The following is a 288,358-nucleotide window of genomic DNA, read 5'->3' as shown; positions in this document are numbered from 1 at the left end:
GAAGACTGTAATGGGAGAAAGCTTGAGTAAAACATTTCTAAATTAAAGACAGAAATACATATATTTATAATAATATCAAACATCATACTTAGAATATAAATTACTTAGCTTTCTGTATGTGACATATGTCTTGGAAGCAATCTGTATGAAGATATGTCAAAAAAGATTATATCTGTGTGTAATCATGTGCAGTTTTGAAAATGACATCTGCCATGGTTGAAGAGAGACCATTGGGTGATCTCTACCATATAAGATAATGGTCAGCAAATGTGTTATGGTCCTAACATTGCTGTGATTTCCAAGTGTATTAGAAGTTTGATTAAATTTATTCATGACCATGGGATAAATGAAAATGTGTATATTTTCCATTTTGTATCACTAGTGGTATTATCTTAAGAAGGATAGCACCTTCTGGAGAAACCGTATGACTGAAGCATAATGATTTTTATTCTTTGTAGATGGTAATGCATACATTAACAGGCATATTCTCTGGTGAATGGCAACATAATGTAGAGAAGGAGAACTTTGGAGAACCATATGGAAGTTCTGTGTTCCCATAGCAACTTGAGCATACATTGAAAGGATCTTGTGTATATATGACTATTCTCTATCTGTTGTAAAATGGACTTAGTACAGAGACTGTATCTTGTTTTTCTTTCCTCATGGCCTACATAGTTATTAAGGTGAGACATTCTGATCTTAAGTGATTTTAGAGTCAGATGAATGGTCCCCAAAATAATTTATAAATTATAATCCCCCCTCTGCTACTTAATATCAATATGATAGTATCAAAATTACATTTCCTAAGTCATAGAAGTAAGATGAGAAGTTTGCAATAATTTGATCTAGAATAGATGCTAAATAAATAGCTAGCTCCCTCCAAACTAGTTGAGGTCATGGATATTTTTTCAGTATCATTTCAATCATTGTTTTTATTTCCATTATTTAAAAAATATTTGTTTCTATTACCATTTTATTTTATTTAAAGATTTTTATTTATTTACTTACCAGAGAGAGAGGGAGAGAGAGCACAAGCAGGGGGAACAGCAGGCAGAGGGAGAACCAGGCTTCCTGGAGCTGAATGTGCGACTCAGTCCCAGGATCATGACCTGAGCCAAAGGCAGACAGATGTTCAACTGACTGAGCCACCCACAGGTCCTTCTATTACCATTTTAGAATCAAATCTTATTTTGAAAGAAATGTCTCCTTGTAGGAAAACTGATGAACTAGATGGCAGAGAATATATATATTTTAATTTTAATTTTAATTTTTTTTAAAGAGGGAGAGATGGGGGAGGGGAAGAGGAAGAGAGAAAGAGAGAATCCCAAGCAGGCTCCATGCTCATTGCAGAGTCCAGCATGGGGCTCGATCCCACCACTCTGAAATCATGACCTCAGCCGAAATCAAGATTGGGATGCTTAACTGACTGATCGACGCAGGCATCCTGGCAGAGAATATTTTTAATGGTTGATTGATAACAGCCTCTGACATGAAGGAAGAATGGGTTATAATTCTTTGCATGGTTTCTTTCAGTAAATGTGACTGAGTTCAGTCAACGGATTTATTTTCCTAACTTCATAGAAGTTTCAGTTCCCTTTCTTTTTTGATTTTCCATTTATTATTCTTTCCATTATTTAAAAAATTCTTTCTTTAAAAAATATTAGTTTTTTAATTTACTTTAATATTTACTTTAATATTTTATAATTACTTTGATATTTACTTTAAAAATATTATTCTTTGTAATAAATACAAGTGAGAAACTTAAAATGTAAAGTAATAAAAGTAAAATTTGGAAGTTGTGTGTATAATGACAGCCATCATTTAAATAAATATGGGTAAAATATGAAAGAATTTGTTATGTTAATATAATAGACTTACATTTTTCAATGTAAATTTAAGTTTTCTATGCTATTTTAAGTCAAAACACTTAAAATTTTGTTTGGTAATTTATTTCTGAGAAAGAATTGACATAGGGAGGATCAGTTGTCTCTTTGTAATCAGCAACTTTTTGAACTACTTCTCGGGCTTTTGACCTTAACATTACTTTATGTGTGTTTACTTGCTTTTGTCAGGCTGCCTCCTATATTAAAACTGTGCACCATTCTTCTGGCGTAAGATTTACAACATTTTATATGAAGTATGGGGAGCTTAGCAGAGAAGGTATCTTTTTACATAAGGAGTGATTTCCTTGTTAGTGGAGTCTAAAGGATCTACCTAGAGGCATTAAAAATGTATTTCCTTTTCAACACTCTGGTCCATTCTGATGTCCAAAGAAGACAAACCTTTGGACTAAATTCTTTTTTTTTTTTTTTTTTTCAGCTGGCATTTTGCTAGTTGTCTTTCTAAAGCACATGTTCTTAACCTGGGGTCTAGAGACAGAATTTATCTGGAAAAAGATATTTTTTACTCTAACTGAAATTTAGTATTTAATTATGAATGAAGGTAATCAGTCACAGTGATATTAGCAGTAATTATGACTTTGTCATTATAAATCAGAGATGTTTTCATGTCACATTATAGTTGGTGTAAATATCTCAATATGTTTGTATTCTCTACTATTTCAAAATGCAGTATTTATTAGATTCAGTATTAGGTCTTGATACTTGATACCTTACCAAGCAAGATGGATTGATTAAGGCACAGTTTGGCATAAGGAGGCTAGAAAACAAAATCCAGAGGCATTTTCTATTTTATTTGTATTATCCCATTTCTTAAGTTAGATGGTAAGTTCACGGGTGTTCATTTTATTGCTATGTTTTAAAACCTCCTTATCATTCATCATGTTATTTTCTATGTAAAAAAATGTATATAGCTTCTAAGTCTTTTTATAATATCTCTGTTAGATGCCAGTATTGCCTAGACTACTCCCCCTTTCTGAAAAATCTCTACCCAATATTGCTGAGATGATAGAGCATCATGTGACCCTAACCTGTGGTATAGTTTGTTGAGCTAGAGATGAACTCCTGATCTGTAGAATAATCTATGAGGTTGCTCAAACTCTTGAGTTTTAAGGATGTGATTTGAAAAGAAGAGCTGGAGAGAGCTGCCTCTTGATCAAAATTTATGTTTATATAAAAAATCTATATAATATGTAATTGAGCCTAAAGTCATATGCATATGAAACAGAGTAAGAGGGACTCATGGTTAGGCCTAGTAGGCAAATGAACCCCTAAAACTATGTATGTGCCGAAATTTATATGATCCTTCAATGATGCTCATGGGTCAGGGTGCCTGTCTACTTTCAGCTCAGGTCCTGATCTCAGGGTGCAGAGATAGAGCTCCATATCAGCTCACTGCTCATTGGGGATCTGGCTTCTCCCTCTCCCTTTACCCCTCTCCCTACTTCTGCTCACACACTCTCTCTCTCAAATAAATAAATCTAAAAAAAAAAAAAAGAAAGAAAAGAAAAGATGCTCATGGCTCACACCTATGGTCTGTGATATAACATGGAATAATAAACACAGGGGCAAAGTCTTGTGAAGAACTTGAATAGTTAAGTAAGAACAGAGCAGGTAAGTAGGGGGAGCCAGAAAGGCTAGGACAGACAGTAAGGTAGAACTGAAAAGGCTCATGTCCAGAGCTGCTTGTCTTTCTACCCTTTCTGAGCCATCCTTCATCTTTTTGAAGGAGATTCTAATGGGAAATCTGATCGTTTCCAAAGGAAGATCAGTTCAGTTTTTTTTTTTTAAATCTTTGGATTAAAAGATTTTTAACCTGCCTATGGAAAATATAGAAATGATACTCTTAATGAATTTTTATTTTTTCATTTTTACTTTTTTAAAGATTTATTTATTTGAGAGAGAGCGTGAGCAAGAGAGCACAAGGGGGATGGTGCAGAGGGAGAAGCAGACTCCCCACTGAGCTGGAAGCCAATGCTTAAACAACTGAGCCACTCAGGGACCCCTCTTAATGAATTTTTAATTAATTTGGAAGTTTTCTTAAAAAACAAATCAACTTGCAGTTATTCAGAAACTGTTCATTACTGTTCATTAGTAGTTGGAATGGTTAATTCTTAGGAACTATGTAACATTTGAGCAAGAGCTGAAGGGAATTTTTTTTAATTATAGAAATAGAGAATCATTTTAGTCATGCTAGGCATATTATGTGTGTTAAAATGCTAGTGAGAATTCTTCCCCCCCCCCCCCCCCCCATCAGTCACTGGTCTGGGAAGCACTACTTTTGAACTGTAATGTGCTTGGCCGTGCATTGCTTTACAGTGATTTGTGGTTCCAAGGAAAATTCAATGCTTCTGATCACACATACTCAAAAACCAAAACCAAAATCAACAAACAAGTCAAAATAAAATTGTCTTTTTTGAGTTGCAAATTCCTGAATATTCAACCAGAATGAATTCTGTCAAGCAAAAATGGAACCAGGTTCTAACTTCTAAAATGTATTTCTTTTCTTTCTTTATATTTTTGAATTAATTAATTAATTTGAGAGAGAAAGTGAGTGCATGTCTGCACACACAAGGGGAGGGATGGAGAGAGAGGGAGAGAGAAACTTTAGCAGATCCCTTACTGAACTTGGAGCCCAGTGCAAGACTTGATCTCAAGATCCTGAGATAATGACCTGAGCTGACTGTGCCACCCAGGGGCCCCCTAAAATGTATTTCTTTACGGCACATACCGCTCCTTCTTTATTGTCCTTGCTTTCTCAGATTTTTAATCATTCATAGGGCAAGAGAACTAGAATTTGCAAACATTCTTACAATGTTTTTCTTATTGTGTAAAGAGTTTTTTGGCTTTGTATTCCCTAACCAATATTTTTGAAGAATTATTATCTTACTCATGAAAAGTACTTTGCCTTATGTTAGGAAAATTTATCATTTCATACCTAAGGGGGGGGGGCAGGAATTAAGATGGCGGAGTGGTAGGGTCACCGTGAGCTTGCTTTGTCTCTTGAGCACAGCTAGATCAACTTCCAACTGTTTTGAACAATCTAGAATATGATCTGAAGATTAAGAAAACAATCTGCCCAGTTGGAAGGAGAGAATATGGCAGATGAGAGGCTTATAGTTCTTTTTGCTTATTTGTTTACATTTTTCTTCCTTTTCCTTTTCTCTTGTCTTGGATCAGGCATTTTTTTTCCTTCCCCGTTTTTCCCCCAAGCTTATCTTTACAAACAAATCAAAGCACACCTAGTTAAATACTCTCCACTACAAGCAAGGAAGAACTTTGTAGAGGATAGAACAATAGGAAAGAGCAACCAAAACACAACATACACCTGAGTGTATGCAGCATACACCAGAGACACTTCCTAAAAGTTTGTTGTTGCTGTTCCTATTGTTTCTTTTCAGGTTTCTTTTTTCTTTTATGTTCTGGACAAAATGGTGAGATAGAGAAATTCATCTCACAAGAAAGAACAGGAAGTAGTACTCACTGCCAGGGATTTAATCAATAAGGATGTAAGTAAGGTGTCTGAACTAGAATCTAAAACACGATTATAAAGATACTAGCTGGGCTTGGAAAAAACATAGATGACAGTAGAGAATTCCTTCCTGTAAGGATAAAAGAACTAAATATAGTCAGGATGAAATTAAAAATGTTGTAACCAAGATGCAGTCCCAAGTGGAGACCGTAAAAATGAGGATGTATAAAACGGAAGAGCAAATCAGTGATATAGAAGATAAAATTGTGAAATTTTGTGAAAATAATGGAGCTGAAAAGAAGAGGGAAAGAAAAATATTAGATCACAAAGGTAGACTTAGGGAAATCAGCATTTCCATAAAGTGAAATAATATTCGTATCATAGGACTCCCAGAAGATGAGAATCAGGAAAAAGGAGCAGAAGTTTTATTTGAATAAATTATAGCTGAGATTTCCCTAATCTGGGGAAAGATACAGGCACTCAAGACCAGGAGGCACAGAGAACCACCTCAAAATCAACAAAAATATGTCAACACCTCAGCAGGTAATAGTGAAACTTGCAAATCTCAGAGACAAAGAGAAAAACCTGAAAGCAGCTCAGGACAAAAGGTCCATCAACTAAGTCTAGAAACATTAGACTGGCAGAAGACCTGTCCACACAAAACCTGACAGGCCTGAAAAGGCTGGCATGATATATTCAATGTGCTAAATGGGAAAAATATGCAGCCAGGAATACTTTATCCAGCAAGGCTGTCATTGAGAACAGAAGGAGAGATAAAGAGTTTCCAGGACAAACAAAAATTAATGGAATTTGTGAACAGTAAACCAGCACTGTAAGAAATGTTAAAGGGTATTCTTTGAGCAGAGAGCGAGCCCAAAAGTAAAAAGATCAGAAAGGAACAGAGACAATCTACAGCAATAGAGCCTTAACAGATAATACAATGGCACTAAATTCATAATTTCAATAATTACTTTGAGTGTAAAAGGACTAAATGCTCCAATTGAAAGGCATAGGGTTTCAGAATGGATAAAAAGAAAACAAGACCCATCGATATGATGCTTACAAGATACTCATTTTAGACCCAAAGATGCCTCCAGATAGAAAATGATGAGGTAGAGAACCATTTATCATGCTATTATAAATCAAAAGAAAGCTGGAGTAGCCATCCTTATATCATCAGACAAACTAGATTTTAAAGACTGTAATAAGAGATGAAGAAGGATACTACATCATAATAAAGAGGTCTATCCAACAAGTAGATCTAACAATTGTAAATATTTATGCCCCAAACCTGGGAGCAGCCAAATATGTAAACCAATTAATAACAAAATTAAAGAAATTGATTGATAATAATAAAATAATAGTAGGGGACTTTAACACCCCTCACTGCAGTGGACAGATCATCTAAGCTGAAGATCAACAAGAAAACAAGGGTCTTGAATGACATAATGGACCAGATGGACTTACCAGATATATTCAGAGCATTATATCCTAAAGCATTAGAAAACACATTCTTTTTAAGTGCACATGGAATATTTTCCCAAATGGATCACATACAGGTCACAAATCAGGTATCAAATAGTACAAAAAGATTGAAATCATACTGTGAATGTTTTCAGACCACAATGCTATGAAACTTGAAGTCAACCACAGGAGAAATCTAGAAGGACCACAAATATCTGGAGGTTAAAGAACATCCCACTAAAGAACAAATGGGTCAACCAGGAAATTAAAGAGGAATTAAAAAAAATACATGGAAGCAAATTAAAATAAAAACACAACAGTTCAAAACCTTTACACAGTGAAGGCAGTCCTAAGAGGGAAGTATATAATAATACAGGCCTTACTCAAGAAGCAAGAAAAGTCTCAAATATACAACCTACCCTTACACCTAAAGGAGCTGGAAAAAGAATAGCAAATAAAGTCAAAATCTAGCAGAACAAGAGAAATAATAAAGATTAGAGGAGAAATCAATGATACAGGAATCAACAAAGAGCATTAGAACAGATCAATGAAACTAGGAGCTGGTTCTTTGAAAGAATTAATAAAACTGATAAACCCCTCACTAGACTTATCAAAATGAAAAGAGAGAGGACCTAAATAAATCACCAGTGAAAGAGGAGAGATCACAAACAACATTGAAGAAATACAAACAATAGAGAATATTATGAGTAATTATATGGCAACAAATTGTGTAATCTGGAAGAAGTAGATAAATTCTTAGAAAGGCTGAGCAGACCCATAACCACCAAGGAAATTGAATCAGTAAGCAAAAATCTAACAAACAAGAGCCCAGGGCTGGATGACTTCCCAGGGGAATTCTGTCAAACACTTAAAGAATTAATACCTATTCTTCTGAAATTGTTTCAAAAACTAGAAATCGAAGGAAAAGTTCCAAACTCTTTATATGAGGCTAGCATTACCTTGATCACAATGCCAGAGAAAGATACTACTAAAAAGAAGAATTATAGACCAATATCCCTGATGAATATGGATGCAAAAATTCTCAAAAAGAGTCTTAGCTAATAAGACTCAACAATGCATTAAAATGAGTATTCACCACAACCATGTGGGATTTATACCTGGGCTGCAAGGGTGGTTCAACATCTTCAAATCAATCAATGTGATGCACCACATTGTAAAAGAAAGGACAAGAACCATATGATCCTCTCAAAGATGCAGAAAAAGCATTTGACAAGTTACAACATTCTTCCTTGATAAAAACCCTCCACCATGAAGGGATAGAGGAAACATTTCCCAACATCATAAAAGCTATATATGAAAGACCCACAGCTAATATCATTCTAAATGGGGAAAATCTGAGACCTTTTTCCCTTAAGGTCAGGAACATGATAGGGATGTCTAGTGTGTCCACTTTTGTTCAACATAGTACTGGAAGTCCTAGTCCTAGCAATCAGACAAAAAAAAAAAAAAAAAAGAAAGAAAGAAAGAAAGAAAGAAAGAAAGAAAGAAAGAAAGAAAGAAAGAAAGAAAGAAAGAAAGAAAAGGCATCCAAATCAGCAAAGAATTCAAATTTTCACTGTTTGCAGATGACATGATATTCTATGTAGAAAATCTGAAAGACTCCACCAAAAAATTGTAGAAGTGATACAGGAACTCAGCAAAGTTACAGGATGTAAAATCAATGCACAGAAGTCAGTTGCATTTCTATACAATAACAATGAAACAGAATAAAGCTATATCAAGGAACTGATTCCAATTTTAATTGCACCAGAATCCATAAGATACCTAGGGATGAACCTAACCAAAGAGGTAAAGGATTTGTACTCTAAAAACTACAGAACACTTATGAAAGAAATTGAGGAAGACACAAAGAAATGGAAAAACATTCCATCTTCATGTATTGGAAGAACAAAACTTGTTAAAATATCTATGCTACCCAAAGCAATCTATACATTCATTGCAATCCCTGTCAAAATACCATCAGCATTTTTCACAGAACTGGAACAAACAATCTTCAAATTTTTATGGGAAAAGACCCCAAATAGCCGAAGTAATGTTGAAAAAGAAAACCAAAGCTGAAGGCATCCCAATTCCAGACTTCAAGCTATACTACAAAGCTATAATCATCAAGACTGTATGGTACTGGCACAAAAACAGAGGAAAAGAATGGAAAACCCAGAAATGGACCCTCAATTCTATGGTCAACTAATCTTCAACAAAGCAGGAAAGAATAGCCAATGGAAAAAAAGACCAATCTCTTCAACAAATTATGTTGGGAAAATTGGACAGCCACATACAGAAGAATGAACCTGGATCACTTTCTTATACCATACACAACAGTAAACTCAAAATAGATGAAAAGACCTAAATGTGAGACAGAATTCCATCAAAATCCTAGAGAAAAACAACCTCTTGGACCTCTGCTGCAGCAACTTTTCACTAGATGCATCTCCAGAGGCAAGGAAATAAAAGCAAATGAGCTATTGGGACTTCAAGATAAAAAGCTTCTAGGGATGCCTAGGTGGCTTGGTCAGTTAAGCAGCTGCCTTGGGCTCAGGTCATGATCCCAGGATCCTGGAATCAAGTCCGTCATTGGGCTTCTTGCTCAGCTTGCTTCTCCTTCTCCTTCTGCCTGCCACTCTCCCTGCTTGTGCTCTCTCTCTCTGTAAAATAAATAAAATCTTGGGGCGCCTGGGTGGCTCGGTGGGTTAAAGCCTCTGCCTTCGGCTCAGGTCATGATCCTGGGATCAAGCCCTGCATCGGGCTCTCTGCTTAGCAGGGAGCCTGCTTCCTCCCCTCTCTCTTTCTGCCTGCCTCTCTGCCTACTTGAGATCTCTGTTAAATAAATAAATAAAATCTTAAAAAATAAAAAATAAATAAAATCTTTAAAAAAAGATAAGAGCTTTTTTTTTTTTTTTAAAGAATTTTATTTATTTGACAGAGAAAGCACAAGTAAGAGAGCAGCAAGCAGAGGAAGAGGGAGAAGCAGGCTCTCCACTGAGCAGGGAGCCTGATGCAGGGCTCAATCTGGGGACCCTGGGGCCATGACCTGAGCTGAAGGCAGCTGCTTAATCAACTGAGCCACCCAGGTACCCAAGATAAAAAGCTTCTGTACAGGAAAAGAGAGTCAATAAAACTAAAAGGAACCTATGGAAGGGAAGAATATATTTGCAAATGACATATCAGATAAAGGGCAAGTATCCAAAATCTGTAAACAACTTCTCAAAATCAACACTGAAAAACCAAAAAATCCAGTTAAGAAATGGGCAGAAGACATGAACATACATTTCTCCAAAGAAGACATATAAGTGGCTAACAGACACATGATAAAATGTTCAGCATCACTGGACATCAGGGAAATACAAATCAAAACCACAATTAGGGGCACCTGGATGGCTCAGTGGGTTAAGTCTCTGCCTTTGGCTCAGGTCATGTTCTCAGGGTCCTGGTTACCGCTTTCTGTTCAGTGAGGAACCTTCTTCCCTCTCTATCTCTGCCTGCCTCTCTGCTTGCTTGTCAGAGATCTCTCTGTCAAATAAATAAATAAAATATTAAATACACACACGCGCGCGCGCGTGCATGCACGTAATGAGACAGCCTCTCATACTGGTTAGAATGGCTAAAATTAACAAGTCAGGAAACAACAGACATTAGTGAGGATATGGAGAAAGGAGAACACTTACACTGTTGGTGGAAATGCAAACTAAGGCAGCCACTCTGGAAAACACTAAGGAGGTTCCTCAAAAAGCTAAAAATAGAACTACCCTATGACCCAGCAGTTGCAGTACTAGGTATTTATACAAAGGATACAAAAATGGTGATTCGAAGGGGCACCTGCACCCCAATGTTTATAGCAACAATATCCACAATATCCAAACTATAGAAAGAGCTCGGATATCCATTGACAGATGAATAGATAAAGAAGTTGTGGTATATATAGACAATGGAATATTACTTAGTCATCAAAAGAATGAAATCTTGTCATTTGCAATGACATGGATGGAACTAGAGGGTATTATGCTAAGTGAAATAATTCAGTCAGAGAAACACAAATACCATATGATTTCACTCATGTGGAAATTAAGAAACAAAGCAGTGAACATAAGGGAAGGGAAGGAAAAATAAAATATAAACAAGGAGGTAAACCATAAGAGACTCTTAATTACAGGAAACAATCTGAGGGTTGTTTTGAGGAGGAAAGGTCGGTGGGGAGATGGGGTAATTGGGTGATGGGCGTTAAGAATGGCACTTGATAAAATGAGCATTGGGTGTTATATGAAACTGATGAATCGCTAAATTCAACCCCTGAAAATAACAACACATTATATGTTAACTAAACTGAATTTAAAAATTTAAAAGAAATACTTTTTTTCAATCTTTTTTTTCAAGTGGCCAAAGCTGCAAGAAAAACACATGTGACAAAACAGTGGCCCCTCCCTGTTATATAGGGTCAGTGTTAGTTAGCCCCCTTGCATAGCCCTCCTGAAGTTAAGATGATATAGTAGAAAGCAAACCAGACAGGAATTTAATACATTTTTTTTCTGTTTCTCTGATTTTAGACATTAGCTCTCAAAGTGATTATTACTGTGTTAGTTGGAAAGTAATTGTGTATTTTACTATGACATGGTTTGAGGTTCAATAAATGAGACTTCTGAAGTTTCAAGGAAAGAAGTAATTAAAAAACAGTTACCTTTTAAAAAGGTGTGAGTACTGTTAAGTACTGTTAAGTATTTTATATCACAATATAAATATAATTATATTACAATGAGTTATTTGAATAGCTCATGGTAAATAACATATAAAGGACATTATGGTTTTAAGTGCAATATGGTTTCAATGTATAAGCATCCTCAGCTAGGCATGGTTTAATCTGATTTCCCTATCAGTGCTAACATTCTTCTTTTAATATAGTAATTTAATGTTGCACCTGTGATCTTGACTTCATTCAGATAATGTGTTTTGCTGTAATAACCTATGAATTTAATGGGGCTCAACTGAAAAAGCAGCTCAAAGTGGACAGACCAGATGAATAAGGAGACCAAATAATTCTAATCTTCTGAAAAATTGTCATTGAAAAATTAACACACATGAGAAACACAGTGACAAGGAGCATTGTTTGCATATCATGAGAAAGGCTTCATTATTATAGGTTAAGGATAAAGGCATTCTGAAAAATGTCAAAGGGATGCTCAGCATTGATTAATTTTGCATCTTTAAGAAAAAGAAGGAACCGATAATGCTTGGCCATTAGAGAAGATTTAAGAATTTGTCAATAATTCTCTAACTGGATTTAGCAAAAACAAATAATCAAAACATAAATAAACAGAAACAGCTTTCACTAGACTTAAAAACTTGATGAAAATTGTGCTTGTGTGATTTTGCTGTTGACTCTAATGCAGTGATTATACTTTAAAAATTACAGAATGCCTTTACATACACAGTATTTAATTATGTGAAAAATAGTTCATGCATTATTTTGAAAAGCAATACAAGTTTTATGACTGTACTTAGGGCTGAACTGTGTTTGCTCAAAATTTACAAGTTAAAGTCCTAACCCCCAGTATCTCAGAATGCAACTTTATTTGGAGAGAACACCTTTAAAGAGATAATTAAGTTAAAAGGAGATGGAAGGGTAGGTTCTAATTCAACCTGACTGGTGTCCTTGTTAAAGATTAGGACATATAAAAAGATACCAGGAATATTTGTGCATAGAAAAAAGATAATGTGTGAGTGCAGCAAGAAGGCAGCCATCTGCCAGACGAGGAGAGAGGCCCTCAGAAGAAACCAAATCTGCCAGCACCTTGATTTTGGGCTTCTAGTTTCCACAACTGTCAGAAATAAATCTCTGTTATTTAAGTCACCCAGTTTGTGTGGCATTTTGTTTGGGCAGTCTTAGTAATCAAATATACTCTTTCTTACATAAAATACTGAAAGAAGCCATGTCAGGTAGTTACTTGAATTGTTACAGAATTATAAGAAAAGTGAATACCAACTCAGGTTCAAGGATCTTTTAGAAATATAAGAATAAATGAAATCGATGTGGTGTCTCAGCCGTCATGTAAGTGGAAACATATTTCTTTAAGAGATATTCCAAGGTTAAATTATGCTTTTCATAATGCTTTGTGTTAATCCCCATTTTATAAATCTAAGAAGAGTAACAAGTCTATTTAACAAGAAAATGTTTAGATGCTGCACTGGAAATGATTACCACATATTAAAGAGTTGGTCTGGAGGACTAAAACCTGTTATAGAATATTAAATGATACCTTTTTTTAGAGTCCAAATTGGTAAACAGTTTTTGTTGCCCTCAGTTTGACATTGAAGAATTTATTTTAAATGCACAAGAAGCCACATTTTTGTTGCATCTTAAATTTATTTTATTTTTTATTTATTTATTTTTAAAGATTTTACTTATTTATTTGACAGAGAGATAGCACAAGTAGGCAGAGAGGCAGGCAGAGGGAAAGGGAGAAGCAGGCTCTCTGCTGAGCAGGGAGCTTGATTCAGGGCTTGATCCCAGGACCCGGCATCATGACCTGAGCCGAAGGCAGCTGCTTAACCAACTGAGCCACTCAGGAGCCCCTGTCACATCTTAATTTTAGAGAGGAGTCTTCCATACAATTAATTATCAGTTATTTTTGGTACTAAAGCATTTGAATGACCATAAGCCTTCAGTTTAATTGCAGTATCTTTTATTTTCACCACAACAGTGATGTTTGGTATAGCTTTGCTATTATGGGTTATGCCTGCTACATCAGCCAAGGCAGCAGTTCAGAGGGTTTAATTAGTAAACTCAGTAAACCTCACTATTCCATCTCTTCCACCATTTTTTTTTAAACTGGTAACGTGCTTTTATTTATTTATTTTTAAAATTAAAAAAAATTTTATAGACATATAATGTATTATTAGCCCCAGGGGTACAGGTCTGTAAATCACGAGGTTTACACACTTCACAGCACTCACCATAGCACTTACCCTCCGCAATGTCCATAACCCCACCGTCCTCTTCCTATTCCCCTCCCCCTGGCCACCCTCAGTTTGTTTTGTGACATTTAGAATCTCTTATGGGTTGTCTCCTTCCTGATCCCATCTTGTTTCTTTTATTTTTTTCCTAACCCCAAAACCCCCTACATTGCATCTCCACTTCCTCATATCAGGGAGATCATATGATAATTGTCTTTCTCCAACTGGCTTACTTCGCTCAGAATAATACCCTCTAGTTCCATCCACGTCCTCACAAATGGCAAGATTTCATTTCTTTTGATGGTTGCATAGTATTCCATTGTGTATATAAACTACTTCTTCTTTATCCATTCATCTGTTGATGGACATCTAGGTTCTTTCCATAGTTTGGCTATTGTGGACATTGCTGCTATAAACATTCGGGTGCACGTGCCCCTTTGGATCACTATGTTTGTATCTTTAGGTTAAATACCCAGTAGTGCAATTGCTGGGTCATAAGGTAGCTCTATTTTCAGCTTTTTGAGGAACCTCCATGCTGTTTTCCAACTTGCATTCCCACCAATAGTGTAGGAGGGTTCTCCTTTCTCCGCATCCTCGCCAACATCTGTCATTTCCTGACTTGTTAATTTTAGCCATTCTGACTGGTGTGAGGTGATATCTCATTGTGGTTTTGATTTGTATTTCCCTGATGCCGAGTGATATGGAGCACTTTTTCATATGTCTGTTGGCCATCTGGATGTCGTCTTTGCAGAAATGTCTGTTCATGTCTTCTGCCCATTTCTTGATTGGATTATTTGTTCTTTGGGTGTTGAGTTTGCTGTTTCTTTATAGATTTTGGACACTAGTCCTTAATCTTATATGTCATTTGCAAATATCTTCTCCCATTCTGTCAGTTGTCTTTTGGTTTTGTAAACTCTTTCCTTTGCTGTGAAGAAGCTTTTGATCTTGATGAAGTCCCAGTACTTCATTTTTTCCCTTGATTCCCTTGCCTTTGGCAATGTTCCTAAGAAGAAGTTGCTGCAGCTGAGGTCGAAGAGGTTGCTGCCGGTGTTCTCCTCAAGGATTTTGATGGATTCCTTTCTCACATTGAGGTCCTTCATCCATTTTGAGTCTATTTTCGTGTGTGGTATAAGGAAATGGTCCAATTTCATTTTTTCTGCATATGGCTGTCCAATTTTCCCAACACCATTTGTTGAAGAGGCTTTTTTTTTTCATTGAACATTATTTCCTGCTTTGTCTAAGATTAGTTGACCATTGAGTTGAGGGTCTATTATCTCTCTATTCTGTTCCACTGATCTATGTGTCTGTTTTTGTGCCAGTACCATACTGTCTTGATGATGACAGCTTTGTAATAGAGATTGAAGTCCAGAATTGTGATGCCACCAACTTTGGTTTCTTTTTCAATATTCCTTTGGCTATTCGAGGTCTTTTCTGGTTCCATATAAATTTTAAGATTATTTGTTCCATTTCTTTGAAAAAAATGAATGGGATTTTGATAGGGATTTCATTAAATGTGTGGATTGCTTTAGGTAGTGAAGACATTTTTACAATATTTATTCTTCCAATCCATGAGCATGGAACATTTTTCTATTTCTTTGTGTCTTCCTCAATTTCTTTCATGAGTACTTTATAGTTTTCTGAGTATAGATTCTTTGCCTCTTTGGTTAGGTTTATTCCTAGGTATCTTATGGTTTTGGGTACAGTTGTAAATGGGACTGACTCCTTAATTTCTCTTTCTTCTGTCTTGTTGTTGTCTTCCACCATTTTTTGATGTGTGACTGTTAGTTAATCTTAAATGTTAAACTCTGTGTAAAACATGATTATGGATATCTTCTATCATATAATAATACATTTTTAAAGAAAGACTATAAGATATACAAAAATGTACTGTTCATACATGAGTAAAAATGATATTTGAATACCATCTGATACTCATAATTTACTCTCATAATAAATGTGAATTTTCAATTAATATCTGTATGATAGTCACTTTTTAATTTAACAGTGATTAGTGTATGAGATGTTTTGATTTGTCATTTCTTCTCCATGCATTTGTCTGATCAGATATAACCTGTAAGAAATGGTGAACAAGGCATAGTAAAAGGAAGAAAATTTTAATTGGCACATTTTCAAAGTTGAGAATAGTTTTTGTAAAAGATGAGTATTTGGGAATTTTAACTATTGATTAATATTAAATTTACAGATTATTTATAAAATAGTCTCTATTTTATGGAATTTTTAAAGTTTACAAATAAATTCAAATAATATATAAAGCAAATTATTATAATGCTCTTTGCCATTTTATACAAGGTAAAGTAACTGAAACATGGACATATAAAGTAACAATGATAACTAATGAAATAGGTTTAAACTAGAATTGTACAGAAATGATCAAAGGATTATGTGACTTTTAGTTCCTTCTTCTCTATCCCTGGAAAAGTATAAAATAACTGCATATCACACCAGCCACTAAGAAAATTCTTTGCTACTTTGAAAACAGCCAGAATTGTCCATAGATATTTATGCAAAAGAACACAATTCCATACTGAATTGTGATTATAGATTGAAAATAGATTATATATGAAATGTGTACATATTTCACTGATGATTAAGATGGATAACAGGATGCATACAGAATGTTTTAGATATCTTACAATAAATATCCCCTCAAAAGAAAACAAAACCAACATATTGATATAACCTTCCCATCTTAGATTTTATTGTCAGGCTCCAAATGTACAGAGGGTTAATATGTCCATTTCTTCCCTCTCAACCTTCCTATTTATAGACTTTAAAAGATTGCCATGACTGGTATAAGAAGAAAATGTCGAAAGGTTATAAAACACTGCAGAAAAAACATTTTTAATGAGTCTTCCAGAACTCTGAAATAAGAAAAATCAGAAATAAGGTTATTATAATGAAACCAGTGTTCAAGACACGTTTTCTAGTATTAGTTCTTCCTATCTGTATTGCATAATTAGTGGTAGGCAAGTTAGGTTGTAAACTGTGAGAAAAACAACATATTTTCCAACTCTGGCTCCTTGCTCTGCTGCAGGCAGCTGGGAATATTTTCCAGAAATAGAAGGTGGCTGTAACAAACAATAAAATATAGGGAGTGAGAGCCACGATGATCTCTTTTTCACATCTGTCATCACTGCACATACTGACAGATATATCAGAATGCCATGTGAATCTGAAGGCAATGTGTCAAAATCTGTGGGTATGCCTGGTCCCAAAGGATTTATTGCTTTATTAGGAACCAAGGGAATAACTAAAATAAAAGAAATTAAAATAATGAATTTATATTCCCTAATAACCTGGAATGAGATTTTGAATGCTATAATAAACATGTGCTTCAATTACACATACTTCTGCCTTTACCTATTGCTCTTTTTAAAAAATGCCAGTCTTTGGTTCTCTTTTAAGTCAGAAATGCAAAGGGTTGAGTTTTGGTACTTAATAGTGTGATGGTCTTGAAGACTCCAAACTCAAATAATAAAACTGGCTGAAGGTTGTTTTTTTTTTTAACCTTTTCTTCTGATCAAATCACTAAGGAAAGTGAACCAGTTGTCCACATTGCTTCAGCCTGAGGTTGTATCCTCTCAAATGGGTAATTATATGACCTTACTTCTAAATATGAGTATGTCAAAAAGGATTCTGAAAGGGTTGAAAAACCTGGGTCCTGACAGCTCTTAGGAACTGTGTTACTTTAGAGAATCATTAATCAGGATGTTGTGATACTAAATAAAGTATTGCATATCTTTGTAAAGAGGAAAATGATATTCATTCATTTATGATTGGGCTAGAGTCATTCATTATACTGGAGTTAAAGCATTGAGACTATAGATCTAATACTCTATGTTTAATAAGTTCTACCAGCTTTGTGGGATTTACCTGAATTTAGTTTTTGCAGTAAAAAGCTGCTTTGTTAAAGATCTGCTAATATCACTTCCCCCCACCCCCAAAGATTATGGCCTCTTTGATCTTTGGTTAGTCACTTAACCTCCCTGGGATACTAGTTTCTTTGTAGGAACATAGAGGAATTGGAGTTAGATGATCATTTATGTTCAATCCATTCTTACAGTGTTCTACCACATTCACACTGCTCATTCTTCATGTTGAAATCTAGGACAGCAGGCACAAGGACCTTTGGACTCAGCATTTCCTGTTTGCACGTGGCTGAATGGGACTGAGATTATCTCCATCACTGGCTTGCCTGTCCAGTTTGTCTTCATATTACAAATTCTGTTACAAAGTACTTTCTATTTTGGTCATCAGGATTCTTGCTTGTTTTCGCCTGAGGCTTGCAGAGTTATGAGTAAATATTTCATCTGTTAAACTAACACTTAAACTAACCCTTTATTTTTTTTTTCCTGTTCTCATGAAAGACTTGTCACAAAACCAACTACATACTAATGTCACAGAAATACACTGTCAACAGTTCAAAATTTTGAACCACAGATATCTCTCCTGAAGGTAGAAATTAGAGTTTCAAATGCAATTCTGCATTTTAAAGAACTGTGAGTCCTGAACAATCACAGTCCTATTTCCTGTTATACTATTGCTCATGCTTTTTATAATGTCTTGCAGTTTTGACAGATGAAGCCAGTGCATGTTAAGTGACATGAAAGCAATAATAGTAAAAGCACTTTAAGTATAGATAAATGTGCATAGAAAATCATAATTTATATCAAGAAGGTCACAGAGGATTGATTACCAATATTTTAAATTTTACTTTCTGCCTCTTTTTTGATTTAGAATGCTGGTGAATCAATTATCCCTTTTACTCTTTTATTTTTTATCCTCTTGTATTAGTTAGGGTTCTCCAGAGAAACAGAGCTATTGATCTATAGAACTATAGATACGGTATATTGACATAGATAAATAGTTTGTTGTTGTTGTTTTAGGAACTCATGAAACTGTGAAGGCTGGTAAATCCAAGTTCTGTGGGGCAGGACAGGAGGCTGGAGAATGGGAGAGTTGTAATTTCAGTCAGAAGGCAGACTGTTGGCAGAATTCCTTCTTCTGGATAGGTCAGTTTTTTCTAGGAAGGCCTTCAGTTTATGGGATGAGGCCCACCCACATTATGGAGGGCAGTCTGATTTAAATGTTAATCTTATCTAAAAAATACCTTCAGAGGAACATCTAGAGTAATGTTTGATCAACCAATTTGGTACCATGGCCTAACTAAATTTACCCACGAAGTTAGCCATCACATGGCCCTTCATGGGTACTTCATTGTTTTCTCCAAAATACTGTTTTTAGCCTCCCTATCTTTAAGACTAATCTACCACGTAAGGAATAAGGACTTTTAAATGTATATCTTCAGTTCTCATCTTTTATCATAGTTCCAGCTGTCTCCTGAATATCTTCACTGGGGTGCCCTTAGACACTTTCATCCAACATGTTTAAGACAAAAACTCATTATCTTTTCTCCCTTATCTACTGCCTTATTTTTTTTTTTTAATGACGAGATTATTCAGTCTAGAAATCTTGGAGTCATCTTTGAATTATCCCCTTCATCCCTTTCTCTAATGAAATTCCAACTCACTCATTTTCTCAACAGTATTTATTAAATGTCTTCTAGGTGTCCAATAATGTCTTAGGCACTGGGGACAAATTAGTGATGAGGCAGATAATAAACAAATAATACCCCAAATGATTTAATTGTGATAAATGCTATGAAGAAAAAACACAGGGTGCTAGGAGATTGTGTAATTGAGGGACCTCATGCAGTGTGAGTGGGACAGTCAAGGTTGGCATAAGAAGGATACACGAGTTAGCTAGGCAAAATTGGGGAGTAAGGAAAGGAATAGTATTTCAGGCAGAAGAAACAGCATCTGCAAAGACTCTGATGTAGGATAAAATGAGAAGGAATATGATGTCTGGCTATTAACTTTGAGATAGGAACTTGTATTCTCATAGTGACCCAGTGATATAGGTATTATTATTATTTTTTAAAGATTTTATTTATTTATTTGACAGGAATTGAGAGAGCACAAGCCGGAGAAGTGGCAGGCAGAGGGAGAGGGAGAAGCAGGCTCCCTGCTGAGCGGAGAGCATGACCTGGAGCTCCCCTACAGGACACTGGGATCATGACCTGGGCGGAAGGTAGATGCTTAACCTACTGAGCCACACAGGCACCCCTGATATAGGTATTATGATGTAGATATTATATAAATCAATCAATCCTTGTTTTTAACTGAAGAAACTGAAGCTCAGAAACATTAAGGGGCTTACATTTAAACAAGATAAAGTGGCAGAGTGAGGAGGATTCCATTCCATTCTCTGCAAGAGATTCAGAGAAGAGAACCACTGCCTCTACTCACCCCATTATTGTCCCATCGGCAAGACTAAGAAACACCATCAAACTTCTTAGTCATTGGTAAATCCTGGTAAAGCAATGCACAATATTCTTATTTTACTAGATAAGAATATTTTTTCCAGTGTTTGATTTGCATGATCTCAAACACTTTGGAATATGTTCACATTAAATAACATGGCATTGATTAAACAATTCATTTTCCTTTCTGCTCTTAATTAATCTCAGTATTAGTTTATTGACTTCTTTACTAAAAGTAGAAATGACCTTTTTTTAACTTATCAAAATATTTGCTTTAATCTCATATGAATGAAGTGACTATGAATTTCAAATTGGCTAGATTTCAGAATAATTTACTGCGTAGTTTGGTTTTTGTTTTCCCCTTGCAGGAAGAAGCAACCCTTCTAATTAGAATATAGTATCTCTTCAAAATAGAATAAAATTTAAGTGAACTTCATGAAATTCCCTTTTATTTTGTAATTATAAACTTCACCAAAGGAAATAATAGAATTCTTAGAGAATCATTTTGAAATTAAGAAATTTGTCATAGATTTCTAGTTTAATATTCACTCTGGTGGTATTGGCACCAAGTTAGAAATTTTTCAAACAGACTATCAAATATAAGTGTTCACATAAAGTCAAAAAAAGATGTAAAGAGACAACAGGTGGTATGATTGCCTGCTTGTGGCTACTTTTCAGTTTATTGCACTGTAGCTTCTGACCCCACTACTTCCACAAAACTGTCTTTGTCTGGAGCCTCAGTGAATTCCAGGTGGTTGAATACAGTAGAAACTTTGTTGTACCATTAGATACAGCAGACCTCTTTTCATTCTTTTATTAGTTGTGAGTACATCCCTTTCACCATGTTCTTGGTTGGCACTTCTTCTTAGGAGACCTCCAGATGCTGGAAAGGAAGCCTATTAATTCCTCTTCTTGATCGACGTCTCTTCCCTAAGTGATCATGTTAATCAACATTACTTTAAATATCATCTATGAGCCAAAGGCTTCCAAAGTATCTTTTCAATCCAGGTCTTTCTTTAGAGCTTCAAGATCATTTATTCATTAACTTCTTTGATATTTCAAAATATCAAAAAAATCCAAAAAAGTCCATGGATTTTGGATTTCTTTTAAACATCTCAAACCTAACATGTCTAAAACAGAACTGCTCATCTCCCATCATATGCAAACCTGCTTCTTTGTCTTCTCATTTCAATCACCATCTAGCCAAAAATCTGTCGTCCTTGACTTAACTCTTTTCCTTCCAGTGAATTCCTTTAATCTTATCTTCAAAATATAATAATTATGTCACTTTATTTCATTACTACCACTCTCATAAAAGCTACCATCACTTTTTGCCTGGACTCCTTCAGTAGCCTTGTAGCTGGTCTCTTTGCTTTTATTCTTGCTTTTAGTCTGTTCCCCATACAAAGTTCATTTAGAAGGTATAGGTCATCATTTAATGTCTCTGCTCAAAATGCTTTTCATTGTACTTGGAATAGAATCAAATGTTACCATGGCTTTCTAGGCCCTATACCATCTCTACCTGTGCCTGTCTACCTGTCCCTATCATGTGAATTGCTCTTCCTTGCTCACTCTACTTCAATATTGTTGACTGCCTTCTTTTGAATCCTCAAATACACCAAGGTCATTTTTGCTTCATTTCTGTTTCTCAAACGTGCAAGGTCTTTCCAGCTTTGGGGTTTTATTGTTGTAGCCCTGCCTAAAAATTTCTTCTGCTTTTTTTTTTTTTTTAAATTTTTGTCTTTCTTTTTTTATATTGGCTATTTTTTAAAAATCCTTTAAGGATATTTCTTTAATATTTCCTTCTCAGGGAGTTATTTCCAGACTGCCCTGCGTAAGTGCCTCCTTCTAGTCCAGAGTCATACTCTCCTATCTTTCTGTTTATTTTCTGTCCATCACTTGTTCCAATTTAAAATTATCTTTATTACCATTCTCCTCTAGCTAGATCATAAGCAATCTTTCTGTAAATCTAAAACTAGTCTTAAAGGAAAAAAAATTTTTTTAAGGTGATTAAGCAAAGAATACTTTAAAGTGAAAACTGAATGGGAAGAAATCATAGCAGGAGAAAACCATAAGAGACTCTTAACTATAGGAAACAAAGTGAGGGTTGCTGGAGTGGACAGGTGGGTGGGGGGATGGGGTTACTGGGTGACGGGAATTAAGGAGGGCACATGATGTGATGAGCACTGGGTATTATAGGTAACTGATGAATTACTGAACTCTACGTCTGAAACTAATGACGTTCTGTATGTTAGCTAATTGAATTTAAACAAATAAAAAAAGAATTGATGACCTGACAAAGAAACTTAGAAATTTGCAGAAGTCAAAATGAAATGAAAGCAGGAATTCCTGGATTCATTGGGATTGTTGCATTAGTGAAATGGTGTCTTTTTTTTTTTTTTCCTGGTAAATTATTTTTGTGTTGGAATGGGATGTTGAGAGTTTTTCTGCTCTGGGCCTCTTGTGTATCTTCCTGTCTTGCTGAGCCTGGTTAGGCCAAAAGTGCTTAAATTGCAAGGTCTCTACTGAGCCACTTCTTTAGTTTTTCTCCTGAAGACAATCTTGAAAAGTAAGCCATTTGTCTTATACCATATATCCCTCTGGACAAAGAAGCCTTGCTTACTTTTTGCTATAAAAACTGGATTCAGGTTTCATCTCCTATAGCACATCCTCACGTACATATAAATTGCCTACCTCCCTCCTTGTGGCTTTGTGGTTTGGGGCTCAGTGAAGCACAATACCAACTAGATTGATAATCCTTTTATTATTTTTGCTGTAATCAAGTCCTTTCCTGTGATCCAGAAATCTTGTGTCTTCTGTCAGCTTTCATGGAACTATGTAAGGCTTGCAGAGATATTCTGACAGGCATTCTCTTGGTTATAGCACTTCTCAACACTACCATGCTTAGTTAAGCAGCATAAAATCCTGACAGAGTGTTAGTTTTCAATTCTATCTTCTCTTCTGAAACTCTGATTAAATATGTATTGGCCTTCTTACTATATTCATTTTTTTTAAAATTTCTCTTCTATTCCTTCCATTTCTAGTTCCCTGTTTCCCATGATTTCATTTACTAATTCTCTTTTCATTTGTTTTTCTTATGCTTGCTTAAATTGTCTGTGGAATGTTTAATATCAAGTTATAATTTTTTCTATAAATTCCACTTGTTCTTTTTCCAAATCTGCCAGACATTAAGAAAAATGTTCCTGACTCATGTTTTCAAATTCATCTTTTACTTTAAGTACTTTTAAACATATCTTAAAATTTTGTTTCTGATAATTCAATAATTATAAGAATAATTCTAAAATATCAATCAGAATAATTCTGATAATATAATATGTTAAAAAATCTGAATTCGTTGAGATTCTATAATGTGTTTTTTCCTGCTTTTTTCCCCTTATGGTGCCTGTTTCTTTGTGCATTTTGTAATTTTGTAATGTAAGTATATATTCAGTTAGGTCTGATTCAGTGACCAAGCTTGAGATCGTTCCTATAGAAAAGGATTTGAATTTGCTTTAGCCAGGTGCCCTGGAGCACTCCAGCCTGACGCTTTTTAAATTAATTACCATTAAGGATGAATCTGTTGCCAAAATTATCAAGAGTAACTTCTTGCTCCCTTAGTGCCCCAGAATTCAAAGCCTAGGAGGAGAATGAAAAGTTTTTCTGCTACTTACTTTTGCCTTTGGTATTATTTTTCTAACTTCATCATTTCATTGAGATTATAGATTTGAGTACCTCTACCTTTCCCAGATTATCACCTTATGCTCATTTTCAGATGGTTGTAGTGTGACCTTTGTTCCTTCTTCTAGTATACAAGTAGGGCATTTCTCTTTTCTCTATTTTTGCAGTCCTATCTTAGAAGTTTGACATTCTATTTCTTTTTTTTTCCTTTTTTTCTGTTAAGATTTTATTTACTTATTTTGACAAAGGGAGAGCGAGAGAACAAGCAGGGAGAGTGGCAGAGGAGAGGGAGAAACAGGCTTCTCACTAAGGAAGGAGCCTGATACGGGGAGGACCCTGGGATCATGGCCCAAGCTGAAGGAAGATGGTCACCTGACTGAGCCACTCATGCACCACTATTCCTTTTCTGTTATTATCATTGTTACCCTTAAATTTTAATATGCATACTTAAAATATCTTAGTCTTTCTGTCCTCATTTAGAATAACACAAGCACATTAGATCAACATAACTATAAGTCTTCTTTTCCTATCATGTATTTCTATTTAGTATTTTAAGTGCTACCTTTTTTCTTAAAATAAACTTTTAATTGATGTATAATATACATAGAGAAAAATAGACTTATGGTTCTAGCTCAGTAAAATTTACAAAGATTTTACCTGGTAAACACAAAAATAGAATAGTTATATCATCCCAGAGACCCTTGTGTACTTTCAGTAATTACCAAAGGAAGCACATTTTTGACCACTGACTAATTTGACTAAGTTTTGGTTTTGAACTTTATTTAAATAGAATAAGTCAAACATGTAAATACTCTTCTGTTTGGCATCTTTACTCAATATTATTAGTGAGGTTTATCCATATTTTTGTTTGCGACAGTAGATTGTTTATTGCTGTAAATTATTCCAGTGTATAAATATGTATTTTTATCCATTTTAATAGAGGGGTATTTGGGTTGTTTCCAGTTTTTAGCTTATACTAATATCAGCTATTATGATGTGATACAAATGGTGCTATGGAAGTGCTATGAAATTTTTTTACATGTCTTTGGTTGCATTTTGTGTGCATTTTTCTGTTGGAGTAGAATTACTATAACATAGAGAAACATATGCTCAACTTACTAGACATTGCCAAGCAGTTTTTCAAAAGTGATTATTCCAATTTACACTCTTACATAAAGTGTTTGAGAATATCAGTTGCACCATATTCTTGCCAATATTTGGTATTGCCAGTTTCTTTCGTTTTAGCCATGGTGGATATATAGTTGTATTTCATTTTGCTCTTAATTTGGATGTCCCTGATGAATAATAACATTGAACACTTTTCAAATACTTAGTAGCCATTTGTTTGTCGTTTTTATTTTGAACTCTCTTTTAAAGTACTTTGCCTCTTTTAAACACTGTTTTTTAAAAATTATTGGTTTGTTGAAGTATTCTATATATACTCCAGATACAAGTCCATTTTCAGATTAATATACTACAAATACATTCCCATAGTTAGTTCCTTGCCTTTTCATTCTCTTAATGGTATCTTTTCATAACAAGTTCTTTATTTAATGTCATTTAATTCATCGTTTTATCCTGCTTACAAAATCTTTTCCTACTCTAACATTTTTATCTTTTAGAGCCTGCATTGTCTTACTGTATACATTAAGGTCTGAAATCTACCTGGAAGTTATTTTTTTCTGCATGGTGTCCAACATAAGTCAGTTTATTTTTTGAGTATGGGTATCCAATTAATCTAGCTCCATTTTTTCAAAAAGGTTATCCTTTTCTTCACTATGCTGAATGCAGTGCCATCTTTTTGGCACAAAATCAAGTGCTCCATAAATGTAGGCCTACCTCTGGGCTCCCTTTTCTATTCTGTTAGGCTTTTTGCCTATCTTGCATGAATACCACAGTGCCGTAATTCCTATAGCTTTAAAGCAAAAACAAGTTTGTTCTGTGTATTATTTAACATTGTCTTCTTATTTTTACCCCTCTCCTAAATTTTGAATTGTCTTTCTAGTTGAAAAAAAGTCATGCTAGGATTTTGATTGGAATCAAATATCATTAAATTTATAGATCAGTTTGGGAAAATGAAATCTTTACAAAATTGAATTTTAAAATTTATGAACATGACATATCCCTCAATTTATTTAAGCCTTATTTTCTCTCAATAATGTTTTATATATCTCTTTATGTAATATCACTTTTACTTTTTGTGCTATTATTGTCATACCACCTTGTTTCTTGCCTCTTCTCAAATAACCATTTTTATATATATTACATAATTATTCGGATCTACTAATCTACTTATTAATTTTTTACACACCATTGATTTTTATATTCTACTCTTTCCATCTACAATTAATTTCTTTTCTATTGACTATGCCTTTTAGTATTTATTTCAGAATATGTTCATAGTATGTAAATTTTCTCAGTCTGTATTAGTCAAAAACAATTTTTATTTTGGCTGTTCTGTACATTTCTTTTTTACTTGGATTTATAATTCTAGTATTGGCAGTTAATTTTCTTCTGTATTTTGCAGATATTTCATTGCCTTTGATTTCTTTTGATACTAATAAAAAGTGTTCTATTATATAATTCTGTTGAAAGCAGTCTTTTTCCTGCAGATACGATCTTTTAACAATATCACCTGTACTTGATAGTCTTCAGATACTTCATAGTCTTCAAATTCCATCAAATTCTCTTTCTGTTTTGTTTTCATCAATCCTGCTAAGTATGTGGTAGTTTTCTTCAATCTGAGAGTATATTCTTTTTAAAAAATTTTTCATTTTGCAAAAATCTTTCTATAGTATTCCTTTAAATAATGGTTCTCCTTAATTCCCTGTTTTCTTATTTCAGAATACCTATTTGACTTCAATTTTTTATCCTCCATGACTTTTAACTTATTTTTCATATTTTCTGTATCTTTAATTCATTATGTGGCATTCTGATAATTTTTTCAAATAGAACTTCCATTTGCCTTATTTTCTTTTTTGCTCCCTGTTCTAATCACTAACCCAATCATTGAATACATCCACTAGGTTTTTTTGTTTTGTTTTGTTGTTTTTTTAGGTGGGAAAGAGAGAAAGAGTGGGCAGGGGGATGGAAGGGTAAGGGACGGGGGAGGGGCAGAGGAAGAGAGAGAATTTACTTGTCACAGAGACAAGGAGGCTTCAAGCCTAGTAGGAGCTCAACCCTGAGATCATGACCTGAGCTGAAATCAAGAGTCAGATGTTTAACTGACAGCCACCAGGTGCCCTTCACTAGTTTTTTATTTTAATTTAAATAACTAAATATGTAGTTTTTGGAATTCTTATTTGGCTCTTTTTCAAGTCATTCTGCTGTTTTCTTATGACTAATTGCTTCATAGTTTTATTTCTTTTGTTCATCTTTTTGAAACTTATATGTACTAATTAAAATTAACTTTCAAGTAAATTATTTTATTTTATTTAGATCTTGAGATTGGAATTTTCTATTTGTATTGCTTTCCAACTCTTCCTCTTGCTAGTATTCGTATAAGTTATATTTGTGACTTTGAAATTATCTTTAGCAGTGGTTAATTTTATTGGAGGATTTGTTGTATCCTGCACTGTAGAAGCATGAGTCTGGTGGTGTTTCGTTCAATTCTCTCTGCTTCTGGAAATTTAAAAAAAAAAAAAATTACTTCTTTGGCTTTCCACAGAGATGAGCTTAAAGACTTTAACCTTTTTTGTGTATAGCTTATCATTGTAGGTGCTTGGAGAAATTGTTTTCAACCATGTTGGGAACAGATAGCAAGTTTTAGTGATGCCTGAAGAACCAGAAGACAGAATTTCTCTAGCTCCTATTTATGGGCAGAGTTACCCTTCATGGATCTTGGCTTTATATTTGGGCTTACAGTTCAACTTTCTACTTGTTATTTTCCTGAGACCTCTGATGTGTTCATGTGCAAGCTTTACATTCTCAGCCTCTGCCACTAAGATCTACATACTTTAATCCTAATGAACTGTTTGACTTTTGCTTCAGATTATTCCTTTGAATATTTCTTGTTTCTGGAACATTGGGTTTTCCATTCCATTCCTTCTTTCCATCACTCCCTCCCACCCACCTTCCATCCTTCCAACTTGACCATATATTAAAAATAATTTGAATACACTTTACCTAACATTTTCATATGTTTAGATCATGGCGAGACAAGCATACTGATCAGATTTCCTATCCAGGACTCAAAATATATAGAAAACTAAGTTTTGCAGTAGATAACATCCTAACTCTATAATTTTTATAATAATGAATTGTAAATTTTTTGTTCTTAAATTATATCATTATTTCATTAACTACTTTTTATAATTATAAACTTATGAAAAGTCACTTAATGTTAGATAATGTGTTAGTACCTGTTTTACATAAATATTGTTCACTCACCTAGACCATTATTGTCTAGTTGAGGAGAAATGGAGAAATAAATACTATTACACATAAATGACAACTACAGAGTGCTTTGAGGGGCTGATTTTATATTGGAGAGATTTTTAGGAAAATCTCTCTCAGAAAGTGATATTTAAGCTGATGAGAAGAAACTCACCAGCTTAAAAGGTAAGGAAGAAGACCTCAGACAGAAAGACCATTGTATGTAAAGGTAGGAGAAAACTTGATACCTTTGAAGAACTGAAATAAGACCAGCATCATTGGAGTGTACTAGGAAGGGGGAGACTTCCCAATGGTGAAACTAGAAAAACTTGAGAGTCAGGTCATTTAATGTCTGGCTGACCTTGTAAGGAACGAGTTTTGTTCTGAATGCAGGGGAAAACATTGAAAGGATATTACGTATATGGTGGTGTGGCCTTATAAAATATCACTTTGATTGCTATTTGTAATAGAGTTAAAGGGGAAAAAAAGGAAGAAAAATTAGGAAGTTGTTTCAGAAGTCTAGGCAAGATACAATAGTGAACTGAACTACAATGGTAAAGATGGATAGAAGGGGAAGGGAGAGAATGGCATATTTGATTATATAAAAATTCTACAAGTCATAATGATATCTAAGTGTGCATCTCTCTGGGGCTTGATTGAGAGGTCCATTTTAGCCTATAAATTCAGGGGATTTAATCTGGACTTCAAAGGGCTTTCAAAGTTTTGAAATTTAAGTTTTGAGTCTATGGGCCTATGTGAAGTTTTCTTGGGAGACAGTCCAAACCCCTTATTTTCAAAGTTTCTATGTCCCTAGATACCAAAAACTCCTGATTTGGGGGAGTTGTTTATAGATACTTTTTCTCTTAGGTAGTCTTTTGATAAGGATTTTCTGATAAGATAACTAAAAATTAGCAAGAATCCCTTGGCAAGGACCTAGAAAAAATATGTTCTATATAGGCATGATATTAAAAATATCTAACAACTAATATTTCACTGACATATACCAGTAAGGATAGATAGCACAATCAGAATGGATATTGGCTATAATCAACAGCTGTTTCATTACTGGTGTACTGCAGCCAGATTCTATCTTGTCAGTTAAAGGGAAAATTTAGTTGTTATCAACCATGAAGAGTATAGCATTAAAATCCACTTATAATAATTGAGGGATGATGTCTACATACAGGATAAATCCATCACTCTTTATGGTAGTAAGTCATAGTTCCACATTGAGTAGCTTATCTTCTAAAATAAAATTGAGTTATAGAGCATGGGTTAAAAATACTATAGATACTAAGAAAGTATACCATTAAATTCAAGCAAGTTGTGCTTTTTAAAAAATTTTCACATCCATAGGATTCATACAACAGAATAAAAAGTGGAGACTCAACTGAAATAATTTAAAAATAATGAAACATAATTTTAGAAACTGAAAATTGTTGTTTTCAAGCTTTGTTCCAAGGAGATATGACATAAAAGGCAATGAGAGCACATGAAGAAAAAGTGGTTTTTTTAATCTGTTCTAGAACCTTTCAATAACTTGAGAGGTATCAAGGTCTTAAGTAATGAAAGTAGTACAAGTAGGTTTATTTTACAACCTAAGCAAATGAAAATATATATAACAGAGAAACTGAAACCAGACACATGTTTTAAGACTAGCCTGAAATGATAGTTTAAGACTAGCCTGAAATGAAAAAGCCTAAATGATAAGCTATTCTTGAAAAGATACAGTCTTGTTTTTCTGTAAGTACACACAGTTATTTAAACAAGTTATGTTCAAACCATTTTAAGCAGAGTTCCTATGGGTCTTCATTTTAAGAATTAATGAGGCTGACTTGTAATCAAAAACATCCATTTATGTAAATATTTGCTAAAAATCAATAAATGATTATACTTAGGTTATTTAGAGGTTCAATATCATCTCCTGTAATTTGGCCTATATTGTTAATTTGATTAACAATTGCTTTTTCATAGTACATACCCCAGGCTTAATTATCATAAATCATAAATTAGTATTGTCCAAATTATTGAAGTTTGACTATTCTTAAAGATGAATTCCTTTAAATGAAAATAATCTCCATCTACAAAAACTGATGAAACATTAATCTCTAGGAAAACATGTTTTTGGCATAATACTTTTTTTTAAGATTTTTAAATTTATTTTAGAGAAAGAGAGAGTGAGTGTGAGAGGGAGCAGAGGCAAAGGGAGAGACAGAGGGAGAGAAGCAGACTTCCTGCTGAGCATGGATCCCCATGTGGGGCTTGATCCCATGACCTTGACATCATGACCTGAGTGGAAAGGGTTGGACACCCAACTGACTGAGCAACCCAGGTGCCCCTTTGGCATCCTGCTTATTATAAACTGTCTTGGATGTGGTAGACTTGAGAGTTAAATATGCCAGTCATGTGAACTTAAGCATACCTTTCCTTCCAAATATATATTTATATCCTTTCATTTTTTCAATAAATATTATTAATGTTCCTTGGGTGACAGATATTATTCTGAGTTCAGAAGATAAATGAGTGGACAAAACAAACTCTCTACTATCATGGAATTTACATTCCCAACTGTCTAATGAGACAAAACAGATAACAACTCAATAAATAAGTGAAAATATTATGTTAGATGGCGAAGAGGGCTAAGGAGATAGTTAGGGAAGGGGAAGAGCAAATGTGTTATAGAGGATTGCAATTTAGGTACGGTCACCAGGAAAGGACTCACGAGCAGGGTAATTGAGTAAAAATTTAAAGAAGGTGAGAGAATAAGATATGCTAATTCTTAAGGAAGAACATTCTAGCATAGGAAATATGAAGTGCCAAGATCTTGAGACAGTAGCTTACTAGAAATGTTAGAGTCATAAAAGAAGAAAAGCAATAGGAAATGGGATCTGAAGAAACTGCTCCAGATGTCATGGGACTTTGTAGACTTTTATGACTATGGTTCATGTTCTGGCAGATAGAGAACCACTGGAGGATTTAGAGTAGTCCATTGACATTACCTGCCTGTAGTTTTAGAGACACCATCATTCTTGCTATGCTTCAAGTACACCAAAGAGGAACAAAGGGCAGAAACAGAGATATTAATAGGAAAATGCTATGATAATCAGGAGTAAGAGAAAGGTGATTTGGTCAGGTTAGGATCTGTGAAAGTAGAGTTAGTTGGATTGTGATTATATTTTGGAGGTAGAATGATCAGGACTTTTCTGATGGATTAGATGTTGGATGTGAGAGTGAGAAAGGAGACCAGAATGATTGTAATATTTTTAAAATAATCTTTTATTTTTAGAATAATATTCTAAAATATCTAGAATAGTTAATATTTAATATTAATATTTAATTATTTAATTAAATTTAATTAAATATTTAATTAATTAAATATTTAATATTCTAGATATTAATTAAATATTTAATATTCTAGATATTTTAGAATAGTGTTAGAATTACTGAAAAATTACAAAGATAATACAGTTTCTGTATATCCTACATCCAATTTTGTATATTACTAACATCTTACTGTTGCATTGCACACTTTTTATAATTAATTAACCAATATTGATACATTATTATTATTATTATTATTATTATTATTTAAATATTTTATTTATTTATTTGACAGAGAGAGATCACAGGTAGGCAGAGAGAGAGAGAGGGAAGCAGGCTCCCTGCTGAGCAGAGAGCCCGATGCGGGACTCGATCCCAGGACCCCGAGATCATGACCTGAGCTGAAGGCAGCGGCTTAACCCACCGAGCCACCCAGGCACCCCGATACATTATTATTAATTAAAGTTCATACTTTATTCAGATTTCTTTAGTTTTTGCCTGATTTCCATTTTCTGTTCCAGGATCCTATCCAGGATACTACATTACGTTTGATTGTCATGTCTCCTTAGAATTCTTCTTAGGTATGACAGTTTCTCAGACTTTCTTATTTTTGATGACCTTGGCAGTTTTAAAGAGTACTGGTCTATTTGAAGAATGTCACTCAGTTGAGACTGGTCTGATGTTTTTCTCATGATTAGACTGGAGTTACGTATTTTGGGGAGGAATACCAGAGGTGCAGTGCAATTTTCATCACATCATCTCAAAGGTGACTTTAATCAACATATCTTATCACAGTTGATGTTAAACTTAATCATTTGGATAGGGTAGTTTTTGTGAAATTTATCTACCATAAAGTTACTCTTCTTTCTTCCTTTCTATGCTGTGCTTTTTGGAAGAAAGCCACAAGGTACAGCCAACAATTAAGGAGTAAGGAGTTAATGCCTCACTCTTTAAGGGTTGAGTATCTACCCAGACTATTTGGAATTCTTCTTTTTGGGATGTTTGTCTTTTATCCCTATTTGTTTGTGTTATTGGTATGGATGCATGGATATTTTATACTTTGGGTTAAAATCCAATACTACTTATATTTGTTGCTCAGTTGTTCCAGAATTAACCATTGGGAACACTTTCAGTTGGCTACTATGTCCCTTTGACATACCACCATATATGTGGAGGTGGAAATAGAGTGAACATGTGAGTGAGTGAGAGAGCAGGAGAACAGAGACTTAGAGAGAGTATTTTCTTACTTTTTGACACAGTAACATTATTTAGGCTTATCTTTTATGGTTCTTGCTCCAGTCCAAGAATTTGCAATATCTCCAGTTAATTCTGGTTCCCTTTGTTGGAGAAAGTATTTGAAACCAAAATTTTGGTGTTGGGTGTGCTCATTACTACTGGGGTGTCATATTTCTGGTCCTCTTAGATCACAGAGCAAGGAATTATATGCCTGCCTGCTAACCTATGTATATATACATATATATAAATATTTCTCTATGTAGACAACTGTGTTTCTATTAAGCTAAGCATGAGTTCATACTAAGGTCTCCACTTCTAATTCATTACCAGATACCATGTTGATCATTATAGCCATGTCTTGTTGCTTATTGGTGATTTCCTGCTCCAACAGTGGGAAATCTGGTGTATACCATCTGCCATCCATGTACAAAATTGTTCAGTTCCAGTATACATGTGTGGCAGTTTCAGAATTATTAACCTATACAACTGTGTCATATAACTTTATTAATAAAGTACAGTGCTTATATATTATACTTGTGCCCTTAATCTTATAGACTCTATTCATTTCTAATGTTAACTTAAGTCAGCACCTTTGCCGCATCCCCTTCAGTGAGGGTATTTCATACATTTGTAAAACACTTAGATCATTATCACGTTCTATAATCCATTCTGAAATCCTCCGATGTCCTAAATTTTTTTAATTAGCATGCATTAAGATCTTGTGAAGTTTTATGGGTTTTGACAGATGCGTAGTTTCATATATCCACCACAGTAGAATCATACAAAATAGCTAAAAATCTCCTGAGCTTAATGTACTGAACCCAACCCCTCTATCCACCACTTAATACAAACTCATGATTTTGAACTGCAGAGTACAGGGCTTTAAATAATCTTACTCATTTGTATTTGTGTTTATAAGTTTCTTTAATAAGAATATAAGAAGGAGGAACATGATTATGGTTGTTCTGGTTATATGTTGCTGCTTAACAAATCACCGACAGCTCAGTCATGTAAAAGAATGTTTCTTCCATCCTCTCTTTCTTGTTTTTTAATCACAAACTTGCGATTTCTGCAAGGCTTAGTGAGCAAGTCTTATTGTGATTCTTCTACTTTATGATACAACTTTATCCTTTTGGTGAGTGGTCTACTTGTATAAGGATGTTATCCAATGAAGATTTTGGAAAGTATGTTCAGTGCAATAAGTATTTATTGAGTACTTTTTATGTATAAGGCATTCTGCTAAGCAAGGTGATGAATACAAAAGATAGAAAGGTCAAGAAGAAGAAATTCCTGCCCCCAAGAAACTTGTAGAACATATTAATTTAATGGAGATTTAGAAGCTATAAGAAAACCAAAATAGCAGTGGCTTAAATAAGATAAGGTTGTTTTTATTTTTTAAGGTACAATCTAGTATAAATCATCCAGGGTCAATATGGTGCATCCATGATGTCAAGGACCCAGGTGTCTTCTAGTTGTCTATGTAGCTGCTTCACCATTCCTAGGACACAGTTATTTCACAAACACTGTCACATTTGGGTGATGAATGTCAGAAGAAAGGATGGAAAGAAAACATATCACTCTCTTTAAGGTCACATATGGAAAGCAAGTATATCAGTTCAGCTTGCGTCCCCTTGAGATTTTTTCACATGACCACATCTACCTTTGAAGGAGGATGAGAAAGTATTTAGATGGAAAGCCCATTCAAAGATTATATTACTGAATGTAGGTGGGGAGAGTATTTCCACAAAGGAAGTATAAACCTTTTTGAAAGGTTTTTGAAAAAATGGCTATGATGTAAAGAAGAATGTGATAGGCATTATTAAAGCGATATAAACAGCATGGTTTAGGAATTCAAATGAGGTAGAAATTAATTCTGGATTTTAATAAACAGGAATGTGTATACACACATTTAATTATGACTAAAACTTTGAAAGACTGAATTCTGATACTCCAGTTGAGTTTTAAGTCATGCTTCAAGAGTGAAAGTTGCTGGATGATAAAGCGAGAAAGGGAAGTCAGCAGCCAGTTGTTGTAGATGACTTTTAATTTTAGGATATATTCTGAAGTGAGATTTGTGGATGGGTTAAAATATATAGCACATAATAGATTATTAATAAATATTAGATTTCCTTACTTAAGGATTTAGATATAATTCATTTAGATTTAATACTTCTACTGAATGTGTTAATTATTTTTAAATAAAGGAAGTAACTTATATAACCTTACTTTGGAGAAGTTGCTTCAATAGTCGACATCAGTCCTCCATGGCTACTTGGTCTCTTTCTTTCTGCAGCAGACGCAGGTCTATTGGCCTATGTTCACTGCTCTCATGACCCAGTAGAAGGATCCTGTACACTCTCCACAGAGGTCAGACATAGCAGTAGGGCTGGCTAGGTGCCACATGCTTATGCAGAACATATGAACATATATTGGACTTGTAAAAAGGAAAGATATTCCCAAACAAGTTGATAATTCCAGTGGAAATTACAAGGGCTCTTTAACTCTTGGTAAGGAAGTGTTCCAAGTCCCAGTCTTATGGGCTGAGTGAGGGCTGAAAGGCTGTATGTATGAGATGGCTTTTCTCAGCACAATTCCCCCCATAATTTTAGAAAAAGTGTAAAGAAGCTGATAAAAGATAAATTACCTGGATGCACTCTCTTTAAAATAATTATTTGGAAAAATGTCAATAGACAATATTACAGCATAGGTCTTACAGAAATAGTATATACTATTACATGTGAAAATTATAACTAATTACTAAGCATTATATCATATTTATCTTCTTTTAATTATAAAGTTCAAGCTTGAGTCAACTACTATGTCATTGAAAACAAATTATTTTTATGGCAGAGTACGATTCATTGACTTTTTCTGTGGGTTCTCGTTTTGGTATTATATTGATTTCTGCTTTTATTTTATTATCTCTTGTATTTAACTTGAGTTTATTTTGCTCTTCTTTCTCAAGATGGAAACTTAGATTATTTGAGTTATTTGTTCTTTTTTCCCTTTTGGGGGATATTTGTTCTTTTTCTAATAAAAACATTTAATACTATAAATTTAATGTTTTAATAGCAGCCTACAAATTTTGATATATTGGATTTCTATTTTCATTATATTAAAAATTTTCTCAACACATGTGTTTATAGATTATTGTTTAATTTCTGAAGATTTGGGTTTTTCCCTCACATTTCTTTCTGTTTTTTTTTTCGTTGCAGTTTTATTCTACTGTGATCTGAAAATATATCTTGTATAATTTCAGTTCTTTTCAATTTGTTGAGGTTTGTTTCATGGCCCAGAATGTGGTCTGTCTTGGTGAGCATTCCACTGTATTTGAAAATAATGTGCATTGTGCTCTGATTGGGAAAGTGTTCTCTAAATATCAACTAATATGATAGTATTCTTCAGGTCTGCATATCTTTATGAATTTCTATCTGCTTTTTCTACCCATAACTGAAAGTGGATTATTGAAGTTTCTATTTTTCCTCAGTTCTATCAGCATTCCTTCATGTGTTGTGAAGTTTTGGTTTTGGGTGCATAAACATTTAAAATTGTTATGGCCTACGTAATGATGGTGAAGCTGATTTCCTTATAATTATGTAAGTCCTACTAATATTCCTTGTCACTGAAATCTGGTTTTATTTGACATTAAGATAGACACTTCACCTTTTTTACTTAGTGCTTAAAGTAACTGACTTTTCTTTTCTATCTTCTTATTTTTATCCTATGTATGCCTTTATATTTAAAATATTTTACAATTTCTATAATTGGTCCTTATTTTATCTTCCCATCCGAAAAACTTTACCTTTTAATTGGGATTTTCAGATCACTTAAATGTAACATAGCTAATGTTACTTACATTCTTTTAAAAAAATTAATCTGCCATCTAGTTATCTCTCTCATCTATTCTTTGCTTTCTATATTTTTTATTGAGTATTTTTGTGATTATATAAATGTCCACTATTGGATTATTAGTAATACAGTTAAAGGAATTTTTTAGCAAATGCTCTAAGATTTGCAATGCAAATTTGTAACTTAAACACAGTCAACTGCCAAATACTACTGTTTCACTTCATGTATAATTAAAGCAGCTTACAACACTACAGTTACATTTGCTCCTTCTCATTTTTATGCTACAATAGTCACTCATTTTATATCTTATATCTTACAAACCCACAATTGTGTTACTATTTTTGCTTTAGAGGGTCAGTTATCTTTAAAATGATTGAAAATAAGGAAAAAAAGTCTTTTATGATTACCTTCATTTTATCATTTCTGGTGCTTCTTGTTTCTTTGTTTACATTTGCATCTGATATCATATTTCTTCTGCTTGAAGAGTTTCCTTTAACATTTCTTGTTGTATATTGTATTGACAATGAATTCATCTTTAGTTTATCTGGGGAAAAAAGACCATTTTGCTATCATTTTTGAAGAATATTTATACTAGGAATGGAATTCAGAATCAATAGATTTTTCTTTCAGTGCTATAAAGATTCCATGCTTTTGTATTCTGACTTAACTACCGATAAGAAGTTTGTGGTAATCTTTATCTTTGTTCTCCTCTATGAAATGTTTCATATTTCTCAGCCTGCTTTAACATTTTCTCTCTTTATTTTTTTCCCAGCAGTTTGACTACAGTATGTCCAGTTTTGAAGTTTTCATTTTGTTTTTAGGGTGTTTTCCCACATCTCCTGAATTCTTTATTCTGTGTTCTCCAGTCTTTTAAAAAAAAAAAAAAAAGTCAGTCTGGATCATTTGTTTTGCTCCATGTTTAAGTTTACTGATTCCTTAGCTGTTTCCATTCCAGTAATGAGTATTATGAAAAAAAAAATTTTCATTTCTGTTTCTGTTTTTATTTTTATTATTATTTTTACCATTTCCATTAGAGTTTTAGCTTTCATCTGTCTGGTGAAATCCCTTATCTACTCATACTTACCCTCTACCTTTTCTTCTGATCATTTAATATATGCATTATGGTTATTTTTGTATTCTTGTCTGATAGTTTCAACTAATGGGTCAACACTAAGTATGAGTCTTTGATTGCTTTATCTCTTCACAATGGGTCATTGTTCATGGTTTTTTGTTCGTTTGTCTCATAATTTTGGTTGTCTCATAATTTTTTATTGAATGCTATCATAATATATAGAAGAGTAGAGACTGAGGTTGATAGTATCTATGCCAGAAATGCCTCTTCTTTGTTCTGACCCTTAGTATGAATCAATCTCATCAGGAATTGTGCAGGGTTTAGATCTTGTTGTTGTTATGGTTCCCTTCAGTGCAACATAAGCCACAAATTTATCCGGCGGTTGGGAAGAATTACCTTGTGTTTTTGTCAGCATTCTTGCTCTACTCTCAGCTTTAGAAGTTTTTCACACGTCTTATGCTCTTGACCCTTCAACAGTGGGAGATGGCTGTTGCTTGTTACTTGGATTTGTTTCATGTTAAGCGCCAAGAAGAGTTTCTTCTTGCACTTGTTTTGTGTGTATTCATCTTCAGTGTTCGGCATGCTTTGTGTTTCTGGGTCTCAAAGGTGGATCCATGCTTGCATTCCTTCCTTTCCTTCCTTTGGTAGTGAAATCCTGCTTTGTGTTTGTGGTTGATCTAGGGCTGAGTTATATAATTCCTTTCCCCTTATCTGGTGCTGGCTAATCTTTGCTTGCTATTGGTGCTGGGTCCTGGGGTTAAGAGACTTTTATTTATTTATTTATTTTTAGATTTTATTTATTTATTTGAGACAGGGAAAGCACAAGCTGGGAGGAGGACCAGAGGGAGAGGGAGAAGCAGACTCCCCACAGAGCAGGTAGCCCAATGTGGAGCTGTTTTGCAGGACCTTGGGATCATGACCTGTGCCAAAGGCAGATGCTTAACCAATTGTGCCACCTAGGTGCACTTCAAGAGGCTTTTCTGTTCTTCCCTGATGCTTATAGAGTTTTTGATTATATACTTCTCCCAGAAGCAAAGGCACTTTGCCTTGTTCTGTGACTGAGGAGTATTTCCGTCCCAATCCTGGTGGCTGTGAGTTTTGATTCTATCCTGTAGCATAATAATGAATTTTTTACCTCTATCCCAGTGGATGAGAGATTTTGCTGCTCTTCTCCAAGAGGTTTAAAGCTTTTACTTCATAGAAAGAAAGGTATAGGGAAACATAAAAGACTTTCCACAATAGCTTATTATATGCTGAATGCCTGTGTCAAGTGAAGAGAACTCTCTCATCAGTACCCCCCAACCCACACTGAATCAGTCTTCCTCAGGAGCACATGGGGGAACGCCATGGAAAAGAGCTTGCAAATGAATGCAAACTCCCCTTGTTTCTGGGTTACCTGTTATATAACTGACATGCACCCCCCCATACTATTCCTTAAAATGTTGTTAAAGTTTTAGCTTATTTATTTTTATCTGCTCGTTTGAAGGCTATCTCTTTCTCTTATGCTTCAACATGGGTGAAATGGTTTGTGTGTGGCGTTTCTTAGAGGCTTGTCACTCTGTAGAATTTAGTTTCTTGATTGCCTGGAGACCTCAGGTCTCTGATGGGCTTTGGAAAAGTTATAATTTTTAGATTATTTGTCTTTCTCTCATTACTAGTAAGAAGGCAGATTTTCTTGTAGCTTTCTACATCTTCATCCTAAGGTAGAATCTTCATCCTAAAGTGAACCAAACTAATTATAATAGATTCTTATTTTCATGCTATCTTAATGAAACATTAAGCATTTTCTTATTTTATTCAGAATTTTAGTTGTTATCAATAAAAAGGTCTTCATGATATTTAGTTTTCTATGCCACTGGACTAGTTTTGATTAAGTCTTAAAATTGATAATAAAACTATATACTTAAGTGCTAAATATAAAGATAATCACTAAAGCTTTATAATTACCATATACAATTTCCAACCCATCACTTCTCAGCCTGTTGGCTAAGATCAAGTGTATAATTTCCAACCCATTTAAAAACACATGGAATTTTACTAATTTGATTAAAGGTAGGGCATGTAATAACATTACTTTTCATATAATTTAAAAAAAAGACTTGTATGCATTATTTCAGAAGACCCCCCTGAGTAGGAAACATTCTACATGTTTTTAATTTTTTTTCTAAAATTGGATTTTTCTAGAAACAGTATAAGATTGTCTTCTCTGAAGACAAAAATGGGAATTTTTCATTTCTTTTAATGTCTGTACTGGAGAAAGAACAGCATTTTAATAAGGCTGTTCATTATTAGTGTTACTATTCATCATTAGCTCTTCAACAACATTTATTAAAAATAAAAATCTAACATTAAGGCAGATTAGTTTACTGAATGGTGGGATTTTAGGTACCTTTTTTTCCCCAGGAAAAATATTTTTTTCTGACCTTTGCTTTTAGCACTAACAGAAATGTCTTTTAAATGTATGAAAATCCATTATACTTTCATGTTTGTGCTACACAGTTCAAAAATGCTACCAGTGTCATTCCCCTCTTTGCATGTATTTTGTTATATAAATAATGGAGAAATGTGTAACCACAGGTCATTTTTATGTAGATGAACTGGGAATGGTGATAAAGATCTTGAAATACTTAGTTAATTCTCACATTTTACTTTCAGTATATTCACATTCATCACTTCTAGATACAGTAAAGGTAGTATGGTTATCTTTGTTTTTTTCTTAAAATTCTGAATTGTCTTAAGAAAAACACATATATAGTTATTCTCTCATAGAAGCCTCAAGCTCTAAAACTCATTGACTCTCTAGTATCAGTTATTAAAGGGGGCTTAGAATATGGTGAATCTGTCTTAAACCCTATTCCAAAAGATTTTCTAACTGAAATATAAGTATATGACAATTCTCTAGCATAGAACCACAAATGGTGAGATATGATAAAGCTTCATTGTCTTATGTAGCATATGCCTGGAAAAAAATTCTCTCTATTGTACAGTATGATGAACAATTTAAAATCATACTCTTTGTAAGTTCTCTGACTTACAATTCATGCCTATAAATTGCCTTTAATATGTAAATGTCTTGACGAATTATTTGTAGAACATTCAGTTTAGAGGATGTGTTTATAGCCACTTAGAATAATATTCTGAATTAGGCTGATTTTATTTCCATCCTGCAGATAGAAAGAAAACAGTATGGAAAGAATTTTCAGCCATCCTAACATGGACTTTAATTAAGTAACAGTGAGACTTCCATTCCTTTAGTCATTTACTACCTTTGATATAGGCATTCTGTTAGATACTGATAACACATAGATGAAACCTGCAACTCCTGATCATAATATGATTATATAGTGATAATTTTAAGCTGGTAGGAAGCTAAAATAAATAATGGATACAATGGAATAATTGCTATAGAGAGAGCATGGACAAAATGCAGTGAAAGCACAGACAAAGGAGAGGTTAATTGTATTCAAAAGTATTAGGAAAGACATGTTTGACAAATTATATGGTACCATTGAATAACTCCTGAAAGAGGGAGTAGACATGTTAGTCACATATCAAGGCCTAAGGATTGGATGGAGAGAAGAACTTTTAAGGTGTATAAGATGACATGTCCAAAATCTGGGAAAATATGGAAGTTTGAAACATTAGGGAAACATACAGTATGCCTGGACTCATTGGGCAGAAATTTGAATGCAGAGATCAAAGAAAAGTATTCTGGAGATAGGGACGGATACAGTAGTCAAAGATTTTACAAGTTTTAGGCTTCTGCCTTAGGAAGTAGGAGGAGGCCATTGGAAAGTTTAAGACCAATCAGAGGATTTGAATTGCATTTCAGAAATAGAATTGTGATTTCACTGTGATAGATAAAACCACATGGGGCAAGATTTATTCTTTCTATATTCCCCAAACACTATTAGAGATTTGGTGTGTGTTGAGCCCTAGGGATATAATAATAGCCAGTGTAATTTACAGTTTAGGGGAGGAGCTGCACAAAACTCAAGCATAGATATACCCTTTAAAAATTAGAAACTCAGTGATGGAAAGGACTTTAGCCAGTGGTCAGGCAAGGACACTCTTAGAACTTTTGTTGCTATAAACAACACATTATGTGTGATTTACAGCAACCAGATTGTCATGGCACTTGAGCTGAGAATGTTGAGGAGTTCTAAGGTAATATTCAACCTGGAATTTGTTCTATTACACCCCAATCTAGAAGATTTATTAAAATCGTTTTATTGCAGGTATATATTCAGAAAAAGTATTTTCATAAAAAGAATTTTTCAAGACGAGTTGAAAATAACAACAATTTTGGAGGTTATTGCATTTGTATTAATCTTCAAATAGAAAGAGAAATACTTGAAGTCTGTAACTAAGTATTTAACTTTGAGCAATTATAAAGCTATGGAAAAGATATTGTACTAAAGTTAGCATAGGAGGCCTGATATAACAGAATAACCAGATCTGTATGAACTGGTAGTGATTACAGTGAACCATGGACTGGTTTCATATACTAAAGTGGGTCAGGGCACAGTGTAGAAACAGCTGTCACAAAGAAGTCTCCATCATGGATCAGGAAAGACATTTTATAAGCTTCTCTGGTCATTGATGGGGCATATGTGATTCAAAACAGAACCACAACTTATTGTTTTTTATTTTACTGTATATGTGCATATGGTTTCCTTATCTAATAACTGTATTTTATTTTATATGTGTGACTTTTATTTTTTATGTGTAATCTATATATAGTTAAGTTTTTTAGTATAAACTTATAAACTATAGATTTTATAATGTAGGTTTTCTTAACTAAAAATTTTAAATGATGTTCCAAATAATCTTTTACCAACTTATCTGGATTGGTTAGATTCTGTAGCAATTATATATACAAAGTAAGTAACACCTGTTACCTAATGATATATGAGCAAGGCCTATTCCTATATGGTGTGTTGGCAAGTAGTTAACGTTTTTTAAATTAAAAGGTTGTTTATGTCTTTTAGAAAGTGTTATATTATAGTGCCTAATAGTGTTGACTTAGCTGTCAGATGGCCTGGATTCTAATCCTGTGTCTACCATTTGTTAGCTTGAACTTCAGGCAAATTACTCTCTAATCTTGTTGTTTCAGTTTCTTCACATTTAGAATAGGGAGTGAAATGCTACCTACATATATGCTATCTATATATAGGCAGGTTGTAAGAATTCAATGAGATAAGTCACAACCTCTGCCACATATTAATTGCTCAATGTTTTAACTTCTGATTATTTAGCAAAAAGAAAAAAAGTGCATTGTTTCCCTAAAGAAAAATAATTTGCTATCTAAAATCAAAAGTAAAATTGGAAAAATAGGTTCATTTTGCTCTGATTAAAGTAACAAATCTGTGTTCAATAACAAGGTCATCTCATGAAAAGGAAGAGAGAAAAAACTCTATCTTCTGTGTAGTTCATGAAGTTTCATGTAAAACTTTTGGTAATCACAGTGTGGATATATAGGTAACATAGTATTCATATGATGTTCCTTTTTAATTGGTTTATCTAGTTGACACTTTGATAGTTTTAATTAGCATTATCATTTGGATGGTCATGAATATCTTGGTTGAAGACCAAAATCTCTTAGCATGATTTTACTTAAGTGATTTACTTTAAGAAATGTTTCAAAAATCAAGGTATACATTTATAAATTAAAACTAATAAAAGAGAATAAACAACAATATGTAAATGAGTTGTTCAGTAAAGTGTTCCCATTAAAATTAGTTTCTTATTTGGGGAGAGGATTGGTGAAGAAGAAAAGCCTAAAACTAGGGGCACCTGGATGGCTCAGTGGATTATGCCTCTGCCTTCAGCTCAGGTCATGATCTCAGGGTCCTGGGATCAAGCCCTGCATTGGGTTCTCTGCTCAGCAAGGAGCCTGCTTCCCCTCCCCGCTCTCTGTCTGCCTCTCTGTCAAATAAATAAGTAAAATCTTTTTTTAAAAAAAGCATAAAACTATATAAGAATTCTCCTTGTTTTATAAATAATTTAAAAATGACATCAAAATGCAAAAATGATGGCCATTATTTCATTTCACTCCTAGATATATTTGAAATGTAGGTGAATATTTTTTAAAGATTTTATTTATTTATTTATTTATTTATTTATTTAGAGAGTCAGGGTTGGGGAGAGGAAGAGGGAGAAAGAAAACCTCAAACAGACCCCATGCTGAGCAGGGAGCCCAGTGCATGGCTTGATCTCACAAAAATCGTGCAGGTCTAATCCAGTCAAGAAATGGGTAGAGGACATGAACAGACATTTCTGCAAAAAAGACATCCAGATGGCCAACAGACACATAAAAAAGTGCTCCACATCACTCAGCATCAGAGAAATACAAATCAAAACCACAATGAGATATCACCTCACACCAGTCAGAATGGCTAAAATTAACAAGTCAGGGAATGACAGATGCTGGTGAGGATGCAGAGAAAGGGGAACCCTCCTACACCATTGGTGGGAATGCAAGTTGGTGCAACCACTCTGCAAAACAGCATGAAGGTTCCTCAGAACTTGAAAATAGGACTACCCTACAACCCAGCAATCGCACTACTAGGTATTTACTCTAAAGATACAAATGTAGTGATCCGAAGGGGCACGTGCACCTGAATGTTTATAGCAGCAATGTCCACAATAACCAAACTATGGAAAGAACCTAGATGTTCATCAACAGATGAATGGATAAAGAAGAAGTGGTATATGTATATATATATGGTATATGTATATATATATATATATGTATATATATATATATATATACATATATATATATATATATGAATACTATGCAGCCGTCAAAAGAAATGAAATCTTGCCATTTGCAATGACCTGGATGGAACTAGAGGGTATTATGCTTAGTGAAATAAGTCAATAAGAGAAAGACAATTATCATATGATCTCCCTGACAGGAGGAAGTCAAGAGGCAACATGGGGGATTTGAGGGGTAAGAAAGGAATAAATGAAGCAAGATGGGATTGGGATGGAGACAAACCATAAGAGACTCTTAATGTCACAAAACAAACTGAGGGTTGCAGGGGTGAGGGGGGTAGGAAGAGGGTGGTTGGGTTATGGACATTGGGGAAGGTATGTGCTATGGTGAGTGCTGTGAAGTGTAAACCTGGTGATTCACAGACCTGTACCCCTGGGGCTAATAGTACATTATATGTTAATAAAAAATTTAAAAAGTAGAAAAATAAAGTAAAAAAAATCATACATTTATCACTGAAATCATGCATGACCTGAACTGATATCAGGAGATCAGGAGTTGGGCACCTAACTGACTGAGCCACCCAGGTGCCCCAAAATGTATCTGAATATTTAGGAACACAGAAATCTTGCTATTGCTATGTCTAAAATGTTTGGATATTATAGGTGAAAGTCCTCTATAATGAAATTAACTTTATTTATAAATTATTTGTACTTCTCCTTTGTTAGAATATTTTAAACACCTTGAAAGCACTGACTATATCTTAATTCATTTTGTATTTCCTTCAGGTTAAGGCATATAAACATTTGTTCAATTATTATAAAGTTCATGATAAATTTCACTTATACCAAGTTTTACTCTAAATAGAATATGTTCTAATTGGATTCTAATGTAAACAGTTATCAAAATATCTTCATTTAGAATTTCATTAGGAAATAGATTTTTCTGTCACTATTAGGACTTACTGAAAGATGAAAGTAAAGGATATTTTTAGCCTATACTGACATGGTTTTCAAACTGATATTTATTGACCTCTTATAGATATACTAGCTATTGGAAAGGTTGAAAAAATGTATTTCAAAGACCTGTAGTACAAAATGGAAAAGGAAAGAAACAATTTAAATTAATTTTTCACAGCTATAAAATAATGAAAGCCAAATTTCATCTGAAACAAGGTATTTATTTTTTATTTCGAAAATAATAAAATTGAACAGATATGGGTTTAAAAACTTGGTCTTCATGGGCAATCTGTATTTTAAGCAAGAACTGGTGCTGGGATTGAATGTGGGGAAAATATTTGAGTGGGTTATAAGCATTTAATTAAAGTTAATATTTTGACTGTATTATTTGTGTACAACAGAGAAAAATGTATAGAATATAATTATCTTGGCCATTATTTCAAACAGGATACTTGAACTCTTTCAAAGTTTTATTGTTTTTTTCTCTTTCAGTGTTGGTAATAACTTAATTTTCCTGTTGAAAACATCACTAATGTCAGACCAGAATCCCTAACAGAAAGGCTAATTGCTGTCATTACTATGAAATTTGGTCTAACCTTTTTCTCATCAGAGCTCCCTTAAAAAAAAAAAATTCCCAGGAGCCAATAGTTCATTAAAACATCATGATCTATGCACTCTTTTCCTCAACACTTTTCTCTTGGCAGTGGAGAATAGAATTTTTACTGAATTTTGATTGAGTGGGTGTAGAAATGAATCTAATGCCTTGATATTTTTGTTTTTTTGGGGGGGGAAATGTTAAGCATTCAAAATTTCATAATACATTCTAAGTGGTTTTATATCTGAAGAGTAAAAGCCTTAAGTATGTTCCTAACATACTACTTCTACTTTCTGTAAGAAATGTTTGACTCTATATGCAAGTTAAAAAATAACAAAAAACAAAAAAGCAGGGGTGCCTGAGTGGCTCAGTGTGTTACGCCTTTGCCTTCAGTTCAGGTCATGATCTTGGGGTCCTGGGATGGAGTCCTGTATTGGGCTCTCTGCTCAGCAGGAAGCCTGCTCTCTCCGCCTGCTTCTCTGCCTACTGGTGATCTCTCTCTCTCTCCCTGTCAAATAAATAAAGAAAGAAATAATCTCTCTTTTTTTTTTTTTTAAAGCAAAAACAATATTGGGTCAAATGCTGAATTCTTACATTTTTTATTGTTGACAGGTATTTCAATATTGTCTGTTCTGTGAAAAATGTTAGCGTTCTGTGGAAGGACAGTCTCTCAGCCCTACAAGACTCTGTCCTTATATTTCTTCTGTGATTGTCTTTCTTAATTAACTCGTAGAAGTGGATATTAGCAACTAAGATCATAATATAATTGTATATCTTGTTGCCATAAGAGGATTTTATTTTTAAGAAGACATTATTTTCTGCTTCAGGGTAAAGATATATATATTTTTAGTGTCATATTTGTCCTAAATTCAGCTGTGCTACCTAAGAATCTGGTTTTCATTATTTTTGATGAGGAGAGAACTGTTCCTAAGCTCAAATAAAGACATGTGAATACATTGGGCTGATGTTACAACTCAACACTTATGCTTGTTATTAGCTGTACTATACTACCTGGCGTCCACATAATTTGCCATTTCTGAAATCTGAACTCAGATACACAGGACAGTTCTTTAAACATAGACACACACACACACACACACACACACACACACACACACTCACCATTTCAAAATGATTATTTTAACCAAATGCAACTGGAACTCGGCAATTATGAAATGTGTCATTTTCCCCCAAAGGAACTTCTGGGAATGTTGCCCAAATCAGACTTTTATCTTTTGAAACAAAACTTGAAATTTAGCAAAGATGTATTTCTTACCACACATACATATCATTATATGAAAAAATTAAGGACATCACATCATCCCTGGTATCTGGATTAGTTGAGTTGCTATTCAATTTTTAAATGAGAAAAGGAAATTTTCTTTAAATTGAGAGTTTTCCCCCCGAAGACCTAGTTATGAAGTATTCCATAGCTAAGAGAAACATGTCATTAGATGACAAATAGAATTTTTTTCAGAGAAGGAGATATTCATGTTCATTATTTTTTAATCTTATCAAAGAAACTCTTCATTTTTATCTAAATTTAGATAAGCAAATATAAAAAAATAAGTAGTTTACTTGTTTCCATTTATAAGGAACATTCTGTGTATCATCTAATTTCATCATTTATCTGTGTTCAACCTTACTAATCTTATATAATTACACCCTTGAGCCTTTGTAATAATTGCATATAACCAATGTGAATAATTTACCTTTAAGCACAAATATATTTGGTCATATGTAATCTGTGAACTCACAGATGTGAATATCATTAAGATGAATCATTTGGAAACTTAACATTTGTGGATGCAAATGTTAAGTTTGCCCAAATCAGACTTTTATCTTTTGAAACAAAACTTGAAATTTAGCAAAGATGTATTTCTTACCACACATACATATCATTATATGAAAAATAGGCAGGCTCAATTTACTCTAATTCTGCTGCACAAAGTCTACTGAAATGTCTTATATCTAAATTCCAGCATTTATGATCCTTTTTAGTTATTAATGACTTATGATGGATAGAGTGATGACAAACTAGGTTATCTTGTTATAGATTCAGTAATATAAAACATGATTTTTACAATTTGTACTATATACCAACATAAAATTCTTACTTTTTCCACCTTGCTATACTTCTGCTCAGAAAAATTTTGCTAACTTCCAAGATGCTACAGTGAAATCATTACCTTGATATTAAAGGAATTTATATTACTATTTGACTAATCTGTATTTTCTATTCAAATTTTGACCATATTCCTACATAAATTCTTCTAAGTAGTCATATTTATTTGTTAGCTTCTGAAATTCAATCTTTTCATTTCTAGTTTCCCAGTTCATCATCCTTGGTGAATCAGGTATAGAGACTGGAAATTCAGCACCATGAATAGTTTTTGTAGTGTTGAAGTCAGCAGCTTCCTTTGATACAGAGTGAGCCTTGCCAATCTACCCTCTGCAGAATCTGTCCAGCTCTTACAAGTGCCATGTCTGCTTCCTCCAGAGTCACTGCTATGAAGAAAGTGGTTCAATAGTTCCAGCTGGAAACCAGACTCAGCCACATGAAGGTTTCTCAGGCAGCTGCAGATTTGAAACAATTCTGTCTGTAGAATGCTCAACATGACCCCTGGTGACTAGAATATCTTCAAGTAGGAATTCCTTAAGACTCCAGAAAGTCTGTTCCTTTTTGTAGCAAAACAAATCTTTGGATGGTTTTCTAAACCACTATTTATGAACCGGTGAGTATTCAAAAGAGAACTGGATTTGAAACCTATGCAAATCTTATCCCTATAACACATACCATACTATATTAAGTCCTGCTTTTGTCAGTGCTTCACATCTACTTCTCTGAATCTTCATAAATTTCTATTTCACAAAGCTAATTATTTTATATACACTGGCAGCAGTATACAATAAAATACTTAGTGAAAAAAAAGAGTCATCCTTAATAACCCTGCTCTTTCTAAAAAAGTTTTATTACAGTATAATTAACATACAGTGTTATATTAGTTTTAAGTATACAATATAATGATTCAGTAATTCTATACATTGCTTAGTGCTCCTCAAGATAAGTGTATTCTTAATGTCCTTTATCTATTGCAACCATTCCTCCACCCGCCTCCCCTCTGGCAACTACCAGTTTGTTCTCTGTTTTTAAGACTCTAGTTTTCTTTTTCTTTTTTTTTTTTGTTTGTTTTGTTTCTTAAATTCTGCATATCAATTCCACATAATTAATTTCATGTATTTGTCTTTCTCTGCTTGACTTATCTCAATTAGCATTATATCTGCTAGGTCCATCCATGTTGTTACAAATGAGCCCTTTCATTCCAGAATTTTTGTGGATCCCCAAAAGTCCAATTTATGTTCTTATCTTTGATATTTTTAATTCATCAGTGTCAAAGAAAATGTTTTTTCTTAGATATTTGCTTTCCAACTAGTGCTAGCAATAATGCATCTCTTTTACATACATATTCTCTTTATCTGCATTATAGTCGCTAATATTTTTGACAGAGATCTATAGATTAAAAAGTCTTATTAATTTATTGGGAGAGTCTGACTACATATGTATATATTGGACATAACTGAATCCATTTTCCCTGTTTCAAAATGAAGAATTTACCTAGATAGTTTTTTTTTAGCTTTCCAGTTTGAATTTATATCTAACCTGGCTACATCTGTTTTTGTAGTCAGTTCTGCTTAACTAAGTTACTCTTTACATTTTCTCCTGTCTCCTGATTTATCTCTCTCTTTTTTTTCCTATACTGTTTACTTTATCCCCTTTACTGAGACATGGATTCAACCCAGTGTCCACTTATTTTCTCTTTTCCCAATCAACCTCTCAGTTATCACAAATTAACATTCAGGAACAGGTTTTGACATCAAAAATTATCATGGTCTTCCTATAGTCAGAGTTGTATAAAGAAAATAAAGATTTTAAATTTATACATTTTAAACTACTTTGCATTAGCAATACCAGGATATTAAAGAAATACAGCACATGACTTACTGTTGAATAACTTGCAAACTAACCAGAAATATAAGGAAGTGGTCTTTTGCCTTTTAAAGGTGGTTTCTTCTTAAGATGGGGCCTCTTGCCTCTGCCTGCCTTTCTTCCAGCTATCCTCCATTGACCTTAGAGTCTTGACCTGAGCTAAAACTAAGAATCAATGCTTAACTGACTTTGCCACCCAGGCATCCCAACATTCAGACTTTAAAACCAAAGCCTCTATGTAGGATTTCATCAGTTGACAGGAAAGAGTACAACTCTGTTCTCATCATCTTCCCCTCTGTTCATCATCATCTACATCACCCCTACTCCTTGATCATAGGACAAAAGGGATCCTCAAGTTCAGGGCTTCCTTTCAACAAATATGAAAACTGTGTAAGGAGAGGTTTAGTTCTTCTTGGGCTGATATGAGATGTTTACTACAGTTGGACTACAAGTTGATTTAAGTGTTAGAGATCTTCCTTGGAGAATTATCCACCAACTTGGATAGGGCTTTCTGTTTGAGAGGTCATTTCTTTATGTCAGGGATTATGTAGCATAGATATATTTTCAAATTGTTTACCCTTACCTTCTCCATGGTTTTTCTTTATGTAATATTTCCCTTGCATATTTATCCACTATTGGGCAAGTATCTGGATAGGCAGGCCTCTGAACACATTGCTCAGGTAAGATATTACAAGATAGTTGATGATTCATTTTTATTATCACTGATAAGTTTATGCTTGCAACTAACATGTCTTATGGTTGAGTTTTTAAAAAAGCCTTATATAGGGAAAGTATAAAAACTATAGAGAGGCATACATTTAAATTTGAACTTTTTGAAAAGATCTTAGTATTTAATACATGAGGTGATGTAAACTATTAAACTTAGAGTCAGCAGATATAAAATTAGTTCCACACAGTAGCTCATTTTCATCTGAATGCCATCTGAGTACATAATGTGTAAATGATTTTAAACTGTAGAGTGCCATAAAATGTGAAACTCTGGAATTATTGCTGGACAATGATAGTAATATATTTTTGTTCAGACCAGACTATTTAGAGCAAAGTACAGTGGTAAGATTTAGGAAAGTTTCATTATGGAAATGCAACTTGATATAGGCGCCAAAGAAAATTAGAGTTGAATAACCTATGGAGAAAGAACAGTTTTAAAGGTGGAGGAAGCTGGATGATCACAGCCTCATATTGGGGAACAGTAAGGTAAATGATCAGATTGGGGAACAGCAGATTGGGGAACAGCAAGATAAATGGTCAGTTGGTACGAAGAACATGCTGAAAGAAGTTAGAAAACGTGCTTACCTTTGATTAAAGAGATCTTCTTCCTAGAGATATTATAAAGATACATTAGATTGATATGGCCAAAGGTAAAAGAGGGTTATATGAAATATATATTAAATTGCTCCTAATATCTACTGTCAGTTAACATTTTAAAATGATTTTTTTAAGTAGGAGGGGCTAGTTTCATTCACTACCTCTTGTAGCACTTTTAACAACCCTAGAATTAAAGGTATATTATGTTTTCCAGAATCACATATAGACTGAAGTTTAAATATATTGGTTAACTAGCTTAATGACAAAAATGTTTAGGTATAGAATTCAGGTTTGAAATCTGGCATTTTTGGTTTGGAGTACAGATTCTCTCTGTTTGTTTGTTTTTTTGTTTTTTGTTTTTTTTTTCCCTTTGCTCATTTTTAAAAATTTCAATTCCAGTGTAGCTAACATATAGTGTTATGTTAGTTTCAAGTATAACAGATAGTGATTCAACAGTTTCATATACTACTCAGTGTTCATCAAGATAATTTTAGAGTACAGACTCTTAATCATAAAGCCATACCGGCTCTCTTGGCCAAAAGGCTAAATGATAGTATGCACAAATAATGAATAATTAGCCTCCAAAACTCACACAGCTTTAATAATTTTTAAGGTAAACTATTACACATGCAGAAACAACAATATAGAATATTTTTAATCACAGGCTCAAGAAATTTTAATATTGTAACAACATTTGTTTTACATCACTAAACTAAAGAAATATTATAGTTGTAGTTATTGCCTCTGTGAATTCTTTCTGATCCTAATTTCCTTACTTCCTAGAAGGAAAAACTACCAAGAATTTGGTATCTATTAGTCCCATGCAAGATTATTTTTAAAAAATAAATTTATCCCATAACCTATTGTCTTAAAATAGTATATGGTTTTTTTTTTACAAGTTTTTAAATGTTATGTGAAGGCATGCTAAGTTCAAAGTATTTTTGAGGTTAATACCAATTATGTATATATATAACTCTTGTTCATTCATTTTAACTTATGTAGAGTCTTCTATTTTATGAATGGGCCAAAATTTCCCTAATCACTCACCTCTAGTGGATAACTAAACTCATTTCAGTTTTTCTATTTTATAAATAATGCTGTGGTACATGCAAGGATTGAAATATCTTCAGATTGGGTTACTACCATTCTGCATGTAGGGAGATTAGAAGTTGCCACTCTCTCCTAACAAGAAGTAAAAAGCCAAACAGACTGCCATCAGGAATTCTTCTTGGATTTGTAAGAGTGGAGAACACAGACCAAATCACTGTTCCCCATGACTGTGCTCCCAAGATTGAATAGACAGACAGATAGATACAGGAATCATGGCTTCCCAGAGCAGGGACTTACCAATGGAAAGTGTTAGGATAGGAAACCTGAGCTGTCATTGACAAATTGCTGGAGGCTCAGTGTGGACAACTCTGAGAGTTAAAAACTCCAGTTGGATCCTGTCATAGGGGGACCTCTACCTCTATGCCATTGTGAGTATTACTTCCAGAAATTTGACAAGGTTTTCAACAGTAAATATGAGAGAAAAATTCCCTCATTTTTCTAGCAGGGGAAGAGGAAAAGGATACATTTTGAAATACACCAGAGCACTCTGTTCTTAAGAAGGCCTGCCCTCAGGAGAGGCTAATCAGGTAGCATCTATTATGCTGGGGTTTTATCATAGCCTAACTTATTTGGCAGGAAAGAAATAATCAATTCCAACAAGCTATAGATTCCATGTGAGAGAAGAGGAATATCTAACTTTAACTTATTCTAGTCCTCTTGTCCTATCTATGGTGGGGAAAGGGGACTGAGAAGCATGTCTGAAGTTCACAGTCCAGAGGCACAAGCTCACTAGAAGATTGAAGCCTAATTATAGGATATGGAATGCTTCCCCTCCTCCACAACTTACCACCACATTATTAAAGGACTATTTACAATAGTTCCTTTTACCCAGGATATCATGTCCAGCTATTAAGAAAAAAGCACAAGACATACTAAAAGGCAAGACAACACAATTTGATGAGATGGAGCAAGCACCGAAACCAGACATGGCTGGGATATTGGAATGATCAGATTGTGTTTAAAATAACTGTGATTAATATACTAAGGACTCTAAGAGATAAAGTAGACAGCAAGCAAGAACAGATGGGTAATGTAAGCAGAGAGATGGAAATCCTGAGAAAGAACCAAAAAGAAATGTTAGAGATCAAAAATACAGTGACAGAAGTGAAGAAGAATCTATCATGGGCTTACTAGTAGACTAAGTTCCTCCTGTATTTAGATGGTCTTTTTAAAGATGTGTTATAAAGATTTGGACATAAGAAGTTGCACAGAGGAATGAGATAGTGGATGCCAAATATGTCTCACAGGGAGTTATTCTTGAACAGCAATATATATTAAGGTGCTTTTCATCCAATGTCCAGAATGAAGTATAGGTGTCGCTATTTAAATGTATCATGCTTTTAAAAACCCATCTTTAAAGTTCTTTATGTAGGAAAAAGAATCTTGGAAATCATGGGCAGCAAGGCATTTAACTTTTATTTAGTGTGCTCTAGTGGTACTTCATCTTCCAGCGAATTTCTAAAGCTGCTAATTCTAACAACTGGTGCACTTTTGTTGGACTTGACTTTGGTAGCTTGTTTTCAACACTATAGTATGTGTTTCTGAAGAATGGCTGGAAGTAAAGCGGTGAATCTTTGTTTCTCTCATTTGTCGCACTGCTATCTGACCTGACTCCAGGTGAGCTAGATAGTTGGCTCTTTTTGTGTTGGGTTGCTGCCTAAAATGCTGCTACATATAATGTTTACTTCGAAACTTGTTGTTTCAAAATTACTTAACTGTTTTACTGAGTTGACTTGATTTTCCTTACTCACTGAGATCTGTAGACCTGCCAAGTTTGAATTTTGTAGCTTTAGAAGATAAATGTATATATTTATTTTTATACATAAATATATATTTATTTATATTTATATATATTATATAATATATACTAATATTTAATATAATATATAAATATATATTTACATATATTTATTTATATTTATTTATTTATTATAAATATTTATTTATTTATTCCCTTTTGCATGCTGGCAAAAAGGTCAGTGTCCTTTTCCAAACTCATTTTTCATAGCTGCAAAACTACAACTCAACTTAAAAATTATGGGCAAACATAGGTTGAAATCACAAAATTCTGGAATAATCACATTAGCCAATTTCTGAAAAAACAAATCTGAGAATCAAGCTTTTTAGCTTAAACTATTGTCATCTGTTGTCTATATTGCATAACGTGTGGAGTGGAAGCCTTAGATTGTAAGAAAATAATTGGATTCAGTCTTATAATGTGGACTTTATATTAAAGATATTGAGAATAACTGGTGGGTTTTTTTGTTTTTGTTTTTTACTGTGTTTAGCATATGTGGTTTATTAACAATGCAATAATATTGAAATGATTGGCTTTCTTTTATATTCCCCATAAATGTTACTAGTGATGTACTGATAAATGTTTAACATATGGCTCTTGGGCTGGGGAACTCGGATTTGTAGATTTGCCATCTCCATGGTATAAATACTTCCATCATTGCTGATGTCAAGCAGTTTGCAAAAGTTTTGAAATTTTAGCAGTCAGCTCTCAGAAGCTAGACACACTGCTGTGTAATTTTATCTACTTCCATGAGTTAATGCACATTTATGAAAATGTTTTATTTGGTAATGTTATTTTTAATAACTGTATTTTTGTATATCAAAAATAAATTTGAAGTATTCTAAGATGTTTTAAAATTAAATAATTGAAGTCTCAATAGTTTATTTTTGCTTTTGTTTCACTTACCTCAGAAGACATACCTAGTAAGAACTTGCTATATGGCCGATGTCAAAGAGGTTACTACTTGTGTTCTCCTCTAGGATTTTAATGGTTTCCTGTCTCACATTTAGGTCTTTAATCCTTTTTGACTTTATTTTTCTGTGTGGTATAAGAAAGTAGTCCCGTTTCATTCTTTTACATGTTATTGTCCAGTTTTTCCCAATACCATTTTTTGAGCAGACAGTCTTTTTCCATTGGATGTTCTTTCCTGCTGTGTCAAAGATTAGCTGACTGTAGAGTTGAGGTCCATTTCTGGGTTCCAAATATTACTGTGATCCAAAATGTTAGAGAAGAAAAAAAGACTTATTTTTATTTTCTTTTAGAGCTAAGAAGTTTGGGATGAGACTTCCTAGATCGAGCTATTTGTTAGTGGGCTGGCTCAGTGATTCTTTGAGTTCCAGTATTTTAAAAGAATGAATCAGTTTACTATCTTACAGTATGTTCATGGTTAGTCTGTACCTCTCAAATTTCTGCATTAGAATGAAAGAACATCAGTAGAACTTGTTTCCTTTGGTTAAAGGGTGATTACAGATGTGGTTTTGTTGTCATTCTTTAGTATTTGCTCACAATTTGGTCCCTTTCTAAACAATTCTAATCTGTTTCCTTTTATTTCTTTGGACCAGTGAAAAATTGCTTCACAGTAAAGACCTCTATCTGTGCTATTTAGTGGGATATGCAAGAACTGGGTGTTCTCTACATTCCTGATATGGTTACCACCTACTTCTTTCTTCTCCTTCTCCCCCTCCCCATCCTTATTCTCCTCTTCCTTCTTTTAATGTATCATGACATAATTCCCTACATATCATGAAAACCCTGCTAGCTCTCTTTTGTGGGGTCTTTAAGGTTTTGGAGTTTATACCTTGCTATCTAGCCTCTAGGCCTTCACATAGTCTGTTCGTTTCTGAACTTTTTCCTTAATTAGATGCCTTTAGTCATCATGTAATTCTCAGCTTAGGCACTTAAAATTTTTTTCTAGGGTAGATTTTTAAATTTTGTGTTCACCAAATATCTTGCATGATGCCTGACATATAGTAAGCTTTCAAAAAGAATTTGGTGAACAAATGAGTAGAGGACTGAATAACTTACCTTGGACATTACTTTGAAAATGAGGTGGTTTTCTTGACCTGTTACAAGAACTTGTTTCCTTATAGTTCTCACTTTCCCTCAGTAAGCTATACCAAACAGAGATATTCTGGTTGAGGATTCTTTATAGTTAAACTGTTGTTAATTGAAACGTAAAGATTTTTCTTAATTTCTCAGAAGACTTTATTTGGTGAGTCAATTAACTCAATTATTTTCTAATTGAGAGCTGGTAACATTTTCCATATTGGTTTGTGTAGGAAGGAACAATATTAAATAGTGAGGACAGAGAGCAGCAGCTTTAGATTTTGCTGTTTCCTTCTGATGTGAAAATAAATAGGAAAAAGAAACTCAATGAAGTGTGTAAACCTGGTGATTCACAGACCTGTACCCCTGGGGATAGAGTATTATGCCTCCATCAGAAAGGATGAATACCCAACTTTTGTAGCAACATGGACGGGACTGGAAGAGATTATGCTGAGTGAAATAAGTCAAGCAGAGAGAGTCAATTATCATATGGTTTCACTTATTTGTGGAGCATAACAAATAGCATGGAGGACATGGGGACTTAGAGTGGAGAAGGGAGTTGGGGGAAATTGGAAGGGGAGGTGAACCATGAGAGACTATGGACTCTGAAAAACAATCTGAGGGTTTTGAAGGGACGGGGGGTGGGAGGTTGGGGTACCAGGTGGTGGGTATTATAGAGGGCACGGATTGCATGGAGCACAGGGGGTGGTGCAAAAATAATGAATACTGTTATGCTGGAAAAAAAAAATAAATTAAATATTAAAAAAAAAAAAAGAAACTCAGACAGACACAGTCAATTTGATAACAATTTCTGAGATAATGTTACCTACAATGTACTTTATAATTTAAAATATATTGTGTAACATAGTCTTGCAATTTTTATAGCCAAGGTGTTTTAGGAAAACAGCAAAAATAAATTAAAAGGCAGTGTAATCTTCATGAAAGTCACTGGTCTGGAGAGTCCCAGGTTTTCTTGAGTGGAAGATTTTAAATAAAATGACATTCAGTATCTCTTCTATACTGTCTGGCTGTAATTGTTACATGGGATGGCCAGTGTGACTAGGTTGCCAAATCTCCTCTTAAACTATGGTAAAAATAGAATATGGGGTGTGTGTGTGTGTGTGTGTAGTTTGTGTATAACTTTTAAATTTAATTCATTCTTGGTCGGAAAGCACAATTGCAACAAAAGCTACAAATCTCAGTAATGCCACAACATCCAAGAGTAGCAGCCAATGTACATAGGTACTTTAAAAATATGACATGATCAGGGGGGTGCCTGGGTGGCTCATTGGGTTAAAGCCTCTGCCTTCGGCTTGGGTAATGATCCCAGGGTCCTGGGATCAAGCCCCACAGCGGGCTCTCTGCTCAGCGGGGAGTCTGCTTCCCCCCCCCCACCGCCCCCGCTGCCTGCCTCTCTGCCTACTTGTGATCTCTGTCTGTCAAATAAATGAATAAAATCTTTAAAAAAAAATGACATGATCGATGCACTGCATTTTATTATTTAAGGTTAGACCATTCTTGAAAATATGTTCTGTATTTAATACTTCTCTTTGCTGGAGCCGTTTCTTCCACCAGAGTGCCTTATAATACACCAGAATATCTTCCCTGACTTGGGTAATTGAAAAAAGAGCTTTTTTTCAGGTGCCTTTCTAGAACAACCAGAAGCCACAGATATCCTTTTATCTTTCTGAGCTACAAAATGCTTGTTAACCATTACCATAGCAATTAATTGTGAATTAAGTTCAGTGCATGATAATTTAACAAATATTCATAAAACCCCAAACATATGTTAGATCTTATACTCCAAAATTGTTTACAAGATTTTTGTGACATTACTATTGACCTCTTGTTACTATTTTTCATTATTTCCATATTGACTGCTCTAAGTAAACTTGAAGTTTCCTCCCTAGCATACATTTCAGCCTTCTGCCTTTGTATGGTATCCATTGGCTAGGGATGATATGAATTCCATTTCTAGCCTCAGTAACTGACTCTGATTGATATTTGCCAGTCAGTATAATCTTATGAATTCGTTCAAGAATGGACTGTAACTGAAGCCCAAGTAGATTAGTGCTTGATATTCTCGTAGCCACTAAGATTATTTTGGTTTGGTCCAAATAAGACTGTGTTTGATTGTTGAATATGTAGAAGACCTCACTTTTCTAGTGTGTGGATATGAACCTGGGAACACTGCAACCATTTTGTCACAATGAGAAAAGGCAGCATGAGAATTAAGTCAATCTAAATACCTGATCAATATTAAAATTGGGGGGCACCTGGGTGGCTCAGTCAGTTAAACGTCTGCCTTTGGGTCAGGTCATGATTCCAGGGTCCTGGGATCAAGTCCCCTATCACATCTGGCTCCCTGTTCCATGGGGACCCTGCTTCTTCTTCTCCCTCTGCTTGTGCTCTCTCTCTCTGTCAAGTAAATAAAATCTAAAAAACACGAAAAAACAAAAGACAAGACAAAAAAAAACAAAATTGAAATTAGTTTATCTGTATACTCTTCATTGATACTCATAAATTATGTTACTGTTTAAGCCATTTTGAGCTTTCTGATTCTTTCAAGTGAAAAGAGCCTAATTGACACAACTCTCAAATGGACAGCAAGTAGAACAGGGTCTGTGTTTTATACTTCTTTACATCCTCAACACCTAGGAAATATATAATCACAGGAGTTATTCAGTTATTTGAGCTGATTTGATTAGGGAGATGAACTCCAGGCCTGTCTGTATTCAAAGCTCATCATAGCTGACATCATTTAGGAAATCATCAATTTTCAGAGGCCAGTTTCAAAAATACCGAAACTGGGAAGTTTGCCATGTTGCCTGGGATGGGTGTATAACCATCAAAGAGCTACAAGAATATATACCTAAACAAGTTCTTGGAAAATTCATTTCATGTTAACTCATCATAGGATGACAAAAAGAAAAACACAGTCATGATTCAATGTTAAGATATAACGTCCTTGTTATGAAATTATATATTTAGTAAAAAACTATAAGTAAAAATTATAAAAAAATAATTAAAAATTATAGTAAAAATTTACTAAATATAATTATATATTTAGTAAAAATTATAAATATATAAAAATTATATATTTAGTAAAAAATTGTAAGATGTTGGTCTTTAAGAAAAAAAAATTTTGCCGCTTCTAATGGACATTTCTGGTTCATCACCTGGGTTTTGACATACTCTCCTTCTCAAAATTCTTTTAAAGTGTTTCAGTTACCTCAGTTTGGTAGTAGCAGACTAGGACTAGTTTATCTTCTTGAGAGAGTGATTTAAAAAGAGTAAAGCCATATCAAGTAACTTAGATTTTTAAGACTCATTTTTAGAATAAATGATATAACATATTCATTGTAAATGTAATATAGCTATATTAAGAAAGAGAAAAATGAAGAAAAAAGGACCTTAATGCAATTAGCATAATTTGTATATTTTCTCCTAAATGTGCTTTTTACTACTTTCTTGTCATCACAGACAGGATGCAAATTTTTAGGTTTTATTTTTGATGTAATTATTCATGTAAATGAACAGTGTTACTAGCAAATTCTTTAGGTCTTCTTACTGCAGATTTTAAGTATAATAGCTTTAGGGGTGAAATCTGAGAATGAGATCTGTTTGGATATATAAACATCTTGTTTGCCTTGAGCAACTCGACGGGGGGCTTGTGGAGGCTGAAAAAAATGGATGACTACAAAATAAAATACAGAGCAACTCTTCATATGGTTTGCAGCAAAGTCAGAAGGAAGAGAAAGCTTTAAATCCCCAATAGTCTCATTTATTTTTAAATAAAAATATAATCCAAAAATTTGGATCAGAAGGAATCAGAAGAGACCCCGAATTGTTAAGGAAATGTTGAAAAACAAAAATAAAACTGGGAGCATCACATTACTTGATTTCAAGCTTTATTACAAAGCTGTGATCACCAAGACAGCATGGTACTGGCATAAAAACAGACACATAGACCAGTGGAACAGAGTAGAGAGCTCAGATATGGACCCTCAACTCTATGGTCAAATAATCTTCGACGAAACAGGAAAAAATATACAGTGGAAAAAAGACAGTCTCTTCAATAAATGGTGTTGGGAAAACTGGGCAGCTATATGTAGAAGAATGAAACTCGACCATTCTCTTATACTGTACACAAAGATAAACTCAAAATGGATAAAAGACCTCAGCGTGAGACAGGAATCCTTCAGAATCCTGGAGGAGAACATAGGCAGTAATCTCTTCGATATCAGCCACAGCAACTTCTTTCAAGATATGTCTCCAAAGGCAAAGGAAACAAAAGTGAAAATGAACTTTTGGGACTTCATCAAGATCAAAAGCTTCTGCACAGCCAAGGAAACAGTCAACAAAACAAAGAGGCAATCCACGGAATGGGAGGAGATATTTGCAAACAACAGTACAGACAAAAGGTTGATATCCAGGATCTATAAAGAACTTCTCAAACTCAACACACACAAAACAGATAATCATATCAAAAAATGGGCAGAAGATATGAACAGACACTTCTCCAATGAAGACATACAAATGGCTATCAGACACATGAAAAAATGTTCATCATCACTAGCCATCAGGGAGATTCAAATTAAAACTACATTGAGATATCACCTTACACCAGTTAGAATGGCCAAAATTAACAAGACAGGAAACAACATGTGTTGGAGGGGATGTGGAGAAAGGGCAACACTCTTACACTGTTGGTGGGAATGCAAGTTGGTGCAGCCTCTTTGGAGAACAGTGTGGAGATTCCTCAAGAAATTAAAAATAGAACTTCCCTATGACCCTGCTATTGCACTACTGGGTATTTACCCCAAAGATACAGATGTAGTGAAAAGAAGGGCCATCTGTACCCCAATGTTTATAGCAGTAATGGCCACAGTCGCCAAACTGTGGAAAGAACCAAGATGCTCTTCAATGATGAATGTATAAGGAAGATGTGGTCCATATACACTATGGAGTATTAAGCCTCCATCAGAAAGGATGAATCCCCAACTTTTGTAGCAACATGGACGGGACTGGAAGAAATTATGCTGAGTGAAATAAGTCAAGCAGAGAGAGTCAATTATCATATGGTTTCACTTATTTGTGGAGCATAACAAATAGCATGGAGGACAGGGAGAGTTAGAGAGGAGAAGGGAATTGGGGGAAAATGGAAGGGGAGGTGAACCATGAGAGACTATGGACTCTGAAAAAACAATCTGAGGGGTCTGAAGTGGTGGGGGTGGTGGGAGGTTGGGGTACCAGGTGGTGGATATTAGAGAGGGCACAGATTGCATGGAGCACTGGGTGTGGTGAAAAAATAATGAATACTGTTATGCTGAAAATAAATAAAAAATAAATTAAAAAAATAAAAATAAAGTTTTTTTAAATAAAAATAAATAAAAAATAAAATATTCCCTTTCCCAAATTTAAATTAAAATAGGCATGTAAAATGATTTTTGTTAGCTATATTTTGGCACAGAAATAATTTTGTATTTGGGGGTGCCGGGGTAGCTCAGTGGCTTAAAGCCTCTGCCTTTGGCTTGGGTCTTGATCTCAGGGTCCTGGGATCAAGCTCCGCATTGGACTCTCTGCTCAGCAGGGAGCCTGTTTCCCCCCTCTCTCTGCCTGCCTTTCTTCCTGCTTGTGATCTCTGTCAAATAAATAAATAAAATCTTAAAAAAATAATTTTATATTTGGAAAACTACCCTAAGATGACAGATTTATTTCTCCATAATGGTTGCATAATTTTCAAAGGCAAAGGAATAATAATATTACTGACAGCTTTTTACCCCTAAGAATTCTAAATCATTATCAAGGGTGGAATTATAAATACTTTGTGATGTGTGGTCCTTGTGATGATCTGAACTTTGAAGTAATATACATACAGACAGATGTAAAGATTTATTTAGTAATGCTAGTATTGTTAATGAAGTAGTAACCTTTAGGACTAAATTTGATTGTTCTTTCAATTTGATCAAATTTAACTATTTTTCTCTCCTAGTATTTCTAAGAAAAAATTAAGTTTCTATACCCCTAGATTTTTGGGGGGGAGGGTGAAGGAGAATGTTAAATGAATCAACATCTCAAAAATTCCCTGGTTAGTTTTTCAATGTTTGCAGAGAACTCTTTTGTCAGAGTTGGTTACTTCATGAAGTTACTGATAGATTCAACTGATTAAAACAATATAAAAATAAGAATAGCTTAACAATTTAGGTTCTCAGTAGGAATGATAAATAAATTGCGCTGTTCATTTGCAATTACTGTCCTTTCCTGAGCTCCTGACAGACAATGATGCTCAGTTATGGAGCATTTTCCAACTGGGCTTGAATATTGAGACATTTCAATTGGCACTTGAGTCAAAACATATTTGCTGGCTTGATATGAGCCACAATTTGCATTTCCAACCCTGGTTAGCTGTCTTGCTTGAGAGAGAAAATACAGTCAGGGTTAATACAAATCTATTGCTTCTACTAGAAAATCAATTCTGAGAGCATGCACTGCTGATATATAATCAGAACTGCAGGTGTGAATATAAAGAACATGACATTATTAATGATCTAACCGAAGGGGACTTTACTGGGGCCAACATATATGCATGAACCTAACTTTCAGAGAACTCTTAGCCAACCTCACCTCCACATTTGGCAAAATGCTAGGGGAGTGCCAGAGAGCAAGGGTTCCCCTATTTATCCAGTGATTACACTGAGATTTGAGGCAAGTTATCGAAGTAGAAGAATAAAGAATCTTTATGGTGATTAAAGTCAATGCCTGAATTCTTTTTTTAACCAGAAAAATTCAGCTAATTACTATATCAAATCCCATTCTTTTTTTTTTTAAGATTTTATTTATTTGACAGAGAGAGAGAAATCACAAGTAGGTAGAGAGGCAGCAGAGAGAGAGAGAGGAGGAGGAAGCAGGCTCCTTGCGGAGCAGAGAGCCCGACGCGGGGCTTGATCCCAGGACCCCGGGATCATGACCTGAGCCGAAGGCAGAGGCTTTAACCCACTGAGCCACCCAGGCACCTCTCAAATCCCATTCTTAATTGGTAATATCTTACATGAATTTTAACTAATGTAGTACCCTTATTCTAAGGATAACTATGCTCTTATGTTGGTGGTGATTAGCGTAATACCATACCCAACAGACATTTTTAACTACTTTTACTTTTAGAAATAAAAACTTAGGACCATAACTATCTGTAACTTAGAACTTTATGGCCCTTATTTAATGCCCTTACTGGTGAAAAGAGAAAAGAGTGAAATTTTATCTGGTTGAGAAAAGAGTGAAATTTTACCTGGTCTGACCAGATGCTAGTACACTGTGGGTACTTAATGTTAAAACATGAAACTTGAATGAAGAAATGATATTACTATACTAATGTTCACTGTCTTTTGGCTTTGTACTTTCCTCTTCATAAAGCTTTAGCACATTCTCCTAGCGCAACTAACCAGGACAATTGCATTATCTATAATCATTAGTTTCTCCCTGATTCACTGCTTATAATTGACATCACTACATTTAGTTAAATTAAATTTGAAAAAATGTAGTGATTGAAAATAGCCCATTAAGTGAACCAGCCAAAATGAATAGTGATTAGTAATGAAAAAAGATAATGATATGCATTGTGATAATTATTGCAATGCTTTTCTATCAAATGATCCTTTTAATTTCTCTCTCTCTTTTTCTCTTCTATAACTGGCAGACTTCTCTAAGTATTTTTAGAATTGAGTGTTTATTTTAAAACTAGTTGAGTCAGACTGATTGTGACATTCATTTTTATTGATCCTGACAATGAATAGAGACAAAATAGATTAAGAAACTGTATTTTTAAAGGATCTAGTTCTCCCTCAATCCAGTCACAGTTTCCACTCCCTCGGTGAAGCTCTCTGGTCACTAAACATTACCTAACAGGTCTGGCATTGGCCCACAGCAAAATTTTCCACGATTGATCCATCCTACCTCCGATGAAATATTAATAACAGAGTATAAAGCCAACTTAATAGAATATGTCCTTCCATAAAATAAACTTTTTTTGTTTATCACTTTCCAATGTCATTATCAATGTCATGGATAAGGCTTATGGCTATTATTCTGCAGAACCATTTATGATATCAGAATATAGCATTATTCTCAGGTCACCTATGAAAAAACAACCTGTCATTATTATTCAATCTAATTTTCTGCTTCTGACCTTGAATCCATCTAACAATTGAGCCACTATGTTAGGCACTGCAATACATTTTCATGCTTTTTATTTAATTTTTCTCACAATATTTCTGTAAGGGTTAGCAACTTTGGGATTGTATGGTTATTTTTGGCATTTTACTTTGACAGCACTGGTTATATTAAAACAAAACAAAATACTCGTACAATGAATAAATAATTGAAATTTGATCTTGAAGTCTTCTCACTAGCTCATTACAGTTACTGGATATATGACTTTGAATTAGGTTTTTTGGGTTCTTATTCAGTTTAGTAATATACATTTAAGAAGGTAGTTATGAGATCAGTTGAGATAATATAGTAAAAATGCTCTGTGAATTTATATCTTTAGCAACTTGGTTAACTCTCCTGTATTTTACATGCATATGCTTATCAGACATAAACTGAGAAAATTCTAAGTAATTGATTAATAATTCTGTCAGGGTTCCAAACAGTTGATCTAACGGTGATAGGCTGTTTTAAGATTTTGGATTTTTTTCTCCTCTTTTAAATTGTTTTTTCATGTAAATTCCACATTTATCCTAAATATCTTTATTATTTCGACATTTACTTCTAGTAAAGACTAGGGACAAAAGGAGGGGCCACTTTCCATGGTAAATACTTGAAAAACAGTACACGTGCTAAGCCTATTTTGAACTCACATTCCCAATCTATATTTTTTTGACCAGGATAACGTAGTTCGGTTGAGATGTTCTTTGCTTAACTGGTGCTTTAGAATAGCAATCCCAGAAAGGATCTCAAAGATCAACTGTTCATTCAGTTAAGAGAGAGAGAGGGGTTATGCTCTTGTAGAAACACAGGACATTACTCTGTAGGAGAACAGGAAGTCTACTACAAAAAGAAATAAAAGTTTAAAGAAATAAATGAAATAAAAGTTTAGTGTACTTATATACTTATATACTTAAAATAGGAGGAACAAACCCAACCAGAAAGAGGCAGTAGGACTTTAAAATATTACTAATTTTCTATCCAGTCCCTGATTTGGTTCTGGACATGCTTACCAATTTGACTATGCAGCTTTATAGTCATTACTCACTTTGAGAAACAGATTTGCTTCTCTTCATAAAGCACCTTTTCTTTCACTTACCAATGACAATGAATTATCTCAGCTTTGTTCACATGCATCAGCATTCTAATATTTTACATTGCTGCCCTGAAAAATGTCCCCATACATTCAAAATTTTTAAATCTCCTTTTTTCATTGACATACTCAGAGCACTTCAGAATTGAATGCTGTCTGTTCTTGTGGTTGTGACCCCTTTCATGCAATGCATGTTCAAAGTGCTTTCACATACATATTTCAAACATTTTTTATCTCAGCTTTTAAGAGGGTATGCAATATTTTACTGCCACTGAAATGACTGCAAGTTTCTTTGAAGGAATACCAATCTCAGTTCTTTTTGTCAAGACATATTTATGCATTTACTCTGCTCAAGAAATGCTTTTACACTAGTTTTAAAGAAGTAAGTGTTAATATACAAACACTTTTAGATATTCCCCATTGGAGCAAGAAATTTTACCCTCATTTTAAAGGAAAACTTTTATTTTGTTACTTTTAGTGATGGAAAGAGGATTATAGAGTTTCCCTTTTAAAGGTTGGACAATGTCTTAGTCTTCTATTATTTCTTTTTTAAAATGGAGGGAAATGGTGTGGATTAAACTCTTATTTATATGACTGATACAGAAAGTCTGAGCATTTCTTAAGTTAGGTAAAACCAATTTATCTAGATAATACTTCTAGGTATTTTGTAACAAATATTAAACTATAATATTTTCCTAGAAGTGTGACAGCAGAATTCATTCTTTTACTAATGTTGAATATGGTTGTATAAGTTTCCTATGGCTGCTATAACAAATTACTGTAAATTTAGTGGCTTATAGGAGCATCCATTCATACTCATATTTTTGAAGGTCAGAAGTCTAAAATGGATTGGCAGGACTACTTTCCCTCTGGAGCCTCTACGAGAAAAATCTTTGTCCTTGCTTTTATAATGTCCAGAGGTGTCTAGAGGCTGTCTGCATTCGTTGGCATGGGCTCACATCACTCTAAGCTCTGCTGCTATTTTCTCGTCACCTTCTGTGACATATCCTTCTGCCTCCCTCTTAGAAGAAACTTTCTGATTACATTAAAATAATCCAGGATAATCCCCTATATCAAGGTCTTTATTTATGTACATTGCAAAGTTGCTTTTGCCATGTAAGGTAACATTTCAGAGGTTTTAGGGATTAGAATATGGACATCTCTGTGGGCCATTATTTGGTCTGTCACAATGGTCATTTTAAAATGTGTGTTTATAAAATATAACACTGAATTTAAGAGGCAAATTTCTCTTTTAAATTTTCATCACTGTTACTGTATTTTTTTTTTCTTTCTGTAAGATCATTGTAGTCCTCAGTTTCGGCAAAGGCACTTATACTTAAATCAATCTTTTTAAGTTAAACTAGGACAGAAACATAATCAAAGATCTTACAGGCCATACAAATCACAAGGAGAATGAGTCACTTCTTTAATGCTGACTAGAAGCAAAGGGCATTTGTACAGGATATGTATTTCCAGATGGAGGGAAAACGTTATGTGATTGGGTATTTGTAAGAGTTTGCTTTTTTCTGATTTAACAGAGACTTACGAATATGAATTATCCCATTCATATGGCAGGATTGTGTTCACCAGACTGACCACTAAGGAAGCACTTGCCTCAGGTAATTATATGAACAAGAAAACACTTCCAGTTGTCTGAAAATATCCCAAATAATGTTTAAATAATGTTGAATCATCAAATATATCTTTTTATTTTTTTCCTGAAAATATTTTTTTTAATAAATATTTTATCCATTTATTTGACAGAGAGAGAGAGAGAACGCAAGTAGGCAGAGAGGCAGGCAGAAAGGGGGTGGAGGGAAACAGGCTCCCCACCGAGCAGAGAGCCTGATATGGGGCTCGATCCCAGGACCCTGGGATCATGACCCGAGCGGAAGGCAGAGGCCCAACCCACTGAGCCACCCAGGCGCCCCCTGAAAATATTTTTTTAAATAAACATATAATATATTTTTATCCCCAGGGGTACAGGTATGTGAATTGCCAGGTTTACACACTTTACAGCACTCACCATAGCATATACCCTCCCCAATGTCCATAACCCATACCCCTTCTCCCAACCCACTCCCCCCAGCAACCCTCAGTTTGTTTTGTGAGATTAAGAGTCACTTATGGTTTGTCTCCTTCCCAATCCCATCTTGTTTCATTTATTCTTCTCCTACCCCCTTAATCCCCCCATGTTGCATCTCCACTTCCTCATATCAGGGAGATCATATGATAGTTGTCTTTCTCTGCTTGACTTATTTTGCTAAGCATGATACCCTCTAGTTCTATCCACGTCGTCGCAAATGGCAAGATTTCATTTCTTTTGATGGCTGCATAGTATTCCATTATGTATATATACCACATCATCTTTATCCATTCATCTGTTGATGGACATCTAGGTTCTTTCCATAGTTTGGCTATTGTAGACATTGCTGCTAAAAACATTCGGGTGCACGTGCCCCTTTGGATCACTACATTTGTATCTTTAGGGTAAATACCCAGTAGTGCTATTGCTGGGTCATAGGGCAGTTCTATTTTCAACATTTTGAGGAACCTCCATGTTGTTTTGCAGAGAGGTTGCACCAACTTGCATTCCCACCAGCAGTGTAGGAGGGTTCCCCTTTCTCTGCATCCTCGCCAGCATCTGTCATTTCCTGACTTGTTCATTTTAGCCATTCTGACTGGTGTGAGGTGTTATCTCATTGTGGTTTTGATTTGTATTTCCCTGATGCCAAGTGATATGGAGCACTATTTCATGTGTCTGTTGGCCATCTGGATGTCTTCTTTGCAGAAATGTCTGTTCATGTCTTCTGCCCATTTCTTGATTGGATTATTTGTTCTTTGGGTGTTGAGTTTGCTAAGTTCTTTATAGATTCTGGACACTAGCCCTTTATCTGATATGTTGTTTGCAAATATCTTCTCCCATTCTGTCAGTTGTCTTTTGGTTTTGTTAACTGTTTCTTTTGCTGTGCAAAAGATTTTGATCTTGATAAAATCCCAATAGTTCATTTTTGCCCTTGCTTCCCTTGCCTTTGGCGATGTTCCTAGGAAGATGTTGCTGTGGCTGAGGTCGATGAGGTTGCTGCCTGTGTTCTCCTCAAGGATTTTGATGGATTCCTTTCTCACATTGAGGTCCTTCATCCATTTTGAGTCTATTATCGTGTGTGGTGTAAGGAAATGGTCCAATTTCATTTTTCTGCATGTGGCTGTCCAATTTTCCTAACACCATTTATTGAAGAGGCTTTCTTTTTTCCATTGGACTTTCTTTCCTGCTTTGTTGAAGATTAGTTGACCATAGAGTTGAGGGTCTATTTCTGGGCTCTCTATTCTGTTCCATTGATCTATGTATCTGTTTTTGTGCCAGTACCATGTTCTTGAGATGACAGCTTTGTAATAGAGCTTAAAGTCAGGTATTGTGATGTCACCAACTTTGGCTTTCTTTTTCAATATTCCTTTGGCTATTTGGGGTCTTTTCTGGTTCCATATAAATTTTAGGATTATTTGTTCCATTTCTTTGAAAAGATGGGTGGTACTTTGATAGGAATTGCATTAAATGTGTAGATTCCTTTAGGTAGCATAAACATTTTCACAATATTTATTCTTCCAATCCAGGAGCATGGAACATTTTTCCATTTCTTTGTGTCTTCCTCAATTTCTTTCATGAGTACTTTATAGTTTTCTGAGTATAGATTTTTAGCCTCTTTGGTTAGGTTTATTCCTAGGTATCTTGTGGTTTTGGGTGCAATTGAAAATGTGATTGACTCCTTAATTTCTCTTTCTTCTGACTTGTTGTTGGTGTATAGAAATGCAACTAATTTCTGTACATTGATTCTATATCCTGACACTTTACTGAATTCCCGTACAAGTCATAGCAGTTTTGGAATGGAGTCTTTTGGGTTTTCCACATATAGTATCATATCATCTGTGAAGAGTGATAGTTTGACTTCTTCTTTGCCGATTTCGTTGACTTTAATTTCCTTTCGTTGTCTGATTGCTGAGGCTAAGACTTCTAGTACTATATTGAATAGCAGTGGTGATAATGGACATCCCTGTCGTGTTCCTGACCTTAGTGGAATAGCTTTCAGTTTTTCTCCATTGAGAATGATATTTGTGGTGGGTTTTCCATAGATGGCTTTGATAATATTGAGGTATGTACCCTCTATCCCTACACTTTGAAGAGTTTTGATCAGGAAGGGATGCTTTACTTTGTCAAATGCTTTTTCAGCATCTCTTGAGAGTATCATATGGTTCTTGTTCTTTCTTTTATTAATGTATTGTATCACATTGATTGATTTGCGGATGTTGAACCAACCTTGCAGTCCTGGAATAAATCCCACTTGGTCATGGTGAATGATCCTTTTAATGTACTGTTGAATCCTATTGGCTAGTATTTTGGTGAGAATTTTTGCATCTGTGTTCATCAAGGATATTGGTCTGTAGTTCTCTTTTTTGATGGGATCCTTGTCTGGTTTTGGGATCAAGGTGATGCTGGCCTCATAAAATGAGTTTGGAAGTTTTCCTTCCATTTCTATTTTTTGGAACAGTTTCAGGAGAATAGGAATTAGTTCTTTAAATGTTTGGTAGAATTCTCCTGGGAAGCCGTCTGGCCCTGGGCTTTTGTTTGTTTGGAGATTTTTGATGACTGTTTCAATCTCCTTTCTGGTTATGGGTCTGTTAAGGCTTTCTATTTCTTCCTGGTTCAGTTATGGTAGTTTATTTGTTTCTAGGAATGCATCCATTTCTTTCAGATTGTCAAATTTGTTGGCGTAGAGTTGCTCATAATATGTTATTATAATTGTTTGTATTTCTTTGGTGTTAGTTGTGATCTCTCCTCTTTCATTCATGATTTTATTTATTTGGGTTCTTTCTATTTTCTTTTTGATAAGTCTGGCCAGGGGTTTATCAATCTTATTAGTTCTTTCAAAGAACCAGCTCCTAGTTTCATTGATTTATTCTACTGTTTTTTTTTGTTGTTGTTGTTGTTGTTGTTTGTTTGTTTCTATTTCATTGATTTCTGCTCTGATCTTTATGATTTCTCTTCTCCTGCTGGGTTTAGGGTTTCTTTCTTGTTCTTTCTCCAGCTCCTTTAGGTGTAGGGTTAGGTTGTGTACCTGAGACCTTTCTTGTTTCTTGAGAAAGGCCTGAACCGCTATATATTTTCCTCTCAGGCCTGCCTTTGTTGTGTCCCACAGATTTTGAACGGTTGTGTTTTCATCATCATTTGTTTCCATGAATTTTTTCAATTCTTCTTTAATTTCCTGGTTGACCCATTCATTCTTTAGAAGGATGCTGTTTAGTACCCATGTATTTAGGTTCTTTTCAAATTTCCTCTTGTGATTGAGTTCCAGCTTCAGAGCATTGTGGTCTGAGAATATGCAGGGAATGATCCCAATCTTTTGATACCGGCTGAGACCTAATTTATGACCCAGGATATGATCTATTCTGGAGAATTTTCCATGTGCACTAGAGAAGAATGTGTATTCTATTGCTTTGGGATGAAATGTTCTGAATATATCTGTGATGTCCATCTGGTCCAGTGTGTCATTTAAAGCCTTTATTTCCTTGTTGATCTTTTGCTTGGATGATCTGTCCATTTCAGTGAGGGGAGTGTTAAAGTCCCCTACTATTATTGTATTATTGTTGATGTGTTTCTTTGATTTTGTTATTAATTGGGTTAGATAGTTGTCTGCTCTCGTGTTAGGGGCATAGATATTTAAAATAATTAGATCTCCTTGTTGGATGATCCTTTGAGTATGATATAGTGTCCTTCCTCATCTCTTATTATAGTCTTTGGCTTAAAATCTAATTGATCTGATATAAGGATTGCCACTCCTACTTTCTTATGATGTCCATTAGCATGGGAAATTCTTTTCCACCCGCTCACTTTAAATCTGGAGGTGTCTTTGGGTTTAAAATGAGTTTCTTGTAGACAACATATAGATGGGTTTTGTTTTTTAATCCATTCTGATACCCTGTGTCTTTTTGATTGGGGCATTTAGCCCATTAATATTCAGGGTAACTATTGAGAGTTATGAATTTAGTGCCATTGTATTGCCTGTAAGGTGGCTGTTACTGTATATTGTCTCTGTTCCTTTCTGATCACCTACTTTTAGGCTCTCTCTTTGCTTAGAGGACCCCTTTCAATATTTCTTGTAGAGCTGGTTTGGTGTTTGCAAATTCTTTCAGTTTTTGTTCATCCTGGAAGCTTTTAATCTCTCCGTCTATTTTCAATGATATCCTAGCTGGATATAGTATTCTTGGCTGCATGTTTTTCTTGTTTAGTGCTCTGAATATATAATGCCAGCTCTTTCTGGCCTACCAGGTCTCTGTGGATAAGTCTGCTGCCAATCTAATATTTTTACCATTGTATGTTACAGACTTCTTTTCCCGGGCTGCTTTCAGGATTTTCTCTTTGTCACTAAGACTTGTAAATTTTACTATTAGGTGACGGGGTGTGGACCTATTCTTATTGATTTTGAGGGGCATTCTCTGCACCTGGATTTTGATGCTTGTTCCCTTTGCCATATTGGGGAAATTCTCTCCAATAATTCTCTCCAGTATACCTTCTGCTCCCCTCTCTCTTTCTTCTTCTTCTGGAATCCCAATTATTCTAATGTTGTTTCATCTTATGGTGTCACTTATCTCTCGAATTCTCCCCTCATGGTCCAGTAGCTGTTTGTCCCTCTTTTGCTCAGCTTCTTTATTCTCTGTCATTTGGTCTTCTATATCACTAATTCTTTCTTCTGCCTCATTTATCCTAGTGGTGAGAACCTCCATTTTTTATTGTACCTCATTAATAGCTTTTTTTATTTCAACTTGGTTAGATTTTAGTTCTTTTATTTCTCCAGAAAGGGCTTTTATATCTCCCGAGAGGGTTTCTCTAATATCTTCCATGCCTTTTTCGAGCCCAGCTAGAACCTTGAGGATCGTCATTCTGAACTCTAGATCTGACATGTTACCAATGTCTGTATTGATTAGGTCCCTAGCCTTCGGTTCTGCCTCTTGTTCTTTTTTTTTGTGGTGAATTTTTCCACCTTGTTGTTTTGTCCAGATAAGAGTATATGAAGGAGCAAGTAAAAAACTAAAAGGGTGGCAACAACCCCAGGAAAATATGCTTTAACCAAATCAGAAGAGATCCCTAATCGTGAGGTGGGAGAAAGGGGATAAAAAGAGGTTCATAAAGGAAAAAAAAAAGATAAAAAGAAAAGAAGCAATTAAAAAAAGAAAACGAATAAATAAAAAGTATAAATAAGAAAAAATATATATATTAGATAAACTAGTTAAAAATGTTAAAAAAGAAAAGGGTAAAAGTTAAAAAAAATTTAGCAGAAGAAGAGAAAAAAATTAAAAAAGAAAAAAAAATTAAATTAACTACAAGACTAAAGAATCATGGGGAGAAAGCCATGAGTTCCATGCTTTGCTTTCTCCTCCTCTGGAATTCCGCTGCTCTCCTGGGTATTGAAACTGTACTCCTTGGTAGGTGAACTTGGTCCTGGCTGGATTTCTTGTTGATCTTCTGGGGCAGGGGCCTGTTTTAGTGATTCTCAAGTGTCTTTACCCCAGGCGGAATTGCACCGCCCCTACCAGGGGCCGGGCTGAGTAATCCACTTGGGTTTGCTTTCGGGAGCTTTTGTTCCCTCAGCACTTTCTGTAGAGTTCCAGAGGACGGGAATGAAAATGGCGGCCTCCCAGTCTCAGGCCTGGAGGAGCCGAGAGCCTGGGTCCCCACTCCTCAATGTGCCCTCAGAGAACAGCGCCCAATTCCTCCCTTCTCCTTGGGCTCCCGCCACGCTCTGAGCTCACCAAACCTGAGACCGGTTCAAGGTAACCCCAAGCTGGGAGCTCACTCCTCGGCTCTGTCTCTGTAGCCGGCTTCCCCGTTCTAATACCTGTAAACTCTGCGACACTCAGACACCCCTGATCCTTCTGTGACCCTGCGGGACCTGAAGCCACGCTGACCCTGCATGGGCTTTACCCCGGTTTAGCCTCTGGAGCAATGTCCCTCAGCAGAACAGACTTTTAAAAGTCCTGATTTTGTGCTCCGTTGCTCCGCTGCTTTCCGCAAGCCAGCCCCTCCCTCCAGGGTCTATCTTCCCGTTGCCTTGGATTCACTTCTCCGCCAGTCTTACCTTTCAGAAAATGGTTGATTTTCTGTTTCTTGAATTGCTGTTCTTCTTCTCTTCCATCTACCATTGGATTTGTAGGTGTTTGCAATCTTTAGGTAAGCTATCTAGCTGATCCCCTGCTATCTGAAGTAGTCTCAGCCTGCTACTTCTCCGCCATCTTGAATCCTCCTCGATTCAACTATATCTTGAAAATTAGTATTTTCATAGAGCCATGACTATTTCTCTGCCACTATGTCAATTCATTGTGGCACTTCCAATGACAGCATTCTATAGAACAGGATTAATGAATTTTACTTTTGTTCTTTGCTTAGAAGGAATATAGTCTAATGTTTTAAATGGCTCTTTCATATGAACATGTAGAGTGATTATTCCGTTGCCAGTGTTCAGTTTTGAAATGATATTAGAGGGGCGCCTGGGTGGCTCAGTGGGTTAAAGCCTCTGCCTTCGGCTCAGGTCACGATCTCAGGGTGTTGGGATTGAGCGCTGCATCGGGCTCTCTCTGCTGAATCGGGAACCTGCTTCCCCCTCTCTCTCTAACTGCCTCTCTGCTTATGATCTCTCTCTGTTAAATAAATAAATAAAATCTTTAAAAAAAAAAGAAGTGATATTAGAAAGGAATAAACTAAAATATTCCAATGATTTAGGAACCAAATTTGAACATTTGATCCTATCCCTATGAAGTCAATGCCATAAAAGGAGAACTCATTCTAAAAGACTAGATATAAATGTACCAGTTAGGTCTTCATCATAATTTTTGAACAGAGGAGGCAGATAAGAATTTCAGGCATTTGATTTACTTTGTGAGAGTTTTTTTTATAGAAACCAGGACAATATAAGTGCAATGAAAACAACATGAAATTGATGTGTAGAGGGTGTGATGTCTGCTTTGCTTGAGTCAGTTAGGTCAAGATGCTCCAAAGGGGTAGACTGTCCCATGATTATAGACAGATATATCCCACTCTGAATCTTTTTTCTATTGATGTATAATGTTCCAGATACATGATATGTAGTTAATAAATATTTCTGAAAATAAAAGAAGGAAGGTATATAAAATTAAGGTATGGGATTATTGGTGTATAGATCACTCTCAGCTTTATTTTCCAATTAATGGTTCATAAATTTAATTAAAGCATAGTTTGAGAATGAGCGTGTTTAATTTGTCTAAAAATAATTAAATCACTAAAATTATATAATTTGGCACTGATCATTTGTTTCTGATTCCTAAATTTTTATATGAAAGAGAAAAGTACTCTTAGAAGTTAGAAGAAGGACAAATCTAAAAATAAATTTAGCTTTATTTTTTAATTTTTTTTTATTTTATTTTTAAAGATTTTTTATTTATTTGACAGACAGAGACCACAAGCAGGCAGAGAGGCAGGCAGAGAGAGAGAGGAGGAATCAGGCTCCCTGCTGAGCAGAGAGCCCAATGCGGGGCTCGATCCCAGGACCCTGGGATCATGGCCCGAGCCAAAGGCAGAAGCTTTAACCCACTGAGCCACCCAAGCGCCCCTATTTTTCAATTCTTAAGTAATATTAATGGATTTTCTTTTAAGAACATGGTCAATCAGAACTGATGAATATAAATAAAATATATCTTCTTGTCGTCCTGATATTGGGTACACAGGTGTTTGTATAGTTCAGATTTGTAGCAGGTGAAACAATAATGCTAGAGACATTAAGCTTTAATAGCTCATTCAGTTGAATGCCTGGACTCAAGGAATCTGGACTCTAAAATCCACAGGGACTCTATACTTTTTTCCTAGATATCTTGGGCTGCAATCTTTTCTTACTGGAAAGTTGGTTTCTTTCCGGATCACTTTGAGATCTTATATATGCTTTCCTTTTTCTGTTTCATGACATACCCAGAAAGATCTCCATCCCTTTCCTTAAATCACACATATACATTCACAAATTCTCACTAGATCAAGTTTTCAGGTATACAGAGTGAATCTAGATGTTTTGGAGCAATGAAAATGTTTTTAAACCACAGGTGGGGGATATGTAATTGAATATAAGACATTTCTTGAGAGGAGTGTTTTAGTCATTTTTGCCAACTTTCTAGCCTCATTAATTATTATTAGAGTAACTCTGAGTCCTCTGGCCTAGTCTTCAAAATTTGCAAAATCCAAGTTTTAGACTTCTCTTTTATATCTAAAAACTTATTAAATGCTTTATTAAACAATATTCCTTTAGCCCTGAATCTCTCACCTTTTCTCTTTTTCTTACTCATCTTTACCAAATGAGGGAGCATATAGAGGTTTTCCCTTTGGTGGAAATTTCCTTCAAAGAGGGAAAAAATTACTACAGGTAATTTATGGATTAAAGTAATATTTTTTTCTATATTAAACAGTATTAGTTGAAGTTATGGTACTGCTGTCAATGTTAGATTATAACCAGTAAGGAGAAAAAGCCTGAGAAATTCAATCAAGTGGTTTAGAGCTTGTGACACGACAGCTCTTTGTACGCTTCTTCAATAGTCAGAGTAAAGATTACAAGGAAGTGGTTTTGTTCAGAACACTTGAAAAATTGAACAATAGAACATACATACAAAACTAATAGAGGTTCTTGTTAAGTCTGGGTGAAAACTCACAGAAAAATTGGTTGCTCATGTCCCTCCAACTATATGTATAGGAGGGCTGCCTTTTAAAGAGAGCTTAGCTCTAACCTGGCTAGTCAAGGAATACCACAGAGGCCCTCCTTTCTCTTCATGCGTACTTTGCTTTGGGTTCCCTGGTTACTAGGGTGGCAACAACATGAGATCTTTCTTTGGGTTCATAAAAAAATCTGCTATTGAAAGTTGATAGTGTTTGAGAATTTCATAAGCTTCTTCCCAGAAAGGTTAATATAGTATAGATACCCAATAAATTAAGTATTAGATTCTTTGTTCTAATGCACATAAGGCAAGGTATAAATTACTTCTCTAGTATATTCACATATTAAATGATAACTCTCAGGTCTTGAAGGAGTTAATGAGATCTTTGCAGGAATATGAATTCAAATCTGAATAGTTACTTCCTGAAATGAGAAACTTTCCTCAAGTGATTGTCTGTTTGTTCCTAGAAAAGGTCTCATCTACACAATTTGAGAATTTGCAATAATTTCACTCAATTCAAACAGCCTGTTTGAAATTATTTTGGCAATATTGTTTAGTTATTGGAATATTTATTTTTCAATGAACTGTTTTTGGTGTCATCTGAGATTAACCCAAGCCAGGTTTTTAGCCCATAGTCAAAACCAGTGAAGACAGAATAGTACAGTGTCACAGTGCCAGATTTGGGAGCCACACAATCAGGGTTTGAATCCTGCCTCTGTCATCCAGTAGCTGTATGACTCTGGGAAAATTACTTAATCGCTTTTCTTACTTTTTCATCTATAAAATGAAAATAATAACATTCTCCCTCAGATGGTTGTAGGATGAGGAGTAAATGTGTTAGTAAGTGAAATTATCTGGTAAATAGGGACTTTACAAATATTTTCTCTAATCTGTTTATGGTTATAAACATACATTACCTATGAAAGAAACATGTACAAATTTTCTTTTAAAAATGATAAAAGATCAAGAAGGACTTTTAATTAGACTACAAATTGAGTGAAATTTTACCTATTGGTTATATAGCATATAAAATACTCATTTTAGCAAGTATTACAGGCTAATAAACACTGAATATAGAAAAACCATCTGTTAATTATCTAAAGCTGAATTAATTTACATAGCAGTGAGTAGAGTTTAGCTTTAGATTGTTTTCCTGATATTTATACTGTGTAATAAAGTCTGTATTTTTGTTGGGAGAGATATTAATTTAAGAAATAGAATGAAAAATTTTAATGGTCATAAGTAATGAGGAAATTGGTTTTGCAATTTTCATGGAAATGAAGCTATTTTCCTATATTTTTAAAGTCTTATTACATTAATAGGGAGGAAAATGCTATATTTAAGAGACAGTTGGTAAAATCTTATAAGAGTGTTGAACTGTTGACATAAAAAGGACTACAAAGGTTCCAGGAAGTTAATTTATCTTAGAAGACTAACCTTATGACAGTATTATAAAATTTCAAATCTATTAATATTCTTACTCTTTGAACTGAGTATGTCCTAAGTAGAATTTAATTAATAAAAGCATAAATTTAAGTGTTAATTAAAATCAACATTGTAAGCATTCTTTATTATTGATGAATCATTCCACAGATTGAAAAGCTGATCCTACAAACTTATTTACATTTTTATATCTTGTCTGAGGTCAGGAACTTCTTTTTTTATTCTGTTTTGACTTCATCTATTGGATTCTTGATACCAATGTCTACAATTCTGTAAGACTTTCTCCTTATACTCTTGAAACTTAAATTTCCTTTTCTAAAATTTTTCAGTTTTAAAAGCTGCTCGAGACTTATATCTCAAGCTACCAAGGCAACTCCTTCCTTTTCTTTCCTACCAGCCATCTTAATGAGCCTTATATACACTTTGCCTCTATTTTCTTACATCTCCTCTGCTCCTTACCACCGTATGATTGATTGCCCCCAACACTGTCCTGTCATTGCTCTCTCAAGTCACCAGCGATCAGCCTCTGTCAAATTAGATGGTGTTTTATAATCTGAAATCTTCCAGTTCTCTCTGCTGCATTGGACAATTTTTATAATCAACATATAATTGACATACAACTTTGTGTACGTTTAAAGTTTACAATATGATGATTTGATACATTTGCATATTGCATTGTGATTAGATATCCCCACAGTGTTAGCTAATTGTGGTGAGAACATTTTAGATCTAGTCTCCTAGTAACTTTGAAGTATATAACACATATAGTATTGTTGACTATTATCATTATACTTTGCGTTAGATCTCCAGAACTTATTCACCTTCTACTCTCAAGTTTGTACTCTTTAACATCTCTCTAATTCCCCTACCCTCAGCCTTTGATAACTGCCACTCTACTCTCGAGTCCAGAGTTTTTAGATTCCACATATTAGTGACAAACCTTTTAAATGATTTCTCTGCCTATTTTACCTCTGTCAGCACTGTCCTCCTACCGTCCCTGAAATATTGTCCCCCAGGGATTTACCTGCATATCTTAGAGGATATATACACTAAACTTACTTCTCTCCCTAGTCCCGTTTGTTTCCCTTTCATTTTTCCTTATCCCTTTTTGACTTTGTAACCCATAATGTTGTTTAAATCAGCAACATCAGCTAAGTTAGTTATTTTTATACACTTGCTTCAAGTTGGTCGTGAAACTCTTAGTATCAACTCTTCATTGTCTGCACTCTTCACCCTTAAGAACATCAGCTTTCCATAGTCAGCTCTGTGTCTGTGTTGGTATAGTTAAAATTTAGAAGTTTTCCTTCCAATATTTTGGCTGGTTCTGTGATTCATTTACTTTTCTCAGATTGCTGACTTTGCCCTCTAAAGGACCTTAAGAGTCTGTATTCATAGTTTGTCTTGCTTCTCTAACTATCAACATACAGAGGAAGTAAACACCAGTATCCCTTTGCTAGGGACCTCTAGGCCAACAGTCTACAGGAGAAGACTTAAAATTTTGCCTGCAGAGTCTGTCAGAGGGTAGTGCCTGTGATTTAAACCCACTTCTGTCTGACTTTCCCCCAAAGGTGATGCCCCTCTGAAAGCAAAATTAGTTTATTTTGATTGAACAAAAATTGGGGCTATTGAAAAATTCTCTCCATCTTTGTAAAGATTCCATATATTTAAATCTATGAATTTTCTAAAAGCATATTGTTTTGACTCTTGAATAAAAATGTTCAAGTTGCTTTTTTAGATATAGGACATCTATGCTGGAGAAAAATAGTCAATGTGTTGTTGATTTTGCCTAACAATGGTAAGGGGAACTACTCTGTTTTCTTGAAAACGAGATGATATTATCTTCCTTAGGTGTCCACTTTTTTTGGTCCTTTCAAGTAACTTGAAAGTAACTTTTTAACTTGTGTTATCTTCTGAACATATTAACAGAAGTAAATAATTGCTCAACAAAGTATTGTATAGAGGAAAAATTGATAAACTACTTTCAAAATCATATACTATCAATTAATATAATTGTTGCTAACATGCATAAAACCTGTTATTTTAAATTACTTTAGAGCCTGACCTTCCTGTTACCTCCAAGTCTGATTTCTACTTATCTAATTGTCCTCTTTATTAAAATAATCTGAATATTTTTTCCCACTTTTATAAATTTAATTTAAAATTTGAGGTCAATTCTATTTCTTAAAGAAAGCACAATTACTAGACATTTACTTTTAGTATTTAAGGAAATTTACTTATAAGTATTCAATTACCTCCAAGTATATATATATTTTAAATATCAATTTAGGAAGAAATAGAGCCATTTTGATTATCACAAGCAACTAAGACTATTCCAGCTTTTATCCTGACCTTGCATGGAATTCTTAAAGGTTTTATTCTCTTGCTTTAGAACTTAGAACTCAGACAACTTCATTTATAATTTTTGTGTTTGTAGGGACCAGTTTTAAAATGCAATGAAAATATTAATTAATTAATATAATTAATATGCCTACTGTAGTTATAATTTTCATGACCACACAAGGCCAGCTGAAGATTTTCTCTTACCCTCTGGAAATTTACAGTTACATAAATATATGTAACTGATAATTAAAGACACAGTAAAATTTTAAAACTTTCATTCATCTAGCAAACATTTCATCTTACACATAATACAGAGAAAAATATTTTTAACCAAGAAAAATCAATTCATAGGAAAGGTCTTTATGCACCCTCAATGCCCTTAGGTAATATCATCAGGTATACATCAGTAGTTACATAGTTGAACTCATTACATCCTATTGATTCATTTATTAATTAATTCTGTTAGTTCTGCCCTCTCTGGACTACTGAATAGTCCAAGAGAATCTAATTCTTTTAATAAAGCTAGTGAATATTTTTCATAATATAAAGTTATGATTTTTTGTTTCTTTTTAGGGGGGATGTATTTACTGATTTATTTATTTTACATATATTATATACATATTAAATTCTAGGAGCTATGCTGAACTCCAGAGGCCCAGTATTGTAAGGCATAGACATGCTCCCTGTCCTGAGAGTCTGAGAAGAGGGATAATCACAAGTTATGTCTTTCACACTCTTTGAAAGCAGTAATATCTAAGCAAAGAAAAGAGAAAGTTTTACAAGCAGAGGGAATGGAATATGCAAGGGTTCAGAGAAAAGAAAGTATGGTCAGTGATAATAGTTAATCATGTTTGGAGAAGTAAACAGGGTAAGTCTTGTCAGATTTCAAACTATATCTTCGTGGAAATAGTGAATCATTAAAGAAGAATAATAAGAGAACATAATCATACTTTTTTTTTTTTAAGTGGGCTACCATGCCCAGTGTGGAGCCCAACATTGGGCTCCAACTCACAACCCTGACATCAAGACCTGAGCTGAGATCAAGAGTCAGATGCCTTATCAACTGAGCCAGCCAGGAACCCCTCCTAGTTACATGTTAGAAGGATCAAACTAACTTCAGTGGGTGAAAAAATTAGTTGGATATGAGAGGAGGTGAAGTAGCTAATTAGGATTCATTGTGATACAGACAAAAAATGGTGGGAATTAATCTTAGAAGAGTGGTAGTGGGATGAAAGGAAAATGTAAGGCATCTGGGGAGTATAATCAGTAGTGTGAGGAGATGGAAGGCAACAATGTGTACTGTGTAGCTAGCTGGAGAGAGTGTCCTTCACAAGGACTACAATGGTAGACTATACAGTGGACTCCTACAGGTGATACCCAGGTTTCTGGTTTGAGTAACTGGGATGATGGTAATCTTATTCACTGAAGGAAAATAGGAAGAAATATGCTAGAGGGGGGATAATGAGTTCAGTTTTGGACATGCTGACTTTGAGGTGTCTATGGAATATTAAAAGGTTCATGACCAATAGGTAATGGGATATATGATTCTGGAGCTCATGAAGATTTTTTGGTATTAACTGTAGATCAGATAATATCCACATATTGATAATAGTTAAAAATATAGGAAAATGAACATTTTCAGGGAGAAAAAGTAGAAAGAGCAAAGTTGAGTGGCAGAACACTCTACTTAAAACATGGAAAGGAAGAATAGGAAAAGGCCCTGCTGCTGAAGTAGAGAAAATTCTGTGTAAGGTGATTCTGTAGAAAGAAGAGAGAGGATTTTTAAAAGGAAGGAGTAATTAACTGTGTCAGTTGCTGCCAAGAAGTCAAGTATGGTAAAAATTAAAACCTAACTATTATGTTTATAAGTGAGGTAATTATTAATGAGCTTGATAAAAGTATTTTTTGTGGAAATGGCTAAGAGTGGAAATCAGAATGTGATGGGTTGTCGGAGGTGAGGAAGTGGAGACAAGGAGTGTGGAACATACTTTGGAACATTTGGAGTGTGAAGGACAGGGGAGAGAGGAAGGCAGTGAGAGGAATATGAGTTCAGGAAGAATTTTTCGTTTTGAAGAAGGATATAACATTATCATATTCACATATTGTTGAGAAAGAAAGAAGGAAGAGTGTAAGATGATTACGTTCCTAAGGAGAGTCTCTGGAGAAAAAGGAAGAGTCTCTGGAGAACTGGTAGAAAGATTAGCCTTTGGTAATAGGAGGTGGTAATTCTCTTTCACGGTGATAGGAGGGAAGGAAGAAAAACAGACATAGATAAAACTTACTTTTTGGTTCTATAGCCAGATATGAGTGGAATTTCAAGGTGGTAAGTTGGAAGCAGAATCATGTTAAGAAAAGGTGAAGGAGGATGGAGCAAGGGATGAGAAGTTTGAGAGTAAAAATGATATCAAACATTTATTGAACTGTATGTTTCAGGCTCTTTGCTGTGAAATTTTATATGAACTAATTCAGTTAATCCTCAAAGCAATCAGATTCAATGGCTTAATTACCATTATTCCCATTTTAGAGATGAGGATGGGGAGTAGGCTTGAACTAGTCTCTGAGAAAAACAGAAAAACAAGCTGACATGGTCCTGTTGAGGTTATGAAATTATAATGGTACCAAGCTACTAGATCTCATATCCTCATGACAACCTGAATACAAACTTTCAAAATAGCTATCATGAATATGGCCTGAAAACATCTGTTAATTTATTATATTAAAATATCTACTTACATGCGTATTTTTCCCTCAGAAGGGAAGAATGTGGGTCTTAATCATCATAGTACTCTCACGTTTAGTGCTCTCCCAGGCTCATACTAACCACGATGGTTTATATTAAGCCATTTTTAAACTTGTTTCCATCCTTACTTGCTTTTTAGATCCATCAAGACCTTTCTTTCTTGATTTAATATTCCAAATTCCTCCAGCTTTTCTACATATGATTTTGTTTCAAATCTTTCATGTTCCTGCTAATACTCTGCTACAAAAGCTTGATTGTGTTTATATCTTTAGTATATAGCATTCACAAATAAATGTAACATTGCAGCTATTGTTGAGAAGGAAGAGTCTATCATCAAAGTTACAGATTTGACAATCCTTTTTGTAAATTTAGAGAAACTTAGAGAAAAATAGCTGAATAATGACTATAGTTTGAAGGTAATGATTATAATTCAAGTATGTTACTCTCAGGCACAAAGATTTTTTTTTTTATTAATTTCTTCTGCCGAAATGATATGGTGGTTAGCGTATACCTATGAGAGAATTAACCCAACTATCCTAGTAAATGTTTAGCCCAAGTCTGGCTCCTTCTAAAGTTCAGCAACATCTCTACTTCTCTATCCCTGTTGGTTGATATTTGCTTATAGGAAGAAAATAATCCGCAAATTAGCATAACCAAAGCAGAAAGAATCAGACCTGCTAACAACTTGACATTAGCCCCAGTGAAATTCATGTCTGACTTTGGACCTCCGGAACTGTTAATAATAGATTTGTATTGTTTAAGCTACCTGGTTTCAGTAATCTGCTATAGCAACGATAGACCAATACAGGAAATTACATGTTGAAATTATACATTGAGACAGAATGAAGGACAGGGTACTAAATTTTTTTTGCAGAGCTGGTCATTCTACTTGCAGTGAATCAGTAACTAAAGCAGCTTCTTCACCACCAACCTTCATAGACCTACTTTTCCCTGACTGACTTACTGACTTGACTTTACCATCTTTAGCAAATTATCAGCCTACAAATGATCAGATTTGTGTACACTTAAGAATGAAAACACAAGCTCAGGAAAAATGGTGGCTGATCTGCTTATAAAATCTAAGCTGCTGGTCATAACACAGCAATACAGTTAAATTTAGCTATTCTCCAAAACATCACAATTGATGTGTCAATTTGCTGAGGTCATTTTCCTCATTGATAACATTAATAGTGACATAATTTATCATTTATTTAGCATTTATACTGTGCTACATACTATAATGAGAATTTTGCTAGTTCAATTGATCCCACAATAACCATATATAAGAGATTTTATCCCCATTTTACAGATGAAATTTAAGCAAACTGGCCCCTGTCATGATGTTTGCAGGAATATATAACTGTAAGCTCCGTGTTTTTTGTGGAAGATCTAGGAAGATTGGTAGCATCAGGGCTCTTCTCTTATATTTAAGATAATTGTGTCAACTATAGTACTGGTTTTGCCTATCTGTGCTTCTGCATAAAAACCACTCACCCTTGATTTTTGCTTTGCTTTGCTTTGCAGAACATAACCTATTCTAGGAACAAGTGTCTTTTTTGTAGTTTATTCTGTAGACATTTAATTAAAAGGGAAGATGTGGAACAAAATGGTATTCTGTGACCCAGAGTCTATCAAAGAAGGCTGCCTTCAAAATTTCAAAATCTGGCAGCATATTTTTGCTTTAGGCTTTACCATGACATGTAAGAATTTATCTACAAGGCAGATACTTAAAAATTAACTCATAAAATAATTTGTTTGACTTCTATAAAACTGAAATCAAAATGTAACAAGATAGGTCAAGGTTTTATACATCTGATATAACAGCATAGATGTTAAATCATTGACAAACTATTCAATATAATTTTTTACTAGACAATTTGAAGTTAGGTAAAAAGAATAGGTTTCCCATTGGGTCAAACTGTGCTGAATATTTTTGTTTTTACTGGATATTTAAAGGTGACGAAGATGGAAGAACCAACTCTTGATTTATCTTTGATGTTGCTTGAGAGCAAAGGGGACAAATCCATTTGACACAGGCAATAATAGGAGACTTATGTATCAGACCTAACCAAAGTGTTAAAATTAAACTGATTTATTTTTTTTAATGAGAAAGCTGACATTTGGGTATTTCTCTAATATTTCTCTATAAATTTGTCAAAACTTGGTTGCTGAAACTCCTCTTCAAAACTAATGGATAACACATCAGTTATTCTCATTGATGACTTGATATTCCCTACTCTAATCTCTGGTTATATCTTGCTTACTGCCTACCATAGCTGCTCTTTCCTTTCTTCTACCAATGTTAATGATTCCATTTTTCAAAATACTGGCAAGAATTTATTCAGTCCCTTTATCCAAAATATATATGTATATTTATTTAGCATGTACATATAGGTGACAGGAAGTACACAGGTTATGTCTTTTAGAAGTCTAATTTGTTAGGAGGGACAGACAAGAGTAAAGAAAATGATAAGAAGTAGTAGGGGTAAGAGCTGTGACACAAGCTGTATGAAGTCATGGATATACAGAGAAAGGATGCTTTTCATAAAGTTTTCATAATTTACTCTATTCAGATGATAATGATAATAATAATATTAAACACATATTATCATCTCCTGTGTATAAAGGTGTACTACAAAGTGCCATAAGTGCATTATTTGACTTATATCTCACAATAACCTGGGGATGAGAAATATTTTTCATCTCATTTTTATAGATGAGGAGTCTAGGGCTCCAAGAAGTCAGAACAGTTTCTCCATGTCACATAGTTATCAAGTGAGGTTAAGTATGAGATAAGCAGAAAAGGATGCAGGTCTGTCACCCCCAAAGGCTGCCTTCTTATTATAAGGCTGCCTTAGGTATCTGCCTTCTTATTATATAAGGAAGTGTTTTTTAGTAGCCCATGAAGATATTGCTCTGCTCAGCGTATGACATTTGATAGTGGGATTTCTGTATCTCTTTTCCATTATGTTCTGCTTCTTTTATTCAATAGTGAACTTCTTGAAGACACCACACATTTATTTTGGTTGACAGTGTGTCTTCCCAGTACTTATTTGTAACAAAAGTCTATCCGTATGGATTTTGGTCAGTTTATTACTAATTAAGGCTGGGGAGAGAAGGGTTAAAAAATAGAAAAGAAATCAATTATTGGTGATCTGATTAAGCAAATGGGAAAAATCTGAAAAAAGTTATTAAAGTTAAAAATTTTAGAAAATCAAAATGATTCCCACTCTGGTTTGGATTCAGTTTTATCCAGCCCCATTTCTGTTTTTAACATAGACACAAAGGGCTTGTTATGATGAGAAAGAGTATTCTTGTTTTATATTAATCTCAAAGGTTAGAAACATACACAAAATCCCAACTTTATGAGACTTTGCATTGGGATTTTGTGGTAGGCACCGTTCTAAGATGACCTCTAAGATTATCAGTGCCTTGGTATATATAGACCTTCTCCCAGTACTCAATTAAACACTAATCTAGATGCTGCTGGGAAGGGATTTTGCAGAAGTAATTAAAGTCCCAAATCTCAAAATATTCTTTTTATTGGGAGATTATAATTAGTGGGTGTAACCACATGAACCCTTAAAAAAAACTGGCTCTTCTTGTAAAGAAATTTTAAGTGTTAGAGGGACTTGATGCAGGGAGATTCTCTTTTGTTGGTGTTGAGGATAGAGGGGGACTATGTGGCAGGGAATGATAGCTAGTCTCTAAGAACTGAGAGTGGCTGCTAGACTACAGCCAGCAAAAAAATAGGGACGTCAGACCTCCTTACAGTTGTGAGGAATTGTATTTGTGAAGAATTAGAATAAGCATGGAAGCAAATTCTTCTCTAGAGTCTGATAAAAATCACAGCCTGCCTGACCCCTGAATGGCAAGTGCAGCCAAACTGCTCCTAGACTTCTGACTCATACAACTGGAAACAATAAATGGGTATTGTTTTAAGTTGCCAGGTTTGTGGTTATATGTTACACAGCAATAGGAAACTAACATAAATTAGGGGAAAATAAAAACCAGAAAAAGAAAAATCTCAGTCCATGTTTATTGTGATGATTTTTTAAAGTGTATGCCACACCATACAAAATAATGTTGCCTATTTTCTATTTAAAACTTTGCTCTTATTTTCAATTCATGTGATCACTACTGATGACTTATGGATTTAGAAAATGAATTATTCATAGCACTAATATATTTGTTAAATCTTTGTATTTCTAGGCCCAGGAATCCTAATCACTTCAGTCTGTTTGCATGCAGAAGTACATCCATCTCCTTGATTATTTTAGCTGGTCTTTTAAAAATATTTTTCCTGAAGAGAAGTGATCAGACTTGAACAGAAATGCATGTGGTAGACAAATCAGGATTTTGTACAAGGGCAAAGTTGTCTTTCTGAAGTAATGAAAGAAATAGAGGCTTGGGAGGTTATATGTAGCATAAGTGGCAGACTACTTCCTACCAAAAGCACATCTACTATTACATTTACTACAAAACATGTATGTTTTGCATTTACTATTGTGTTTTTGGTAGGCAGTGGTCTATATAAATAGTCTTTCTTCATTAGACTATAGAGCTGAATATTTCAAATCCCAAGCTATGAATGGCAAATTCTGAAATCCAGAATGGAAACCTTGATATGATAACTTCATACTCCATCTCCTTGTCTCAAAAAAAAAAAAAAAAAAGAGGTCTAATCTGTGTCGAGAACCCTCCCATTTGTTCACTTTGGGAAGCCGGAAAGAAATTATGATGGAGCTGGTGATGATCCTGTATGTTCTTGGCTCTTCTGGATCCTTCTTTTCCCCAGGGTTTCTTTCTTTATTTCTATCATATGACTGTGGCTAGGAAAGGTTCCTGATAAGGGGATGCCTCTGGAGGAGTCCTGGAGCAGGATCTAGGCTGCTTCAGTTTGAAAAAATCCGGGTTTTTAGAGGAGTAAAATAAGTAACTGAAGCCCACAAGCTCATTTTTGCTCTATCTTCATTCACTAGGGTCAAAACACAATGTTTGGCACATAAAAGGCATTCAGTAAGACTCTGTGAGTGCACAGATCAGAGGTTCCCAAGATACCTTCCCCCAAGATTTAATGATTTGCTGAGAGGAATCATAAGTCTCGGTATATATTTTTAGTCATTGTGATTTTTTTTTATGGTAGATATATAATGCAAACTTAGCAAAGGGTAAGGGTGCATGGGGGAAAATGTGAAAAAAACCAAGTACAAGATTCCAGAGTCATTTCCTAGTAGTGTTACACAGGATGTGCTTAATTGCCCTAGAAATGAGTTGTGACAACACATGTGAAATGGGAAATTCATTAGAAACTCATTTCCAGGCTTTTTATTGGGAAGTGGTCACTTAAACAGCCTTTGCCTGGCATTCCAGATTGCTAGAAGGCAGGCAGGTATTTAGCATAAGCCATATGATTTGCACAATCATGCATGGTAAGTCACTCTTATCAGTTAGTGTGGTGAAATCTCTCCCAAAATCTAAGCTCTTAGCTGTCAGTTGAGTCAACCTTGCAAGCAGTCCTCTAGAGGTATAACAGTCTCAAGCCTACTATGTTAGCTCTTTTCTGCGTAGTGTTGCGATTGGAACCAAAGATCTAGATTGGAACCAAAGACCTACCCAGTATATACTTGGTAAATACTCTTAGAAATGAAAGGTTGGTAGCCAGAAAAGCATTTGAGTATTTTGATATTTTAGCCACTACAGCTTGTCCAAGGAAGCTACTACAGCCTGCCCAATAAATCTATCTTAAAGGAAAATGTGGACTCTGGGAAATTAAAGTAAGATTTATGCATGATATAGTGTCTTTCAAAGCTCTGAATAAGCCCATTAAACTACTTTTATGAAGTTCCTACTATGTGTTAAGCATGTTCTTGGCATAGAATCATGTGAGCAAGAGAAAAAAGTCCCTGCTCTCTGAACCTGATACTATAGTGAGGGGAGACAGACAAATACAAACAAATAAGTGATAAGTACTAAATAAATTAAGGAGAAAGATAGGAAACTGTAGAATAATAGGAAATATATTTTAAATAATTTATTTGGGAAGATCTCATTAATAGGATAACATTAAGCAAAGACTTGAAGAATTTAAGAGGGAAACCCCAATGCAGATGCAAAGATTTTGAGGCATGAGTGTAAATAGTGTATTCAAGGAAGAGCAAAGAGGTAATACAACTGAAGTAGAGTGAGTCAGGGAGATAAGAAATGATGGAAGTCCAGAAGGTACAGAGACTTGGGACTTTTTAAGGACTTTGGTTTCCATTCTGAGTAATATAGGAGGTCATTAAAGTGTTTAGAGTAGAGAAATGATATGACCAAACTTTGCTTAAAATAATACCTTGGCTGTTGTGTTGAGTATGTATAGCTGGGGCAATGGCAGAAACATAGAGACCAGTTCAGAAGCTAATGCACTGAGCTGCTGATGGCTTGGGTCAAAGTGATCATTTGGATCTGGTGAGGTGTGATCAGATTTTGGTTATATTTTGGAGGTAAGTCACAATTCTCTTGTGGGCTGGACATAAGGAGTCAAGAATGACGCCATAATTTGGGTGTGAACAACTGAAAGAAAGATATTGCCTTTTACTATATGGGGAAGATTGCCAGTGCAGCATGTTTTGGGAAAACACTTGAGAATTTGATATTGAATAGTATGAGATGCTTTTTAGATGTATACATGTGTAAGTATCAAGAAGGCAATTATAAATAAGGGTCTGGGATTCAGGGGAATTGGGCAGACGATATAATTTTGGGAGTTGTGAGCCAATAAATGGTATTTAAAGCTAAGACATTAGAAGAGATCACCATGTGAGTGGGTGTAGGATCCAGCCTTGAGCATTTCTTGTTGAGAAGCCAGAGAAACTGGTGCTGGAGACTGAGAAGGAACTACCTACGAGAAAGGAGAACACGCAAGAGAATGTAGTATCTTGGAAGACAAGTGAAGGAAGTATTTACAGGAGGAAGGGGTGATCAAACCTAGTGAACAATGATGGGTCAAGCAAAATAAAGATAGAGCAATGATTGGATTTTTCAAACCTGGGAATAATGGTGACCTTGAGAGGACCAGTTTTGGTGAGTGTCTGTCAGTTTTATATAGTTGCTGGGAACAGACACTGACTCTAGCTGTTTAAGTAAAATCATCAGGAGGAGAAACAACTCCAAGGATTGTATTATACATGGACCTCAAAAAACTCTCTCTTTCTTATGGATCTGGATTGTCCCAGTTCATTTGGAGCAGAATCTACTGCATGGCATCATCTACTGCATGGCATCACTGGATGCGATCTTTTGGCTTATGCCTTTACTGCTAACTGCCTCAGTATCCCAGTTTTTTGACTACTGAGAGAACTTGTTTTTTACTCAGCTTTTCATACTAGGGTATGAAAAGTGTTCTTTTATTGTTACATTTATAAATGTTAGCTTTGATAATCTAGATCACTTTTTATGCCTTCATTATTGAGTTTTAACATATTATATTGTGAGTCTTCCTCTAAATTTTGACCTTTAATTATCACTGGAACATTGATTTCTTGAAGCCTTTGGGCTATAATTGATCTCTTAGCAGTTAAAAGAGAATTTTCTTTACCTTCTAAGAAGAAGGTGTTAGAAAATGTATTAAACTATAAGAGAGAAACTTGAACTTGAAGTTTCTCCATTAAATACACATGTAGAAAATACGAAGTTAGTGGTGATGCTGCATCATACATCTTGTTCTCGTTTTATACAATAGGCTGCTATTTATGTAGCTTTTTAAAGTTCAAAGAAGGGGAAGGACTTAAAAATTCTTATTGTCCAACACTGATTTTGTTTTTTTGTTTTCTCATGCTGAAAGACTTTTTAGTTTTAAGGAAAAGATCCAATTATTATAACCATTAACATTGATGTTTTGGTTAGATTAAGTCTTTCTATGCTGTCTAAACAAAGAGTAGGAGGAATCATCTATTAAATTAGAAAAGATATGTGTTCTATGTGAATTGCCTAAATTGTCAAATAAACATTTTCTTTCCATTTAAAGATTGATGACGCAATGTGTCAGTCTTCAATAGACTAAATCCAAGACTTGAGGAGAATATCACCTATCTGAATATTCTTAATTGGTATAGACAAGGTGCTCTTATAGAATGAATTTTGTGGGGTGCCTGGGTGGCTCAGCCGTTAAGCATCTGCCCTCAGCTCAGGTCCTGATCCCAGGGTCCTAGGATCAAGCTCTACATTAGGCTACTTTCTTGGTGGGAAGCCTGTTTCTCCCTCTCCTACTCCTCCTGCTTGTTCTCTCTCTCTCACTGTGTGTGTCTCTCTCTGTGTTAAATAAATAAAACCCTTAAAAAAAAAAGAATTAATTTTGGTGTGGAAAGGGATTTTTGAGACCATTTACTTACTCAACCTCTTCATTTCATGAGGTGAAGAAATGTGTCACAGAGAAGTTTTGTGACATCCTAATCTCATATATTAAGGGGCAGTGAAAGACTCCAAAACTGATCTTTTGATTCTCAGCCCAGGGGTCTGTTTACTACAGAGAAGGCTTTTGTTGAGACTGGAATGATAAGCTTTAGGTTGAATTTAGAAAAAAAAAAATCTACTTTCTATAATAGGGAATAATCATTTGCTTCTCTGTAAATATATGCAGATATAGAATTGTGAGAAGAAATGTATTCACTATGTAAAATAGAAAAGTATAAATTTAAAATACTTATGAGACTGATAATTAACGGATAACAGTTAAATAACGTAGATAACTGATAACACTAACGGCCTAGTCATTGGTATAATGGAATTAATTTATTTTACAAATAGTAATAGTACTGTGGTTATGTTTAAAAAGAGTCCTTTTAGAGACACATACTAAAATAGTCACAGTTAAATGAAAAATAAATATAAATAGATACATAGAGTGTTTAAGAGAAAGTTTTTCAGGAGGGAAACATAATGCTTGATTGAGAACTTGGCAGTTGAGAGCTGTGTGCCTGCTAGGCAGGCAGGGCCTCAAGGGAAACCACTACCTTGGTGAACTCAGTAAGGGGCCAAGATCTAGTTCTCTGTATTCTATGTTCAGATAGTTATTTTTATATCTTGGACTCTGGGGAATTGATTAGAACTATCTAAGCTTAGCAGTTTATAAATTCATAGGGAGGAACTTTATTTCCAGTGGTAGAAATAATTATATCTGCTACTTAGGGCAGTACCTTTGCAAAGTACCTGGAAAACTGAACTGGAAATCAGAGTTCCCTTATGAATAACACGCTAGAGCCAAGGGAGTTGAATAGATGGTAGGATGTTTCAATCATAAATGGAACTTCCTGGATACTTGCTTTTGGTTCACTCTACATCATTTTTTAAAATTTTATTTATTTAAAAAAATTATTTATTTATTTGAGAGAGAGAGAGAGAGAGACAATACCAACAGGGAGAGAGGGTCAGAGGGAGATGAAGAGGGAGAAGCAGACTCTTCCTGAGCAGGGAGCCTGATGTTGGGCTTGATCCTAGGACCCTGAGGTGATGACCTGAGCTGAAGGCAGATGCTTAACTGAGCCAACCAGGTGTCCTACTCTACATCATTCTTATATAAAAATTGATTCCTTTTATGAAGGTGTTTCCCCCTTACCAGGGCCTTGAATCCATTGAAGTGATTATTCTCCAACTTCTTGTTGTTAGTCAAGAATTTTGTGACATCATGCTAGAAAAGAATGAACTTCATGCAAAAATTTTGATGTTACACTGACTGGTCTATTTAAATGTAATCCTTGGTCACTGGATTTGGTGAATACCTAGTCTCATTGTGAAAACCTTTATAAAACTATCTTCTTCAACTTGTTCTCTCCAATGCCAGGAGACCAAGGGTCAGCAAAGTATGGCCCACACTGAATCTACCCAGATGCCTGCTTTGTACAGCCTGCAAGCCAAGAATAGTTTACATACTTCTAAATGGTTGGAAAAAGTCAAAAGAAGACATGTGGCATATTTTGTGGCATGTGAAAGGTATATGAAGTTTAGATTTGTATCAATAAATAACATTTTATTGGAATATAGTCATTTATTGCAGAGTTGAAATGCTGTAACAAAGACCACATGTTCTTCAGAGACTAACATTTCCTATCTAGCCCATTACAGAAAAAAATTTCTGACCATGTAGTGGACAACTCATTTAATAAATTAAAACATCTTTTGGGGTGGGCTAAACTTACAAAACCTCGTTTAGATGTTGGTTCACAATTTCAAATTATAGAGGATCTGAGTGTTCTCATTCACAATATCTGAGGGATATTGTTTTTTTACTCCTTCATTCATTTAGTCATTTGACATTCATTATATGCTTCTTACAAGCAGTTATGGCTTGTGGGCTCAGCCAGAGAAATTAGGATGGTCAAATTCAGGCTTCAATTTTAGAGGTTATTGTCATAGAGGCAAACTTGCCCCTGCACATTCTTCTGAGTAAGACTGTGAAAGGCAAGATGGACCATCGGTTTGATTCACTTTAAGTTATAGCTGGTTAGCTGTCTACAGTTTTCAAAATCATGAAAAAGTTATGTAGATCTACCATGCTAGCAATGCTTTCCTTTCATTTTTTGTTGGCTCTAGGTTAGTGCTAAGGTTAAATGGAACTTGGAAACAAAGAGGGATGTCTGAATCTCTGTCAAGCACTATTTTGTGAGTCAGTCATGTCATAAATGTTCCAGCAGAACTCCATCAACACTGAGAGTCATTTGAGTTAATATATGTTTAGTGCTCCAGATATAAGGGAATTCATCATTGTATTTGCTTTAATACAGTCAGAGAAGCTTTAATTTTAATTAAATTCTCTGTAGTTTTATCTTAGAAGACCAAATGCAAAGTGAGTTTTCTTCAGGGGGAAATTCCAATCTTAGATTTATTCCCAATTCTCTAAACTCCCAGGCACCTAATCTATACTCTTTAGATCTGGATTCTTTGAAAAAACATTTTTCAAAGTGAATATTGAAAGGTTAACACCACAACTGTGGACCATTCTTAACCCTACCCAGTTTATCTCAGTTTATCTTCCTTAGAACTACTGGGCTTTTTTTTTTTTTAATATTTTTCCATTGCTTAAAACTTTTCAATACATTCCGGTACTCCTGTAATAAAATATAAACTCTCAACCTTGGCTTACAGTGTGCCGCATGACCTGGCCCCTGTCTGCCCATCAGTCTCATACCACAATCTCTTCACTCCCATGTCATTGTCACCCTAGTCTTCTGTGAACACAACAAACTCTTCCCAGCTTTAGTGCTTTGATGCCATCTGCTCCGTCTGCCTAAAGTATTCTTCCCTGGTCCTACACATTGCTGCTGTTCTTCATTACTTAAAGGCCATCTCTTCAGGGGTGTTTTGCCTTCACTCTGTCTGAAGTAGATAACAGAGTTTCTCTTTGTTATCAGAGGAGAATTGCAATAACAAGTTAAACAGGCAAAAAAAAGACTCACTCGAGTCTATTACAGCAAGGGAGAGATATTTAACTCAACCCCACTAAAACACAAAGCAGGAGAGTATTTAATGCTGGGGTGAGATAGTGGAAAGCTACTGGAGACGTAAACAATGAGGTTGCAAGTTAGGCCAGCTGTGTTCAACAATTGCTGGTTAGACTCCTACCTCCCCACAGAGATTGGAAGGAAGGGTCCTATCTTTCTTTCTCGATGATTATATTTCAAAGGGATGGCCCAGGTCCTTGATGAAGACACTGTTGCCTTGTCAAGCTGGTAAGGGGCTGGGAGAAGATTCACATCTACAGGGGTGGGAGAGTATTTTGCAATGGCAAGTTTTCTAAATCCTCTAAGGAAAGGGATTTGGGGGGTCTATAGTTAGGCAAGAGCCTGTCTAGAGTTTGATTAAACCGAGGGGTTTGCTAGTGTGACATTGTTCATCATTATGCTTTTTCACAGGATTCTAGTTACTTTCTTGAGAGTATTTATATAAAAGTAATTATTAACTAATTTATTGAATCCTTTTTTTTCTGTTCCACTAGAAGAGGCATGAGAGTAGGTATTTCGACTGCTTTATTCTTTATTATATCCTCAATCCATGAGACAGTGCCTAGAATATAGTAGGTACTCAAGAAATGTTAATGGAATAAATAAGTGATTGAGTGTAAGCACAGAGACAAATGGGGTTTTGTGGAAATATTCTGAGCATATTGATGATTTTAGCAACTACATTAGTGACAGGACTTCCTACCCTGTACATACATGTATATACATGTACATACATTCTTACCCTGTACAACTTAAAACTGTGAATTGGTGACTACTAATTTGAAGCTAGCTTAAAGTGAAAACAAGTGAATAAGTATTAAACCACATTCAATGGGAAGAGTAACACAACAGTACATTTAATTAGTTCATATCATTCCTTTGTGTACTGGTCTATATTTTTCCATGGCAGCTTTGCTGCTGAAGTGAGACCTTGTACTTTTTTTTCTTATCCATAGTAAGTAGGTGTCCATTCTAAGACTCAAAGACTATTTACATAATCAAATACAATTAAGAAAGTTCTGTTGTATAAGGATTTTTTTTAGTATATCAGAGGTAAGACCCTTGAAAAAACTCAGGTTCATTCCAGATTCATTAAATCACTAAGGCATCAGTGTGACTGTCATAATTAACTAAATCACAACATCTAAGTTGTAATATATTCATTTTATGCAAATGCATCAGTAAAGAGCAAAATGCTACAGTACTGGAAAATCATGTTTTTCATAAAAAACAAGGATGACTCATTAGACATGCATCCCACAAAGTCTGTTTTGTATTCAGAAAGCCAAGAAAATATAGATCAGATCCCATATTGAAAAAAAAAATATTAGAAACACAGGTTCTGGATGACTGGCTTTTGAAAGTGGAGATAATCAATCAGAAAATGATGACATCCTTTTTCTTAAGGTTAATTGTACTCTCAGTTGCTTTTAAAAGATCATGATTTTATGGTAATGAGATAAAGCTAATGTTGAAAAATTCCTATAGTGTTAGTAAAGAATAATGTGTTCTTTTATTTTTTTAAAGATTTTATTTATTTCTTTGACAGAGACAGATCAGAAGTAGGCAGAGAGGAAGGCAGAGAGGGGAGGAAGCAGGCTCCCTGCTGAGCAGAGAGCTCGACATGGGATGCGATCCCAGGACCCTGAGATCATGACCTGAGCCGAAGGCAGAGGCTTTAACCCACTGAGCCACCCAGACGCCCCTAATGTGTTCTTTTAAATCAAATAACTTATGCATCATATTTTGTTTCCTTAAACACATAGTATGTTTGGGAAGTAGAGCCTAACCTTTGAGGTCTGAATATCCTTAATTAAAATAGAGTCACATAATTGTTTAATAATATACAAAGTGATTTATTCCTAGTGGGAAATGTATAGAATTTTTTGAGTTATATTCGATCATGTTTTTGACCTGTAAAGATTTTTTTTCTCTAAATATTCAAACATATTAATGCTCAGGCTATTCTAGACTCTGTTCTTTTTTATTTTTCCCCCTTTTTCTTTCCTTCTACATACTCGCTGGTGAATCTCACCATCTCTCTTAGTTTTGAGAACCATCTGGATATATATTGTTTTGTTTATGTTCTTACCAGAGTAAAAAAAAAATCCACTATTAGCATGACAGATCAAAATATGAAGGATAGAAATTCTGGCTGTACGGAATAAAGCTGCTTGTTTTACAGGGTTTCCTTAGGATGTGGTATGAGAGGGTTGAGCTGAGTGGATGGTATATCTGGGAAGTTAGGTAGGAAGAGTTAATTGGCATTAAAAAACTAAGTAGAGTGGAGGCGGTTAGTACAACAGGCAGAGTGAAGAGGCAGTAACCTATTCATGGGCACTGGAAATTAGGTCAGGATTCTTGTTCTCATTTAACAAATATACAGGAAGCACTCTGAAAGGTACTGAATTCTCTTCATATGCTCTATTCCTGAGTAATTCTCATAGATTCAATTACACCTTATGCTGGTCACCCTAAATGTTCTACTTAACTCAGATTTCCTCTTTGCTCCAGACTAGCCTATGCATTTCTTGGCATCAGCTTTTGTAGATCTCATATATTGTCAAATCCTTATGATGGAACTCTTAACTCTTCCCACTCCACCATTCTTCCCAACCATCCATTGGCTTCTCCACCACCCCTGAAAGTAGTCTCCCTCTTCACATTCTAGACAGTTTCTCAAGCCTGAAGAGTCAGCTTGAATTCCTTACTTTCTCTGACAGTGCTTACCTTTAGGCTATAAATATATTTTGTGGAGTTAAGGGCTAAAATACATATTGGGTCTGCCACCTTCTCTCCATTTCTGTTGCCTTCATCAGGGTCCAAATCTTCAACACTTCTCATTGTGATCATTAGATAACCTCCAAATCCTTCATACTAGTCCATTCTCTGAACAAAAATTCTCTTCTCAAAATTCAGGTGGATAATGTCACTTTCTTGCTTATAACACCAAAAGGGCTTTCTCTTGTACTTAGAATGAAATCCAAGTTTCCAGGACTACTTTCCCGGCTCATGCCAGACCATGCTTCCTTTATTCACTGTATTTATACTCATTCATCTATTATGTAAATACTCTAAGTCTTTCCTGATTCAAAGCTTCTGTACATACTCTTTCTTCTGCTGAGATCCCACCCATCACAAATGCATGCATACTTTTTGCATAGGTAATTATTCCTGTTTTTTAAACCTCATCATTTGATTGCCTTCTCTCAGAGAAATTTGCCTTGATTATTCTACCTAAAGAAGGCCTTCCTCCATCATTCTATATTTATGCCTCTTTTTTACCTTAGAAATTATTGTAACTTGAAATAACTCATTATCTTCCTCCATCCCTCCATCCCTTCCCTTCCTTCGTTCCTTCCTTCCTTCCACTCAGTTTGTTTTTGTTTTTCTCTTATAGAATGTAATCTCCAGAAGGCCAGAGACCTTATTGGTCTTGTTCATCATTCTATCTTTAGTACCGAGCATAGGGTCTGCTGCACTGTAAATATTCCATAAATATTTGATGAATAAATGGCTCTTGGGGATTCAGAGAAGAGTAAAACAAAGCCCCTGTCCTCAAGCTACCGCTGCTGGGTGAGAGAGTACTCCTAGAGAAATAGCCCACCCTTAATTCATTAATGCTGAACAGAGGCTTACACAAAGTTCTGTGGATGCCAAAGGAGCCCAAAGTATACAAAGAGAGGGGATATATGGAGAAATAAGGAACCCCTAACTAATGAACTAATGTTTCGATAGAGAAGTAAGCTCTCTTTGACTAAGATTTAGAGACCTTAAGAGACATGTGAATGATCTCCTGCCCTTTTACAATGTATACCCCTTTCTGAACACTGGAAATATGTGTGTAGGGGGTGAAATCTACAGGGATGGACACATAGGCAAGTCACTGTTGGTTTGATTTTTCTTCTGTACTTCTTCTCTGTTGTTTGTCTTTAGAAACTTTCCTAATGAGTGGGAAGCCATTATTTCTAATCTAACTAATTTATTCCCTTTGAAAGCTTCCTGTTTCGTTATCTTTTCTGTCTCAAAAAGAACATCCTTTCAAGTGTTTTTCAGGTCCAGTAATTTTCTTCTTCTTTGAATATCAGGCATAAAAACTCAGACTAAGAGAGATAGTCTTTTATTTGTTGTACCTCCCTTATTCTGATGCCTCTATAGGTTATAATTATTGATGATGTTCTTTCTACCTATCTTCACATGTTAATGGACCAAAACCTGACTGCGTAAGATGGAATAATACTAGTTGCTGACCAACTAAACCCAAAATTTAGACTTTTAATGTGCTGAAAATATTTCTCACAAACTTAATAGTTCTACATGAATGTTCATGGTGAGCAGAAAGCTTCTTACTAAGTAAGAAATGTAGTAATTCTGGAATCCAGAGTCCTTCTACCTTGTGATTTTGACATTCCATGGGAGCTCTTAGGTAAGTGACAAAGAGACAGTGGAAAACTAATGTTTGCTTTTAAAAGATTCTGGCATGAAAGGGACAAACATATCTGTCCACACCTACTGGTGAGAACTAAGCACATGGTTGTGAGCTGCAAGAAGTATTTGGGAAATGTAGTTCAATGGCTCATAGTACTGAATCTTCCAATGGGGGGGGGCATCATTTTGGCAGACACTAGCTATCTCTGTTGCATTGATCAATAGTGTAATATTTTCTTACTCTAACATGAACTTAAAATTTTGTTGGACACTAGCATCTGTACCACATTGACCAATAGTATAAGAGAAGTATTCACTTTCTTACTCCAATGTGATCTCTGTATAATAAAATTATCCATATTAAGCTTCTTTTATGTAATGCCAACAATTAATTTTATTACCAGTTCCCTAATAACTTTATGTCTTTTTAAAAAATGTCTTATATGATTTGTTTACAGGTCTGATGAGTACTTTGCTTTTATTTCCTTGTAAAGACAAAGGAAGAAATGGTAGGCCGATAATTTGGTTCTGCTTTTGGGACAAATAGAGAGGAAGTGCTCCCTGTTAATGCATAATGTATTGAGTATACCATAACCATTTTAGCTCACTTCCTATGAGTAAAATAGGCCAACTGGGTAAGACCACACACTGCTGGGATGTTCTCTTCTACAAGAACCTCCCTGCTGTGTTTCTTGTGCTGCCTTCCAGTTACATGAGCATATGTCCTAAGAATGTGAATCTGTGCCCATTGAAATATTATGTCCTTCTGTGCTTTCTCAGAAAGTTATTGAATCATATAAAGCATCTTGCATTCATTTTGATGAAATTTATATTATCATTGATTTATTTTTCTGAATTATATTTGGTTATATCAACATATAATGAGATTTTAAGCATAAAATTTCATGATTTTACATGAGAATTTAATATAAATGTAAGAAATACATTTATATTGCATACATTTATACAAATTTGTATAAATGTATACATTTATACAAATATATAAATACATTTATAATACATATGTAAAATACGAAACAAATGACATTTTCAGCATCATTATTTTCAGATGTGATGTAGACAAAGGAAGAGAATATTTTATATATGACAACATTGTATTTTTGGCTGGTCTCATACTTATTACCACCATCTTGTTACAAGAAAAAAGGAATAATGCAGAGTCTCTTTCCCAATCCCAGAGAAGAAAATGAGATTACCCCATTCTTCTTCCCTTAAATATCATTAGTGTAACAGAATATCCATACATCAATATGTTCTTTTAGAGCTGCTAGTCGTTTGCTAAATTCTAAAAATATTTTATTCCAAAATTCTTTGGATGCATGCACACATATTACCAAATCATTTTTAAAGCTTCAAAGTGTAATGCAAAAAGTGAACAGTCACTTCCATCCTCTGTCTCCCTACCAAAAAAAGGGAAGACTTCCCCCCCCACAAGCCCAACTTAACTTGATATTCATCAAGAGATTTGTATGTTTTCCTTAAAAAATTTGCAATTTCATAGTCACAAAGTGTAGCTAGGTAGATGGCATTTATGGTCAAAATCACCTGTTTAATGGCATTTTAAATTTTGCTGAATAAATATCTTAGAAGATCAGATGATACCTCTACTTTTTCTGAATTTGTTATCCAGTCCTAGATGGTAAAAAAGCAGAAACATGTACCCCGAAAGTTTGCTTCTTTCGTTCCTGGTGTCTACATTTAAAAGATTGTTGGCTATATTTCCTCCTTTGCTTTTACCAATGAGCTTGATGAGCTTGGATCTAGCAGGGTTGCTACTGTCAGGGGAGCAGTTTGGCTTTGTAAAATTACATAAAATAAAACCTGTTTTGGCAATAGTAAGGAATGCAATTGCTCAACAGTAAGCTTGCCTAAGCCTGAACAGACGGAAGAAAAGTAGAGCAGACTGCTACACAGATGATGATAAACAACAGTTAGACCCAAAGTTGGGTGGCTTGATCTGAGAAGTATTAAAGAAGCCATTTGCATCAGATGTTGGAACGGTTAAGCCACGCTTGAAGTCGGTGTATATCATTGGAGGCTGTTTTAAATAATGTGATGCAACACAGATATTTTATGAATTTACAAAGCCAGATGGGAAAAGGAGTAAGAATTTTAGAAGGAACAAACTGGCAGGAAACACTTTTATAGGTGTCACTCTGAACTGATGCATTATGGAGAAGTAACCTAATGGGCATAGGAAAGAAAGAAATATCATGAATATTAAACAGAAATCTCAGATTTCATCGAGACTTTCTAGTTTGTGTGCATCTCATTGTCTACACTAAAGCAAAACACCCTTCCCATCCCTGTCATCTTATGCTTACTGAGAAAGCCTATGTGTATGTGTGTTTATGTGTATGTTTGAATGTTTGTGTGTGCCTATATTTAGATGGAGATAGATACAGATATAGATATAAAGATGCATAGATATAACTATATGCCAGAAAGGAACATCTTACACCACTCTATTTTATTTAAGTATCTTGAATTAACAAACTTATAAATAATCTCTCAGAGTTACAAGTTCATTTTTAGATAAACTTTTTCTTTCAAAATAATTTTAGCTTTATAGAAGAGTTGAAAAGATAGCACAGAATGTTTCTGTATATCCTTCACCCAGTTTCCTCTAATGTTAACTTCTTGTGTTTATTCAATTCATTTATCAAAACCAAGAAATGGATGTTGGTATGATATTATTAAATAAACTATAACCTTTATTCAAATTTCCATAGTTCTTCTGCTAATGTTATTTTTCTTGACACCTAGAATACCACACTGTGTTAGGCATTACGTGTCCTTAGTCTTTTCTAATCTGTGACTATTTCTTGGTCTTTCCTTGTCTTTTGTGACCTCGGTACTTTTGAGGAGTACTGATCAAAATACAAGTATTTTGTTGACTGTTTCCTTTGCTGTGCAGAAACTTTTGATATTGATGAAGTCCCCAAAATTCATTTTTGCTTTTGTTTCCTTTGCCTTTGGAGACATATCTTGAAAGAAGTTGCTGTGGCTGATATCAAAGAGGTTACTGTCTATGTTCTCCTCTATGATCCTGATGGACTCCTGCCTCACGTTGAGGTCTTTTATCCATTTTGAGTTTATCTTTGTTTATGGTGTAAGAGAATGGTTGAGTTTCATTCTTATACATATAGCTGACAAATTTTCCCAGCACCATTTATTGAAGAGACTGTCTTTTTTCCACTATATATTTTTTCCTGCTTTGTCGAAGATTATTTGACCATTGAGTTGAGGGTCCATATCTGGGCTCTCTACTCTGTTCCACCTGTCTATGTGTGTTTTTATGCCAATACCATGCAGTCTTGGTGATCACAGCTTTGTAGTGAAGCTTGAAATCAGGCAACATGATACCTCCAGTTTTGTTTTTCTTTTTCAACATTTCCTTAGCAATTCAGTGTCTCTTCTGATTCCATACAAATTTTAGGATTGTTTGCTCCAGCTCTTTGAAAAATGCCAGTGGAATTTTGATCGGAATGGCATTGAAAGTATAGATTGCTCTAGGCAGTATAGGCATTTTAACAATGTTTATTCTTCTGATCCATGAGCATGGAATGGTCTTCTGTCTTTTTATGTCTTCTTCGATTTCTTTCATGAGTGTTCTGTAGTTCCTCGAGTACAGATCTTTTACCTCTTTGGCTAGTTTATTTCCAGGTATCTTATGGTTCTTGGTGCTATAGTAAATGGAATCGATTCTCTAATTTCCCTTTCTGTATTTTCATTGTTAGTGTATAAGAAAGCAACTGATTTCTGTACATTGACTTTGTAACCTGCCACATTACTGAATTGCTGTATGAGTTCTTATAGTTTGGGGGTGGAGTCTTTTGGGTTTTCCATATAAACTATCATGTCATCTGCAAAGAGAGAGTTTGACTTCTTCATTGCCAATTTAAATACCTTTTATTTCCCTTTGTTGTCTGATTGCTGTTGCCAGGACTTCCAATATTGTGTTGAACAAGAGTGGTGAGAGTGGACACCCTTGTCGTGTTTCTGATCTCAATGGGAAGGCTGTGAGCTTTTTCCCATTGAGGATGATATTTGCTGTGGGTTTTTAAAAAATAGACTTTATGAAGTTGAGGAATGTTCCCTCTATCCCTATACTTTGAAGTGTTTTAATGAGGAATGGATGCTGGATTTTGTCAAATGCTTTTTCTGCATCAATTGAGAGGACCATGTGGTTCTTCTCTCTTCTCTTAAAGAGGCAACCCACAGAATGGGAGAAGGTATCCGCAAGTGACAGTACAGACATAAGGACCATATCCAGGATCTGTAAAGAAATTCTCAATCTCAACACACACAAAACAGGTAATCATATCAAAAAATGGGCAGAAGACATGAACAGACATTTCTCCAGTGAAGACATACAAATGGCTATCAGACACATGAAAAAATGTTCATTATTACTAGCCATCAGGGAGATTCAAACCAAAACCACATTGAGATACCACCTTACACCAGTTAGGATGGCCAAAATTAGCAAGACAGTAAACGACGTGTATTGGAGAGGATGTGGAGAAAGGGAACCCTCTCACACTGTTGGTGGGAATGCAAGTTGGTGCAGCCACTTTGGAAAACAGTGTGGAGATTTTTTTAAGAAGTTAAAAATAGAGCTTCCCTATGACTCTGCAATTGCACTACTGGGTATTTACTCCAAAGATAAAGATGTAGTGAAAAGAAGGGCCATCTGTACCCCAATGTTCATAGCAGTAATGGCCACAGTCGTGAAACTGTGGAAAGAACCAAGATGTCCTTCAGTGGACGAATGGATAAGGAAGATGTGGTCCATATACACTATGGAGTATTATGCCTCCATCAGAAAGGATGAATACCCAACTTTTGTAGCAACATGGATGGGACTGGAAGAGATTATGCTGAGTGAAATCAGTCAAGCAGAGAGAGTCAATTATCATATGGTTTCACTTATTTGTGGAGCATAAGAAATAATACAGAGGACATGGGGAGATGGAGAGGAGAAGGGAGTTGGTGGAAATGGGAGGGGGAGATGAACCATGAGAGACTATGGACTCTGAAAAACAATCTGAGGGTTTTGAAGGGGTGGAGGGTGGGAGGTTGGGTGAGCCTGATTGTGGGTATTATGGAGGGTACATTTTGCATGGAGCACTGGGTGTGGTGGATAAACAATGAATTCTGGTACACTGAAAAGAAATTTAAAAAATAAAAAATTTTACTGAAAAGAAATTTAAAAAATAAAAAATTAAAAAAAATACATAAAATACAAGTATTTTGTAGAATGTCCTTCAGTTTTGGTTTGCCTGATGTTTTCTCATGAAGAGATTGAAGTTGTGGAGTTTGGGGAAGAATACTACAGATATGTGTGCTCTTGTCACACCCTGTGGGATGTATTTGCTATTAAAATGACTTTTTACTTGGTTTAGGTGAGGTCTGCCAGGTTTCTCCACTATAAAGTTATTATTATTCATGTACTTTAAAATCTGTGTATCTTTTATGTAAGAGTTATATATAGGATACAATAGTTATTATTCAGCTACCTGAATTATTAGTCCTGTTAGATGAATAGGAAGAGACTAATTTTAATGACATTGACAAAAGCACATACGTGGAGAAAATATCCTTTGCCTCCTGAACAAACAAATAATAGAATATGCAGATAATCCCTAGATTAGCATTTTAAAGATGTTACATAGAAATATTCTTTCAACACATTCAACATTGCTTCTCTATATTAAAGTATTAAATTTCATAGTCACAAAGTGTAGCTAGGTAGATGGCATTTATGGTCAAGATCACCTATTGGCATTTTAAGTTTTGCTGAATAAATATCATAGAAGATCATAGAAGTATTAAATATCATTGAATATCATAGAAATATTAGGAAATGAAAAATGAGTTCTTTATTACTCTCTTAACTTTTTAAAACTTTGTCTCTTTTTTCTCTTAAACATATAGCCATTTAATTGGTTAATTTTGGTGAGGGTAAATAAGCTATCCAAATAAGGGATAGCATTTGTCTTTTGACCTATCACTTGTTTAGGTATGGTTTGACACAGACTCTAAAATAGTCTCTTGAGACTCCTAAGAGAAAAGTGGAGATGCTGTAAATGTACACACATGTTAGTTTGCCAAGATGAAAATAGAAAAAAAATGAAAAAAAAATACAATTTCTGTAATTCTATTGTTTATTTATTTAAAAATATTTGTAATATATATTGACAATAAAGAATAATAAAATATATATTTCATTGACATCCAGATAACTTTCCTTCGGACTTTCATGGTTTAAAAAGCTCCATAATGGTACTGGGGTAATGTGAAAAACCATTTTGAAAACTTTGGTTCTAGGTAACTTCCTCTTGCTACCGTTTTATCTAAGCTTGCAATGCTGTGGGCTCATTTGAGGAGGGGCTGTTGACAGCTAATCAAGAAACTTTAGGAAGAAAACCTCTCCTCAAACTAGACCAAAAAAAGCATATGATTAGGGAGAAAGGAAAAAGAAGTAATTCAAAAACCTGTGAGAAAGGTGTGCATTAGCAGATTACTTTTTAATTTTTTCAAAACCTCACCTAGCTTCCAGCCTTACCAGTCAGCACCTGACAGTTAAGGATCCACTTTAACCTCAAGGAGGGCAGCTTGCCACATGCTCACAGTTCTCAAAGGAAGTTCGTCCCATTATGAAAGGCAAAAGAGTGAGGAAGAAGACAATTAGCCCCTGTAGCCATTCATCCAAGATCCTAACGATAGTGGAGGTCAAATGTTATCTTGTATTTCTGGAATAATTTTAAAGGTTAAAAACATCCTTCTCACATGATATTTTATTTTTATTTATTCTCTCACCTTTACCTACTTTCTTACAGGATACCAATATTAATGTGGAAATTGTAAAAATAGCAATTAGCTACTAATCACTAATACATGGTTTTAAACATACAGATTTCTTATTGGACAGCTCTCTTTAAAGTAGGGCTGTTAACCATGAACTTAAACTACAGCAAAGTTATTTATGAAGACCCTCTGTGTTTCTCAGGTTCAGAGTTTTAATCCTGATACAGTACCTTTGTCTCCTGATCAGGTTTAGTTTTGGACCTATCCCTGCTCTTTGGAGAAAGTATGTAAAAGCCAGTACCCTAAAGTACAATTAGAAAGTTAGAAAGGAGGGATAGAAGGAAAGAGGGAAAGAATCAAAATAGCATTCTTCTTTCTAAAAATAGGAAACTTATTATAAAAAAAAAAAAGGAAACTTAGAATAAGCAAAAAACTTGTAACTTCTATTCTGCCCTCTCCTATACCTACATTTTGACAAATCTACTGAAGTTGGGCTTGAACCTTCACTGTATTAATTCAAAATCTGGATATTTTTAAAGTCTTATTGAGAAGAATCGCTGGGACCTCTGAAGCATAAGACTTACCTAAATATGGAGAAAGTTAAGCAGTGAACCAGTTGGAGGTGAGAATTATACCTGTACTTGGATCCCAGCCTAATACACTGTGTGTCTTAGAGAGAGGAAATTACAATTGAGAATTTAAAAAGAAGAGCTGCTTTACTAAAATCACACTAAGATAGGAAAAAACATAAGGCAATAAACTTTATTTGTTGATTGTGTCATAAAGGTTTGCTTCAAGGCCGGAGAAGGAGTACTGTTTGAGAATAGATGACAGATGTCTGAACAGGAAACCATGCTTATCTACATTTAAAATTGAGAAACAATAAAACAGAGCAAGGAGCGCAGGCACAAATCATATCATTTTTGTTTCTAACAGCAGACATTGCTTCAAGAAGCAAGGCCTAAACCGGAGAGATTAAAAATATTCCCTGTCTGGTGATTGCTGAGAACAAAGGTAAGACATGATTTCAGAATTATTTGGAAGGGATTTGAGAGGCCTGGAGCTTTTTGTTTGTTTGTTTGTTTTTGTTTTTACTTAAGCAAATAGGAGCAGAACTAGAGAAATACTAATTTTTCCAATGTTATTTTGACCCTATTTTATTGTCCATGGCCTGGGCAAATGAATGATATAAGACAATTAATTTATTTGTGATCTTGAGTACTTGATTTGTATTCATCAACAGTACAGATTCTAAGTTACCTGTTTGTAGTTAGAGATTAAAGTTCAATTCACAAAGATGTATGGCATAATATCCAAATTCAGGCTCTCTGCATTGAGGGAAAAATATTAACAATAAAACTTGTTCTTGAAGGGATCTAAGAGCTTTAAAATTATAGGTATAAATTTTTATGACCCAGATTTCCTTTTCTCTCACAGAGTATAATGATTTTTTGATAAATTGATTTTAGTCATTATGGCAAGAAGGAAAGAAGGAAAGGAGGGACCATAGAGGAAGACAGACACACCAAGTTAGGTGTTTGGTTGACTTAATTAGTTTTGGACCACCTCAAATATTTTTTAACAGACTTAACAGGTAAGTAAAAGGAGTCAGATTACTTTGTTAGTTCAAGTGGCCCCAGAATGTATGACTTAATAACCCTAATGTAGGGACACCTGGGTGGCTCAGTTGGTTGGACGACTGCCTTCGGCTCAGGTCGTGATCCCGGAGTCCCGAGATCGAGTCCCACATCGGGCTCCCAGCTGCATGGGGAGTCTGCTTTTCCCTCTGACCTTCTCCTCGCTCATGCTCTCTCTCACTGTCTCTCTCTCTCTCAAATAAATAAAATCTTAAAATAAATAAATAAAATAACCCTAATGTAAACAATAGAGTTTGAATATATAAGAGGGGAGGGTAACAGAAAAAAAGCATAGAGACTAGTATGAGAGAAAGAAAATTGTAAAATCTCAAAACATCCACTGGTTTGTTTGTGCTACTGAAGAATGAAGCCCAGATCTGAGGACACTTACTTTATAGCAGGATTTGCAGATATCTAGTATCAGGTCTTAGACTGAGTAGAGGGCAAGGGTGGGCTTAATTGCTATACATAATAAATAAAGGGTGTCTCCAAGGTGAGAGAGCCTTCTAGGATTGGAGGGGGGCAGGCTGAGCAGTGTCTAATTGTCTGTATTAAGATGTTAAGATGCCCAATTAAGAAAACAAAAATCCTGGTGCTCCAGATCTTTAGTGCTCTGTGTAATTACCTGGATTGAGTGGGTTGGGATAAATCAAGAGAAAAGGCCTGAGTTCTTTTTCTAGGCCTTTACAGAACAGATTCCAGGAAGAGAATGGTTGTAAGATCAGTCTTTGAATCCATTGGAAATTGAAGAAATTCAGAGTAGGAAATTGTAAGGAAAATTTAGGTCCCTGAAATGCTCAGAACATAGAGCCTTTACATTTAAACTTGGATTTTACTTAAACCTCAAAGGACAGTATGACAGCTACCATTTTGGTCTTTCAAGCAGTACATCATTGGCAGTAGTCCAACCAAGTGGGCAGCTGACAGCCCAATGAGCCAGTAGCCATTTGGCCCTGCTGCTAATCATTTAACTGCATAGAAATGACAACAAGAATTTAGCCAGGGAGGGCAGTTTGAATCACTTCCTGACTGTATGCCATTCAAAATATTTTCCTGAAAGTGTTTCAGTTCCAGAGAAGCGAAGTAATAATAGCAAGCATCGTATGACTACTGAGGGAAATCTACAGTTACTGGTCATATAGGACATATAAAGAACAATGAGATACCTTTGTTTTAAAGATAAGGGAGATCAGCTACCATGTACCATTTATATCTTAGGTTACAATTTTTTTTTTTTGAACCAGCCACAGGGACCTGTTAAAACTGGAATTTAAACACAATTGCAGGGAAATAATTATCTTAAGGTGAATTGCTTATGAGGGAAATTGCAGTTTGACATGGGGTGGCGTGGTTTATGAGTATAGAGCCATAGAAAGATTCTACCCTGAAAAAATGAAGCAGTTAGCTGCCAGTTCTATTCATATATTTGATGTTTCTGATCTTAGCAAGATAAGAATAAAAATTGGGAATTTATACACACCAATCTGGAGAAAAAGGCCTTTAAATTAACTTTCAGACTGTGAGTTTAATTGAACTTCTTCCATTTATTTCATTCTAATGACAGCAAGTTTGCTGGATGATGTCACCATTCTTTGAAAGCTGCTTTATTCTTCCTAACAGTGCAGATCCTACATTCTTCACCTTTAGAATGCAGTCCCAACAATAAGTAATGCTTATCTGTAAATTGGAATGCACCAGAGTTCTATTTGAAGGCCAGCCTCACTGACATTCTGGCAGGATATAAGAGGAGAATGTATGTTTTATGCTCATGCAGCTTTTTGAGGAAATGGACTATATACAGAGAAGTTATGATTATGGTTATGCTCATTTATTTGTCAAGTGCCAAGGAATACACTTGACAAAGCAAAAAAAAAAAAAAAAAAAAAAAGGAAGATCAAGACATTATGCCTGTCTCATAGATGATGTTACTAAAGGAAAATAAAGTTTCTGTGAATCCTTGGGCAGATATATTCCATTATATTTTTTAATCAGTTGAGTATTAGATGAAGCTGTTTCCATATTCACATAAAGCTTTCCCCCATTGAAATCATGTATTGTCTTTATCAGCTCAATATAATGGATGTTTACTCTTCAGAGAGGATGCTTCCTGTAAAAATAATTCTAGAATCACAAAGCAGTATTTTTTATACATGTCTGGCTTTCCTGGAAGTCATATTTTCATCCAGGTACACATGCTTTTATGCAAACGGTCTTTTCAAATGTTGCTAAGGCTTTTTCACTTGATCAGCTCTCTGCCTGCTGTATGGAACATGTCCTGAAGCAGTCATGCCAATTCTATTGGAATTTATTCAAACAAACATTGATATAGTACTGTTGTTAGCCCTTTATAAACACAATTTCGCCCTCATGATGATCCTTTGAGAGCAACACTATAATTACCCTTACTTTACAGATGAGGAAACTGAGGCAGGAGAGGCTGGGACTTAACCAGAAATCATTTGATTAAAATGCAAAGAGTCTAGTTCCAGAATCCAGGTGTTTAATCATTATGCTGTGCTCTTTCGTACGGAACATAAACCAAGTTTCTTCTCATCAATGATAGGCCATTCTTTAATTTTGAATTTCTACTTTCTCAAAAACATCCATCTGTTTCCTTGACCTTTTCACTTTTTCTGTACTTCTATCACCAGTTCTAAAGGCTAACTTTTTGGTGGTAAAGGAAATGGTGCATAAATTTAATTGCACATGTGTAACAGTGGTCACATCTCCACTGGCAGGCCACTGCCCAGGTGCCCTGAGAGACTGCAAAAATCCTTCCATCCTGTCCTTTCAACACATGTAATTCAAGTTGTGCCCCATCAAAATTATAGATTACTGAATGCCAGGCACCCAGGTCACTCTACAGTAGTCAAAACCATGAATGTTAAGTCCATAAGTACTAAGATTTTATTACAGACAGAGCTTAGGGCTAGTGGAATGTTTGATTCTCTAAAATATTTTCTGGTCACTCCATATCAAAGGCACACAGGTACTATTTTCCTTCGCATAATTTCTTTGTGTAATATGGAAAAATAGTTAAGAGGACTGTTTTATCCTTGGAAAATGTTACTCTGTTATCTCTTGCCGGTAGATGTGAAATATATTTCCAAGGAGATTTAACTCATCTACTTTCATCTATATCTCTATCTCCTTTCTCTTTCCCCTAATCCCACTTTATTCTTATTTGTACACAGTATTTATATTTATCCTAACTCAGTCTAAGTATTTGTATTATCCTAATTCAAGATATAATCTGGTGAATTTTCCCAGTTAAAAAAATTATTTTATTTTTAAAAGATTTTATATGTTTACTTGTCAGAGAGAGAGAGAGCACAAGGGGGTGGGTGACATGCAGAGGGAGAAACAAGCTCCCCACTGAGCAAGGAAACCAATGTGGGACTTGATCCTAGGACCCTGGGATCATGACTCGAGCTGAAGGCGATGGTTAACAGACTGAGCCAGCCAGGCATCTCAAAAATTAATTATTTTCATAGCTAGGATTTCAGATTAAAAATTCAGGAAACAAACTTTAAAAATACACAATTTTTTAAAAATATTCCTTTAGAATCTTGATTTATACAAATCAATACTTATAAAACTGTGTAGAAAGTGATCTCTATTACATGAGAGCAATGATCAACTGCTTTTTATGTCATTACTAACTTCTCTGTTCTCAATTCTTTACTACTCACCATTACATTTTATACCAGAATGCTTATGTTTTTTACAATTTTTTATAGAAAGGTTGCCTTACTTTATATTTGTACTGTAGTTAGATTATTTAGGCTCTTGCTACACTGGACCTGCTCATCTAATGCTTTTGAAAATAGCTTGAGTGGTTTCTTTTACTTTATTATTTTTTATTTATTTATTTTTTAATTTTTGGGTTTTCCACATATAGTATCATATCATCTGCAAAGAGTGATAGTTTGACTTCTTCTTTGCTGATTTGGATGCCTTTAATTTCTTTTTGTTGTCTGAATGCTGAGGCTAGGACTTCTAGTACTGTGTTGAATAGCAGTGGTGATAGTGGACATCTCTGCCATGTTCCTGACCTTAGTGGAAAAGCTCTCAGTTTTTCCTCCATTGAGAATGATATACATGGTGGGTTTTTCATAGATGGCTTTGATGATATTGGAGGTATGTACCTTCTATCCCTACACTTTGAAGGGTTTTGATCAGGAAAAGATGCTGTACTTTGTCAAATGCTTTTTCAGCGTCTCTTGAGAGTAACATATGGTTCTTGTTCTTTCTTTTATTAATGTATTATATCACAATGATTGATTTGTGGATGTTGAACCAACCTTGTAGCCCTGGAATAAATCCCACATGGTTGTGGTGAATACTCCTTTTAATGTACTGTTGGACCCCACTGGCTAGTATTTTAGTGAGAATTTTCACATCTGTGTTCATCAAGGATATTGGTCTGTAATTCTCTTTTTTGATGGGATCCTTGTCTGGTTTTGGGATCAAGGTAATAAAAACTCATAAAATGAGTTTGGAAGTTTTCCTTTCATTTCTATTTTTTGGAACAGTTTCAGGAGAATAGGAATTAATTCTTCTTTAAATGTTTGGTAGAACTCCCCTGGGAAGCTGTCTGGCCCTGGGCTCTTGTTTCTTGGGAGATTTTTGATGATTGCTTCAATCTCCTTACTGGTTATGGGTATGTTCAGGTTTTCTATTTCTTCCTGGTTCAGTTTTGGTAGTTTATATGTCTCTGGGAATGCATCCATTTCTTTTAGATTGTCAAATTTGCTGGCGTATAGTTGCTCATAATATGTTCTTATAATTGTTTGTATTTCTTTGGTGTTGGTTGTGATCTCTCCTCTTTCATTCATGATTTTATTTATTTGGGTCCTTTCTCTTGTTTTTGATAAGTCTGGCCAGGGGTTTATAAATCTTACTAATTCTTTCAAAGAACCACCTCCTAGTTTCGCTGATTTGTTCTACTGTTTGTTTGTTTCTTTGTTTTGGTTTCTACTTCATTGATTTCTGCTCTGATCTTTATGATTTCTCTTCTCTTGCTAGGTTTAGGTTTTCTTTGTTGTTCTTTCTCCAGCTCCTTTAGGTGTAGGGTTAGGTTGTATGTTTGAGTCCTTTCTTGTTTCTTGAGAAAGGCTTGTATCACTATATATTTTCCTCTCAGGATTGACTTTGCTGCGTCCCATAGATTTTGAACCATTGTGTTTTCTTTATCATTTGTTTCCATGAATTTTTTTCAGTTCTTCTTTAATTTCCTGGTTGACCCATTCATTCTTTAGAAGGATGCTGTTTAGTCTCCATGTATTTGGGTTCTTTACGAATTTCCTCTTGTGACTGAGTTCTAGCTTTAGAGCATTGTGATCTGAAAATATGCAGGGAATGATCCCAATCTTTTGATACTGGCTGAGACCTAATTTATGACCCAGGATGTGATCTATTCTGGAGAATGTTCCATGTGCACTAGAGAAGAATGTGTATTCTGTTGCTTTGGGATGAAATGTTCTGAATATATTTGTGATGTCCATCTGGTCCAGTGTGTCATTTAAGGCCTTTATTTCCTTGTTGATCTTTTGCTTGGATGATCTGTCCATTTCAGTGAGGGGAGTGTTAAAGTCCCCTACTATTATTGTATTATTGTTGATGTGTTTCTTTGATTTTGTTATTAATTGGGTTAGATAGTTGGCTGCTCCCGTGTTAGGGGCATAGATATTTAAAATAATTAGATCTCCTTGTTGGATGGATCCTTTGAGTATGATATAGTGTCCTTCCTCATCTCCTATTATAGTCTTTGGCTTAAAATCTAATTGATCTGATATAAGGATTGCCACCCCAGCTTTCTTTGGATGTCCATTAGCATGATAAATTGTTTTCTACCCCTTCACTTTCAATCTGGAGGTGTCTTTGGGTCTAAAATGAGTTTCTTGTAGATAGCATATTGATAGGTTTTGTTTTTTTATCCATTCTGATACACTGCGTCTTTTGATTAGGACATTTAGCCCCTTTATATTCAGGGTAACTATTGAGAGATATGAATTTAGTGTCAGTGTATTGCCTGTGAGGTGACTGTTGCTGTATATTGTCTCTGTTCCTTTTTGGTCTACTACTTTTAGGCTCTCTCTTTGTTTAGAGGACCCTTTAAATATTTCCTGTAGGGCTGGTGTGGTATTTACAAATTCTTTTAGTTTTTGTTTTTTTCCTGGAAATTTTTATCTCTCCTTCTATTTTCAATGATAGCCTAGCTGGATATAGTATTCTTGGCTGCATGTTTTTCCTCATTTAGTGCTCTGAATATATCATGCCAGTTCTTTCTGGTCTGCCAGGTCTCTGTGGATAAGTCTGCTGTCAATCTCATATTTTTAACATTGTACATTACAGACTTCTTATCCCGGGCTGCTTTCAGGATTTTCTCTTTGTCACTAAGATTTGTTAATTTTACTATTAGATGACGGGATGGTAAGTGAACTTGGTTGTGGCTGGATTTCTTGCTGATCTTCTCGGGGAGGGGCCTGTTGTAGTGATTCTCGAGTTTCTTTGCCCAAGGTGGAATTGCACTGCCCTTACCAGGGGCCGGGGTAAGTAATCTGCTCATGTTCGCTTTTGGGAGTTTTTGTTCCCTGAACACTTTCTGTAGAGTTCTGGAGGACGGAATGAAAATGGCGGCCTCCTGGTGTCCGGCCCGGAGGACCTGAGAGCTCAGAGCCCCACTTCTCAGTGCGCCCTCAGAGAAAAGTGCTCAATCACTCCCATCTCCCTGGCCTCTGGCTGCACTCCAAGCTCACCCAGCCTGTGACCAAACATCTCTGGCACATAGCCCTGCCTGGAGTCCAAACCAAGCAGATCCCTGCACTCTTCCCTGGGGGGGGTCCCTGGATTTTTTGGGGTCCCTGCTCTCAGAGCAGGGGCCTGATTGTGCCACAGATCACAGTTTAAGATAACCTCGAGTTGAGAGCTCACTCCTCGGCTCTGTCTCTGTAGCCAGCTTTCCCACTCTAATACCTGTGAGTTCTGTGACACTCAGACACCCCTGATCCTTCTGTGACCCCATGGGACCTGAGACCCTGCTATCCCTTGTGGGCTTCACCCCAGCTTAGCCTCTGGAGCAATGTCCCTCAGTGGAGCAGACTTTTAAAAGTTCTGATTTTGTGCTCCTGCTCTGTGGCTTGCCAGGAGCCAGCCCCTCCCCCTGCGGTCCATCTTCCCATCGCCTTGGATTCACTTCTTTGCAGGTCCTACCTTTCAGAAAGTGGTCGGTTTTCTGTTTCTAGAATTGCTGTTCTTCATCTCTTCAATCTTCTGTTGGAATTGTAGGTGTTCGGAATGGTTTGATAAACTATCTAGCTGATCTTCTGCTACCTGATGTCAACTCAGCCCGTTACTTCTCTACCATCTTGACTCCTCCCTCCCTGGTTTCTTTTACTTTAATCTTTTCCTTTTTTTTTTCTCTGTAAAGGAAGGAACTGAATGAGAGTTATAAATTAGTCTCAAGCAAGTCAGTAATTCCCTAGCATGTGATTTACTCTGGAGCCTATTAATACAGGTTGCTGGGTTCTGGCCTTGGAAAATCTGATTCAGGAGGTTTAGTTTGGGATTCAGAAATTGGCACTTTAGTAACCATTCCAATAATTCTGATGTTTGCTTTTGGGAGCTTTTGTTTCCTGAACACTTTCCATAGAGTTATGGAAGATGGAATGAAAATGGAGGCCTTAGACACATTTTAAAACACTATTTCACAGTGTTCATTGCTCAGCTTTCTCCACAATATCATCTCCTAAAGAGGTTCTAACATATGTCAGTCAGCATGTCAACTGAGTGCCATAGAAATAAGAGAAGAACAGCTTGATTTAATATTAAATTACCTTTTGTAAGTGATTTAAAAAAATGAGTATTTGCAGATTGCTTGTTTCTTTCTGATTTCTGAATATAAAGAGGACAGGGTAGAATAGTTAGAGAAAAACATGTAGCAATTTATTTTCAGTATCAGTATTAATATTCCTCCTCCAAAAATTCTTTGCGATTCTTGCATTTTGAGAATATATTAAGATCTTATTAAACAAATACATACTCTGTCTGCTGTTCACTGCCTATAATAAAAAAACATTCAGGACAGTTTTGATCCATACCTCCCCAAATTACACAGGCACACATCTAACTCCAACTGAAGACATGTGACATAAATCTCCAAATGCATATTTAGTAGAAATTTAATTCAACCTGCTGATAGCACTTATAATCCACAGGAGTTAATGTGACAGCAGGGACCTATGTTAGCAAATGGCAAGTATAAAGCAAGGATTAGGAAAGGAAAAATGTTGTACCTCTGGCATGTTCAGTGATTCAGTCTAAGTCTTTTAACATTGATTGTACTTTTCTGCCTCCATTCCTCTGTTTCCTTAGCACTTAACTATTTCTTTAGAGTTCTCTACTCATTTTTTCTACCCTAAGGAGTAGAAAATTATGAAATAAAATGTTTGTTTTTAAAAGCACATGATGCATAAATACAATTTCAACTTGATCACTTTAGTCATCATAAAATATTAATCAGATGATTCATAATTTATTAATTACTTTTAAAAAATCCATGCCCTTCACCAAGAAACCTTTGTGTAATAAAAATACATTAAAACATTTAGCAACAACAGAAAGCATTATGAAAATACAAATAAAGACAAAAACCTATCAGGACTGTAGGCCCAGGCCTGTCTCATCGGATAGGTATTCCTGGAGCTAATTACTTGGTGCCCTGTTGATTGTTGTCTAGCATGCCAGGTCTCCATTTAAATCAATTGTTTGGAGAATCTTATCATAGGGATTCAAAACAACTGGCCATTTCTGCATTTGTAATTGCTGGATCTTACATAATTAGTTTAATATTTTAAAAACCAACATATTCTGTAGGTCATGAATGAAACTAGGATTGTGTGGGTGGATCAAAGCAAATCCATCATTGTCATTGGAGTAGCAACTTAAAATGTGAGACCTGACAATGGTAGGTCAGTAACATCATCCTTGCATATGAAGATAATACAGCACCAAGAGCCCTCCCTCATGGTCATTGGATGTGATTCATCCATCTTTTGTCACTAACCAGATCTGTGACCTTGGATGAAACACTTAACTTCTCTATTGAGGGCCAAGAGAAACTTGGGTAACCATTTTAAAGAACTTTTGAAAGTTCTATAAAAAATGCCCTTTTGGGGCATAGAAAAGGCATCGATTTATTATGGTCTACAAACTTAGGAAATTGCTAGAAATTCTGGACCGGGAAAAGACATGAAAAACATGGGGGAAATACCAAGGAATCTGTAAAGCAAGGAAACTTAGTAAAATCACAATTGTGGAAACCTTGTAAAATTTTCCTTTCAAATGTATAACATGTCTACTGAGTCACAAAATATTTAACTAAAGAAATATATATATATATATAGTGCCTACTATATGCTTGACAGTCTTCTAGCTCTAGGTATTTAACAGAAGCCAGGTTTCAACTCTTGGAAGGTTGGTTTATTTGCTGCTTTGCCTAGTACCTAACATTGAGGAGTGACCTCTTAGATGTGCAATTTCTGGGTTAACAAGACTTAACATAAAATTTTAGCTACTGCTCGCTCATTCCTGCTGGTGTTTCATAATCCACAGTAGAATTTCAGTTTTCTATTTTAAGATTTTAATCTCTGGCAAAATTCAAATCCTCTCAGAATTTAGCTTGTGTGAGTTTCTAATGCTTTCTGAGAAAAGTCTCTATAGCAGGAAGAAAGCAAGAAATCCTTCCTTAAGAGTGTCTAATACAGAAGAAAGGGGTCAGTGATCAGAATGGAGAGTCACTTAGAATTCCAAAATGGGGAGAAAGAATACAAAGTATTCATTTAGGATCTTAGACAGTTGGTTTAATTCTGATCCAAGGGTGCTATAGCTCCATCTATAAATCCAGGGACACTACATAGAATTCTTGCAATCATATAGCACTGTCCATTATACTCTTTTGAATATTTGCTTTTTCCCTGTTGGAAAATAAAATTTCAACCTCCTATCCACAAATGAGAAAGGCAGATGATATGAGTGGGAAAGGTGATGTATATAGGAATAAAACACTGATGTTCAAAGACCAGTTGTTATAAAGTTTCTTTAGGCCCCCTGCCTTTATGTTATATACAGAAAAACCTCCTAAGTATGACTTTTCAACTTAAATGTATATCTCGTTTCATCTGTTAAGGAAAACATACATTCTAAGTTTTCCTTCTTAAGGAAAACAGAGGAAAGCAATAGGGGTGGCTGAAGATAAATCAAAGTTATTAATTTGCCAGGAAACAGAGAATGTTATTATATAATGGGTTTAATGCTAGCTCTAATATATATTTAGTAAATACATACTTAACAACTGTGTATGTGTTATACAAGTGGGAAAGGCAAGCAATAAACAAATGCTAAAGTAAATATACTATTGCATATGAATAAGATGAAGATGAATGCTAGGGAGAAAAATACAGAAGGGGAAGGTAAGGGGATGGAAAACCTGGGGTATGGTTGTTGGTGGTGAATTATTTTATGTTATTATTTGGTATGGAGTTACTAGATTGATTTCTAAAATAAATTAATATTGGAGAAGAGACTTAAAGAAAGTGATGGAGGGAATTGTGTGGAGAGGTGAATGAAGAGCTTGCCAGAGAGAACTGTTAAGTGCAAAGGCCCTGAGGGAAGTGTGTGTTTAGTGTGTTCAAGGAATAAAAGGAAGCCTATATGGATGAAGTAACGTCATAGAGGATTAAAGTTGGAAGAAAAAAGGTTCATGAGGCAATGGGGTCCTGATTTCTCATGCTTTGAGGACATCATAAGGACTTTGGGCTTTCTCTGTAAGTAAATAGAAACCACTGGAGGGTATTGATTATCATTATGCCTACTTTGTTGGAAATAGACTGTGGAAAAGAAGATAGATGCAGAGAAACCCAACTGGAGGCAACGATGACTTGAATCAGGGTATAATGGAGGTGGTGAAAACTTGGAAAAATGTCAGTGAATATATTTGGTCAATAATTCATTCATTAAAACAAATATTAGTGAGCAGGTACATGAATCAAACAGAATATTTCCTGCTGGAAAAATAGTAAATAGGACAAATTCCATGTCTGCAATCAGTAAATGTAGCTTAATGGAGGTAGATATGTAAACACATGCTTTTATTTTATCTTTTAAACACATGATCTTCGTGTCTTATAATTAAATCTAATACAAAGGAAAGAGTGATTACTTTTGCTTAGGGAATGGGAAACATCAGCAAAGAATACTCAGAGGAAAAGATGCTTGAGTTGGGTCATGAGGAAGGATCACAGATTTGTTAGAAGGCAGAGGAATAGAAGGCCTTCCAGACAGAGCAAACAACATAGGCAAAGGCACAGGAGCGTGAACAGCATGGCACATTCAGGAGCTGTGAGTAGTCTTGTATGACTATTGCATTTATTGAAGCCAGGAGTGGTAATAGGTAAAATTGAGGAAATGTGGATCAAAGAGTGAGAAGATGATGAGAGAATTTGTGTGCGTGCATGACAAAGGGTTTACATATTATTAGCAAGATTATGGGGAATCACAGAAAGATTTTATGTAAGGAAGTAGAATCAGCCTTATATTCTAGAAATATCAGAAGTCTTCACTGATAGAAGCATTTCCATTCAACTTTAACTATACAGTTAGATTTTGGTAACAACAATATATAGTAAAAATATTGTACATATCATTTTCAAACATGATAATAAGCAGCTATTTGTTGAGTACTTACTGTGTGGAGCACTGGGGAAATGGCATTGCTCAAATTAATTCATCATATCTTCACTGATGCCCAGCAAGGTAATTATTATTATTATGACTTCTTTTTAGAGCCAGGAGAACCAATGGTTCAAGATGTTCAGCAGCTCACCCAAATCCTACATAGGTAGTCGTAGTTGGGGGCTGCACTAGTCTGTGCTTTAAACCACTCCAGATACTGCTTTAATGTTCTTGAAAGGACAGCAAATGTTTCTAGAAACAGGTCTCTCTTATTTTATTTTTTCCATTTTATTTTATTTTATTTCTTTCAGTGTTCCAGCATTCATTGTTTATTCACCACACCCAGTGCTCCATGCAATTTGTGCCCTCCATAATACCCACAACCAGGCTCATCCAAACCCCCAACGCCATCTGCTCCAATACCCTCAGTTTGTTTCTCAGAGTCCACAGTCTCTCATGGTTTGTCTCCCCCTCCAGTTCCCCCGAACTCACTTCTCCACTCCGTCTCCCAATGTCCTCTGTGTTATTCCTTATGCTCCACAAGTAAGTGAAACCATATGATAATTGACTCTCTCTGCTTGACTTATTTCACTCAGCATAATCTCTTCCAGTCCCATCCATCTTGATAAAAAAGTTGGGTATTCACCCTTTCTTTTTTTTTTAAATTTTATTTATTTGTTTATTTGATAGAGAGGCAGGCAGAGAGAGAGAGAGAGAGGGAACAGGCTCCCTGCCAAGCAGGGAGCTCGATGCGGGACTCGATCCCAGGACCCTGAGATCATGACCTGAGCCAAAGGTAGCGGCTTAACCCACTGAGCCACCCAGGTGCCCCTCATCCTTTCTGATGGAGGCATAATGCTCCTTTGTATGTATGGACCATATCTTCTTTATCCATTCATCCATTGAAGGGCATCTTGGTTCTTTCCACATATGGTGACTGTAGCCATTGCTGCTAAGAACATTGGGATACAGATGGCACTTCTTTTCACTACATCTGTATTTTGGGCGTAAATACCCAGTAGTGCAATTGCAGGGTCATAAGGAAGCTCTATTTTTTCTTAAGGAATCTCCACACTGTTTTCCAAAGTGGCTGTACAAACTTGCATTCCCACCAACAGGGTAATAGGGTTCCCCTTTCTCCACATCCTCTCCAACACATGTTGTTTACTTTCCTGTTAATTTTGGCCATTCTAACTGGTGTAAGGTGGTATCTCAATGTGGTTTTGGTTTGAATCTCCCTGATGCCTAATGATGATGAACATTTTTCACATGTCTGTTAGCCATTTGTATGTCCTCTTTGGGGAAGTGTCTGATCATGTCCTCTGTCCATTTTTTGATGTGATTAACTGTTTTGTGTGTGTTGAGTTTGAGGAGTTCTTTATAGATCTTGGATATCAGCCCTTTGTGTGTTGTGTCATTTGCGAATATCTTCTCCCATTCTGTGGGCTGCCTTTTGTTTCGTTGACTGTTTCCTTTGCTGTGCAGAAGCTTTTGATCTTGATGAAGTCCCAAAAGTTCATTTTTGTTTTTGAAAAGGTCTCTTAAAGACTGTTGACATTGAACTGTTTGCAATAGACTGACCTAAATTATAATCTCTTAATTTAATTATGTATGTTGCAAAGAATAGAAAGAAATGATTAATGTCATTTGTCATTATGTTGGGAATGAATTCATTCAGAGTTGAGAAGGAATTTACCTGTAGATTTTTTAAGTAGCAAAGTTTTCATTAGAGCTTCTTGGCATAAATTTTGACTTGCAAAGATAGGCATCCAAATCTTCCTGGCTAGGTCCACTCAAGATAACAAAAAATTTTGAAAGCTGTTTTCCACTCCTTTACAAACTTCCATTGATGGTCTGTAGAATTTGGCTGCAGTCTAAGATATCCAGGCCATGCTGCTCAATACAGGGGAACTTTACTGCCTGTAGAAATTCAAGGGGTAAAGGACTGGGACTAGAGGGAAGAGGAGAAGAGGACTCAGAAGTTTTAATCCTTTTAATAGGGGATTTTAATAGGGGCTGTGATATAATTACTGATACATTGGATTTGCAGTTAGCAATACTTTCAAATGAATTCTGCATTGGCAAAAATAAAATGAAACAAATAAAGTCCAGACTCAAAATTTCTTAGAGGATTATCAGGTTATCTGCAGAATGTTCAGAAATGTAAAATCAAAGATCAAGTTCAAATGTCCCTGGGTTATAGTTTCTAAAAAGCAGATCAGCTGGATACAATGGGTGATTTCATGCTGAAAGATATAATTCCTAATCCACTGGCAAAAATTCTGTAAACATGTCTCCCAGACAAGTTCCCCAATGTATTAAAAAGTAATAATAGATAGAAAAAATACCTAGATTACTTTGAAAAGTTTGTTGAAGAGAATGTTGAATACTTAGGGAGGCCAATCATACCCTGAAAAAGTGGAGTTAAAAGCTAAATTTAGCTTAATTTTTCTATATTTCAGTAATAAAATGTCATCCTAAATGTTATTTAGACCATAATAAGTTACCATTTACAGTATCATGTTGAAGACAATATACATTCTTGGTAATACCAGTAAATTTTGACAGTGCACCAGTCTCTTAATAATGTGTTGTTGTCTGTCTAACCTTCAATATACTGTATACTATAATTGAATTACTTTTAAAAAACTCTCATTCTACTACTATCATACATTATTCTTGTAGTTGTTAGCTCAGTCCTTTCAAGGTTTCAGCTAGTTCAGCAAATCTGTCTGTGGATCAAAGCCTTTAGTCCTCTGAAAAGGGAAAGTTTTTACCTGGCTCAGTGCCCTATGTTATTCAGACATTAGCAGTAGTTTGCTATGTCACTCCTCATTGCTCTGAGGTTAAAACTGCTTTTGTGGAGGTGGTTGGCCAGGGTCTCTTGTAATTGTTCTCTTCTCTGTTGTTATGGAGATGCAGCTCACACAGTTTTCTTTCTTGCTTACTTTACCATGCTTCATATCCAATAGCACAGTAAACAACCAATTAGGTGACCTACTTAGGTCTGCCAGCATGGATTCACAGACTTCTATTATTTAAAAAGCTATGTGATCACTTGAATCTTTCCCTGTGGTCTAGCTTTTTATTTCCATCATCCTTACATTTTCAGTCTGTTCCTTTTAAATGGCTTCGTTTGGTATAAATACTTTGCTCAATGCCTTCTGTTAAGGAAGAAGTAGTAGATTGGGTACCTAGGCTGAGAAAGTGAGTTTTAGATTTGTCACTATTGACACAATACCAAATCCATACTAATTCAAGGACACAAAATAGTGCAGCATGACAAAACAATGCCCTCATGTTGTCAGGGACACTGACACCACTTCTCACAAATCTGAGCTGCTGGAGAAACAAAGGGGCAGGAGGAAATAAATTTGGTAGTTTATTGTTTTACTTTGCTTACTATAGGGATGAGAGAAAAGAAAGCATATGAGATTGGGTTATAGTATACTGAAGAGGAAGAAAAGGTAGTCTCTGGACAACATTATATACTGAAAAGAAGGTATGTGGCTCACAGCCACATGCAGTGACCAGCACATATAAACATTAAGCTGCTTTGCCCAAGGTTGGGATCAGTTCTGCAGTATGCTAATGCTCCGGTACCTTCATGGATCAGGCCAAGGTTAGACTTAACCTGTGACACATCCTTGCTAAGCTCTTTTTCCTTCCCTGCATCCCTCATAGAACTACAGGTGTCTCCTGAGAGCACTCCCACAGTAAATTCCAAGCATCTGTGTCACTCGCTCTGCTTCTAGGAAGGCCAACCTAAATTCAGCTTGATTATCAGTTAACTTTGTGGTATATAGGCCAGGTGCTTGGTCTCTACTAGCCTCAGTGTCCTCCCTAGTGAAAAGAGCTCTAAAATTCTGTTTTCAAGAGAGGTAAAACCATTGGGTCTTTTCTGTTAGCAGGGCCTTTTTGATCCAGATGTTCTGTGGATTCTTTAATGCTGGGCATTTTTGATATTTGAAGCAGATTGATAATGACTAAGCTTCATAGAAATTTCAACTTTTAATGAGTAGAATATCTTATTGACTTGCTACAAGTCATAACATAGATACTTATTTGATTCTTGTTAACTATTGCTATAATTCTCCGGGAGTAACAACCTGGTAAAAGTCATTTTACCTGAGTCGTCATTCAATTCCAATTTTCTTCCTTAGCTATTCTTTTTCTTCTGCTTTGAGTATATCCACTCTGCATTAAAGCAATGCAGCCATGGATATATTGATGATTCCTAATTTCTGGAGTTTGCCAACAATATTGGCCCTGTTACTGGGGAAGGGATAAATGTTCTCATCTCAGATGTTCTTTAACTCTGGAAAATTATCGAAGAAACTGTTCACTTTTTTTTTTCCTGTATAATTATTAAAGAATGCCCAAAGGGAGCCTCTCGTGATGGAAAGAGGTCCAACAAATCATCCGAATTAGCATCCACATAGAGGCTTGTAAAATATTAGAAGTATATTGTTAGAATTAGGAGAATAAATAACCTTCTGCATACTTTCTTTCTAAGACAAGTTCTATGCTGTCTGGTTAAAATCACAGTGTAAGATACAATAATAGAATTCAGTTCAAATTCTTGTCAATCAGAATCCTCTCTAGTGAATATTGTGATTATATGTCACTTGATATCATCACTGATTTTCAGTAGCCTTCATATAAGAATTTTGAAAGTGATACTGTAACAGCTTCAAGCACAATCTCAGGAAACACAGCAACTGTGAAGGCTAGTGGAAAGTGTGCAGAGAACTCTGGCTGGAACAGGATAATCAGATACATGGCTTCTTGTTAGGTAACAAGAGGGAGGCTCAGTTGTGTGCATCTGGCCCTCCAATAAGTGCTTGAGGTCCAGAATAAAGATCACAAGAAATATTGGAGGTGACTCACTTGACAGAATAGCAATTTCTTCAGACCCTAAAGACAATATGATAGACATAGATGCATATACAATTAAAAAAATACATGGTAAGGGCGCCTGGGCGCCTCAGTCATTAAGCGGCTGCCTTTGGCTCAGGTCATGGTCCTGGGATCGAGAGCCACATCAGGCTCCTTGCAATTGCCTTGAAGCTTCATAGGGATTTCAACTTTTAACTAGTAGAATATCTTATTGACTTGCTACAAGTCATAACATAGATACGTATTTGATTCTTGTTAACTACTGCTATAATTCTCCTGGTGTAATAACCTGGTAAAATATGAATGAAGTGCATCTTATAGAGTGTGCTGGTTTTTCTGTATTTGCTTCTCTCTTAATCCACTTTCTACTCTTCTCTGTGCCTGAGGATATTGAAGCCTGTAGAGTAAGTTCCTAGAGTATTTTTCCTTCTTGTTCCAGGTGAATTGGACCAATGTGAGGCACTAACAAAAGATAGGAGGGTAGAAGGAGAGAAAGGCTGGGCATTACTTACACTGCTCCCTCTTTGGGTCTTCAATCTGGCAGAGACTGCCTAATCCATGACTACAGTTCATGGTGAATAATTATTCTTGTGTGGCTATATAGCTCCTATTAGAGTCTTGTAACATCATATCCTCCCTTTACCATTCAGGTGGTGGTTTTCTGCAGTGTAGCTGCTACATGGCCACTCTTCTATAAATACTCCCTTACTTAAATCCTCTTAATAATCCCTCTTGAGTGTGCCTTGTTTCTTGCCAGGCCCCTTACTAATACATGAATTCTCCTTCTCTTCATGTGCTCAGAGTCTTGTAACATCATATCCTCCCTTTACCATTCAGGTGGTGGTTTTCTGCAGTGTAGCTGCTACATGGCCACTCTTCTATAAATACTCCCTTACTTAAATCCTCTTAATAATCCCTCTTGAGTGTGCCTTGTTTCTTGCCAGGCCCCTTACTAATACATGAATTCTCCTTCTCTTCAGACCCTGTTAAAATTAGGAGCTCAAAGTCTTCCTCAGATTCCCACTGATAGGGACAGGGGTCAAAGTGCAGAGTATAAAAGGAGAGAGGACTGATTTCATCATAAGTATCTTTGAGAAGAGAATCGTTCTACCCCATCCTCCATATACACTTCCTTGATTCTTTTCTCCAGCCTTCTCACTTCCTCACTCGTTCTCTAATACATGGAGCATGTCCCTGCCTCAGATCTTCATACTTGCTCTTTCCTCTACCAAGGCCTCTAAAATATCTGGTAGAAGAGTATTATTAGGTTTGCTTTCTCAGTTTCTTTAGGACTTTGCCACAAAGTCACGGCCTTCTCTGTTCATTGAAGTTAAAACTACAACCCTGACTCTCTATCCCTGCACCCTGCTTATTTTTAATCATTGGGCTTATTTCCAACTGACATTATCCATTTATGTGTTTATAGTCTGTGTCTTCTCACCAGAATTTTTTTTTTTCACTTGGTATGGTATGGATGATATGGTGGTATTTTCAGCACTTAGCATAGTTTCTGACACATATTAATAGCTCAATTTTGTTTTGTTTTGTTTTGAATGAGTGAATAATGAGAAGAAAACACATAATAAGATGAAACGAAACACCTATACTCTCTTTGCTTTGGGGACATTATAAGGACTAATTCATCTAAAGGTACTTAGAACTCCATAAAGAGGGGAGACAAAAATACCTCAGTTGTAATTAAGGTTTTCCCATCATATCTTATAAAAACTACTTTGATTTGAAGATGAAGCTATTGGTTGAGTTTTTCAAGCAATTTAAAAATATTATTTCATTATATTATTATACATTCTTCTATGTAAATCCAAATAACAAAAACAAAAACCCTGCTAGCAGTAGGTCAAAGCTAAAATGTACCGTAGGTAATGACATGAAGTTCAGAGATAAGGACATAACAGAATCCTGATTCAGACTTAACAAATATAATTTCCTCTCATTTATGAAGAGGCAACAGTAGATAATTAGGGAATTTGGAGAAACTCAGAAACAGAAACCTTATCAAAGTCATAGGGTGGTAAAAGTGTAACATACCATGGCTCAATTAGGCAGATGCTAATATACTTGATTTTTAAACATTCCAATGCAAGAGTCACAGTTTTCAGTATTTTTTATTTAAGAGTTGAAGAGTTTTACTTCCATAATGTTTTCCTTAACACTTGCCTACATTCCCTATGATATACACTAGTCTTATCTCATCCCGTGTTCAGAAAGTATATGTAAATGTCAGTCACTATCCTTGGTAAAGTAATCCTATTTGGTGACATCATTCATTTACCTCATTTACCTCCATTTATCATTCAACCAAAACAAGACTTGCTGAAATAATCATTTGTTGCCTTGAGTTCAATTTCCTATCTTCATAGTTATTTCTTCCACAATCCCTTTTACTTTTGTTTTTGCTTTTAATGTCTCACTTTTTAAACACATATATTTTTGTTTCAATCTGAGTCAATCAAAATACCCGTCTTCTTTTCAAATTTAGGAAGCTTGATATTTGGTTGAAATCTGACAAGATTGAGTATACTTACTATTCTCAAAACTGTTAAGACTGTGGTTCTCAAATCTAGTTGTACTTTTAGAATCATTTGGGAAGCTTTTATAGCTCCCTAGATTCCAGACCCAAAGAAACCTGTTTAATTTGTCTTTAATAGTGCCTGGACATCTTTTAAAAAAATATTTTCTTTATTTATTTAATAGAATGAGCCAGAGAGAGAGAGAGAAGGAAAGAGAGAGAGAGAGAGAGCTAGCACAAGCTGGGGGAGGGGCAAAAAGAAGGAAGGAACAGACTCCCTAATGGGCAGGGAGCTCCACAAGGGACTCCATCCCAGGACCCTGGGATCATGACTTGAGCTGAAGGCAGATGTTTTACAGACTGAGCCACCCCAGCACCCTGGACATTGTTTTAAAAAAAAAACCTTTCCCTACATTTATTTTGTGCAGCACAGGACTGGTATCACTGCCTTAAAGGATCCAGATTTGTAGATTTATTTTTCCATTAACTTGCAGCAAACTTCTTTAATCTGAAAGGACCCTGATAACAAGATGACCCAGTGGGCAGAGAGTATTACTGATAGCTGGATGCTTATCCAGATATCTTGAATCTCTGTATGTCATATGGGTGCAGCCTTATGTTATCATCCAACAAGGAGGATTAGCTGGGAAAAATATGAACATATTTATCTCTATCAGAGTGGGAGGAATTACACAATTGCTGGAGTTTATCTTTGACTCTCTGAAGAATAGGTCACACAGTTTTAAGCCAGCCTTCCAGCAGAGATGGAAACATCAGACAAACTGCTTATCTGACATACCCATAATAATTTAACATATTGTACCTTTCCCTACTCTGTTGTTTATTTGTATGCCAAACATGATAAGCAAACCAAGATAGGCACACTGTTAGCATTTAAATATTACAATGCTTCTCTGTCTTTATTATCTATTTTCTTTCCATCCATCTCTCTTTCTTTTCTTTACCCTGCCTCTTTTTATATTTTTTCCTCCTCTATCTGAAGGAGCTTTTATGATAATAAGGGTTATTTTTTATTATAAGCAAGTGACAAATTCCACCATATGATATATGTAGTGGCACATTGTCTTACTCAAATGATTAATTAAAATTGATCATAAAGGATTGCTAATTTACTGAGGCCTCTTTAATGCCTGTGAATCCTCTGTTATGAGGGAAAATCACAACAACGTGCGGCAGCAGTGCCATTAGTCTTTGAGCAAGGAATCCTTTAAGTTATGGACAGCTACATGCTTCTCTTAAGTTTGGTGCTTTTAAAGGAAGCAGCAGAATGTCCTTTGGCAACTCCCTGACAGATTTCACAGGATGTGTTTCTTTTCTATTGGGAAATAGAGCAAATGTATCCAAGGGAATTGGGTAGACATAAAAATGTATATCATTCTAATTATGTCTATATGGATTAAAGATTTATTCTAGTTCTTTGAAAATTCAAGTGTGTATTTCTAGTGTTAACAATTACCTGACATTTCATGAAATCTTGCTGTCTTGCAATGGATCCTGAGAGACAAGAAAAAAGAAAAACTGCTGAGAACAGGATTTTAAGCCTTGGAGTTCTCATCTTTACCTGTCATCCACTCCCCTCTTCTAACTAGTCAGCTGGAATCCAGCCATTAACATCATAAAATCCAGGCATAACAACATAATAAAAACCACAGAGTGATCGCTGTAAAAAGAAAAAAATAGAAAAAGAAAAAGTAAAGAAATATAAACTTTTGAAAGAAGAGATTAAATCTGAATTCTCTGAATTCTCATGTCAGGTATTTTAAATATAAATAAATAGAAGGAACTGTTGATCCTGGTGTTATTAATTTATACTAACAGAGAAGGCTGGACTCTTAGGCTAGGACTCCTAAGTGAATCAGAAAGTTTCAGTAAATTCAGGAGGGAAAGTCAGTTTTATTGATAATGAGGCAGTTCAGTCCAAATGGATGATCTAGTGTTATATTTAGATATACCCTGAAGATCTGACAGAGAGACAGAGAATAATCAAGGGCTCCTCTGTTTTGACTACATCAACATCATAATCATCATCAGGCATTAATTGATGTTTGGGCACAGTGGTAATCACTGGTACTGTGAACAGTAATGAAGACATATTAGACATATTGGAGTAACAATGTGGATAGGAGGTTGAAATTTTATTTTCCAACAGGGAAAAAGCAAATATTCAAAAGAGTATAATGGACAGTGCTATATGATTGCAAGAATTCTATGTAGTGTCCCTGGATTTATAGATGGAGCTATAGCACCCTTGGATCAGAATTAAACCAACTGTCTAAGATCCTAAATGAAACCACCTTTGCCTAAAGCACCTCTTGGTTAATATTTTACAATAGGAAAGACATACTGCATATTTTTAAGTACATGAGGTCATGGGAAAGTATTTTAATTTTCACATATTTGTGGGTTGGAAAAAGAAAGGACTCATCCTTTTTCTGAAGCAGAAGAGAAACTTTTGACGATGAACATGTGAGCATTTGGCTTTCTTTTTTACTTGAACACCTGGGTAAGTAAATATCTACTAGTGTAAGTGAATACCTCTAGAAACAGAAACACAATCCTAGAGATAATAACTAGTATTTATTGAGTGCTTACTATGTGCAAGATGCTATTCTAGGCACTTTATAACTCATTTAATTCTCTTCACAGTCCTGTGTGGTAGTTATGTACTATTATTATTACCACTGTACAGAATAACTAAAACAGAGAATATAAATAAGTAGACCAAGGTCATGGAGCTGGTAAATGGCAGAGCTAGCATTTGAGCCTGGAAATGCTGGGTCTAGATTTTGCACAAAACCATCACATCTGAGTTACCTACATGTATTTCGGTAATTTTTAAAAAAGATTTTATTTACTTATTTGAGAGAGAGAGAGAGAAAGAACACAAGCAAGGGGAATGGGAGAGGGAGAAGAAGGTTTCCTGCTTAACAGGGAGCCTGATACAGGGCTGTATCCCAGGACCCCAGGATCATGACCTGAGTGGAAGGCAGATACTTAACAACTAAACCGCCCAGGTGACCCTTTTTGGGTAACTTAAAAAAAATTTGTTTTCTTGCCTCTGCCTAGGATTCTATCATATTTTTGTGAAGTTTGTTACTTTTTATTATGTACCTTTCAGACTATTAAAAGTTCAATGATTATACTAAGTAGTTGAGCCTGTGTCAAAAAATAATATACGATGATCATCAACCATCGAAAGGCATATTTGCACAAGGTCCTGGAAGCCTCTGGAAGGAGGGGGTAGGGCATAGACAAAGAGGAGCTAAGGATATACAGCCCACCTAAATTTTTCTGGGTTCTAATACCAAGTTAAATCATAGAGGGAGTGTCAATCAGGCTGTAAGTTTCACAAAATCAATGATAAAATTTCCTGGGGAAAAGAGGTTTGATGTTTATCTATAGGAAAAGCCTTTGTTGTTGGCTTATCTGAGGCAGCAGGGCCCTTAGGCTATCTAGGGGATAGGCACAGTTCAAGGAGCAACGCAGGTCTGAGTAAATGGGGCCAGTGTTTTCTTCTGATAGGTTTACTCACTATATCAGAATGACATTTCCTCCAGGCTATGATGTGATCCTAAAGATTGAGGTTAGGGCTCTCATGCTAAGGACCATCATGATGTACCATATAAACAGTGATGCTCAAGGGTGAATTCCTGTTCTACATCTGTCTGATTACTAATCAGTGCTTTCAAAATGATTGATGGGAAAGACTCTGTGATTTGTCCAGATTAACATCATCTAAATCCCCCCACCCCAATCCAGGAGATAATTCCCTTTTTCTCAGAAGTTTCAAAATTATTCTCTCTAGTGTTCAGCCAATAACACCTCCCCCTTTTAAAGATTGTATTTATTTGAGAGAGAGAGAGAGAGAGAGAGAGAAGTGGGGACGAAGGGTAGAGGGAGAGAGAGAAACAAGTTCTCCACTGAGCAGGGAGACCAGTCTGGGCTCCATCCCAAGACCATGGGATCATGACCTAAGTTGAAGGTAGATGCTTAACTGACTGAGCCACCCAGGTGTCCCTGCCCGTAACCCCTTTTATAACAAAGTCATGATTACACAAGAAAATAAAATGAAGAAGTGAGATGGTTTCGTCTATATACATAGAATTCCAGGAATGTGATTGTTTCAAATGCAGACTGATACAGGTATGTTGATATGGTTGTACTAGTGACTAGAACCTCACAAGTGACACTGCTATCAGGACATGATTTTATAAAACTGTAAAAACTGGACTTTTTTGGTTAAAGTCCAGATAAAATAAGATAAAATCTTTCCACAATTTGCTTAGTACTTGCATTCCTGGAAAAAGTACCTTAGGGAAAACCATGCAAAACACACTGTTCTTATTATAAAATATGGTTAGAGTCTAGGCTCAGATTATAAACAGATTTTTCATCTTCTTCTTCTTATTTTTTAATTTAAAGCTTTTTTTTTTTTTTTTTTATTCTTGTGAACTTAAGGAATTGGGAGAAATCAAAGATTGATACTCCTGGGCAGTTTTCTTCCTTTACTAAGGGAAATTAAGCATACTGGCAAAGGATATTTGAGTAGCTTGATCATTTATCAAGTAGTACTTACTTACAATAAATGAAAGATTGCCTCACATCTTAAGCCATTGTTCTTAAGATGCTGTCTTTTCATTTCATCATAATGGGCTGTCACATTATCACCAGTCTGTCTCTCTTTCTTACTATTTCTATCTCTTTCTTTCTTTTCAAAGTAAATAGGTTTTCCTAATCTGGGCATTCTGTAGCTTTTTACTACCTTTGGGGCAAAGACGAGATGAGGAACTTTTTTCTTTTGCTTTTAATATTTTTTTTTTGCCATAAAAGTGCACCTCGCTCATTTTAAATATTAGCAGCCATGCCATGCCTTGATTTCAGACTTCCATATTAGGAATAGAAAGTAATCATAATAAAAAGTTTTTCCAAACTGTAGTTCATGGAATCATTGCCATTTATACTCTTAATGACACTAGTCTTCAGGTAACCCAAACGCTCAACAGATTTATCTTTAGGTTCCGTCTTGCCCTTTTGGCGTTTGGTAGTTTTCGTGCGTTCATGAGACTTATTTCCTAAAAAGTCTACTATGAGATTGTACTATGTGTTATAGTTTTAATTACCAAGGTGTAGATCAATGTTGTTTAAATTGCCAGTTACAATCAAAATTATTAAAAGTTAAATAGAAAAAGAAATCCTAGCAAATTAGTAATGGTGAGAACAGTTTTGTATTACTTCTTTTTCTCCATTTCAAATATGTATCTGTATTTTAGGTAGTGATGTAAAATGTGTATAAACAGATTTTTCATCTATGTAAGTGACCAATGGGACATTTGAAAGTTGTGCAGGCGGTGGAACAGTTCTTTGTCAGTGAACTGCTTTGCATACTGTAAAACATGCAGCATCCTTGGCTATATCTCTTGAAAAACTAGTGCCCATCCTCATTGTGACAACCCAAAATGCTCCATGCTTTTCTGAAATGCCCTCTGTAAGGTGGTACCACCACATGGAGAACCATTGGTCACTTGCTTCAAAGAATTTAAGTCTTTTTTCCCTCCTTTCTTTAGTGAGAATAACAGGGCTATTCATCTGTACTCATATCTCAACTGTAGACTATATGTACTGCACATGAAGGTTATTGTTAAGTGCCTCTTTAACCTTATAAAATGCCAGGGAAGACATTAAACAAAAATCTCTCTGTAAAAGTGATGCTGCTTTAAGAATGATTCAGCCATGGCAACAGTGAAGGTCGGTTTTTAAAAAGAAAGTGTTCTTTGACCAGTGTAAATTCCAGAAGGGAAAAAGAAAAAAAAAAAAAAAAAAAGAAAAAGAAAAAGCCCCAGAGACCATTATGGTCATTTTGAAGGGCAAAGAAACCTAAACTGGGTTTTATCCAAAACACAGTACAATTGCAAAGCGGTTTTCAGAGGTTCAGTGGCTCTAATACAAAATTACACAGTCAGGTCCAGTTAGCATGAATCCAGCCACAAAAATCAATGTTACATATGTCCTGTTAGAATGACCCACACATAAATCTCTTAAGTGCCAGACATATTGATAAATCTACCAAGCACTAATGTTATCTGACTCTTTCACAGATAAGATGCCACATTTTTTGTGGCATCTATAGATTACTTTAGACAGAAATAAATTCCTAGAGGACAGGATAAAAAAAGAATATAAAGTATATGCTATTAAATACATTGACATTTCTTTTTTCTATATTGTTTGAAAAAACACACAGTGACATTCTGTTTTGTCACAGTAGTTCTAAAATTCACTTTATTCATGAAAACAAAATAGAGAATATTTATAGTATACCAGGAAGCTCATATGCTCCAATGACTACACTGATAGAATATCAGGACAATGCCCAAATAGATGGAGACTTGGTTAGACACAAATAGGACAGATCTTAATGCTTTTTAAGTTCTTGACAAGCATTACTATTGCTAAGAAATCTCAGAGCATAGGTAAAATTTTGAAAATTTTTAAGATCTGAACCCCTCAGTATGTCAATATAGACATGAAGAAACATGCATATTTAGTTTACCTCAAAGTCATAAAAATGCTATTTTTAGATTTGTCACATTGGCAAGAATTTCGAAAAGTGAACCTTTTGCACAACTATGTAAATATGCTTAATACTAATGAACTCTTAAAAATGAGTAATAAAGATTTTTAAAAAGTGAACCTCTGCAGTCAAAATTCTGTACTTTTAAAATTTTAATATAGTTGACACAATGTTACCTTAGTTTCAACTTAGTAACTTGAGAAGTTTATACATGATGCTTTGCTCACAAGTGTAGCTGCCATCTGTCCTGTTATTACTATTACAATATCATTGACTATATCCCTTATGCTCTACCTTTCATTCCCTAGACTTATTCATTCCATAACTGCAGGGCCGTATCTCCCTCTCACCTTCACCCATTTTGCCCATCCCCCCTCCCCATCTCCTCTGGCAACCATCAGTTTGTTCTCCATATTTATAAGTCTGATTTAGTCTTTTTTTTTTTTTAATTAGCTTTTGCTTTCTGGTTTTGTTTTGTTTGTTTGCTTGGTTTTTTGTTTTTTACTTTTTGTTTTGCTTTGTTTTAGATTCTGAGTGGAATCATATGGCATTTGTTTTTCTGAATCTGACTTATTTCAATTAGCGTTTAATATCCTCTAGGTCTATGCATGTTGTCTCAAATTGTGCAATCTCATCTTTTTATGGTTGTATAACATCTTCCTTATCTGTTTATTTATTGATGGACACTTCGGTTGCTTCTATATCTTGGCGATTGTAAATAATGCTGCAATAAACTTTGGAGAGCATATATCTTCTTTGAGTTAGTAAAAATTCTACATCTCTTAATAATTCCCTAAGCCTGTGCTACATTATAGCCAGTATAGTACAATATCCAGTGGAAAGTAAGCACTGTGAATTCAGGGATTTATTTTGTTTATAGCTATATCTTGAATTTGTCTCTCTAAGCAGGAGTTCACGATACTTGTTGAATAAATGTTGACTTTATTATTAAATATCAGTTGTTCTCATGAGCTCCCATGTCTTTGAGTACATAATACAGTCAGTAATAAAATATACTGAACTCTTGGGATCAAGTGAGATAATCTATGCAGAACAATTGTACCAACTCTTTCCAGTATGAATCATTTTTACATGATGTTATTTTGATATTTATCTTTTAAAATAAAATCCAAGTTATTAATCAGTAAGTGAGTAAAAGCCAAGAGAGTGCCTGATTTCTCAGTAACGTTTTATGTTTCCTGAAACACTCTTATCTTTTAGTTTTCAAATTGTCTTGTGTCTGAAATTTCACTGACCATTCCGTCCCAATCTCTTTTTCTAGTTTTCCCTAGAACCTTTTCCCTTGGAACTTAGTCTTGGTTCTCCCTCTCCTCTTACTTGACATTTTCTCTTTTGGTGTTACTGTTTGTTGCCATCACTTTATATATCATCTATATACCAAAGACCCCTCAATTATGCCTATTTCAAATGTCTCCTCATATATATATATGTGTGTGTGTACATATATGTGAATATGTACATATATATATATATATATATATATATATATATATATTCAACTGTGCCCCTCCCCTGACCTGTCATTTTGGATGCCTCACAAGCATCTCAAAATCTATATGGATGCAATTGGATTCCTTTACATCTCATCCCACCCCACCTATGTTCACATTTGTTCTGCTTTCAAACTTCTCCATCTCAGAACATATCATACATCTACTGATGTATCCATTCAGTTGCTTAAGTTATACATAATTTGCTTTTCCTAATCCTCCTGCCCTTCTCAGCCAATTCATCAACAGATTTCTTAAGTCTTCCTTCAAAATATTTTCATATCTTTATTTTTTTATCTTCTCTGCCACGACTCTGGTACAGTAAACCACCCTCCCTTCTTCCTTGGAAGACAACAATAAATAATATAAATAAATAAATGAAATCTTTCAAAAATTATGTTTAAAAAAATCCTTAATATAATAAACTTTCCATGAAGAATTCTAACAACTGCCTGTATTCATAAAAATTGTGTGGAAACTTCTGTTTAACAATGTCATTCAAAACTAGAAAGTTGTATGACTTTGATAGTTACACTTCTTATACTGCCTATAAAGAAAATATGAACTATTACGGTTAGTTTCCATGAGTTTCATTTTGAATTATAGAACAGTCTCCCTTCATGAAAAGAAAAGGAAGGCGGGCATTTTATATTTCCCTCAAGTCTAGTACTTTATTATGGAGTGGTAGCCCTGCAGATTCAAATACTATGGAATGCGGTTTAGAACCTGATAACTTAAAAAAAAAATGAAATTTCTCAAGCTTATGTTCAAGTAGTTCAATGGAAGATTAAAAACTATATTACTGAACTAAGGCCCTATTAAAAATGCCACCTCTTACATTCTAAGAGACTTAAAAGTTTGAAGTTGCAGTCCAGAATTAGCTATGCACTTTTCTTTATTCTAAAGAGATAAAACCTCAGAACTTCCGTTGCCATAAATAAATGGCCACTAACTTCATTATAACATCATTGTTTTAAATCCATGCTTTGTGAATTACCATATTATAGCTAAGATCATGTTTAACAAAGTCTCTGTAGCATTTCTGGTCACTGAACTCTGCTAAATAATGAACTGTGAAGGAATCCTTGAAGAACTGGTGACATTTGCATAGATGATAGAAGAGGAAAGATGCTTTGAGGTAACAATGAACATAATATGTTTGCAGGTCAGTTAAAATACTGACCTACATTGGCCAGAGGGAATATGTCGGAAGAAAGAAAAAATAAGGCAGGCTACGTAGGGAGAGCAGTGAAGACCTTGAAAAGCAAGTAGAATTGTAAACTTGACCCAGTAGGACATAGGGAGTTACTGAAGGTTATTAAGCAAATAAGTAAATGCTACAAAGTCATCTAGAGCCCTTTTTGTGTTTTTCATGGTACCAGATTTTGCTTTGAAAGTGGTCAGAGTAATGGATCTGATAAACATAATTGTAAAGGAATGCTTACTAAAAGAGGTGTATCTGTATAAACTTCTTAGCAGATAATGGATCCTCATTATGTGTTAGCTCCCAACTTTCCTTTCTAAGGCTTTGGTACCTTTGAGTTAGTTAGTTTTCACCGAGCACATGGTTTTTTTCTCTAAAGTAAGGCTATAACATGATACTTACCATTTGTCTATCTTATAAAAACCTTCTGTAAGAGAGAGCTTCCAAACATGAATATAATCATCAAGTTCCTAGGGACAGTATAGCTAAAAGAGATGCATTTGCTACAGCTGTTAATTGTTATACCAACAGATGACTGGTAATACTATACCCAATACATTTTAAGGAAAAAGTTGAATAATTGATGAAGATACGAGCATAATTCAGAGTTAGATATCCAATTATAGTTCAGGTATGCTTGGGAATCATTAAAGCAAATGAACATTTCAGTTTTAAATAACTCTCTACCAAAGTCTAGTATTTAGGATTCCCATCCTGGAACAGTCCCAAAAGAGTACCTGATGTGGAAATCTCAGAGGTTTTTAGGAATCATATCCATTCATACTGACACTTTATAACTCAGCTCCCTTCCTAGACTGCTTACCTATTATTAATGAGCAGCCATGAAGCCATGGGTATTTTCTGGGCAGATAGTGACTCAACTGAGACCTAGAGGTCCAGATGTGGGCAGGTAAAGGCGGTGGTGACGACTAAGCAAACATGAGCCATCTCAACTTAGGATCCCCTTCCACTGCTCTTAAATGTCTTTCTCAACTACTGTATTTAAAGTTGTTTTCTTTCTGCCACAATGCTTCCAAGGAATGACTGTCTCCTGAGTTCAGGAGTATCTATTCATTGCAGTCATTCATACATAGTCTAGCAGTTTTTGTCAAGGCAGGTTTCCCTAGAGAAAATGGCCAGGGAGGAATCTATTTTTGTGAACTCACCTGCAAGTCTCTCTCCCTTAATGAACATCAACAATAAGGCCTGACCATAGTAATGCCAATGTCTGTGAGGCCCAGCCTCCCTCAAGTCTTAAGATTGTCTGACTTCCGTTTGTCTGCTTTGAGATTGCCTGCTGATGAATATGGCACAACCCTAGCTACTGACCTGTTCTGACAACCAACTTAATCCTCCAGTTCTAGGAATGCTTCTTTCTCAACTGTCCAACATTGTGACTGACATAGGCAACCACTATGCTAATGTATAAAATGCTTTAGTGTTGCCACTAGTAAAATAAAGCTGCATCATAAACTGTGTTACTGCTTTGGCTCATACCCCATTGCATACTCATATTTTCAAATTACCCATCAAATCCACAAACACTAATTGACCATCTACTATATGTCTTTGGGCTGGTTAATCCATGCTGTACCAATATGCCTAGTACTTAGGCCTTCTTTCTCTGAAAGGCCACTGACAACATTTAAAAACTCAAAACAGAACAAAAGAAAACATTGATTCTAAAATATAAAAAGACACTAACCCTGAAAAATTTTAAATAATAAATGTCTAAATGTCTACAAAAATTAACATTGCTTTAACTTCATTAATTGTTAAAGTTCATGTCAAGTAAAGTTTCATAACCATTGAAAACAATTTGTGATTTAGATTTTTTCACTTTGCAAGAATTCCTGGGCATGTATTAAGACTGAGATTGTGGAGAAATTAGAACCAATCACAAAGTGTTTGGCTTAACACCAAATTTCAAAGAAAATTACAAGTATCTTTAAAATTTTATAGTAAAAATACAGTAAAAATGAGCCATAATGTGACTACTAAAATTTAACATGTTTCTGATGACACGGAGTGGGGCCTCTCCAGGCAAAAATAAGTGCTGTTAAAACATGATTTTTTTTTTAATTTAAATTCAAGTTAGTTAACATACAGTGCAGCACTGATTTCAGCAGAATCCAGTGATTCATCACCCAGTGTTCATCCCAACAAGTGCCTATCACCCATTTAGCTCATCTCCGCACTTACATCCCCTCCAGCCACCCTCAGTTTGTCCTCTATATTTAAGAGTCTCTTATGGTTCCCCCCACCCCCCATCTGTTTTTTACCTTGTTCTACTTTTCCTTCCCTTCTCCTATATTCCTGTTTTGTTTCTTAAATTCCACATATAAGTGAAATTATATGATATTTGTCTTTCTCTGACTGACTTATTTCGCATAGCATAATACACTCTAGTTCCATTCATGTTATTGCAAATAGCAAGATTTCATTCTTCTTGATCACTGAGCATATATATATTACCACATCTTCTTTATCCATTCATCAGTTGAACATCTGGGCTCTTTCCATAATTTGGCTATTGTTGATAGTGCTGCAATAAACATTGGGGTGCATGTGCCCTTTTGAATCAGCATCTTTGATTCAGATATATATCTAGTAGTGGAATTGCTGGGTCATAGGGTAGTTTTATTTTTAACTTCTTGAGAAACCTCCATTCTGTTTTCCAGAGTAGCTGTACAGTTTACGTTTATACCAGCAGTGTTGAATTTGATAAGTTCTTTATAGACTTTGGATACTAGCCAGTTATCTAATATTAAAATATGATTCTGTAAGATGTACTGCTTACTTGGTTTGCCCAGAATTTCTGGAGTCTCTTGTGGGGGTATCTCTGTATGTGGTTACTTAATATGGAATCTTAAGCAGACCAAAAGAGGACTCATTGAGAATGGTTGATCCATATTTCAAAATGAACCAGTGCCTATATTACTTTGTCTTAACTTCAATATAAATCCGAATACCTGCAAAGTATATGTATTGTGTATTCGGTAAATATTTTCCATTCTCCTCTCCGAGGAGCTACTTTTGACCAAAAGCTTAGGGGATAGCCTTCCCTCCTCATCCTCATGCATATGGAGATTTTCTTTCATAAGTTTTATAAATGTTTTTCTGTGTTCCACATCATTCTTGCCCCACAGTGTTCTGTCATGAAAATGTTAGGGTCTTCATTTTTATTTTGTTGTTGTTGTTGTTGTTGTTAGATTCTGTTCATTTATTTATTTGACAGACAATGAGAGTGAGCATGAGCTGGGGTTGGGAGCGGCGGCAGAGGGAGAAGGCGGCTCCATGCTGAGCAGGGAACTGGACATGGGACTTGATCCCAGGACCCTGGGATCATGACCTGAGCCGAAGGCAGACACATAACTGACTGTGCTTCCCAGGCACCCCTCTTCATTTCTATCTTAAATATATTTCTAACTCTGATATATTTCTCGAGTTTTGCTTCAACAATGATAAAGTAACAAGCCATCTCTCACTGAATATACTATGTGTGGCTCTACGCCATATATACATATTTCATGTAGTTCTGATATATTTTCAAGGTGTATATTATGATATCCCTTTTACAGATGAAGAAAAATAGTCTCAGAATTTGTGTTACTGTTCCTTGCCACATAGTGAATAATTTGAGCAAGATTTAGTTCCCTGGTGGTAACTCCAGCTGTCTTTTCACTATAGGATATTTCCTTCCAAATCTTTATCACATGTTTCTTACTGGATTGGCATTTCAGTATAGTCTATAGGTTGCCAGCCCCATGTGGGAACCTCCAATAACTATAGGATAGATCATTTCCACTCAATGTCTCCACTGTTTGTATTTTAACCATGATGAGAGTTCTTTCTGCCCAGAATTTCTCTGTTACGCTTTTAATACAAGGAAAGTTAAATACATCTCCTCTGGGCAAGAATAGTCATTTACTTGCCGGAGTCTCAGCTGGAGACAAATTTTTTTCTCACAATACAGTGTCAGGGCACTTCCTGTTTAATGCCACTGAGCTACTTCTCATAACAGCAGCTCATAAGTCCTATTGTTCTGTTGTGTCCTTTCCAATACTAGATATATTGCTGAATTAGAAAGACAAGCTCAGAAGGCTGTGGGCACAAAAGGAAAGGATACCAATTCATGTGATTTCTTTGTTGTGAGGTCCTTTCTGTTATTTAGAGATTATTCTATTTACTTAATAATATAATTGCTCAGAGTTTGCTTTCAGTTAACAACTCTTTATTAATTGATTTCTATAATGATTTGCTCCTTTTAATGCACTTTGCAAAATGCCTGCTATTTACTTAGTGTTAAGGAGGAAATGACTTCTTTCTTTATTTTTTTTAAGATTTTATTTATTTATTTGATAGAGACCACAGGTAGGCAGAGAGTCAGGCAGAGAGAGAGGAAGGAAAGCAGACTCCCTGCTGAGCAGAGAGCCCAATGAGGGGCTGGATCCTGATCCCAGGACCCTGAGATCATGATCTGAGTCAAAGGCAGAGGCTTAACCCACTGGGCCATCCAGGTGCCCAGGAATGGCTTCTTTCTAATCTGCATGCTCTGTCTTATGTCTTTTTTTTTTTTTCTCTTTCTGTATAATCAGCAATCTGTTTGCTGTTTAGTGCAGCAGTGGAAGGGGTTATAATTTGTTCCCTTTAGTGGGAAGAGAAAGTTGCTGATTGGGATCACAGTTGAATATGAATCTTCTATAGGACAGAAATGTGTACAACATGTTTAGTGATTAAACATTCCTCAGAGGGTGGTCTGGTTTACTTATTTTGACTCAAAATCATATGCATTATACAAAGTTAGTTCAATATTAGGAAAAAATTAGCATATTACTTCCAACCAATAGGTCAGAAAAGTAAAACCGATTTGGTAATTTCAGTAAAATTAGAAAAATTCTGGAAAAAATTTATGCTTATATTTTATTTAAAAATCTTTCCAAACTCACATATGAAATTTCATTAATGCATGTTTTTTCTGTAACATCTCAAATCAATGACTGACTTCATTCTTAGTAGTATCCAATTAAAATCAGGTGGAAAGCAAAATGCCTGTTATTATCATTGTTATCTAATTGTTTTGGAAATGCAAATCAAAACCATAAGATATGGAACCAAAATGAGAGGTATAATTATTAGAAACGAAATACAAAATTATCTTTATTTGCAGATGGTATAATTGTATACTGAAAAACACAGAAAAGGATGAATTTAAAAACCATAAGAATTTATGAGGACCTTAAATAAAATATACTGATACAAGATGAAAATACAGCCCCTTGCCCTCACCCCATAAGTGGCCCACCAAGACAGGCATCAACATCATCATCATCATCATTATTATTATTAAAGGTGGTCTCTTCGGGGTCTCCCAGTCAGTGATGCTCTTGCTGTGGATAAATGTGGTGAAGACGGAGCATGTTCTGAGCATCAAGCCGTAGTATAAGCTCAAATTATAAGGTTCCTTCATCAGAGTTGTCACCATCACCATGCACAAAATACACGTTTATGGCACCACATTGATGCAGAAGGGGAATTTGATAAAACTGTGATGGTACAGCCTTCCAGTTACAGTCCCAATGAGAAAAATGAACACACATTTATACATTATATATTATATATATTATATATATTATATATTATATATATACACACACACACAATGTGTATATACATAAAATTTAAGGCTTTAATCAATCACTACCTTATATAGCATTGTATTGTCTTTCGTATATATTGTATATATAGGTATATATATTATATATCTACACACATACTTTCTGGCCACAACTTTTTTAGGTTTTTAACTCTTTCTGCTTTTGGTTTTACTTATATGCTTTTAATTTTCATGAAAAGATAAATATCCATCTCCAGCAACAACAATGACAAGACGATAATCTATTCTGTTCTAGTGATGTAGCAAAGCTGTACACAGAAATCAGTAATGATGCTTCTACACAGAGATCAATATATATATATTTACAATCCAACTTGCATCCTGCTGACACCTCTGGTAACAATGGGAGCAGAGTGACCCGAGGCAAAACCAGAAGACATGGATCTGAAACTAAAGGTATGTTTGAATGGCCAGCAGAAAATAATAAGCCACATGTTGTAGAAATCAGTATAACACATTTACAAGTGTATCACAGACAAAAACACCAACAGTGTCTTAATCTCTCAGTTCTTCATCTTGGGAGGACACTGAAGTTAAGTAGTGGATGATGGTAGGACACTGCAGGTTAAGTCCAGAGGCTGAAGGAGAACAAACAATTAAAAGATGATGAGGTGTATTAGTTAGTTCAAGCCACCATAAAAACACCAAAAAAACCGGGCAGCTTCAACAACAGACATTTATTTTGTAACAGTTCTGGAGGCTAGAAGTCCATGATGAAAGTGCCAGCAAGTTTGGTTTCTGATACGAGCCCTCTTCCTAGCTTGTAGACAGCTGCCTTTTTGGTGTGTGCTCACATGGCCTTTCCTTTGTACTCGTATGAAGAAAGAGAGAGAGTATGTGTGGGAACAGGAGCGGGAGTGGGAGAGAGGGAGATCCACCTCTGGTGTCTCTTCACAACTCCTAACCACAATGTATACTTCTAATAAACTTACCCCTATATCCCGTGGCTTTAGTTTGGAATCATGAAGAGTGATTCAAGTTGCAGAATGGTGGAGAGAGGGTAAAAAATTCTAGGTAGAGGAAGAGATGAGGGGAAATGGAGAAAGACTTCAAGTAATCCAGAAAATAGTCATTGAAACTATGAATGTGAACTTCTTTATGATGTAAAAGACTGTCCAGTCCTGTTTAATTATGTGTCATCTTAAAATTAAAAAAAAAATACAAAGCTTCAAAACGGAATTCTTCTATATGTTACATTTGCTAAATTGGAGTGGTTACTGTTTTTTGTTTTTTGTTTTTGTCATCAGAAATTTGACTTTAAAATAGGCTTCATCTGTGAAAGGTAGATTTCATGACTTAATGGTAAGATATATTTCATGACTTTCTGTGGTTGACTTTAGCTTCAGATATGAAAATCTTTTTTCACACAACTGCAAATCTTTTTTAAAATACACAATCAGGAATGCCTGGGTGGCTCAGTCAGTAAGTCCTATGGCTTAGGCTAACGTCATGATAACAGGGTCCTGGTATCGAACCCTGCATCAGGCTCCGTGCTCAGTGGAGGGTCTACTTCTCCCTCTCTTCTCTTTTGCGTGCTCTCTCTCTTTCTCTCAAATAAATAAATAAAATCTTTAAAAAAAAGAAAATAGATTTCTTTTAAAAAATGCAAGATCATTAGCCATTCTACATTTCACCATCATAAATAAATACCTACATACAACAGTGAGTAAAAAAATGCATAATGTGGAAATCTCATTTCAGTCCCAGTGAAAAGATGGATTACAAAAGAATAACCTCAATAGTAGAAAAATATGTGAAGATCATATAAAGAAAACTATAACACTGTACCTAAGTGGTTTTTTTTTTTTTGATGATTTTATTTACTTATTTGAGAGTGAGAGAGAGAGAATGGGCGCAGTGGGGGGACAGAGGCAGAGGGAGAGGGAGAAGACTCCTCGCTGAGCCAGGAGCCCAGTGCAGGGCTTGATCCCAGAACCCCAAGATCATGACCTGAGCTGGAGGCAGATGCTTAACCAACTGAGCCACCCAGGTGCCCCACTACATAGATAGTTTTTAATAAAAAGAGATGCTTATACTAGGAAGAATAAATAGCACTAAAGTATCAGTCATTCCTATATCAGTTATAGTTTTTTTTTTAATTTTATTTATTTGACAGAGAGAGATCACAAGTAGGCAGAAAGGCAGGCAGAGAGAGAGGAGAAAGCAGGCTCCCCGCTGAGCAGAGAGCCCAATGTGGGACTTGATCCCAGGACCCTGAGATCATGACCTGAGCCGAAGGCAGCGGCTTAACCCACTGAGCCACCCAGGTGCCCTAAATCAGTTATAGTTTTAATGAAAATTCCAATGAATATTTTCCATGTTGACAAAATGTTTCTAAAGGTACTCTGAAAGAATAAAAATTAGTATAATAGAATATAAAATCCAGAAATAAATCCACGTTATATGGTCAATTATCTTCGACAAAGAAGGAGAGAATATCCAATGGAAACAGAGTCTCTTTAACAAATGGTGTTGGGAAAACTGGACAGCAACATGCAAAAGAACGAAACTGGATGACTTTCTTACACCATACACAAAAATAAATTCAAAATGGATGAAAGACATACATGTGAGACAGGAAGCCATCAAAATTCTGGAGGAGAACATAGGTAGCAACCTCTTTGACATCAGCCTTAGCAACTTCTTAATAGACACATCTTCAGAGGTAAGGAAACAAAAGCAAATGAACTATTGGGGCTTCAAAATAAAAAGCTTCTGCACAGGAAAGGAAACAATCAATAAAACTAAAAGGCAACCTTTGGAATGGGAGAAGATATTTGCAAATGCCATATCTGATAAATGGTTAGTATCCAAAATCTATAAAAAACTCATCAAACTGAGCACCCCCCCAAAAAAAACAAGTAATCCAGTTAAGAAATGGGCAGAAGACAGGAATAGACATTTTTACAAAGGAGACATACAGATGGCTGACATAAACATGAAGAAGATACTCATCACTTACCATCAGGGAAACACAAATCAAAAGTACAATGAGATATCACCTCACACCTGTCAAAATGGCTAAAATTAACAACACAGGAAACAGCAGGTGTTGGCAAGAATGCGGAGGAAGAGAAAACCCCTTTGCACTGTTGGTAGTAGTGCAAACTGGTGTAGCCACGCCAGAAAACAGTATGAGTTTTTCTTAAAAAGTTTAAAATAGAACTACTGTACAGTCCAGCAACTGCACTACTAGATATTTAAAGGATACAAAAATGCTGATTCGAAGGGACACATGCACACCCATGTTTATAGCTAAAAATAGTGTTTTTTAAAAAGAGAGCTTAATTCATTCAGTAAATGCATACAGCAAGTTGGATTTGATAATATAGAAGTGATGGGTGGCTTTGACCAATGTAGATTTGGTGCAGTGGTATGAATGAGCATCTTACTATAGTGGATTAAGAGAAAATTTACCATGATAAAAAAAAAATCACTCCTAAATATACATGATTAAGATTAAGGAACAAAGAGCAAGTTTCAGAACTATAGTCATTGTACTATCTCACTTATATAAAGAAACAAGGAATGCATACAACATTTTTGTATATATGCAGAAAATATTAAGAAAAATGCACAATGAACTTCATAATGATCATGTGGAGCTAGGGTGAGAGAATGTCTGCATTGTATGTTGGATCTTTCTGTGTTATTTGAATTTTTTAACAGAAATAGCTGTTGAAATCATAATTAAAACACGTCAAATAAATAAAAATATATAATGATAAGTTTTACCCATATATATAAAATTAAGATTTTCCAAAAAATTAAGTAGAAGGGAAAATGAACACATACACACACACACACAGCAAAGACACTAATAGTTAAAATGAACACATTGCATCAGTAGTAATTAATTCATTTAATATTAAAATATACCTAGTTCTTTAGGTGGTTACTATGTATCCAACATTTTTAGATAGTGTATATGCAAATATAAGCATGAAACATTGTCGGTTCTCAAGAAGGTTCCAACTGAGTGGAAGAGCCAGAAGAGTAAATATGAAAGGGTTAATGCATATGACATGAAAAGGATGGGCAGATACAGAGAATAAATGTACCCTGAATTTCTAAATAAATATATCTAAGCTGAGACCCAACAGGCAAGTAGGAGTTATCCAGAGAAAAGAGAACATTCCAGGTAGCAACAATACCAAGTGCAAAGGCGCAGAACAAGTAAAAGTGTCAATGCTGAGAAAACCGCAAATCAGTTTCATTAGCGTGTTCCCAATATATATCACAATGCCTGACACAGAATACCTGCTTCATAAATATTTAACTGAGTGAGTTTGGCTGAGCATAGGGTCACATTTTGGGGAAAAGGAGAGGTTGCAAATATTTCATACAAATGACAAGCAATTTCAAGTAAAATATCAGTTAAAATAATAAGAAGATACCATTTATTTTACCAAAACATTAAAACAAAAGGAGACATCAAATGTGATTGAGAGTGACATCAAACTGCCAACACTTGTGTATTTTCACTGACAGGTAAGTTGAACTCTTGAAGAAAGAAAGTTTTGCAAAATATATCAAGAGCTTTAAAAATGTACGTGCTTCTGGAGTGCCTGGGTGGCTCAAATTAGTTAAGCATCTGACTCTCCATCTCAACTCAGGTCTTGATCTCATGGTTGTGAGTAGAAGTCCTGCTTTGGGCTTAAAAAGAAAAAGAAAGAAAAAGAAAGAAAGAAAAAGAAAAAAATACATGCTTCTCATCTAACAGTTCTTCTGTTGGGTTACTCTCCTGAAAAACTTTTAGTTCCACCAAAAATGTGCCCGTCTCTGTACAAAAATAACAATTGTCCTTCCATTAAGTCAGAAGTAGAAAGAGCCCATCATTATAGTGAAGAATATTCAAGTAAATTATCCATTCTGCATCATTAAAAAAGATACATAAGGAAAGGTTAAATTTCTCAGGGAAGACCTTTGTTGTGATGTAAAATGTAAATTATATATAAAAAAAGCATACCTTTTTTTAAAAAGTAAGGTGCTGTAGAGTAGATGAAATGCAAAAATTGTTGACTGTCGTGATGTTAGATGGGAGAACAAGTGATGCTTTTTCTTTCTTCTGCTTCTCTGCAATTTCTAAGTTTAGTATACATAAGAAAGCCACTACATGAACTAAAAGAAAATTTTAAAATATGTACTAATTATCCTAATTTAAAATATCTAGACTTCTGTGAAGCCATTTAGAAATGATGTCTTAAAGCCTGGAATATGGAATAGTGGCTTTGATAGCTCAGTTCTTTTCATGTTAGTTTTGTCAGCTTCCCAAAATTAATTTAAAGATAATCCTTTAAAATTAAAATGGGATTTGCCAAAACTATTTATTCATGGGGAAAAAGGTGAAGGAGAGCTACTTTGAATGGGTCTGGTTTTGTAGGTAGCCCTACTAGAGAGGAAGCTCCTAAAATCACGAGATGCAGAGTTCTTAGGGGCCTGTGGAAAGCAAGGACAGCCAATATGTGAATTGCATGACATTGCAATATGGTAAAAGCAAGAATGATTTACTATGTAGGTTTTAACTAATATATTATATATTCAAATATTCTAGTAAACCAATTTTTAATAATGAATATGTCAATTTGTTACAAGTTTTTCTTTATACAAGGTTGAATTTTTGACCATTTTATTTTCTGTCTTTATCCCATCATAAAATTCCAGTAATGGGGGCACATTTCAGGTGAATGGACTGTACACTTGTTATTGTGTAGTTCTCTTTGTCAAATAAAAAATAAACTTTTTTCTTGGTACTAAGAGTTTTTTGTATATCAAGGAAATTAGTCCCTTGTTTGGCAAATATGTTGCTTATTTGCTTTCACTTTATCTTTTGACTTTGTTTACAAATTTTTTTTGCTACTCGGAAATTTCTAATGTATCATTTTCTTAAGCTATACTCATGTGTGCAAAAAATAAAAATATATTATTTTCCTTTGTTTTTGAATACCCTAGCTTCATTTATATTTCCAGCAATCCCTCCATTTCCCTCTCATTGCACATAATAACAGATGAATTTTGTTCCCTTATATAAATCCAGTCATTTCAAGTTTAAACTATGGCCACTCAAGTCTTCCTTCACTCCCCTACTTATTTGTCTCTGAAGAGACTTATAAGTTCTGGGGGTCTTCTAGAGGGTCATGGTGTTGGGGAAATGTGATTAGTCCCTCAGCTGGGTTCTGTTCATGTTTTCATCTGTTGGGATGGCTATTAACACCCACTGATAGTTGGCCTCACTAAAATGGCTATGGTCGCCAGTTGTACAGTATAGTCCTTACTGCCATCTGCTGGTGCCATCTGCTGGCTTACAAATTGTGATACCTCTTGAGGTCCCCTAGATCACTCTAGAAACTTACAGCTGTATACTTTTCAGGGTAATTTATTCTCTTCTTTCACTCTCTGGGGCTACAGAAAGTTGGTGGGAATGTCTCAGCTTCTTCCTACAGCCATCCCAATTTCTTCCGTTCTACTGTGATGATGCCAGTGAGGACTCCTGTGAAGAACTCTCCAAGTCAGAGTTCCAGATAGGAAGTGAGATTTGGATCTTTTCTACTCTTAGGTCTTAACCTTCTTTCTCCTACCCTTGGGAGAATTTTTATTTCAGTTTTGGAAAACGAAAATTTACTTATTGTTCTTTATATTTTTTGCCTTAAAACTGGGACATAGAAAGGCCAAGAAATTGACACAATTCTCTTTGACTACTCTAAGGTTGTCTTCCTTCTCTGTGTCAATGAAGACCTTGTGTTTAGTTCTGATGCTTAGATTAACAGTGTAGGGCAAAGGAAGCATAAGAAATAATATACCTACTTGAATTTAATGATGTCATCCTGTACCAATTTTTATGCAATAAAATTTGTTCTATCCTGCTCTTGTTTCTGGGCTTCAATCATGGTTATTCTAAGGTCTTTTTCACTTCAAGATTTTGCATAATCTTATCTGTATTTTCTTCTAACATTTTTATAGACTCAACATTTTAAACACTTAAATCATGGACTTACCTGGTATTTATTTTGATGTACACAATTAAGACAGGAACCCAGTTTACTAATTTCTCATTTAAAAAAAAGATTTGTTTATTTATTTATTCGAGAGAGAGAGAGAGAGGGACCATGTGCAAGCAGAGAGAGAGGCAGAGAGGGAGGAAGAAGAGGGGAAGGAATCTGAAGCAGACTCTGGTTGGAGCCCGACATGGGGCACCTTTTCATGACCCTGAGATCATGACCTGAGCCGAAACCAGAAGTCTTGACTGAGTCACCCAGGGGCCCCAGTTTACTAATTTCTCAAAATGACATTGTGGCAACATACTGGTTTGGATTTCTTGGAGCAAGATTTAGCCTGAAGTGCTCCTAGATGCCAGAAATAATCACCAGTTTCATGACTAAACCTTTCTTTAGAATTAGAATAGTGGTTGTCACCTTTGACTGCCTATTAGAATGTGTAGGGATATATAAAAAAAATCGGTAAATTGGTCTTAACCCCTCGTGATTGTAAAAATCTCCCTGATGATTCCAAAAGAGTTATATTTGAGAACTTTTAGGTTACAAGCCTATCTTTATGGCAAAAAGAACATAAGTGAAATCCATGTGACATTTATTTTCCTATAGAGCAGGGTGGAATGTGCATTCCAGTCACCTGGAGGGCTTGTTGAAACCCAGGTTGCTGGGCCCCACTCTCAGAGTTTCTGATTTAGAAGGTCCAGAGTGATGCCTAAGAATTAGCATTTCTAACAAGTTCCTGGTTTATACTGATGTTGCTGGTCCAGAGGCCACAATTTGAGAGGAGCTGCAATAGGGTATAGAAAGGACTTTTGCGAGAATATAATTCTTGTCTTTTTATTTGGCAGAGGTTATCTGCATCTACACTTATACTGGTGCTTCTATCTCCCATTTGAATTTTTTAAAAAGATTGTAAATAAAAAATTACATATGCAGGATTTATTATTTATATGTACTTATTAAAGAAATTATTTAAGATGCAATGAAATGGGATATAAAAAATGGAAAGAAGGGTAGAAAATTGGAACATGAGTTAAATACTGTTTGGAAAGATAAAATTAAAAGGGTAATGTACATATGTACATATGCTGATGTTGGGCTATAAATTTGGCCAAGTTTTCTAGCAGTGAACATTAAACAGGGAAACAAAATCGTGACAGGATTTATAGTGCTCCCGAAATGAAAACAAGCCAGGTGCTTCAGATAAAAATACTTATCCCTGTTCTGACATCACAAGAAAAGTTCCTGCATGTTTACTTTCAAAGATGAGGCTGTACAACATTGGGAATAACATCTTCTCTCATCATTACCGCTTCAATGATGGCATATGTTCCACTGATCAAAGTTTAGGCTCAATTAGTAACATTAATATACTAGGTCATTTAGTCACTAAGTCATTTAGAGGTTTTTTTTTTTTAATGAGTTTCAGAGTGTATTTACTAACGTGGTACCTCAGTGTGAAGCATTGTTGTCTACCAGAACCCAGTAGACGCAATGATACAATGGGCAAATATGATATTTTTCAGTGTCGAAAGTGTCAGTTTGTTGGCGTTTGAGTCAGAGATAAACTTTAAATTGTTCTGGGTCTTGGCTTCTACTTTGGTTATTCTAAAGTCTTATCACACACTTTCTTGAAGATCTGGTGACCACTTCTATCTTCATTGAAAATAATATATATTGTTCATCATTATTCACAAATTCCATATTTATGAATTTGCTTATTCAGTAAAAGATTTGTAACCGCAAAGTCAATACTTGGTCTTTTCTTGGCCATTCTCAGGCATGTGCCTGTGCAAAGCAATGAAAAACTTGAGTTGCCTGATGTGCACGTTCCTGGCTGAGGTTAATAAGACAGAGCTTTGCTTTCTTGTTTCAGGTTTCATTCTATAAACAAGTATCAGTTTCACACACCATATTTTTTACTCTTGTGCTTTTTGTTGTTATTTCACTGTTTAAAATTGTCTCTAGCATAGTGCTGAATGTACTGCTTTTTCTAAGCATGAGAAGGCTATGATATGCCTTATGGAGAAAATGTGTGTTAGATATACTTAATACAGGCATGAGTTATAGTGATGTTGGCGATTAGTTCAATGTTAATGAATTGGTAATAAATACTAAATAAAGTGTCTTTAAACAAAAACCCAGATAAAACAAGGTTATATACTAATCAGTTGATAAAAATATTGTGACCACAGGCTTGCAGAAATCTCTATTTTCCCAAGGAAAGAATTTTTTCATCTTCCTTAGGAACAATGAATTAGTATTCACTAATTCTATGTTCTCAGTGACATTATGAAATATAACTACTGCAAGTATCAAAAATTGACTGTATACACCCCAAATTTGCCTTCAGATTTTTAAAGGATTTATGAGGTCTCTCCATGTATGTTGTTTAAGAGCCCTTGATGAAGAATGGATATTCTGAGTATATCCAGACCTATCTTGCATATGTAATTTTTTCTACTCAGTAGGTTTTTAAGTAAGGTTTATTGGTTCTAAAGCCAGGCTGGTTTAGAACCAATATGGGGTTCAAACCATGTCATTTACTAGCACTGTGGTCTTGGGCAAATTTCTTAGCCCAAGCTTCCTTATCTGTGAACTACAGGAATTAAGAAAAGGAATTGGAACATCTATGCTATTGCTAATACGTTAAATTGATCGATTGGATATTGACCAGAGAAATACAGGAATAATTAGAATTCTCATTACTCAGCAGGGAGGAGGTTAAATAGAGAACAGTAGGCTGGAGATATGAAAAAATAAATCACTCTATTTTTACACCTTAATGAACACAAGACTTCTCAATTAAACTGTTTACCATTTAGCTCCACATGGTTCTGTTCACAAATGAGTTTGGTGGGAACTAATAACTGAAAGAACAGCCCACCGGGAAGCAAACTTCTCATTCCCCAACTTTGGGTTGAAAATAATCATACTACAAAGTAGCTCAGTTTTAAAAGGAAGAAAAAGGATTAGCAGCCAATGGAATTAAAAATATTAAAGGGAGAGTTAAAAGATTAAGATAAAAGGCTAAAGGGAAGGCAAGGAATTTAGAGATTATCAGAGAAAAAAGCAAAAGGAAAACTCACTAAAAGCAGATAAGCATTTGTGGCCAAGACAAAGCTCGAGGTGTGTCTTATTTCCTGAGGGATTCAGTCCTCCATTATAATCATGATGTCCACTACTCTTCTGAAAAACAGTTCTACAGAAATGTGTAGTAACAAAGTGCAGGACCACTCAGTTCAAGCAACCAGAGGGCTCTAGGCCATGAAGCAATTATCTCAGCTAAATGAAACACACTAATAAAATAATTGCAACAGTGAAATAATTCTGCTATACTAGAAAAGTACAAGTTTTGCGACCTTCGGATTTGTTCTTCTTTAATATTACCTTGGTTATTTTTGGTTCTTTGTATTTTAATAAAAAAATGTAAAGATTCACTTAACAATTTCTAGTTGGAGTATTTGAAATGTAATATGTAAATTACATTTAATTGATGATAATTGACCTCTCTGTAGTATGTCTTTAAATACATGAACATATTAGAGCTACTGGTCTTGTAAATACATGAACATGCTATATTCCTCCATTTATTTAGTACTTTAAATTCTGCCCATAATATTTTGTAGTTTTCAGTATAGTAGTCTTGCACATCTTTTGTAGATTTATTTCTAGGCATTTGAGTTATTTAAGTTCTTATAAATAGTATCATTTTAAAATTTCATTTTACAAGTGCTTACAGGTTGCATGTAGAGAAAACAATTAACTATTTATTTAACAATTGACTTTCTATTATGTAATTATATATAATTATATAATTAATATTACATATTAATATTATATTATTAATCTTGCATTGAGTGACCTGACTAAATTCACCCATCGCCTCGTAGCTTCCTGATTCTTTGGGGCCTTCTAACACATTATTTTTGCTATGAATTGTAGCACCATTAATTTTTTCTAATTCTTACAATTCTTTTTTTAAACTTCATTTTATTCTTTCAGAGTTCTAAGATTCATTGTTTATGCATCACACCCAGTGCTCCATGCAATGTGTGACCTTCTTAATACCCACCACCAGGTTCACCCAACCCCCTCACAAAACCCTCAGTTTGTTTCTCAGAGTCTTACAATTCTTATAATTTTTATTTCCTTCTCCCATCCTTGCCCTCACTCCTTTCTCCTATTCTTTTTTCTTTTCCTCCACCTCTTCCTCCTCTGTCTTATCTTTTTTGACTGGATACAAACTCCAGTTCAATGTTGAATAGAAAAAGTGATAGTAAGCATCTTTGTCATGTGTCCAGTTTGAGGGAAAAGGTTTCAATATTTTGCCATTAAGTACATCGTATATTAAAATTATGTATGTATGCTCATCATAAGACATTATTAAGAGAGAGAAAGTGCAGTGACATAATGGGAGATATTTTTAACACATACCCCTAACAAAGGACTCCTATATAGAATAAAGGAATTTTATAAATTCATAAAAGACAGATAACTTAATTGAATAAATGGGCACATTTGAACAAGTACTTCACAAAAGAGGCTATCCAAGAAGCCAAAAGGCACATGAAAAGATGAATACATTTGTGAGTCATCAAGGAAATAGAAATTAAGACCATGATGTAATAGCACTACATGTACAGTAGAATGGCAAAAATAAAAATGACTGACAGGTGTTTAGAACAGATTAAATCTCATGCACAGCTGGTGGAAACGGAAAATGGTAAAACCACTCTGGAAAACTGTTTGACAGCCTCTATCAAAGTTTGACATATACATATTCTCTGATGCAATAATTCTATACTTAACAGAAATCCTTAGGTATGATTATTAAAGTACATGCACAAGTGTGTTTATAGAAGTATTGTTATGTCTGAAAACTGGGAAATGGATCAAATGTCTATCAATAGTAGAATGAATAAATATATAATATATTGTATATGTATTACATATATTATATATTGTGTAATATATATAGTATATTATAAAGTAATGGGAAGAAGAAGCTATTGCTACACAACTTTGGACTCAGTGGAATATATATAGTATTATATAATATTATAATATTATATTAATATTATATTATATATATAATATAATATTATATATAATATATATAATAGGCTTCTAATTACATAAAATTCAAAATCAGACAAAACTAATCTTTAATATTACAAATCAAGGTGAATAATAGTACCTAGAAGAAGGCATGTGGGAGTTCTAGAGTACTGGCGATAGCAAATATCTTGATCTAGAAGTTGGTTACATATACGTGTGTGAAAGTTCATTAAGCTATATATTGTGGTTTGTGCACTTTCCTGCCTATATTGTACTTTAATAAAAGCAATGATGAAAACAAATTCAAAGCCTAAGGTATTGAATAAGGCTATTTGATTAAAGATGACTAAAAGCTGTCATAAATGTCTGGTGTACCTCAGAGGAAAAAGTAATGCATATCTAAAGATGTTTAAAATTTATAGGCTATAAAGCTTAGACCTCCATCAAGATCTTGATGGGAAGACCTTGAAAGGAATCTGCTACTCCTTATGCCCCAGAATAGACATGTATTATGATACACACTTGTAGGGAAAAGTAGCTAATATAGACAGGAATATCTGCATCCTCACACCATTAACCAACTTCAGAGTCCATGCTAATCCCCTCATCCAGAATACCAGCAGGACTGTTTCCACATTGAATTCCATTCATCCCATAACATTCTTTCCATAATATATGTCAATTATTGGGTCCTAATTTGGAACTAAATCTACTTTGGTCAGCCACAAACACATGGCAAAATGGATTGTCCACTGGCTGACGAACTTGATTGCTTTATTATTTCTACCTCCTTTTAAATGAGGAAGACCAAGTTTCCTGAGGTAAGAGATCAAAGATTTCTGAGTTCAGTGTCAGTGTGATTACAGGATTTTCACTATCTATTTCTCAGACTGTTAGTGCAATGACTGATAAAATATGAAAATAAGGGCAAACATATAGCATCTCTGAAAACTAGGAAAGGTCCATGAAAGCCACAGAAAGGTCAAGACTAGAGACCATGGGTTGAAGGTTGACTTACCAATTCACTATAAGAAAATGAGTTCGTATTCCCAGGATGAAAATGGAGGTCACCCTGAAGAATACTACCAACATTGCCTAATAAGAGGAGATGAAATATAGAGACAAAGGTGAAACACAGGCGCTGTAGAGAAACACAGTATTGCTTGTACATCCTTTTAATGATTTGGATTAACAACATTTGAAAACATAAATTCTCTCTCCCTCCTCTTTATCTGTGACTTGAATCATGTTTCTTAGACTGATCGATATCATATTGTTCACTTAGGTTCGAGTTATTTCCACCTCAATCTTTTTTGTTTTTTCTCTTTTCTTCAGTTTGGTATTTTTTATTGATTTGTCCTTAATTTCATTGACCCTTTATTCTTTTATATTTAAACTCTTAGTAAGATAATCCAGTGGATTTTTTATTTATGTATTTTATTGTTCATCTCTAGAATTTTATATTGTTCTTAAAGGATATTTATAGTTTCTCTTTTGAAAAACTTCATCTCTTCATTTATTCTATCAACACATTTCTTTATATCCTTAATCATATTTATAATAGTGATTTTAAAGTCCTTATGTGATGAATGTGATGATTTCAATATCTAGGTCATCTCAAGGTTTTTTTTTTTTTTTTCCTGTTGACTACTTTTCATCTAATTATGTTTTCTGTTTTTCTGCTTCTTTGCAGGTCCAATAATCTTAGATTGTAGGGTGGACATTTTGGATGACAGATTGTAGGGATTCTTGATAATAGTAGTTTCTTTTTAAGAATATTGAATTTTGTCCTGGTAGGCAGTTAATTTAGTAGATCTTGAATCTGTCATTTTTACTTTTATATTTTGTTTAAACTTTATGTTTTATTTCTGTTTTATCTTTAATCTCAGGGTGTGGTCCTATTTCTAGTACTTGATCTTTACTTCAGTATTTTCTATTTCTGGGGTCCCAGTTGAAAGCCTGAAGGGTTCAGTGAGATTTCTTTACTCTGACACAGTCAGTACTCCAATATATTCCAGCACAGCAAAACTTCCAAGTGTCTTCTTTTTTCATCTCTTAACTTTGAAGCAGCTTCTATTAGGCTTTTTGAAATCTTTCTCTGTAGGTGTACAGCTTAGACCTTGGTCAAAGACTCTAGAGTAATCTCCATGACTTCTGGGTCTCATATCTGTGTATCTAATGTATCTCATTTTCTTTACACTGTCTTGAAAACCCAACTTCCTTTAAGTGCCCTGAACCCCCAACTTCTGCTTCATCAGCTTAGCAAGACTGCTTCTCTGCTTTGTCTTCATATCTCTTAGCTAAGATAACTTGTGTGTTTCTAGTCAGAAACTCTGATTATGATGTTTATCTCAGTTTTTTTCTCTTCTTTCAAGTTCTATCCTGCCTATTGTGCAGTGCCTTGTATGTTAAGTTCATAGTCATGTAGAATATGTGTATATAAGGAATAAATCCAGTATCAGTTGTATTATCTTTATTTGAAACTGAAGTTAATTAGATTTTTAAAGAAAAACAAGAAGATATAGAGTGTTATATTCATGATATTAAAACACATTATAATATTACAATAATTAAAACAGTGCTATAATGACTCCAGGATAGATAGATCATATTAAAACAGTGATGTACAATACTCATACAGACTTTCAATACTGTATTCAACAAATTTTATGAAGCATCCAGTACATACCCTATTTCTTAGTACACTCATTATGTTGATTTGTATCATTTTTATTTTATTGCTTCTTCCAAGCATGTTCTCATTGTGGCCTTATATGTGGCATACTATCTGAGATTTTATATATCTGAGAGCATAAAGTTCTTCTTTTTCGATATTTTAAAAATATCCTCTTGCTTTCAGTGTTACAGTTGAGAGAGTTGATGTCAATCTGACTTTTGTATTGTTTGTAGGTGATCTACTTTTTCTTTACATAAGTTTACACTTTTAATATTGTTTTTGTTATTCTTAAATTCCATGATCACTGAGATGTAATTCCCCTAAATTTTTGTGGGTTTTATTTTCAACCTCTGACCTGCTAGTATCTTGCCTGTGTATGTAGAGTAGTGGCTCCTCCCTGCTCACTAGGTCCAAGTATCATCAATGTTTTAGACCAGTATGATGGAAGAAGTGAAGGAAGAAAAAGGTGATCAAGTTTTTTTCTTGTGGTCTAAGTTTTGATGTAAGTCTAATGAGTCTACCCTTTGGTAAGACTATGAATATATTGCTAGCCTTGCCACCTGAAAGAAACATCCTTCAGATGTTCTTTATAAACCATTAGAACAACAGTTAAAAAGCCTTGACCCAATCAACAGTTGCATACAGGTATTAGGGGATATATTGGCGTTTTTAAGCAGTGAAACCACATCTGGAACTGCAGCTATAATTTGAGTTACCACCACCTGATTGCACTTAAGATAATTCACTTTAATTCTCCAAGAGTAATCTAGCTTCTTCACAGGCCAAATAGGCAGGTTGAATTGGAATGTGGTAGGAAGGAATTTAATACTAAATGTTAGTGAAGATGGAAGATAGGGTGCTTTGTGAATATTTGGGCAACACACTTGCACAGCAATTTGGGAAACTAGTAGTATGCAGTAAAACTGTGTTCTGATCCAATATAATAACCACATATGTATGATTTTATATTTATGTAAAAATTATATATATGTACAAAATAATATACTATTTATGTTCCAGAGATATTCTTTCATAAATTTATGAAGGACAGAGGCAGTTAAGAATTCTGAAAATATAGCTCTTAGAGACTTTAGTACATATATACTATTAAAACTCACATGTGCGATCACATAGTGACAGAAGAATAGTGCCCTTGAAAATAGTATGCTAGTATTTTAATTTTTATTGTTAAATCTGTGCAAATTGAAAGAAAGAAAAGGCTATGAGAATGTATACCACAATATTAGAAATGGTTACCTCAGATTAAAGGAATTAGTAATTGTAAATTCTAGATTTTCTTCTTATTTTCACTTTGATCATATATTTTTAGGTAACAGCTATAGGAAAACTGTCTTAAGATAATGTAAAATCCTGAAAGCAGCATGCGAAACATACGTATGAAATATGCATGTAAGAAAAGCCTAAAGGAAATATGCCAAATGTTAGCAGCTTTTATCTTTGACTATTATTATCATTTAATTTTCTGCCTTATATTTTCTTTTATAATAAATATATGTTCTTTGTAACATAAAGTAATCATTGTCTTTTTAAAATATTTGTCCATTAGATGAAGTTTAGACAATTTATAAAGGATTAAATGAACTAATAAATATTTAAAAAGATTTATTACAGAAAGAATTGGAATTATCCTATTAAAAAGAAGAAATAATTATAAATATCTATTAAGCAGAAATTCTTATACTATTTCAATTTGCCAATATTTATTATTAAATATGTATAAAACATTTGGTATATTTTCAAGTTTAGATAGTAGACCAAAATATGTTATTCTGATTTTTTTTAAAGATTTTATTTATTTATTTGACAGACAGAGATCACAAGTCGGCAGAGAGGCAGGCAGAGAGATAGGAGGAAGCAGGCTCCCTGCTGAGCAGAGAGCCCCATGCGGCTCGATCCCAGGACTCTGGGATCAGGACCTGAGCTGAAGGCAGAGGCTTTAACCCACTGAGCCACCCAGGCGCCCTGTTATTCTGATTTTGTAAAACATTATATGCATTCACACTAAAAAATATCTGCAAGGAGGATACATCAGATGTTTTTGGTGGTTGTCTCTATGTGCTTTTATAGTGAGAGAATTATTGACTTTTATTTTCTTCCTTATTTTTCTGAATTTTCCAATGTACTTTTCAAAGTACACATATCACATTTAAAATTACATATTGTAAAAGTGATTTTTCTCCTTCCAAACGTTATTTTTTTTTTAACTAAGCATAAAGAAGAAACAAGAAAAAATAATGGAAAGAAGTATGAAAAAAGTAATTAGAAAATGACAGGAAATAGGAATATAGGAAAAGTAGAAACAAAGGGGATGTAGTAGAGTCCAAGTAAATATAAAGACAATGTTTGGCCACTTATTTTAATGACAAGAGTCTATTATATTCAAATTAAGTCTTCCAAAATATTTTATTTGTATCTAATATTTGTATAAAAACTTGAGGCTTTCAGTAGTTATTTTCTGAAAGCTGTTTAAGAAATGCTTTCTTTTTTTAAGAAAAGCAATCAATTATTGAGATTTAAATAAATCTGTAATATAGGCAATTAAAAGTATGTCATTTCGCTGTATTGCTTAGTGGTGGAAAAGATGATGTTGCTTAGTGGTGGAAAAGATGATGTTGCTAACCTGGTTATTTCAGCTCAGACTGACAGTATGTATCGCATGGTAATTATATGTTTCATCTTCAAATATCTGAGCAAACACTATCTATAGTAAGTGTATGTTTTAATTTGTTACAGATGCTTCTATATCAAAAATGTTTATGTAAAGAAATTTGTAGAATGTTTGAAAAAAGTTGGGTATTTATTTGTGCTCCTTTTAAGAGAAGTCATTTAATCTGATATATATTCATTCTTCAGATTATAAGCCTTTCCTTGGACCTTTAAGGGAACTTATTTAAAATATGTGTAAATATTTTGTTCTTTAAAATCTGTTGTCTCATCCAGAAACCTTGGATCCTTATTTTCTATCAACAAAATCTGAACACTTTATCCTGAGATTCAAAATTCTCTAGACTCAGGTCCCAATACAGTTGATATATATATATATATATGCACACACACATACCCACACATATATATACATATATATAAAATATGAATCTTATATATTCAAAATCTTTTATACTTTATAGTCTTAAAATCTTGTATGTATACACATATATGTATATATGTGAGAAAGTATATATATATTTTCTTTCCCCCACCCCAAATGCCCTACATTCTTTCCATAGACGTATACTCATCATTTTCTGAATATACTGCATTCTCCATGTCAGTTTCTTAGCCCAGAATATCCTTATTCTGTATCTCTACCTGTCAAAATTCTACACATCTTCCAATAACTATCTTATGTCATCTGGTCCACAAAGCTGTCTCTAATTTTAGATTATGCTCATTATTCAGATATTTTAAGAAATTTCAAAATACTTTTGCCTGAGAGGGTGGATTTTTCTAATAAGAAACATCAGTGTTTGTAGTATCTCCTCAGATAAGTGATTCTCTTTAAAAACAAAAGAACGGGGCACCTGGGTGGCTCAGTGGGTTAAGCCACTGCCTTCAGTTCAGGTCATGATCTCAAGGTCCTGGGTTCGAGTCCCACATCGGGCTCTCTGCTCAGCAGGGAGCCTGCTTCTCTTCCTCTCTCTCTGCCTGCCTCTCTGCCTACTTGTGATCTCTCTCTGTCAAATAAATAAACAAAATCTTTAAAAAAACAAAAACCCAAACAAACAAACAAGCAAAAACCCCAAAAGAACGGTAACTAACATAACATTAATTTTTCTTCTCTTTAGTAAAAACTCACAACTTTGTCATACACGTTGATGGTTTTCATGAGCATGTAGGAAACATTTTAATTCACTTGGATGTGTGTCTTATGATGAGGCAAAGAGGAAGAAATCCAGCTAGATGGCTATCCAACATGACTTGGTCTTCTTTATGGCTGCAGAACCAGATACCTGAATATCATGCATATCATGTGCCACTCTTCTAGAAGTATCTTCCGGAAGATTTGTCATGAGATCTAGCTATTAAAATCATTCATACTATTCTTAATATGTTAGGAATATAGCAACAACATAGTTTGTGGGATAAAGTACACCTTCATTCTTCATGTCAAAAAGAGGAATGTTTTTCTTCATTTGTCCTGGGAGTGAGTAACTATAGTTGGCAGATCCCTACAACTGGAGGCATCCTGAAATGCCTAAGTAGATCCTAAGTATCTTCATTTTGGAAGCTCAGGTCTATGACTTTCAAAGATGACTTATGAAGATTGTGTGATTTGTGAAATTTTAAGGACTTTCTGTCGTAAGTGGAAGTCAGGGCTCTGTGGTTTTCAGTTTTCCCAGAATCAGTCTAGCTCAGTTCCATCTCCCACCCCTTTCTAGGCAGTTAGCTCCATATTGAAAGAAGATCTAAGGATAAGGGAAAGGATGATTCTTTTATCCTGGATTATTTTTATTGTCAAGTCACTTCATAACCTAATGATTTCAGATTAATGAAGAATTGCTAAATATCTTATCATTAAAAGAGACACTCTAAATGGTTAATCATTTTGAATTTTGTTTTTATGAAAATATAGGTCTTTTAAAATGCAAGGCAATATGCTAACATTTGAGTTTACTAACAATATTATCTGTTGCCATGTGGATGAATAGTGAGACTTACAATATTAAGATATATTACTTGTAAATAACATAGTGAATTTTCCCAGCAACATAAATGTATTTATCCTATACAAATCACCAATTTTTTAGCCAGATATTTATTAATTCAAATTTTGAATCTTAAAATTATACTAACATTTACATATTTATCTAAAAATTCCTTTTTAAAAAAGATTTATTTATTTATTTTAGAGAGAGGGCCAGAGAGCAAGAGAAAGAGGGGGAAGAAGAAGGAGAGGGAGATAGAGAATCTTAAGCAGACTCTCCCCTGAGTGTGGAGCCTGATAGACACAGAGCTAGATCTCAGGACCCTGAGATCATGACCTGAGCTGAAACCAAGAGTCAGAGCTTAACTGACTGAGCTACCCAGGGACACCTCATCTAAAAATTCTTAAAGCAGATATTTTTAAACTGCAATCTTTTAAAAAAAGAAAAATGGCAAGCAGAAAAACCTATTAAGGCGCCTCTGGGTGTCTCAGTCCATTAAGCATCTGCCTTCGGCTCAGGTCATGATCCCAGAGGCTGGGATCGAGCCACACATCAGGCTCCCTGCTCAGCAGAGAATCTGCTTCTCCCTCTCTTTCTCCTTCTGCTTCTCCTCCTGCTTGTTCTGGCTTTCTCTCTGTCAAATATAAATGAAATCTTAAATATATACATATTTAAAAAAAGAAAAACTTATTAAAAGCATTTAAAAAAAGGCATTTGACTGGAAAAAATCCAGATTTTTTTAAAAGTTTAGAAAATCACTATTTTTTATAACAGCATAATATTAAATCAGAATAAACAGACCCCATACAATACTATTTTCATAGTTATACTTTAAGTCTATATTAGGCATTGTTTTATTTCATTGTTTTATTCATTTTCCAGGATATGTGGACAATGCTTAGCAATATAAGAGATAATCACATCAATCTACTAGTATAAAATTTGCAATTTCTGTGTATCCAGAAACAATACATGATAATATTTACACTTCTTTGGGCATTGTTGGCTGAGAGTTAAAGGAAACTCTAAAACAGTTCCTATACTGTGGTTTGTGATTAAGATAATTTTTCTCTGAATTCTAGAAATGATGAGTCTTATTGATGTTACTAGGGATATAAAGCAGAAGATATACCATTAAATTCCATTAAATTCATTATAGGCCTTTAGTTCTAGTGGGAAGATTTATTTGCCAATTCCCATTATTATATTCCTTGAACTTCTTTATAATTTTTTTGAACATGCACTTTCTGAATTTATACCATATGCAAGTATACAACTAGGAAATAGTTGCAAATTCCCCTTTCCATAAGCCTCTCATATGTTTTCTTTCACTGAGTTATTATTTTATTGGTAAGGTTAATGACAATAGATTTGAGTGAAGCCATAATCATTTTATTTGAAAATTAAAATTGGTTTAGTTTAATGTTTTGCTGTATCACCATTTTGATTCAAAATGATATTAAAATTTCCAGAAATTTTGTGCTAGATTTGTTTTCCAAAAGAAAAAAAAGAATTCGTTTTGATATACTTCACTTACAGATTTTTTACAACTAAACAGAGTAATACTAACTTTATCTTCCTCAATTCCTCAAAAATTTTGACTAGTCTCAGTAAGTCAGACCTCGTATTCTAGATCAAAAACTCTTCAAGAAAAGATCATTTACAACATAAGGTGGTTTTTGATAATTAAATATGTCATGTTCTTTATGATTCAGTGCTCAGTACCACTAAGGATTACTATTCTGCATTTGATCATTGATTCATTCACTGCATTTTTAGTAAACATATTTTTGTGCCAAGCGAAGTACAAGACTTTGGGATGTCAAATGAACAAGAGTGCTCCTTGCTGTTGATCTCCTTGCAAATAGAGTCAGACATAAAGATATTTCAATTATTAGTAACTACTACAGTAGCTATGTGAACAAAATGTCATGAATAAGGAGCAGTGAGGGATACTTTTCCATAAATGAAGCAAAAATTTAAGCACTTGATCACTAAAATAGGCATATTTCCAATAGAGAAAGTCTTACTTAGAATTAGTAATTGTAGTAAGTAACATTTATTAGATTCTCACCAAGTGTGAAACATTGTTCTAAGAAATTTTAAAATATTGATCCCCCGATCATCCAATTTGTATCAGTGGGCTAAAAGAACATAGCTGCTGTACCTGTGGTTCTCAAACTGTGCACCAAGGTACCCTGAGGCACCACAGCAAACTCAGGAAACATGAGACATACTTGCTTTATAAGGGGAACACAAGTGATACCTGTTAACTATGAGACATGGTATGAATACTAGCTTGAAGTACTTCACAATTTCTATTAGGTACAATTTTTTTGGAATTTTTAGGAATTACTTTTTTCCCTAAGTTATGTCTTGTTAGTATAAAATTATTTATAGTAATCTATTATCACACTATATATATCTGTGGTTATCTGTTGTATTGTTTTCTCTTCCATTTCTCATTTTGGTTTTTCAGTTTTTCTCTTTTTTTTCTTAGTTAATATAGTTAATGCATTGCCAATTTTGTTTATTTTGGGGGAAAAACTGGTCATTACTTTCAATGTTATGTTATTATTTATTCTGGTCTCTATCTTATTTATTTCTGTTTTTCTTTGTTACTTCCTGCCTCTACTAAATTTCATTCAAGTGTCTTCTTATTTTAGTTCCTTGTGATGTAACCCTAAATTGTTTCTTTTTCTCTTTCTTTTTTTGTTTGAACTATTTTCCTTAATACAAGCATGCATAGCATGAACTTTACTCTAACATCTGCCTTTGCTGCATCTCCTAAATTTTGGGCTATTGCATTTTCTTTTTCTTTTGTTTTGAGACATTTTGATTTGACATTTGATTTATTTAGCCCAGTACTTGTACAGTAGTGTGTTGTGTAATATTTGCATATCAAATATTAGATTTTCCAACTGTGTTTCATTGTTGATCTTTAGTTTTGTACCATTGGTTGGAAAGTATACTTGGTATAATTTCAGTCTTTTTAATTTGTGATATTTGTTATGCCTCTTTTTATGTTATTTAACCAGGGGATTCTTCTGTGTGTCCTTGAAGAAAATGTGTGTTCTATTTTCCTTGCATGGAATGATATATATATATATCTTTTAGAAGCATGTGTTCTGAGTATGCTTCAAGTAAAAATGTTCTTGTTGAGGAAAAAAAAAAGCACATACCATCTACCCAAAAATCAACATGAAACCAGAAAAGAGGGTGACTAGCCATATCCAATCTTATTGCATGGTTTAAGAAATTGTTTAGTACTCAACAGGCATGCACATTTCGGGACTAAGTTATCGTAATCATTTAAAGATAAAATTTTAAATTTTTTCTTTCAGAATTTTTGTATTACTTTTTCAAATAACAATGGTTTTGTTGGAGTATAAAATTTATTAAGTTAAAAAATGTATTGTTGTCATACCTCACTACTTAATAAAAGGAACTGTCAGGTTTTTTCTTTTTAATCCAGTTGATTTTGGTGACTTGTTAAAAAACGTTACTGAGGGCGCCTGAGTGACTCAGTTGTTAAGCATCTGCCTTCAGCTCAGGTCATTATCCTAGGGTCCTGGGATAGAGCCCCACATCAGGCTCCCTGCCCAGCAGGAAGCCTGTTCTTCCTCTCCCACTTCCCTTGCTTATATTCCCTCTCTCGCTGTGTCTCTCTCTGACAAATAAATAAATAAAATCTTTTTTTAAAAAAATCACGTTACTGAGACTCTAAGAATGCTTGGAACTAAGAAGGTTTAGGAACCTCTGATTTACAGCTTTTCTTTTTAGAATATGCCCCCAAATGCCTACTTTAGAGTTTATGTAAACAAAATAATTTAAATCGATAGAATTAGCTAAATATACTTTATCTCCATTCTTTGCTTTCTATTAGGGATACAATCATTCTAAAGTTGTATTGATAGGCCATAGGTGCAAATTAATGCAAGAACTGTTTTCCCTTATTACACAATAGGAATAGAATCTGATTCAATGAATCCATAGTCAGTCTATGTGTGTATGTGTGGTGGCATTGTGAATTACCTATACCCCACTCACATAAATGATCCGGATAGCAAGAAAACAAAAACAAAATACATGTAGTCCATTTCAGTTTATGATTTATTCCAAGTTGGTCATTTAGGTGGTCCCTATAGTTTTCACTTTGTTTCATTTGTATAATTGCTCAATCTTCCACACATCTGTATTTCTTTCTCCTTATTGATCTGTAGGCAATGAGGGGAACTGAGTGTGTCCTTGCTGCAGCAGGGGAAGCAGGTGATCTCCATAGAGTCCTCTGGCCTTTCTGGACTATGCAGATGTCTTTCATCTGTGCTCTGATCAGCCTGCCAGCACTTGGACTGAACTTGGGGATCACTATACACATCTGGGTTGGCCTCTTTTGGCATGGTCAGAATTTGGCAGCCTTCCCTCATTTGGCTCTCACCATTGCCTTTCACCTACTGAACCCCTGCGATGTCCTCCATCATGTCTGTGGCCTACTAAATCCCATGGCAAGCCTGCTAGCTCACAAAGCATCTGCTTTCTGCTGTTTCTTCTAAGATAAGAGACCTTCTGGTCCTGTCCTCAACACAGGCAAACCAAGAGCAGTGCAGGAAAGCTAAACCCTGTTTTTTATAAGAACACGTGTATGCTTTTTTCTTTCTTCTTACTCTGTTCTCTTAATATATTTGGACCAGAAGTATAGGACCTGCTTCACCTTATAGTTGTGGCAGTGTTCTATTACTGTCTCTGGGCTTTTGGTGAGATGTTAATTGGAAATCAGTGTATGGGAGAGAGATGGACTTATAGATAGCAAACCTTAAATTGGGCATATTTTAAAGACAATTAGCCATATACTTACATAGTAAGAAACTATAACTCTAAAGACAAATGTTTAGATCCCAAGACTTTGTATTTTAGATCTTTACAAAATGAGTAAGTTGAGGATAGTTACATATCAAAAAGTTATGACTAAAAACTATCCCTCTATATAAGAGGGCACAGAGAACTGAAACAATTTAAAAGACACATGATTTCAGGGAAAGAAACTTAAAAATAGTAGCTAGAACTGATCATTCTAGGCAAAGTAATATGGTAGGTAGTTTTATCCAACATTCTTTGAGTATTTTATGTCAACCAATCTTGGGTACCCTGCTCATTTAACTAAAGCAGACCCTATTTACTAGTTCATTTTTTTATATTTCAGTTTACATGAAAATGTGACTTCAGGATGGAGATTAGAGACCCAGGAAAGCAAATACTGCATTTCATTGTCTCCAACTAACTTGTATAAGAGAGGCAATGAAGTGTGATAGAAAGAACACTGGTTGCAGAATTAGATGACTTTTTATACAGTTACTTGCATGCATCGTGGTAAACCATTTCTCTTTTGAAATAGCTTCTTCCTTATTTGCACAAGACCAAGTTCAATTGCCTGCTATTCTTTCTTTTTTCTTTTATTATTATTATCTTTTAAACATATAATGTATTATTTTTTCAGGGGTACAGGTTTGTGATTCATCAGTCTTACACAATTCACAGTGCTCATCATAGCACATACCCTCCCCACTGCCTATCACCCAGCCACCCTATTACTCCCACCCCAACCCTCCACTCCAGCAACCCACAGCTTGTTTCCTGAGATTAATAGTCTCTTATGGTCTGTCTCCCTCTCTCATTTCAACTTGTTTCATTTTTCCTCTCCCTTCCCCTATGATCCTCTGTCTTGTTTCTCAGATTCCTCATATCACTGAGATCATATGATAATTATTTTTCTCTGATAGACTTATTTCACTTAGCATAATAGCCTCTAGCTCCATCCACGTCATTGCAAATGACAAGATCTCACCCTTTTATGACTGCATAATATTCCATTATATATATCTTCTTTATCCATTCTTTATCCATTCATCTGTTGATGGACCTCCAGGCTCTTTCCATAGTGTGGCTATTGTGGATGTTGCTCCTATAAACCCTGGGGTGCACATGAGTCTTCAGATCACTACATTTGTATCTTTGGGGTAAATACCCTGTAGTGCAATTGCTGAGTGGTAGAGTAGCTCTATTTTCAAGTTTCTGAGGAACCTCCATACTGTTTTCCAGAGTGGCTTCACCAGCTTGCATTCCCACCAACAGTGTAGGAGGATTCCCCTTTCTCTGCATCCTTGCCAACATCTGTTGTTTCCTGACTTGTTAATTTTAACCATTCTGACTAGTGTGAGGTGCTATCTCACTGTGGTTTTGATTGGTATTTCCCTGTGCCGAGTGATGTCGAGTACTTTCTCATGGGTCTGTTGGCCATTTGGATGTGTTCTTGGCAGAAATGTCTGTTCATGCCCCTTTCTTGATTGGATTATTTGTTCTTTGGGTGTTGAGTTTGATAAATTCTTTATAGATTTTGGATACTAGCCCTTTATCTGATATGTAATTTGCAAATATCTTCTTCTATTCTTTCAGTTGTCTTTTGTTTTCTTTGACTGTTTTCTTTGCTGTGCAAAAATGTTTTAACTTGATGGAGTTCCAGTAGTTCATTTTTGCTCTTGCTTCCCTTGCCTTTGGTGTTGTTTCTAGGAAGAAATTACTGCGGCTGAGGTTGAAGAGGTTGCTGCCTGTGTCCTCCTCAAGGATTTTGATGGATTCCTGTCTTACACTGAGGTCTTTAATCCATTTTGAGTCTATTTTTGTGTGTGGTATAAGGAAATGGTCCAGTTTCATTCTTCTGCATGTGGCTGTTCAATTTTCCCAACATTTGTTGAAGAGACTCTTTTTTCCATTGGATATTCTTTCCTACTTTGTCGAAGATTAGTTGACTATAGAGTTGAGGGTCTATTTCTTGGCTCTCTATTCTGTTCCATTGATCTATGTGTCTGTTTTTGTGCCAGTACTATACTGTCTTTGGTTTTATTTTTCAACATTTCTCTGGCTATTCTGGGTCTTTTCTGGTTCAATACAAATTTTAGGATTATTTGTTCCCTTTCTTTGAAAAATGTTGGTAGTCTTTTGATAGTAATTGCATTAAATGTGTAGATCACTCTAGGTAGTATAGACATTTTTCACAATATTTGTTCTTCCAATCCATGAGCATGGAAGTTTTTCCATTTCTTTGTGTCTTCCTCAATTTCTTTCATGAGTATTCTGTAGTTTTTTGAGTACACATTCTTTGCCTCTGATTAAGTTTATTCCTAGGTATCTTATGGTTTTGGGTGCAATTGTAAATGGGATCGACTCCCTAAATTCTCTTTCTTCTGTCTTATTGTTGGTGTATAGAAATGCAACTGATTTCTGTGCATCCTTTTCATATTCTGCCACTTTACTGAATTTCTGTATGAGTTCTAGCAGTTTTGGCATGGATTCTTTTGGGTTTCCCACGTGAAGTATCATATCTGCAAAGAGTGGTAAGTTTCTTCTTTGCCTATTTGGATTCCTTTTACTTCTTTTTTGCCTGATTGCTAAGGCTAGGACTTCTAGTACTGTGTTGAATAGCAGTGGTGATAGTTGACATCCCTGCTGTGTTCCTGACCTTAGGGGAAAAGCTCTCAGTTTTTCCCCATTGAGAATGATATTCACTGTGGGTTTTTCATAGGTGGCTTTGATGATATTGAGATATGTACCCTCTATCCCTACACTGTGAATTTTGATCAAGAAAGGATGCTGTACTTTGTCAAATGCTTTTTCTGCATCTACTGAGAGTTATCATATGGTTCTTGTTCTTTCTTTTATTAATGGATTGTATTACATTGATTTGCAGATGTTGAACCAAACTTGGAGCCCAAGAATAAATCCCACTTGGTTGTGGTGAATAATCCCCTTAATTTACTGTTTGATGGTGAGAATTTTTGCATCCATGTTCATTAGTGATATTGGTCTGTAATTCTCCTTTTTTGATGGGGCCTTTGTCTGGTTTTGGGATCAAGGTAATGGCCTCATAAAATGAGTTTAGAAGTTTTCCTTCCATTTCTATCTTTTAGAACAGTTTCAGGAGAATAGGTATTAATTCTACTTTAAATGCTTGGTAGAATTCCAGTGGGAAGCCGTCTGGCTCTGGGCTCTTGTTTGTTGGGAGATTTTTGATGACTGCTTCAATTTCCTTACTGGTTATGGGTCCTTTTAGATTTTCTATCTCCTATTTTTCAGTTTTGGTAATTTATATGTCTCTAAGAAAGCATCCATTTCTTCCAGATTGTCAAACTTGCTGGCGTATAGTTGCCCATGATATGTTCTTATAATTGCTTGTATTTCTTTAGTGTTGGTCATGATCTCTCCTTTTTCATTCATGATTTTATTTATTTGGGTCCTTTCTCTTTTGTTTTTGGTAAGTCTGGCCGGGGGTTTATCAATCTTTTAATTGTTTCAAACAACCAACTGCTAGTGTCATTGATCTGTTCTCTTGTTCTTTTGGTTTCTATTTCATTGAAATAGAAGGTTTATGTTCCAGATTTATAGGTTTATGTTCTAATCTTTATTATTTATTATTATTATTTATTAAGTTCTAATCTTTATTATTTCTCTTCTCCTGCTGGGTTTAGGCCTTTTTTTTTTTCTCTCTCTCTTCTATCTCTCGCTCCTTTAGGTACAGGGTTAGGTTGTGTAATTGAAACTTTTTGTTTCTTGAGCAAGGCTTATAGTGCTATATAATTTCCTCTTAGGACTGCCATTGCTGCATCTCAAATTTTTGAACAATTGTGTTTTTATTTTTGTTTGTTTCCATGATTTTTTGAAATTCTTCTTTAATTTCCTTGTTGACCCATTCATTCTTTAGAAGGATGCTCTTTAGCCTCCATGTATTTGAGTTCTTTCCAACTTTTCTCTTGTTGAGTTCTAGCTTCAGAACATTGTGGTCTGAAAATATGCAGGGAATGATCCCAGTCTTTTGGTACTGGTTGAGACCTGATTTGTGACACAGGATGTGATCTATCCTGGAGAACATTCCATGTGTACTAGAGAAGAATGTGTATTCTGTTGCTTTGGGATGGAATGTTCTGAATATATCTGTGATGTCCATTTGGTCCAGTTTTTCATTTAAGGATTTTATTTCCTTGTTGACCTTTTGCTTCGATGATCTGTCTATTGCACTGTGGGGGTGTTAAAGTCCCCTACTATTATTGTATTATTGTCAATCTGTTTCTTTGATTTGGTTATTAATTGGTTTATATGATTGGCTGCTCCCATGTTGGGGACATAGATATTTAAAATTGTACATCTTTCTGTTGGACAGACCCTTTAAGTATGATGTACTGTCCTTCCTCATCTCTTATTATAGTCATTGTTTTAAAATCTAATTGTCTCATATAAGGATTGCCACCCAGCTTTCTTTTGATGTCCATTAGCATGGTAATTTTTTTTCCACCCCTTCACTTGAAATCTGGAGGTGTCTTTGGTTTTAAAACGAGTCTCTTGCAGACAGTATATTGATGGGTCTTTTCGTGTGTGTGTGTTTTGTGTGTGTGTGTGTGTGTGTGTGTGTGTGTGTGTGTGTTTAACCAATCTGATACTCTGTGTCTTTTGATTGGGGCATTTAGCCCATTTACATTCAGGGTAACTATTGAAAGATATGAATTTAGTGCCATTGTATTGCCTGTAAGGTGACAGTTACGTGTACATTGTCTCTGTTCCTTTCTGTTCTGTTACTTTTAGAATCTCTCTTTGTCTAGAGGACCCCTTTCATTAGTTCCTGTAGGGCTGGTTTGGTGTTTGCAAATTCTTTTAGTCTTTGTTTGTCCTGGAAGCTTTTTATCTCTCCTTCTATTTTCACTGACAGCCTGGCTGGATATAGTATTCTTGGCTGCATATTTTTCTTGTTTAGTCCTCTCAATACATCATGCCAGTCCTTTCTGGCCTGCCAGGTCTCTCTGGATGTGTCTGCTGATAATCTAATGTTTCTACTGTTGGTGGCTACAGACCTCTTGTCCCAAGCTGCTTTCAGGATTTTATCTTTGTCTCTGAGACTTTTAAGTTTTAATATTAGATGATGGGATGTGACCTTTTTTATTGGTTTTGAGGGGGTTCTCTGTGCCTCCTGGGTTTTGATGCCTGTTTCCATCCCCAAATTAGGGAAGTTCTCTTCTATAATTTTCTCCAATATAACTTCCTCACCCTCTCTCTTTCTTATTCTTCTTTTGGGAATCCAATTATTCTAATATTGTTCCCATCTTATGATATCAGTTATCTCTTGAATTCTTCCCATGATCCAGTAGCTGTTTATTTCTCTTTTTCTCAGCTTCTTTATTCTTCATTATTTGGTTTTCTATATTACTAATTCTCTCTTCTGCCTCATTTATCCTAGCAGTTAGAGCCTCTGTATTTGATTGCACCTCATGAATAGCTTTTTAAATTTTGATTTAGTTAGAATTTAATTTTTTTTATTTCTCCAGAAAAAGATTCTCTAGTATCTTCTATGTTTTGTTCAAGCCCAACTAGAATCTTTATAATTGTCATTCTGAACTCTAGTTCTGACATCAAGGTCTGATATTGTTAGTTCTGGCTAATGTCCATATTGATAGGTCCCTGACAGTCAGTATTGCCTCTTATTATTTTTTTTTGAGGTGAGTTTTTCTGTTTTGTCATTTTGTCCAAGGAAGAATAGATGAATGAGAGAACAAAATGCTAAAAGTGTAACAATGACCCCAGAAGGGTATACCCTAAACAAATCAGAAGAGACCCAAAACCAGGGGGAAAAAGGAGGGGGAAAGAAAATGATCAGGATGGTGAATAGAACTAGATTTTAGGTGTATTTTGGGATGTTAGAAAAAACTGCATCCCAAAATTTTAAAGAAGGGAAATCTTATATCTATCTATCTATCTATCTATCTATACACACAAAAATAAGGGTAAATACAATGAAGGGATGGACTATGACTGTAAAAATCAAAATGTAAAATGACTTTAAAATAGGAGTTGATAAGAAGTTGGTTGAAGAAAGAAAGAAAAAAATTAAAAAGAAAACAAAGGAGAGAATGTGATCAGGTGGGAGAGACTAGAACAAAGCCATACAGTAGATTTAGAGTATATTTTGGTCTGCTAGAAGAAACTGTATCCCAATTTTAAAGAAGTAAAAACATACATATAGAAAAAATGAAGTTAAAAACAATGAGGGGATAGAATATTATTGAAAAGTGAAAACCAAAAAAGATTTTAGAAAAGGAATTGATAAGATGTTGAAAAAGGAAAGAAGAAAATTTCAGAAAAAAATAGAAAAAGAAAAAATAAAAAAAAATTAAAAAATTAACTTTGAAAGACTAAAGAATCATGGGGAAAAACCATGAATTCTGTGGGCTCCTAGCGCTGGAGTTTTGCAGTTCTCATTGATTGATGAACTTGGTCTTGGCTGGATGTTCTCATTGATCTTCTGGGGGTGGGGGCTGTTGCAGTGATTCTCAAATGTCCTTGCCTGTGGTGGAATTACACTGCCCTTGCCAGGGGTCAGGCTAAATAATCTGCTTGAGTTTGCTCTTGGTAGCTTTTGTTCCCTGAAAGCTTTCTGTAGAGCTTTAGAGAACAAGAATGAAAATGGCACCCTCCCAATCTCTGGGTCTGGAGGAGCCGAAAACTTGAGGCTCTACTCCTCAGTGAGCCCTCAGAGAAAGTCAATTATTTTCGTCTCCCTGGTCTCCAGCCACACCCAGTGCTCACCTGCCCTGTGACCAAGGTTTTCTATCTCTGGCACATGACCCTGTTTGGAGTTTCCAAACCCAGAAGATTCCTGCAGTATATTCCCATGCTGCTCCTCTAAGGGAAAGAAGGGGAGTCTCTCTGGATCTGCTTCTTATTGGGTTCCTTCTCAAAGAGTAGTGGTCAAACTGAACCTCAGACTACAGTTTATGGCAAGTCAGATCTGAGAGCCCACTCCTCGGCTCCATCTTTGCAGCCAGTTTCCCAGCTTTGATACTTAGGAGCTCTGCCACACTCAGGCACCCTCAGTCTTTCTGAGGGTCCTGAGACCACATTGTCTCAGGGTCCTGAGACCACATTGTCCCAACAAGGGTTCCACCCGCCACTTAGTCACTGGAGCGACATCCCTCAGCAGAGCAGACTTCTAAAAGTTCTGATTTTGTGTTCTGCTGCTCTGTCACTTGCCAGGAGCCAGCTGACAGAGGCTTCCTCCCTCACGGTCTATCCTCCCAAATATCACCTCAGATTCACTTTTCTGCATGTCCTACCTTCCAGAAAGTGGTTGCTTTTCTGCTCATAGAATTGCCGCTATTCTTTTCTTCGATTTCCTATTGAGTTTTTGGTGTTTAGAATGATTTGATAGCTAGCTAACTGAATTCTTAGGACCAGATAAAATTTAGGTCTCCTACTCCTCTGCCATCTTGCTCCTTCCCCTGCATGATATTCTTTAAATAGCTATTATTCTAATGATGCACATTTTTATCATATTTTAACATTTTTACAAGAATATAATCTCTGTGAAAGAACTATAGGAAACTTGCTACTATTGAATAGTGTATTTAAATTATTTGTCACATGTTAAATAATTCTATTAAATAGACAAAGAGAAGGCATCACCTGAATTCTGGCCTTCATGGTCACTAGCCATGATAAAAACCATTGAACAATATAGTTTTTATCATTTGATCAAACAAATTAAACATTTGAAACTGAAAGGCCTTGTCCTTATTGCTTTAAAACCAGATTATAAAATAAATGTATCCTTTATGTATCTTGATCTGGTTGCATTGTGGTTCTCTACAAATGGGGCACTGGTGCATATAAACAAAATCATTCCACTAAGAGCACATAGCTCAGAGCCTTCTGTCCAGTTTTCAGTGACCTGGAAAGTACAAAGAGAGAGGTGTTGCAAAAATGGCTTCACTAGTGTATTAGTATAGAGGTAGGACCTCCACTATCACCATAAATTTAAGATCTGTTCACTTTCTCCAAGAAAACCATAATAGGAGAAATAGAAATATTGAGCTCTGTTTCATAACCATTTCATTTGGGAAACTGTGAAAAAGAAGAGACAAAATATATTGGGAAAATCTTTACCCTTGACATGAAGTAATAATAAATTAGAACTTAAAAGAAGAAGAAACTTCTACCAGTAGCTCATGAAAAATAATTTTATTCACAATCATACTCCTTTCTAAATAATATTTTACCTACCTACAAATTACTTTTCTGCCCCATGCTTATTTAATCACTGCCTTGGTATCTTTAGTCTTCATAAGTGGAAAAACAAATATATGAACTCAAATGCATTAGACAGTTTTATTGCTTACTAAGCAGATAATGGATAAATAGCTTATTGCAATATATTTTTATGTTACAAATTGATTTATGGTCATCACTTGCAGTGAAGTAACTTATTTTATGTAACCTTAAAGATAAAATCAAACTCTATAAATATCTATTTTTTGAGGAATTCATGAAGTTGTTCTAATATTTCTTAATAGAAGAAAATTAAACTGATTTGGAAATGTGTTTATATAGAATCACACTTCATTTCTGTTTTGTTTTGGCTTTGGTTAATTTTAAAGTCCTATTATATTTTCCCCTGCAACATCAGACATGGTCGAGTATACTTACATTAAATCAAATAACTATTCTAGAGTCAGGTAATTAATAAATGAGATTCAATTGTAAATGACTGTTTTTAAAAATCTAGCATTGATAGGATTAAGGTCCCAGGTGCATCCATCTGGCTTAGCAAAGTAGAAGTAGAAATCTCAAAGCTCTAAAGCCAGTCAGTTCTTCTAACTTTGATGTTTTAATGCTTCATAATTTACACCTAATGCTGTAGTTTGTACATTTGAAGAGATTATGTAAACACCCAAGACATTCATCTTTAATACTCCCATTTGTGCAAGAAAAGAAGGCTTTGCATAGTTTATTTATATACATAAGTTTATGATATTTGAAATGGAGTTTAATTTTTATACTCTACCCTTCAAGATACCACTGTAAGAAGCTAGAATTCATCTCTCCCTTATAACTGTTCATTTATTAAAGTTTTATTTTATTTTTTTAGTAATAAGTAGGACTTTATTATTATCTTGATCAGTAAACCTTACTTTGTATTTTAAAGCTAGACATTTTTTAAAAACTTTATTTCCTTTACTTTATTTTTTCTTTACTACTGAGTGACTTAATTCTTTCATGTTGTTAGGACTGTTCTGTATTTCTGTTTTAGTAAATGTTAGTGTTTGTTCTTTATTAAGTTGTAGCTGTGTTTTTAAATGAATATCTCACTGGTATTAGAAACTTAGTGAGGATCTTTTCCCTTTCCATTTTCACAACCAGGTGTTTTTTTTTTTTTTTCTCCTTTAATATTGAACCTCTATAAATATTTATCTGTACTTTAAATATACTTGTGGTTATCATCAAGGCTAGTCTATTTAGCAAGTCAGTCAATGTAAGCACATCGCTCATTTTAATTGTATTAATTCGCCTCCTCAGAGAAAGAAGGCGAAGCTTCCATCTGTTTCTGTCAATTTTGTTTCTTTCCAAGGAGATGACAAAGACATTTTTACCATATAGGTGTGAAATGCACAAGTATGGTAACCCAAGTTCACTCCCACGCCTACTCATTCGCCCATAAATCATCCTACCAGCAAGTGGAAAGCTTAAGGATGAGTGACACTAGTGGGTTCAGAATCCTTATTCTCAATCTCTATTTAAAAAGCAAAAATCCCAAGCTAAGAAAGCTTCAGTGAGTCCCTTATCCTTTTCCACTACTAGAGGACTTGTAGCTGCACTATTAGTGATGACCTACCCTGCTGGGATATTGCACAGTTCCTTCATGCATGAAATTAATTCCTCAGTAAAGGCAAAATAAAGTCTTATGAAGCCCCTCACTGTAATTTTGAAAGAACCAAGACAGGGAATGTTTGAGGAAGAAAGTGTTTCATGTAAGATATAAAACATAAGTTTATAGATTTGACTAGTCATGAAAAAAAATAAAGATTTAAGAAATGTTTTATATGGGTGTTGCTGTAATGGGTTAAATTAATAATTGTCCAAGGGTTACATACTTTTCTACTTAAAAAGTAATAGGATCTTTTGGCTATGCAGCCTCTCTGCCTGGGGCAGCATGACACAATGACATTGGCTTGCTTTGTGTCAGGGAAAAATACTCCCCTTCTTCTGACTGTTTTCCCAGAGTTCACACTTCCTTCTAAGTTTTTTCATACCCCACCTTCAGCTCTCAATTTCAAATGACTCCCCTGATTACCACAGCAATGCTTTTAGCAGCTTGACAACCCAAAGTATGCTCTCTCTACCACTTACCCGCACAGAGTCTTATAGTCAGATAATTCAGAGTAGGGATGCATGGAGAAAATTCACTCTACCTAGACTTGCCCTAGCCACATCTTTTATTAGTTTTAAAGTATTTGGAAAAAGGAAGCAGGACCATCCTTACTCAAGTAATAGGCTGTCAGTTTGTAAAACACTGACTGATGGTAGGGTCCCAAAGGCAGTTTTTTCATTCAGTGAAGGAATTTTGTATAAAGGAAATGTAAAAATTATAGAAGACTTAAATTTTAGGTTTGAAATAACCTTAGAAATAAAGTATTTTTGTCCATCCCTATGATGTTGCTTAAGAAAGAAATTGAGACCCAACATAATTATGTAGCTGAATTCTCACTTGTAATAGTTAAAGCAGAATCCCATTTCCTCCTAATTGCTGAAAACATTCCATTTACACATAAAATTACCAATTTTTACTTTACCATAATTAATATTTGCAGAGTTGAGCTAAGTAGAATGATAAATATTAAATTTTCAATGAAGAGAATGAATTTTAGAATGTTTCCTATAGGCCAGCTCATGGCTATTACATTGACCAACCATGTAGGGAAAGGGTGATTGAAATTTTAAGTAAGGGAAAAGAGTATTTCTGTGATGTTTTACATGCAAATTTTCCCATAAATCAATCTTAAAATGTTAATAGTAACTTTTTTCACAACTTACTATCTTTTACTTTTTGATTAATAAACTTTATTCTTTATAGCAGTTTTAGGTTCACATCAAAACTGAGCAGAAAATATAGAGAGTTTCCATGTAGTTTTTGTCCCCACCCATGCACAACTTACTCCACTGTTGACATCCTATACCACAGTGGTATATATGTTTTAACTGATGAACCTACATTGACACATCATTATCACCTAACATCCATAGTTTACATTAGAATTAATCCTGGCATTGTACATTCTATGATTCTAAGGACATGTATTTATGATTGTAATGTCATATATACATACTTGGTTTCACTACCTTATAAATCTTTCTTCTTATTCGTCCCTCTCTTTCCCCCAACCGCTGGCAACCACTGATCACTTTTTTATTTCCGTAGTTTTGCCTTTTACAGAATGTCATATAGTTGGAATCATAGTATATACCCTTTCCAGATTGGCCTTTTTTCACTGAGTAATATGAATTTAAGGTTCTTCCAGGTTTTGTTTTTTTTCCCCCTTAAGTTTTGGTAATATGATTTTCCTACACTTTTTTTTTTCTTACTGCCACTGAAGTACAATCATTCAGAGATGAGAGAGTGAGGTTAGTAGTGTACAGTTAAGCATATGGCTGATGCACATTTTTCTGAGGTTCTTAAGTTACCTTCAAATTTTAAGAGAATTTATAGGAATAGTCTAGTCCCTCAGAAAGTATATATGGAGAAATGTAACTAAATAGCTTGGATTTTCAAAATCCACTAATTATGACTTTATAAAATCTCTTCACAAAACTTCACTGAAAGGAATTCCAACAGGTATGAGGCATCCTCCACCAGAATAATGTGCTACAGAATCACAAGTGGCATGCATGGGAGTATAAACCACAGAGACTTTAGGAAAGAGCATTCATTCAACAACTTAAAACAGAAGATACCAAAAGTTACTGTTTAGGAAACTCAGAAATCAAAATAAGGAATTTCCTTCTTAATAGGGCAGGAAATCTCTTAATTTCTTTCCATTATGTCATGAATTTGTGCTCTTGTCTAGATGATTACACCATTTGGGATGGGATTACACCATTTGTGATGATCACAACAAAACCACAGGTTTGACCTTCTGTTACTCTGAGAAGGAATTTTGGTTATTAAAAGAAAATCCTAGTTCTAGAGAAGCACTATAGAAGATGAAATTCCAAAGAGGCCATGTTAGAACTCATCAAACTAAATATCATGAACATTATACTCTCACAAACAAATAAATAACAAAAAACATTGAAATTGGAGTTTCAGTGGAAGATTTTAGGACTCAGTTTCCTGAATTTTATAAGAAAGTTCACTGAAACCTGATTTTGAATTGATATTCATCATATTTTATTTTATCTACTGTATAAACAAAAATAAACTCTAACATTTATAGAATTCAGCTCTCTTTATCTTTCTCCTATTAATTTTTTCCCCAAAGTAATTCTTGCTGATGGTTAAAAAGATCTAATAGCGCAGAAGAGATTATAATAAAGAATAACTGTCTACAATTCACCTCACTCAATCAAGTTATACTGCTGCTTGTCCTGCCTCCCAGAAAAAAAAACAAAAACAAAAACAAAAACCTCTTTTTAAGTTTTATGCTGATTATTGCCAAGCAATTAAATAATAGACATAATTTTATTTTTATCAATTTAAGATTCTTTTTATTATTGATTCAGCATTATGAGAGTTGAAAATTTATTTCAATGAAATCCTCTCTATTTTAATAGGTATTAGTTTTCCATTTGTCAATTGGCTACTTTTGTAATGTTAAAACTCTATTGCTATATGTTCAGTTTCTGGTTAAACTTGTAAGGATGTTAGAATTCACCACTCAGTCCTAAAAACAAGTAAAAAGATGAATAGTCTGAAAAATCAGCTACTCTTTTTGGATCCCTAAGAGTCGGAGGGACACAGGGCAAACTGCCAACCCCAAGATTGAAGAGGCAGGCCAATATATGGAGTCATGGCTTCCCACAGCAGAGACACAAGTGGAAACTGCCAGGGGAACCACTGTCAAGGTAGGAAAATCTGAACTGTAACTGATGAGTTGCTGGAGGCTTAGTGTGGACAACTCTGAAAGTTAAAATCTCCAAGGGAACCCGGTCAAACTGAAGTGAGTTTCCCCTATATTTTTGTAAATTTTACTTCCTAGAACTCAACCAGATTCTAAAATACTGGGTAAAAGTTCTCTATGCTTCCAACAGGGAGAGGGGTAAATAAATCATTTTGAAATATGCCAGAACACCCTGTTTTCAACAAGGCCTGTCCTCAGGAGACACTAGATAACCAGAGCTTAAACTGCTATGATATTAGGAGAGCCTAAATGACCTGGCAGAATGTAAAACCCAACTCCAGCCCACTATAGCTATCCAAGGAGAGAAAAAAAACTGAGTAACACTTGGAATTCTACATTTTGAAGTCTTAGATGCACTAAAGGATGAGATTTAATCATAAGAACTATATAATATTTTTCCTTACTTCATACCTTACCACCACAATACTAAGGCCTAATTAGGCCTACTTACAATAATTCCTTTTACATGGTATATCACATCTAGTATCAAGAAAAAAATTACAATACATAATAAAAGGCAAACAATATGATTTGGAGAGAGAAAGAAAAATAAGAATCAGACATGGCAGATAAATTGGAATTATCAGATTGGGACTTTAAAACAGCTATGAGTATTATGCTAATGTTCTAATGGATAAAGTAGATGGCATAAAAGAACAGACGGGCAATATAAGGAGAAAGATGGAAATTCTAAGAATCAAAAAGAAATGCTAGAGATAAAAAACACAGTAACAGAAATGAATGCCATTGTTGATCTTATTAGTAGACTGAGGGAAGAATCTCGGAGCTTAAGGATATAAAACTAGACAATTTGAAAAATAAAAAGTGAAAAGAAAAAAATCTGGAAATAAACCTGAATGAGTTATGCAAGATTTGTGAGGTAACTACAAAAAGATGCTATAAACGTAATGAGACTACCAGAAGGAGAAAAAAGACAGGAATATGGAACAATAAAGACTGAGAATTTTCTCAGAATAATGTCATGTTCCAAGCCACAGATCCAGAGAACACTAAGCAGGATAAAATTCCAAATAACCTACACTTAAATCTATCATTTTTAAACAATAGAAAATCACACGGGAAAAACAATCCTGAAAGAAGCCGGGTTGGGGGGGGGGGGTGGGAAATACCTTACCTATAGAGAACCAAAGATGAGAATGACATATGTCTTCTCCAAAATGCAAGCAAAAAAGAGTGGAGTGAAATGTTTAATGTGTTGAGAGAGAAGATTCCCCAAAACCTAGAATTCTAATTAAGTGAAAATTTTCTTCAAAAGTGAAGAAGAAATGAAGACTTCCCCAAACAAACAAAAATTGAGAATTTGTTGCAAGTAGACCTGTTTCGCAATATATCTTAAAAGAAATTCATTAGAGAAAAGAAAAATAATATAGGTCAGAAACTGACCTACATAAAATAAGGAAATATGATCCTACATCAAATAAGGAAAAACATCAAAGAAGGGATAAACTAAAATAAAATAGAACTTTTATTTTTTAAATTTTTAATTGATCTATTTTAATTATTCTAAGTTTGTTCAAAATAATATCAATAATATATTTATATATGCTTATGTGTGTGTGTATATACATACACACACACTGCTTATGCATGTTTATGTATAAATGAAATAAATGACAGTAATGATACAAGGCCAGAAAGGAGGAATTAGGATTATTTTTTTGTTATCACACACTTGTGAAGCAATATACTATTTGAAAGTAGCCTTGGATTATTGTAAATTGCCAGCTCTATAGCAACCACTAAAAAAAAGTTATAAAGAAAAGTGTAGGATGAGAAATGGAATCATTTAAAATACTTAATTGAAACCACAAAAGGCAGAAAAACAGTGGAAGACAAAATTAGGAGCAAAGAACAAGGGCAACAAATAGAAAACTAATAAATACGGTATATATTAATCCAATTATATCAATAATCACTTTGAACATCACTGGACTAAATGCACCAATTAAAAGACAGGGATTGTTAAGGTGGATCCAAAAACAAGACCCAACTATATGTTGATTAAAATAAACCCATTTTAAATATAAAGACACATGGAGCGCCTGGGTGGCTCAGTGGGTTGGGCCTCTGCCTTCAGCTCAGGTCATGATCTCAGGGTCCTGGGATCAAGCCCCGCACTGGGCTCTCTGCTCAGCAGGGAGCCTGCTTCCCCCCTCTCTCTGCCTGATTCTCTGTGTACTTGTGATCTCTCTCTCTGTCAAATAAATAAATAAAGTCTTTAAAAAATATAAAAACACATATCAATTAAAAGTAAACGGATGTGTAGTATGCTAACTTTAATCAAAAAAAAGCAGGAGTAGGTATGTTATTTTCAAATAAAGCAAATTTCAACCAAGGAAAGTTATCAGAGATAAAGAAAGTCATTACATCATGATAAAATTTGGCCAGTTCTCCAAAAAAAAAAAAAAAGAAGAAGAAGAAAGAAAAAATAGTAATCTTGGACACGTGTGCACCTAACGATAGAGTGTCAAACTATGTGAGGCAAAAACCAATAGAACAGCAAGGAGAAATAGATAACTCCACTGTCATACTTGGAGACTTCAGCATCTCTTATTAGAAATGGACAGATCTGCAGACAGAATATTGGTAAGGACACAACTGAACTCAATACCATCAGTTGACTATATTACAGGGATCTATTTCTGGGCTCTCTATTCTGTTCTATTGACCCATTTGTTTGTTTGTTTACTTATTTATTTATTTGGTAATACCACATTGTCTTGATTACTTAGCTTTTTAAATAATTCTTGAAGTTGGGTAGTAAGTCTTAAAGTTAAGAGTGACAGTCCCCATCTTGATTCTTCTTCAATATGGGGTTGGCTCTTCTGGGTCTTTTGCCTCCCTATGTAAACTTCACAATCAGCTTGAAAAAGAAGCAAAGGCAATGCTATAGAGGAAAGAGTCTTTTCAGTAAGTGGTGCTAGAACAACTAATATCTACACGCAAAAAAATGAATCTAGATACAGAACTTTGCACCCTGCACATCAGTTAACTCAGAATGGATCACAGAACTAAAATATAAAATGCAAAACTAAAAAACTTCTACAAAACTCCTAAAATGCAAATTAAAACAATGAGATGCCACTACATATCTATTAGAATGGTTAAATCTGAAACACGGTCAACAATAAATACTGGTGAGGACATGGAGCAACAGGAATTCTCATTTATTGGTGGTAGGAATCCAAAATGGAACAGCCCCTTTGGAAGAGTGTCATTTTCTTACAATACTAAATATACTCTGACCACATTACCAGATCACATACCTTGGTATTTACCCAAAGGTGTTGGAAGCCCATGTTCACTAAAAACTGTAAAAACAAATGATTAAAGCATCTTCATTCATAATTGCCAAAAGCGGAAGCAACCAAGATGTCCTTCATTAGGTGAATGGATAAATGAAATGTAGTACATCCAAACAGTGGGAATATTATTTAGGGCTAAAACAAAATGAACTTTCAAGCCATGAGACAACATGGAGGAATCTTAAATGCATATTACTAAGTGAAAGAAGCCATATGAAAGGGCAATATACTGTGTCATCCCAACATTCGGGAAAGGACAAAACTATGGAGACAGTGAAAAGATCAGTAGTTTCCAGGGGTTGGGGGTAGAAGTAGGGGAGGGATGATGCACAGAGGACAGAGGAATTTCAGGACAGTGAGAATACTTTGTATGATACTATAATGATGGCTCTATGTCATTATATTACACATGTGTTCAAACCCATAGAATGTATAATACCAAGAGTGAAATTTAATATAAACTGTGGACTTTGAGTGATTATGATGTGTCAGTGGAGGTTCATCAATTATAACAAATGTACTGCTGTGGTAGGGGATGTTGAGAAGAGAGAAGGCAATGTTTGTATGGGGGTAGGAGGTTTATAGAGTATCCCTCTACCTTCTCATTTGCTTTTAACCTGAAACTGATTTAAAAAATAGTCTTGAATAAAAAACTCTTTCTTGTTCCATCAAATTTTAGACAGTTATCTGTTGAACAGGGTTTACCCTACTTGATGAGATTATTTGTCTCCCTTTGTTCTCTCTGCTTCACCCTTCCATCATGCCTCCTAATTTCCTATCAGCTCTTTACCTCTATTTCCTTAGGTTTATGATGAAAACATTAATATTGTGTTTTATAAGTATACTTAAAGCCTATGTCAATTTATTAGCCACTATGGACTCTGGTTACTGTCTTCCTTTTAATATAGAGAATGTCATTATAATAAACAAAAACAGTGGGTAACTTTTAGTGTCTGTAAACTTCAGGTTCTTTAAGCTTACAGTTAAGCTGAAGCTATTGAGACCAGTGTTTTATAAGAGAGGCATATGTTGATTTAGGCTCTATTATTATTTTTATTATCTCCTTGACAAACTTCTGAGAAACAACATAGAATTGTATGTAGCTTTTATTGATCCCTTCATGACCTTTGACTCCAAATACATGAATCAGTTATAGGTCTAATCAAATGAATATAGTATAGGCCAGAAACTTTGGTATAATGTGCACTTGGAAATAGTCTCCTGATGAGTCAGATAATAATTTCCTGCACATAAAAGAGAGATATGTAATGGTGTCCCCCCTTTTCAACTATTTAATAACTTGATACTCCTTTTGAGTAGTTTGGTGTAATACCTGCTGGATCTCCAACAAGAAAGAACAGGAAAACAATCTTTTGTGTATTTTGGAAACAGTGTTTTACTGTAACAAATTAGGAATGGTGTTAGCAGTACTATCTAATTAATGTCAGATAGAATGGCTAATCATCAACTATTACAAGTGAATAGTCATTTTTGGTAATGAGCATCTGGTCTTCAACTAATTTGTAGTAAACAGGCTTGCAGTATTGTCTAAATTTTGATGCATCAGAATCACTGAGGAAGCATGTTAGGCATACAGTTTCCTTGGACCCACCTACAGAGATTCTCAGTTTGTGGATGTGTTGGAGAGGGACCTGAGGATTTGTGATTTAGAAAATCTTCTCAAGTAACGCCAAGGCAAAGTCACGTTATGTAACTACTATACCCAGCAAGCCAGCTTGCTCATTATTTACAGATACTTGTACAATCAATTTACATTAGAGGGCCATCAGGAAGTCAGATGATCTAAATATAAACAATCAGAAGGATTTCAGAAATTTTTTTCATATCTATAGCAGGTGTTTAGTAGCACTTGTTTAAATTATTTTTCCATTTTAGAATCATCATGGCCATGCTCTTGATGTATCCTTTGGAAATGTAATTATCCTTTTATTTATAAACTGGAATGGTTGCAAACTTGTTTTCCAAGGATAGCTTATCTCTGTTCATGGTTATCTACAGAATCATTAACACTAAAGTGAGCTTTCTGTTATGCCTCAACTCCTGTCCTTGAAGAACTAGTATGTCCTTTTCATATTCACATACTCTTTATGTGTTAGATTCCGTTGACCTAAATTTCTACCCAAACTTTTCATCATTAGTGCCTCTATATCAAGTATTAACGGCAATATAAGATAATTACAGTCCAGATACTTAACAAATAATACAATTTTGACCCCTGTACCATCTAATACTCATAAAAACTCTGTTAAAATAAATAATACTCTTGAAAGACTATATAAAATGCATGCTTTGCAACTCTTAGTAAAATTTATTCTTGGATCAAATCAGACCAGAAGAGAGCTAGAAAGTATTCTGCATTGTTTGGTCCCTAGTGCATTGTTTTTATTAACATTAGACCACCAGCCTCCATTGAGAGAACAAAATCTATATAAAAGTTATTATTATGGGTGCCTGGGTGGCTTAGTTGGTTAAGTGCCTGCCTTAGGCTCAGGTTATGACGCTAGGGTCCTGGATTGGAGCTCTGCATTGGGCTCTCTGCTCAGTGGAGAGCCTGCTTCTCCCTCTCTCTCTGCCTGTTTCTCCTGCTTGTGCTTGCTCCCTCTCCCTCTTTCTCTCTGTCAAATAAATAAGAAAATAAATATTTAAAAGTCATTATTATAGTTACTGTTACAATCTTATATATCCAGGCTTTTTAAAAAAGATTTTATTTATTTATTTGAGAGGTAGAGAGAGAGAGAGAGACGGCATGTGTCAGGGGCAGAGGGAGAGGGAAAAGGAGGCTCACATGGATCAGGGAGCCCAATATGGGGCTCAATCACAGGACCCTGGAATCATGACCCAAGGTGAAGGCAGACACTTTACATACTGAGCCACCTAGGTGCCCATTATCTATCCAGTCTTTAATTAAAAAAAGAAAAATTGAGAATCAATGAGTATCTATAACCTTTAAGGAATATAACTGTTAAGTGTAGAAATTAATTGTACACTCATTTTACCTTAAAAGTTCATTAATTTTTTTCTGCTCCTATATACATTTTAGTGTTGATTTTGCAAATAATGATTCTCATTTTTATTTAAATTTTCAAATAAAGTTAAAATTCCACAGACATGAATTGTGTTTATCCTAGGATTTCAGTAATATCAGGCACTTGGCATGACTCTCAATAGTAAGCATAATCCAGTTTAAAAACCAAAGCACTGTCCTCTTTTGAAAACTCATGGGAGAAATTTTTTTATGTCCTATACTGATGGAAAGCTGGGTTTCTGATGAACAGCTTTTTCCTTTGTATGTTATAGATGCTGTGGACATTGTAACTGATTCAATTTCTGCTTTATCCCCTGAAAGCTTCAAGTCAACTTGCCAATGATCTTGAACATATTTTCAGAACTATTGGACACCTAACAATTCTTTTGCAATAATCCTTTATCTGACTGCTTTTAATTTTTATACCTTTTTATTCTTCTGTAAAAAAATTTTTTTTTTCTTCTGTAAAAAAATCTTGATCCATTTTATTGCTTAGGGAACTTCCCAACCTAAAACTCCAAATTCCAATATCCCACTTTCATACTATACTTCCATCACTTCCCTCACTTAGTCTACTATTACATTCACTGTTTGACCTCATGGAGCCCTTTATTTTGTTTATTTGCTATTTGATAGATTCATTTCCTGTTTTGGTAAAATAACATCAAGATCCATCTCGTCACCCACGTCTGAGACCTGGAACAATCTTAAGTGTCTTTTCGCAAAGTCTCTTACCTCCTAAAGTCATCAAATTCTTTCATTTCCACTTCTTTAAAATCTTGGGTATTTGTCCTTTCCCTCTTCTTTATTTTCACAGCCCATCACCCAAGTTCAGACCCACAATATTTCTTGCCTATGGTATTACGGTAGTCCCCTCATTGGGCCCATTTCTTCAAGTTTTATCTTCCCCAATCTTTCCCATACTGTTAAGAAAGTTACTATTTCAAAACAGGAATCATTACAAATTGCATCATTCATCTACTTAGAATTCCTCAGTGTCTTTCTACTGTCTATAGGATAAAGCCTAAATTTCAGGATGCCATACAGAGCCCCTCATGATTGATTACTGTCTTCCCCTACATTCTACAACACCATCTACTCCAGCCTAGTGTAAGTATTCAATGTTTCAGGGGAGCAAACTGATCTTTGGTCTTTTCTATGTGCAGAGCCTACCCAATTCCTCTACTGCCCCACTTCTAAGTTGTGATTTTTTAATTTCTTGTTAATGCCATTTATACTAGCAAGGCCTATACTCTCCTGAAATTTATATACTCAGTACCTAATAAAATTTCATTTTTCCTCTCTAGCTCCTGTCTTATTACTCTTTAGTGACTGTTAATTTTTTAAATTTAATTTAATTTAATTTTTTTCAGTGTTCCAAAATTCATTGTTTATGCACCACACCCAGTGCTCCATGCAATACATGCCCTCCATAATACCCACCACCAGGCTCACCCATCCCCCCACCATCCTCCCCTCCAAAACCCTCAGTTTGTTTCTCAGAGTCCACAGTCTCTTATGGTTTGTCTCCCCTTCCAATTTCCCGCAACTCCCTTCTCCTCTCCATCTCCCCATGTCCTCCATGTTATTCCTTATGTTCCACAAGTAAGTGAAACCATATGATAGCTGACTCTCTCTGCTTGGCTTATTTCACTCAGCATAATCTCTTCCAGTCCTGTCTATGTTGATATAAAACTTGGGTATTCATTCTTTCTGATGGAGGCATAATACTCCATTGTATATATGGACCATATCTTTATCCATTCTTCTGTTGAAGGGCATCTTGACTCTTTCCACAGTTTGGTGACTGTGGCCATTGCTGCTATGAACATTGGGATACAGATGGCCTTTTTTTTTTTTCCCACTACATCTGTATCTTTGGGGTAAATACCCAATAGTGCAATTGGTAGCTCTATTTTTAATTTCTTAAGGAATCTCCACACTGTTTTCCAGTGTGGCTGCACCAACTTATATTCCCACCAACAGTGTAAGAGGGTTCCCCGTTCTCCACATCCTCTCCAATACGTATTGTTTATTGTCTTGTTGATTTTGGCCATTCTGACTAGTGTAAGATAGTATCTCAATGTGGTTTTGATTTGAATTTCCCTGATGGCTAGTGATGATGAACATTTTTTCATGTGTCTGTTAGCCATTTGTATATCTTCTTTGGAGAAGTGTCTGTTTGTGTCTTCTGCCCATTTTTTGACGTGATTATCTGTTTTGTGTGTGTTGAGTTTGAGGAGTTCTTCATAGATCTTGGATATCAGCCCTTTGTTTGTAGTGTCTTTTACGAATATCTCCTCCCATTCTGTGGGTTGCCTGTTTGTTTTGTTGACTGTTTACTTTGCTCTGCAGAAACTTTTGGTCTTGATGAAGTCCCAAAAGTTCATTTTCACTTTTGTTTCCTTTGACTTTGGGGACATGTCTTGAAAGAAGTTGCTGTGGCCAATGTCAAAGAGGTTACTGCCCATGCTCTCCTCTAGGATTTTGATAGATTCCTGCCTCACATTGAGGTCTTTTATCCATTTCGAGTTTATCTTTGTGTGTAGTATAAGACAATGGTCGAGTTTCCTTCTTCTATATGTAGCTGTCCAATTTTCCCAGAACCATTTATTGAAGAGACTTTTTTCCACTGTATATTTTTTTCTCCTATGTCAAAGATTATTTGACCTTAGAGTTGAGGGTCCATATCTGGGCTCTCTACTCTGTTCCACTGGTCTATGTGTCTGTTTTTGTGCCAGTTTTTGTGCCCATATTTCACCTATACAGAATTTCTTGTGCCTTTACCTCTTCTTTTCCCATGTAAGACCATCACATATGATATTATTCTTGATTGTAGTATTTTCTTGCTCTTCTTCTCATATCAACTATTCACACTCATTTTTCAGATATGTGTCTATGTCATGATTAGCAAAGACCTTTATGTGACCAAATCAAACGGAAATTTTTCTGCCCTCATCATGATCTCTCAGCAATATTTAATAAAATATATAATTTTACTACTTTTTAACATTGTTATATTTCTTTTCCTGCAGATATGTACTCTGTTTTCATCCTACCTCATGGACCACTCTACCTGACTTCATTTTCTGGGTCTTTCTTTGCTACCCAAAATCAATGTGCTGGATTTTCTCAGGATTAAGTCCTTGGTTCCATTTTCTTCTCTTATTATAACCCCTTCATAGGTGATTTAACCAAATTTCATGACTTAAAATACCAGATGAGTATCTTCGTCCCTAAATATCTAGTCTACGATCCAAAGTATTCCCAACAACTTGTGCAGCAGTTGCAATATGGCAAATGTTTCATAAATGTATAAGTAGCAAAGGAATATCTGCTACACTTTAGAAGCTTGTTAATTTTTTCTTGTCTGAATGAATTGACTGAATCAAAATTGCTAATGGTGACTTAGAGTCTTTTTTTAAATGACAGAAGTGAATTAAGTGTGAGCAAGATGATAGGAGATCTCATATTGAGTTGAAACTTACATAAGATTGTGATTTGATCATTACAATCCAAATAGTATTTTCTCTCTCTCAAAATAGACACAACCACATAAATTTAAAAAAGCTATTTGGTAATTTGCAGAAGAGAAGTGCATTGGCTCAAATAGAGTAGGAAGTAAGGCAGAATATGCCCAATTATGCAAAAATTCTTTATTAACAGTAAGTCAAAGAACATAGGTAAAGCTCAGCAACATAGACAAATGATTCCCTTTGAAAGGCAGAATATTAGATCTACACCATTCATCAAGAACATAAAAAAAAGTAAATAAAAATTATTACAATATAAATATATGTTGTAGAAATCATCAGGAAAAATATTAAAATCAAAATAAAATGAAACCGGGACACCTGAGTGGCTCAGTGGGTTAAGCCACTGCCTTCAGCTCAGGTCATGATCTCAGAGTCCTGGGATCAAGCCCTGCATTGGGCTCTCTGCTCAGCAGGGAGCCTGCTTCCCCCCTGCTTCTCTCTGCCTGCCTCTCTGCCTACTTGTGATCTTTCTCTTTGTCAAATAAATAAATAAAATCTTAAAAAATAAAATAAAATGAAACATAACATTATATATGTATACATTGTATATATAATATATATAACAAAAATAATAACATGGAAAAATAAAGACATAGAATAAGAAACTCCAAATGTATTCTGTTGCTAAAATTGTGTGGGGAGTGGAAGCAGGGAAATAGTTCCCCAGTGAAACAAGTGTGAGAAACACTGAGTCAAATAAAATCATGACTATGTCTTTCCTGAGAATTTCTCAAAGCTTCTAATATGCTATAGTGCCTTGGGGCTCATCAATATAAATATATGGAGTGATTTTTTTTTTCCTAGATCTATTTGCCATCAAATCATTTTTGCACAGAATATCTAGTGGAATTGATCTGGGATAAATTAGTCTTGGTACTGAAAGTACCCTTCCATTAGCAGAGATTTAGTTTAGTTTTGTCAGATGAGAACTCTAATAGTCATCCTTAGATTATTAAAAGGGGATTTTCTCAACTAGGCAATTATTTCAATGTATTGCCTGTGGTTATTCAGGGACAGATAACTGATGTTTCTTTCTGTATGTGAAGAGAATGCAAATCATTGTGTGAGGGAGTGTCAAGGAAAAATGGATTTGGGGGAAGAATGGAGGGAATGAGAATGGTGAAAGCAATGTGCAAATATACTTTAAATGCTTCATAAGAGAGTGGGGCAGTCAAAACTGTAATAGTCTTCATCCAATCCTTGACAGAGCCTAATTCATACATTTCAAAGTCATTTAAGGGGTCAGTATAAGGTAAGTTAATGGAAACTTCATGATCTGTTGACCTTATTACCTCATTAAAAAATCAGATTTTGGCCTGAAAATAGTAAATTCCTTCTCAATAATTCACATTACCCAGAACTCTAGGGCTTACTGGAATTCTTAATAAAAATTACAAATCTCTTTGTAATAAATTTCTAGTGCTAGTTCTCAGTAATTTTAAGTACAGTTTGCCATTAAGCTTGCCCATTACCAATTATTCCTTACCTTTCATTTTATTTTGATTTTAATCTTTTTCCTGATGATTTCTAAGTAGTATAGAACCTTCCATTCTCAGTTCATCCATGGTCATTCAGGAAATGTATTTTAGTATTTGGCATAAAAAACCCATATGGTGTCCTTAACTGTTGCTTATTTACCCTGAGAGTGCTTCATTGTATTGCTTCCACAGAGAGAGAGACTCAACTCTCATCAATTAACAAATTCTTCCTCTGGAAGAAACTGGCTTTCTAATCTCAAATCGGATTGTAAACTCCCTTTTCCTTTGCTCATTTCACCGCTTTTTTTCTCCTTTTGAGACCTTGAAGAAAGAAGAAAAAAAGGATAATCCTTTCTTTCTTCCTTGTAACTATATATTTTAAAGATAGCAGCTTTTATCTACTTAAAATGATACCTGTTCATCTTAATCAGATTCAACAACTTAGAAAAGCAGAAGGAAGAGGCAATTCATTCAAAATGTTTTCACCCTGAAATGACCAGTGTTACATTTGGGAACATTTCCCTAGATATATCTCTATGAGTATACATAAAAGGAAAGATAAAGGAAGCCAAATATAAATGTATAACAATTGAATAATAGATAGCTTCCTTTTCTAAAATTAAAAAGTATTTAGTTTAATTCCACTTGAATCTAACAGAATAAGAAACAAGTGGAACCGAAGGAATTACTAAACGTGAAATGTTTCTTTTTGCTAAAGGATTATCAATTTTTTTAAAAAAGAAAATAGTAAGGAAAAATATTATTGATATGGAGGCTTTTAAGTTCCACATCTATACTTGTCTGGTTAGACCAGTAGCTCTCTATGGAAGATGGAGGGTGAATTCTTTTATACTTGCTTCCTCTCCTATTCCTTTCTCCTGAGTGGTGGTGTCCATCTTACTATATTAGTGCCTCAGATGACAGCTGGGTTGAGTATAAGACTATATAGTACTGTTGTGTCTTTCTTTTCAGAACATATAGACTTGGCTCCATTGTATTCTGGAATTGAATGTTTAGGAAACATTATTAGGCCAGCCTTCTTCTCCTTGTTTTATTCTTTTAGGACACCTTAGAGAATTCTGTATCTTTAAAGTTCAGTTATTTAACTAGCATGTTTTGCTATTGATTGTTCTTTGTCAGCTCTTCCTAAATCTGAAGATTTAGTTCATGGAAATATTGTGTATCATATCTCTAAGTACTTTTTCTGTTCAGTTTGTTGAGTTTTCTATTTCAAATGACAATTATCTTCATGTTGTATTGTTTTTATCTTTCAAATCTATCATTGTTTCATTACATTTTTTCCTCTCCTACATTTCTTGTGGTTGTCTCAAGTCATTAATTCAAATTCTACTTAAGTCTATTTTCCCTTTATGTGTTCTAACTGATTTATTGGCTCTGTAACAGTAGTTTCTGGTTGTCAATTTCTTTTGGTTCTTCATTGGTTCTTAATTTACTTCCTTTGTTCTTCAGCTTCCTTGTCAGTCCTTTCTGTGGTTCTTTTTGCCTTTGGACAATTAAATCCTCTCTAAGATTTTCTATGACATAAGGCATTCATGAAGAATGTACTTTAGTTTCTAGAGTTATAGTTTCATTCAGACTGATTTTAGTTTATCCCATTCATAATTTATTGATTTCTTTCTCCTTCCTTCCATATTTCCTTTTGCCTTAATAAATTAGTACTATTACAATCTAATTGCTTATATATAGGTGGGCTGTTATCTAATATGACTGGTGTCCTTATTACAAGAGGAGATTAGGACACAGACAACAAAGATTGAGGATACAGTGAGTAGTCAGCCTTCAGCAAACCAAGGGAAAGAGGCCTTAGAAGAAACCAAAACCTGCTGATATTTTGATCTTAGACTTCTAGCCCTTAGAGCTCTGAGAAAATGAATTTCTGTTGTTTAAGCTACTCTGTCTGTGCTATTTTATTGTGGCAGCCAGAGCAATACAGGTAATAGACTATCAAGCTGACTTACCACTGATTATCTGAACCATGATCTTCTACCCCAGGTAGTTTTCTCTAGTTTCTCTAAATTACTTTTTCCTCCTCTATTCTTTTGAAGGAAGTTAGTAAGTGTAGCCCACACAGAAGGAGCAGGGAGTAGTTTGAGGAAGAGCTTGGTTCCACCTTCTGGGTAGGAAGTATCATTTGGAATTCTGTAAGAAAAATTTGTCTTTTCTCCTCCATTTTTATTTATCCACTTGTCTATATTAATATGAACTCATGTATGTTTATTTTGTATTTTGTGTTATAATCCAATATTAATTGACTCATTTTGTTGTTCACATTGTTCTGGCATTGGCCATGGGGACCTCTTTCAGTTGGCCTTATATTCCTTTTGACATGCATCTGTTGTTGTGTTTTAAGTTTTCAGCACTTTCTAATTTTTTGTCATTACATGATGATCCAGGGTCATCTTGTATCTTTGCTGCCCCAGCTCTAGTATTAGCCAGTTTTCCAAGGAGCCCTATTTCAGTTTATTGGAGAAACCAAGATCAGATACTAGATGGAAAAAATTATTTTAAATATAGTCTCATAGAATTTTTCTTTTTCTTTTTTTTAAAGATCTTATTTATGTATTTGTCAGAGAGAGAGCACAAGCAGGGAAAGCAGCAGCCAGAGGGAAAAGCAGGCTTCCCACTGATCAAGGAGTCTGATGTGGGACTCTACCCCAGGATCCTGGGATCATGATCTGAGCCAAAGGCAATTGCCCTACTGACTGAACCACCGAGGCGTCCCCTCGTTGAATTTTTCTAAAAGTGTTCTCCATGCATCAATTATAATTTCTTTGTTGAATCTGTTCTCAACAATTGTCTTCAGGGAAGTCCTACTTTTCTCTCCTTGATGTAAAGGACAAATTTCCTTGGTATTTTCTGTTTATTTCTTACTTACTGGAACACAAGTTCTGTAAGAGGCTCTGCAAGAAAGGTTCACTTCATGATCAAATAATTTTGAAAGCATATGGTATCGCACAGCCTCTCAAAATTCACATTTTACATTGGTAAATAATAAAGAGCTTTCTTAAAATATTTGACGGGACTGGAAGAGATTATGCTGAGTGAAATAAGTCAAGCAGAGAGAGTCAATTATCATATGGTTTCACTTATTTGTGGAGCATAACAAATAGCATGGAGGACATGGGGACTTAGAGTGGAGAAGGGAGTTGGGGGAAATTGGAAGGGGAGGTGAACCATGAGAGACTATGGACTCTGAAAAACTATCTGAGGGTTTTGAAGGGACGGGGGGTGGGAGGTTGGGGTACCAGGTGGTGGGTATTATAGAGGGCACGGATTGCATGGAGCACGGGGTGTGGTGCAAAAATAATGAATACTGTTATGCTGGAAATAAAAAAAAAAAATAAAAAATAAATTAAATATTAAAAAAAAATATTTGTGTAGTAAGAAAATTTAATTAACCTACTTTAACTCAATTTTTTTTCAATCTTTTTGACTGTAGATATCACCTTTTTTGAAATATGTTTTGTCATCTTATAGAAATTGCATTCTTTGGAATTTACTTGGGACAGGCCAAACATAATATCATGGCTTGGAAGCCCCCTGTAGCTATTCCATACAATACTTGAGAGTTGTATTTTCTTTTAAAAAAGCTAAGCCTGGAATGAAAATAATCCTTCTGAGGAGTCCTATGATTGAATGGCCATGAGAGTGCTATATGTTTCTTTCCTTTCCTTGAGCACTAATTCCTCCAGGCCTTCTGAGCTCAGGCTAAGGGTGGGTACTGTATCCGGTATTGTTGCATGTGGGGTTGAAAATAATTTTCTCATCTCTCTCACCCAGACTATTTCTCCATAGCTCTGACACCTTGATTTCCAGGTGCTGTTTTCCTTATACTTCTAAGAGATCTTAGAAGTTAGTGCACCCTAACTATTAAGTAAAAAAAAAAAAAAAAAAAAAATCATTTTTATGAATTCACTGAAACTAGAGACAGTAAATTCAGTAAAATATTGATCAATAAAAATGCAACTGATTATAATAATCAATTACCTAGAATTTTTTCCCTGCAGTACTTAGAAGAGTTAGAGAGGGAAGACAACAGAATAAATAGATATCAGAAAAATTGGCTTCAATTTAGTTTTTAGTTCAGACACATACTAATTAAAATTTTTTCCTATAGAACAGTGATATAAAATTAGAACAGTATCATTTTTATTAATGATAATATAATAAGGAACATTTCAAGTTACTGTTTTTCACTTTGTTATTAATAAATATCTGTGTGAGATAATTTGAGGCTATGTAAATATCCTGTTCCTCATTAAATTTTTACTCCCTAGTTTTAGCATCCATTAATGATTTTTGCCTGACTCAATTATTATTTTTTTAAAGATTTTATTTATTTATTTGACAGACAGAGATCACAAGTAGGCAGAGAGACAGGCAGAGAAGGGGGGGGAGCAAGCTCCCCGCCGAGCAGAGGGCCCGATGTGGGGCTTGATCCCAGGACCCTGAGATCATGACCCAAGCCAAAGGCAGAGGCTTTAACCCACTGAGCCACCCAGGCACCCCTACCTGATTCAATTATTGTGTTGATGGCTGCCAAATGATGATTTTCTTTCTTTTTTTTTTTTTTTTAAAGATTTTATTTATTTATTTGACAGAGAGAGATCACAAGTAGGCAGAGAGGCAGGCAGAGAGAGAGGGGGAAGCAGGCTCCCCACTGAGCAGAGAGCCCAATGTGGGCCCGATCCTAGGACTCTGAGATCATGACCTGAGCCAAAGGCAGAGTCTTAACCCATTGAGCCACACGGGCACCCCCAAATGATGATTTTCTAATTCTATCATTCCTTCTACATTTAATGGTTGGCATTCTACTATATGAAAGGGCTATCTCTCATATTGTTTAATTGATTAATATCAGAATATACTCATGGATTCTTATTTAATCCATTTTTTAGTTTGTTAAGGTGATTATTTTGATGCTCAGATTGTACCAGCTTTAATTAGTGGAAACACTTTCAAGCTGGTTCTTGTGATATTTTGATGTGTTTCCATTCTTATTTAAATACTTCCTTACTGCCCTGCACTACAAAATATTCCGCTCATTGGCTTTATAGTTTGTAGCATGGAACTCCTTGGCCTTTGATGTCCATTTATGATACCATTTGCCTCTCTCCACGTGGATATCAGATTGCTTATTTAACTTTGTCTTCACCAGTTTCTTGAGCTTCCTTGTGCTTCTAATACCCCTGCTTAGATGTGTCCTGTCTCGTCTATTTTTTTAATTATTTTTATTAACATGTAATGTATTATTTGCTCCAGGGGTACAGGTCTGTGAATTGTCAGTCTTACACACTTCACAGCACTTACCATATCACATACCCTCCCCAGTGTCCCTAAGGCAACCACCCTCTCCCTACCCCCTCTCCCCCCAGCAACCCTGTTTGTTTTGTGAGATTTAGAGTCTCTTATGGTTTGTTTCCCTCCCAATCCCACCTTGTTTCATTTTTTCCTTCCTTACCCCCCAACCCCCCACTCTGCCTCTCAAATTCCTCATATCAGGGAAATCATATGATAATTGTCTTTCTCTGACTGACTTATTTATACAGCCATCAAAAGAAATGAAATCTTGCCATTTGCAATGATGTGGATGGAACTAGAGAGTATTATGCTTAGGGAAATATATCTCATCTATTTTTAAACCTATCAGATATTATCTTTGCTTTCTTGAATCTATCATGGCATGGGATTCCATATGATGCTGCACCCTGTGAGCCTTTAGTAATATTGGTTGATTGATGGCCATATACAGAAAAGCTTGGTGCATTGTAAATCTCAGGAATAAGAGCAAGCTAAAAAATGACCTAACCTTTCCAATTGTTAGCACCATAAGGACCTGCAGGGCACATGATTTTAGATGAGGATCCTAGGATCATTAATTGTCAGAGTATTCAAATTATTAACAGGGCACCTGTAGTGAGGAAAATGTATTTATACTTGCTGAACAGAAGACTAATGTAGCAAAAAAGTATTTAACATTGAAATATTGCTTAATCAGGTATTTTATACTTTCTCTCTCTCTCTTTTTTTTTTTAAGATTTTATTTATTTATTTGACAGAGAGAGAAATCACAAGAGGCAGAAAAGAAATGCAGAGAGAGAGGGGGAAGCAGGCTCCCCACTGATCAGAGAGCCTGATATGGGGCTTGATCCCAGGACCCTGAGATCATGACCTGAGCTGAAGACAGAGGCCACCCAGGTGCCCCTATACTTTCTCTTATATTCTATTTATTTTAGATATCACTGCTATTCCTCTCACCTGCCCCTCCCACTTGGGTAGCCTCCCTACTCATTATCCCCATTTTGTTAAGTCATCTTTGGCTCAAAAGTGGCCAGAATTCAGTATGGGTAGTGATTTCTCTCTTCAGACAAGTAATTGAAGAGAAAATAGATGAGGAAGAAAAGATAAAAGTAATAAAGAATAAAGGGTATGAGGCCAAGCACCTGAGCACCTATAGTTGCTTAGCAAAGCAACATAGATGCAAGGAAGGAAAAGATATGTTTGGGAACTGCAATGCTAAGAATAGGATGGTGTTAGACACCTAAAGATAATTATATAAAAAGATAAAAAATAAAATTAAAAAATTTTGTTGGAAGTTGCTTCATTTTCTCTATGATAGTTTCTTTACTAAAAGAAAATACCTTTCATGTAATGCTGGCCATTCTTCAAAACAAAGCAGGGTAATATATATTTTAATGTAAAGAGTGCAGATGCTGGAATTAGTAGAAGTTGCTGTTTCCATTCATCAACTTTGAGACCTTGAACAAGACCATAAACATCAGTTTCCTCATGTTAAAAATGGGGATAATAATATCTGTTGTATTATGTTATTGTAAAGCATAGAGACTGTAGTAGAATGCTAACACATAGTAGATACTTAACAAATGTTGCTACTAATGTAGCAGATCCTAGAATTCCATGCTGGTATAAATCCTTTAAGGGTTTTATATATTTTTAAAACAGAATGAGAGAAACAGGTCTCCAGGCTTTTCCTTGGAGATTCTTATTCACAGTCTGGAAAGAAAGCTGGGAATATCTGCTTTTCTTTGTAAATGTCTTTTAATGAACACTTGAGGCTTTTCTTACCATCAGCAAAGTTGGGCAAACCTGTAACAGAACTTCCAGTGCATCATGGGCCTATCAAAGGGGAGGTTGCCAGGGCTGATGAAACCAATACACATGTGATAATGATGCCCATAGTCTGTTTCTAACCCTTACTTTTTTAAGCTCTTGTCCTCTTTCTATTTTACGGCCCATTTTATATGGTGTATGTGCCTTTGAAACTGTAATATCCAAATTGAACTTGGCCTTCCCTTTATCATTTGCCTTTTAATAAAGAATAAAGAGTAAAACTCCACTTTGTTTCCATTTTCAGGAAGAAGCACAGACATCTTTCAAGTTTTCTAAATGAGATGAGAGGGGCATTTTCTACTTTTGCTCTGTATCTTCCAAAATGGTCTCCTGTATCCAGTCTTACTTAACTCAACTTAATAGCAAAGTACTCTTTCTAAAATATAAACCTAGCCATGTTTAGAAGTTTTTTAATGTCCCTTTACGAATCTTCAAAATAAAATACAAATTTCTCATGGAAACATTTGAGGTCTTTTATAATCTGAACTTAGTCACTCTCTTTTAGGGCTCACCTTCTACAATATTCCTTCCTTAACCTTCACTCCAGATAGATAACACTACTTGCTTCTTCCCACAGGTGTTAGGCCTCATACCTACTTGACTTTGCTGCTGATGGCCTTTTTCTGAAACTGTCAGCTGCCACATTTCATCTAACTCCAGTAAACTCCTCTATTTTCAGTTTTTTAGGTATCTGCTAAGTATCCTAAAAGACTCAGATAAAGCATTACATGCCCCTGAAACTTTAGTGAGGCCCTTATCCTCACATCTGCTAATCTTCCTTCTAGAACCTTCTTCTGGCCTCTATAGCCCTGATAATGCTATATTTTAAGCATCAATTTTCTAATTTATTTTATATTAGACAGGATTTGTTTTAAGGAGAATAATTATATTTTAGTCATCCTTATTTTCTCAGTTATTTGAAAAACTTGTGATATATGGAAGGCACACACTAAATATTTGTTGAATGAATGCATTAGGAACCAAATAATTTCTTTTTTATTCATTAACAGTTCTTACTTAACAATCAGGTAGAGTAAACTTACAAATTATTAAGGTCTCACCCTAGTTGCAATTATATAGATTTATCTTTATTTCAGACATATTTTGAGAGTAGAGTGTTTTCCTTAAAGATTCTCTAAAATATAGGCTATTATCATTTTTGTCATCATAAACTTTATGATGTCATCATAAACATTAATGATTTGCATGTCAACTCTCAAGGAAAATACCTCAGAATGCAGAAGTGCTGGGGAATTTACAGTGTTTTGCTTGGTCATTTTCAGGAAAGCCTTTTTCTCCAATTTTGAATGTAAATTATCTTCTGGAAACAGATAGGAGTTTCATTATAACAGCTCATTATAGTATGGACTTCAGCATAGCAATGGTATTTTTTGATCCATTCAAGGAGGCTTCAAATACAAACTATATCATAGTAACACACCATATTACTTATTGCATGAATCCATGCAATAATGGAGAAATGCAATAATGGGGCTGAAAAGCACTTTACAAGAAGACTTTCCATAAAGGCTTTCTGATATGAGGCAGAGGCAGCGACAGTATCTGTCTTGTTTACTAATGTACTTGTACTGGTAGTATTAAAGTACTAATGTAATATATGTATGTGTGTGTGTACATGCACATTAATAGGACAATAAATGAATGCAAGTTATGAGGGCTAATGTCAAGGATAAAGAAGAATTAGGAAATCTATTAAGTATCCTCTATAATTTTTCAACTAAAAGTAATTATTTGTGAAACATGTTGTAAATTAATAATGGACTAGCTCTGAACATCAGTAATTTATACTTATATTGCATATTGTACAAAAATGTGTACATTCTAGTTTAACATCAGATTGCTAAGATCAGACAACATTTCTTCCAGGAAGCTCTTATTAAGACAAAAAACTTGATTTAGACACACTTAGCTCTGCTTTCTGATGAAAAGAAGGATTAATTTATTTCTTCTTCCCTGCTACAATTAGTCAACACAATTTGTAGCTTAAAAAAATGAAAGAAACTTACATAATAAAACTTTAAATGATAAGAACATTTGTTTACTAACTCAAAAAGACATTGTTAATGAATACAATGAATGTCTTGAGATTTTTTTTCTCCCCCCACACAAGTAGATCGGCTTTAACATTCTACAGGAGGCTCCGATTTCCAATTTTTCCAAGCTCATTAGACTTTAATGGTCCCTTATCACTGTCAGCATTGTCAGGGATTGGACAAAAGTCCAGCAAAGCTGCACATTAATTAGGCAAAGACATGAATGTCCTCCTCACAGCTTCTGCGTATACAGCTGTGTGCCAGTTCCCACCAGAAAGCAAAATAGCAGGAGCTAGACATTTCATAAGCTTTACACTTTAAATGAGGACATGGGGAATGTTAACACTTTTCTCTCCTTTAAGAATGTGGAAGAGAGGTAGTCATTCATTTTCCCCCCAATTTTATTCTCAAAGCAATAGGCAGAGAAGTGGCTGACATATTTTGAATTAGTAAAATAAAGGGCATTCTTCATTAACTTCTGAATTAATACTTCTGCATCCATGTATCCTGAGAGGGAAACCAAATTTCAATTTTTATTATTATGATCAAAGACTGATTAGTACTTATTAGTCAGTACTCTCTAAACTCTCTCGAACAAGGAATAGAAACCAAAGTCAAAGTAGATTTGGTGAAATGGGGAAAGACTGGTTCATATGATAAAATTATAAGAGGGCAAGAATGAGGTAGCCATAGCGAAGGTTGGGAACCAGGAATTTGTGTATTTCAGGATTTGTGCTCTCATCCTCCTTCTCCATTCCTCTCCATCACTCCCTACCCCTAGTTCTTTTCCTCTTTTGTTTTAGGTTTTTTTTTTTTTTTAATATTTATTTATTTATTTATTTTAGGTAGAGGGAGAGAGAGACAGGAAATGGGTGGCAGAGGGGGAGGAGGAGGGATAAGCAGACTGCCCTGAGTATGGGGTCTCATTTGGAATTCCATCTCAATCAAGAGTCAGTGGCTCAACTGACCCAGCTACCCAAGCACCCTTTGTTTTCAGTTTGTATGTGTGTGTGTGGGGGGAGGGGTTTAAGATTATTTTTATTACCATATAATGTATGATTTGCCCCAGGGATACAGGTCTGTGAATCCTCAGGCTTACACATTTCACAGCACTCATCATATATCCTCCCCAATGCCCATAACACAGCCAGCCTCTCCCAAACCCCTCAACCCCGTTTGTTAGATTAAGAGTCTCTTACGGTTTGTCTCCCACTCAAACCCATCTTATTTCATATTTTTTTGCCCTAATCCCCATAATGTCCTGCCCTGCCTCTCAAATTCCACATGTCAGAGAGATCATATGATAATTGTCTTTCTCAGATTGACTTGTTTCACTCAGCATAATACCCTCTAGTTCTATCCATGTCATTGCAAATACCAAGATTTCATTTCTTTTTTTTTTTTAAAGATTTTATTTATTTATTTGAGAGAGAGAAAGTGAGAGAGAGCATCAGCGAGGAGAAGGTCAGAGGGAGAAGCAGATTCCCCATGGAGCTGGGAGCCCAATGTGGGACTCGATTCCGGGACTCCGTGATCATGACCTGAGCCGAAGGCAGTTGTCCAACCAACTGAGCCACCCAGGTGTCCCAAGATTTCATTTCTTTTGATGGCTGCATTGTGTTCCGCTATATATATGTGTATATATATATATATATATATATATATATATATATATATATATATATGCGCCACTACTTCTTTATCCATTCATCTAATGATGGACATCCAGGTTCTTTCCATAGTTTGTCTATTGTGGACATTGCTGCTATAAGCATTTGGGTGCACGTGCCCCTTCGGATCACTACATTTGTATCATTAGGGTAAATACCCAGTAGTGTGATTGCTGGGTTGTAGGGTAACTCTATTTTCAAATTTTTGAGGAACCTCGATGCTGTTTTCCAGAGCGGCTGCACCAGCTTGCATTCCCACCGACAGTGTAGGAGGGTTAGCCTTTCTCTGTATCCTCGCCAGCATCTGTCATTCCCTGATTTGTTAATTTTAGCCATTCTGACTGGTGTGAGGTGGTATCTCATTGTGCTTTTGATTTGTATTTCCCTGATGCCAAGTGATGTTGAACACTTTTTCATGTGTCTGTTGGCCATCTGGTTGTCTTCTTTGCAGGAACGTCTGTTCCTGTCTTCTGCCCATTTCTTGATTGGATTATTTGTTCTTTGAGTATTGAGTTTGATATGTTCGTCATAGATTTTGTTAACTAGCCCTTTATCTGATATGTCATTTGCAAATATCTTCTCCCATTCTGTCAGTTGTCTTTTGGTTTTGTTGCCTGTTTCCTTTGCTGTGCAAAAGCTTTTGATCTTGATGAAGGCCCAGTAGTTCATTTTTGCCCTTGCTTCCCTTGTCTTTGGCGATGTTTCTAGGAAGAAGTTGCTATGGCTGAGGTTGAAGAGATTGCTGCCTAAGTTCTCCTCAAGGATTTTTATGGATTCCTGTCTCACATTGAGGTCTTTCATCCATTTTTAGTCTGTTTTTGTGTGTGGCGTAAGGAAATGGTCTAGTTTCATTCTTCTGCATGTGGCTGTCCAGTTTTCCCAACACCATTTGTTGAAGAGACTTTTTTTTTTTCCATTGGATATTCTTTCCTACTTTGTCAAAGATCAGTTGACTATAGAGTTGAGGGTCTATTTCTGGGCTCTCTATTCTGTCCCATTGATCTATGTGTCTGTTTTTGTGCCAGTACAATACTGTCTTGATTGATGACATCTTTGTAATAGAGCTTGAAGTCTGGAATTGTGATGTCACCAACTTTGGCTTTCTTTTTCATCATTCTTCTGGCTATTCGGGGTCTTGTCTGATTCCATATAAATTTTAGGGTTATTTGTTCCATTTCTTTGAAAAAAAATTGATGGTGTTTTGATAGGCATTGCATTAAATGTGTAGATTGCTTTAGGTAGCACAGGCATTTTCACAATATTTGTTCTTCCAATCCATGAGCATGGAACATTTTTCCATTTCTTTGTGTCTTCCTCGATTTCCTTCATGAGTACTTTATAGTTTTCTGAGTACAGGTTCTTTGCCTCTTTGGTTAGGTTTACTCCTATGTATCTTATGGTTTGGGGTGCAGTTGTAAATGGGATTGACTCCTTAATTTCTCTTTCTTCTGTCTTACTGTTGGTGTATAGAAATGCAACTAATTTCTGAGCATTGATTTTATATCCTGACACTTTACTGAATTCCTGTATGAGTTCTAGCAGTTTTGGAGTGGAGTCTTTTGGGTTTTCCACATAAAGTATCATATTGTCTTCAAAGAGTGAGACTTTGATTTCTTCTTTGCTGATTTGGATGCCTTTAATTTCTTTTTGTTGTCTGATTGCTGAGGGTATGTCTTCTAGTACTATGTTGAATAGCAGTGGTGATAGTGGACATCCCTGCTGTGTTCCTAACCTTAGGGGAAAAGCTCTCAGTTTTTCCCCATTGAGAATGATATTCACTATGGGTTTTTCATACGTGGCTTTGATGATATTAAGGTATGTACCCTCTATCCCTACACTTGGAAGAGTTTTGATCAAGAAAGGATGCTGTACTTTGTCAAATGCTTTTTCAGCATCTGTCGAAAGTATCATATAGTTCTTGTTCTTTCTTTTATTAGTGTATTGTATCACATTGATTGATTTGCGGAAGTTGAACCAACCTTGCAGCCCAGGAATAATCCCACTTGGTCATGGTGAATAAACCTTTTCATGCACTCTTGGATCCCACTGGCTAGAATTTTGGTGAGAATTTTCGCATTTATGTTCATCAAGGATATTGGTCTATAATTCTCCTTTTTGGTGTGATCTTTGTCTGGTTTGGGGATCAAGGTAATGCTGGCCTCAGAGAATGAGTTTGGAAGTTTTCCTTCCATTTCTATCTTTTGGAGCAGTTTCAGGAGAATAGGAATTAATTCTTCTTTAAATGTTTGGTAGAATTCCCCTGGGAAGCTGTCTGGCCTTGGGCTTTTGTTTATTGGGAGATTTGTTTGTTGTTTGTTTGTTTGTTGGTGTGCTAGATTTAGGGTATTTTGTTGGGAGATTTTTGATGACTGCTTCAATCTCCTTACAGGTTATGGGTCTATTCAGATTTTCTGCTTCTTCCTGGTTCAGTTTTGGTAGTTTATATGTCTCTAGGAATGTATCCATTTCTTCCAGATTGTCAAATTTGCCAGCATATAGTTGCTCATCATATGTTCTTATAATTGTTTGTATTTCTTTAGTGTTGGTCATGATCTCTCCTCTTTCATACATGATTTTATTTATTTGTGTCCATTCTCTCTCTCTCTCTCTCATGCTTTGTCTCCCCCTCTGATTTCCGCCATCTCACTTCTCTCCCTCTCTCAATGTCCTCCATGTTATTTAAAGCCTTTATTTCCTTGTTGATCTTTTGCTTGGATGATCTGTCCATTTTATCATATTTTAGTGAAGGGGTATTAAAATCCTCCACTGTTATTGTACTATTGTCAATGTGTTTCTTTGATTTTGTTACTAATTGGTTTATATAATTGGCTGCTGCCATGTTAGGACATAGATATTTAAAATTGTTAGCTCTTCTTGTTGGATAGGCCCTTTAAGTATGATATAGTGTCCTTCCTCATCTCTTATTATAGTCTTTGGCTTAAAATCTAATTTATCTGATATAAGGATTGCTACTCCAGCTTTGTTTCAGTGTGCATTAGCATGGTAAATTGTTTTCCACCCCTTCACTTTCGATCTGGAGGTGTCTTTGGGTCTAAAATGATTTTCTTGTAGACAGCATATTGATGGGTCTTGTTTTTGTTTTGTTTTGTTTTAATCCATTTTGATACCCTGTGTCTTTTGATTGGGGCATTTAGCACATTTACATTCAGGGTAACTGTTGAAAGATATGAATTTAATGCCATTGTATTGCCTGTAAGGTGGCAGTTACTGTATATTGTCTCTGTTTCTTTCTGTTCTATTACTTTTAGAATCTCTCTTTGCTTAGAAGACCCCTTTCAATATTTCCTGTATGGCTGGTTTGGAATTTGCAAATTCTTTTAATATTTGTTTGTGCTGGAAGCTTTTGATCTCTCCTTCTATTTTCAATGGCAACCTAGCTTGATATGGTATTCTTGGCTGCATATTTTTCTTGTTTAGTCCCCTGAATATATCATGTTAGTTCTTTCTGGCCTGCCAGATCTCTGTGGATAAGTCTGCTGACAATCTAATATTTCTACCATTGTATGTTACAGACTTCTTGTCCTGAGCTGCTTTCAAGATTTTCTGTTTGTCACTGAGAGTTGTAAGTTTTACTATTAGATGATGGGGTGTGACCAAAATTGTTGATTTTGAGGAAGCTTCTCTGTGTCTCCTGGATTTTGAAGCTTGTTCCCTTTGCCATATTAAGGAAATTCTCTACTATAATTTGCTCCAATATACCTTCTGCCCCCTCTCTACTTATTCTTCCTCTGAATTCCCAATTATTCTCATATTATTTCATCTTATGGTATCAGTTATCTCCCGAATTCTCCCCTCATGGTCCAGTATTTGTCTCTCATTTGCTCAGCTTCTTTATTCTCTGCCATTTAGTCTTCTATATTACTAATTGTCTCCTGTGCTTCATTTATCCTAGCAGTAAGAGCCTCCATTTTTATTGTACCTCATTAGTAGCTTTTTAAATTTCAACTCGGTTAGATTTTAGCTTTTTATTTCTCCAGAAAGTGATTTTATTTCTCCAGAAAGGGATTCTCTAATATCTTCCATGCCTTTTTCAAGTCAAGCTAGCACCTTGAAAATCATCATTCTGAGCTCTATTGCTGACATATTACTAATGTCCATATTGATTAGGTCCCTCACCATCAGTACTGCCTCTTGTTCTTTTTTTGTGTGTGTGTGTTTTTCCCACCTTGTCATTTTATCCAGATAAGAATATATAAATGAGAGAAGAAAATACTGAAAGGGTGACCAAGTCCCCAGAAAAATATATGCTAACCAAATCAGAAGAGACCCGAAGCCGGGGGGAGAAAAAAGGGGGAAAAACAAAAATAAAAAAATAAAAAAAGATAAATGTATTAGACTGGTGAGTAGAACAGAGCCACCCACTTGATTTTGGATGTATTCTGTTCTCTTAGAAGAAACTACCTCCCAAATTTTTAAAGAAAGAAAAAATACACACACACACACACACACACACACACACACACACACAAAGGGTAAACATAATGAAAGGATGGACTATGACTGCAAAGATGAAAATTAAAGATTTTGAAAAAGGAATTGAAAAGATAATTTGTTTGGAAAAAGAAAAATAGAAGAGGAGAGAATGTGATCAGGCCAGAGACTAGAACAAAGCCATGTGCTAGATTTAGAGTATATTTTGATCTATTAGAAGAAATTGTATCCCAAAATTTTAAAGAAAAAAACATATATATATATTTAAATACAATGAAGGGCTATTACTATAACAATGAAAATTTTAAAAGATTTTTTAAAAGGTATTGTTATAAAATAGTTTAAAAATATTAAAAAGAGGAAAAAATAGAATAAGAAAAAAATAAAATTAAAAAAATTTAACTTTACAAGACTAAGGGATCATGGGAAGAAAGCCATGAATTCTATGCGTTGCTTTCCCCTGCTCTGGAGTTCCACAGTTCTCATTGATTGGTGAACATGGTCTTGGCTGGATGTTCTTGCTGATCTGGAAGAGTGGCCTATTGCAGTGATTCTCAGATGTCTTTGCCCAAGGCAGAATTGCACTGCCCTTGACAGGGGCCAGGCTAAGTAATCTTCTTGGGTTCACTCTTGGTATCTTTTGTTTCCTGAACACTTTCAGTACAGCTTTGGAGGATGAGAATGAGGATGGCAGCCTCCAAATCTCTGGCCCATGGGAGCCAAGAACTCATGACCCCACTCCTCACTGTACCCTCAGAGGAAAGCAGTCAATCTCTCCCATTCCCCTGGTCTCTGGCCATACTCCATGCTCACCCAGCTTGTGACCATGTATTTCTATCTCTGGCACATGGCCTCATTTGGAGTCTCCAAACCTAGCAGATTCCTGCAGCACACTCCTATGCCACTCCTGCTGGAGGAGGAAGAAGGGGGGGTCTCTCCAGATCTGCCACATGTGGGAGTCCCTGCTCGAAGAGCATTGGCCCAACTGTGACTTGGATCATGGTTTAAGGTAACCTGGAGCTGAGAGCTCACTCCTTAGCTCTGTCTCTGTACCCGGCTTCCTCTCTTCAATATCTGGCAGCTCTGTCACACTCAGACACCTCCAGTCTTTCTGTGACCCCGAGGGTTCTGATATCACACTGTCTCCATGAGGGCTCCATCCCCTGCTTAGCTTCTGGAGCAATGTTCCTTAGTGGAGCAGACTTCTAAATGTTCTGATTTTGTGCTCTGCTGCTCCACTGCTTGCCAGGAGCCGGGCCCCTCCCCCCACAGTCTATCTTCCCATCACTTTGGATTCACTTCTCTGCACATCCTACCTTCTAGAAAGTTATTGAGTCTGTTCCTAGAATTGATGCTCTTCTTCTCATTTACCTCCTTTGAGTTTGTAGGTGTTTGGAATGATTTGATAACTATCTAGCTAAACTCCTGGGACCTAATGATATTTCAGTCTGCTACTCCTCTGCCATCTTGCTTCCTCCTCTCTGTTTTCAGTTTTAAATCAATGTCTGCCATAAAGTAAATATTTTGTCCTCCAGGAACTCCAGACTTAGCTTATATAGCTTTGTATCTAGAGAAGAAAGATGCTTCTCTCTTAACTTCAATTGGGAAATATTCAAAGGAAAAAGCAAACAAAAGAAAAAAAGAACAGGAATGGACACTGGCCAGTCATTTAAAAATGCCTTGGGCTGGAGCAAATATTGACAAACAGAAAAGTAAACGTTCACATCATGCTTCTCTTCCAAGGGATAATTTTTTTTGGTAGTTTATAATCCTGTGTAGTGCTTTTAAGTCACCATAAAGAAAACTGTAATTCTGAAATATACATAAAGATACACTTTTTTTAATTTAAAGAAAGTTAATGCCTTCATGAAGAAACAATATATTACTTTAAAAAAGGGAACAGATGAATAACGAGATAATAAAGTATAATAGAATTCCTCTAATTGAATTTGCTTGGAGTTGGAAAAACTGCTGGAGATCTTAGTCATTTGCTCTTGACATGTCCTCCTTCTTACCCTGTGCTCTGCCATGCAAATCCATTAATCATTCTTTAGTCTATTGAGAAACATTAACAAGTTATGGTGTTTCAGAAGCCTAATGGTATAGAGACCTATATTAATCATGTGGAAACTGAATATACGAATAAAATCAGAGAGAACTCAAGAGTGACAGAAAAGTTCTGAGGGATTCTGAATCTTCCTTATCCCAGGTTAAATACAAAGCATCTGACCATTAAATCTTTAGGAAAAGAAGTATGACTGGTGAGCTAATTATCTGATGGTTGTCCTAGTTTTAATTTCATTGCCATTAAAAAAATTCTCCTTAGTTTTGGGAATATTCTTCTTTAGTCACTTTTAACTTTCCCATGTTCCCTCCCCCAAAGAGACTACAAATTGGGAAAAGCAACAGATGGAAAATTAACTTAGGTACTTCCTATAATTGATATATAGCCTAGATCGTAGAGGAGTCGATCCATGGTCTATTTTGAATATCAAAAGATCCTCTGAGATTCTGAAATATAAACACCTGGAACCTCTCTTAATTTGAGAACAGATCAAAAGATATTATAAGGGAGGCTTCTTAAAGCATAAAGAAGGAAAGGTGTTGTGTTTTTGTTTTGCTTTTTTCTATGAAAGTTAGGCCAGGACAGTGTTCAAATGTCAAGGTATAGGGACATCCATGTCTAATAAAATTTACTGTAAGTCTTCAGGTAAGACTGATCCTTTTTACTTGAATCCAGGATTTTAAGAGAAATTGTTATTAAAGAGATGAGTGCTGGTAGCCTCACCAGTAACACTTAATGAAAGTTTATTATATGGTAGGCACTAAGATATTTAAAGGATATAAAAGAAATAGATGATGCAATCCTGTGTTTTAAAAGGCTTAATTTAACAAGTGAGTAGACAAAAAGGCATAATAAAGTAATACAAATATGTGAGGATGCAGTAGAGGCATCACTGAGGAAATCCATCCCGTATGTGGTAAAAAGAGATCAGAATTTACAGAAGTTACATTTGAGCTGAGTTCAAAGATGAGTAGGCATTTGCCAGGGAGACCAGGGGAAAGCCTTCCAGGCTGAGTGAGCAGAATCAGCAAAAGTGTGAACTATTAAGGTCCATTAGGAGAACTGTCAGCATATCCTAATGGCTGACATGTAGGCTAAAGGTGGAGATCTGCAATGCCTATACCATGTCAGAATCCTGGATTTTTTTTTCCCTATAGAAAAAGTAAGCTGATGAAGATCTGAGTTTTCTTAAAGATCACTTAAGTTTAGAGGATTGATTGAGAATGACAAGATTTGAAGCAAGGAGACAGGTTAGGAGGCCATTTTCAAGTCTAGGTGTGATAATGAAGTGTCCTGGACTGGGTTGAGGCATAAGGATGGACAGTTAGGCCCATTTACCTGCAAATATTATATTAGCATTTTTGTAATTGTTAATATCATAGAATTGTCTGGTGTCTTGTTAAAATTTTTATTTCTTTATCGTTAATGGCCATTTATATTCTTTGTGATCTTTCTCATAGTCTGTGTTCTTTTTATTTTTTTCTTTTCATTTGGGCCACTGACAGAAACTGCCAGCTATTACCAGTATATTTTTCTTTCTTTAGTTTGGAATAAGCCCACATGTTTTATCTGGACACATAGTTATTGAGATAAAACAAGTTCCAGGCTTCTTGGCAGCTGGAGTGGTCCTGTGACTGCTTTCTGGCTAGTGTGAGAGGAGCAGTATTGATATGTGTGATTTCTGGGTCATAAAGAGAAAGAGAGAGGGATGCTGTTTACTCTCTTTTCATTTGGAAATAAGGACATGATGACAAAAATTGGAGCAGCCATTGTACCTAAAAATGGAAGATGAATATTAAGAATAATAGAACAACAAGGTATAAGGAGCCTGGTGCTTACTACCATCCCACTGAGTTGCCATGTCAGCCTGATATTCTGGTGCTCAGATTGCAGTTTGAGGGAGAAATTAATTCCTATATTCTTTAAGTCTCTGCCATTTGATCAACTTGTATAACAGTTATGCCTTTATCCTTAAAATATAAGGTGTTTAAATTGTGGTTTTTAATACATGAAAATTATATATGTGTGTATATGTATATGAAGTATATGAATCATTTTGTGTTATAAATGTGCAACACTTCTTTTCCAGTTTCTCCTTTTTCCTTTACATTTTTAACTTTTTTTTAGCAGTTAATACTCAAAAACCCTTTCTTCTGGAAACTACTGTAATTTTCCTTCTTAGATGATTATTTTTTCTCTTTTATTTCTTCTTCTCTCACCCTTAAATCTATGCATTTCTTAAAGTCCTGTCCAGTAATTTCTTGCTTAAAAAGATTCTCTCCCTGAATCTTTATCTATGTGCAGAATTTCAAATATTGTTATTGCTCAGGTATATATGAGTCTGAAATATAGTTCTCTCATCTCAATCACTCTTCTGAGCTTTAGATCTCTAACTGTTGCTTACTATCTCTCTTACAAGGTGCGACTGGCACTGTGTTTTTAACACATCCAATATCATTCATTGTCCTCAATGCAGAGCACATCCTTCTCCTTACATCCTGGTTTTCATTAGTAGTGCTAACATTCTGTAAGATACCCAGGCTTAAAACCCTGGAGTCACATCATTCTTTTCCTTCATTCCTCATGCTGAGGCTGTTGTCAAATTCTACTTACGCTATTTGTGAATGATTCCCTTACTTCTATCATGGTCTACTGCAAATACCCTAATTCAGCCTCCAAAATTTGTTACATCCTTGATTAGATAACTGGTAAGTTTTGTTTTTGTTTTTGTTTTTGTTTTGTAATAGGTCCAACCCTCTTGACTTTTCATAATTACAGTATAGGGGTTTGCAAACATTTTCTGTAAATGGCTACAGAGTAAATATTTTTGGTTGAGGTTCATATAGTCTCTGTTGAAATTACTGTACTTATCCTTATAGTATGAGAGCAGCTATAGACAATTCTTAAATGAATGGGTGTGGCTGTGTTCCAATAAAACTTTGTTTACAAAAATGGCAGTGGGCTGGGTTGATTCAAAAGCAATAGTTTGCCAACTTGCATTGTAGTCCATTAGACAAGAAGACAGTTCCTGGCCCCCAGATAACTTCCAATTTAGACAATTTATGCAAAACATGAAGAAGTATGTAAATGACCAAGATGATGACCCATTCATTGCTGTAGCAAATGTTATGAAGCCAATGAAATGGATGGTATAACAAGAAAGGACTAAGAATTCTCTTTAATATTGGATGGCAGGGAAAGATCCTCTGAGGAGGCAGAGCAAATCTAAGGCCCTATACTGTGAGGGAGATTGATTTATTTAGGGAACTTATTAGTAGTAGAAGAGGTACGAGAGTGTTGGCAGGACCTCATGGACGCCTTTCCCAAAGACCATGAGAAGGAGTTGGGGTGCTATTCTACATCCAGTAGAAAATTTCTAGAAGATTTTAATGTGGGAAGTGAGAAGTTTTGATTACCTTCTAATGCATGTGAGAGGGTTAAGACATGGAGGAGGTAACCAATTAGAAGGATTTTGTCATTGTAGCAGTTCAGTCAAAGAATGAGTATGCTTTAAGTGAATCTATCCTTGATGTAGTTGCAGTGGATGAGGGGAAATAGACTCAGAATATATTTGGTAAGAAGACTAATACAACTTGTTCTATTTGAATGCAGCAAGTGAAGGAAGGAAAAAATAAGGAAGACTTCTAACTTTTTGGCTTGAATAATAGGGTGGTGATATTTACTGTGCTGTAGAAAAATTAGGGAAATGTTTGGAAAAAGGTGTGTGGTAGGCACAGGGGAAATCAGAAGACTCTTGACTATGTTGTGGCAAATGCTGATAAGATGAGAAGAGGGATATGAGTGTTAGATTTTTGTGAAAAAGAAGTGATTGACTTTGACAAGAGTGATTTCAGTAGAGTACTTAGAACTAAGGCCCATTTATAGGAAGCAAAGAAGAGAATGGTCATAAGGAGTGTAGACAGCAAGTATAGATGAATTTCTTGTGAATTATTGTTTTAACTATTTGTTATAGTACTAACAAGTTGCTCTATGCATATGAGATACTAAATAATATTTATTAGTTGTTGCTTACAATATAAGTGCTTGAGCAATAGAAATAAAATGGTAGCTCTCAGTATTATAAAGAAAACCAGAACAATTATAGACATTCCATTCCTAGTCAGAAATTATGACATATCTATAAAAAATTAAAGTGTAATCATATGAAGAATCACAGTGTGCTGGCTGGAAAACATTTTGGCCTTTAGAACAACATTTATATTGACTATATTCTTTCTTTGCAATAGTGGCATACTATAGAATAGTGAGAAAAAATAGACTGTGTTCTTCACTTCACTAAGGCCTTCAACTTATTCATTTATTCAAAAAATAACATCCAAAAATACTTTTTAAAAAGGGACACCTGGATGACTCAGTTGGTTAAGGGTCTATCTTCAGCAGCTCAGGTCATGATCCTGGGGTACTGGGATAGAGCCCCACATCCAGATCCCTGCTCAGCAGGGAGTCTGCTTCTCATTCTTCCTCTATCCCTACTCCCCCATTCATGTTCTCTCTCTCTCAAGTAAATAAATGAAATCATTAAAAAATAATTTAAAAAAAGAAAAAATTGTAACATCTGACTGTCTACTCTGTCACTCTGAACTAAGCAAAAGATTTTAGTATCTTTGATAGTTGTGTCTTTAGGTGGGGAAACATGGGTAAAGTCTGTATTAGGTAGGTCCCAAGTGAAGAAGGCATCAACATTATACTGGAAGTGATATCATGATGTTTCCTCTAGGATCATCTTAATTTTATAATTAACGATTTGATGATGTGGTTGAAAGGATGTGCATTAGAGTTGTTTGGGAATCACTAACATTTCAGAAGACCAAAATGGCATTCAAAATGGTGAGAAATCACAGTGTAAATTTTGGAAGAAGTAAGAATAAAATCAACAAATCTAGAAACTGTCATATTACTATTGACTGGGAAGGACACATACACATTGCAGGATAGTCAATGTTAGATGGGGTTGTAAAGATGAAAAAATGAAGATCCCTGACTTTGAGGAATTTATAATCTAGTTCAGTTTGGCTGAAGCAGTAGATTTACAAAGGAAAAGAGCAAGGGGTAATGTCTGAAGGATAGATTACAATTACAATTGTGGAGGGTATTAAAAATCATGACAAGAAGTTTAGACTTTATTCAGTAATCAACAGGGAATCTGTGAAGATTTTTGAACAAGAGAGTAACAAGATGGTAATTATTTTTAGGATGATTAATCCAGCAGAACTGTCAGTCAGAGAGAAAAAGAAGACACAGAGGTTGGGAAATAAATTAGGATGTTAATTCCATTTATCCCTATATTTCCAAATAAATATCCCTATATTTCCAAATAAATACCTAGTTACGTTATTACTATCTTCTTTTATAGAAATGAAATATTTTTTAAAATGTCCTGTAGCCAGCTATAAAATATGTGTTAAAATGAAAATAGAAATATTCATGTACTGTCCCACTTTTATTTTGAGTTTATTGATTAGTATTGACTAGCCAGGCACTTAATCTAATGGATTACTGCCATTTTTCAGCTGTTGCTTTGATGCCAGGCACTGTCCTATGTGCTTGACAACTTTATCACTGATACTTACCATGACCCTATGGGGAAGGGATTTTTTACCCCTTTTCTACTCAGCTGGAAACTTGGGCCTATAAAAATCTGAGTTAACCCAGCTAAGGACTCAAACCCAGTTCTGTTTCACTCCAGAGACTGTGCCTTTCTCTTAAACACTTCATCATTAGATTTCACTGAAGTGGTAATTTGTTCTCAAACAATTCATATTAAAAATACTCTTTTGGGAGACACCTGGGTGGCTCAGTCAGTGAAGGGTCTGCCTTTGGCTTAGGTCATGATCTCAGTCCTAGGATAAGCCTTCCTGCTCAGCGTGAAGTCTGCTTCTCCCTCTTCCTCTGCCCCCTATCCCCACTCATGCGCTATCCCTCTCTCTTTTTCAAATAAATAAATAAAATATTTTTTAAAAAAGGTTTTATAGTAGCAAGTCACTAACAGCTCTGGGAATGTCAACTCAAAACATTTTTGTTATTGTACTTAGTTTGTTGTTTTCTTCTAAGTTTAATTTTGAAATTAAAATCGATTTTCTTTTTCCTCATGGGATTGTGAAGTTATAGCACACAAGTGCAGCATGATGTAGGGTTTTAGAAATATATTTGAAACGATTTCAGTGTCTGCCAATTTATATAAATAGCTCCTACAAGTCCCTGTGACATTAAATAATGGTCAGGTTACATGGCTGGGTTCTTGAGATTATGGCTGCCTTTTTCTGTGGAACATAAAAGTTATATTTAGAACTAGTGTTTATTTCACTGTTAGAAGTATTCTTTTTTTTTTTTAAACAAAATTTTGCACTCTGAAAACCTTTTCTAGGTGGAATTGAAGGAGAAAAATTAATAGTGAAAAATCTAAATATTTAGTGAAAATCTGTGAATACAAATGAACTGTCCTTTCTTTGTGTGGCATGTATGAAACCATTCTTGGAATTGTTCCAAAAGAAGCTTAACACTAGAGATTAAAGATGACTTAAAGCTTTTGTTTACTTTTTCTGTTTTGTGGGTATCCTTTGAAGCTATGCCACACAAGAAACAATAGCCAAATATATTTCTTAATTCCTAGGCAAGCTAGAACTTTCTGAAAGCTGGGCTTCTCTGATAAGCTAGACCAAAAATCTTCCTACTCACCACTTCCTGGATTTAGAGGACCTGGGTCTTTCAGGCAGACTCTAAATCTCCTTTGCCCAATCAGCCACATGGAGTTGGAAGTACCCACCCATCCACAGGGAGAGACATCACAACAGAGAGGTCCTGTATGGGCCTCTTTGCCTCAGTGAGAAACACTATTACATCTGCTTCCCACAATGGGAATAAAAAACCAAGGTAAATGGTGTAACAAAAGAAGGTCTAAATCCTCTTGGCGGACAATGAGGTGAAGGGAAAGAGAGGCACCCATGTGGTTGCCTTTCAAGATACAGTAACACTATCATTTGGAAAGCACCATGACTACCTCAGGCTCCAACCAGTTACATCACCAATCCTCCCTTGGTGGGGAGTTAATAAGGTATTGCATATAGGGTTGAAAAAAGTCTCTATAATACTTCTTTAAGTGGGAAGAAGGAACAAAAAGTTCATTCTTACTATAGGCAGAGGTACTTTATAGGACCAAAACATGAGCAGTGTCCACAGTGAAGTGGACTAAAAGTTGTCTTAAAAATTTGGCCCAGCATAATAGAGACATTCTAAATATACAATTTCCATATAGTTATATTTTACTTGTTAAAAGGTTAAGTGTAAAATAATTAAGAAAAATAGAAAAAGGTGAGTAAAATAGTAGTCATGGCATTTAAGCAACAAAACATGAACATAGGGAAAGGAAAGGAAAAATAAAATAAGACTAAAACAGAGAGGGAGGCAAATCATAAGAGACTCTTAATATAGGAAGCAAACAAGATTTCTGGATGGGAGGTGGGTAGGGGAAAGGGGTGATTGGGTGATGGGCTTAAGGAGGGCACTTCATATAATAAGCACTGGGTGTTATACTCAAATATGAATCACTAAATTCTACCCCTGAAACTCATAATACAGTATATGTTAATTAAATTGAATTTAAATGATTTTTTTAAAAAATAAAATACAACAAACTTTCTATATAAGTATATGATTAATTTACAGCCAAACAAATGTGTTATACACAAAGTCATCAATGTAGCTAGTGGTAGTAATTACCATATATTGGGCAACAGTGCCAAGGCCCTGGTTAAGGATTTTACTGCTTTATCTCATTTAATCCTGGAGAATCCTATATCATAGAAATTACTAGTATTCTTACTTTACAGTGGGAAAAACAGAGCCTTATTAACAAGTTTTAAAAAACTTGACCAAAGACACATATCACATAGCAAATATAGGTGCGAAGGTGGATGGCTATAGGTTTCCAAGCTAGTATTACATAGTTTGAGATATTTAACATATTTACCAGGCTTGAACAAAGTTTCAGCAAAAGGTGTAAAGGTTAAAAGTGTGAAGATTAATTCTGAAGACTTTTAGTAAGAAAGAATACAAGTGTTCCATTGGTTAATTTAAAATTATTTTCTAGGAAATCTTCCTGGGAGAAAGACTCTCTTGAATTTTCTTTCTGTGCATCAATTTGATGAAAGGTCACATATTTGAAAAGTCCCATGTAAGGTTTCATCCACCGTGGGTATAATTTTGAGTAATTTCGGTAGATATTCACAATATTCACAATGATATAAAACACGAGGGAAATGTTAATGTCAAAACAGCTATTTCTAGGTTTACAATTCATTCTACAAATGAATGCCATATGCTTAAGCAATAATGCTTCCAGCAAAAAAAATTAAATTCCATTAGGTCTTTCCAGACCTCGGGACAAGTGATAATTCTGGGTGATACTGGTCTCATGCAATATCATGCTTCATGGCCTGGAACCATAGAAATGCATAGGAATCTGGATTATCTGTTTTATCAGATCCTTGGGTATAAAACTTAGATCTGCATGGTTACAGACAAAGTACACACTCCAAAGAAGTTACCAAGTTATGTACAGAAGCTATATATTTCTTCCAAGTGAATGTAGGTTATCCTCAACTTTCTGAATGACTGAATCTTCAAGGCAGTCATCATCGCTAGCTTCTAAAATGCTCCTGGCAGAGTCCTAAAGTAATAGTAGCAAATATGGACAACACCCCAGTGATTTTTACCAGTTCTCCCCAGTTGAAGCACTTGGCTCTTGTTTCTAAATATGTTAGAAGAGATCAGTTCTTTTATTATGGAATGTTTAAAAGGGAACAGTAGTAGTAGGGATAACAAAAGTAGAAGTATTAGTAGTAGCAAGTGTAGTTTAAGATGACTAAAGTCATATTATGCCAACTGTGAAATACATTATACAATTTGACAAAATTTTTTAAAGATTTTATTTATTTATTTGACAGACGAGATCACAAGTAGGCAGAGAGGCAGGCAGAGAGAGAAGGGGGAAGCAGGCTCCCTGCTGAGCAGAGACCCTGATATGGGGCTTTATCCCAGGACCCTGGGAACATGACCCAAGCTGAAGGCAGAGGCTTTAACCCACTGAGCCACCCAGGCACCCCAATTTGACAAAATTTTAAGCATAACTAAATGTGCATCAAACTACTACATCTAGTGAATCATCATCCATTCTGCTCACTAAATTAAGTGACAGAGATATGATGGTAGTTTAAGGTCCTTGCCTTATGGAGCATACAACAAAAGAGAAGAGAGACAATAAACTAGTAAAATAAACACATTAATTACTTCATGATATAATTACAATTTGTGAAAAATAGTGCAATACAAAGAAGGGGAAGTGATAGAAAGGAGAGAACTGAGTTCTTGCCACTCTTGGCAGTGTGGTCAGAAGTGTCTCTGGTTCTTTGCTTGCTAAGAACCTAGGCACACACAGAGCAGTGAATTACAAAGGCTCTAGGGCACATTAAGAGTTTGTCTTACTCTAGGAGGAGAAAAGAGACCATTATGGTTGGGAGAGAGAGTGATGACATTGAAGAAGTAGCAGGAGCTGGATTGTGCGTGGCCTATAGTACAAAGTAACCTCAGTTTTGATGTTATTAGACAAGATTTTATTCTACATGCAATGGGAACAACCAATGGGTTTGAAGGAGATTGAGAGTCTGAGTGACATTTTCCAAGATCAGCCTGGCTACCAAGAAAAGAACAAAATTGAAATGATACGAATCTCATCAAGAGATGATGAGGCTTGGACGCGAATAATGGCAAGGATGATGGAAGGGAAAGGATAAATCCATGTACATTTTTAGATGAGCTGATAGGCTCTTCTGATGATAAGATGTGGGAGGGAAAGGGAATGACTCCTGAGATTTTGGCTTGAGAAACTGAGTGATGATGAGACCATTTATATGAATAAGGAGGATTCATAAAGGAATAAAACCTATTTTCTGTTTTGAACATTTTAGTTTGTGATACATATTAGTTAGTCATATAGAATGTCAAGTAAGTACCTAGATATACAGATCTTGAGTTCAGAGATCATATTTGAACATCACACAGAATGCCAGAGAATACCATGCAAAAAGAACCCAAATAATTCTCTCTTTAGTGATCTCATGAACCATGCATTCCTCTGTTCATACTCAGATACCAACTTAGGAGAGGTAAGGAGAGAAAACCACCTGAGGAACTGAGCTAATCTTAGGAAGTCTAATATTATTTTAGCTTAATTACTATTTAAGTTAGGATAAATGTTTATTATATTGGGCATTAAAGATATATATATGCATATATATATCGTATATTTTATATCATATATCTATATCTATCTGGACATGGATATATATATATATATACACACACACACATATATACACATATACATATGTATATGTATATGTCTACAGGTCCATTCATCATATATATATGTATACATACATATATATGTATACATATGTATACATATGTGTGTGTGTGTGTGTGTGTGTGTGTGTATATATATATATATGGTGAATGGACTTGTATGGAAGTATAGATCATCTATAAAAAAGATAAAGGAATTTGTTTTTTTCCCTGAATATACAGATTGTAGTGTGAATTAAATTTGAAACTTTATTCTACATTGTAGAACAATTACTCTGGTTGCAGAAACTTTTCTTTCACAGATCACTTCTCTTTTTGAAATATGGGGACCAGGTAGACAGTCATGCCAAGGAAGAAGGCATTGGTCAGGGTGGAAGGATGAACCTAGATATGGGCACATTAGATTATAATATTACCTTGATTTTGGCACTTATTCCATTAAGGTTAGAAACACATGAAAAATTAATGTTTATTTGTTTTGACGAAGTGGTCTGAATGGATGTCTCAACTACTTTCAGTTTAGCCCAACTTATTCACTGGCTTATCTGTAAGCAATATAGAAAACTTATATAAGGTCAGTCAAATTTCATTGAAAAGAGAGGAAAAAGTGCTCATTCAATTCCTGGCTTTGCATGTTCTGTATCCCCAACACTCCTTCCTTGCCTCATTAATTCTAACAATTACTTATTGGAAAAGCCTTGCTGAGTTCACCCCAGTCCATGGATAGGTGTATATAGCTGTGTTTACCCAATACTATGTGCAGGAATTCTGTCACAGTGCTTATCACATAATATTTTCTATTTAGTTTCTAACTTCACAATAGATAGCAGATTCCTTTGCCAAAGGAACTTTCTGGGTCTTATTTGTCTTTAAATCCACATTGTCTGTTCTAGTATTTGATATCTGTTGAATACTCAACAGTGTTGTAGGAAAATGTGAGTGAATGAATGAATCAACCAAATCAATGGGCTTCAATATAATTATCTGAGATGTCATCTTAAAAAAGTCAGGCAATTTAATTACTCAGTGGGTCAGTGATCAATTTGCAAGTAATTTGCAAGTAGGTCTAGCTTAGGAATTTTAATGTTTCTGATTAATTGATAAACCAAGAAAAAGAAAATTTCCACATCAAGAAATACCATCATGAAAGATACCAAATCTACAAAGATACTTTTTTTTTCTGAAGAATCAGAAAGAATATTGATGGAGGCTTATCTTGGAGAAATCCACATTAAAGTTACTTTATTGGTGAAAATAACGTATTTTAAATATGTGCATTGGCTCAGAGTGTTTTCATATATGCCTTTGTTGAAATGTTTTCTAGGTATATATCTGCATTTTAAGATGCTCGGCTTGCTACTGTGATTTCCAAATTGTGTGCCATCTGTTGCTATTGCATTTTACCTGCAGGGAATTTTGGAGTCTTGCAGACTAATTAAAACTCCATAATTGTAATCTGAAATGTTGCTTGTGATATTACCTTTAAATACATTTTTCTTAGGTAACTTCGTGAACCACATTTCTATTTTTTTTTTTTTTGCATAACTTTTGAAGGTTGTTTATGGAAAGGATATTTTCCTGCAACTCTGTAACTTTTCAGGCTCTCAATGCTACAGCCAACATGAGAGCTCTCATTCCAAAAGGCATAGATTTTTATCTCATTAGAATTACATCATTTTTAAAGTATTGGCTTGCTTTGCAGAGGAGACAGGGAATTTATGCTGTCTGTTTCACAAGCAAATGTTTCACAAGCAAAAGCCTCTGAGATAGAAGAAGATACAAATGTATTAATTTTAACAGTCTTATTAAGGTATAATTACAATTATAGTTACAAACCAAAAATTGTTTATATTTAAAGTGTATAACCTGGTGATTTCTCAGATTATCACTGTAATCCAGATATTAAACATATCCATCCCTCCAAGTTTCCTGATGTCGTTCCTTTTTACTCTTTGCATTAGTAGTAAAACACTACTAATTTTACTAATTCTATTTGAATTCTTTTTTTTCTCCTTCCTACTCCTTCCTTGAGCTATTTCCAGGGAATTTGTTCACAGTATTTTTCTTTATTGACATTCTCTGTATGTGAGCTTTAATCATACTTGCATTTCTCACCTCAGAGGTTTTAGATGGTCTCAGCATATTATTTAGCTAAGGATGCTGGCTCATTATTATTGTATTATTGGGTTATGGTTGTTTTATGATTTTTTGGACTTTCTATGTTATTTTTAGTCTTTTGTTCTTTAAGGTTATGTCCTTAAGAGTCTGGAAATATCCTGCCATTTTGGTCAGAAATTTAGTAAAATTAATAAAACTTTAGTCAGACTTTTAAGAGTTACAGAGACAGAGCTATTTTGTTTTACTCAAATGACAGAATAGATAAGATGGTTTGGCCTCTAAGGCCTTGACAAATCTATGGTGATTATGACTGTTCTTTTCATGGCACCTTCCATTGTCCTTGCTATTTATAGTGTATATTAAATTGGTTTTCTCTCTTAACTACTCATTTTTTTGCTTACCGTCTTTGTCATATACATGTCTTTCCAGTTGCCATCTGGCCCCCTTCCCTAAAAATCATTATTTGAGAATTACCATGGGCCACCTACATGCAGAATCTCAAATATATGACATGTCCTCTATTATAGCACCCAGGTCTGGAAGTATTATTCTAAAGGGGTACTGGATAACATATAGGTCACCCTTATGAATTTGGGTTGTAAATGTAAAAGAAAGCTTGAAAAATCATTGGGCTACGAATTGAAATGAGACATATTTCCGAGGAGAGATGACACTGAGAAGAGCCACCGGGTAGGTTTGAAGCTTGTAGGAGGCAACAAGCCTGGAAAACTTCCCAAAATAAAACACCAAGAACTGTGGCACCTGTTAACCCAGTTCTTGGGGTCATCTATTTTATTTTTCCGATCTTTCATTTTTTACATTTATTTTTATTCAAATTTAATTAATTAACACATTATGTATTATTTGTTTCAGGGGTACAGGTCTCTGACTCATCAGTCTTACATAATACTCCCTCTCCACAACACATACCCTCCCTAATGTCCATAACCCATCCACCCCAGCCCCCTCTCCCCCAACAACAACCCAAAATTTGTTTCCCAAGATTAAGAGTCTCTTATGGATTATTATTTTAAACACTTTATCCAAGAAGAGTAGTCATTCATGTTCAGCTTCTTACATAATTTACATAATTTGTCCTAATAATTTGTCCTATATTTTGTTTGTGCTGATAGACCAGCCATTTGTGAAACAGTTCAGTGTATGAGGATGAGATTTTTTCAATGATTATTGTTAGTAATGATATATTTCCATTTTTTTCTTAAATATAAATCATTCAATCAACAAACAGTTACTGAATGTTTAGTATGTGCCAGGCATTCTACCAAGTACCAAGAATCATTCCCAAGTAAAGTAAACAGATTCCTCTGGTGAATGTTATAGTCTTATATGTAAATAAATATTGTCATAAAAAACATCTTGACAAAACTAGGTGGTAGGTCCAGGGGTATAAAAATCTGTATATGAATATATAATGCTATAATTCTGCTCTTAATTACAATATGTGTTGTTTTCCAAACCACCAAGTAATTAATTGTCTGACACACAATTCAACTAGTTCTGACACTATCTACCTGAAGATACTGTCAGATCCCACAGATTAAGAGCACAATCCTATACAACTACCGCCCCACCAAATTTCAGAAGTCAGTTGCAAGTCTAGGTTATAACTCATGCTTCTAGTTGGATGGCTATAGATTGGAGATTCCAACAACCCCCTCCTTGGCTTCAATTAACTTGTTATAGTGGTTCACAGAATTCAGGGAGAAATTTTATTTACTATATTATCAGTTTATTATAATATATATAACTCAGGAACAACTTGACGGAAGAGATGCATAGGGCAAGGTATGGGGAAAGCATGTGGAGCTTTCATACTGTCTCTAGGTATTCCACTTTCCAGCACCTCCATATGTTCACCAACCTGTAATCTCTCTGAATCCAGCCGTTTTGGGTTTTTATGGAAACTTCATTGCATAGGCAGGATTGATTAAATCGTTGGTCATGTTGGTGGATGCAATCTCCAGCCTCTTACCCCACCCTGGAGTTCAGTGGGGTCAAATTGAAAGTTCCAACCCTCCAATCACATGGTTAATTGCCCTGGCAACCTGTCAGGTTGCTCTGTCCTCAGGCGCTTTTCTAACTTTAAGAGCTACTTCATTAACATAAACTCAAGTTGAAAGGGGTTTATTAGGGAATCTGGGTGGCTCAATTGGTTAAATATCTGCCTTTGGCTCAGGTCATGATCCCATGGTCCAGGGATCAAGCCCCTCATTGGGCTCTCAACGGAGAGATCTGCTTCTCCTTCTTCCCACTCGCCCTGCTTGTGCTTTCTCTCTCTCTCTCTCTGTCAAATAAATAGATAAAATCTTTATAAAAGAAAAAAAAGAAAGGGGTTTAATATGAAGATCAAGACAACTTTTTCACTATAATCATTTAGTAAATTCCAAGGGTTTTAGGAGACCTGCACTGGAGAGGGGACAAAAATGAAATATGGTTTCTTATTACATGTTACAGTATCATAAATGATGGACAAATGGTTGAAGTCAATATTAAAACTGGTATTTGATAATTTTTTAAAAATTACTTAAATGTTCTAGTGAAATTGCCACCAAAAACTGGTCAATGATTGCATGAGAATAAATCCGTCTCTGCTCATTAGAGCTTCAGTTAAATCTCAAACATAGGTGGTGTGCCCATGGCATCTTAGTTGATTTGTGTACTCTTGATGTGATTAGTAAATCTTCAGTATTCAGTTAAGCTTTAGAATGAGGAGAAAACAGAGATAAAGGACTTCTCTTTAAAAAAATTTTCTGAGAACTAAAATCAATCACTGCATCAGGCAATAGTTTAGAATATTTTTGTTTTATAATAGAAAGTTAACTTTTAGAGAAGGTGCATTTTAATGCTCATGAGATATATTTATAGTCTAAATCAGTAAGTTGTATGCTCATATGCCCTTGTCATTAATTTGTTAACAAGAAGGGACCAAAAATCAAAGGACATGTTAGCTATATATTAAGGATGAAATATTTTTTAATTACCTTAATATATAGGAGTTTTGTAACCAAAATTTTTGAGTTATACACAAAGTCCTGGATTGTGAAAATTTAGAACTAGCCTTACTTTATTTTATAGAATTGATGTATTCTGTGGGGTGGAACTTAATAAACTGATTTTACATTCTGATTTATATGTTAGACACTTACTATTTGGACTTAGCTAAGCATGATGATGAGAAAAATGACTCATAAGAGAGTAAGTTAGGTGGACTTCCTGCATGCTCACATAATATCCACAAATTAGTCCTACTATAGGATTTACCAGTCTGTGTGTTTATTGCCTTTTTGTTTGTATCACAAGTTCTTTATTAGTCATAAACTGTAACATCAACTCAGTATTTGTGAGTTATCTTACTTTATCACTTAAGACGTATTCTTTTATTCAGACAAACATTTATCCCCATTAAAGATCTTCTCCTTACTGGAACTAAAATTTCTAATCACTTTCATTTCTAATTCTTTCATTTCGTGCAGGCTTGTTTTTTTTTTTCTTTTTCTCTTCTCTGCTGTATGGATATTCTGATCCTATCATGTTCAGCACCTGATAGCCACCTATTTCAATATTTCTCTGCCCAGAACCCCAAATCTCCATACTTTGTGCCAAAGCAGGTGCCAGTTTCAATTGTGGGTCACGTTATTTACTTCCTCCTTTTGTTAAAGATTAGCATGGGAAAACGTATCCAAATGAATCTATAGCTCTACTCTGCATTATATACAAGGAGCAGTTTTAATTACCCATTGAATAACTCCACTTAGAACTCCTTTATAGGCCCCTTGGAATTATCACATCTAATGCTGAACTAGTTTCCATCCCTAAAAATCTACCTCCTTTTCTACCTCCATCTGGTTAATGCCAGAAGCTTGTTGTCCAACCCATTATCATTGAAGTTGTTTGACTCTTTATCTTCAAGTCATGAGGATAGTCATAATTGTTGAATATCTGAAATATCTCTGACAGATATCCTTTTTTCTTTTAACAATCATTGACACCATCCAGAATATTATTAACTGTTGCTGAATTATTATACTCATCTCCTAATTGGTCTCACTGCTTCTTCTATATAATAACCAAGTACACTGGATACTGATAGGCTTACCTTTCTAAAGTAATGATTAATTTTCTTCATATATTGCTTCACTTAAAAGCCATTTCTAATCTATTAGCATAATGTAAACTTCCCTTTATAACTTGCTTCTCCCTAACTTTCTAGCTACACTTTCTCCAGTCCTACTCTCCCATGTACTTGCATACCACTCAGCCTTTCCTCATGCCGATCCCCCTCATTTCCTCCTCAACTTTGCTTGCTAGAACATTGCCAATTTATTTTTTTTTAAGATTTTATTTATTTATTTGACAGAGAGAGAGAGAGAGAGAGAAATCACAAGTAGATAGAGAGGCAGGCAGAAAGAAAAGGAGAAGCAGGCTCCTCACCAAGCAGAGATCCCAATGTGGGGCTCAGCCCCAGGACCCTGAGATCACGACCTGAGCCGAAGGCAGAGGCTCAACCCACTGAGCCACCCAGGTGCCCCCTGCCTGTTTATTCTTAAAGTAGGAGCACAGGTGCCAACCTTCTCCTAATCTCCTCAAGCAGAATTAATTTCTCCTTTGATCATATTTTCTTAGCAATTTTATATGCCTATATTATAAAATATATGATACTCTGTTATTTTCATTAATACTTTTTACTGAGATAAAATACACATTCAGTAAAATGAACTGATCAATATATATTCTGTGAGTTTTGACAAATGAATCCCTGTAAAACTGACACTCAAATGAAGATATAAAACATTTCCATAACCCAGAAATTTCCCTTGTGTTCACTTCCAGTGCCACCTAGGGATGGAGATATTTTGACTTCTGCTGAGCTAAGCTAGTTTTTGCCTGTATTTGGAAAGGGTTTGAGATCTATCCGTGTTGTTACATGTGTAAGTACTTTATTTGCTTATTTTCATATTGGTGAACATTTAGTTTATTTACAGCTTTTTGGTTTTTATGTATAAAGATGTTGAAACATCTTTACAAGGCTATTTTGGGAGATATATACTATATATATGTATATATATATATATATATATTTTTGTTTTTTCTTGAGAAAGTATCTGGGAGTGGGATTGTTGGGTCATAAGAGAGGTGAATGTAATTGTCCAGATTCAATCCAGATGAATGGAAAAAGGAGATGTGAGATATATATATATATATATATATATATATATATATATACACACACATACATATATATATACACACACACACACACACATATACACATACACACACAATGGAATATTACTCAACCATCATAAAGGATGAATACATCGATGTTGATGGAACTGGGTGTTAGGCTGAGCAAAATAAGTCTGAGAAAGACAATTATCATATGGTTTCACTCATATATGCAATATAAGAAACAGTGCAGAGTATCATCGGGGAAGGGAGGAAACGGAATGGGAAGTCATCAGAGAGGGAGAAAAACCATGAGAGACTCTTAACTAAAGGAAACAAACTGATGGTTGCTGGAGGGGAAATGGGTGAGGGGATGGGGTAATTGGGTGATGGGCATTAAAGAGGGCATGTGATGTGATGAGCACTGAGTGTTATACACAACTGATAAATTATTGAACACTACATCTGAAACTAATGATGTACTATATGTTGGCTAATTGAATTTAAATAAAAAAAAATAAAGAAAACTGTAACATTCAAAAAAGATTCATTCAGGGAAGCAAAACCATAGGGCTGATATATAATAAATGATTTCCTGTGGGAGTTTGACCCTACAAAACTTTGGAAGCTGGCCAAACAGTTTCTTTGATGCCATTGTGGGTGTTTCTGGTTCTGTGGCCTAAAACAGGGCAGGAAGTTGAGAAGGAAAGATGAATGAGAAATAGGTGGAGGGAAAATCAAGAATAAACAGGAGTCTGCAAGTATAAGAAGAAACCCATGAGGTTGGACTGAAGTCCAAGCTTTTAACTACAGGGTTGGGGGTGACCTACCAGAGAACCTGGTGCCTTTCATCAAAAAGCTAAATGCACACCTGGCTCAAAAGTCAGATGATGAGATTTGACAAAATCAGCTGGTTACTGTACTAAACCACCAGGCTGAGCCAGTGGATAAAGCACAGCATGTATGAGCTGTCATAAGTCCTGGTACTTAGCATCAACCCCTGAGTGTAAAAATAACATGGCTGCTGCTTCATTTATGCTTTCCAAATATTACCTGAAATGTTTTGGTTTGTTTTCTACACTAACCTGTGCAGAAGGCACTGTGGAGAAAGTGATCAATATGTTTTCAGATCAGACTTAAAGGATTCCACCCATGCAAGTTTTGTATGCACCTCATTTTATATAACAGCTAGATTTTTAAAACCATTTTTAAGTACATATTTAAAGTTAAGTCACTATTTCAAATAATTCTATAGTGAATATTTATTATGCTTTATATTATTGCTCTAGATCCTTGCCAATGTTTATTGTTATTGGTCTTCATAATTTTGGCCTTCTAATTGGTGTGATTAAATTTCCTTGATGACTAATGATGTTGAATACCTTTTCAGAAGGTTTTTGGCCATCCAAATACCTTTTCTGGGCATATGTATGTCAATTTGCCCAGTTTATAAATTGGGTTGTCTTTTTATTATTGCTTATTATTATTTATGTATTGGTTAGATGTATTCTCTTAGGCCACAATTTGCCTTTTTAGTCCTCTTAATGGAGTGTTTCAATAAACAGATTTCATTTAATTAAGTCCAATTTATTAACTTTTTATGTTAAGCACATTTTATATCCTAAGAAATCCTTTCCTTGTGGTTGGCAGGGGAAGGTGGCGGAATAGGAGGACCCAAAGCTCACCTCGTCCCATGGATACAAATAGATAACACTCACATCAGCATAAATAACTCAGAAAATGACCCAAAGACTGACAGAACAAACTCCACAACTAAAGACAAAGGAGAGGCCACACTGAAGAAGGTAGGAGGGGTGAATATGAGGTTTGGAAGGAAAACAGACTGTGGATGTCCATGGTGGGGAGGGCTATATCAGGGGAGGGGGGGGGGCAGGGGGGAGGGGAGGGTGGTAGAAGGGAGAAAAACTATTTCACTCTTACACTGGGGAACCTAAACAGGGCAGATAGATTCCCATAACATTTGGCTTTGGAAGCTAGAGAGGCCAAATATTTTTTGAGTTCTTACACCCAGCAGGATTTAAAGACTGGAATTTTAAAAATCATACTTGGCTCTGGGAGAGCCCTGAGGGTGTTAGAAAGTGGAGTCCCCATCCTTAAAGGGATAGCACAACAAACAGCCAAGGGAGATACAACTTGGAAGAAACACCAGAGGAAGACAGGAGGAAGAGTGAGTTACTCATCTCAGAATGTGACCTGAAGAAGTAGGGATCATGGGGAGGAGGAATAAAGGAGAGAGGAATAAAGGAGCTGGCAGCACTATTTCCCTCCCTGACTCCCCAGAATAAACACACAGAGAACAAGCCTGGCATCAGCACTCACTATCAATCTTGCTGATACCAAGTGCCACCTCTACCCCCACTTTGGCAGATCCACCTGCCCAGTCACACTTGCTTAACTTCTGGTGCTATGGGCCCCCTCCCACAGAAGACCTGTGCAAACCCCACCAATAACCCCTCTCCCAAGCCACACATTTTGAGGCCCTAAGTTCCAGTGGCAGCAGTAATGGCAGCGGTCTCATTTTGCAACCAGAAAAGTACACACCTTATAAAAAGCATCTGACCTGGCCAGGGACCAAACACTACTCAACAAGCAAAGAGAGCCTCTGAAGACAACTTGTTGCAGGAAAAAGTGGTCAGGACTCAATAACAGGGCACTTGGAACACACATAGGAGACACCCCTGAAGTACAAGGTCCTGGGGAATAGGAGACAGCACTGCAGGACACTATAGGACCTCTTCTTCAAAAGTAGGAGATGTAGCCCACTTACCTAACACACAGAAACTGACACAGAGTTAGACAGAATTACATGTTATCCCATTGATAACCAGGGTTGATTTGGCTGATCTGACTGGCAAGGAAGGAGACTCCTTCCTCCCCTGCCACTCCATGTGTGTTCCTCCCAAAGTTGCACACTTGGAGGAAGAAGACAAACTTCCTTGATAGACAAGGATTGTTTGGTTTAGGGTATACTAGTAAGCTATATTCCCCTGCTAAAACCTCCAGACAAACTCTCAAGGTCCATTTGTAAGAGAATATAGGGAAGTCAAGCTTCCAAGATTCCAGACATATCCAAATAAGGTGCTGCATGTGGCAGTCTGCCTTTCTGTAAAAAAAAAAAAAAAAGAAAAAAGTGAAAGAGGAGAAATAACAACCAACCCCATAAAAATACAAGCAATTGTAAGAGAATATGAAAGATTATATTCCAACAAACTGTATAACCTAGAGGAAACAGATAAATTCCTAGAAAAACATAACCTCTCAAAACTGAATCAGGAAGAAATGGAAAATTTTCCCAGACTGATTATCAGCAATTGAAACAGTATCCAGAAAACTCCCCAAGAAACAAAAGTGCAAGATCCAGATGGCTCCACAGGCAAATTTTACCAAACATTTAAAGAAGAATTAATATGTCTTCTTGAACTATTAAAAAAAAATAGAAGAAGGAAAAATTCTAGATTCATTCTATGAGGCAAGTATTACCCTGATGCCAAAGCCAGATAAAGATAACACACACACACCAGAACTATAGGTCAATATCTCTGATGAACAAATGTATAAAAATTACAAACAAATTCATGATGAAAACCCTAAACAAAATAGGCTTAGAGGAAACATACCTCAACATAATAAAGGCCCAATATAAAAAACCCACAGTGAATATCATCCTCAATGGGGAAAAACCAAGAGCTTTTCCTCTATAGTCAGGAATAAGTCAAGGATGTCCACTCTCACCACTGTTATTCAACATAGTGCAGGAGGTCTTAGCCACAGCACTCAGACAACAGAAAGAAATAAAAGTGATCCAAGTTGGTAAAAACATATAACTTTCACTCTTTGGAGAGAACATGATAGTAAATAAAGAAAACCCAAAGACTCAACTAAAAAAATTACTAGATCTGATAAATGAATTCAGTAAATTTGCAGGATATACAATCAAAGTACAGAAATCTTTTGGATTTGTATACACTAATAATGAAGCAGCAGAAAGAAAAATTGAGGAATCAATCTCATTTATAGTTGCACCAAAAATAAAATACCTTGGAATAAACTTAACCAAAGAGGTGAAAGACCTGTACTCTGAAAACTATAAGACATTGATGAAAGAAATTGGAGATGACACAAAGAAATGGAAAGACATTCTATGCTCATGGATTTGGAGAAAAACATTGTTAAAATGTCCATTACTACCCAAAGCAATCTACACATTTAATGCAATCGTTATCAAAATATCAACAGCATTTTTCACAGAGCTACAACAAACAATTCTAAAATGTGTATGAAACCACAAAAAGCTCTGAATCCAGAACAATCTTGAAAAAGAAAAGCAAAACTGACAGTATCACAATTCCAGACTTCAAGTCATATTATAAAGCTATAGTAAATCAAAACAGTGTGGTACTGGCACAGAAATAGATATCTAGATCAACAGAACTAAATAGTGAGCCCAAAAATAAAGCCACAACTATGTGGTCAATTAATCTTCAAAAAGGAGGAAAGAATATCCAATGGGAAAAAAGTCTTCAACAAATTGTGCCAAACTGGCCAGCAACGAGCAAAAGAATGAAACTGGACCACTTTCTTACACCATACATGAAGATAAACTCAAAATGGATGAAAGGCCTAAATATGAGTCCTCAAATTAAAAAATCCTCAAAGCAAGCACAGACAGTAAGTAATTTCTCTGATACAGGTTATAGCAACATTTCTCTGGATAGGTCTCCTGAGGCAAGGTAAATAAAAGCAAAAATAGCTATTAGGGGGGCACCTGGGTGACTCAGTGGGTTAAAGCCTCTGCCTTCGGCTAAGGTCATGATCCCAAGGTTCTGGGATCGAGCCCCACTTTGCGCTTTCTCCTCAGCAGGGAACCGCTTCCCTTCCTCTCTCTCTGTCTGCCTTTCTGCATGCTTGTGATCTCTGTCTGTCAAATAAATAAATAAAATCTTTTAAAAAAAATAGCTATTGAAACTACATCAACATCAAAAGCCTATGCACAACAAAGGAAACAATCAACAAAACTAAAAGGCAACCTGCTGAATGGGAGAAGTTTGTATATGATGTGTCTGATAAAGGCTTAGTATCAAATATATATATAAAGAACTGATACAGGGGTGTCTGGGTGGCTCAGTGGGTTAAGCTCTGCCTTTGGCTCAGGTCATGATCTCAGGGTCCTGGGATCGAGCCCTGCATTGGGCTCTCTCCTCGGCAATGAGCATGCTCCACCCCCCCACCCCCGCCTGCCTCTCTGCCTACTTGTGATCTCTCTCTCTCTCTCTCTGTCAAATAAACAAATAAAATCTTAAAAAAAAATAACTAATACAAATCACCATCAAAAAACCAAATGATCTTGTTGGAAGTAAGCAGAAGTCATGAACAGACATTTTTCCAAAGACATACAGATGGGCAACAGATACATGAAAAAATGTTCAACATCCTCATTGTCAGGGAAAAATAAAACTGCAGTGAGATATCATCTCATACTAGTCAGAATGTCTAAAATCAAAACACAAGAAACAACAAGCATTGGCAAGGATGTGGAAAGAAAGAAACCCACATGCACTGTGATGGGAATGCAAAGTGGTGCAGCCACTGTGGAAAACAGTATGAGGTTTCTTCAAAAAGTTAAAAATAGTACTACCTGACTATCCAGTAATTGTATCTTGGGGTATTTTCCAAAAAAACACAAATAATTCAGAGGGATATATATACCTTTGTGTTTACTGCAGCATTATTTACAATAGGAAAATTATGGAATCAACTCAAAAGTCCACCAATACATGAAGGATGAAGAAGATATGTTATATACACAGAATGGAATATTATTCAGCCATAAAAAATGAAATCTTGTCATTTGCAGGAACATAGATGGATCTAGAATGTATAATGCTAAGTGAAAAATATCAAAGAAAGACAAATACCATATGATTTCATTCACATGTAGAATTTCAAAAACAAAGCAAATAAACAAAGAAAAAAAAAAAAGGAACAAGCTAAGAAACAGTCTTAACTAAAGAGAACAAAGTGATGGTTACCAGAGGGGAAATAGGTAGGGAGATTGGTGAAGGGGACTAAGAGTACACTTATGATGAGCACTGAATACTATATAGGATTGTTAGATTACTGTATTGTATACCTGAAACTAATATAACACTATATACTAACTATACTAGAATTAAACTAAAAAAGTTAATAAAGGTGAAAAAGAATTTTTTTCCTGTCATATGATCATGAAGATACTCTTTTTGTTTTCTTCTAGAAGCCTTATAGATTTAACTTTAAAATTAGTACTATCATCCATCTTGAATTAATTTTTATACATGGTGTGAAATAGGTTTGAAGCTGACTTTTTTCAGTTTGTTTATTCATTTTTTTTTTGTATTATCTCTTGAAAGTTCTGGTTTTCCCCTATCACTTTGCCCAAGTGACTTTGAAAAAATCAGTTGACTATTTTTGCGATTATATCTAGATTCTCTATTTTTGTTTCATTAATCTGTCTGTATTTGCACCAAAATCATACTGTCTTGATTAATGAAGCATTATAGTAAGTCTTGAAATCAGGTAATTTCCTCCAACTTTTCTTTTCCAGTATTGTGCTAAGTCATTTGTATAGTACGCTGTACACCCTTGAGCACACAAGGATTAGGGAAGTCCATCCCCGCCCCATCAAAAATATACACGGAACTTTTGGCTCCCTGAAACTGAACTACTAATAGCCTACTTTTTACTGGAAGCCTTACCAATAACATAAGCAGTCAATTAACACATGTTTTTTTTTTTAATAAAAAATAAAAAATTAAAAAAAATTAACACATGTTTTATATGTATTATGTACTTTATCTAATAATGAAGTTTTCTAGAGAAAAGATAATGAGTGTTACATTATCTCATCATATCTGTGAGTCAGGAAGTCTGGGAATGGCTTCTCAAAGTCCTCCCCTCAGGCTCTCAAAAGACTGCAGTCCATATGTTAGCTTGGGCTCAGTTTAATCTTAGGCTCAGGATCCTCTTCCAGTCTCACAGGCCTATATTCAGAATGCATTTGCTTATAACTATAAAACGTATGGTTGCTTGCTTCTTCAACACCAGCAGAGGAAAGTCTCTGAACTCAGGGAAGACTTAAACCTTCTTTAGTTCAGCTAAGAGAATTTTCTTCTCTTTTCCTGCCTCAGAACCTTGTGACATCCTTTTCTCTTTGCCTGTCATAGTCTCCATATAGGTAATATCCATTTTTTCTCCATCCAGCGTAAGTTTAAATTGCTTTTAATTTTATTTAGAAAAATTTAAAACAGAAAATTTGTAAGACTAGTTCAATGAACACATATTCAACTTCCACCTACATTCACCATTTGTAAATATTTTCATCATTTGTATATATTTTATCATTCTCTGTCTCTATTTGTCTGTCTCTGTGTGTGTGTCTGTGTGTGTCTGTGTGTGTCTCTCTCTCTACCTATCTGTATGTTAAACCATTTCAGGGTAAGCTACGTACCTTGATCCTTCACTACTAAATATTTTAACATCTGTCTCTAAAGAATAAGGTTATTCATTTTTTAACTATAGTACTTTATCAAATTAAGGAAAATTAATGTCAGTAAAATACTTGTATTTAGTATGTACTCCACTGTCAGAATTTTCCAGTTAACTCTATGTTCTTTATAGCAACTTTACCTTTCCATCTAGGATCCAATCCAGATTCTTATATCACATTTGGTTGTTATATTTCTCTAGTTTCCTTTCATCTGAAACAGTCTCTCAACATTTCTTTGTTATTAATGACTTGGGCATTTCTGAGAAGTCTAAGCCAGTTCTTTGTTTTTTTCAATAATTGCCTAATGGTTCAATTTAGGTTATTTTTTAATAGGAATACTATAGAAATAATTGTATATTTTTATTGTACCACATCTGTTATTCCATATTTGGTGGTGATAACTTTGTTCATTCTTAATATCTACAAGATTTCTTCACTGTAAAGTCACCTTTTCTTCTATTTGTAAGTAACAAGTAAATTGTGGGGAGATAAGCTTAAATTTCACTTTCTCTACTACAATCTAAACTATATTCCCATTATATTGTAATCTCTGTGAGGACCTAGTATTTATCTATATATTAATTATATTTTCCAAGTATTTATTCATTATGTCTATTTGTTGTAGCTATCTCTCTGAATGAATTGTGTCTGTTTTATTCACACAGTGAGTGTGTGGTACAGAGTGGACACTAATAATCATAAATGAGTGAATCCATGAATAGATACATTTAGGAAAATTATTTAGTAAAAAAAATTATAGGATTTCTTTATATGAATGATAGAATAAAGCTTGTAAGAATTCATTTTAAACCCTGTCTATGTTTTGCTGATAACATTGTCATCCTATTCCTAGAGAGTTAAAGAGATGATGCTATTTCTCTAAACTGGGCATCTCTCCGTAATGCACATCTTGTGTTCTGAGCAATACAGACCTGTCAGCAGAAAGACAGTAATGGAAATAGAAGTCCCAGTTCTTGAATAATAAGCTCAGAACAACAAATCCAGTTGACTGATATTCGTACTCAACTGTAATGATCTATCCAATATTAGTCTTTTTGCAGATTGGTACAGAGTATTGGACATGTTTTTAGACTTGTAGTTTGTCATTCAGTTCAAAGCAGGGTAGTCTGTGTAGACTGCTGTCAGAGGTTTTTTTGGTAACATTTTCTTAAGTCAAATATTATTATGTTTTGAAATAATGAAATTTATTTTAGTCTTGCATGTTTTTTGCAGAAACTGATTTCTGTACATAAAAATCTTTTTTTCCCCCTAGAACAGTGAATTCTTCATTGCCTTTCCACTCCCCTCTAGGGTCACCTACTTCCTTCTTACTACTCTACTAAATATTTAGTTATACCTCAGAGTCAGTAATTAAAAAGTATGAATTTTGTTACAGAAATTTTTTTTAACCGCCTTGCTGCAGAAGTCTGCTGTTTTCCATAGAAGAGCAACCTTTGATTTAACAATGCAGAATCCTCTTGGAAAATTCATTAACAGATCTTCAACATATTTTTCTATTGCACTTCAGTGTCATTGCAAAGCCCTATGGGATCTGATGAATTTTGAGTCATAAATGCTACATTTTATAACCTTTGAAATTTTATACTCCTAGCAAGGCTGTCCCCTATTTTTAACAGTCCCTTTTTAACAGAGCTCAAGAGGGACATAGACTATTCCATGTTCCTGGTAAGGTCAATATTCATCAATACCATCTACCCTCCGACTTACCACTGCAAATTACCTGAAAATTTCCCAAGGTGAAAAACTAACATAGAACTTCTTAAGAGAATAATTGCATGATGTCTCCCATTTCTGTTTACTTCAGTCAATAGAGTTAAGAAGTCCAAGGCTCAAAAGCATCTCTCATTACCCAGAATCTCTTTCCCACATGGCTCTGCATGTTCTATAAATGGGCCCTCATTTTTATTCTTAATTGGAAACTAGCTTTTTTACAGCCTTCTCGAGTGGTGGCATCCCATAATATATGGAAGAATAGAGGTGGGGAAAGTTCACCTTTCCTTATTGTTTTTTCCAGATATTTTTTTCTTCAGCTGCTGTAAAAAGCCCAGTTTTGATTCTCATGCTGTCACCTTCTCTTCCAGTCATCTTCATCCCTAATGGTCACTTTCATTTATAGATGATAATGGCAACTGGCTCAAGATCTTTTTCTTCACCATTATCCCATTCTTGTCAATCTGAATAATTTTAATTCCATGTATATCATCTATATAATACATTCCATACTCTTACTTATTAATTTCTTGACCTGCCCAGTTCTAGTGACTTTTTTCCTCCACTTATGTCAGCCATGTATTCTAATGTATTTCAGGTCTTGTTGTGTGCAATAACTACAACTCATCTAAATTCTTTATTATAGGTATCCCTGTGTTTGACAACCAACTCCATCTTTCCATCTTATTTTTCTAGAACCCTAATTCCAACTACTTTTTCACCTGACTCAGAACTCCAGTATATTCATTCTATTAGCCTTTCACTGTCACCCATGTTATGTCCTCATTTCTTTTCTTACACATAATTAGATGCCACAATTCACTATTATAACCACTCTTTTGCATATGCCCATAATTCTTTTTTTTCTTTCTCCCTTCTTCTTGGCAAAACTCCAAAGCTTGTTAATTCAAACTCTCTGCCTACTCCAGATGTACATCAGGACAAAATTGCTGAAGAAAGGACAGCCAAGCTGACTGGTCTCATTTCAGATTCTAAATCACAGAATTCAGATGAAACCCCAGTCCTAACCAATGCTTTGTGACGTTTTCATAAGCAGTTTGTATTCCTGTTCTTTAAGAATACTATTTCATATCTTACCACTCTGGTTTAATATTTAATCCCTCCTTCATCTTCACTCTCAGATGATGAGCTATCTTATTAATTCAACAAAATAATTGAAATAATTTTAAAAGAACCTCTATATCTTCCTGCAAGTGACCTATATGTATACCTCTATGATTTAAAACTTGCCTTTTCTTATATTATGGGGAATATAAGAATGTCATCTTACATGTGGCCTGGATTCTATCCCCCATCACCTACTTAAGGCCTTTATCCTTTAATTATCCTCTCACTCATTAAATCATCAATTTTTTTCACTGTACTGGATCATTTCTATCACAATTCAAATCATATATATCTAATATATATCTAATATATATATAATTTAAAACATTTAAATTTAAAACATTTAAAACAACGATAAAAAATGCAAACTCTGAACCTTCATTTTCTCATAAGCTTCTCTTTTCTCTGTTTTTTGTTCATAGCACTCCTAGACAGGGTTGTATATATTCCCCCTCTCCAAATCCTTACTATCTAATATCAATTGAACTATTCCTATCAGACTTTATTTTCTATTACTCCATGGAAACCATTCTTATCATGGTCCCCAGTGATTTCCTTGTTGCCAAATTTACCGGGCAAATTTTAGCTTATATTACTTGACCAATCTATAGCATTTGAAACTCTTGCTCACCTTTTCTGTTCTTAAATTTTACAGGGGTCTCTGTCTTAGGCCTGAAACTTGTTCTCCTCTGTCTGACCACTCACTCCCTAAGAGATCCTATCCATTGATGTGCTTTAAATTATATCTATGTGTTGTCAGCTCCCAACACATATCTCCAAGGCTCAACCTCTCTCTTGACTATTATAACTAAATTCCTTCTTACCATCTCTACTTGGATATCTAACAGGCATCTAACTATGAGAGATTAAAACTGGCTTATTAATTCTATCTTTAAATCCCTCATTCTTTCATTTTCCTTATTGAGAATCCAGTTTTCCTGGACTCAAAATGTGTAGTCATCTGGATTCCACACTTTCTCTTATATCCCACATGCATCCTATTAAGCACTTCTATGAGCTCTGTCTTTAAACTGTATATTTACTGCATGGCAAAGACAGGGGCTTTGAAAATAGAGCAAATAAAGAAAAATAGAAGCATGAAATGTAAAGTCTAGACATATGCTACACGCGTGTGATTTCCAAATTTGCATTGTCTTTTAAGTGTGAAATTAAGTGAAATGAGCCCAATTGATGTAATGAAACTAAATACAAGTTAAAATTTGTTCTAATTGGGAATATTTTTCTAATATCTACCCACCTATAGTCCGGGCATTATTTCTAGTCAGTTAGTAAACTACAAACAAATTCTAGAACTAAAAATATTGTTAGAAGTTCTATTTACTTTTATAATCTTCAAAGACTTATTGGAACTTCTTAGTAACCTAGATGCTGTTATCACAATTTATATTAAATGTAGAGCTGAGATCTCACCTAAGGAGAATTATCAGAAAGTAATATTATAAGAAATGGTACATAATAGATTTTGGAGTTCATGAAAACAATTCTGTCACAGAAAAACTGCATAATTACAATATTCTACTGGGGTGAAGCTTAATGCCTCACATAAATTGTCTTTCTGTTTATTTGTTACAAAGTCTATTGTCAAGGTAAGAACTATACAGAACCATCATGTCTATATGGTGTGACCAAATCTTCCACTTTTAGTAGTGTCTTTTTTATCCAGCCCAATAACAGATAATCAATGGTTGCATACACCAAGTTTCTATTTCCATTGATTGCTCAACAACTAACTTTTACTGAGTGGGACTTTGTTTCCTAAAACATTAGATTCAATTCAATTCAAAGACTCAGCGTGAATAAATGATAATTCTTACTAGGAAAATTCTAAATGTTATTGTGGTACAGAGACCTTGGAAATGAATCCCTGAATAATAAATTATTAAATCTGTATTCAATAAAAATGATCATAAAAACTCTATCTATATCCCAAAATTGCTTTCACTAGGTTTAGTTCTTTGAGAAAATGTTTATTTTGTCTACAAGTCAAATACTTGGTTTAATTACACTTTATTTTCACCATTTACCACTCTGTTTATTTTTGAAAGGTTAATAGGTGCCAAGGGCAATTCTCCCTTGCAAAAACTGAAAATCTTTACAGTAGCCATACAAAAGAGTCTTCATAGAATTCTTTTGCACTATACTGACAAGTGAATACAAAGTTTTACTCCATTGTGGATGAACCAATCAATTAGAAGGTAGAAAGAAGAATAAAAAGTTTACTACTCAGTGATCACTTACATGAGATACCTGGGCTTACTTTTATTTTTATTTTCTAATTCTTGAGACATATGTTCATTGAAAGCTTTGCGCCATCCCAAAAGAGCTAAGCAAATGTTAAAAAAAAAATTATTAACATATAATGCATTATTAGCCCCAGAGGTATAGGTCTGTGAATTGTCAGGCTTATACACTTCACAGCACTCACCATAGCACATACCCTTCCCAACTCCCCGATGTCCATAACCCAAACACCCTCTCTCTCTCTCTCTCTCTCTCTCTCTCTATATATATATATATATATATATACACACACAGAAGAATGGATAAAGAAGAAGTGGTGTATATATATATGTATATATATATATATATATATATATATATATATACACACACACACACGTATATGTATGTGTATATATACATATGTATATATATATACACATACCACTTCTTTTTTATCCATTCTTCTGTTGATGGACATCTAGGTTCTTTCCATAGTTTGGCTATTGTGGACATTGCTGCTATAAACGTTTGGGTACACATGCCCCTTCGGATCACTACATTTGTATCGTTAGGGTAAATACCCAGTAGTGTGATTGCTGGGTCATAGGGTAGCTCTATTTTCAACTTTTTGAGGAACCTCCAGGCTGTTTTCCAGAGTGGCTGCACCAGCTTGCATTCCCACCAACAGTATAGGAGGGTTCCCCTTTCTCCACATCCTTGCCAGCATCTGTCATTTTTTGACTTGTTAATTTTAGCCATTCTGACTGGTGTGAGGTGGTATCTCATTGTGGTTTTGATATATATTTCCCTGATGTCAAGTGGTGTTGAGCACTTTTTCATGTGTCTGTTGGCCATCTGGATGTCGTCTTTGCAGAAATGACTCTTTATGTCTTCTGCCCATTTCATGATTGGATTATTTGTTCTTTGGGTGTTGAGTTTGATAAGTGGCTGTGGCTGAGCTCAAAGAGGATGCTGCCTGTGTTCTCCTCAATGATTTTGATGGATTCCTGTCTCACATTGGGGTCTTTCATCCACTTTGAGTCTATTTCTGTATGTGGTGTAAGAAAATGGTCCAGTTTCATTTTTCTGCATGTGGATGTCCAATTTTCCCAACATCATTTGTTGAAGAGACTGTCTTTTTTCCATTGGACATTCTTTTCTACTTTGTCAAAGATTAGTTGACCATAGAGTGGAAGGTCTATTTCTGGGCTCTCTATTCTGTCCCATTGATCTATGTGTCTGTTTTTGTGCCCATACCATACTGTCTTGATGATGACATCTTTTAATAGAGCTTGAAGTCTGGAATTGTGATGCCACCAACTTTGACTTTCCTTTTAATCATTCCTCTGACTATTCGGGGTCTTCTCTGATTCCATATAAATTTTAGGATTATTTGTTTCATTTCCTTGAAAAAAAAATGATGGCATTGCATTAAACATGCATATTGTTTTAGATAGCATAGACATTTTAACAATATTTGTTCTTCTAATCCATGAGCTTGGAACATTTTTCCATTTCTTTGTTTCTTCCTCAATTTCCTTCATGGCTACTTTATAGTTTTCTGAGTACAGGTTCTTTGCCTCTTTGGTTAGGTTTATTCCTATGTATTTTATGGTTTGGGATGCAATTGTAAATGGGATTGACTCCTTAATTTCTGTTTTTTCTGTCTTGTTGTTGGTGTATAGAAATGCAACTGATTTCTGTGCATTGATTTTATACCCTGACACTTTACTGAATTCCTGTATGAGTTCCAGCAGTTTTGGAGTGGAGTCTTTTGGATTTTCCACATAAAGTATCGTATCATCTGCAAAGAGTGAGAGTTTGAATTCTTTTTTACCTATTTAGATCCTTTTAATTTCTTTTTGTGTCTGATTGTTGAGGGTACGTCTTCTAGTACTATGTTGAATAGCAGTGGTGATAATGGACATCCCTGCTGTGTTCCTGACCTTAGATGAAAAGTTTTCAGTTTTTATACATTGAGAATGAAATTGACTGTGGGTTTTTCATAGCTGGCTTCAATGATATTGAGGTTTGTACCCTCTATCCCTACACTTTGAAGAGTGTTGGTTTTGAAAAGATGCTGTACTTTTTCAAATGCTTTTTCATCATCTATTGAGAGTATCATATGTTTCTTGTTCTTTATTAATGTATTGTATCACATTGATTAATTTGCAAATGTTGAACCAACCTCGCAGCCCAGGAATAAATCCCACTTGGACATGGTGAATAATTCTTCTCATGCCCTGTTGGATCCCACAGGCTAGTATTTTGGTCAGAATTTTTGCATTCATGTTTATCAAGGATATTGGTCTGTAATTCTCCTTTTTCATGGGGTCTTTGTCTGGTTTGGGGATCAAGGTAATGCTGGCCTCATAAATAAGTTTGGAAGTTTTCCTTCCATTTCTATCTTTTGGAACAGTTTCAGGAGAATAGGAATTAATTCTTCTTTAAATGTTTGGTAGAATTCCCCTGGGAAGTCGTCTGGCCCTGGGCTCTTGTTTCTTGGGAGATTTTTGATGACAGCTTCAATCTTCTTACTGGTTATGGGTCTATACAGGTTTTCTATTTCTTCCTGGTTCAGTTTTGGTAGAGTATATGTCTCTATAAATGCATCCATTTCTTCAGATTGTCCAGTTTGCTGGCGTATAGTTGCTCATTATATGGTCTTATAATTGTATGTATTTCTTTGGTGTTGGTTGTGATCTCTCCTCTTTCATTCATGATTTTATTTATTTGGGTCCTTTCTCTTTTGTTTTTGTAAGTCTGGCCAGGGGGTTATCAATCTTATTAATTCCTTCAAAGAACCAGCTCCCAGTTTCGTTGATTTGTTCTCCCATTTGTTTGTTTGTTTCTATGTCATTGATTTCTGCTCTGATCTTTATAATTTCTCTTCTCCTGCTGGGTTTAAGCTTTCTTTGCTGTTCTTTCTCCAGCTCCTTTGGGTATAGGGTTAAGTTGTGTGCTTAAGACTTTTTTTGTTTTTTGAAAAAGGCTTGTATCAGTATATACTTTTGGGCAAATCAAAGGACCACCTTTGTTGTTGTAAAGATTTTGAACAGTTGTGTTTTCATTTTCATTTTTTTCCATGAAGTTTTTTTTCAATTGTTCTTTAATTTCCTGGTTGGACCATTCATTCTTTAGCGGGATGCTCTTTAGCCTACATTTATTTGCGTTCTTTCCAACTTTCCTCTTGTGATTGAGTTCTAGCTTCAGAGCATTGTGGTCTGAAAATAAGCAGGGAATGATCCCAATCTTTTGGTACTGGTTGAGACTTGATTTGTGACCAAGGATATGATTTCTTCTGGAGAATGTTCCATGTACATTAGAGAAGAATGTGTATTCTGTTGCTTTGGGATGGAAAATTCTGAATGTATCTGTGATGTCCATCTGGTCTAGTGTGTCATTTAAGGCCTTTATTTCCTTTTGATCTTTTGCTTGGATGTTCTGTCCATTTCAGTGAAGGGGTGTTAAAGTCCCCTACTATTATTGTATTATTTTCAATGTGTTTCTTTGATTTTGTTATTAACTGGTTTATATAGTTGGCTGCTCCCATATTAGGGGCATAGACATTTAAAATTGTTAGATCTTCTTGTTAGACAGGCCCTTTGTGTATGATATAGTGTCCTTCCTCATCTCTTATTATAGTCTTTGGCTTAAAATTTTAAGGATTGCCACTCCAGCTCTTTTTTTGATGTCCCTTAGCGTGGAAAATTGTTTTCCACCCCCTCACTTTAAATCTGGAGGTGTCTTTGGGTCTAAAGTGAATTTCTTATAGATAGCATATTGATGGGTTTTGGTTTTTTATCTATTCTGATACCTTGTGTCTTTTGATTGGGCAAAGATATGATTTTAGTGCCATTGTATTGCCTGTAAAGTGACAGTTACTTGTACATTGTCTCTGTTCCTTTCTGTTCTACTACTTTTAGGCTCTCTCTTTGCTTAGAGGACCCCTTTTAATATTTCCTGTAGGGCTGGCTTGGCGTTTGCAAATTCTTTTAGTTTTTGTTTGTCCTGGAAGCTTTTTATCTCTCCTTCTGTTTTCAGTGATAGCCTAGCTGGATATAGTATTCTTGGCTGTATGTTTTTCTCATTTAGTGCTCTGAATATATCATTCCAGTTCTTTCCGGCCTGCCAGATCTCTGTGGATAGGTCTGCTGCCAATCTAATATTTTTATCATTTTTTCTTGTCCCGAACTACTTTCAGGATTTTTTCTTTGTCACTGAAAGTTGTAAGTTTTACTATTAGATGACAGGGGATGGACCTATTTTTATTGATTTTGAGGGGGGTTCTCTATGCCTCCTGTATTTTGATGCTTTTTCCCATTGCCATATTAGGGAAATTCTCTACTATAATTTTCTCCAATATACCTTCTGCCCCCCTCCTCCTTCTTCTTCTGGAATCCCAATTATTCTAATACTGTTTCGTCTTATAGTATCACTTATCTCTCAAATTCTCCCCTTGTGGTCCAGTAGTTGTTTGTCTCTCTTTTACTCAGCTTCTTTATTATCCATCATTTGGTCTTCTATATCACTAATTCTCTCTTCTGCTTCATTTATCCTAGCAGTAAGAGCCTCCATTTTTTTATTGCACCTCATTAATAGCTTTTTTAAATTTCAGTTTGGTTAGATTTTAGTTTTTTATTTCTCCAGAAAGATATTTTTTTTATGTCCAGACAGGATTTCTCTCATATCTTCCATGACTTTTTTGAGCCCAGGTAGCATCTTGAGAATCATCATTCTGAACTCTAGATCTGACATATTATCAGTGTCCATATTTATTAGGTCCCTAGCCTTTGGTAATGCCTCTTGTTCTTTTTTTGTGTGTATGTGGTGAGTTTTACTGCCTTGTCATTTAATCCAGATAAGAATATACGAAGGAGAGAATAAAATACTAAAAGGGTGACAAAGACCCCAGAAAAATGTATGCTAACCAAATCAGAAGAGACCCCAAACTGGGGTGAGAAGAACGGGGGTAAAAAGAAATTTTAAAAATAAATAAATAAATAAATAAATAAATAAGTGTATATATATATATATATATATATATATATATATATATATTTTTAAAATAAAAATATATCTATATATATATTGATATATATATATCGATATATATATATATAGAGAGAGAGAGAGAGACTGGTGTATTTTGGGGATATATTTTGGTCTCTTAAAAGGAACTACCTCCCAAAATTTTAATGAATGAAAAACATATATATACAAAAATAAGGATAAACATGATGAAGGAATGGAATATGAATGTAAAGGTGAAAATTTTTTAAAAAATTTCTAAAAAAGGAATTAATAAGATAAGTTGTTTGGAAAAAGAAAGAAAAAGAAATTGGAGAGAATTTGCTCAGGCTGGCAATTAGAACAAAGTCCTGTGGTAGATTTAGGGTATATTTTGATCTGTTAGAAGAAATTGTATCCCAAAAATTTTTTAGATGAAAAAACCCTATATGTATACAAAAAATAAAGTTAGATACAGTGAAGAACACAATATGACTATAATAATGAAGGTTTAAAAAGAAATTTTTTTAGAAAGGCATTATTAAGATAAACTTGTTAAAAAAACATTAAAAGTTAGAGAGGAAAGAGGAAAAGTTAAAAAAAATTAAAATAAGAAAAAAATAAAATTAAAAAATTTAATTAACTTTCCAAGACTAAAGAATCATGGGGAGAAAGCCATGCATTCCATGCTTTGTTTTCCCCTCCTCTGGAATTCCACTGTTCTTCTTGATCAGTGACCTTGGTCTTGGCTGGATGTTCTTGCTGATCATCTCAGGGAGGGGCCTGTTATAGTGATTCTCAGATGTCTTTTCCTGAGACAGAGTTGTGCCACCCTTGCCAGGGGCAGGCTAAATAATCTGCTTGGTTTCACTCCTGGGGGCTTTTGATCCCTGAATGCTTTCCATAGAGCTCTCGAGAACAGGAATGAAAATGGCCTCCCAGTCTCTGGCCCATAGGAGCCAAGAGCTGGGGCCCCACTCCTCAGTGCATCCTCAGAAATAAGCAACCCGCAGGGTCACAGAAGGATCGGAGGAACTCACCTCCCTGTGACCGAGCATTTCTGTCTCTGATACACAGCCCCGTTTAGAGTCTCCAAACCCAGCAGATTCCTGCTGTGCTGCTCTTCTGGTGGAGGAATGTGGGTCCCTCCAGATCTGCCACTTGTGGGGTCCCTGCTCAAAGAGCAGTGGTCCAGCTGTGCCATGGATCACCGTTTAAGGTCACTCCAAGCTGAGAGCTCACCCCTCGGCTCCGTCTCTATAGTAGGTTTCCCCACTCTGATACCTGATACCACTCTGCTATACTCAGACACCTCTGATCCTTCTGCGACCCTGCAGGAGCTGAGACCACACTGTCGCTGCGAGGGTCCATCCCCACTTAGCCTCTAGAGTGATGTCCCTCAGTAAAGCAGACTTCCAAAAGTTCTGATTTTGTACTCTACTACTCCACCACTTGCCCAGAGCTGGCCCCTCCCCCCATGGTCTATCTTCCCATTGCTTTGGATTCACTTCTCCATATGTCCTACCTTTCAGAAAGTGGTTGATTTTCTGTTTCTAGAATTGCTGCTCTTCTTCTCTTTGATCTCCTGTTGGGTTTGTAGTTGTTCAGGGCAGTTTGATAACTATCTAGCTGAACTCCTGTGACCTGATGTCATCTCAGTCTGCTACTTCTCCACCATCTTGACTCCTTTCAAAGGTTTTAAAATTTTTATGATATATTCAAATATATGCTTCTTTATTGGTTATAAAGTCATAGATACTTTTAATACTATGCTGTGTTGTTACTACCTGCCTTCATAATTGAAGGAAATGCTAAATTTCAGTAGAGGTTTATGAAAATAAAATTTTGATCTTTTCCCTTACTAGAACACATACCTTCTTCAATTCTCAGTTTAAGACCCCCTGATTTATGATGCTTGTCAAATAAACTGAAAGATACTTAAGTTGGTATGTTTCAGAAGGAGTATAGTCACTATTGTTTATTAGGAGGCTGCTGAATGAATACCCTATTGTAAGTGTTATAGTGAACAAAACACAGGGATAGGAAACAATTCCTTTGCCCTTGGGGAGTTTATACTTAAGTAGAGATGTACCATATGCTGACATTGCTTAAAATTCTTTAATAGTTTAGGTCTGTTTTAGATTCAGGTGGGGAGTATTTCGAAGGATATGCAATGTCCAATCCTGCACAGAGAAAATGGGCAGTTGCCACTGTCCTTTAAGTAGTAGAATCTGTTAGTATCATGGCATAAATGTAGACACTTTTCATGTCTGCAGGTGACACAGACACCCCCCAAGAACTATACCAATACTTACTTAGGTCTATAACTGGGATCTAAAATACCAAGAATTTTCTTTGAAAAGTAAATTTTGATAACTCTGGGATAATTAACATTGTTTCTAAGAAATTATATATAGAAATGTTGTTCATATTTGAAGACTTAAACAGGTGTACTTCCTATGTGTTTGGTTATAATTAGAATATATTTAATTCACATTTTTACATTTTTTCTTAATAGGCTGCTTTTTGTTTAATGTGCCTAGCTAGCTAGGTCTAGGAAAGCCCTTGGCTATGGGCAATGCTGGCTCTACATTTACTATGCACTGAGTTTGGCATTTTGAGTTATCTAACTTGGATTTATATTAGCAAAGCTATATTCATTTTCTCACAATGCCAGAAACATAATAACAACAGTCCCCACTACTTACCCCCACAGAAAAACTATTATCATGAAAAAGTTAAGCACATTTTCCACGGGTGTCTAATTTACAATCAGGTTGTAGCTGAGCTAAAGCCTTGGGGAATGTGGCTCCATGATATGGTGTGACAAAAATGGATGAGAAACAGTTGCAGAACAGTGCAATCCTAATAAAGTAGTGTAATTTATTATTGGTTCTGAATTCAGAATCATCAGTAAACATTCATCAGGCATCTACCAAGTGCCTGCCATTACAGGTTTGATCACCAAATTTCCAAGGCCAGACTGGCACAGCAATACAAGCCTTTGGCCTCTAGGGGGCAGTTCGGGAAAAAAAGGCCTATAAGACCATTCAGAAGCTGAGCATTGCCAGAGAAATATTAAACCAGAAAGAAGAAATTAAAGTAGTTGGTTCCACAAATAAGCAAGGGACTATAACAAATGCAAAGTCAGAGATACAAGCCCAGCTGATGAAAAGAGAAGCTGAGAAGATAGAGTTGCAGACACCAGATTATGGTTTCTTTATTCATTACTTGTGCAGTTTATGTGTACTTTCCAGGGACTGGACTTTTAACTAAGCTCAAAATGAATTACTGTTTCTGGAATCCTGTGGGCCTGTGACCTCGCTGGTATTGATTTGCATGTGGTGTTCTGCTGGGTGCTTTTGTTTCTATGGGTTTAGGAAGAGATTTGTTTTGGTGTAAAAACACCAGCCAAAAAGAGCAAGAGAGAAGATGAAAGACATAGCCACTGTCTCATTCTTAAGTTGGTTTTTGGGGACCTGGTGTGAGGGGGCCTGGAGATGAGTTAGCAGCATAAACATGAGCTGTGTTCATAAATGACTTAATTTGACTATAGGAGTAAGTGTTAGTAATTCTAGGTTTCATGACAAGTACTAGAGGAGCTCTAGAGCCATCTGCTCCTCCCTGTCCCTGAATTACACATTGTTCTGGGGGGGGAAGCTTTGTCACAATGAGTATAGTGTCCAGAGCAGAATCAAGAATAGTGCTTCCATTGAGTGTATAGGAATTACTACAAAAGTGAGACATGACTCTGAAAGTGGTTAGCCAACACTTTTATCAAGGTGAATGAAGCAGAAATACACTAAAAATAATGTTCTTATTCACATCAACATGTGTTTAATTCTTAAAAAATATAGGATCTTGTAAATAAAATAAATAGCTATTTGTATAATATGATGTGGTTCACATAATACTGCTTTGATATTCCTCTAACATGATGTAAGATGTAAAAAAGGAGGCTCATTTTCTGTTGTGTTATATTATAGACTACCTATGTTCCTAATGTGGAACAGAAAGGGTAAGACAGAAGACCTAGGGGACTCTGGGTGGCTCAGTGGGTTCAAGCCTCTGCCTTCAGCTAGGGTCATGATCCTTGAGTCCTGGGATCGAGTCCCGCATCGGGCTCTCTGCTAAGCAGGGAGCCTGTTTCCCCCTCTCTCTGCTTGCCTCTCTGCCTACTTGTGATCTCTGTCTGCCAAATAAATAAAATCTTAAAAAAAAAATATACAGAGTACCTAATGGCCTAAGCCACAAACAGAGAAATACTGTGTTTGCTGGCATAATCTGAGAGACTGGCATTCTGAAGGCCAGAGCTGATAAGTGATAGTTTCTGGCAGCAGCACCACTACTACAACATAAGTAACATACCTTCCCCACACTCTGGGTTATAAGGTGGTAAAGGGTGGAGTGGGGAAGTGATACTTGCAGGGAGCTGCAGAGCCTGATGCTATGGTGGTCAAACCTACCAAGCTAGACAGCAAAATTTGAGATCTATGTCAATGTATGATATCCTTTCTAGAAACTGGTGACACTTGAATCACACATATGATATATCTTAATGGAAATTAATATATCATCAAAATTGAATAGTTCTGGATTGTAGCCTGTTGGCACAATTTGATTCAAGGATAAAAGTCAAAATGCCTAGAACTAATTAACGGACTGCTTTTCCTTTAGTCAATTTTCCATGAAACTTAGTTGTAGGTCATCTAAACTGACAATTCAGGTCACATGCATTTGCTTTAGCAAACAGCTGATTTAGTGAAGTTTGGATTGAAATCTTGTGAAAATAAGATGGCCTAGTCAGGATGCATGTCTGAGTAGAGGGTCTTCTCACACATAGTATAAGACAAGGCTGTGTGTCTATGGGAAGGGCCACTATTTCCTCAAAATGTAATTTTAAAGCTGCCCAAATACTGGACTATGTAGCAGACAAAGCCTCAAGGTTTGTGTCTTTAAAGTATTACATGAACATTTTAGCCTTCAAATGTCAGAAGCATTTCAAATACCCAGTGCAGTCATTCAAACCGTTACTATAGTATCCATGGGTTGCCAAATTTCAAGTAATGATAAGTCCAAGAAAAACAGGTTTCACAATATATCTCCAGGTTTTTAAATTATTTTACTTAAGGGGCGCCTGGGTGGCTCAGTGGGTTAAAGCCTCTGACTTAGGCTCAGGTCATGATCCCAGGGTCCTGGGACTGAGCCCCACGTCGGGCTTTCTGCTCAGCAGGGAGCCTCCTTCCTCCTCTCTCTCTGCATGCCTTTCTCACTACTTGTGATCTCTGTCTGTCAAATAAATAAAATTTAAAAAAATTTTACTTAATACTCTAGGATGTGTAAATATATACTAATTAAATATTAGAAGATAGCTTCCAAAAATGGTCATTTGAGTTTAAAAATTATTCCTTCTGACAATAATTAGCTAGAAGAATAGTTTTTATTGAAACCACTTCTACATTTGACAATAAAACAATGTCATCAGCATGCTTTTTTTTAGTTTTATTTAGGAAGAGATGACAAAAAATGACAATTTTCCAGGCACTCAAGAATATCCAACATAAACATGATAGGGCTAAGGATATTATGACACAATAATAAAATCCTATTTCAGGATTTCCTGTGAATATCCATTGAAATAAATTTAATCAAACTTCCCAATAAAATTGGTATATCTGTTGGGTTATAAATGGTTCAAAGGACATGATTTTAATTTTTCAGTCTCTCAATATGGCTTCATCCAACTTAGCAGAATATATTGTTTTACATGATTGAGAAACTTAGAATAAGTACAACTTTAAAAAAAAGACATGTAAATTCATATAAACAAAAATCTCAAGCACTTCTGGAGTACTGATCAAAACGTAGAGGCAGATTTATACAGTTTATCAGGGACACAAACAAGATTTAGAGAGACATGTTACTTTCATAGGCGATAACATGGCATTTGGGTGAGCTTGATAGACATCAGTGTGGCCACTCTTCTATATCAAGACTTATTTTTTAAATTTTTAACTGGAGAAATAAATAAATATATATATTTTTAAAGATTTTATTTATTCATTTGACAGAGATCACAAGTAGGCAGAGAGACAGGCAGGGAGAGAGGGGAAGCAGGCTCCCTGCTCAGCAGAGAGCCCGATGTGGAGCTTGATCCCAGGACCCTGGGATCATGACCTGAGCTGAACGCAGAGGCTTTAACCCACTGAGCCACCCAGGTGCCCCAGAAATAAATATATTTAAAATTCAAACATGATTTAAAAATGAAGAATAAGCAGTCATTAGTATTAAAACTTATTAGAAAGGCTAATTTTTCAGAAACTTTTCTCTTCTAGACACTATACAGGTATGTGCCAGATGAGGAATCTTAATAATTGGAGGGACAGTCTGGAGAATTTACTAGGTCTGAAAAAATCCAAACAGTGACATTTTCATGTGGCTTGGCATAAGCTAGAATGAAGTGGCTGTTTGAGAAGTTTGAACTGAAACTCCAGGCTGCATCATCTCATGTATACAGTGATGTATTTAAGCCACTTCTTGAAATGCAGTAGCCTGAACAATTTCTAGACCAAGTCACTTTATTTGCACTAAGAATGGTGACTGTCTGTTCAATTTCCCTACCATTTGAAGGTGTATTAAGAAGCTTAATGATACCATTTGTTTTCTTAGAGAAGTTATATGAGGGTGCTTTGTGGAGGGTCTCTCACAAGGCAGACATTTGTATTCATATTCACTTCCTCAGTTATAGCATACTCCATATATGCTATAACTTACAGACTTTAGAACATGAAAAGCTGCTCATATGAGCATTGAATGTTGAGAAATGGTTAAGACTTAATATTTTTTCAAGGGTGTAAGCATGCCACATTCCAGGAGAGAGAGAAAAAAAATTGCTCTGATAAAGATTAACCACTGATAAATCTGATAAAGATTAAGTTTCCTGACTGGTGTGCTGTTGAAAGAAAATTAACTAACTTTGGGAACTAAATACATGAAATTGAAGTTTTTATGGGTCAATGTAGTAAAATGTCAAATATTCTCTAAATATAATCTTTATTTTTCTTAGAGAAATTATGCATTTTTGAGAAGATATTCTCTTCAAAATAATCCAAAATTTAATAGTTTTTGACCAAACAAGGTATTTTTTACTAATAGGATAGTGAGTCCCTTGGTTTCTCTTTCTTCTTTTTTTTAGGGTTTTTTTTTAAGTTTTTATTTAAATTCCAGTTAGTTAACATTCAGTGTAATATTAGCTTCAGGTGTGCAACATAGTCATTCAACACTTCCATACTTTTTCTCTCATATGTCCCATGGTTAGAGCTCAAGAAGTAGGCAACTTAGAAATTTCAATGGACACAGACAAACAAAACAAAACAAACTACAACAAAACCTGCAATCTCTAATCAAAACACCAAGTAAGAGAGAAATAAGCAAGACTAAAAACTTGTGTATATATAATGTATGTGTATATATATCTATATGTATATATATGTATATATATATAACCATTTATAAGTAACATATATATATGTATATAACCATTCAACTCAACAGAATGCCACAGAAAAGGCTATGTCTTGACTCCTATCCATTCTAGCCAGGAGAAGTAGAGACCCAACCTTTTTGCTAGAGTGGTCAAAGAACATAAAATTAGGGGAGTGCAACTTCTAACCTCATCAGGTAGTCTAAAACCTCACCACTAGGGACAGTGGAGACCATGCAGGAATCTGGAATTCCACATATACCCAGCACTCTTGTTCCATCCTATCCACTTCTCACTGGTGTTATGTCAGAAGAAGCCTCTTGGAGAGTTAGGACTTTCACTACCACTTAGCACTAATGAGGACAGCCTTCAACCTTATGGTTTGAACAGAGGCTGTGTGTTCTACTTATCACCAAGTGGGTAATTAGAAAGTCAGAATGAGTGAATATATGGCTGAAAGATCAGACTATTGTCTGTTTTGGCCAGATATATTTATATTATGACAAGTCTATGGGTTTTTATTTAAATACTCAAAGTCAATTTTTAGGAATGAGCAGTCTGAAAGAAATAACAGAATTAAGTCAATTTGTTCTTTTACCAAAAAAAAAAAAAAAAAGAAGAGTCACAGAATTTTTATTGGCTATCTAATGCAATTTCTTGCAATCTATCAAAAATATGTGACTGTATTATAACTTCCCTTCAGTGAGTATAATAATCTCAGTATTGCCATAAAATATGTCATTATATCTTACAAAACATTGAAATTTGTGGTAATTTTCCCTTATGTCCTACTCATTTTTTTAAATGTGCTGTGAAGTCCAGGAAAGCTTTTCAAAGTTAAAAAGCACTGGAGAATATCATATGAATAGAAATACTTCTAATATTGCTAGTATGCTGCATGGAGGATCTCTTTTCAAAAATTAAATATTCCCTTAGCCGCTTCAATTGACTCACTGGCTGAGTTAACCACTATGATCAGTGAAATACGTTACTTCTATGAGTAATGTTGAGATTGAATAGAATTAATTAGTTGGATGGCTAGGGACAGTACAAGTTTTACACAGCCTGAGTACATGTTATAGTTTACACAGTGATGATGAGAATAATGAACAGCACAGGAAAAAGAGAGCTGTAACCAATAATGCATTAGTTATCAGTTATTTAGAACAAGAACTTAATAACTGGGAACAGTGATTACAAAACATGGAGGCTATTTCCATTAAGTCTGTCAAATTGATTATCAGTTTTCCTTATGGACAGGGGAGTTTAATTCTTAAGTCATATAGGCATGTTTGTGATTTTTGCTTTTCAAAGGGTGAGAAAAGGAATTATACAGCATATTTCAATAATGGGTAATCTCAGTTTGGATGTTCCTTGTGAAATTTCCTATTTACATGTTATGAAGAAATTATATTTTATGGTAAAAAAAAAACCCTGCTTATAGTAAAGGCAAATAAAATAAAAAAATAAGAAGCCTAATTCTCCCCATCCTTTTTTTGTAGAATATTTACTTTAGAAAACTGTATTTTATCCTTTGCTAGAGCAAATATCGGGGTCTAGAAAATCACCACATCAGGGAGTATAGTGGCCAAGGGAAATCAGTGCCCGGCCACTCCCCTCCCCCCAAAGTATGGATGAGCTAAGAGCAATAGAGATTCTTTAAGAGGGGCTGCTAATAGGCCCCTGATATCTTTCTAAGAAAGATGAGTTGAGAGAAGTTGCAGTGGTATACTCAGAAGTGGTGAAGTCCCACTGATTGCTTTCACTGATGTGCTGAAATTTTCTCAAAATCTATTCTCATATATCCAAGGGAGGATCTATGGCCTAACTCCCTTTGTCTAAGCTCTCATGTGCATTATTCAAACCCAGCTTAAGGAAAAGGTGTTGAGATGCAAGAATGTGAGCAGTAGCTACTGTTTGAGAATAATTTAAAGAAAGCCAAAGAAGAGCTTAGAATGCATTGTCTGCTCAGTTAGAACTTGAGGAAAAGGAATAATCCCTACTCTGGCCAACCTATGAAGGGGAGAAGCAAGAAAAGAGATAGTAAATGGATGTCCCTATTGCAGAAAGCCAAGGCATTAGGAAAGGGATTGCAGATAAAGACTCTAGGGGATGTAGGATTTTTTAAGGATTAGAGAATCAAAAGAGCCTAAAGGACAACCCTCATTTGGGAAATTCTTGGCAAGTGGCTTAAAGTGAATAGACATATTGAGGAAATCTTGGTGGTGGGAACTGATGAGCCATATGTGTCAATAACTTTTTCTTGGGCTAATAATAGCCATGTCTTTTCTGATAGCTACTGGTGATACTTACTTTGCAGTTTCCTTGGAAATTTTTCACTTTCCATTTGATGACAGAGCAGGTTGTTGCCATATTGTTTGTTAAAGATTTTATTTATTTGAGGGAGAGAGTGCATGGGCACAAACAGGAGGAGAGGCAGAGGGAGAGGGTCAAGCAGACCCCCCGCTGAGTGGGGACCCTAAAGCAGGCTTGATCCCAGAACTCTGAGACCATGAGCTGAGCTGAAGTCAGATGCTTAACAGACTGAGCCATGCAGGTGCCCCAGGTGCTATTTTGATCATCCTTTACTTGTTTCCTGCCTTCTACAATTCCCTTATAGAAAGGGGCGCTGATTGAGGAATAGGCATTCTTCCTGCTGAAATCTCCAGTAAATCTGCTGGAGACATCCTTGATGTTGCAAATTAAATACTATCTTATTCTTTGTATTCCAGTTGGAATATTTGTGGGGAAAAGGCAGCTGGATTGGTTATTCTATGCCTTCTGGAAGAAAAGGTATATGTCAGAGAGTGGCAGTCTTACACTGTTCTAAAAAAGCACCCCAAGCTGAAACAAATGTATGGATTGCTTTGGACCCTAGGGAATTGTGATTCTGATTTAATTCAAAAGGTAAAACAATACCAATTGTTTTCCAAAAAGATAAGGTATGGCCAGTGAGATAAATCAACATTCATTGTCAAATGTTCAGTTAGAAAGAGTAAAATCAGGTTAAAAAAAAAAAAAAACTAGATAAAGAATGGATAATTTGAAAGGGCATATTCACTCTATAAAATTCCCATGTTCTCTGAAAAAGGAAAGTTGACAGAGATTGGATGGCCACTACAGGGATTTGTACAAGATCTTAGAAAAATAATTTTTTGTTTCATTAATCCGTGTAGTTCCAAACCCTGCAGTTCCAAACCCTGCAACTATTCTTACTTTAGTACTGATGTCTATAGTCTTTCCCTGTGACCGATCTATGTTCTACTTTTTCTGTCCCTTTAGTAGACCAATCTAGATTTATGTTTGATTTTACTTATAAGGAACCCAAATACTTATGATAAAGAATTACTCAAGGGCTTCAAGACCACCTTCCTATTGTCTCTAGTCATTTATAGGAAAACTTAGAGAATTTTGTTCTACTACAATCCTAAAGTTTGTATGGAACTACAAAAGACCCTGCATAGCCAAAGCAGTTCCAAAAAAGAAAAACAAAACTGGAGGCATCATGATTCCAGATTGCAAGCTGTATCACAAAGCTGTAGTCATTAAGACAGTATGGAACTGAAACAAAAACAGATTCATAGCTCAAAGAAACAGAATAGAGAACCCAGAAATTGATGCACAACTATATGGTCAACTAATCTTTGACAAAACAGGAAAGAATATCTAATGGTAAAAAGACAGTCTCTTCAACAAATGGTGTTGGGAAAACTGGACAGCAATATGCAGACACCGTACACAAAATAAATTCAAAATAGATGAAAGACCTAAATGTGAGACAGGAAACCATCAAAATTCTGGGGGAGAACACAGGGAGCAATCTCTTTGACCTCAGCTGTAGCAACTTCTTACTAGAATCATCACCACAAGTCAGGGAAACAAAAGCAAAAATGAAGTTTTGGGACTTAAACAAGATAAAAATCTTCTACACAGCAAGGGAAGCAATCAACAAAACAAAAAGGTAGCCTACAGAATGGAGAAGATATTTGCAAAGGACATATCTGATAAAACGTTAGTATCCAAAATCTGTTAAGAACTTATCAAACTCATCACCCCAAAACCAAATAATCCAGTTAAGAAATGGGCAAAAAACATGAGTAGACATTTTCTGAAGAAAACATCCAGATGGCTAATAGCCACATGAAAAGAGGCTCAACATCACGCATCATCAGGGAAATACAAATCATCTCACAACTACCAGGATGGCTAAAATTAACAACATAAGAAACAACTGGTGTTCGGTGAGGAAGTGGAGAAAGGGGAACACTTTTACAGTGTTGGTGGAATGCAAACTGGTACAGCCACTCTGGAGAACAGTTCAGAGGGTCCTCAAATATAAATAGAACTACCCTACAACCCTCCAGTTGCACTACTATGTATTTACCCAAAGGATGCAAAAATATAGATTTGAAGGGATACATGTACCCTGATGTTTATAGCGGCGTTATCAACAATAGCCAAACTATGAAGAGAGCCCAAAGGTTCTTCAGCTGATGAATGGATAAAGAATATCTGTATCTATAGCTAAATATTTATATATACCTTTTATGTATATATATGTATATATAGATACAGATATATAGATTAGATAGATAGATAGTTTGGAATATTACTCAGCCATCAAAAAGAATGAAATATTGCCATTTGCAGTGTCATGGATGGAGCTAGTGTATTATGCTAACTGAAATAAGTCAGTCAGAGAAAGACAAATACCATATCATCTCTCCCTCATATACAAAATTTAAGAAAGAAAATAGATCAACATATGAGAATGGGGAAGGGAAAAAAGAAGAGAGGGAAACAAGCCACTTTAGATTCTTAATGATAGAAAACAAACTGAAGGTTGATGGAAGGAGATTAATAGGGGATGCGCTAGAAGGGTATTAAGTGAGGCCTTGTTATGAGCACTGGGTGTCATATGTAAATGATGAAGCATTGAGTTCTATTCCAGAAAATGTACCTAAAATTTAAATTAAAAAAACAAAAAAACAAAAAACCTGGAGGTACCTGTGTGGTTCAGTTGGTTAAGCATCTGACTTCAGTTTAGGCAATGATGTCAGGGTCCTGGGATTGAGCCCTGTTTTGGGCTCCCCACTCAGTGGGAAGCCTGCTTGTCCTTCTCCTTCTCCTTCAGCCCCTGCCCCCACTCATTCTCTCTCACTCTCTCTCTCAAATACATAAAGCATTTTTTAAAAACCTGTAAGATACCACTATTTAACCACTGGAATGACTAAAATTTTTTAAAAAAGAATGAAAACATCAAATATTGGCAAGGATATAGAGCAATTGGGACTCTGAAATATTCTGGTGGATGTATAAAATGGTAAAACCACTGAGTTACAAAAGAAAATGTGGAGGAATAGATCATATGCTGTAGTGTTGGATTGGAAATGGAGAGATCAGTTGAAATACATGCCTAGAGAAAGAAAGATAAACAAATAGATAGTAGATATTATATATGTGTGAATGAATCTTTGAGTATGTGTTTGTGTGTGTTTTTCTAACTAAAGGGATCTAGAAGCATTTGTTATGTGCACACTTAATGAACCAGTCAAGAGGACCACAGTAAATGCCCAGAACTTGGTTTCTAAGTATTACTCTTCACTGGAAGGAATCAGGAACCTTGGCAAAAATAACTGATTCCAGGGTTAGGGATAAGGAAATTTCAGAATGAACCTGGAAACTCTTATTGTGCTAGGAAATAATTCAAAGAATGTTGGGGATATGTCAAAAGAATTCAGAACACAGTTTGAAGGGGCTTTAGCTTCCCAAATATGGGATACTTGTACATTAAAATAAATAATGAGACTAATGGACTATAATTTAATGAATGAAGTAGAAATCCATAAATATATACAGATTCAAATAAATAAGAAATAATAGCTCCTACATATATTAGAAAGCATACTATGGAACAACAAAGGAATGATGGAGCTAGAAAATTAAAAGATATTAATAGTAGAGGAAACTTTAATGAAGAAAATAATATAATGTCAAAATAACTTCCATGAATAAATGATTAATTACAAAACAGAAAAATAATGACTTTACAAGATGTACACCTAGTAGACACTATCTGGTTAAAATTCAAATCAAAAATATTGTGGCAAATCAACATCATGCACCTCCTGATAAATTATACTGGGAAGAACACAAAACCACATATGAGATATTCCTCCCAAAAATTTATGATCTACATCTAATTATGAGGAAGTTTTCCTTGATTTTGTTGTAAAGTTAAAGCTGCTCTAAAAAATAAAAACTTCATTAGAAATAAGTGTTTTAAGAGCTAAAAAAAAAAAAAGGGCAATGGTGAGTATTCATCAGTAACAAGGAAAGTTGTAGTTCTCCAGCTTTCCAGTGCTGTTCTGTGGTGAAAAAAGTACTAATTTACTCCTAAATCATATTAGCAGCAACACTGTGTATGCATCAGGACACATACTTCTGAAAATCTATTTCTGAGTTATTTCCAGCAGTTGCCTGGGAGCCCATTATGCTGCCTCAGATCTGAAGTGACAGCTGAAGGGTAGATGATTTCTATTCCTCTAATATGTTAGGAAGTGTATTTCCTACAGTAAAATAACAACATTTTATTCTCTGGTATAAAACACCTTGCTTTCAAAAATAACAAAACACCATCTGTATTAGTATTTGGTTGGCAATTCGTAAGATTTCATTAAAAGACATTGCTTTCTATATTTTTACTCCTAGATTTTCATGGAATACGTTTTTATACTGACATTTAATATCCTTGAATTCAGCTCAAAAAGTCTAAAGAATGTGCGTTCACTTATTAATTTAATTTTCACATTTGGTAAAAACTGGTGTAGTCTTCAGTTTATTAAAGCATATCTATGAGTAGTTCTATTTCTAGTAACTAGTTCCACTCAAAAATACTATACATAGAATTAATCAAATATAACCACCATCCATTAGCATGTTGTTGAGTATTTTAAGTTTTAAGTATTTAAATTTCAGTTATTTTTAGAATTTTTAAGTTATACTATAGCATCAATAAAAAGAATTTCTTTAATAAAGTTTTGGTTAAGACAAAAAATACACTAATTGCATCTATGATATAGCAGTTTCTTTTCGGTTTAATTCAGAATCATTGTATGTGTGTTTTGTGTACACATATACATATACATATGCACAAAAACATATATTTCTCCTATATGTAATTCTGAGAAGTCTGTTGTATTATTTTTTATTCTGTTTTTAAAAGCAATAGATACTTAATCAGAGCCAAGTGCTGAGGGTACAATTGCAAAACAGAATGAACTTCTGCCATTCAAATGGATTACAATTTAATTAGAAGAGACTGCCAGTGGCAAGAGAGTGTAATGTAATGCTACAGTAAGAGTTAATACTCTGGGGACTTATATAAGAAGCCTTTAATACAGTCTTGAGGATGAAGGTGGAGTGTCAGAGAAATCTTTGCAGAAGGGATATTTAATTTTACCAGTTAGCCTTGGTAGATGGATGTATCAAGTAATGTCTTTCCCTCTTCACAACCTGTTTCAATAATTGCCTATATATCTTGCCTGCATATTTTCAATTTCCTACTTTTGATCTTACTTAAGTCTGGCTTCAGCCTCTGTCACTACATTTAGCAGGTGCCTCTTAGGCCAGCCGTGATTTCTATTATCATACATCCATGGAATTGTCTGGTCACTTCTCATTTGCTGTTGACCACTCTGCCCTTCCTAAAACTTTATTTTTTTCCTAGACTTTTCTGAAAACAAACTTTTTCTTTCTATCTTTAAGACATGTTCCCTTCCTATTTCCCTTTGTAGGGCGTGTCACTGTACCTAGCTTTGAAATATTGGAGCTCCTCAAGGCTTATACTATATTTCTCATCTAGGTAATGATATTTTTCTAGGCAGTCTCATCTGTGCCAATGGATTCTAATCACCAATGATTACAGATTTCTATCTCTACCTCAGATTTCTTATCTGAGCTCCAACCACAACTGAGAACTTTCTCTTTCCTTGGATGTTTCAAAGATAACTCAGACCATGTGATAATTGGCTCTCTCTGCTTGACTTATTTCACTCAGCATAATCTCTTCCAGTCCTGTCCATGCTTCACTTATTTATGGAGCATAACAAATAACATGGAGGACATGGGGAGATAGAAAGGAGAAGGGAGTTGAGGGAAATTGGAAGGGGAGGTGTACCATGAGAGACTATGGACACTGAAAAACAACCTGAGGGTTTTGAAGGGGCGAGGGGTGGGAGATTGGGGGAACCAGGTGGTGGGTACTAGAGAGGGCACGTATTGCATGGAGCACTGGGTGTGGTGCAAAAACAATGAATACTGTTATGCTGAAAAGAAATTTTAAAAAAAAGCTCAGACCAAACATGTCCAAAATTAAGCTTATAATTTTGCTCATAAATCTGGTATACGTCCAGTAAATGACACTACCATTTATCTAGCAGTACAAGACATAAATATAAAATTTATCCTTAAAACTTTTCTCTGCTTCATGTACCATATTCAATAAATCATTAATTTCTCTCCAGTTTATTTCTTAAGTCTTTTTCAAATCCATTATTAGTTCTATATATCCAACATAAGAATCACTTAATTCATGCCATCATTTCTGGCCTGTACCACTGAAACCAAAATTCTTTAAACTGATCCTTCTATATCCACTTTGCCTCCTTAAGTTTTTCTCTACATGGATGCCATAATAGTATTTTAGAGCAAATGTTAGCAAGGTTAACAAGCAGTCGGTAAATATTTTTAGCTTTGTGGGAGACATAGTCTCTGTTGCAACTAGTCGACTCTGTAACTGTACCTTGGACACGTCCATTGAGAATATATAAAAAATGGATATTGCTGTGTCCAATAAAACTTTATTATAGAACAGCAGTAGGTCTGATTGGCAGTAGGTCAGAGGGACATATTTACCAACTCTAATTCTAAGATATCAAACTGCTCAAAAGAATCCCTTGCTTAAAACACGTTAATGATTTCCCAATGCTGTTAAATACCAGAATATAACCCATAGGTTTCTCAAGATGTGGCTCCTTTTTAGCTCTCTTGTCTCCTACCACCATCTCTTCTATACCTTTCACCTCTCTTTATTCCAATATCTATTTTGCAATTCTTCAAATGTCTCATGTTCCTTCCTGATATAGTGCTTTTGTCTTTGTTCTTTCTTCTGTCTGAAAACTCTAGACTCTGTTAAATGCTGCATGTTAAACGCACCCTGTATCTCTCTTTTAAAGAAATGACTACCTACATACTTCCACATTTTTTGTGTCAATATTTGATTAATGTCTATTACTCTCAGTAGGTTAAAATCTAAGAAAACAGTTGTATATCTGTTCACCATTGCAGTCCTAGCTCTTAGCACATTACTCAGTACATTGTAAGAGCCCAACACGAATAACACCTATACACGATGGGAAATCATGGTTTGTTAAAGGAACTAAACTTTCTGGTGGTATTGGAGAGCCACTGAAGGGTTTTAAGCAGAAGAGTTTCAAGATGAGACTGGTTACAAAGTGTACTAGGCAGTAGATTTCAAAATGCTATTTATTTATGTAATGCTTCTTTTCTCCTTTATATTGAAGACTGTGTACAAGCTCTCCCTGTCTACATTTCTGTCAATTATTTTATATAGTTAGGCTTGCTCATTTTTTCTCAATAAAATCATGTCATTCTGTTATTCTTTTCTAAACGTGTGTGTGTGTGTGTGTGTGTGTGCGCGCGCGCGTGCACGTGTGCGTGTGTTTGGGAAGAAGACTGCTGAGACTTTAGTATTCAGGTTTTGGTGCCTAATGCCTTTCATCTTTCACAGCCACATAGAACCAAGTGTTCTGGAAGAATCCAATATAAAATTTTAGTTGATACATTTCACATTATAGATTGGGACACTCATTACTACTCTATCAAGGTTTCCTGCACAGCCACAATTATTCAGCATGGGACCTAGGTATTAAATTTAAACCTGGCAATCTATTTCACCTTTTATTCTACTAAAGAGGTTTGGGAATCTAGCATTTAGACAGCAAAAGAAGGATTGATGACTACTCTGTGCATGGTCCATGGCTTGTTAGAGTCTCTCCTGGCTGAATGCCATAAAAACACTTTTAGGTCATAGAACTAAACAGGAAAATATATGCTGGTTGTTTTAAATAGGGATAACACCACTGACTCACTACTGACTTGTTTTTTATTTCAGCTAAAGCAGAAGGATCAGTCCCTTTTCTGGCTGGGCTAACATTAACCAACTGGGTTTTTTATCACAGTCTTTAGGAACTAGATGAGTTTGACCTAGCAACTACCAATCTCTGTTTGATAACTCTTGTATCCAAGGTTACGAAGTTCCAATTTTTTTTAAAAAGTGCACTTTTATATACTTATATACACAAATATCAGCCACTTTGATGGGCAGGGGGGGAGGAAGATTGACATTTTATAATTAGGAAAATAATCCAAATGACTCATCTATTTAAAAACTTGATAATCACAGGATTTAAAGCACAAAACAATGTTGGTGAGGAAAGAGGAAGTAAATCTGAGGGTATTTAGATATGAGAGTTTTCAGTCATGTAAACTCAGTCCATGTTGGACTTAAATTTTATTGTGTTCTTGTTTATTATGTATTTTTAAACCATGATCACCCCTAAAATACTGCAATAAATGTAACTGTGTCTCAGTAGTTACAGATAGATCATCCAGAAAAAGACCCTGGTTTTACATTTAGAAAATGAGGAACATTAAGGGACTTGCCCAAGGTCATCCAGCAAATAATAATAACTTTTTTTGAAGTAGTTAACATATTCAAACAAATACTTAAAATTCAGCAGAACATTGTGAATTAGATATTAATATATACACTTTATAATTTAGAGACAAAATACCTCAGTAAGTTTCTCCAAACCATATTACTGGTAAGCAATAGATCTAGAATTAAAATCCCAGTTGCCCTAACTTCAGAGTCCAGAATAAACCCAGCCAAATGCTCTTTCCACAATGACATTTACACTTTATTATTTTTTATTTTGTTGATCACTTCTCTTTCAAGGATTTAACATTCTATGCCCTGAAATCATTTGAATTTCAATCATAATATGAACATATCCACCAGGACTTCACTAATATTTTGGTTTTATTCCAAGCTAACTTTCTGCTTTTCTTTTTTACATCCATTTTGTGAGTACCATTCTGTATGGTATCTCTCCTGTATTAGGTGGCTAAATGCATTTTCATTTTTTGCTGCAAGAGGCCCAGGAGAATTTCTAAACTAGGTTTCCACAAAGGAACATATTTAAAGGTAGAGTATTTGTTTTAGAAATCTTCCTAAATTAATAACTCCTAATCATTTCTTTTCATTATCAGGAAATTTTTTGCTACTTTATCAGGGTAGACTTTATGACACTTGAAAGATTTTTGTCTACCTCAAACTAATTAGGCAATTCTAGTAAAAATATTTTATTATTCATATAAAAATGACAATAAATTCTAAACTGCTTAAGTTAAATAATAATAGCAAAGCAAAAAAAAAATTCTTTTCTTAGCTCATATTGCAGTTATGTAGGCAAGTGTATATCTGCTTAAATTCTGGAAGTATTAAAAACTATTTACCAGCCATCCCACTGCTATGTTCTTATAACACATGGGGGAGACTTGGAGAGCTATTTGGAAATCACTGGCTTAAACACCCTGTTGATGCACCTCATGATCTTACCCTGATGCCCCAAAATGCCTTCTAATATTGTGCAAGCCCCAATAATATTATGGCTATCCCTGGATGGGAAAGATTTTTTTTTGAAAAAAAATAGGCTAATAATTATTATTTTTAGTGTGAGAGATATAAATCAATAAGTATGATATTCCAAATTTGGAAATGTTTTTATAATATTACAACTGTAGGATTTTAAATCATCATTATCTGAGATTTTAAATCATCATTATCTGAGTCAGCCATTAAAAATTATTGAAAAAATAGTAGGATATAAAATTTTGCTTATGCATAGTATTTTTTAATCACTAAATATGTTACTTTTACACTAAGAGGAACAATTTGGAAAGAAAATAAAGACACCATTAATATTGGTGAAGAATAGAACGAATTGCTGAACTTGCTGACTCCTATATTAATTCAAATTCAGTGTCATCAAATTAGAGATGGTTAAATACACAAAGTGATACAAAGAAATTTTGTATTTCTTTGGGTTATGGGTTATGGACATTGGGGAGGGTATGTGCTATGGTGAATGCTGTGAAATGTGTAAGCCTGATGATTCACAGACCTGTAACCCTAGGACAAACAATACATTATATATTAATAAGAATAATTTATATATATATATATATATATATCTCCACAAACACACAAAAAATGTCCATATAACCCAACTAATCTTCAACAAATCAGGAAAGAATATCCAATGGGAAAAAGTCTCTTCAACAAATGGTGTCAGGAAAATTGGACAGCAGCATCCAGAAGAAAGAAATTGGACACCATATACAAAAATAAATTTAAAATGGATGACAGGCCTAAATGTAAAACAGGAAACCATCAAAATCCTAGAAGAACACAGACATAAATCTCTTTGACCTTTACCATACCAACTTCTTATTACACACATCATTGGAAGCAAGGGTAATAAAAATAAAAATGAACAATTGGGACTTCATCGATCTGCTTAAGGGTTATTATTAAATTTGTGTTTTTGTATTCTTTGGGCAAATACACAGTAGTGAAATTACTGAATCATACAGTAATTCTATTTTGAATTTTTTGAGGAAGCTCCATACTCTATTTCCACAGTGGCCACACCAGTTTGCACTCTCACTAACAGTGCACAAAGATTCCTTTTCTCCACATCCTCTACAACACTTATTTTTTGCGTTTTTGATTTTAGTCATTCTGACAGGCATGAGGTGATATCTCATTGTGGTTTTCATGTGCATTAACCCTGAGAGTGAGTTCTGTTGAGCATCCTTTCACATGTCTGTTGGCTATCTAAATGTCTTCTTTGGAGAAATGTCTGTTCATGACTTCTGCCCATTTTTTAATTGGATTGGTTTTTTGTTTGTTTGTTTTGAGTTGTATAAGTTCTTTATATATTTTAGATACTAACCCTCTTTTGGATATGTCATTGGCAAATACCTTCTTGCATTCAGTGGGTTGTCTTTTAGTTTCGTTGACTGTTTCCTTTGCTGTGCAGAAGCCTTTAATTATTTAATTTTTAATTATTTACTTGTTTATTTGACAGACAGAAATCACAAGTAGGCAGAAAGGCAGGCAGAGAGCGAGGAGGAAATAGGCTCCCTGCTGAGCAGAGAGCCCAATGCAGGGCTCGATTCCAGGACCCTGGGATCATGACTGAGCCAAAGGCAGAGGCTTAAACCACTCAGCCACCCAGGCGCCCCTGTGTGGAAGCTTTTTATTTTGATGTAGTCCCAATAGTTTATTTTGATTGCTGCAAGAGACATATCCAGAAAAATGTTACAGCCAATGTCACAAAAATTACTGCTGTGTTCTCTAGAATTTTAATGTTTTTAAGTATCGCATTTATGTCTTTAATCCATTCTGAGTTTATTTTTGTGTATGGTGTAAGAAAGTGGTCAAGTTTCATTCTTTTGCATACTGCTGTCCAGTTTTCCCAGTTCCATTTATTGAAGAATGTCTTTGTCACATTCCATATTTATTTTTTTTAAGCAATAGGATTTTTTTTTAATTTAACTGATGATTTTCTTTTAGGGATTTTATTCTATTTTTCCCTTCTTTACTTCAGAATTTCTAAAGCAGCTTAGTACCACCTTAGGAAAAATAAAATAAGGAAACAAAAATATCGTTTCTCAAATTCACAGCATTCATCTACTTGATGATTTTGGTATGGCATTAGTAAGATACATTTTGTTTTTTTGTTTGTTTTTTATTAATATATAATGTATTATTTGCTTCAGGGGTCCAGGTCTGTGAATCATCAGTCTTACACAACTCACAGCACTCACCATAGCACATACCCTCCCCAATGTCCATAACCCAGCCACCTTATTCCTCCTACCCCACACCTCCCCAGCAACCCTAAGTTTGTTTTGTGAGATTAAGAGTCTCTTATGGTTTGGCTCCCTCCCTGATCCCATCTTGTTTCATTTTTTCCCTCTCTACCTCCCAGCAACCTGTTGTGCTGCTTCTCAGGTGTCTTTGTCATCATCTCCATTATCTTACAAAGATCAGTTAAAGAACATGCCTGATTGGTGAGAGAAACAAACATCACCCAGAAGCATCTGGCTTGCTGCAATTTCTGTAACAGAGTTAGGTATGTTGATATGTTAGGTGTGTATTTTCAAATACACACACACACACACACACTACCTTTATGACTCTTATCTCTTTTCACCCCCTCATACAATATGTCTTCCCTTTTACACAAGGAATTGAAAATAGAGGACGCAAGAAAACAAATGAGGGATTGTGTAACACTAAAACTAAGACCAGGTAGAATGGTTAATTCAGAGTGGGTATGGAAAAGAAAGGTGAATTTTGAAAAGTATTTTATAATAATTGAGCTGGATGTGAAATTTGGTATGGTGCAGAAACAGTTTTGATAGAGTAAAACACTACCATGAATGTTACCTTCAGGAGTTATTGCCCTACCTTCACCTCAACTGAAAACCACTGGGGACCTGGCATATCTTCACTCCTCAGAACCTTTCATCTGGGATCCACTTCTCTTCCCACTCATCCTTCCTCATCCATCTTCTATTTACTTTCTTCTAGTCTGGAAAGGTCTTTCCTGATCTTGGTCTTTCCTGTCCATAACCCAGCCACCCTATTCTTCCTCTCCCACACCCTCCCAGCAAACCTGTTTGTTTTGTGAGATTAAGAGTCTCTTATGGTTTGTCTCCCTCCTGATCCCATCTCGTTTCATTTTTTCCTGTCCTACCCTCCACAACCTCCTGCCCTGTCTCTCAAATTCCTCACATCAGAGAGATCATATGATAACTGTCTTTCTCTGATTGATTTATTTCACTAACCACAATATCCTCTAGTTCCATCCATCTCATTGCAAATGGCAAGATTTCATTTCTTTTTATGGCTGCATAGTATTCAGTTATATATATATATATATATATATACAACTTCTTCTTTTTCCATTCATCTGTTGATAGACATCTAGGTTCTTTCCATAGTTTGGCTATTGTGGACATTGCTGCTATAAACATTTGGGTGCACGTGCCTCTTAGGATCACTACATTTGTATCATTAGGGTAAATACCCAGTAGTATGATTGCTGGGTCATAGGGTAGCTATATTTTCAACTTTTTGAGGACCTCCAGGCTGTTTTCCAGAGTGGCTGCACCAGCTTGCATTCCCACCAACAGTGTAGGAGGGTTACCTTTTCTCTGCATCCTTGCCAGCATCTGTCATTTCCTGTCTTGTTGATTTTAGCCATTCTGACTGGTGGGGGATGGTATCTCATTGTGGTTTTGATATATATTTCCCTGATGCCAAGTGGTGTTGAGCACTTTTTCATGTGTCTGTTGGCCATCTGGATGTCTTCTTTGTAGAAATGTCTGTCCATGTCTTCTGCCCATTTTGTGATTGGATTATTTATTCTTTGTGTGTTGAGTTTGATAAATTCTTTATAGATTTTGTTAACTAGCCCTTTATCTGATATGTCATTTGCAAATATCTTCTCCCATTCTCAGTTTCCTTTTGGTTTTTTTGCCTGTTTCCTTTGCTGTGAAAAAGCTTTTGATCTTGATGAAGGCCCAGTAGTTCATTTTTGCCCTTGCTTCCCTTGCCTTTGGCGTGTTTCAAAGAAAAAGATGCTGTGGCTGAGGTTGAAGAGGTTGCTGCTATGTTCTCCTCAAGGATTTTGATGCATTCCTGTCTCACATTGAGGTCTTTCATCCGTTTTGAGTATATTTTTGTGTGTGGTATAATGAAATGGTCCAGTTTCATTCTTCTGCATGTGGCTGTCCAGTTTTCCCAACACCATTTGTTGAAGAGACTCTCTTTTTTTCATTGGACATTCTTTCCTACTTTATCAAATAGTAGTTGACCATAGAGTTGAGGGTCTATTTCTGGGCTCTCTATTCTGTCCCATTATCTATGTTTCTGTTTTTGTGCCAGAACCACACTGTCTTGATGATTACAACCTTGTAATAGACCTTGAAGTCTGGAATTGTGATGCCACCACCTTTGGCTTTCCTTTTACAAAACTCCTCTGGCTATTCAGGGTCTTTTCTGGTTCCATATAAATTTTAGGATTATTTGTTTCACTTCATTGAAAAAAATTGATGATATTTGATAGGGATTATGTTAAATGTGTAGATTTCTATAGGTAACATAGACATTTTCACAATATTTGATTTTCCAGTCCATAAGCATGGAACATTTTTCCATTTCTTTGTGTCTTCCTCAATTTCTTTCATGAGTACTTTGTAGTTTTCTGAAAACAGACTCCTTGCCTCTTTGGTTAGGTTTATTCCGAGGTATCTTATGGTTTGGGGTGCAATTGTAAATGGGATTGACTCCTTAATTTCTCTTTCTTCTATCTTGCTGTTGGTGTATAGAAATGCAACTGATTTCTGAGCATTGATTGTATGTCCTGACACTTTACCGGATTCCTATATGAGTTCTAGCAGATTTGGAGTGGAGACTTTTGGGTTTTCCACATAAAGTATCATATCATCTGTAAAGAGTGAGAGTTTGGCTTCTTTTTTACCTATTTGGATGCCTTTAATTTCTTTTTTTGTCTGATTGCTGAGGCTCCTACTTCTAATACTACATTGAATAGCAGTGGTGATAGTGGACATCCCTGCTGTGTTCCTGACCTTATGGGGAAAGCTTTCAGTTTTTCCCCATTGAGAATGATATTCACTGTGGGTTTTTCATAGATGGCTTTGATGATATTGAGGTATGTACCCTCTATCCCTACACTCTGAAGAGTGTTAGTCTGAAAGGATGCTGAACTTTGTCAAATGCTTTTTCAGCATCTATTGAGAGTATCATATGGTTCTTGTTCTTTATTTTATTAATATATTGTATCACATTGATTTGCAGATGTTGAATCAAACTTGCAACCCAGGAATAAACTCACTTGGTCATGGAGAATAATCCTTTTCATGCCCTGTTGGATCCTACTGGCTAGTATTTTGGTGAGAATTTTTGCATTTGTGTTCATCAAGGATATTGGTCTGTAATTCTCTTTTTGACAGGGTCTTTGTCTGGTTTGGGGATCAAGGTAATGCTGGCCTCAGAAATGAGTTTGGAAGTTTTCCTTCCATTTCTATTTTTTGGAACAGTTTCAGGAGAATAAGTATTAATTCTGTAAATGTTTGGTAGAGTTCCCCTGGGAAGCATCTGGCCCTGGGCTCTTGTTTGTTGGGAGATTTTTGATGACTACTTTAATCTCCTTACTGGTCATGGGTCTATTCAGGTTTTCTATTTCTTCTGGTTCAGTTTTGGTAGTTTATAAGTCTCTAGGAATGCACCCATTTCTTCCAGATTGTCAAATCTGCTGGGATATAGTTGCTCATAATATGATTTCATAATTGTATTTCTTTGGTGTTAATTGTGATCTTTCCTCTTTCATTCATGATTTTACTTATTTGGGTACTTTCTCTTTTGTTTTTGATAAGTCTGGCCAGGGGTTTATCAATCTTATTAATTCTTTCAAAGAACCAGCTCCTAGTTTCATTGATTTGCTCTACTGTTCTTTTGGTTTCTGTTTCATTGATTTATGCTCTGATCTTTATTATTTCTCTTCTCCTGTTGGGTTTAGGCTTTCTTTGCTATTCTTCCTCCAGGTCCTTTAGGTGTAGGATTAGGTTGTGTACTTGAGACCTTTCCTGTTTCTTGATAAAGGCTTGTATCTTCCCTCTCAGGACTGCCCTTGCTGTGTCTCAAAGATATGGAACAGTTGTGCTTTCATTTTCATTTGTTTCCATGAATTTTTAAAATTCTTCTTTAGTTTCCTTGTTGACCCATTCATTCTTTAGTGGGATGCTCTTTAGCCTACATTTATTTGTGTTCTTTCCAACTTTCCTCTTGTGATTGAATTCTAGCTTCAGAGCATTGTGGTCTGAAAATAAGCAGGGAATGATCCCAATCTTTTGGTACTGGTTGAGACCTGATTTGTGACCCAGGATGTGATCTCTTCTGGAGAATGTTCCATATGCACTAGAGAAGACTGTGTATTCTGTTACTTTGGGATGGAATGTTATGAATATATCTGTGATGTCCATCTGGTCCAGTGTGTCATTTATTTCCTTATTGATCTTTTGCTTGGATGTTCTGTCCATTTCAGTGAGGGGGTGTTAAAGTCCCCTACTATTATTGTATTATTGTTGATGTGTTTCTTTGATTTTGTTGTTAATTGGCTTATAGCTGCTTCCATGTTAGGGGCATAGACATTTAAAATTGTTAGCTCTTCTTGTTGGACAGACCCTTTAAGTATGATATAGTGTCCTTCCTCATCTCTTATTATAGTCTTAGGCTTAAAAATGTAATTTATCTGATATAAGGATTGCCACCTCAGCTTTCTTTTGATGTCCATTAGCATAGCAAATTGTTTTCTACCCCCTCACTTTAAATCTGGGGGTGTCTTTGGATCTAAAATGAGTCTCTTGCAGATGGTATATCAATGGGTCTTGGTTTTTTATCCCTTCTGATAACTTGTGTCTTTTGATTGGGCAAAGATATGATTTTAGTGCCATTGTATTGCCTGTAAAGTGACAGTTACTTGTACATTGTCTCTGTTCCTTTCTGTTCTACTACTTTTAGGCTCTCTCTTTGCTTAGAGGACCCCTTTTAATATTTCCTGTAGGGCTGGCTTGGCGTTTGCAAATTCTTTTAGTTTTTGTTTGTCCTGGAAGCTTTTTATCTCTCCTTCTATTGAGCTACATCCTAGCTCAATATTGTATTCTTGGCTGCATATTTTTCTTGTTTAGTCCTCTGAATATATCATGCCAGTCTTTCTGTACTGCTAGGTGTCTGTGGATAGGTCTGCTGCCAATCTAATATTTCTACCACTGTATATGTTATAAACCTCTCATCCAAAGCTGCTTTCAGGATTTTCTCTTTGTCACTGAGACTTGTAAGTTTTACTATTAGATGACAGGATGTGGACCAATTTTATTGATTTTGAGGGGAGTTCTCTGTGCCTCCTGGATTTTGATGCTTGTTCCCTTTGCCAAATTAGGGAAATTCTCTACAATAATTTGCTCTAATATACCTTCTTCTCCTCTCTCTCTTTCTTCTTCTGAAATCCCAATTATTCTAATATTGTTTCATCTTATGGTATCATTTATCTCTTGAAATCTCTCCTCATGGTCCAGTAGTTGTTTGACTCTCATTTGCTCAGCTTCTTTATTATCCACCATTTGGTCTTCTATATCACTAATTCTCTCTTCTGCCTCATTTATCCTAGCAGTAAGAGCCTCCATTTTTTAATTGCATCTCATTAATAGCTTTATTGATTTGTACTTGGTTAATTTTAGCTCTTTTATTTCTCCAGAAAGGGATTTTATTTCTCCAGAAATAAATTCTCTAATATCTTCCATGCCTTTTTGAAGCCCAGCTAGCACCTTGATAATCCTCATGCTGAACTCTAGTTCTGACATATTACTAATGTCCATAATGATTAGATCTCTAGCCATCATTACTGCCTCTTGTTCTTTTTTTGTTTTGAGTTTTTCCACCTTGTCATTAAATCCAGATAGAAATAGATGAATGAGAGAACAAAATACTAAAAGAATGCCAAGACCAGAGAAAAATATATACTAACCAAATCAGAAGATACACAATGCTGGGAGGAGATGAAAGAGGAAAAGATTTTAAAAAAATAAAAATAAAAAGGGATATATATATTATACTGGTGAATAGAACAGAACCACTCACTTGATTTTGGGTGTATGCTGGTCTCTTAAAAGAAACTACCCACCAAAATTTTAAAGAAAGAAGAACTTACACATATACAAAAATAAGGATAAACATGATAAAGGGATGGAATATGACTGCAAAGATAGAAATTAAATGATTCTTTAATAAAAGGAATTGATCAGATAAGAAGGCTGGGAAAAAAAAAAAAAAGAGGAGAGAATGTGATCAGTCTGAGGGCTAGAACAAAGCCAGGTGCTAGATTTAGGATATACTTTGATCTATTAGAAGAAATTGAATCCCAGAATTTTAAAGGAAAAAACCCTATATGTATACAAAAAGTAAGGTTAAATACAATGAAGGGATAGAATATGACTATAACAATGAAAATTTTAAAAGATTTTTTTAAAAATGTATTGTTAAGATAGAATAGTTTAAAAACATTAGAAAAGGAAAGAGGAAAGGTTTAAAAATAGTATAAGAAAAGAATAAAATTTAAATAATTTAACTTTGGAAGACTAACGGATCATGGGGGAAAAGTCATGAAATCTTTGTGTTTCTTTCTCCTAGCTCTGGAGTTCTAATGTTCTCATTGATTAGTGAACTTGGTCTTGGCTGGATGTTCTTGCTGATTTTCTGGGGGAGGGGCCTGTTGCAGTGATTCTCAGATGTTTTTTCTGGAGGCAGAAATTCACGGCTCTTGACAGGGGCCAGGCTAATTAATCTGCCTGGGTTTGCTCTGGTAGCTTTTGTTCCATACAACTTTGATGAATGGGAATGAGGATTGCGACCTCCAAATCTCCAGCCTATAGGATCTGAGAGCTCGTGGTTCCTTTCCTCACTACACCTTCAGAGAAAAGCAGTCAATCCCTCCCATCTCCCTGGTCTCTGGCCAGGCTCCATGCTCACCTGGCTTGTGACTGAGTGTTTCTATCTCTGGTGCATGGTCCCGTTTGAAGTCTCCAAACCCAGCAGATTCCTGCAGCATGCTCCCATGCCACTCTTCCCAAAGGAGGAAGAAGGGGGTCTCTCTGGATCTGTCATGTGTGGGAGTTCCTGTTTGAAGAGCAATAGCCCAGCTGTGCCTTGCATCACAGTTTAAGGTAACCTGGAGCTGAGACCTCATTCCTTAGCTCTGTCTCTGTACCCCACTTCCTCTCTCTGATACCTGGCAACCATGTCATACTCAAGCACCCCCAGTCTTTCTGTGACCCCATGGGTCACAGTATGGACTAAGACCATACTGTCCCTGTGAGGGCTCCATCCCCTGCTTAACCTCTAAAGCGATGTCCCTCAGTGAAGCAGACTTCTAAATATTCTGATTTTGTGCTCCACTTCTCCACCATTTTCCAGGAGACAGCACTTCCCCCACAGTCTATCTTCCCATCACTTCAGATTCACTTTGCATGTCCTACCTTCTGGAAAGTGGTCTCTTTTCTGCTCCTAGAATTGCTGCTCTTCTTCTCTTCTATCACCTGATAACTATCTAGCTGACCTCCTGGGACCTGATGATATTTCAGTCTCCTACTCTCCACCATCTTGCTTCCTCTCTCCTGGTTGTATGGACATTTTAACAAAGTTCTCCCAATCCATGAGCATGGATTGTCTTTCCATTTCTTTATATCATCTTCAATTTCTTTCATCAGTGTCTTACAGTTTCCAGAATACAGGTCTTTCACCTCCTTGCCTAAGTTTATTCCTAGGTATTATATTATTTTGTGTATAATCGTAAATGGAACAATTTTCTTAATTTTTCTTTCTTCCATTTCATTATTAGTATATAGAAATGCACTGTGGACACTTGGGTGTCTCAGTATGTTCAGTGTCTGCCTGTGGCTCAGGTCAATCTCAGGGCCCTGGGATTAAGCCCGTGTTGAGATCCCTGCTCAGCAGGAATCTGCTTCTCTCTCTCCCTAGTTCTTTCTGGCCTGCCAGGTCTCTGTAGATACGTCTGCTGACAATCTAATATCTACCATTGTATGTTATAGACTTCTTGTCCTGAGCTTCTTTCAGGATTTTCTCTTTGTCACTAAGAGTTGTAAGTTTTACTATTAGATGACGGGGTGTGGACCTATTTTTATTGATTTTGAAGGGGGTTCTCTGTGCCTCCTGGATTTTGATGCTTGTTCCCTTTGCCAAATTAGGGAAATTCTCTACAATAATTTGCTCCAATATACCTTCTGTTTCCCCCACACACACACCTTTCTTCTTCTTCTGAAATACCAATTATTCTAATACTGTTCCATCTTATGGTATCACTTGTCTCTCGAATTCTCCCCTTGTGGTGCAGTAGTTGTTTGTCTCTCTTTTGCTCAGCTTTTTTATTCTCCACCATTTGGTCTTCTGTATCACTAATTCTCTCTTCTGCCTCATTTATCCTAGCAGTAAGAGCATCCATTCTTGATTGCACCTCATTAATTCCTTTTTTGACTTCAACTTGGTTAGACTTTAGTTCTTTTATTTCTCCAGAAAGGGATGTTATTTCTCCAGACAGGGTTTCTCTAATATCCTCCATGCCTTTTTCAAGCTCAGCTAGCACCTTGAGAATTATCATTCTGAACTCTAGATCTAAAATATTACCAATGTCTCTATTGATTAGGTCCCTAGCCTTTGGTACTACCACTTGTTCCTTTTTTTTTTTTTTTGTGGTGAGTTTTTCTACCTTGTCATTTTATCCATGTAAGAATATATGAATGAGAGAACAAAATACTAAAAGAGTAGCAAAGACCCCAGAAAAATGTATGCTAACCAAATCAGAAGAGACCCCCAAACTGGGGGGAGAAGAATAGGGTAAAAAGTAATTAAAAAATATATATATATATTATAAATAAATAAAATATATATATACACACACATATATGTATGTATATACCCCTATTCTTCTGTATTCACCAGTCATATGTATATATATGCATATATATACATATGACTGGTGAATACATATATACATATATGCATATATACATATGACTGGTGAATACAACAGAGCCACCCACTTGAATTTGGATGTATTTTGATCTCTTAGAAGGAAATACCTCCCAAAAATTTAAAGAAAGAAAAACTTACATATATACAAAAATAAGGGTAAACATGGTGAAGAGATGGAATATGATTATAAAGATGAAAAAAATTCTAAAAAAGGAATTGATAAGATAAGTTGTTTGGGAAAAAAAAAAGAAGAAAATAAAGTATAGGGGAGAATGTGCTCAGGCTAGAGATTAGAACAAAGCCCTATGCTAGATTTAGGGTATATTTTGATCAATTAAAAGAAATTGTATCCCAAAATATTTTAGAAAAATAAAACCTATATGTATACAAAAAATAAGGTTAAATACAATGAAAGATAAAATATGACTGTTATAATGGAGGTTTAAAAAGATTTTTAAAAGATTTTTTAAAAAGATTTTTTTGAAAAGTGTTATTAAAAAACTAGTTTAAAAACATTAAAAGAAGAGAGAATAAAAGTTTAAAAAATTAGAATATAAAAAAAATTTTAAATTTTAATTTAACTTTGCAAGACTAAAGGATCACGGGGAGAAAGCCATGAATTCCATGCATTGCTTTCCCCTCGCTCTGGAGTTCTGCTCTTCTCCCTGATCAGTGAGCTTGGTCTTGGCTGGATGTACTTGCTGATCTTCTGGGTGAGGAGCCTGTTGTAGTGATTTTCAATGTCTTTTCCAGAGGTGGAATTGTACCACTCTTCCAAAGGGCCATGCTAAGAAATATGCTCAAGTTCACTGGGGAGTTTTTGTTCCCTGAATGCTTTCCATAGAGCTCTGGAGGACAGGAATGAAAATGGCATCCTCCCAATCTCAGCCTGGAGGGGCTGAGAGCTCAGGGCCCCACTCCTTGGTGCACCTTCAGAGAAAAAGGGTCAATCACTCCCATCTCCCTGGTCTCTGGCCACACTCTGGGCTCACCTGGCATGTGACCAAGCATTTCTGTTTCTGGTGCACAGCCCAGTTTGGAGTCTCCAAACCCAGAAGATTCTTGCCTCCAGAGAAGGAAGGTGCGTCTCCCTGAATCTGCCACTTGTAGGGTGCCTGCTTAAAGAGCAGTGGTCCAACTGTGCTGCAGATCACAGTTTAAGGTACTCCAAGGTGAGAGCTTACTCCTCATCTCTGTCTCCGTAGTTGGCTTCCCTGCTTTAATAACAGGGGGCTCTGCCACATTCAGACAACCCTGGTTTTTTTGTGTTTTTGCTGGTCCTGAGACCACACGGTCCCTGAAAGTGCTAAATCCCCATTGAGCCACTGGAGCAATGTCCCTCATTGGAGCCTACTTCTAAAAGTTCTGATTTTTGTGCTCCACTGCTCTGCCACTTGCTAGGAGCCCATGCCTGCCCCCATGGTCTATCTTCCCATCGTTTTGGATCCACTTCTCCGCAGGTCCTACCTTCAGAAAGTGGTCGATTTTCTGTTCCTAGAATTGCTGCTCTTCTTCTCTTCGAACTCCTGTTGAATTTGTAGGTGTTTGGAATGGTTTGATAACTATCTAGCTGAACTCCTGCAATGTGATGTCATTTTAGTCTGCTACTCTTCTGCCATCTTTAATTTCCTCTATTTTTGTTCTAATGTTTATTATTTTCTTACTTCCACTGGTTTTGGGTTTTGTTCTTCTTTTTCTACCTCCTTTAGGTGTAAAGTTAGATTGTATTTGAGAATTTTCTTCCTTCTGGAGGTAGGCCTGTATTGCTATAAACTTCCCTCTTAGGACTGCCTTTCCTGCATCCCAAAGATTTTGGACCATTGTGTTTTCATTTTCATGTCTCTTCATGTAATTTTTAATTCCCTCTTTGACTTCTTCATTGACTCATTCATTGTTTAGCAGCATGTTATTTAGCCTCCATGTATTTGTGCTCTTTCCATATTATTTTCTTGTTGTTGATTTCTAGTTTTATAGCATTTTGGTCAGAAAAGGTGCATGGCATAACTTTGGCCTTTTTAAATTTGTTGAGACTTGATTTATGAACTAAAATGCAATCTATTCTGGAGAATGTTCCATTTGCACTCAAAAAGAACATGGAGTCTGCTGTTTTAGGATAGAGTGTTCTGTATATATCTGTTAAATCCATCTGGTCCAATGTGTCATTCAAACCCACTGTTTCCTTGGTTTTGTTTGGATGATCTATCCATTGAAGTAAGTGGTGTGTCAAAGTCCCCTGCAATTATTGTATTACTCTCTATTACTTCCTTTATGTTTCTTATTAATTGTTTTATGTATTTGGGTGTTCCCATGTTGGGTATATATATTTAGAATTATGTCTTCTTGTTAGATTATTCTCTTTAGTATTACATAGCGTTCTTTGTCTCTTGTTACAGTCTTTGTTTTAAAGAATTGCTGCTATGGCTTTCTTTTCATATCAATTTGCAAGATAAAGTCTTCTCCATCCCCCATAGGAGATACATCCCATGTATCTCTAGGTCTGAAATGAGTCTCTTGTAGGTAACAATTAGGTGAGTCTTACTTTTTCATACATTCTGTCACCCTGTCTTTTGATTGGAGAGTTTAGTCTGTTTACATTTGAAGTAATTATTGACAGGTATGTACTTACTGCCATTTTGTTACTTGTTTTATGGTTGTTTTTGAGGTTCTTCTCTGTTCCTTTCTTGCTCTCTTCTCTCATGATTATTAGGCTTTCTTTAGCAATATAATTGGATTCCTTTCTCTTTATTTTTTTACATGTCTATTACTGTTTTCAATTTGTGGTTACCATTAGGTTTATATATAACATCTGCATATTGTCATGTATATTGTCAACCATATTGTCATGGTTGCTTAAGTTTAAGCCCATTCTTTACTTCTGTCCCCACCCCCCATGTTTTAGGTACACAATATCATACCTTACATCCCTTTATTTTGTAAGTCTTTTGACCAATCTTTATAGATATCTGAATTTCACTGTTTTTGTGCATTCTACTTTTCTTACTCCTACTGATGGTTTTCCTTTCTACTCAAGGAGTCCCCTTTATCATTTCTGATAGGGTTGGTTTAGTGCTCATTAATTCCTTTAATTTTGTTTGCCTGGGAAACTCTTTATCTACCTTCCTATTCTGAATGATAACCTTGCTGGATAGAACATTCTTGGCTGAAGATTTTCCCGACCCAGCCTTTTTTTTTTTTCCTTTGAATATGTCATGCCACTCACTTCTGGCTTGCAATGTTTCTGCTAAGAAAAATCAGCTGAGGGGCTCCTGGGTGGCTCAGTGGGTTCAAGCTTCTGCCTTCAGCTCAGGTGACGATCCCAAGGTCCTAGGATCGAGCCCCACATTGGGCTCTCTGCTCCGTGGGGAGCCTGCTTTCTCCTCTCTCTCTCTGCCTGCTTGTGATCTCTGTCTGTCAAATAAGTAAATAAATAAGTAAATAAATAAATAAATAAATAGAATCTTTTTTAAAAAAGAGAAAAATCAGCTGATAGCCTCATTGAGTTTCCCTTGTATGTAACTGTTTTCTTTTTTCCTTCTTACTGCTTTTATAATTCTCTCTTTATCACTACTTTTTGTCACTTTAATTACTATGTGCCTTGGTGCAAACCTCCTTGGGTTGATTTTGTTGGGGGCTTCTCTGGACCCCCCGGATATGGATTTTTGTTTTCTTCCCCAGGTGCAGGAAGTTTTCAGCTAATATTTTTTCTTTTTCCTTCTCTTCTTTCCTTTTCCTTTCTCTTCCTCTTCTTGGATCCCTATAATGTAAATGTTACTATGCTTGATGGTGTCACTGAGTTCCCTAAGTCTGTTTTCATGGCTTTTTTTTTTTTCACCTTTATCTCAGCTTTATTACTTTCATTATTCTGTTCTCCATGTCACTAATCATTCTTCAGCTTCATCTAGTCTACTATTTATTCCATCTAGTGTAATTTTTACTGAGCTCGTCATCTCTGATTGGTTCTTCTTTGTGTTCTCTATCTCTTTGAAAAGGTTCTCACTGAGGTCCTTCACTCTTTCCTCAAGTCCAGTGAGTATCATTATGATCATTACTTCAAATTCTATCAGGCATATTACTTTCCTCCATTTCACTTAGGTTACCTTGCTGTGTGTGTGTGTGTGTGTGTGTGTGTGTGTGTGTTTTCCCTATTCTTTCATTTGGAATACATTCCTCTGTCTCCTCATTTTGTCTCATCTTCTATCTGTTTCTGTGTGTTAATAAATTCAGCTACATCTCCTCTCTTGAAAGGTGTAGCCTAATGAAGAAGAGGTCCTATAGTGCTCTTCAGTGTAGTGTCCCCTGTTCACCAGGAACTGGTACTTCAAGGGTATTTCCTATGTGTGTTGCATGCAGCTTGCTGTTGTGACTGAGCCACATTTGCCTTCAGTCTGGTCATTGTAATGGCTCTCTTTGTTGTGAGCAGTATTGGGTTCCTGTGCTATTAGTGGGCTAGTCTTGGCTGCTTTGTACTTATGTTGAGTTAGACTAGGCATTTTCCAGAGACATGGAAGCACTGAACAGCAGCATATTTTCCTTTTTTTGTCCTTCAGGAAGCTTTCGTTAGTCCATGGGGTCTGGAGTCAGGCAAGCTATCTGCCCCAGCCCACTGCCAAAGACACAGTCTGACTGGTGCTTGTGGTTACACTTTGGAGTGACACTGGCCCCTGTTGGGGCTGCTTGCACACTGCCAGTCTTGTGGCACCACTTTGAGGGGGTTCTAGTCAAGAGTGCGTTGAAGGGGGTGGATCTGCAGAAGCATGTGGGGTTGGGGGAGAGGGGTAAGTGAGGCATTAGCGAAGTTTGTACTAGTTTACTGTAGGAAAAGACCTGGAGCTGAGGCCTGGCTGGAGGGGGGGCATGTCTACAGAGGAACATGTTGGAGAAGCATGAAGGCTAGTAAGTTAGGCCTCCAGTTTCAGCACTGCATGGTATACTCAGCTTGGGGGTGTGGGAAGGAAATGGCTCTGGCCAACTCCTTTATTCCTGGAGAAGCCTCCCAATGATCCCTGATCATCCAACACAGGCTCTGAGATTAATAAAAAACAAAAACAAAAACAAAAACACCTCCCTCCCCTCTACCCCATGGGATTTTCAAACTGCTGCTTCTATGCTGTATTTCCACTGGACTCCTAAGTTATCTCTTTAAGGTGAGGACTCAGTTTCCTCTCACTCCCTGTCCTTCTGGTTCTCTCAGAGAGAGAACCAGCTCTCCAGCTGATTTTTAAAGTTTCAGGTTTTATGTTTGCAGGTTGTAAGAACTGGTGAAATTCATCCCCTCTGGTTTTCAAAGCCAAATGATATGGGGATTTGTCTTTCCCATGTGGGCTCACCACATGGGAAAGCTCTCAGCTTTTTGACATACAGAAATAGAAAAGGGTTTTAATTTTGTTTTCCATAATTTGAATTTTTCTAATTTTATAACCCAACAATACTAAGTATAAAGTGACTAAGATGTTACGTTTGAGTTACAGAGATTTCTTTTTATGAAGCATGTATATGGTATTAATGAAAATATTTAATGGGTTTTTTTTCACATTTTATCTGGCTATATTGGTATCATAGACAAACTATATCTTGGTTATTCCTTAAGCACGCTATATGATTCTTTGAAGGTATAGTTTGGCATTAAAGTATAAAGTCATGAAAAAGAATTATCTGTCCCAAGGTTTAAGAAACATCTTTTTGAAACATTGCTAATATAACATTTGTAACATATAACTGTCTTTAAAGATATCTAAGCATAAAAATTACCAAGACATATACTACCTTCTCTTATAGTAATGTACATGGTGTTGTTATTTTCGTACATTTTTAGTCATTTGAATGATGTAAAAACCAATAAGACAATATGCCAAATTTCTGTGAATAACAAAATAAATTGCATTAAGAAATGTTTTCTTCTAATCTCATTCCAAGAAAGTTGTAAATCTTGGCTCAAAGGCTTTCTTTGAGAATTATAACCATGATCAGCTCTGTCCTTGTAACCTAAAAATATTCAGGGGCAAAAATTATTCCATGATTTATGTTATTGTAAAATAACTCTTTTGTTCCCAAGCCAGTTTTTATAGGTAATAAATGACCTCCCAAGAATAACATGAGTGCTCACTACTTGTTTGTTTATTTACCTAAGACAAAGAATCCTGACACCCACTAATGATATTTTCAAATTGTCAAAGATTTATTATGGAATGTGAATGAATGGAGCAGAGGTTGAGATTTCAGATACATTTTACTCAGTTCTTAAAATCCATTTTTATCCTAATAATCATAATCAATCTTACTTACATTCTTTTTCATTTTTACCTTAAGATACAAATATGCACATACACATATGAGGGTGACTATTGTTTTCTGTTATGGGCTCATTTAAATATTTGACTTTTTAATGTATGTACATTTGATACTTTGTTAATATATAAGTTAAAGAAAAATTAGCACTCTTAGACTCTGGTAATAAAATCCAGGTCACAGGATGAATTAAGACAAGGGAATTGTTTTGTTGAAGTTATTGATATTGTAATAAGAAGTTATTGTTTTGTTGAAGATTTTATTTATTCTACAAGGGATAATTAATTTGTTACCACAGACTGCTACCTTCCTAAAACTCTAGTTTTATAAAATGTGAAATTTGCTTTTAATTCTTTAAATGTTCAGAGAGCATCCCCTATTTGTATTCAAGTTGTTTCCTACCTCCTCAGCTATTTCAATAAATTCTTACTGAATTCCTTCCTTGTGTAAAGCACTTGGAATAATATAAAGATGAATAGGACATAGCCCATTTCCTTAAAATACATGGAGGACAGCAGGTGAGATGGATTCAAAAAAACTACACTATAGGAGGCAATGATATATGTTATGTTATACAACAAGGATCAGAAAAGTGAAATACCTACAGATGTCTATAAAAACATAAATGTGTGCCTTGAGCAGGAGAAGAATAATGGGGAAGAGTGGTAGCTGTGGATGGACTAGTGCATTCATGCACTATACAAAGACTTTCAAAGACCTTTATATAAACACAGTGCAATCCAGACAAACATAATTAAAAATTATTATATTAAGCTACAAAACTACAATGTTTTAGGAAGAGTGTAGGTGATTGTGCTCTGACAGTTATATACATATGTGTGTGTGAAATGTAATAGAAAGCATTATACTAGAAGACTCAAATAACTTTTATTTGAGTTAATTTTTATAGCATTTAGAGAAAGTGGCATATTATTTGGAGATCGTTATTTTTATAATAAAAAATGTAAATTCAACTCATGTATGACATATTTTTATTTTCCCACAATATTTATTTTTATGGAAATTATTTGTAACATTGCTAAGATTAAATAATAGACTTATTTATGGATTGATAAATACAGAGTGGTATAGTCAATAACACCGATTTTACTTATGATGTTTAAATTAAACCCTTCGGATATCCTTTACATGTTCCACACATCAGTGAACAGTAATCTAAATCATTGGCAAGATTTATAATGTACCTGATATCTGCAGTACTAATGCTTACGTGAAGTGCTATCCCACATTTGATTATATGTATAATATTTGCCATTATGGTAACTGAAATACAACAAAATTGAAAGTATTTTTATTTTAAATTATATTATTAAAATAGGAATTTCTTGATTATTTTATTTGAAACAATGTGTCTACAGTAACATATTTCTTAATTTTTCCAAGGTTTTGTTTTTATTTATTTGAGAGAGAGAAAGAGTGCAGAATGCAGTGTGCGGAGGAGAGGGACAAGCAGACTCCACACTGAATGCGAAGCCTGATGCAAGGCTGTATCTCAAGACTCTGAGATGGTGACCTGAGCCAAAAATCAAGAGTCAGATGCTTAACTGACTGAGCCACCCAGATTCCCCTATTTTTTAAATTTTTAAATAGCTTATTCAGACATTAAGCTGAGTATAACATAAAGTTCTCAAGAACAATAAAATGATCTTAAAAACAAAATAATTCTCCAAAAAAGAAATTGGTGATATTTTCTAATACACTGATTAGTTTAAAAATCTAAATAATACTCTAATATTGTCTTCAAGTAAATACAAAGAAATATCCATTATATCAAAATACTATTAACTTACTTTTTAGAATAGTTCATTCATGGGACACCTGGGTGGTTCAGTGGGTTAAAGCCTCTGCCTTTGGCTCAGGTCATGATCCCAGGGTCCTGGGATGGAGCTCCATATTGGGATCTCTGCTCAGTGCGGAGCCTGCTTCCTCCTCTCTCTGCCTGCCTCTCTGCCTACTTGTGATCTCTGTCTGTCAAATAAATAAATAAAATCTTAAAAAAAAAAAGAATAGTTCATTCATTGTCATTCATTCAATATCATTCAACAATTCACTCAATGTATTTCTTTCAATGTGAGAAATTATACACACACACATATATATATATATACACACACACACAACTATACACATACACACACACACACACACACCCTTAAAACCCTTATAATTTCCAAGGTGATAAGACCACTAGGAACATCTTTTGTTCTTATATTTGGTCTTTGATCTCAGTTTCTGACAGAGCTCCTAAATCTCTTGGAATCACCTGGGTCATAATAGTGTCATTTGTCATTTGTTCTAACGAAGTGACTCTTGGTAGGCTCCTGAATGGGGGTGGTCAACAGAAAGATCAAGCCATAATCAGAAGCTTGGAATTTTCAATCTCAACTCCCATTCTTCAGTGAGGGAACAGGGGTCGGAAATGGGGTTAATATTTGATCATGCCTGCATGATGAAGCCTCCATAAAAATTCCAGAAACATAGGTTCAGAGAGCTTCTAGGTTGGTGACCATATACATATATGGAGGAAGTGATGTACCCCTACTACTCAGAAACTCCTATGCTCAGGACCCTCCCAGATCTCACTCTGGGTATCTCTTCATTTCATTGTTCATCTGTATCCTTTATCATATACTTCCTTACATAATAAACTTGTAAATGCAAATGTTTCCTTGAATTTCTGAGCTGTTCTAGCAAATAATTGAATCCAAAGGGAAGAAGGTAATGGGAACCCTGGCTTTGTAGACAAGTTAGACAGAAGTTGTGAGTAACCTAGGGACCTATTAGTATTTTCAGTTGACATCTGAAATCAGGATGGGGCGGGGTGGGGGAGGGTCATTCTCATGGGACTGAGTTCTTAACCTGATGTGAGCTTATCACTAGGTACACAGTGTCAGAATTGAGTTAAATTGTAGGCCACTCAGTAGATTTCACACTGAACTGCATGGTGTTGACATGTTGTTAGTGTGGTAGTAGTATAAGAGTAAAGGAAAAACATGTAAGAAGAAGATTGAATTTTCCCTACTCAAAATGCATATATAATTGACATTTCCCCATTAATGTCCCCAAAAGAAGTAAAGTCAGTTACTACAAAGACAGACAATCAGTCACTAAAAATGGGGGTGGGGGGGATGTAGAACAGTGATTTTAGTTGACCTTGACACCTGAGTGTGCAGATATGGAAGTATGCACAAAAAATGATGAAAGTTTCAACATTCCCAAACCATCTTAGATGCCTTCCCATGTCAATATAAACAATCATATGTGCTTCTTTTATTGTATAGCTCCTGTAGTGGTGGACTTTTCTATTGCCCACTTGGTGAAGCTAGCAGCTACATTCCCTGGAATCCCCTTCCCTATGTGGGTTTGGGTTCTGACTTAGCTGAAAGAGAAATCTGAATGAGCTATGGAGGCAATAGGCACTAATCTCTGAATATTGTGGTTAGATGTGGTGACAGAAAAATGCAAAGGTGCGAGCAATGTTCAGGTTGTTCTTTATCTCCTCCACTCTGTGGTCAGCTTTTCTTCCTGACAAATGACCTTCTTGTTCAACACTGGCTGCAGACCCCTCACTGGACCCTTAGCTGCAGACATACAGAAGCAATGACTTCTCCATCATGGCTTCTCTTTAGTGCTTAAATGTCCTTGGCTTAGCTGACTGGTTCCTAAGACCTCTAATACGTCAATTCCTCAGTGCAATTCCTATAATCGGTCTACTTCTGAATTCATGGTGGTTCTGTTTCCTTGATTAAACACTGATATTATAGCTCCTGTGAAAACACTCTATCTCAAACAGTCTGTGACCATGCCTTTGTGAATGTCCAGATCATCAGTCAGGAATGTCTAATCCTTCTGATCATCAATTCAGTAACTAGATTAGATATGGACAAGCCAACACATTTTGCTTATTTTTCCATCAAAGTACTCACATTTGTGATTGAACAATTTATTATTTATTTATTTATAATTTAAATTCAATTAATCAACTTATAATATGTTACTAGTTTAAGAGGGAGAAGTCAGTGGCATCAGTCTTACTTAATAACCAGTGCTCATTACATCACATGCCCTCCTTAATGTCCATCACCCAGTTACCCCATCTCCTCACCCTCTTCCTTCCAATAACCCTCAGTTTGTTTCCTGTGATTAAGAGGCTCCGATGGTTTGTCTCCCTCTCTGATTTCATCTTGCTTTATTTTTTTCTTCTCTTTCCAAATGATCCTGTCTTCCTTCTTAAATTACACATATCAGTGAGAGCATATGATAATTGCTTTCTCTGACTCACTTATTTTGCTTAGCATAATACCCTCAAGTTCTATCCAAATCATTGCAAATGGCAAGATTTCTTTTTTTATAGCTGAGCAGTATTCCACTCTCTCTCTCTCTATATATATATATATAGAGAGAGAGCATATATATATATATATATATATATATATATATATATATGGCACATTTTCTTTATCCATTCATCTGTCAGTGGAGATCTGGGCTCTTCCTATAGTTTGGCTATTGTGGACCTTGTTGCAATAAACACTGGGGTGCAGATGCCCTTTTGGATCACTACATTTGTATCACCGGGGTAATTACCCTGTTGTGCAATTGCTGGGTCATAGAGTACCTCTATTTTCAACGTTTTTAAGGAACCTCCATACTGTTTTCCAGAGTAGCTGCACCAACTTGCATTGTAGCCAACAATGAAAGAGGGTTTGGTTCCCCTTTCTCCACTTCCTCACCAACATATGTTGTTTCCTCACATGTTAATTTTAGCCAGTCTGACCACTGTGAGGTGGTATCTAATTGTAGTTTTATTTTTAGTTCCCTGATACTTGTAATAGAGCTTGAAGTCTGGGATTGTGATGCCACCAGCTTTAGTTTTCTTTTTCAGCATTCCTTTGGCTATTCGGGGGTCTTTTCTGGGTACATACAAACTTTAGGATTGTTTGTTTCAGTTCTGTGGAAAAAAGTTGGAGGTATTTTGATAGGGATCCAATGTTGTTCTTTTTCAAGAAAAAAGTTGGAGGTATTTTGATAGGGATCCAATGTTGTTCTTTTTCAAGATTGCTTTGGCTATTCAGGGTCTTTTGTGGCTCCACACAAATTTTAGGATTGTTTGCTCTACTTCTGTGAAAAATGCTAGTGGTATTTTGATAGGGATTGCTAGATGTGTAGATTGCTTTGGGTTGAAAAAATATTTTTTCAATGTTTGTTCTTCTAATCAACGAACATAAAATACTTTTCCATTTCTTTTGTGTCCCTTTCAATTTCTTTCATAAGTAAGTGTTTTAAAGCTTCTAGAGTACAGATCTTTTACTTTTTCAGTTAGGTTTACTCATAGGTATCTTGTTGTTTTGGGCACAATTAAAAATGGGCTTGATTCCTTGATTTCTTTTTCTGCTGACTTATTTTTTGTTGTTGTTGTTGCTGTATAGAAATACAAGATTTCTGCATATTGATTTTATATCCTGCAACTTTGCTGAATTCATGTATTACTTCTAGTAATTTTTTTGGTGGAGTCTTTTGGTTTCCTAAATAGAGTATCATGTCCTCTGCAAATAGTGAAAGTTTGACTTATTCCTTGCCAATTTGGATGACTTTTACTTCTTCTTGTTGTCTGATTGCTGACCCTGACTTCCAGTACTAGGTAAATGGTAATAGTGAGAGTGGATATCCTGGTTTTGTTCCTGACTGTAGGGGAAAGACTCTGTTTTCCCTATTGAGGATGAGATGATATTAGCTGTGGGTCTTTGATATATGATGTTCATGATATTGAGGTATGTTCCATCTAGCCCTACTTTGTTGATAGCTTTTATCAGGAAAGGATTCTGTATTTTATCAAATGCATTTTCTGCATCTATTGACAAAATCTGTTTAAAAAAAAGTTATCAAAATCAACACCCAAAAAACAAATAACCCAGTTAAGAAATGGGCAGAAGACATGAATAGACACGTTTCCAAAGAAGATGGCTTATAGACACATGAAAGGGTGCTCAACATCAGTCATTATCAGGGAAATACAAATCAAGACCATGGTGAGATACCACCTCACAGGTATCTGAATGGCTAAATTAATAACACAAGAAACAACAGGTGTTGGTAAGGATGAAGAGAAAGGGGACTTCCATTGTTGGTGGGAATACAAACTTGGGTGGCCACTCTGGAGAACAGTTTGGATGTTCCCCCAAAAGTTAAAAATAGAACTCCCAGCAATTGCTCTACTATATACCCACCCAAACAATACAAAAATACAGATTTGAAAGGGTATATGCAAACTGATGTTTATAGCAGCATTACCGACAATGGCCAAACTATGAAGAGAGCCCAAATGCCCATTGACTGATGAATGGATAAAGATGTTGTGGAGGGGGTGTAGTGGTAGGGGGGTGGGGGTAATGGAATATTATCAGCCATAAAAAAGAACAAAATCTTGTCATTTGCAACAATATGGATGGAGCTAGAGTGTATGATGCTAAGTGAAATAAGTCAGTCAGAGAAAGACAGATACCATATGATCTCACTCATATGCAGAATTTTAAAAAGAAAACAGAGAAATATATGGGAAGAGGGAAAAGAAAAAAGGAGAGTGGGAAACAAGCCATATGAGATTCTTCACATCAAACCATATGAGACCCTCATTCTGAGGGTTGATGGAGGGAGATGGGTGGGGGATGGGGTAGATGGAGGATGGTTATTAAAGAGAACACCTGTGATGAGCACTGGGTGTTGTATATAAGTGATGAATCACTGAATTCTACTTCAGAAACCAATATTGCACTGTATGTTAACTGTATGTTAACTAAGTAAAATCTAAATTAAAAAAAAGGGAAAACACTAATTCAGAAGTATATATGATATGATGTGATATGATGATACAATGTGGTATATATGCATATATTCAGAAGGATATATATGCACTCCTTTTTTTATTGCAGCATTATTTATAATAGGCAAATTATGGAAGCAGCCCAAGGGTCCATGAATAAATACTCATGTAATATTCCACACAATGGAATATTACACAGCTATGAAAAGAATGAAACCTTGCCATTTGCAGCAACAGGTATGGATCTAAAGAGTATAATGCTAAACACAATAAGTCAGAAAGAGATAAATAACATGTGATTTCACTCCTATGTGGAATTTAAGAAACAAAACAAAACAAAAAAAGAGGCAAACCAAGAAATAGACTCAACTATAAAGAACAAACTGATGGTTACCAGAAGGGAGGTGGGTGTGGGAATGGGTAAAGTAGGTGAACAAGATTAAGAATACAATTATCTTGATAAGTACTGAGTAGTGTATAGAATTTTTCAATCACTATGTTGTACACCTGGAATTAATATATCACTATATGTTAACTATACTGGAATTAAAATTAAAAAAAATAAATATGTTACAAATATAATTTTTGTTCCTCTTCTTTCTACTTATTATGCAATGAAATTATTATTCTGCTCTGTTCTATAATAATTATTCTATTATATAATACTTCTACTATTATACAAAGAAATTCTTACCAAAAATCTCATAATATTATTTGCACATCTTTCATGAAAGGACTCATGATTGAGTAAATTTGAAACTTTAAGAACTTAATTACCCTTTACTCAATGTTACATCTTCTTACAATATTGGTCCTATTTGAGGAGAACATTCTTAAACTCTTTACAGGCTAACAACTAGCCACAGTTATACAAAAATCAGAAAGAGCATGATTTTTGATTACCAGTTTATTTTAGATCTTATTACTTGAAAAAAATGATAAATGTAGTTAATTACCAAAATTGTTCAATTTTTTTAATGCCTAAAAAGCTATTTCACTTAAAATAATTTCTCCAAATTATTTCAAGCCAAATACTTCTGAATGTCATTTCAGTTTGTACCTGAAGTGTAATAATTGGTACTAAAGGGAATTTTATATAATTTAAAAAATAAATATTAGAAGCCATCCTTTTAGAATGCAGTGACCCATTTTCCTGGGAGAAGCCAGGTATTCACAGGCCATCATGTTCCACAAAGTAAAAACCAAGAACAAAGATAAGCATAACTTCTTTTGGTGATGAAAGATGTGCCTTACCTTATATTCTATCTAGGAACACAAACTAATATACATACTTTTGCTGAAGAAAGATATCACTCATTGATACCAGGGTAGTCAAAAGAGTGCTTTAATTCATTAGCTCCATTAAAATGTTTGTTTCAATGGTAATTTTTGGAATAATCTCAATATATTTTTTCAACATAGTCTCTATCTCGGTAATCTGGATAAAGTATCATCCTGATCACAAGCATTAAATTCTATTTTTATCAGCTCCTATTAAAGTGGTCAAAGATAAATAAGCAAGTAGGAGCAGGAGAATTAACTTCATTACCATAAACTTGAAAAGTTGGCATCTGTACAGATTAACCGATAAGTTGCCTTTCTGTTCTTTCACCCTCACATACACACTATATAACACAGAGAGCTCCATTTCCTATGCCCTCCTGCACACTTGATTCTGTGTTGGAGATGTGAAATATTGGCTAGTAGAAGATAAAAACAAGCCACAGAAGGTCTGCTCGGTATGGCATCTTTGTAGTGCCTGGGGACCATCCCTGACTCCTGATCTTGCTGGGACTTCCCTTCCCTACTTATGTCTCTGCTCTCAACAGGTAATCTTCACTGTGATTCCAGCTCCCATAGATATCCTGGGGTTCCAGGCTCTGGTAACACCACATCTCCTCTTTCTCTTGTACTCTTTTCTATATGTTCCAAATTTTTTTCTCTTTGTATTCCAGTGTGGGTATTTATTTCCTTCTATTAATCCATATCTTTGGGTCATCCTCTGTCAAATCCACTTATTGAGTATTAATTGTATTATTTTTGTATTTCTAAATTTTTCATTTGATTCTATTTCAGATATTCCAGTCAATTCTCAGCTAAAATTCTCCATCTTGCTCATTACTTTATCAAATGTATTATTTTAATATACAATTTTTTTATATTTGATATCTAATTAAA

At 35.3% G+C, this 288,358-nt stretch overlaps 1 long non-coding RNA gene and 1 pseudogene across 1 annotated transcript; both read left to right on the top strand.

Annotated features, from left to right (window-relative positions):
* The first annotated feature begins 48,428 nt into the window (after positions 1 to 48,428).
* Positions 48,429 to 48,634, top strand: LOC116569134 (annotated as a pseudogene).
* Positions 48,635 to 106,446: 57,812 nt separating this feature from the next.
* Positions 106,447 to 226,916, top strand: LOC116569137. The gene is made up of 3 exons (XR_004276865.1): positions 106,447 to 106,509; positions 224,791 to 224,888; positions 226,777 to 226,916. It is a non-coding gene; the product is annotated as an uncharacterized LOC116569137 (long non-coding RNA).
* The last annotated feature ends 61,442 nt before the right edge of the window (positions 226,917 to 288,358 follow it).

Source organism: Mustela erminea, chromosome 11 (assembly GCF_009829155.1).
Source record: "Mustela erminea isolate mMusErm1 chromosome 11, mMusErm1.Pri, whole genome shotgun sequence".
Classification (NCBI taxonomy): Eukaryota; Metazoa; Chordata; class Mammalia; order Carnivora; family Mustelidae; genus Mustela; species Mustela erminea.
The sequence above is the reverse complement of the archived record's forward strand: the minus strand, read 5'-3'. Positions and strand labels throughout refer to the sequence as shown.